The sequence below is a fragment of the Eulemur rufifrons genome, chromosome 27 (genome assembly GCF_041146395.1).
Source record: "Eulemur rufifrons isolate Redbay chromosome 27, OSU_ERuf_1, whole genome shotgun sequence".
Lineage (NCBI taxonomy): Eukaryota > Metazoa > Chordata > Mammalia > Primates > Lemuridae > Eulemur > Eulemur rufifrons.
Genome location: NC_091009.1, coordinates 7,034,639 through 7,286,307, shown reverse-complemented (window position 1 = coordinate 7,286,307; position 251,669 = coordinate 7,034,639). Strand labels below are relative to the sequence as shown.

The 251,669-nt window shown below is 37.6% G+C and overlaps 2 protein-coding genes, 1 non-coding gene and 1 pseudogene across 3 annotated transcripts; 2 read left to right on the top strand and 2 right to left on the bottom strand.

Moving 5' to 3' along the window:
- The first annotated feature begins 16,427 nt into the window (after positions 1–16,427).
- Positions 16,428–139,061, top strand: CDC73 (cell division cycle 73). The gene is made up of 17 exons (XM_069459388.1): positions 16,428–16,732; positions 19,084–19,189; positions 22,952–23,021; positions 28,679–28,741; positions 28,822–28,874; positions 32,046–32,134; positions 37,731–37,947; positions 45,218–45,316; positions 48,027–48,105; positions 49,761–49,825; positions 100,721–100,778; positions 108,366–108,401; positions 108,712–108,799; positions 124,392–124,553; positions 127,508–127,608; positions 137,834–137,975; positions 138,855–139,061. The coding sequence occupies exons 1-17, from the start codon at positions 16,602–16,604 to the stop codon at positions 138,889–138,891; spliced, it is 1,596 nt and encodes a 531-aa protein (XP_069315489.1). The 5' UTR covers positions 16,428–16,601; the 3' UTR covers positions 138,892–139,061.
- Positions 43,928–44,424, bottom strand: LOC138375760 (elongin-C pseudogene; annotated as a pseudogene).
- Positions 69,731–69,837, top strand: LOC138375868 (U6 spliceosomal RNA). The gene has a single exon (XR_011231573.1). It is a non-coding gene; the product is annotated as a U6 spliceosomal RNA (small nuclear RNA).
- On the bottom strand, positions 72,782–74,050 carry B3GALT2 (beta-1,3-galactosyltransferase 2). The gene has a single exon (XM_069459645.1). It carries the CDS (start codon positions 74,048–74,050, stop codon positions 72,782–72,784), a length of 1,269 nt encoding a protein of 422 aa, XP_069315746.1.
- Positions 139,062–251,669: the final 112,608 nt, after the last annotated feature.

Here is a 251,669-nt window from a genome sequence, read left to right as displayed (position 1 = left end):
CATTCAGTGATGTAGAAATTGTGAAAGAATGCATTGGTGAAGTTATAGGATGCTTAGACCCTGATGATGTTTTGAAGTAAAAACAACTGCCTCTTTCAGGGAAAACCATAACTGATCAGCAGCATGAATTAGCCTTGAACTGAATAGAACAACTTAAAGCGGTACTTCAAAAGGAAAATATATACTATTCAATTGTTTTGGATGAATTGAGACTACTGACTCAGTGCAGGTTTTATACCTCATTTGTGTCATAACAGAAGATTTTCTTTGCTATGAAGAGTTTACTCACTTTGGGCACTCTTGGGAACAGAACATGGGAAATAAATATCTTCAACAACTTTCAAGATAAATGTTGTGAAGTTGGACTGAATTTGATAAATTTAGTGTGTGTATGTACGGATGGTGCACCTTTCATAACAGGAAAACATGAAGGGTTTATTGCACAGATAAAAAAAAGTATTAACAGATCCAGACACTCTCAAGTCTTTTCATTGTACCTTGCATCAGCAAAATGTCTGTGCTGAAGCTACTATTTTAAGTGACACTTTGCAGCAAGTATTGTTAACTATATTTGTGCAAATGCAACATAGTATCCTCAGTTTCATAGCATGCTAAAGTTGAAGAATGACATATTTAGTGTGGATTTGCCCTATTATTCTAAAGTGCAATGGCTATGACAGGGACAGGTGTTAGCCAAAACTTTATCTCTGCGAGAAAAGATAGTTAAATTTTATGAAGAACAGAATCAGCAATGTGAATTATTGAAAGAAGATTTCTATAGGAATGCAGCATTTCTGTATGATATCATGTCAAATCAAAATGACTTGAATATTTCTTTGCAAGGTAAAATGAAGTCTCTACATGATATATGGCCCAAAATCCAAGCATTTTGAAAAGAGCTATCTGTTTTCAAAACACTTCTTCAAAAGGAAATTTCAGATGATTAATGAGCCGGACGATATATGCAAATCATTTGAAGAATACACAGCTGTTATGGACCTATTAATTGGAGAATACAATGAAAGTTTCACTGACTTTGAAGATCATGACATCATATTCAAATCACCATTTCAGCCCCACCTAGTTGATATCACCAAGGCACCTAAGGAACTATGGATGGACTTGATTGAGCCCTCAGTAGATGACATTTCATTGTCTGATGCTAAGAAAGATCCAACTGAAATTTGGAAAAATGCAGTGGCATACCCACACCTTCAGCAACATGCCCGAAAAATGCTTTCTTGCTTTTCAACCACTTAGTGCTGCGAATCTACATTCTCCTACCTAACCCAAATCAAAATTGCCCGTAAGGTCACAAATGACCGATACTGACATAGAGGATCAGCTGAAACTGCAGACCTCCATGCTGCAACCAAATATTAATATTCAAATGATTTCCAACAAAAAGCAGACATAACAAAGTCACTAAAAGTTTAGTTAACTTTAAAATTAACAAATAGTTTTAATGTTTTGAAATTATTAAGTGCATAGTAGATTTTTATAAAATAGCGTACATTTTTAAGTATATCTAATTAAAGTTTCTTGAATGGGGCCTTATTGATTATAGCTAAAGTAAAGTGGCCTTTCAACAGGAAAAGTCTCCTCACCCCTGCCCTGATTCCTTTTATCTCAAAATGTGTAAAGTGAGATTAATGCCATTAGTAGCAGTAAGATCTCCTTTAAATTGTCAAAAAAGGCTGGGGTGCTGTGGCTCACACCTGTAATCCTAGCACTCTGGGAGGCCAAGACAGGAGATTTGCTTGAGCTCAGGAGTTTGAGACCAGCCTGAGCAAGAGCGAGACCCTGTTGCTACTAAAAAAAAAAAAAAAAAAAAAAAAAAAATAGAATTATCTGGACAACTAAAAATACATATAGAAAAAATTAGCCGGGCACGGTGGCGCATGCCTGTAGTCCCAGTTACTTGGGAGGCTGAGGCAGGAGGATCGCTTGAGCCCAGGAGTTTGAGGTTGCTGTGAGCTAGGCTGACGACATGGCACTCTAGCCCAGGTGACAGAGCGAAACTCTGTCTCAAAAAAAAAAAAAAAAAAAAAAATTGTCAAAAAAAAAGTTAAGAACACACACTGCTTGTTAGTCATCATGATTACTCTTATTTAGTGTTGGATTAAAAATGTGATTTTTTGAATACAACAGATGCTTTTGTGTGGACCCAAAGCTATATTCAAGTGGAAAGATATTAAGCATACGTGAGATGGTTCCTACAATTAAGCAACTGTATAATTCTCAAACTAAAATTCTGCTGTTATGAATAAATCTCCTTTAGCAACAATAGCAGAAAGATTCCAACTATGATGTTTTCTTTTCCTTTTATAATTCTTGTCATGAGATATATTTTATGCCTTTTTACTTAGTTGCCTTGATATAAAGTGAATTGACTTAGTATGGATTCTTCATTTATTTCATAGCATGGTTTTTATGTTTTTTCAAACATAAAATAAAAACAATACTTTTTTTAAAAAAAGAATACAATTACGATTCAAAATGAAAGAGCATGTACTCAAAAAGTAATTTCCCACTGTGAAAATAAATGAAGACTATCCCAACAAGACCAAGAAGAGGCTTGCTATAGCAAGGGAGTGGCCATCATAACTTGCAGTTTGACAGCAACTCAAAGGTGAGCAAGGGAGTGAGAAAGCTTCATCAAGAGAAAGAAGGAAGGTTTCAGGTATGCACTGATGAGACGTTACTGGCTTGCGAAGCTGGAGTCAAGCTAAGGGAAGCATCCTCTATGAGTGAACAGTCCTGACTGTTCTGGTGTGTTTGCCACAGCAGTTATGGGTCAGAGTTCTATTGTTATATATAGACTGGTCATTATCCATTTGTATATTCAGTCTCTCACCATTAAATTATGGGATTCCACAAAGAGCTATGCTTTTGTTCCTGCATTCAATAAATTTTACGTGCCTACCATGTGCCAGGCACTGTAGAGTGAATAGTACAGAAATGATACTAGCATTTATGAAAATCTAGGAGAATGCATAAGAGGAGAGCCTAGATTGAATTTGAGGATTTGGAAAAGCATACCAGAGGAAGTAACTTCTAACCTGAAGTTTTAACAACCTTTGAGTAAGAATGGATTTAACATTTTTAAAGGGTTGAAACAAAAGACAAAAAAGACTATGTGAATGAGACTATATGTAGCTTGCAAAACCTAAAATATTTTCCATTTGGCCCTTTACAGAAAAAGTTTACCAATCCCTATTATACAGAAATGAAGATACCCAATTATAAAACCACCTCCACTTTGTGACGGGAACCAATGCAGAGCACAGGCCTGAGGCCTCCAGTGCTCTTCAGAATTACCTATTACAGACTCAAAATTCAGTAAGTCTAACATCCTCTTACGGTAATACTGCACAGATGCACATAATGTGCTATCTCCCTTATAGCAAACAGTCAATAAACCTAACTTTATTTGACTAAGAAACGTATGTCAAGAACAAGGGTCAGCAAACTGGGGCCAAATCCTGTCTGTGGCCTGTTTTTGGATGGCCTGAAAGCTAAGAATGATTTTTGCATTTTGAAAGGTCGTTTCAAAACAAACAAAGAAGAATAGTGACAGAGACCATGTATGGCCTATGAACCCCAAAATGTTTACTATTTGGCCCTTTATAGAAAAAAATTTCCACCACTTGGTCAAGAACTGTGAAGAGTCTGAGATTTTATTTTACTTGCAAGCTGACAAGTTAGTTTGTCACAGTTTCATGGATGCTGGCAAAGACACAAGACTCTTGGGTCAACAATGAAGAACTCTTTATTATTGAAAGCAGTAGCCAGAGTGTTGACATACTTGCACTGGTTTCCTGAGTCCCAATTCCACAGGAAGACATGGAGAGTCAGATGACACCAGTATACACAGCAGGTTGCTTTACAAGAGGAGGAAGCGGGGCCAAAGGCCTAGCACTTTTTGAGCAAGCAGCAAATATTCTAGCAAGATGCAATCAAAAGCTAGTCCTCCTCTCCTGGGGAGTGAGCAGTAGTCATGCTAAAGGTTGCCTTGATGTATTTAGTTACCCTGTGTGACTAGCTACAACTATTCAGGATCAGGAGGCAGATGGACTTGCAGTTTGGCAGCCCCAGAAGAACTGGCAGGCATGCTCAGCGACGATGGCAGACTCCCTCTCCCCACAGAGTGCATCTGCTGGTGTGTGTTTGTAGGTCATTGACAGAAGTAAAGTTTCCGCCAGGATTCAGCGGAGACCCTTGCCGCTGCAGAGTAGGACCTTCAACTCTCTAATGTGACATCTGCAGTCTTATGCATCCTGCTGACCGAGAGTCCCAGGCCCAAAGCGTGGAGGCAAGTTCACACTGAACTGAGCACCAGTGTTTTGTTGAAGTCCTTCACGTTGGATTTTATTTTGGTTTTCCTAGAAATAAGGTCCCCTGGGATCCTTCCATTATCTGATCAGACTTGTATTGTTCCTCACTAAAATTTTTTTTCTAGCCTTGTAACGTTTTCTCCTATGATCTGTCTGCTTGTCTAGTTGTCGATGAGAGGAAAAGTCCATAGAAAGAGACCAGGCAGAGGCCCTATAAGTCTACCCTTATGCTGGTCCTGGGGGTTGAGAAGTTCAGGTCTCCCCAGATCAGCGTCTTTGCACCAACTTTGCCTTGAGTCTCCATTATAAACTATACAAAGACATCCTCCTCGGTCTTGCCTTTGTGTCTCTTTGTTTAATTTTATCTGCTTGGAATCAAGAGTTTTGTCCAATCCATATTTGGTGACCATTAGCCTTTGGCCAATTTCTAGAGATATGAAGTGCACAAGTACCATTTTAGGGAACATTGTAGTACTCAAGGGTCTTCTCAATCGAAACCTGCCTCTTTTTTTTCAAAAACCTACTTGCCTTATGTCTTCACACTGTCTTGTTAACTTGTATGCTTACTACTCTAACCAGCACAATTTTACCAAGGACATTTTGGGGTTACAGTAGCCACTTCAGCTACTGTTGACAACAACAAGATTGTTCATGTAAGATGTGCTTTAGAACAAAAAAGAAAGAGGCCTTCACGAAGAAGTTTTATTGTCTAAAACAGAGAAAGCATATTTTATTTAAGGTAGGAGACAAATCCTCCTTTGTGTTCTTATTTTGAAAATTAGTAAGTGCTGGCTTTTCCATTGTATGGCTTTATAAAATTGTCAAGGAACCAAGTTATTCTTTAAATCAGTTATAACTACGCTTTTTTTGTGTGTGTGTACATGTTAAAATGAGTATTTCTGTATCTAAACTTTCTCTTTTTTTGTCTTTTCCAGAGAAAGCATAATTAGCTTTTTAAGATAATTTCATATTTGTCTGAAGCCAACTCTTTCTCATTGTATTGTTTCTCTTTCTCTGTTTTAGCCCTCTCTTCAAAAATTCTAAAGATTAATGGATCAAAACCCAAAAACATTCAATTACTGTGTGCTCACTCTAGGAATATCTAGTTTAGATAAAGTCAAAATGTATACAAGGAAAAAAGTCATCAAACCCTTTGTTTTTATTTTGTGAACTCTGAAAAGAATATTTGCTGACTAGCCCTGGTTACCATAGTTACAAGGTAAGAAGACTTAGTTAATTCCAAGATAAGAAAGAAACTTTTGGCATGAATCAGAATCTTTAAATTTTAATACCATATAAAAAATGTCAATAAAATATTTTGTTTCAAACAGGACCAGGGTTAAATTTCATATGATTTGAACTTCCTAAATTTCCTATATTGGTTTTATGAGTTGAATAATTTATCACTGTTTCTGTAAATGTTTACATTTACATATGCAAATGTATATGTGTGTATACATATATTTATAAGATTGTATTCAATGAAATGAAAGGGGACTAACATATGCTTTTTAAGGGTTAAATTCTATTAAAATCTTACAGTGCTAAAAAAAAATGAGGATTTAATATGTTAACTAAAATTGTAAATTCCAGACCCTTAACTATCTTTAAGATGCTTCACTGAATAAGTTAATTAATAAATAATCTTTCAATGCATGAATAATTTCTAAGTAAAAAATAGGCATGTCAGGTTCTGCACATAAGGAGTTCGGAAGTTGCCATTCTGTCCTAACATCAAATGAAAAGCTGAACAGATTAAAAAATTAATAACTCTTCTTGGATCCATAAAAGAAGTGAGGATGCAGGGCAAACACTGCCCCCAAGATGGGAGAGACAGGTGAATACAGGGAGTCACAGCTCACCTAAGCAGAGACTTCTGTGTGGAAATGGCCACAGGAACCAGTGCCGGAGTAGGAAAATTTCAACTGCAATTGATGAATTGTTGGAAGCTCAGTGTGGACAAGTCAGAGAGTTCAAAATTCCAGAGGGATCCAGCCATGGTGGCAGCCTCATACTTTTGTGAGTCTTATGTCCAGGAGCTTGACCAGGTTCTCACAGTACGTATGGGAGAAAAATCTCCTCCTATTTTCAGCAGGAGGAGGGGAAGAGTAACCATTTTGAAATATACCAGAGCACTCTGTTCTTCTTAACCAGGCCTGCCCTCAGGAAAAACTAGTCGACCAGAGTCTAACCTGCTGGGGTTTTTTCAGAGCCTGACTGAGCAAAGGGATGGGAAATACCCAACTTTAGCCAGTTCTAGTCATCCTGTCCCACCTGTGGGTGGTGGGAGGACAGGGAACTGAGGAACACTTGTGAAATCCATGGTCTAGAGGCACAGGCTCACTGAAAGACTGAGACCTAATCAGGACTGTAGAGTACTTCCCCTTCCCCACACCTTAACACTGCATTACTGAAGGCCTATTTACATCAACTCCTTTTACTGGCGACATCATGCCCAGCTATCAGAAAGAAAATTACAAGGCTTACTAAATGGCAAAAAACAGACTTGAAGAGGCAGAGCAAGCATCAGAACCAGATATAGCAGGGATGTTGGAATTATCAGACCATAAATTTAAAACAATGAGTAATATGCAAGGGCTTTAATGGATAATGTAGACAGCATGCAAGAACAGATGGGCAATGTAAGTAGAGAAATGAAAATCTTAAGAAAGAACCAAAAAGAAATGTTAGAGATCAAAAACATTTAAGAGAAATGAAGAATACCTTTGATGGGTTTATTACTAGAATGAACATGGTGGAGGAAAGAATCTCTGAGCTTGAAAATCTCTCAGTAGAAACATCCAAAAATGAATAGCAAAGAGAAGAAAGATTGAAAAAACAGAACATAATATTCAAGGACTGTGGGATAACTACAGCAGATGTAATGTACATATGATGGGAATAAAAGAATATTTGAAACAACTGAGAATTTCCCCAAATTAACGTCAGATACCAAACTGCATATCCAAGAAGCTCAGAGAACACCAGGCAAAATAACTTCGAAACAACAAATGCTGGCGTGGATGTGGAGAGATAGGAACACTCATACACTGCTGGTGGGACTGCAAACTAGTGCAACCTCTATGGAAAGTAATATGAAGATATCTCAAAGAACTAAGAATAGAACTACCATTTGATCCAACAATCCCACTACTAGGCATCTACCCACAGGAAAAAAAGTCATCCTAGAATAAAGACATCTGCATGCTAATGTTTATAGCAGCACAATTCACAATTGCAAAGATGTGGAAACATCCCAAGTGCCCATTAATACATGAGTGGATTAATAAAATGTGGTATATGTATACCATGGAGTTCTACTCAGCTATAAAAAACAATGGTGAACTAGCACCTCTTATATCATCCAGAATGGAGCTAGAGCCTATTCAAAGTGAAGTATCACAAGAATGGAAAAATAAGCACCACATGTACTCACCATCAAAGTGGTACTAATTGATCAACACTTACGTGTACACATGGAAGTAATAGTCACTGGGTGCTGGGCAGGTGGGAGGGGGGTGGAAGGGATGAGTAAATTCATAACTAATGGGTGTGGAGTGCACTGTCTGGGGGATGGGCATGCTTGTAGCTCTGGCTTGGGTGGTGCAAAGGCAGTATATGTACCTAAAATATTCTTATCCCCATAATATTGTGAAATTAAAAACAAAACTACACTTCGGCATATCATTTTCAAACTACAGAGAAACACAGATAAAGAAAAAATCCTGAAAAAAGCCCGAGGGGAAAAAAAACCTTACCTATAGGGGAATAAAGAATTTTATCTGACTTCTCAGAAACCAGGCAGGCTAAAGAGAGTGATGTAAACTATTTAAAGTGATGGAGCAAAAACCCCCACCAACCTAGAATTCTGTACCTTGCAAAATTATCCCTCAAAAGTGGAGGGGGAATAATGACTTTCTCAGACAAACAAAAATTGAGGGAATATTTTTACTAGCAGATCTGCCTTGCAAGAAATGTTAAAATAATTGTTTTAGCTATAATGAAAGTAACATAGGTCAGAAACTCAGTTCTTCATAAAGAAAAGATGAAAGAATGTACTTGATTATGTATGCTTATGTGTATATCTTCTGTATATATGTATATGTATATATTCTTATGTATGCTTATATAGAAGTGAAATGAATGACAGCAATGATACAAAGCACAGGAAGGAGAAATTAAGATTATTTTGTTGTTACAAGGTACTAATACCACCTGTGAAACAATATAGTGGTATTTGAAAATGGACTTGGATTAGTTGTAGATGTACCTTGCAAATTCTAGGGCAACCACTAAAAAGAAGTAAAAAAAAGAAGTATAACTAATATGCTAAGAAGAGAAAGAAAATGGAATCATATAAACTACTCAATTAAAACCAAAAAAGGCAGAACAAGAGTGGCAGACATAAATAGGAAGAAAGGCAACAAATAGAAAACAGTAACAAATATGGTAGATATTAATCCAACTATATCAATTATCACTTTGAACATCGATGGTCTAAATGCACCAATTAAAAGACAGAGATTATAAGAGTGGATTACAATATGAGACCCAACTGCATGTTGTCTATAAGAAATGCACTTTAAATGTAAAGAGACATATAGATTAAAAGTAATTGAGTAGAGAAAAATATACCACACTAACACTAATCAAAAGAAAGCAGAGTAATATTAGTTCCAGATACAGCAGACTTCAAAGCAAGGAAAGTTATGAGGGATAAAGAAGAGCATTACATATGATAAAGGGGTCAGTTCTCCAAGAAGACGTAACAATCCTTAATGTTCATGTGCCTAACAACAGACAGTAAAATTATGAGGCAAATACTGAGAGAATCACAAGGAGAAATAGATGAATCCTCTATTATAATTGGAGATGTTAACACCTCTGTATTAGACATTAACAGAACCAGCAGGCAGACAGGCAATAAGGACATAGTTGAACTCAATGATATTCATAATCATCTGGATATATTTGACATCTATATACTACTTCAATCAACAGCAGGAGAATAAACATTCTTCTCAAACACACATGGAACATTCATCAAGATAGACCACATTCTGGGCCATAAAACATACCTTAACAAATTAAAAAGAATAGAAATCACTTGGACCACAATGGAATTAAACTAGAAATCAACATAGCTGGAAGATTCTAAAATATGTGGAGATTAAACACCGCACTTTTGAATAACACATGGGGCAAAGAAGAAATCTCAAGAGAAATTTTAAAATATTTGGAACTAAATGAAAATGAAAACATAACTTACCAAAATTCATGGGATGCAGCAAAAGCAGTTCTTAGAGGAATATTTATAGCATAGAATGTATGTTAGAAAAAAAGAAATCTAGAAATCAATAATCTAAACTTCCATTTTAGCTGGATATGGTGGCTCACACCTGTAATTCTAGCACTCTGGGAGGCCGAAGCAGGAGGATTGCTTGAGGTCAGGAGTTTGAGACCAACTGCAGCAAGGGTGAGATCCCATCTCTATTAAAAATACAAAAAATTAACTGGACAACTAAAAATAGAAAAAAAATTAGCTGGGTGTGGTGGCGCACACCTGTAATCCCACCTATTTAGGAGGCCGAGGCAGGAGAATCACTTGAGCCTAGGAGTTTGAGGTTGCTGTGAGCTAGGCTGATGCCATGGCACTCTAGCCTGGACAACAGAGCAAGACTCTGTCTCAAAAATAAAATAAAATAAAATAACTTTTCACCTTAGGAAACTAGAAAAAGAAGAGCAAATTAAATCCAAACTAAGCAAAAGAAATGAAATAGTAAAAATTGGAGCAGAAATCAGTGAAACTGAAAATAGAAAATCAATAGAGAAAATCAGGGAAACCAAAAGCTGGTTCTTTGAAAAGATCAACAAAATCAGTGAACTTCTAGCCAGGCTAGGTAAGAAAAAGAGAGAGGACACAAATTACTAACACCAGAAAAAGGCAGGCATGGTGGCCCATACTTGTAATCCCAGCACTTTGGGAGGCCAAGGCAGGAGGATCACTTGAGGCCAGGGGGTTGAGGTGAGCCTGGGCAACATAGCAAGACCCTCATTTCTACAAAAAAATTTTTTTTTTTTAAATTAGCTGGGTGTAGTGGTGCACACCTATAGTCCTGGCTACTCAGGAGGTTGAAGCAGGAGGATCCCTTGAGCTCAGGAATTCTAGGCTCCAGTGAGCTATTATCATGCCATTGCCACTGCACTCCAGCCTGGGCAACAGAGCAAGACCTTGTCTCTCAAAAAAATAAAAAATAAAAATAACAAGGAAAAATAAAAAAGGGACATCAGTATGGATCCCATAGACAGTAAAAGAATAATCAAGGAACTCTGTGAACAACTATGTCCCACAAATTTGATAACCTAGATTAAATGGAACAACTACTTGAAAGACAATCTGCCAAAACTCACACAAAAGGAAATGGACAATCTGAATAGACTTATGTTTATTAAAGAAATCATATAAATAATTAACCTTTCAAAACAAAAATTACCAGATCTACACAGATTCACTTGTGACTTCTACCAAATATTTAAGGAAGCAATGATACCAATTCTCTACAGCCTCTTTCAGAAGACAGAAGCAAAGGTAATACAGTTGACACTTGAACAACAAAGTTTCCAACTGTGTGTATCCACTGCAGATTTTCTTCTGCCTCTGCCCTCCATGAGAGAGCAAGCCCAAGCCCTCCTCTTCCTCTTCCTCCTCAGCCTACTCAGTGTGAAGACAATGAGGATGAAGGCCTTATGATGATCCACTTCCACTTAATAAACAGTAATTATATTTTTCTCTTTCTTATAGTTTTCTTAATAACATTTTCTTTTCTCTAGCTTACTTTATTGTAAGAATAACAATGTAATACATGTAACATGTAATACATGTAGCATACAAAATATGTATTGACTGTTTTTGTTATCAGCACGGCTTCTTGTTAATATTAGGTTATTAGTAGTTAAGTTTTGGCAGAGTCAAAAGTTATAAAAGGATTTTTGACTATGTGAGCGGTCAGCACCCCTAACCCCCTTGTTACTGAAGAGTCAAATGAGTCATGACTTGTTCTACAAGGCCAGCATTACCTAATACCAAGTGGAACTTATCCCAAGTGTGAAGGCTGGTTCAACATTTGAAAATCAGTTAATACAATCCATCGATAAGCTAAAGAGGAAAAATCACACTATTGTATCAATAGATTCAGAAAAAACATTTAACAAAAATCAAACACCATTTCAGTAAAGTGGGGGAACTTCCTCAACTTGATAAAGAATATTCACACATACTAGAAAACCCTATAGATAATATACTTAATGGTGAGAAATTGAAATCTTTCCTACAAATATCAGGAATAAGCAAAAGATATCCCCTGTTACCACTACTTTACAACATCATACTGGAAATTCTAGCTAATGCAATAAGAAAGTAAATAAAAGGCTTGTAGATTGGAAGGAAGAAATAAAACTGTCTCTGTTCACAGATGGACATGATAGTCTACATGGAAAATCTGAAAGAATTAACAACCACAACAAAAAACTCCTGGAACTAATAAGCAATTATACTAAGGTTGCAGAATACAGAGTTAATATATAAAAGTCAATTGCTTTCCTATACATCTGCAATGAACAAGTGAAATTTGAAATTAAAAACACAATACTATTTACATTAGCATCCCTCAAAATGAAATACTTAGGTGTAAATCTAACAAAATATGTATAAGATCAATATGAGGAAAATTACAAAACTCTGATGAAAGAAATTTAAAAAAACTAAATAATGGAGAGCTATTCCACGTTCATGGATAGGAAGAGTCAATATTCTCAAGATGTCAGTGCTTCCCAACTTGATCTATAGGCTCAATGCAATCACAATCCAAATCCCTGCAAGTTATTTTATGTATATCAACAAACTGATTCTAGGTTTATATTGAAAGGCAGAAGACCCAGAATTGCCAACAGAATGTTGAAAGAGAAGAACAAAGTTGGAGGAATGATACTGCCTGATTTTAATACCTACTATCAAGACAATGTGGTATTGGCAAGAGAATAAACAAGTAGATCAATGGAACAGAATAGATAGCCCAGAAATAGAACCACATAAATATAGTCAACTGATCTTTAACTAAGAAGCAAAGGCAACAATGGAGAAAAGATGGTCTTTTCAACAAATGGTGCTGGAACAAGTAGAAACACACAGGCAAAAAAAAATGAATCTGGACACAGACCTTACACCCTTCACAAAAATTAACCCGAAATACATCACAGACCTAAATCTAAAATGCAAAACTATAAAACTTCTAGAATATAACATAAGAGAAAACCTAGATGAGCTTGAGTTTGTTGATGATTTTTAGATGTAACACTGAAGGTCTGATCCATGAAAGAAATGATAAGATAGACTTGATTAAAATTCAAAATTCCTCCTTTATGAAATACACTGTCAAGAGAATGAGAAGACAAGCCAAAGACTGAGAGAAAAATATTTGCAACAGACATATCTGATAAAGGACTGTTATCCAAAATATACAAAGAACTCTGAAAACCCAATAAGAAAACAAACAATTTGATTAAAAATGGACCAAAGACTTCAACAGGTACCTCACTAAGATATACAGATGGCAAATGAGCATATGAAAAGATGCTCCACATCATGTGCCATCAGGGAAATGCAAATTAAAACAATGATATACCACTACAAACCTACTAGAATGGCCACAATCCAAAACAGTGACAACACTCAATGGATAAGGACAGGAACTCTCATTCATTGCTGGTGGGAATGCAAAGTGGTACAGCCACGTTGTTAGACAGTTTGGCAGTTTCCTACAAAACTAAACATTCTCTTACCATAGGATCCAGCAATCTTGCTCCTTGGTACTTATCCAAAGGGACAGAAAATTTATTAATACACCCACACAAAAACTTGGACACAGATCATTTATATCAGCTTTATTCATGATTGCCAAAATTTGGAAGCAACCAATAGGTCCTTCAGTAGGTGAATGGCTAAATAAACTCTGGTACATTCAATTTAGTATTATTCAGTGCTAAATAGGAATGTGCTATCAAGCCATGAAAAAACATGGAGGAAACTTAAATACACATTACTAAGTAAAAGAAGCCAATATGAAAAGACTGGATACTGTATGGTACCAACTGACATTGTGGAAGAGGTGAAACTATGGAGACAGTAAAAAGTCCTGTAAAATGTATAATGAAAATTTGCAGATGCTTTGTTATTATGTAAGGACAAAGCCAAAATAAAAGTGGATCTTAATGAAAATGCTTTGTGGTATTAAACACAATATCAGAAATAAACTGCCAATGATCTGGAACTGACATTAGTGGGGCAATTTTAGGGGGGTTGCTGAGGATGTTTCCAATGAGCATTCTATTGGCCAAGGACATAATCCAGGCAAGACTAAAGGTAGGACATAGAAAGAAGTCAAGGCTTTGAGGCCCCTTTGAAGACTACAAAATTTATTTAACACCAATTCACACAGGAATAAGTTATGAATATGTCCAAGTTATTGTTTGCTTATTCTCTAGATGGGCGGAGGCTTCTCCTTGTTGGAGAGCTATAACTCCATGCCCTTGTCTTACACAAAGTTTAGAAAGAGTAAAGAGAACTAATAGAGTCCTAAAACTAAAATTATCAAAGTTCTCAAAAAATTGAACTTTCATGCCCTTTCATATTGCCGTTAGCCTTGGTGGTAATAAATATACCCCATTTAGTACCTACAGTTTACGTCTTCATGAATCAATAGCCTCTCCCCATCCATGTATTTGAAAAATTTGCTTCCAATCCTAAGTTCTATTCATTACAGACTAATGTAAATAAATGCTTCATGAGACTTAGGTTACTTCTAGAATTATCACTAGTAGGTTCAAGTGCATTTCCAAAATACCTACCTAAACAGACCATAATTGATCTAAAACTCGGGTGTCTGGTCATCTGAAAAGGCACCAGAATAAAACTGCCCTTGAGCATAGACAGAAAGTACCTTATCAAGTACTGGTAACAACTGAGGTAGTGATTAAACTCCAAGATAATGATCTTGGATCCAACATACCACTCTCTTATGATTGCCAGACATTTATTCTATCAGAAGAATTCAAACTAAGGATCATTAGGAATTCTTCAGGAGCTGATGACTGGAGAAGCAGACAGTTTGTTCCCAAAATAAAGAAACAAGACTATTTTTCTAACTTTTTTCTAATTAATTTTCTAATTTTGGGGGTCTGCTACTACTAATACTATCTTTTATTATATCTTGACATCCTCCATTGAACCAATAGTAGTGGGTCACTTAAATGGATTATATAAAAACAAAAATGATCTGCAAATTTCAGTCATTTAGCTGTTAAAAGCAACTAATTACTAATGACATATCTCACTATTTTGAGTTTAAGAATCATTAACGTCAAAAACACAATTCATCCAAAAAGAGAGATTATTTGGTTATAACTTGAGTATGAAATAAAACTAAGTATCATTTGAGAGGGTTATAGTTGACTCTCCTATCATGAAACCCTGACTTCCCTGCACTCATCCATTTGTTGCTTCAACATTTACTAGGAGCCTCCATCCATTTATTAACTTAACCCATTTATTAATATTACTAGATTCCTGGTACCAAAATGCTGTGCTAGACACTGGGATATGATGGCATAGGTCTGTAGCCCTTTGGTTTTGTAGGAGGCGGCAGGCAAGTAAACTAATACCGGAATCAAGCAGTGTGGATCTGGATGCTCTACTCTCGGTATGAACAGAGTGTGTGGGGGAAAGATAAGAGCAGTCAGTTCTTTCTAACGCGCGTGTTTGGGGTGAGGTTCAGGAAAATTCCAGAGAAGTGAGAACATTTGTGGAACAGAAAAATTTCACAAATTCACAGTTGAAAAATCGCTAGAGATAATAGGAAATGAACCGCATAATTCTATAGCCACACTCCTCTGTGCTGCACATAAAAATTGACTTTTTCCAAAACATGTCAAGGATTTGGTTATAACAATAACAAAGTTGTCTTATTTTTTCTTTTGATAAAGTAAAAGGCATCGGGAAAAAAATGGGACCCATGGGATGGTTTGTTAACGCACACAGGCCATAAATGTATTTCAGCGTTCGCAGGACCACCAGTGAGCCTCTGAGGGCCATTAAAAAAAACTGGGTAGTCAGAAAGTGTTCTGATTCGGACAATTTGGGGTTTCTGTTAGAGTAAGTTTCCCATTTACATCTTGGAACAGAGCCATCTGTACGTAGCCTTTTGTGATTGGCGGGGAAAAGAGACCGGGATGGAAAAAACATCCAAGAAACGGAGCTGGAAGAGCCAACATATACGATATTTTGTTGACTTGCTGGACGCTTTCACCTTACCCTGGTATCAACCCCATATTCTCTTATTAACCAAGTGATGCTGTGAGAAGGTATGGAACTTGACCGAGGTCAAACTGCAACTAATAAAGAGCAGTGCCCAGAATTGTTCTTCGCCTGACTCGGTCTTCTCCACTCAAAACCAACAGGAAACAAAGCTGGGTCTCTTCCACATCAGAAACAAACAAAAAACCCAACCCCAAACCCCAAACCCCCACCCTTCTGAAGGGCTTATCCGGAGCACTGAGACCTAGAGGCCTTCGGCTAGGCCCGGGTCCTGTGTAGAAGGCCAGGTGATGCCAGGGTTCCGCGAATTCTTGGCTAAACTCCACCCTGGCCGAAGGAGGGACCCTAGAGCCTTCAGCCGCCCCCACGGCCGGTCGTTAAACACTCAGCGCGCGCTCTAGGGATGCAAGTTCGGAACCGCCGCGCAGGTGCGCGCGCACCTGTCGCCCCGAGTGCGCGCCGCGGGGGACCGGGTACGTGCTCCGCGCGGGCGCGCGCCCGGCAAGGCTCCCGGTACGTGCGCCGTGCGTGGGTGCGGTGCTCCTGCGCTCCGGGTCCGGGAAGGGAGCGGGCTCCGCGCGGAGTCTGGGAGGGGCGTCTTTCCAGGCGGCGCGGCGCCCCCTGGCGGCGGGCGTGCGGCGCGGGAGGAGCGCAGTCAGGCGTTCTCCGCGGGCAGCCGGCGGCGGGGCCTCGCCTGATCGCGCGGGGTCCTCGGCGGCCTGGGTGGCTATTTCCCCTGCTGCTGTCGTAGGCGAGGACGGCTGTTGGTGCCGCTGCTGTTGGTTCGCGGCGGCGGCGAAGGAGGAGGAGGAAGAGGGCGAGGCGACGGGGGAAGAAGGAGGCAGGCGCGGCGGCGGCGGAGGCGCCCGGAGCCGGCGGCGGCGAGGGGGGGGAAGATGGCGGACGTGCTCAGCGTCTTGCGACAGTACAACATCCAGAAGAAGGAGATTGTGGTGAAGGGAGACGAAGTGATCTTCGGAGAGTTCTCCTGGCCCAAGAACGTGAAGACCAACTATGTGGTGTGGGGGTAAGTCCGGCACAGCTGTGGTCCAGGGATGGCAGCGCAGTGTTGGGCGCCCCCAGGCGACCTCTTTTTAAACCCCTCCCCCCGTTTCCCTTGGGGATGGGATAAAACGGGTGCTCTGGAAAAAGTTTCTCTCCGGAGCAAAAGTTGCACTTTTAGGGAGAGGAGGAGCGGCCCATCTCTTTAAATCTCTGAGAAGTCAAAGGGGAGTTTCTGAGTTTTCCAGTTCGTTTTTACCAATATGCACCAAGTGCCAGCGGCGCGTAGAGCTGGTGCACAAGTGTACCTGAACATAGGTGCACAAAGGAGCACACCGTCTGGTGCCGGAGAGGCATCTTTTTCGTCTTTATGTTTTTGAGGCTGCCATGTGTTGCAACTGTCTGCGCTGGTCCTTCAAGCTTCTGGTCTATCTCTTCTCCTTTCGTTAGTGGGGACGGGGTTGTCTCTCAAGAAGAGAGAAGGGAATCAACTATGTGAAGTTAGGACGGGAAGGAAATTTGGTGTATTTGGAAGAGTCATCAAAATCTGTGTTAGAGGTGAAGGCAGGAGTTTCTCGGGAGAAAGTTACTGGTGAAATGGAGTGAGCTATACAGATCTACGAAATTGATGATGTGTGTGATTTTGCGAAGTGTATTTTAAAGGGAAGTGTTTTGGAATGTTGGTCCACGTGGAGTTTTATGAATTTAAGTCATTCAAGAAAAACATCTAGTCACTGTCATTGGCGCTTCATTTGGATAATTAGAACGTTGAGCCAGAATTTCCTGCTCATTTTGTTTGATTGAATGGAGCGAGCTTTAAGAGTCGATGAAACCTAGTGGAAATTTTTTTTTTGTTGGTTGGTTTTGTGTTTTGTTTGTTTGTTTGTTTTTGGCCTTATATAGTTAGCTCTGTGAAATGTTGATTAAGTGATGTCATTCTGAGTTGCCTGTCTTTTTACTCTTTGAAAGAATCTGCATAGATAGAATTACATTTGATTGAGTTTTTGGTGGATTTTTTTCTTTAAAAATTTGTTAAGGAGTATCTAGAGTGTATGGGGGCTCATTCTGAGAAATAAAACAATTTCTAACACCTGGGGATTCCCGACTCAAAGGCAAGAACTTAATCTGAATAGAGGAGATGAAACAGGTAACTTGATGTGAAATGCTTTCTAGCTTGTAAGAAGAGAGCAATCACTTCTAGTTGGAGGTGTTTAGGGAAGGGTCCATAGAAGTGTTTGACATGTTTGTGTCCAACAAAGTTTTCTTGAATAAATGAATGAACGAATGAATAAGCTTTAAAGAATGGATAGGAATTGTCTGGGTGAAATGGTGGGTTAAGTCTTGCAGGATGAGTGAACTCTACGCTTAAAGGAATAAGAACCGGAAAGGAAATGTGTTGACAGAAATTCAGTGAACCCAGTGAAAAAGGAATACTTAGAACTTTTTCAACACTGATTCACACCAAGAAATTATTTTTATTTTCTGTATGCTGTGTGCACTTTTAAATATGTACATATATAAAAAACACTAAAGACATTTATGCATGCAGTGCGTTCTCCAAGGTGTGGGTGTTACCCATGTATTGGATTTCATAGTACAATAATTGGTAGCAGTATGTGGGTTGAAATGCATAGGTATAGAGGAAAAGTGGGAATAGAGGCTAGCAAGTAGGTTAGGGCTGATTATAGGAAGCTGTAATTCAGATGAATTCAAATAATACATTGACATTTCTAGATGGGGAGAATGGAGGAATAGGGTGGGATTGAACACTAGGTAATATGTGTGCCTGGATCAGAGAGCTTGCACCCCTAGAGTACTTGATTTATCACAGGTAGAATTACATTTTGATTTTGCATCAGTGGTCTAGTTGGAGGGATGTTGTAAGAATCATACTTCTGAAATTCAGTGTTGTGTGTACTGTAAGAATGTTGTTAAGGGTGTTGCTCAGCAGTATCTTATTTTGAGAGAGCCATAGGATACATTTTGTATAAGTTTAGCACCAGTGATAGTTGTGCTTGTCCTAAGTAGTTTGTTTTCTCTGATGGATCCTCATGAATCTGTAACTGGTTAGGTTTTTCTCTTTATTGACAAAGCCCAGAGCGTAAATTGGGCCTAGTTCTAAAAGGCATATAGTACCTTAGAGTATGAATTTTGTGTACCTTCTCTATTTTTGCCTTTTGTCTTTGCCTGCCTTTGTGTTCCTTTTGCCCTAATGACATTCCACTTATTAGATTTTATACTTTATGTGGATCTTTGTTAGCCACGTTAAATCCGTTGTTGAAAAGCAAAGTTGTATAGATTAACGAATACATGTAATTAAGCCCAAAGAGTTGAATTAGAATTGTGAGTAAAAAAATCTTGCCTTAATTATTTCAGGACTGGAAAAGAAGGCCAACCGAGAGAGTACTACACATTGGATTCCATCTTATTTTTACTTAATAATGTACACCTTTCTCATCCTGTTTATGTCCGACGTGCAGCTGTAAGTAGAATTTATTTTAAAACTTTTTTGTTTTATTTTGTTTTACTTCATGATAGTAGGTATCATTCAGTGTGGATAACTTCCCTCTTGGGTTTCAAATCAAGAGTGAAAGGTTTGTATGAGTCTCTTGGAGGGTCAAAATTAGTCTGTTGTGTGATTTATACAAAATTTTTAGTCTTATTTTTTTCATGTAAAATGTGGGTAATGTTTATAACAACAGAAATTTTATAGGCATTTATAGGGATGTTTTTAAAAATTTATAAGCCTGGGGAAGGACTCTGATATTTCAGAACTCTAGTTTAATCTCAAGAAAACTTTTTTTGGTCATAAGGGTCAAAATTAACACACATCTTTTTAAACTTATTATTATTATTTTTTGAGACAGGGTCTCACTCTGTTGCCCTGAGTATAGAGTACTGTGGCATCAGCCTAGCTCACAGCAACCTCTGACTCCTGGGCTCAAGTGATCCTCCTGCCTCAGCTTCCCAAGTAACTGGGACTACAGGTGTGCGCCACTACGCCTGGCTAATTTTTCTATTTTTAGTAGAGACGGGGTCTTGCTCTTGCTCAGGTGGATCTCAAACTTCTGAGCTCAAGCGATCCTCCCACCTCGGCCTCCCAGAATGCTAGGATTACAGGTGTGAGCCATTGCACCTGGCCTTAAAATCATTTTTTAATCAACTCAGTGCAACTATTTTCATACTCTTGATACATTGGTTTTAGTTTTTCCTGCTTTCTCAGTGTTTGAAAATTTATTACTCAGAGGAAATCTTTAGAAACAACCGAAAATAACTGATTTCACATTGATGAGATTCTTCATCTGTAGGGAACCAGTATAAGTAAATGGGCTTCAAAATTATTTGGATATGATAGCTGTATGACATGGCAAATTACCAAAAGTGCCCTTAAAAGATGATATTTAATTTTCTAAATGAGACCATCCCTCAGATTATTTTTGGTAAAGTTGAACATAAAATTTTTTTAGAGACATAATTGAAATAATCAGATGTCTGGTTTTACTTTTGTCATTTTCACTTTACATGTCCATACTTAAGTATGAAATATATTAACTTACAAATAACTACTTTTTCTCATTTCCTACAGTTCTTAAAACAATTCTATTCAAATTTTCACAAGCACCATCATTCTGTCTGTCATCACTAGAGCCAGTTTTTGATCTAACACAGTTGCTAGATCACCCATTAAGCTGTGTGAAATTTACTTCCATATCCTTTCCCTCCCTCCGTGCTAGCAATAGTTGAAGTTTCTGGCTTATCCTAGGTGTCTTTCAAACAATAGCTTATTATTTAAAGCATTTGAGAAAAATATGCCTTCATGTAATGGGCTTTGTAAGTAGTAAACTGTAAGTCTTCTGCTGTTTTGAACAAGAAATACATATTTAGTGTTAAATACTTATTTAAAAAAATAAAATTAGGGTGAAACTACTTGGGAAATAGTGGGGAAAAAATAGTGACATCTCTCTCTCTAAGATTATTTTAACTCATTAGATCCTTAAAAATTGAATTAGGCAGTAATTAGAATGTTTTGTTGGATATAGCCATTGATTTTATGGTAATAAAGATTGAGATACTTGGTTTAGCTTTTCAGATTATGTTTTAGAGGAATGGTTGTAGTACATAATGGATAGCTGTAATTGTTACAGTGGTCCTTAGGACGCTTGGTTGCATAATTTAACTCTTATTTTTCTTAAATACTTGCCAAATTGAAAGGGCAGAATTCTAAAACCTAGGGTTCTATGAATTTGAGGTGTCGTTTCCTAATTACTTTGTGCTATTTGCTCTTTCTTGTGAGCAGACCATTCCTGAAATGGGTATTCTTGACCCATACCTCCTATTTTAGTGTGAATAGATGTACTTCCTTTTCAGTTAGCTATAATGTGTACATAACTCAGTAGTGACCAAATGATGAAATATCTCATCAGAGTTAGGAGCAGTAAAGAAAATAAGTTCGGCCAGGCACAGTGGTTCACGCATGTAATCTTAGCGCTTTGGGAGGCTGAGATGGGAGGATCATTTGAGGCCAGGAGTCTGAGACCAATCTGAGCAACATAGCAAAACTGACCCCCTCTCTACAAAAGATGAAAAAACTAGCTGCATGTGGTGGCATATGCCTGTAGTACCAGCTGCTTGGGAGACACTGAGCCAGGAGGATTGCTTAAGCCCAGGAGTTGGAGGTTGTAGGGAGCTATAATGTTGCCACTGACCCTGTCTCCAAAAAAAAAAAAAAAAGAAAATTAGGTCAAATATTTTAACTATTTATGATATTCCATGTAGACAGGTTTAAAAAAAAATACAAGCACACAAAAACTATGGACACTTAAACTTTCATACTCATAAACAGAACCTAAAATTTAGCCTGACCTTTAAGATTAATTTTTAATTGATTAAATATAGTTTATATGAATCATCAAGGAGTCAGTGCAGAATGTTTGGTGCAGTGAGATGTAATTAGTATTCAACATAAGATAATTGGCCAAAGATACTAAGGATCCTTCTTCATTGTTGGTGCATAAGATGACAGATTTGCACTATGTAATCGCATGGCCACCAGTTTTTCTTGCACTCTGCTGTTTCTTGGCATTAGAAAAATGATGTGGAAAATTGTGGTAAAGACAGGATTCATTGAATTCCTGGCCCAAAGATGACTTGATGCTTTCTTCTTTACAAATAACTAAGGTAGGCAATGAAAGGAAAATTACACATTTTGGTAAAAAGGATATTTTTTCAGATTTAAGGTTTTTATTTTTACTCCCTGCTTACAGAATTTATTCACACTCAAGGCTAAAAAAAGTAATAGGTAATGTGGAAGTTAAACAACCGCTGCTGATGTCTTCCTGTATATTCTCCTATACTTTTTCCTGTGCCTCAACAACATGTGCCTATTGTGCCTATCATCAAAATTTAGTTTTAGCAGCGAATTTAGTTTATTTGAAAGAGTTTAAGTAGAATATTTTGAAGAGGTCTTGTTTATGTGTGAGAAAAGAAAACATTTTGGGGATGCTGCATTAAATGAGAAAGCAGTGGGACTGAAAAGATATCAGTCCCACATGTGCACACCATCATGTGTGCAATTAAAAAACAAATACTTAGAGGAACCCAAGGAGGAGGAAAAAAAAAAAGACCGGAATTGATATTTTGAAAAGGGATAGATAGAGTCATTGCTTCATTTTTTATGATTATCTTTTATATATCTTCCTGGAATTTCAAAAATGAAATTACCAAAAATTAACATGTTGAAAAATTTTCAAGATTTTTATTAGTTTCTTTTAGCCTAGTCATTTTTTTTACAAATTTGATTTTAAATATATGTTACCAAAATATGTTGGAATAAAATTCAGACATTGGGCTAGGCTCAGTGGCTCGTGCCTGTAATCCCAGCACTTTGGGAAGCTGAGGCAGGAAGATCACTTGAGGCCTGGAGTTAAGACCAGCCCAGGCAACACAGGGAGACCCTATCTCTACAAAAAAATAAAAAAGAAAAAGAAAAAAAAGCTGGGCATGGTGGTGCGTTCCTGTAATCCTAGCTACTCAGGAGGCTAAGCCAGGAGGATTGCTTGAACTCAGGAATTTGAGGTTATGGTGAGCTATAAATGGTGTCACTGCATTACAGAGCCTGGGCAACAGAGTGAGACCCTGTCTCTAAAAAAAAAAAAAAAAAAATATTCAGACATTATATGATGTTGATTTTTATAAGTTTTATATAGTTATTCATTTGATATTTAATTTAAAATTTTGTCTTCAGACTGAAAATATTCCTGTGGTTAGAAGACCTGACCGAAAAGATCTACTTGGATATCTCAATGGTGAAGCATGTGAGTATTTTTTAAATTGCTTCCCCTTTTAAATACACATTGTTTCTTACCCCCTCCCAGCCCCCGTGAAATAAGGAGTAGTGGGAAGAGAATTTATATTTCCACTAAAAAATTAACCTTCTTCAGCTTTGTCCATATGACTTTTCTTTCTTTTTACAGTGAATGCACTCTTTGCTGCTTAAAGCCCATCACCCGTTCCTTGCATAGAGATTCCATCTTCTTTGACAGTCTCAAAGGCTTTGTCTTTGTAAATTGTTTGTCAATTGCATCATGAGTTTTCTCTTTCTTTCTGGCTTATTCCCTTTTAGAATACATAGGATCTCTCATCTTTAAAAGATGTTTTTGACCCCACATTCCCACTATCTACTGCTCCATTTGTCGTCTTCCTTTTACTGCAGAATTCTTTACGAGAGTTGGCATGATATCACCGCTGCTTCTTTACCTCTCATTCTTTCTTGAGGTCACTCCATCCCACCACAATAGCTGTCTGTAAGGTCAACACTAACTTAAGGATTGCCACAGCCTTTTGTGTCTCTTACCATACTTCACCTCTCAACAGCGTTTGGTACTGTTGACCACTTCTATTTTGAAAGCCTTTCTTCATCTGGCATTGGGACACCAGACTCTTGGTTTTCTTCCTACTCTTTGTCCACCTTTCGGTTTATTTTGCTTACTGCTATGCCTGACCTCTAATTCTTGAAGTTTTCCAGGACTTGATTTTTTTCCTTTCTTTTTTAATCCTTAATCTCTGGGTGACCTCTTCTAGTTTTATGCTTTAAATATCTTGTATGTAATGCTGATAAATTCCAAATGTTTTTCTCTAGCACAGACTTCTTCCTGAGCTCCAGATTTATAAATTCACTGTTAAATCTTCCCTTGGATGTTTAATAGGCATCTGAAATTTAACCTATCCAAAATAGAATGCCCAGTTACCTGTTTCCCATCTCCCCTCACGCTAAACAAAATGAGTCTGTTCTTCCTGCAGTGTTCCCATCTGAGTGATGGCACCCTACTCATGCAGCTGTGTGAGCCAGAACTCTGGTGGAATCTTTGATTTCTTTCACATCTCACACCCATTTTCTATCCTCAAGTCCTTTTCTCTGACTTTAAAAGTATGACCACCTTTTACCATTCTGCCTCTACCCTGTTCCATCTTTCCCCGTTAGATTATTGTATAGCTTACTCACAGGTCCCCACTCTTGGTTTCCTGCAGTGTAGTTCTGCCTAGCGCTTAAGAGTGACGTGTTTGTGAAAAAGCATGTCAACTTGATTGTGTTACTCATCTCAGGGCCATCCTGTGGCTTCCCATCACACTTAGAGTAAAGTTCCTTTTCCTTACCCTGGCCTACATGATCTTGCTTCTGCCTAAATCTCTGTGCCCTCATCTTCTCCCAATCTTCCTTTGCTCTCAGGAGTCAGTCTTATTAGTCTTTTAGCTGTTTTAATCTTAGAGTCTTTGCACTTGCTCTCCTCTCTGTTTTTAATTGTTTCTATATTGTTACTTGGCTTCCTTCCTTACTGTCTCATTCAGAGCTGTGCTCAAATGTGGCTCCAAATGTCGTTCGATCAGAGAGAGCTTCTCTGACCACTCTGTCTAAAATGTAAAATAGCATTGCCTCCCTCCGTCCCTGTCTGTGTAGTCCCATCCTGATTACTTTTCATCAAATCCCATATGTTAACCTGAAATTAAATATTTGTGTACCTATTGTCTGTCTGCTCCACCATATGGTAAACACTAAGGGGGCAATTGTTTGTCTTGTCTATTGTTAAATATCAAGCATTTAGAATAGTGGTGCATAGTAGGTTCTTAACTGAATAAACATTGATTTGCCTGTCTTACAGAGTACAAATAAATTGATACAGAACTGTTTCATCTCACCTTCTCTGGGGTGGGGTTTACTACCTTTAAGTCATTAACAGTTGTCTTGTCACATATTCTGTGCTCCATGGTATTAAGCAGTAAGATTGATTTACACAGAGAATCTTGTGCATAATGGAAAGATGAAAGATCGTCAGGCATCTTTTCTTCTGTGCTGTCTTCATTCATCAAGTACTTATGGAATGCTTTTTCTTAAAGGCCTTATGCTAGGTGCTATATAAATTGGAAAATCCCTGTTGTAAACATGTAAACATACTTACTCTAAGCAAAGGAAATGATATACAGAAGGTTAGAACCCCAGAGGAGGATTGAGGAGGGAATCTCTATTCTCCTATGGAGAGGATGGAGTTGGGGAAAATAGGGGAAGGCCTTTTTTTTCTTTTTTTTTTGAATCAGAGCTAATTTAACTCTTTGGAGCAGTGTTTCCATAACTTTTTAAATAATGAGAATCGTGTGTTACACTTGTTAAAAATAGTTTTTTTTGGCTTCAGAAGATCTGGTGTGGGTCTAGGATACTCTATTCTTAATAAGCATCTCAGCAGGTGAGCCTGAGAAATAGGTTAGTTTTGGGGGAGTACTGTAGAGCAAATGGCTTTTCTTTTTAGAACCCCAAAATAAGTTGTCATTTATCCATGCATCTCATTTCCTATAGTTTCTATAGGACAGATACATTTAGTCATCAAGTATATTGCTTTGCCAATTTAAAAAAAAAATTAATTTAATAGTTTAATAAAAAGGTCAAACAAATAAGACCATGTTCCTAGACAAGAACACATAGCAGCTTAAGGATATTCGTTCTTAATTTATAAATTTAACATGGTGTCAATAAAAATATCGAGTTTTTCTTGAGGAAGGGGCAGAACTAGGTAAGATGTTTGTAAAGTTCATTTGTAAAAGTAAGCATCCTGACTATTTGTAGAAGTGTAATGGAAAAAAGACTAGCCATTCTAGAGTTTAGAACTGGGGAAAGATATTTCAACTCATATCACATATTGTAAATATTACATATAGGTATCACATATCAGCTCATTTCGAAGCTGAAGATTAATCTCATTAATATATGAAGTGGTCGTGGAAATATAAACATAGAAGACCAACAGTACAATGGATTATGTCATACACTTCACAGAAAAGATGATACAATCATATGAAAAATGCTTAATTTTGTTCATAATAGAATTGCAAATTTAAACTACACAGAAATAGCATTTTTTTTTTACCTGATAGACAAAAATCTACAAATTTGATGATGTGCTCTAGTGAACCTATGAGGAAACAGTTGCTATACTATATTGTTAGTTATAATGTTGATTGATAGAACCTCTGTTGAAGAAATTGGCAGTGATATGTCATCAAAAATTTTACATAGAATGATAAGACTTAAAATTGAACTGCTCGTTGATAGGAACCTAGTTAAATAAATTATAGTAATTCATATAATAGAATAAAAAGTAGCTGTAAAGGGGGAGTTAAGGAAATGCCTCGCATACTGATGTGGAAGGATGTGGGAGATAAATTGTTAGGTAAAAAACCAAGGTTCAGAACAGTGTGTATAGCCTTCTACCTTTTGTATAAAAAGTAAAAATAAAAGTCTAATTTTGTATTTCTTGTATTTACAGAAAGAAACTTTTGAAGGCTATACAGGAGATTAACTGATTACTTAGGGTGATGGGAACTAGGTGGATGGGGACAGGTATACCCCTTTTTTATAGTTAAATTATTTTGAGCCATTCAAAAATCAAATGATTAATTTAAAAATAATTTAGGCGGGGTGTGGTGGCTCACACCTGTAACCTAGCACTATGGCTCAGGCCAGAAGATCATCTGAGGCCTGAGTATGAGCCTATCCTGAACAAAAGCGAGACCCAGTCTCTACAAAAATATAGAAAAATTAGCCAGACATGGCGGCAGGCACCTGAAATTCCAGCTATTTGGGCAGCTGAGGCAGGAGGATCACTAGAGCTTAGGAGTTTGAGGTTGCAGTGAGCTATGGTGACACCACTACACTCTAGTCTGGAGACAAAGTAAGGCCCTGTCTCAAGAAAAATAAAAATAAAAATAGTTTTCTACCAGTTGTGAATAACTAAACATTGCATGTTTAAAGTGAATGCTAACTTAAAACTTTCTATCATGTATATACAATTATTTATTTAACTGTTACGTGTTAGGTCATTAAATATGAAATGTCCGATTTCTAATCAAAAGTATAGTTTGTTATATCTCAAACAAGAAGCAGTACAATTAATCAAAGTATGTGCCTAAACTGTTGGCACAGTTTTGCCATCTTAACGGTAGCTTGTTTATGCCAGTAGTGAAGAAGCCTGGAGAGCAAGTGGCGATGAAATCACAAAAGGCATGTCCCACAGCTTGTTGAGAATTGAATGTTTTTCCTTGCAAGAAGTGGTCCAAAGCCTGGAAGAAGTGGTAGTCAGGTGGTGCAAGGTCTGGTGAACATGGTGGATGACAGAGACTTTGCAAGTTCAGCTTCTATAGTTTGAGCAGCACTGTTTGTGTGACATGTGTCGAGCATTGTCTTGCAAGAGGATTGGCCTGTCTCTGTTGACCAATTTTGGCTGCTTAATCACAAGCATCCTCATCGTTTCATCCAACTGGTTGCAGTAGACATCTGCTGCAATCGCTTGACCAGGTTTCATGAAGCTGTAGTGGATAATACCAGCACTGGACCACTGGACACCATTAGCTTTTTTTGATGAACATTCGGTTTTGGACTGTATTTTGGCACTGCGTCTTTATTCAACCATGTGCCAAACACTTGTGATTGTCAAAAAGAATCCATTTTTCATCGTATGTAACAATACAGTGTAGAAATGGTTTGCCTTTATGTTGTGACAGCAAAGAAAGGCAACCTTTGAGATGATTTCTCTTCTGACACTCATTTAATTCATGTAGAACCCATCTATCCGACTTCCTTACTTTGCCACCGACTTGTTTCAAATGGTCCAATATTATTGGAATAGTGACGTCAGACCTTGCTGCTAATTCACACCGAGGTTGAGATGGATTTGCTTCCACTACAGCTTTCAGCTCATCGTTATCCACCTTAGTCTCAGGTCACTCACGTGACTCATTTTTTTCAAGGTTAAAATCACCAGAATGGAACTTCTCAAACCATCGACATACAGTGTGTTCATTAGCCACATCCTTCCCAGACACTTCATTGATATTTCAAGCTATCTGTGCTGCATTGGTTCCATGACAGAACTCATATTCCAAAATAACACAAAGTTTTGACGTATCCATGATTTCACAAAAATTGCTCTAAAAAAAAATTTGAAAGCCAATCACAAGCCAAACTATGCATTTGAAAGACTGAGGATGTACTTTCATGGTAGACATAAAACAAGAAGTGTCAAAGTGAAATGTCAGAGATAACAACTGTCAAACTTAGTATTTAAGGAAATCAGACATTTCCTACTTAATAACCTAATTTTATGTTTAGGTGCACTTTTGTGTGTGTGTGTGTGTTATAATATTGGAGTGTATTCTTTAAGTGACCAGTTAATTTCAGCTGGATCATCTCGGTAACTTGTAAGCTAAAATGTCAAAAACAGATTGTCCTCTTAGAGACGTTCTAATACAGGTTAATCTTTTTAATAGAATGCTTTTACAGAGCTGCCTTAAAACTTAATATTTTCCTAAGGGAAATCACCATATAGAGTTAAGAAATATAACAAACCTTGAGCATTTCACTTATAATAATATCCAATATGTGTATTCAAATGTTAACATTCTTATATGAATCTTTTTAAATCTTCAGCAACATCGGCAAGTATAGATAGAAGTGCTCCCCTAGAAATAGGTCTTCAGCGATCTACTCAAGGTACGTCTTGTCACATGTTTATATTGAATTTTCTAAAACCCATCCCAAACTATATATTTATTCACTTCTTTTTCTTATAGTCAAACGAGCTGCAGATGAAGTTTTAGCAGAAGCAAAGAAACCGCGAATTGAGGTAATGGAACTTTATTTTAAAAGTGGTTCATATTGTTACTGAAATTGGAATTGTGTAGTAACAAGAATTCTCTGTTCTTGTTGAGATGGGGTTGCTCTTTGTTGCTTAGGCAGGTCTCAAACTCTTGAGTCAAGCTATTCTCTCACTTAAAGCCTCTCAAGTAGCTGGGACTATAGGTGCCTACTATCGCACCCAGTTAAAAATTAATTTTAAATTTTTTTTTTTAAGAGACAAGAATCTTGCTGTGTTGCCTAAACTGGCCTTGAACTCCTGGGCTCAAGCAGTCTTCCTGCCTTACTTAGCCTTCTGAGTAGCTGAGACTACAGGCATGTGCCACCCTTCCTGGCTGTAGGAGCTTTTTTTATTCCTGGAAAACTTTGTGTAGTAGAAAGAACAGTTGATTAATAAGTAGCTTGAGCTACAATTTTAGCTCTCTCACATCCAAGCAATGTGGTGGACAAATCGTTTTCTTTTCTTTTATATCCTTATTGATGAAAATACTAGACTAGATCAAGGGTCAGAATATTTTTTCTATAAAAGGCCAGATAGTAAATATTTTAGGCTTCGTGGGCCAATACAGTCTCTGTTGTAGCTATTCTCCTTTGCTATTGCAGTGTGAAAGCAGTCAGAGATGATACATAAATAAACAGGTGTTGCTGTGTCCAGGTAAAACTTTGTAAAACAGGTAGTGGGCTGTAATTGGCTTTGGGATGTAGTTTGCTTACCTCTGGAATTAGGTGGTATGGGGATTTGCTTTTTTTTTCAGAGCTGTGAACATTAAGTACTTACTATAGTTACTTTGTTAGAATATTGACACAGCAGGTTCCAGATTGCTTGTAGCATTTTATAGCCAGCAAGTAGAATATTAATATTTGTTAATAAGGATAGTTCATGGGTAATAGAAGCCACAAAAGAAATTCTGTTACCTTTAGAGATCTCTTGTACAACATGGTGACTATAGTTAGTAACAGTCTATTGTATTTTTAAAATTGCTAGAAGAGTAGATTTTAAATGTTCTCACCACGAAAAATGATAAGTATGTTAAGTAACCCATATATTAATTAGCTCGATCGAGCCATTCCACAGTGTATACATATTCAAAACATCATGTTGTACATGGTAAATATTTTTATTTGTCAACTAAAAAAAAGGAATGCCAGTGGCTTTGGAAGAAAAAGCTACTATACTGCATAAGACAATTAAACCTTTTAATTATATGCTTATTATATTACTTATATAAATGTATAATAAGCCCATCAGTTACATATAAACCCCCCTGAAGTGGTGAATAATGTACTACAGGCATACTTAAAATCTGAGAAATGATTAAACTGATCATATGTCAATTAAAACAGATAAAGGAATAACATTTGTAGTCATCACTAGTGTTAACATTGCTAGAAACCATAAATCTTTTCATTTCAGACTTCTGTAAAAATCAAAGAGTTAAGTGTATATACATTTTGTCTGCCACATAAACAGCAAAGCATCCACAATTAAGGATAAGAAAGGTAACTTGAAGGGACAAGATTGGTTGGCAAATATGTACAGTAGACTCAGTGACAGAATTTCATGCTAAAATAATGTAATTTTAAGTATATTCTGAGACATGGACCTTTTTTTTTTTAAAGCAGTGATAGTAATAACTGACTCATTATTATTGCTTTGTGTGTGCTACGTGATATTCTAAGCACTTTATGTGTATTAACTCACCCTCACCACAACCTCCTGAGGTTGGTGGCACTATGTGTGTCCCCTGTGAGCAAACAGGTGCAGACGGAGTAAGTGAACCAGGATTGGAACCTGGGCAGTCTGGCTCTGGCCATTCTGCTATACTGGGTACAAATTTTGTGGCAGTAAAACTGAAAATTTCCCCAACTTTCCTTGTGTGAAAGGCAATTGTGGCCCACCATGAACAAAGTGAGAGAGAATCTAGGGATACCATTTACTTGGAAAAACCTGAACATCGTAGTCTAATTATTTGAAAAAAATGCAATATGGCAGAGATGCTAATTTGGTAGGATTCTGAAAAATCAGCAGGAAATAGCATAATAAAATTCTTTCCAGATCATTTGTAGAGTTGAAATGTGTTAAATAAACAGTTGTATTACCTAAAGTTTTCATTCCCAGAATATGTCCGTTGGGGACCTGTAGGGCACTATGCTAGGAGAGAGAAACTTTGAGGACAACGGAGATTCTGATTTGGTTAAAATCTAGGCCACTGTTGTCTTTAAAATCAGCATTTTCTTAAGTAATTGCAGTAAGCTGGGTTATAGCCTTATTACAAATGGAAAAAATGTAATGCATTTGCCGAAATATTATCCTTATATTCATTTCAGCTGATATGTCTGTTTTAAGATTTTTACATTAGATTAATAATAGGACATGAATTGGGGCTCAACATTTTTCGGGTCTGGTAAGTGTGCTGGTGCTTTCTGTAAGTTTCATATTCCATTAGCTGTAGACACTGACTCAGCTCCTCAGTTTATTTGTTGAATGTGGATGTCGCACTAAATCAGAGTTACCAAGTTTCGTTTTTAAGCAACCAAATGCTTTTCAGACTAAATTTTACCTGTCATCCTAATATGTAGATTAGATAAAAGCTGAGTTACTTAGGTTAAATTTCAGATAAGATCTGGAAGTAGCCCATGGGGCACTTTGTATGAAACTTCTAATGTTTTGAGGAACATACTTTGAAAACCATTAAAGTTTCACTTGTATTATTTTGATCTGTGCTGATGGATTCAGGACTTGTGGCAACAGACAAAAAAAAAAAAAATCAAGACCCACAATGAAATTTTTGACTCTGGTGAATGCTTCTCATAAAATTTGGTTATAATTTTTCTCAAAGAGAAGGAATTTATTTGTTGTATGATATCTTTCTGAAGAAAGGTAGCCATAATATATTGTGGGAAGAACACTTAATCATAGGAAAAAAGTGACTAAGCAAGTTTTTTCTAAGCTTCTAGTTGATTTCAGTCTTATATATGATCCAACATATATTTACTATTATTATCTTTATGTAACTAAAAGTCATCTTAAAGTTAATCTAAAGACAGTGATACCTGGAATTGTATAGGTGGGGATTTTGGTAACTCAAGTTATGTGTAGTGTTTTTTCTTTCTAAAAGTTAAATAAAAATTGAAAATACTCACCAGTGATTATTTCCAGGATGAAGAGTGTGTGCGCCTTGATAAAGAGAGATTGGCTGCTCGTTTGGAGGGTCACAAGGAAGGGATTGTACAGACTGAACAGATTAGGTAAGGATTTTTTAAGTAGAAAGTAGGTAATTTAGGTATGTATATGAAAAGGGTGTATTAAAATGCTATCCACATTTACATTTTCCTCTTCCATTCGTTATATATTTCTGTGCCCTAAGTTCGCATGAATATGTGTGGACATGTTTTATGATGGGGGTGATTGGAGGCCTTTGTGCTTATCATGCTTTCTGGAAAGCCTTCTTGATTCTGTTGCCATATTAGTCTTTTTAAAAATTACTTCATAATGTGACACTCATTTTATTATGTAAACTCTTGTTGATTTATAGCAGAAGTCAGCAAGCTTCCTGCACAGTGCCACATGTTAAATATTTTTAGCTTTATAGGTAATAGGGTCTGTTTTGCAACTACTCATTCTTTATTGGTAGGGAAAGAAGCCATAGACAATACAGAAATGGATGGGAATAGCTAGATTTGGCCTGTGGCCTTAAGTGTGCTGACCCCTGATTTTTACTGTAATTAGAATCACTTCATAATATTTCCTTAGTACAGTATAATCCTTGTGGAAGTTTTATCCAAATCAAGATAAAGAGTATAACCTCACTCCCTTAAATTTCCTGTGTACCTTTGTAATTCCCTGCTTCTGCCTATCCCTATATCCTTTCCTCCCCAGGCAACCAATTACTGTTATAGATTAGTCTGTTTTTTCTAGAGTTGTATGTAAATGAAATTGTGCAGTATGTACTCTTTATTTTGTGTGGTTTTTTAGCATGTTTATTTTGAGATTCATTATGTTGTTGGATGTTTCAGTAATTTATTCCGTTTTATTGCTGAATACTCTTCCATTGTATGGATGTACCACAGTTTACCCAATCACCCGGTCATAGTCATTTTGCCCATTACCATTTTTTGCTATTACAACTAAAGCTGCTGTGAACATATATGTACAAGTTTTTGCAAGGACATAACATTTTCATTAGTCTTAGGTAAGTAACTAGGAGAAGAATAGTGGGCTCATATGGTAGTGTAGATTTAACTTCTTAGGAAACTGCCAAACTGTCTTCCAAAGGGCCAGTCCCATTTTATGTTTCTGTCAGCAGGGTAAAAGAGTTAGTTTTTCTGTATCCTTGCCAACAGTTGGTATGGTCAGGCTTTATAATTTTAGTGATTCTATTAATAATAGGTCTTATAGTTTTAAGTTTTACATTTAAGTCTGTGATTCACTTTCAGTTAATTTTTTTAATGTATGGTATGTGGTATTGATCAAAGTTCATTTATTTTTACGAGATAGGGGTTGAAGTTCCATTTTGTGCATATGGGTACTCAGTTGTTTCAGCACTATGGAGTGTCCGCTGAATTGTCTTTACACTTCTGTGAGATATCAGTTGTCCAGTTGTCCATGAATGTTTAGGTCTATTTCTTGACCCATTCTGTTCCGCTGATCTACACTGTTTTGATTATTATATCTTTATAGTAAGTCTTGAATTCAGGTAGAATTAGCTATCCAACTTTGTTCTTCTGTTTGAAGAATGTTTTTGCTGTTTTAGGGCCTTTGCGTTTCCATATGAGTTTTGGAATTATCTTGTCAATTTCTATAAAAACAGCTTGCTGGGATTTTGATTGAGATTGCATTGAATTTATAGATCATTTTGGGGAAAGTTGATATTTAAAAATAACGAGTCTTTTGATATAAACAAGATACATTCATTTATTAGTGGAGACATTTAGTTCTTTTATTTCTCTCAGCAGTGTTTCATAATTTTCAGTACACTTGTATTAGTCACTTTTTGTCATATTTATTCATAAATATTTCATATTTTATTGCTGTCGTAAGTGGTATTTTTTAAAGGCTGATTTCTGGTTGCTTATTGCTAGTATAGAGATTCAATTGATTTTTATGTATTCTTGTATCCTACACTTATGATAAACTCATTGATTAGTTCTTGTAATTTTTTGGTAGATTGTATCAGTTTTTATAAATACTCAATCACATTTTCTCTATATAAATAACATATTATTTCTTTATTTCCAAACTGGAAGCCTTTTGATTTCTTTTCTTCTTGCACTGGCTAGGCTTTTCTTATTTACTGTTGAGTAGAAGTAGTGAGACATTAGAGATTCTTTTCTTGTTCCTGATCTTGGGAGAAAGCATTCAGTCTTTTACCATAAAGCATAATGATATGCCTTAGGATTTTTGTAGCTTCTCTTTATCAGGTTGAGAGGGCAAATTCCTAATTTACTGGAAGGGTTTTTACCCTATTGGAAGGGTTTTTTTTTTTCTTTTTGTAAATCAGAAATGAATGGTGGATATTGCCAAATGCTTTTTCAGGTTCTATTGAAATCATATAGTTTTTCATTTTTGTCAATATGGTGAATTAAATTGATTTTTTTGAAAGTTTACATTCCACGGATAAACTCTATTGCTCATTTTATTATTTATCTATTACAATCTAAGAGATTACCCCAAAACATAGTGGTTTAAACAGCATACGTTCATTATCTCACAGTTTTCTGTGGGTTAGTTGTTTTGACATGGCTTGGGCTCTGTTTCTCAGTCCCTTAGAAGGCTGCAGTTAAGTGTTAGCCAAGACCAAGCCTCATCTGTAGGCCTGACTGGGGAAGGATCTGCTTCCTAGCTCGCTTGTGTGTTGTCATCCTTACTTATTTATTTTTTAATGAAATGTGTCTTTTTCCTCTGGCTGGTTTAAAGTTTTTCTCTTTTGCTGGTTTTAAGCCATTTAATTATGTCATGTCCCTAGGGTTTTTTTTTTATTATTATTTTTTATTTTTAAATGTTTCTTATGCTTGAGGTCCCTTAAGCTTCTTGGGATAATTTTTGAGTTTATAATTTTCATTAGGTTTGGAAAATTTTTGGCATTGTTTCTTCAATTTTTTTTTTCTATTTCCATCTTTCTGCGCTCAAGTGCTGCTTGAAGTTGTCTGAAGCTCATTTATGTTCTTTTGGATTTTTTTTCTTACCTATATTCTTTCTTTGAATTTTTAAAAAAATTTATTTTGGATAGTTTCTTTTGTTGTGTTTTCAAGTTTAGTATTATTTTTTCTATAATTTCATGTATTTTTAGTCTCCAACATTGTAGATTTTATCTCTAGAAATTTGCTTTGTTCTAAAAAAATCTATTCCAAGTCTCTACTTATTGAATATATGGAATATAGTTATAATAATTATTTTAATGTCTTTGCAGTATTTAATGTCTTTGATTGATGTTTCTTCTCATTCTGGCCCATATTTTCCTGCTACTTGCATGGTTTGTGATCTGTGGGTGCGTACCAGACATTGTGTGTTTGACCTTGTTGAATGCTACATAGTTTTGTATTTCTATACTTTTTTTTTTTCCTCCACACTTTTTTTAGCCTTGTTTTGGGACATAGTTACATCACTTGGAAACAGTTTGTTACTTTTAGGTGTTGATTTTAAGATTTGTTATTTGAACAATGGTCAGTTTAGATCGTTATTCCCCACCCCACTGAGGCAAGACCCTTCTGAGTACTCTGTCTAATGTCCCAGGAATATGAGGTTTCATTCTGGCTGGTGGGAGCAGGTACCATTCTTCACTTGGTGTGAGCACTGGGCATTATTCCGTCTTATTCTGTTGGGTGGTTCTTTACCCAGTCTTAGACAGTTTCCTCCTACTTAGGTGCCAATCAGTATTCTGCTGGAATACTTGAGGGGGATTTTGTGTGCAGCTCTCTCCTCAGGTACCCTGGCCTATGAATTCCAACCACCTTGGTCTTGCTGTAATCTCAGCTCCGTTTCCTCAAATCGGGGAGTCTACTAATTCCACCTGGGTTTTCCTCCTTATGTCATGTCTTGGACACTTTCAAGGCAGTAAGCTGAGGTGGTCATAGGACTCACCTTGTTTATTTCTCATTTGTCAGAGAATCATTGTCCTTCAGTGCTTGATATCTAGTGTCTAGTAAACCATTGTTTCATGTATTTTGACTGGTCATTTCAAGGCTGGAGGGTTAATCCAGTTTCTGTTACTTCATCTTGGCTGGAAGTCCTATGATTGAAAGTTCAATTCAGGCGTGATGATAATTTAGAAAAGTACTATAGTCCCCCTTTATTCATCCTCAGGGGATATGCTCCAAGACGTCCAGTGGATGCCTGAAACCTTGGATAGTACCTAACCCTTGTCAAGGAATGGCAGGGTCACCTTTTCACTTACAGGAAGCACTTTATGGTTTCTCTTTGGCAGTGGCATATCTGAATTGCCAGCATCACTATTCTTGTGCTCTGGGGCCATTATTAAATAAGGGTTGCTAGCACATAAGCGCTGCTGTACACAGCCGTCTGTCTGATAGTCAAGATGGCTACCAAGTGACTAACGGGACAGTTAGTGTGTACAGTGTGAATATGTTTGATGAAGAGATCATTCATGTCCCGGGCAGGATGGCACACAGTTTAAAAGTTAAAGAATTGTTCATTTCTCGAATTTTCTGTTTAATATTTTTGGACTGTGTTTGACAGAAGGTTACTGAAGCTGCGGAAAGCCAGACTAGGGGACTACTGTATTTGGATTTGGCTTAAAGTATGCTGGTATGCTTTAGATTGTAAGAGAAAGTTGCACAGTATTATACAGAGTGAGTCAAATACCGGATGCATATTGAGCATCTGCTATAAAGTACCTTCATACCTAATCTAAATAAAATTACAATACTATATAATGCTACTGTATTTAAACCTGCAGGAATTTTCGTCCTTTTTCCAGCTTTTGTGTAACATATTTCAAGATTTTCATCTTGTGACTAATATTTTTGTCTACTGTTAAGGTACCCAAACACTTTTTAATTCTTTTTCTCATATCACATGATAAAGAAAAGATACTTTGCTTGAGATTATCATCTTATGAAATCTGTGCTTTCAGTGTTACATCTTTTTTTATAGTTCTGTAAGCATAGCTTCTCTTTGTTGCTTTGCCTATTTGAAAATCAGGTAAAGGAAGGGTGCAAGGGAAGAACAGGGAAGAAAAAGGGAAGAAAAAGAAAACTGTTCAAAACATGATTTCATTTTCCGGAGATTAAAAGTAGTAGTGTTTCTGTGGCATGTAAAAGCCTCTGTCAACTATAAAATACGTTGTACACTATGACATACAGGTTTGACACCTTGAAATAAATTTCAAAGAAAACCTAAGCTTTGAACTTTCTACAGAGTGAATTTTTCAGCCTCCTTCCAAGGTGGCCTCTGTGTGTGTGTGTGTGTGTGTGTGTGTGCATGTGTGTGTGTAATTTCCATACGTAGAGGGGTGTGTGTGTGTGTGTGTGTGCATGTGTGTGTGTAATTTCCATACGTAGAGGTGGGTTAGCTAATAAAGTTTCAGAAAATATAAAGAAAAGCGCCCATATTAATGAGTCCTTTTTTGGAGAGAAGAAATGAAAAAAAGTGAAGATTTGCATTGACCCTTCTAAGAAATTATGGATTTGCTCAAAAAGTAATATCTTTACATGATTTCTTTATAAAAATCTTATTACAGAATATCAAGTGTATTTGACAGATAAGAAAACCTTAATTATTGCCATTAAAGTGTTTTTACCAGAAACTTATAAATGTAACAAAATATATTTCTGATGTGCTTCAGGAATCCCTGCTGTAAAAATTAAAAAAAGAAATTGCTTTTAGGTCTTTGTCTGAAGCTATGTCGGTGGAAAAAATTGCTGCAATCAAAGCCAAAATTATGGCTAAGAAAAGATCTACTATCAAGACTGATCTAGATGATGATATAACTGCCCTTAAACAGAGGAGTTTTGTGGATGCTGAAGTAGATGTGACCCGAGATATTGTTAGCAGAGAGAGAGTATGGAGGACACGAACAACTATCTTACAGAGCACAGGAAAGGTAATTAAACTGTTCTGCTTATTCACTAGAGTGTGTGTGTTTAATCTGTGATTGGTTATAGAATTGGTTAAAATTTGTTATTAGGAAGAGGTTTCAAGTTTTTCTCTTTGAAAGATCTGTAATAATAGATTTCCAAAGGGCCATATTTACCATGCCATTCTTAAATATGGTTGTTGGTCACCAAAGAAGCTGATGAAAAAGTTTGAATCAAAATGCAAGCCCCTTCACACATTTGTAAATCAAAGAGTGGGCCAGTTTTCCTGTTGAATCAGATTTTTGCTTAACTTAATGAACAGGGAATATTGATGGAAAATTCTCTGGTTATTAGTACCATCATTAATTTTTTTCCACATAAAGTAGAGAACTTATGGAAATCAGTTAACAAACACTGAGTGTATTTTATAAATTTTGTTGTGTGGTGTAGCAACTAATTTTTTTTATTAGTTCCTTATTAATGGAGATTTTTCGGTTTTCTTTTTGCCTCCAGGATTATGGGATTTTCCTCCCTTTTTCTGACCCTTCTTTCCTTTTCCTCCCTATCTCCTCCTTTCATCCTCCTTTTCTCCTCCATCCCTTTCTCTTTCTACTTTGCTCCCCTCTTACAAATAATGCATTAAAAAAATTCTTGTACATATCTTTGTGCATTTATATGTGTGTATAGCCAAAGGATTAATTCTTGGAAATGAATTGTTGGTCAAAGGAGATGTATGCTTTAAATTTTGAAAAATAAAAATTTGAAAGATAATGATATCCATTATTTTAATGGATCTCCAAAAAGAATGCATTGATTCTGTTTCACGTACTTACTTTCATCCATCTTTTCCTCTCCCATAAATGTCAATTTTCTCATGACTTAATTTTCCACTGATGCACAATTGTTAGTAGTGATGATACGGTAAAAATGTTTGAAGAAGTGTACAAGATTACTGATGAAATTGAGCTTTAACATTGTTCTAGGTAGATAGGTTTTGGTTGTAGAATTTTGGGATTTTATCTTTAAATTTACTATGCTGTTCTGTTAGGAATAAAATTGCTAGCAAAGAGCATATAAAGAAAATTGTTTTGTACTTTGGTTTATTTTACACAGTTCTTAGTAGGTTGAGATTAAGAATTATTCTCCAGAGTTTAGAATTACAGAGAAACCTGAGGCTATGAGTGAATGTTCATTTTTGTTATTTACAGTGAAATGGTCTGCTGATACTAATTTTCACTGCTTAATATGCCTAATACTTGAATACTACTGTGATTTATGTTGATCCACCAGTGTTCATTATAATTATTGAAGAATCTGAAACTCATAGTAAGGGTATAAAACAGGTGATATACGCTACCTTGCTTTTAGACCAAACATTAAATTTTCAAGTAACAGAGATGAACAATTTTCTTTGAGCTCTAGGTGGCAGGATTGTACCACCGCTTCAGAACTTAGTGTTCTAATTTAATTTAATGTTGTTGGTACCACTGTATCTTTTTAATAAGTTAATAATTCAAGAATTGTTTGATAACTAGGTTTGCCTCTATGAGTATTAACATTTAAAAAAATAAAAAACAAATATTTTGACTGATAGTCTGTGTACTGTTTTTATCCACTAAACTCTAGAAATACTCTTAGGTACTTACAGCCCTATAGTTTTTAGTCAGATCTTTACTATTACCAGTTATTATGGCCTTCTTATTTTTTGAGTTTGAGGAACAAAAGACAGTTTGAAGAGTCTATAAGAAATATAAATATATTCCTTTATACAGTTACATTATTAGTGCAAGCACCCCAAATAAAGCAACCAGATTTTATAATGACTTTTAAAAAACATACTTTTAGGATGGAGGTCATGGCTCATGCCTATGATCCCAGCATTTTGGGAGGCCTGGGTGGGAGGATCACTTGAAGCCAGGAGTTCAAGATCAGCTTTGGCAACATAGTGATACTCTGTCTCTACCAAAAAAAAAAAAAAAAAAAAATTATCTGGGTGTGCTGGCGTGTGCCTGTAGTCCTAGCTGCTTGGGAGGCTGAGGCAGGAGGGTCGCCAGAGTCCGGTAGCTCCAGGCTGCTGCGAGCTATGATCTCACCACCACAGTCCAGCCTAGGGCCACAGACCCTTTCCCAAAAACAAACAGACAAACAAATAAAACACACTTTTAAAGTTGTATAAATTAGTATATGTTCATTGCTGAAAATTTGATAAAAAGGTATCGGTAAAAGGAAGATAATAATCACCTGTAATTCTATCATACAGTAGCTGATAGTAACATTTTGATTGACGTTTGTAGAGTGTCTCTTACTACTTTCTTATTACTATTTTGTAAATGGTGAGATTTGCTTTTCACATATTTTCAACTACTTTTATAGTAAGACTAAGATTTTACTTGTCTTTTTCACTGTGTTACCTTTGCAGTGATGGTGCAAAAGCAAGGGTTGGTAAAACTGCTGGCACCGTGACGTGATCAAACAGTGTCACTGAACTTCACTAGAAGGCGCTGTATTCTTCACTTGCCAATAACGTCCTTTATGAAGTTTTAAAATTTATTAATTTTGTTAAATCTTGACCCTTCAATATGGCCCTTTAATTTTTTTGCATGATGAAATTGGAATGTATAAAGCACTTCTGCACACCAAAATATGACAGTTATCTTCATGAATAGCACTTGTGCCACTGTTTGAGCTGCAAGCTTAATCACCTGCTTTTTCACGGAAAACTATTTTTTATTTGAATAACTATGTTACTCAGATTTGAGTGGTTGGCAGAGTTTTTTTTGAAAATGAAGGAAGTAAATCTGTTCCTTCAAGGTAAGCAACTGACAGTATTTTTTGCTGGTGACAAGAAATGTGAGCTTCCGAGAAGAAATTAGAAGTTTGGGAAGTTTCTTTATACTATTGTGATTGTAACAGCTTTCTGATTCTTACAGACTCTTCTGATGAGTTTTCTATAAATGATGATATTAACAAGTGTAATTTGTTGATACTGTACATCTCACCATGTTAATATTTGGAAAGTATGCATAACTCGGTGATATTTAGATGACCAGTAAATGCTGTTATAAAATCATGCATGACCAAAAAGTCCAAGAAAGACTAAGGGATTTTAAAGTAACAATAGAGAAAGTGTATGGACGTGGTTTCCACATCGCATTAACCTTTAAGAAACTGCCACTTACTGTGTTTTGGTATGATAGCAAAGAAGACTATCCACAATTATCTGAAAAGCTATTACAGTATTCCTCCCTTTTCCAACTGTGTATGTATAGATTTTCTTCATACTCTCTGACGAAACAAGATAGCACAACGAATGTGGAATGTGGAAGCAGGTACGAGAACACAGCTGTTTTCTATTAAGTCAGGCATTAAGGAACTTTGCAAAAATTTAAAACAGTGCCAGTCTTTCTTGTCACTACCTTTTGTGCATTTTGGAAAATAATTTTTCGTAAGATATACTATGTTTACATGGAATCTTATTTTTAAAGGAATTTAAGACATTTTTCAGTTTTAATCTTTAATGCAATAAATATTGTAACTTACACAAACTAAAGTTCTTTGGAGTCCTCAGTAGTTTCTAACAGACCTGTATTTGCTGCTCTAAAGAATTACAGGAACTAGTTAGTACTATAACTGGTACCATGGTAGTAGTTGTTTCAAGCTGCCCTCTTATTTTGTATACATTTTTATTTGTATGATATTTATTTAATAACTACCAACCAGGGAAGTGTTAGGCACTAACTGGTGATGCATTGGTCCTAGCTCTCACAAAAATTATGTTTGTTAGCAGAAGACAGAAGTTAAATAAACCATAATTATGACATGCATTATAGAGTGGACATCCAGCAAGGGCAGTTAGCTTAATTGAGAGTAAAGGGAGAGAATGATACATATAAGAATTCTAGAAGAAAATGTTGGAAAAACTCTATAGACATCGGCCTAGGCAAAGAATTTATGGAGAAGACCCCAAAGGCAGTCAGAGCAACAACAAAAATAAATAAATGGGACCTGATCAAATTAAAAAGCTTCTGCACAGCCAAGGAAACTATCACGAGAACAAACAGACAACCTACAGAATGGGAGAAAATATTCGCATGTCACACATCCGATAAACGGCTGATAACTAGTATCTATAAAGAACTCAGGAAAATCAGCAAGAAAAAAATCAACCCTATCCAAAAGTGGGCAAAGGACATGAATGGAAACTTTTCAAAAGAAGATAGACTAATGGCCAACAAACATGAAAAAATGCTCAACATCTGTAATCATCAGGGAAATGCAAATCAAAACCAAGGTCAGATAGCACTTATCTCCAGTGAGAATGGCCTTTATCAAAAAGCCCGAAAACAATAAATGTTGGCAGGGATGCGGAGAGATGGGAACATTCATACACTGCTGGTGGGACTGCAAACTGGTACAACCTCTGTGGAAAGTAACATGGAGATACCTCAAAGAACTACAAGTAAAACTACCATTTGATCCAGCAATCCCATTACTGGGCATCTACCCAAAAGAGCAAAAGACATTCTATAAAAAAGACATCTACACTAGAATGTTTATAGCAGCACAATTCACAATTGCAAAGATGTGGAAATAACCCAAGTGCCCATCAATTCAGGAGTGGATTAATAAAATGTGGTGTATGTATACCATGGAGTTCTACTCACCCACAAAAAACAATGGTGATCTAACACCTCTTCTATTATCCTGGATAGAGCTGGAGCCTATTCTACTAAGTGAAGTATCACAAGAATGGAAAAACAAGCACCACATGTACTCACCATCAAATTGGTATTAACGATCAACACTTAAGTGTACATACAATAATAACATTCATCAAGTGTCTGGCAGATGGGAGTGGGGAGGATGGGATGGGTATATACACACCTAATGGGTACAGTGCACACTGTCTGGGGGATGGACACGCTTGAAGGTCTGATTCGGGTGGGACAAAGGCAATATATGTAACCCTACACATTTGTAACCATGTAATATACCGAAATAAAAACAATTTTAAAATGAATATGCAAATAAAGACAAGTAAGGTAGGTGAAGTATTAAGGTGGAAAGAGTGGTCTAAACCAAGAACATAGAATGCTTGTCTAGATAAGAGAAATAATGTTATATTTGAGTTTCGTGAGGGTAGAGACCATGTCTTTTTTGATCATCACTGTATCCAAGTGCCAAGTAAGATGTTTGGCTTGTTATATATTCTTAATACATATTCCTTAAAATGATGGGTGATTGATAGGCAGAATGCGAAGAGCCCCAAAGACACTGTTAGACATTATGGGGAAAAACCAAGAAAGAGCTGTGTCTTAGAGGCCAAATGTCTTAGTCCATTTTTTGCTGCTGGATGCCACAGACTGGGTAATTTATAAAGAAAAGAAATTTATCTCACAGTTCAGGAACATGGTGCCAGCATTTGATGGTCATCCCATGGCGGAAGGCAGAAACAAGCATGTGGGACAAGAGAGAGAAATGGGGCCAAAGTTTTTCTTTTGTTGGGAGCCCAGTCCTGCAAATAATGGCATTAATCTATTCACGAGGGCTCTGATCACCTCTTATTGCTGTTAACAATGGCAGTTGAAGTTTTGGAGGGAATGTTCAAATGATAGCCCAAGGAAGAATATTTCATGAAGGAAAGGATAGTCAGATTAGTTACCTGTGTTGAATGTTGCTGAGATTGTTTATATAAAATTTTGTTTGACGTTTATTTATAAATATAGGTGGACTTACGATGGTTCAGCTTATGATATTTTGACTTTACAGTGTGTTTGTCAAGAAGTAAACCCATTGTGAGTTGAGGAATATCTGGACTTATGATGGTTTGACTTCAAATTCCTCAACTTTGCAGTGGGTTTATCAGGGTATTAAATGGATTTTTGACTTTGTGATACTTGCGACTTACAGTTGGAATGCAACCTCATTGTAAGTTGAAGAGCACCTATATCTTCCAACTTGGAAATCTTTAAAAAGTACACACTGACTTTTTTCTTTTATTATAATTTATTTTATTGAACAATTTAGGAAGTTTGCAGCCATTATCAGTTCCAGTGCAATTTTAGGTGCAATTGTGACTTCAGAAATCTCAGTGGAGCTGTTAGTATAGCTAACCTTGTAGGTAAAATACATGCATACTTTTTTTTTTTTCTAATTTCAGCATATTGTGGGGGTACAAAAGTTTAGGTTACGTATATTGCCCTTGCCCCTCAACCCCCCGAGTCAGAGCTTCAAAGGTGTCCATCCCCTAGACGGTGCGTGTGGCTCTCATTATGTAGCGTGCATACTTTTGGTAGCACATTTGAAGGGCTCTCTCTAAAATTGACTTCATTTGTTTTGTTCTCAGCAAACTGACCTGAGCTACTCAACATGGCTTTTATTGTTGCTGATGTTAGTGCATGTTCTCTTACAACAATAAATTCATGACCATCAGGAGATATCAGTTTGACATGCATGGCATCAGGGCCTTCACAGCCACCATAGGTTTTCTCCTATCCATCCATTATGTTCTTAGGAAATTCTGCTTTACTTCCTTAGGAACTTTAGTAGTTGCATTATCTTATTTAAAAACAACTCTTCGGTGGCCAGGCATGGTGGCTTACGCCCAAAATCCCAGCACTTTGGGAGGCCAAGGTGGGAGGATCACTTGAGGCCAGGAGTTCACCACCAGCCTGGGCAACACAGTGGGACCCCATCTTCATCAGCGCTGTAGGCACCACAGCTGGGTCCCCGTGTACTGCCACAGCCCCCACTCCAGGGCCACCCCCTCAACCTCCAGCTGCCTGCCCCTATGGGTTCTGGGGCAGCTGGTGACCAGAAGAATTACTTCCACAGGAGCATACTGATTTTTAACAGTGTCCCAGAACTTTCAACATCTCATGTAATGTGTAGCAATCTGAAATTAGCACTGGAGTTTATCATACAGAGAAGGATACAGTAGTTGATTTCTTTATGAATTAGGAAGCCTTTTTTGATAAGTCTGTTATATTTATATTTAAATGTTAACTTGTCTCTTAGTTAGATATTTGAATAGATACAGAATATGAATACGTACGTTGCCAATTATGCAGTTTAGGTAAAACAAATAATAAAATGAATAGTACTGGGTTTATAACAGTTCCTGGGTCAATTTCTTAGTAAGTAGTTGGTTTTTACTTATGTGTAGAATGATGATACGTCATTATGATACACTAGGAAGAACTAGTAGGAAGAAAACTTAGTTCTAAATTGTTTATTAAGTAAATTTACTATCTTTGTATATTCGAGTGGACTTAATTAAAATAATTTGTATTTTAGAATTTCTCCAAGAATATCTTTGCAATTCTTCAATCTGTAAAAGCCAGAGAAGAAGGACGTGCACCTGAACAGCGGCCGGCCCCAAATGCAGCACCTGTGGTAAGGATGTTTTATTGCTTTATGATAATTTTAGTGAAAGTGCCATGTATATTTCAGTGTTGTAATTTTGAAGATATCTTAATGTTTTAAAATCAATAGGTTCTAAATCTTTTGCTGCTTTAATGCCACTGAAAGATGTGAAAGCCATTCCCAGAATTAAAAGTTACTTACTTTAGCAATAATTCTTAACTAGAGTCATATCTGTGTCTGAGTCCGAAAGGGGTTAATTAGGAAAAAGCCCTCTGAGTAATTATTTTAAGCAAACTGTAGATGGCCTACTCATTGTTGCCTGGGAACATCACTAATCATTGTTAAAAAATAGATCCCTGTTACCTTCCAGTTCGGGGCTCTCTTTGATATGATTGCTGTCTGTGACTCTTGGTGAATGTATTTCTCCTGATCCCTACCCATGTGGCCCATTCAGTGTGCCTCAGTTTCAACTGCTCTGAAGATCGACTGCCTTACTCTTTGAGATGTCACATAAGACCCTCCCAAAGTAAATTTTATTTGTTACATAATAGCCTATATTTAAACTCAAACATACCCTCCAATTATATTAAATCCTTGGAGCTATCATGCTTTCATATGAGTCAACAAAGGAAAAAAAATTCACATTTCTATTTTATATAGAGTTTTAAAAAGCATATTGAAATGTGGTAGAGTACTAATACATCTTTGTAAGAGGCAGTATTTTATTTTATTTTATTTTATTTATTTATTTCAGGATATTTGGGGGTACAAACATTTTGGTTACATGTTATGACTTTGCCACATCCAAACCATGATTTGAGGCATGCCCTTTCCCCCCCACAATGCCCACCGCGTCCATTAGTTGTGAGTTTACCTCCCCAGCACCCTAATCCTTGAAGAATATTACTACCGTCTGAACACCATAGTGTTGATCGGTTAGTGCCAGTTTGATGGTTGGAGCCTATTCTTCCATTATTGTGATACCTCACTTCGGAGGATGGGCTCAAGTTCTATCTAGGAAAATATAAGAAGTGCTAGATCACTGTCATTTCTTACAGTTGAGTACTATTCCATTGTATACATGCACCAAATTTTGTTAATCCACTCATGAATTGAGGGGCACTTGGCTTGTTTCCACATCCTTGCAATAGTGAATTGTGCTGCCGTAAACATTCGGGTGCAGATGTCTTTGTTATAGAATGTCTTTTGTTCTTTTGGGTAGATGCCTAGTAGTGCTATTGCTGGATCAAATGGTATTTCTACTTTTAGCTCTTTGAGGTATCTCCAAATTCTTTTCCACTGAGGTTGCACTAATTTGCAGTCCCACCAGCAGTGTTAGAGTATTCCTGTCTCTTCACAGCCTCACCAGCATTTATTGTTTTGGGATTTTTTGATAAAGGCCAGTCTCACTGGGGTTAGATGATATCTCACTGTGGTTTTGATTTGCATTTCTCTAATGATTAGAGATGTTGAGCATTTTTTTATATGTTTGCTGGCCATTCTGTCTTCTTTTGAAAAGTTTCTGTTCATGTCCTTTGCTCATTTATTGATGGGGCTGTATTATTTTTTCATGAAATCATTGGTATTTAACTTTTAGAGGTAGGAGATTTTTGCTGATAATTAGACAAATACTTTTAGTTGACTCTGCAGTAACTATTTCAGTGTACTATTTGTCAGGCAGTATGCTGGGGATCTGGAGATGTAGTGAGAAAGATTCACAGTCTCTGCCCTCTTTGAGCTTATAGTCTAGTAAGGTAGACTTACTAGATGTAAAAAAAAAAAAAAAAGTGGGGTAAGTGCTGTGATGGTAAAGTGCAGGGTACTTATAATTTTGAATTGGTTGACATTTTGAATAGCAGTTGGTGGGAAATAATGTCAAACCTTAAAACACTTTAAGCATCATCTTTGTGACTGTAAATATTCTTTGTGTGTATTTACATAATCATTAGAATACTTGAAAATTATAATGTTTGGCACTTGATTGCAGAAGTGTATACCTAGTTACTGTCTTGATAAGTATCTTTTATTTGGAATAGTACTTGGGATGGAATACCACCGTAATAAAATGAAGAGTATTTCATTCTCCATGAATTTCCCAAGCAGCTTTGGGATTATTGTTTAAATATGCACTTTTAGTTTCTTACAGACTATAAGTTTTGGATAAAGTATTCATAAATTAAATGATGCATCATTAGATTGACAACGCTTTCTAAGTATTTAAAAAATAACACCTGTTACTTCAGTCATACCCTATACGTTTATAATGGGTTTAATGTCATAGCTTTCATGTTTATTTAATTTGAGGGTTAACAATTTGGTGTGTAATTCAGTTAAAAGGCCCTAAAATTTAGCTCAATAAACTCTGAATTAAAGGGTTTTTTTTTCTTTTTTGGTTAAAAAATCATAATTTGGAGAATATTATTTCACAAAGATAAGTAACCAGAATGAAATTATTAGACACACCCAAAATTCTGCTGAGAATTTTGCCTTTTGCCTTGGTGTAAGTATACTTAGGATCCTTTGCCCTTGTTCCTGATAGGGATGGTAGTTTTCTAGCAGTAAAGAGCATCATGAAAATAAGCATCAAATGACTAGTGGTCTACTTCCAGCTTTTTGTCTTATTAGTTCTAGTGAAAAAAAAAAAAAAGCTTAGAAAATATATATCCCTATTATGATTTTAATTATGAGTATTAAATAAGTATCATTTAAAAATATTAACATGTAACTTATTTTTCTATAGGATCCCACATTGCGTACTAAACAGCCCATCCCAGCTGCCTATAACAGATATGACCAGGAAAGGTTCAAAGGAAAAGAAGGCAAGTTGCTTAATTTTTATCTTCCCCTTACTGTGATTGTGCTGAACTTAAGAGGCAATAGGGCCTGATGTTTAAGAGCAATAGTTGACAAAATAATGTCTACAGGCCAAATCTGGCCCACTGCATATTTTTGTAAATAAAGTTTTGTTGGAACACAGCAATACCCATTCATCTATGTATTCTCTATGACTGCTTTAGCTCTGTGACAGCAGTATTGAGTTGTTTCAGCAGAGTCTGTATAGCTTGCAAAGCCTAAAAATGCTATCTGGCCCTTTACAGAAAAAATTGCTAACTCTTGGTTAATAGCATGGATTCTAGATCCGGGTAGCTTATGTCACAGTTACTTTTTGTGTGAATTTTAATGTTACTTTAATTGCATTCATCTCAGTTTTCTCCTGTGTATAATTATAATACTAATAGTATTAGTACCTCTCTCTTAGGGTTATTGTGGGGATTGAACTAATTAATAAGTATTAAGTCTCCAGAATAGTGTCTGTTATGTAATAAGCTATCTGTAAATGTTTGCTATTATTAATATTAGTTCTGTTTCTAAAGAATTTTAGAGTGATGATTCTATATATCAAATCATGTTTCCCAAATTATAAAAGTATATATTGAGAACTTAGGAAACATAGACTTGGAGCAATGATGTAAGGACTTATTTTCGATAGCCTACATGGTATTGTGGCAATAATGAACCATTTCTGTCATAGGTGATTACTGAGGTGGGACCAACAGGAATATAACTTCTTGGGATCTTCATTCATGTTGATTTGATTCATGAAAATGTGAGATAGAAGCAAGTGGAAGTTTAAAATTTATGATTTTTTACCACGTAACCTGAAATCTCCATTTAAGTTTCTTTAAAGGCTATATGTTGCCTCTATGCGGTGAATTTTGTGTGCCGACTTCATTTCCTAGATAAGGACACATGCTGAGTACGTGTCGTAGAAAAGCAGTGCTCTGCTCACTGCAGTGTTTTTCTTTAGGGATGAATTTATAAAAAGCAGAGATTGGCAAATTACAGCCCAAAGACCAAATCTGACCTTCTATGGGCCAAATTGGGCTGCCCCCAGCTGAATGCACATATTGTTCATCCTGCTTTTGCACTACAACCACAGCATCCGGTGGTTCTGACAGGCACGTTGTGGCGCACAACGTGTGAAATATTTTCCGTATAACCCTTCCCAGAAGGGGATACTGGGACTCTGCTCTGGAACTTTCCCATCATTATTTACAACATGGCTTTCTACAAAACGTGTAACATATGCCTCATTATAACTTCGGCACACAACTTTTTATAACGTAGGGATTTCTTAACATCTTAAGTACTTTTAGTGGTACTATCATTGAGTATTAGTAGTAAGTAATTTGAAGGTTATAAAGTATTTTATTCAATGTGATTTTTGAACATAATTGCAGAGATAGTCTTAACCAGCTTCTATACAATAGGCTTATTGGTGTATATGAAATATATTTTGAGGTTGGTGTCCTTTTTAAAGTTAGTATCTTCACAAGTATATAATTCAGCTTTATATATGGGCTTTGTATACTGTTGAACTGTCAGATATCATGTAGATTATTATTTTATATTTGTCATAGATCATAAAATGCATGATTTATGAAATCTAACAGTAAACCCCTTTTCTTTATAGAAACGGAAGGCTTCAAAATTGACACTATGGGCACCTACCATGGTATGACACTGAAATCCGTAACGGTAAGTTATTTTGACTGCAGGTGGTCTTTTGTTCCAGGTACTGTGTGTGAGTAGCAGATGTTGAAGAAAATCTTTGTTCTCTAGTATTTCCTATTTTGAACATTTGTCTTTAATGACCAGTTGTGCTGATTGGTCTGTGTGGTGTATTGTTCAATTCACTGCTATCCTGTTTTGTTTTTTTGTTTTTTTTCAAACTGAGTTGAGTATGTGTAAATAAAAGCTGTTTTGATGAACTCACAAATAGGATGATGCTACCTGGTTAGATTATTTAAAGCCTTTGAATTACAAGGTCAGTTTGGGAGAGTTCTTTGCTGTAATATCTTACGTTCTTTAAAATGTAATACCTTATGTTCCTTAAAAAGGCAGATTGCAGTGGTTGATGTAATGCTTACAAAGTATATACTTGACAGAATCAAATACTTGGATGTCCATAAATATAAGCCTTCAGTTCATTTTTAGCAAACTTTTCTTTTTTATTTTTTTAACCTCTATAGTTGTTTATTTCTAGATATTCTGCCCAAGCCACATTTAACAGTTTTAATTTTTATTTAGTGAATGCTAGGACTTGGTGATGTAGAGCAGGAATTCTGTTGACCTCATTTTGCATGTTTATATTCTAGAGTATTACGCCTTTTATACCTTAAATAAAATACTATGTATGTGTGTTAGAGTGTCTATATACTTAAAACACTAATATTAAACTTACTTTTGTCTTTGCTTGTGAATTATCAGATCTTTGTGGACTCTATATGACATGGAATCATTATATAGTTGATGTGATTTCTCAGAATTAAGATATATCTTTTCCAAGCACTCTGGGAGGCCGAGGCGGGTGGGTCGTTTGAGCTCAGGAGTTCGAGACCAGCCTGAGCAAGAGTGAGACCCCCGTCTCTACTAAAAATAGAAAGAAATGATCTGGACAGCCAATGATATATATAGAAAAAAATTAGCCGGGCATGGTGGCACATGCCTGTAGTCCCAGCTACTCGGGAGGCTGAGGCAGGATTGCTTAAGTCCAGGGGTTTGAGGTTGCTGTGAGCTAAGCTGATACTCTAGCCCAGGCAACAGAGCGAGACTCTGTCTAAAAGAAAAAAAAAAAAAAAAAAAGACATATCTTTAAAACCTACTGGGAATTTACCATGCTTTATTTACTCATTTCCTGAAGCAGATAGCAAATAAGAGTATGGAATCTGATTTTAAAAGTTAGAATTAAAAAAAAATTTTTTTGGACTTTAAATTGGGTTTCGGTTTCAGTTATTTTTGTCAATGTATTTGTTTTAAAATACCATCAGATTTGTTTTTGTATTATTACAATTTGTTTGAAGCCGGGTGTGGTAGCATTTTGGGAGGCTGAGGCGGGAGTATCACTTGAGGCCAAGAGTTCGAGACTAGCCTGGGCAGTATATTGAGATCCCCATCTCTACAAAAATTTTTTTTTTAAAATTTGGCTGGTCATGGTGGCTCATGCCTATAGTCCCAGACACTTGGGAGGCTGAGGTGGAAGAATTATTTGAGCCCAGGAGTTTGAGGATGCAGTGAGCTATTATAGTGCCCCTACACTCCAGCCTGGGTGACAAACTTAGGTAGATTTCCAATATGTATGTTAAGAGGTGTAATAATATCACCATCAACTCTCACTTTCAGGAGGATCTCAGTCTATCAGCTAGGTTATATCCTGTTTTTTTTTGAGACAGAGTCTCACTCTGTTGCTCTGTTGCCCAGGCTACAGTGCCGTGGTGTCAGCCTAGCTCACAGCAACCTCAAACTCCTGGCTTAAGCAATCCTTCTGCCTCAGCCTCCCGAGTAGCTGGGACTACAGGCATGCGCCACCATGCCCGGCTGATTTTTCTATATATATTTTTAGCTGTCCACATAATTTCTTTCTATTTTTAGTAGAGACGGGGGTCTCGCTCTTGCTCAGGCTGGTCTCGAACTTCTGACCTCGAGCTATCCTCCCTCCTCGGCCTCCCAGAGTGCTAGGATTACAGGTGTGAGCCACCATGCCTGGCCTCAGCTAGGTTATATTCTTAAAAGTAGGAACCCATGCATTAGTAACTTTCCCGTCCTACCTTTTTATAAAGCTTTTATACATCCTTGTTGTAAAGCTTCCTTCATTCTCATTTGGTTGTTGATTAATTTGTTGGTCATCTTTGATTGAAGTGTTGAGGGAGAGCTGCAGTAGCAGTAACGTTCTGGAGCTGTGTCTGAGCCCAGGCCTGCAGAAGATGGAGGTAGTTGTTTAAGGCTTTCTTCCTTAGGGCTCTCTTCCCTTTTTTTCCTTCCTCTCTTCCTTAAGCAAATACTTGTTGAATATATGCTATGTGCCATTGCCCTATGTTGGGTGCTGGAACATCAGAGATGAACGAAACCAGATGTGTTCTTGTGGACTTGATTTATGGTCTGGGTGGGGAGAGACACATTAGTCAGTCACTCAAATGCAAAATTGTGACTGTGCCAAGTAGGTAGAGGTATATACTGTGCCAGAAGAGCCTAAACCTGGGGGTTTTGTTGCATTAGTCAGAATACTTCATTGAGGAGGTAAGACTTGACATAAGATCTGAAGTTTGTGTGGGAGTTAAATTGGTGAAGATGACAGGAAAGGACATTTTAGGAACAGTGAACAAAAAGCAAGAGTAGAAGCCCTGTGATGGGGAGGAGGAGCATGGCGGGTAAGACGGTTGGAAAGAAGACTGTGCTTAGTAGATTGGAGGGATGGCTGTGGAAGTTTCTTCTTCCTAGGGTCCCGTGCAGCCTGCTCACGCGTAAGTGTCAGTGCACTAACAGTGCATACTTCTGGAATCATTCGCTGTGCCAAGCTAAGTGTGGCCCCAGATATGTTTTAGTAGTCCTCCATTATAATTTAAATTTTTATTTTATTCACCAACATTTAAAAATAAGAGTTTGTCAGATAAACAGTCTGGATTTCTAGCTTCTTTCAAGAAGCTGTCTGGCATGACAGGCTGCTGGGTTCACGGTACCGCATGGCCGCAGCGGCATCCACCTAAGCAGTGGCTGCCTTCTGTAGGGAAGGTATTTTCTCTAGATCGCCAGAGGCCTCACTACTGTGTTGTCCTTTATCTGGCCCTCGTCACTTACTTATGCCACCTTCATAGATGCTATTGGCCTTTCAGTTTGAAATTCCTGATAAGCAGTGCCAGCTTATTTAAGAGAAGTTAATCAGTTGGAAACACAACAAATGTAAAGCTTTGAAGTCAGTCCTGGCTAGAATCCCAGCCCTGCCGCTCATCCTGCTGCTGATTAAGTTAAGAAGGTGATTTAACCTTTATCAGGGGTGTTTTTATTTTACAATAAAGATAATATAACTTATATCTTAGTATTGTTGGAGAGTAAAAGAGTCACTGTGTGTAAAATGCTTAACACAAAGAAGGCTCAACAAATGATGGCTACTTTTATATGAATTAATGATTCCATGAATAATCTTATTTTAACGTATGTGAATGTAGGCAGCTATAGCTTCATTGATGTATTTAAGATTACCTGTTTGATGATTCAGTTTTCATTCAAAGTTATGAAGACTCATTTATTTAAATACTAAGAGAATTATTTTCCTCTCAAGTAATTGGGGTATTTTTTACTATAGCTGTGTATGTTTATCTTATAGCAGGGAGCTTTTGCCTTTGACAGAAAATAGCTACAAAGAAGTTTTATAGAGAGGATGATAACTAGGTTAGCCTTTTCCATCTGTTAGGGCTCATATATAGAAAGAAATGTAAATCATTTAGATTTAAATTATTTACTTTGATCTAAATAGTATATAAAGTGTGTGGAATTTTAATATATTGTCACAAAATTATAAGTAGGAATATTACTTTTATAATATGTGATTTTTGGCACTCTGCATTTAGACTGGAATATTATTCTGCTTGAGAATATTACATTGCACTTGAAATAATTTTCAAAACTGTTGGTTGTCTTGATATTTCAGGGAACCGGTTTTTCTATCCTAAGTCAGCCTGAACAGTATTAAGGTGTACCCCCTAAACAAAGCAACATTATTTGGTTTCTTATATATAAATAGTTTATAAAATACAAAAATTAAAATATTATATATAGTAATAACCCATTATATCTCAAGCTTTTGAAGTTTATATACTTTTTACATGAAGTAACATGTCAGTATTAACATAGTGTTTTGTGTACAGTTCATTTTTTTTATCAGATCTGCATTTTCATAGACTTTTCTAAGAAGCCATCACTAAATTGAATAGGCAATATTTTTTCTCTGTACTCATAAAACATCCCTTATGTCCCTTGTATAGTTAGTTTCTTCTTGATTATTCCAGCTTTTTTTTTTTTTTTTGGTAATGTTCTGGTTATAGACTTGGACTGTATCTCATATAAGAGAGGTATGAGAGAGAACTTTCTATTATGATGTATTGGCTTATTTGTTGTGGCAAATTAAGCATCAGTTTTAGTTTTATCGTCTGAAAAATGGTACAACTTCCTTAGGGATTTATTTTGAGGTTTAAATGTGTACGGTTATACTTTGTTTAGTGCTTTTTCATTGTAGCATGTAATTAATTATGGTTATTGCAGAAATGTCTTTATATTAAATTTATAAAATATTTTGTAAACTTTTTATACTGAATGATGGAGATAATACTTTTTTCTAGTTGGCTAGTATTTAGAATGAATACTTATTTAGATGGGTAGGTATTAATTTCATTACACTTACACCTTTGTGGTAAAAGGTGTTAGAATCTGATTTAAGCTTAATATTTTGTGAGCATAATCAGCATTTTGAGGCAATATACTTAAAGAAAAATGAATTATAGCAAAAGAACATATTAATTGGTGTCAGGGAATCTTCATATAAAGTGAATGTTATTTTTATAATTTTTTTAGTTTATGTATCTTACTTAGATTTATTGAAAATCCATTGCATACTGGATGGTACTTTTGGTGTAACTCTATATACAATTAAACTCCATAAATTTAGCTTTGCATTTCATTAAAGGTAATTATTGTTTTACTCAAAAGATCTTAGTCACTTTAGTTAATATCTGTAGCATACCTTTTAAAATTAATTGGCCAGTGACCGTGTAGTTTATGCCACTGTCACGTAACACCTGAGATTTACTATTGAAAGATGTATAGACAGTTATTTTTGGCACATATGTCAGCAGTAATCTGGAAACCATTGTATAATTTTAAATAAATTTAACATTGCCTTGCTCAAAGTGTTTTAATGTTGATCATTGTAAGAACAGGAGAAAATAGAAGCCAGTTTGGAAATGTGATGGTGTTTTGTTTTAACAATATACTACAAATTTATACTGTGAAATTTGTTTGATTATATATGTTCTCTTAATTGTAGTTCAGTGTATAATGCTGTCATTCTACATGACTCTCAGAATTGCATAAAAAACAGATTTTAGTTTTCTTTTAGCCTAATATTCTCTTCTGGACATATTAGAATAGAGCTTTTTATTTCAATTTCTATTTACCTGCATCAGTACAACTTTAATCCATTCAGTTTTAACAAAATGAGTGTATTAAACATATTTATCACTTTTAAATTCTAACTTCTCGGTGTATTTATAGACTAACCACTACTGTTCTTTAACATACAAATGCTTATATTTTAATATTTCTTTTCATTATTTTGAAGAACAAAGATTAATCTTTAATATTGCCTTTAATTTCATGACATGATTTGAACCAATTTGTTCATATGAAAAACACCTAGTCTATTTGATAACATGCTGTATTTTGATGTTAGGTATGTCACTGATGAGTGCTTTTCCATTGGCTGAGCTTTAATTTGCTATGTCAGTTTCCAGGTCTTTGAATTGATTTAGATCTTAAGTCGATTTTCAATCTTTTATATAATTCTTGCATACAAATATTATTTTCTTAGCTGTCTTAGTATTTTTGTCTTGGTATTCATGGATTGTCTAGTCAGTTCATCCCCTCCCTTCTTCCCCTTCCCCAGCCTACCAAACGTCATTTGATCTTTAATTCTAAGTTTTGGTTTCTTTTCCAGGTCTTTTTCTTGATGGATGTTTCTTTTAGTGTTGTTCTTCTTGTCTTTGCTGCTTCTCATGTTCCTCTGTGAGTGACTGTTCCCATGTTTATTTTAAATATTTGCTTCTGGTCTGGACAAATCTTGCTATTTAGAAACTAAGCTTTTATTTGAAATTTCAGACTGTGAGTAAGTTGAAGACATTCATTTGAAATACTTAGAAATTAAAGCTTTTTAAATCTTATTTTTGTTCTAGAGATAAAAGTCATATTTTAGGCCAGGTGTGGTGGCTCACACCAGTAATCCTAGCACCGTGTGAGGCCTGGATGGGAAGATTGCTTGAGGTCGGGAGTTTGAGACCAGGCTGAGCAAGACTGAGACCCCATCTCTACAAAAAAATAGAAAAATCAGCAGGGCTCAGTGGCACCCACCTGTAGTTCCAGCTACTCAGGAGGCTGAGGCAGGAGGATCGCTTGAGCCCAGGAGTTTGAGGTTGCTGTGCGCTACGATGAAGCCACTGCACTCTAGCTGGAGCGACAGAGTGAGACCCTGTCTCCAAAAAAAAAAGAAAGAAAAAGTCATACTATAGAACTTGGGTAATGGTCTCACTGTTGAAGTTGACATATTTTATGGTATCATTGAAAAAGCTTTTCTTTAGGTTTAAATTTTTGTAAAAGTTTGTAATAAGATCAAATAGAGTTATTTTGAAATAAATACAATTAACGATTTTACAAATTACAGTTAGAATTGATTCAGTCTTTTATCATCATCTATAAATAATGAATTGGGGATACTATGAATTCTGTAATCATTTACCTCCCGAATGTAGTATTTTTAGATACCTGCTTCAGTTTTCCTGAAGTATATTTTTGTCATTTCTGTTTTAGATGTTTTGCCATAAATAGTCTAGAATTAAATTCCTAATATATTTCAGTTGACCAAATTTAAGAACTAAAATTAAGTAGCTCTTTCATCTTTCAGAAATTACTGAATTCTAAGTTCTCTTCTGTAGATGCCTTTAGTTTTCTTTATAAGAAACAAAAGCCCCCAAATTCAGCTTTTGATATGATTATAATATTTTAATAATTTATCTTAAAAGGCTATACAAAATAATTTCAGTGTCCTTAGCAATTATTGAATTTTAAATAGGTAGAGTAACAATAATAACTAATCACTCTTATAGTAAGTTTGTAGGTACATTATAATTCATCAAGAATTTTGTGTATATATATATATTACCTGTTTCCAACAAAAGTTACTTTAGCAGTAACAAGAAAGTAGACTTTAAAAACTTTACATAGATCAATGACTGTGAAAAAAATTAAAAAACTAAATAAATGATATTGGGAAAATTTTTTTATCTGGATTAAATATAATTAATTAATGACTTTATAATAAATTGATAGATGTCAGTTTTGGGGAGACCTGTGATATATTTGAATTATTTCTAACTTTTCTGAGTCATTACTAATATATTTAAAAAGTTCATATAATTTCTTTAAAGCTTTAAAAATCAGTGTAAAGGTCATAATATAGTAGATTTTACAAAAACAGTGTTTTAGTATGTTATACTGTCATTTACATTTTATATTGGAACTATCTTGTAGATTACTGAACACCAATTTATAGTCATAGAATCTGGTTCTAAGTACCTGAATAATTTTCATTAGTGTTTTTGTTACCTAGTAGATCTAAGGATAAGTGACTGTTGGTGATGAGCAATGGTACAGAAAGTTTTATTGCCTGGGGCAGATCAGCCTGGATTCCAAGTTGCCTTACAGGGTGGCATTACTTTAGTGATTTGCCATGGCCCAAAGAAAGGCTGAGAAACTTGGTGATATTAGTATAGCATGAGAGATGGAATCATTTTAATCAAGCTTATGAGAGTAGCATCTGAAATCAAAAGCTGATTTATTAATTTACAGTGAGAAATGTAATTGCCAAGGGCACTGAATACTCACTCACCTTTATCTAGCACATACATATTGTCCATGTAAAGAAGCTACATTGGAAGTCACAGTCCAGTTGCACAGTGAACACACAATAAATTATATCCTTTAAATGTTTAATGGTATTAGAGTAGGCTTATATTTGCATCTCTTCATTAAAGAAAGACTTGTTGTAAGACAAGGGTATCTTTCTCCTTGGGGACTGCCTAGATAGATAGGCTTGTCATCATTTGCCATTGTGACTTCTGTTCCTTGTCCAGTCTGACTAATCCCTCTCCAGATGAATATATGGTGTATCATTTCCTTAGATGTGTAGATTGCCAATTCAACTTTAGGATTAACATCTCTTTCTGTTCTCTTTGATGTGTTGAAAGGTGTTGGTGAAGCAGCCAGCTCTTTTGAATTTGAAATTCATAATGTAGATATCCAAGGGATTTGATTTATCATTAGAGAGGGTAGGAGTCATAGAGTGATCTGGCTTCAAGTTTGAACTGTAGTCCTAGGATTAGTTCCATTTAGTTTTGCTGATTTGGAAGGGAAGAGAAGAGCAAGGATTTCCTACTGGATTCTGGAGGTCGGTCTGTCTCTCTCTCTCTCTCTCTCTCTCTCTTTCTCTCTCCCCCCCACCCTGCTCCTCCCCACCCTTCTTTCTTATGATGAGGTCTTACTATATTGCCCCAGCTGAATGTGAACTCTTGGGCTCAGTTGATCCTCTAGCCTCAGCCTCCTGAGTAGCTGAAACTATAGGCACATGCCACCTTGCCTGGCATAGAAATCACTTATTTCTACCTTTCACTTATTGCAGGCTGATAATCAAATTAGTGAGGCTATTTAAATCTCACCCTCTTGATTAATTCAGTAATTTCAGTGGTACAAAGACACTACAATTTAAGTGTTTTCTTACCATTGTATAAAAGTACTTAAGATTTAGAATGCAGTCAGAATGAGTATAAAACCAAATACAGTTAAAGCACAAATAGAGAAGTACTAATATGAGTACCACTGTAGAAGACTTTATATATAAATAGACATAATCATTTTGTGTTTGGATGAACATTTTACACAGCCTCAGGGTGGCAGCATTAAAAAATTCTACTTTGACATTCATTTGAAAAACTGAAGATACATATATAGCATAATTACTATTATGTGAGTATTTTAATAAGAATAATTTGTGGATTATATAGTTCACATTTTACTCAATTGGTTATACTTATATAAATTTCATTTAGTGAAGTTAGCAGAACTATTTTCAGCAATAGGAAAAGTTTCTCCTACCCTCTCCCCCCTCCATTTCCCCCTCCCACATATGAATACAGCTGATAAAAATATGATTGAGGTCTCCACTAGTACATTTAAACTAAGTATGCTGACATTTGTATTTGGTTTGCAGTGAAAATCTACCATTTTTATTTGGGCTTTTATTTACTTTCTGCTATATTGATTTTTGGTGTTAGCACATTAAAATAAACAAGCCATCTTTTACCACAGTATGAGATGTACATGTAAGCACTATTTTGCCTTATAATTTTAGGTTGAATTCATTAAGAAACAATTATGTTTGTAGTAAAAGCTAATTTCCAAAACCATTCAACTGAATTCTTAAAAACTTTAGTGGGAAATCGTTTTTAATGAGAATACAAAAATGAAGAATCAGATATGAAGATAAGTAATACAGCAGGATTTTTGTATAGTTTGTGTTTCCATTATTGCCTTACATTTTTTAGTCTACAAGTGATTTAAGAAGGTTTAAGTGTAATTATTTAAATTGTGGATTGGCAAGCATTTTCTTTAAAAGGTAAAAGGTCAGGTAGCAATGAGACAGGGCCTCACTCTGTGGCCCAGGCTGAGGTGCAGTGGTGGGGTCAGACCACCAATGGCAGCCTCAAACTCCTGGCCTCAAGTGATCCTCCTGCCTCAGCTTTCCAAAGTGTTGGGATTACAGGTATGAGCTACTACGCCTGGTTGCAGATAGTAAATATTTTAGGATTATTGATAGATAAAATCAAAGAAATTATGTAGGTAATTATGTAATAAGAGATAAATCAAATTTCCACAAAGTTTTAATGACAGATAATATATGATAACAATGTGTAATACTGGTTTGCTGATGAGAAGAATGAAATTTCTTTTTTAAAGGGATAATATTTTGCTTAATTGGGGTTCGAAGTTAGTGTTCCCTATTACTCAGATTGATTATATTCATCTATTAATGCTGATCTATAATGAGATTTTGTGTATTTTCTCTTTGAAAGAAATATCTTTTCATACAGATAGGTACTGTTAAATACTGTAATTTCATGAGCATATGTTATTGATTGAGCATATTTGTCACTTGGAAGGCATTTCTAGACCTCTACTAGATTATTTTCTTGATATCTGCCTTTTTTAGCATGTCATTACATTAGAGACTTATTGTCAGTGGAGGATTAGGTGAAGTTCTCCAATTGCACAGGTACACGGATTTTGACATGAGGAAATGTCTTGTGCATTTGTATTGAGGTCTGAAGAATGAGGCCTAAACTCTACTTTGGAAAATACGTCCAGTGCTGATTTGTGTGAGAATGGAATTCTCATTTCTTGTTTTAATTTTTGACAACATGGGAGGTATATAAGGTAGCATGAGATTACCTGTAATGCAAACAACTTTAGTTGTCCTCCAAACAACAGTAATAGTTTATTAAACAATCACTGTTTTGTCTTGAAATTTAAGTTGAATTCATTAAAAACAACCATCAAATCTGTAGCAAAATCTAATTTTTACAGCCATTCATTGTTTAGTAATAGTAGTTGAGGCTGGATCTTCTCATTCAGAAAAATTTAATCTTGGCTCTGAGCTTAAAAAAATCACAATAACACTTTACTACTAATAAAGCATTGGACTTATGTATGGTAGGGCACATCAGTTATTTCTAACAAAAGTTCATAGAACTGACGATGGTTAATCTATGAGAGCAAGTAAAGTCACTGTTGATGCTAATGGCTTGGCAGCACATGATAAATAAAAGTATTTTCTTCAAAATACCTGCTGATGAATAACTGTAGGCTATAGATGCCTAACATTTTTACAAGCTTGGTAAATTTGTCCATCTAAATGGTTTTCTGCTCAGATATTCACCATTATTTGTTGTAATACATCTTAACAGATTCTACTGCACGGTGTACTTAATTAGTGTTTTCTGAACTACTTTGAAATTATTCTTGCCTAAAGTTGTTTCATGTAGGATATTCGTGGGGGCTAATTCCTCAGTCATTTCAAAACATAACATTGACTCCTGAAATAAACAACTGAGTAGTATTAGTAACATCTGTTAACTCAGCAATAGCCAAAGAAAATTACACAATCATTTGTCTTGATTTTTGATTGACATTTGCAGTTGCACCCAGTGTCCTCAACTCTTAAGCAGTAGTTCTTGATGAAAAGCTAATAGTCTTAAACAAGTTTATTTTCTCTGGATACATTTTTTTGCCTGCTTCATTCAGATAGAACTTATTTAACTTACATTGGGTAAACTATTTTTCTTACTTGGCTAACAAATGAAGCTCTCAAATTTGCTTTGCAGCCTAATTTTGATTTTTGTGAAGAAATTCTATTGTGATGAGATACTTCATTTTAAACTTCTAATTTTTCTGACCATTGCTTTTCTGTGAGTTGGGAATGTTGTGATGGGTACTTAGTCTGGTAATACTGATATATTTTGTATTCTTTTAGCCCAGTTTTAGTGTCTTTACAAACAGTGCTTTGCCATCTAATTCATTAACAAAATCTACATTTCACTGTGCCTTAAGAACACAGTAGTACTTTTTTCTTCTTGTTTGTATATGATATATATGCACTGGCAATTAAAAAATAAAATTCAAACGTCACTGTATGGCAAAACGTGTGGCACACAAAATGCTGTGTTTTGCATTCATTCAACAAATGTTTCTTGAGTGCCTGCTGTATGTTGAATACTGTTATGCCGTAGATCTCGGGGATACAGTGATAAACAGGAGGGAGGACAAAAATGTTAGTGATATGTGCTTTTTGGAGGATTAAAATAATATAAAGCAATATAACTACATCTTTGTGATTTGTAGCGTGCCAACCAGCAGTGAGTCCCAGCTTTAACATGGTTCCTATTACAGATATTTAATTCTGCTGTTGTAGTACAAAGGCAGTCATAGACAATAGGCAAGTGAATGTGTGTGGTTGCTTTGCAATAAATCTTTATGGATACTGGAATTTGAATTTCGCATAATTTATACATGTCACAAAATTACTTTTTGTTTTTTATATTATCTTGATTTTTTTCAACGGTTTAAAAATGTATAAACCATTCTTGGGCTGTGGTCAGACAAAAACAATTAATGGCCTGTATTTGTCTCACAGCTGTTGTTCGCTAACCTCTTGACTTAAATTTTTATCAGTGGATATAGGGAGCAACAATTTTTTCTAATTCAGGTGATCAGTACTTGTTGAATTTTTTTGTCTTTAGGAACTGACAGATGAATTTTAGGAAGGATACTATTTAAACACACACATAACTGTTAAGCAAACATAATAACTTAATATCATATTTGTAAGAATGGAGACAGTTGCATAATGGCTGTTTCCTGTGTACCATAGTTAAAATTATCTTAGGAGATGTGAGAATATTAAATGAAAATTGTTAATGGTGGATTTAGATTTTATGCTAAAAGCAGTGAGAAACAGTATTGTAAAATATACTTAGTTCAGAAGGAATAAAAGTTTTACAAATAAATCTTTTATAATTAGGAATGTTTGATTGCTTAAAGTTAATAGGATTGGGTTTTGGTATTTTTTTAAGAGTATTTCTCATAATGTCATAATGACATTTTTACTAATATATCTGCTGGATTGTGACATAATATGATATTTGGGGAACAAAGTTATAAGATGTTTTTCCTTTTTGTTTGTTTGTTTGTTTGTTTTTTGGTCAGTCAGCCAGGCTGAGAAGAGAGTGCAGTGCAGAGACAAGAAAGCAGTTGATGAGAAAGCCTGTTGAGTTAGATGGCAAATTCGGAGATCAGGATAGTGTAAATGGGCATGGAGAAGAGAGGATTAGCAAACTCACCTCCCTGCAGTTGTAGAACCTGGTTCATCTTCCTACCTTCAATACGTTAGGACCAGAGAGATGTACAGTCCACCTCTTTTCACTTGTAGTCATTTTTTGACAGCCTGGGAACCGTCTTGTATGGCCCAGTTCCTTAAGTGCAACCTTCCTTCACCCTCTCATCCAGTGTGTTGGTTTCTACCAGCTGTGAGGACTGCAGTTACCTGGCGTTACATCCTTTATGTGTATTTGCAACTACCTAGCTTTCCTGCTCCTCCTACCCTGTGTTTTGAATATAAAGTTCAGGTTCTTCTAAATATAAAGCCTAAACTTAATCAGTACCTGGTAGCTTAAGATTATATGATTATTGCTCCTAAATTATTGCTATTTCTAATGCCAACATGTACTAATTTGATCAAAGATCTAATTTTCTATTTCCAGACAGCTGATATAATGGGAAAATAGGGTTTTTTTCTTTGAAATGAATGAGTGCCTTTAGACAGAGTGCATGCTCATAAAATATGAATAATACCATAGCAAATTTTAAGGGTTCTTGTCGTCTTCCCTGAACATAATGGAACAGGAAAGAGGAAAGAACATCAGCTTAGAGAAAGGAGCATCGTTCTCTAGTTTGCTCTCTGATGGGTAATGCCTCTTTGTAATTGTTTTTTTTCCTTTAGAGGGGCTCCTTTTTGTAAAGCAGCTACCAAAAGGGGATGCTTTTTTATTTTTGTTTTCTTAATTCCTTAATTATGAAAAATTTCAAACATAAATTAGAGAAAATAGCACATGATCTTCCATCTGCCCATCACAGAAATTCTGTAATTACCATTTTTAAACTACTATTCATCTGTTCTCCCTCTTCCTTTTTTCCTGAAATATTTTAAAGCAAAATCCAGACATTGTCATTTTGTTACTGCATACTTTGCGTCTCTAAAATGTACAGACTTTTTTTACATAGCCATAGTGCCATTATTGTACACAACAAAATAAACATGTTGATATCATCAAATAGTTCTTTTCCCAGTTTCTTTGATTTTTCTGAAAACTGTTTTTGTAGTTCATTTATTGGAAATAGGACCCAAACAAGCACCATAAGGTGCATTTAGTTGTGGGGTATCTTGTTTCTTTTATTCTAGTTCATAATCTTTTTTGTGCCATGGACCTATTTGGCAGATTGTTGAATCCTATGACTCTCTCTCAATGCTGTTTTTAATGCATACAATAGAATGCATAAGATAAAGAAAACCAATTATATTGAAGTAAAATTATCCAGATATTTTAAAAATACACATCTGTGACATAATAATTTGTGCTTCTTTACTAATGTATTAAATAACAAGATCTGGTGGCAAATTTGACAAATGCCAAAATTTTAAAGTATGGTGAGCATACATAATATTTCAAGATATTTGTAACTATTGTAAGGTGATAATGAAAATACCTGATTTCTGTTGATGACAAAGTCGCAACTATTACTAATATTTCTGTGGCTTGTTTATCTACATTCATGAAGGAAGGAAATGTTAATTTCAGTTAGAGGCCGATGAAAATAAAATTGTATAATTTTTTTTCTCATCAGAATTCAGGGACCTTCTGAATTCTATCCACAAGTCTGTGATCTTAAGTAAAGGGACACTATTTATTAAGAAAAGTCTTGGTTGCAGTTTTGCTTCACTATCTTTTTAAAAAAGTTGATTAGTTTTTCTAATTTCAAAAAATTAAGGAGGTATAAGTGTTTTCGTTACGTTGATATCTTGTATAATGCTTAAGTTGGGGTTTTTGGTGTGCTTATCAGCAGAATAGTGTTCACTGTACCCAGTAGGTACCTTTTATCTCTCACCTGACCTCCCTGCTCCCCCTTGGTTTCTCACGTTCACGTCTTTTATATTGCTATGTGCTTGTGTGACCCATCTACTAGCTCCCACTTGCTAGTGAGGACATCTAGTGTTTGGTTTTCCATTCTTGAGATACTTCACTTAGGATAATGGTCTCCAGTTCCATCCCAGTTGCCGCAAAAGACGTTATTTCATTCCTTTTTATGGCTGAGTAGTACTCCATGGTATATACACATCATATTTTCATTATCCACTCATGAATTAAAGGGCACTTAGTTGATTCCACATCTTTGTGATTGTGAATTGTGCTGCAATAAACATTTGAATGCAGGTGTCAATAAGACATCCACTTTTCCTTTGGGTAGATAACCAGTAGTGGGACTGATGGATTGAATGGTAAGTCTACATTAAGTTCTTTGAGGAATCTCCATACTGTGTTCTATAGAGGTTGTACTAATTTGCAGTCCCACCAACAGTGTGTAAGTGTTCCTTTCTCTCTGCACCCACACCAGCATCTAGTATTTTTTCACTTTTTAATAATGGCCATTCTGGTAAGGGTAAGGTGGTATTGTGGTTTGGATTTGCATTTCCTTGATGATTAGTGACATTGAGCATTTTTTCATAGGTTTGTTGGCCATCTGTCTATGTTCTTCCAAAAAAACTTCTGTTCATGTCTTTTGCTCACTTTTTAATGGGGTTGTTTGCTTTTTTCTTGCTTATTCGTTTGAGTTCTTTGTGGATTCTGGATGTTAGTCCTTTGTCAGATGTATAGTTTACAAATATTTTCTCCCATTCTGTAGGTTGTCTGTTAACTCTATTGATTATTTAGCTCAGAAACTTTTTTTTTTTTTTTCTTTTTTTTTTCGAGACAGAGTCTCACTCTGTTGCCCAGGCTGGCGTGAGTGCCGTGGCATCAGCCTAGCTCACAGCAACCTCAAACTCCTGGGCTCAAGCAATCCTCCTGCCTCATGCCTCCCGAGTAGCTGGGACTACAGGCATGCACCACCATGCCCGGCTAATTTTTTCTATATATATATTTAGCTGTCTATATAATTTCTTTCTATTTTTAGTAGAGATGGGGTCTCGCTCTTGCTCAGGCTGGTCTCGAACTCCTGAGCTCAAACGATCCGCCCACCTCGGCCTCCCAAAGTGCTAGGATTACAGGCGTGAGCCACCGCGCCCGGCCTATTTAGCTCAGAAACTTTTTAATTTAATTAACTTCTATTTATTTATTTCTGTTGGGCAAAGAAGTTATGACTAAGATCCCAAAGGCAAATACAGCAATCACTGGCTTTTTCTGAGTTTTTCAACAACTTGTCAATTTCGTCTCCGCCTCCTGGCTTTTATCCTTCTAGTTCTCTTTGCTTGGAACATTCTTCTCCTTGCTCTTAATAAGACTGGTTCCTTCTCATAATTCAGATCTCAGTTTAGTGGTCACTTTCAGAGACCTTTTTTCTAGTAATTTTCTTACTTGTTTTGACTTTTTATTTTGTTTTTAATAAGAGTCTAAAAGTAGAAACCATGTCCTTTTTGCCTTCCTCTATATCTTCAGAGCTGAGAACAGAGTACTTTGGTATATAGGTGTCACTTGAAAAGTATTTATCAAATGAATCTTAAGCCCCTATTATGCATTGTATTTTTAGTTACTTCCTATTCTTTCATGTGTTTAGAGTGGTAATTTTATTGTCATTGTTATTGATGCTTTGTAATATATAGGTCCTCAGTGCCACTTGACAGTCCTTTTATATGTTGCTTGATAGTTCTTTATTGTGTTGTCCCTGGTGAATCAGGTTCTTATACAGTGTTTTCTCTCTTGGTGAATGGCACTGTCATCTCTTCAATGTTCAGGCCAGAATCTTGGGCATCATCCTTGCTGTGTATTTCCTCCCTCATCTCCAGTAATATCCAGGCATCGATAAGACCTATAAATCTTACTTCCTAACATCTCTTGGATCCCTTCTCTCCATATCACTATTATACTTGCTCACTGCAGAGAGAATTTGATTTGATACCATAAAAGATTTTCCTTTAAACAAAATAAAAATGCTTTTAACAAAAGCATGAGACTGTTTCATTGAGTCAGATTTTAGTTCACTGTTCCTCATTCAGGATTTTTTTTTTTTGTTTTTTGCTTTTTAAATCAATCTTGAGGGAGAGAGACAATAATTTATGAGGTAGAAGGTAGGAATTGCATCAAAAGATTAAGTAGAGAGATTAGCCTTAACAAGGAAGAGAATCATTTATGAGCCTTGTAGCTGGCCAAGGCTTTTAGGGATTTTGGTATTTATTCTAAGTGCATTGAGAAGCCATTGAAGCAGTGGATGACATGAACAGCTTTGTGTTTTTTTTTTGTTTTTTTCTTTTTTGTTTTTACTTTGAAACAGGGTCTTGCTCTGTTGCCCAGGCTGGAGTACAGTGGCATGATAACAGCTCACTGCAGCCTCAAACTCCTGGGTTCAAGTGATTCTTCTGCTTCAGCTCCCAAGTAGCTGGGACTACAGGTATATGCCTGGCTGTGGTTTCTTTCTCCAGTAGAGATGGGGTCTCGCAGTGTTTCTCAGGCTGGTCTCGATCTCCTGGCCTCAAGTGATCCTCCTGCCTTGGCCTCCTAAAGTGCTGGGATTACAGGCGTGAGCCATTGTAGTTGATAGCTTTGTGTTTTGACAGTACCATTTTGGCTGTCATATTGGCAACGGATTATGTGGGTATGAGGAAACTGGGTATAAAGGTATTGCAGTAGTTCAAAAGTGAGAGATGCTGTATTAGAGGGTAAGGTGAAGAAAAGCAGATAGATTCCAGTAAGGATCCAGGTCTTTGGGATAGATGAAAGGTGATTCTTGGTATTCCTTTGTGGTCAGTTGACTGGCATTAGCCATTCACTGAGATGGGGAATGCTGAAAAAGTATTAAATTTGGGGATAAGAGAAGATAATTTGGGTTTATACATATATTTTTTTAAATGTACATATACTTATAAACATTCATACAGACATACAAATACAGTTGACCCTCCGTGTCCATGGGTTCCATGTGGATTCAGCCAACTGTGGATCAAAATTTTAAAAAACAAAAACAAAACCCAAAAACATTTGTACTGAACATGTACAGACTTTTTTGCATGTCATTATTCCCTAACAGTACAGTATGACAACTATTTACATAGCATTTATATCATATTAGGTATTATAAGCAACCTAGAGATTATCTGAAGCATATGTGAGGATGTGCATATGTTATATGCAGACACATTTGTGGATTTTAGTATCCACAGGGAGTCCTGGAACCAATCCCCCCCAGATAATAAGGAACAACTTTACTTTAAATTAGAAGTTTTACTTATGAACTTTGATTAAAAACTGTGTTTTATTTTTGTAAAAATCATATTTACTCATCTTTTTTTTTTTTGCCCAGTTATTAGCTTTCTCTCTTAAGTGTATAGGAGTCATTCTCTTACCTCTCTTCTGTCAGGAAAAAGGCTGTAGCTATTTTTTTTTTTTTTCCTTGTCATGATACAAACAGATCTCTGATAAAGGAGTGCAATTTTAAACAAATTTTAAGCAAACGTGAAACAGTGGGCTAGTTCTTTCTGTTCATTAATTTCTAGGCTCAAACAACATTTTACACTGTATCAGGCCCAGACAGTCATCTTTGTGGTTACTTTGGGGATATGTTGGCCTTCCTTAATGGTGGTATGATCTTAGGAACACAAGCCCCAAACTCTTGTTTCCCTGATCTCTTCCCAGTAATAAGGCATTTATTGCAACATAGTCTCAGCTCCATTATGTTGTATACACAAGAGCTTTTTTACTCTTTTGAGGCTCGCTGTGGATACTGATTATGAACGGATAACAAAATCTTCAGCTGGTCCTTAATAGAGAAGTTGTTCTTGGATCTCTTTGCACCCTTATTTGTTCAGGTGGCAGAGCGCACAGAGGGCATGGTCTTACAGAACATTATGGAATCATCATAGGAGCTAGGAACAATTGTGTTACTGTAACATTTGCTGATAGTAGGGATTCTGGCCCATTTTAATATTTGAAGTACATTACCTGACTTCTGGGAGTAATGTCTAAATGCTACATTGACATTCTCTGAGGTATATTAGAAATGTATTTAGATAGGGATTTTGGGGAAAGGAGCTTTTAAAACCTAGATTAATTTAAATGGTGAAATGTCTTAGATAAGCAGGAAAAAAATTTTACCTAAACTGGATAAATAGGCTTTACCACCTCACAGCTAAACAGTTTGTGAATAACAGTAGGATGAGTAAATGTAGTATCACTTTTGTCTTTTAAAAATTATCAATTGTGCTTTAAAAGAAGCACATTTTATAATTTCTAAGTGCCACTTGCCTGTGTTTACAGATGTACCTTAGGCCCCTAAGTAGCAAGAGATAAGCAAGTAATGCATATGCCTTTCAAAGGTTCTGGTTACCATTTATAAACAACTGAAAAGAAGAGAAAATAACTGGGGGATCAGATATTCTCTGCTTTCCCTGCTCTTTGTTTGCGCCTCAGGTGCCTTTCCAGTGTTGAAAATGGCTACGAAGCCTGGAGGCCCTGGCAAAGGATGAAGAACAAGCAGAGAATGGGAGAATAGAGGGACGGCCGATTTTGCTTAGCTCTTTAGACTTTTTAGCAGCTGTCATATGTGAAATATACAGCAGAACAGCAGAATGATTAAGAACATGATCTTTGAAATGGAAACCTGCAGCTTTATTGGCTGTGTGATCTCAGATATTTAACCTCTCCCATGAATCTTTCTTTTCTATCTATCTCTTAGGGTTGTTTATGAGGATTATGAGATCATGTAAGTAAAGTGCTTTAATACAGTACCAGGCACACTGCTTACACAGTCAGTAAATTGCTGACTGTGCTGCTGCTGTTATTGGTACTATTTTTGAAGGATTTGCTGGAAATCGATCATAAAATTCCAGTTGAGATTATATGTGACTATGCTATATACAATGAAGTGAGGAGAAATCTAAATTATTTGGTTAAATTAGAATTTTGAAATAAACTAGTGTTATAAGTATTGAAAGTTTTTGGTGTTTTCATCTTCTAAAATACCTATTAAGTGCTCACTTCGGCAGCACATATACTAAAATTGGAACGATACAGAGAATATTAGCATGGCCCCTGCGCAAGGATGACATGCAAATTCGTGAAGCGTTCCATATTTTTGTATACATACATAATGAGTGCGATGCGCACTGTCTAGGTGATGGACACGCTTGCAGCTCTGATTGGCGGGGGGGGAGGAGGGCAAGGGCAATATATGTAACCTAAACTTTTGTACCCCCATAATATGCTGAAATAAAAAAAAATAAATAAATAAAATGCCTATTAACACTTTGAGCAAAAAAAATTACATAGTTGTTACTGTAATCATTCCTTTTACCAAATGGTAATACTGTCGTTTAATTTTATATTTTTATGTATACAAAAACTACATAGTACTGGGATGAAGAAGGCACAATTAACAAATGGTGAGATGTTTAAATACATTATCTTGAGCATTTTGCTCAAGAAATCAACTTGCTTATTGTTGAGAGTGAAAAGTCAAAAATAATAGTATTTTAAAATAAGGATTTTCAACAGTACTAAGAAACTGTATTTGATTTAGTCCGCTTTGAGGACTCAGAATGTCACAAGGTTATCATTATTTTCCACGACAGTATTATCAGGAAGATAGAAATGATTTTAAATTGATAACTGAGATAGGAGGAATTTAGGTGTTTGTTAAAAAATCTGTTTTTCATAAGTCAACTTTTTTAAACTTGAATTTTTCCAGAAGGAAATTACTATCTTGAAAGATCCTGCACTGTAATCATAATTTGTACAAATAGCACTTGGGTTCTGTTTCTGTGTACATACCTGTACACACTCACACACACACACACACATACACATGCGTGTGTGGGCACACACTCCTTTTTCTTTTTTAACTTCTGAAGTATAAATCAGAGAACATTACCCCGAGGGAAGGATTCCTTTTGTCTTTCATCAAACTTACTGATCTAATGTGGTGTTACCCTCTCATGTGTAACTTTTCTTTAGTGATTTTGATGTTTCTGTAATCATATAGAATGAGTGAGAAACAGACTTGAGCCAAGAACTAGGGGGTGTTACATACCAGCTTTCAGAATTACTGGGTGTATACTAGAACAGAACACTTAGGCTACTGATTTGAGAGTCAGAGAGAAATTGAATGTTAATAGAATTCAACATATTAAATAAGTACTTAAATAGTTTTTTTGATTTTCTACCTTAACAGATGTTGTAGTTCTGTTCTGGTGTTTTATTCCTTCATAGGAGAATCAGGGATAAAAATGATTATTATTAGAATTAAGATTAAAAAAATTCTAAATTAAGATGGATGAATTTACATACTTGTATAGAATAAAAACACTATTTTAGGCCGGGCGTGGTGGCTCACGCCTGTAATCCTAGCACTCTGGGAGGCCGAGGCGGGAGGATCGCTCGAGGTCAGGAGTTTGAGACCAGCCTGAGCAAGAGTGAGACCCCCCCCACCTCTACTAAAAATAGAAAGAAATTATCTGGCCAACTAAAAATATATATAGAAAAAATTAGCTGGGCATGGTGGCGCATGCCTGTAAGCCCAGCCACTCGGGAGGCTGAGGCAGTAGGATCGCTTAAGCCCAGGAGTTAGAGGTTTCTGTGAGCTAGGCTGATGCCACGGCACTCTAGCCCGGGCAACAGAGCGAGACTCTGTCTCAAAATAAACAAACAAACAAAAAAAACCCCTGTTTTAAAGTTAGTGGGTTGGTATTTCTTGATTTGAAAAGTTTTGATGGAGGCAAACAAAATTACTGTGAAAATACTTGTATTATAACACTCAGTAAAGTTTTTTGTTTACCATTTTTTATTAAAAACTTGATAAAAGTGCATTGTATACATTGTTCATCCTAGAATCAAGTGTTCATCAAACATTTGTAGTTTTCCCCCATCCCTCCCAGAAAGGTTTTTAATTGGTGATGCAGAATATTTGTCATCTACCGAATTAAAAACTGCAGGTTTGTAAACTTGGCACTCAGATAAAGAAATAGGTGCCATAAAATGATTAAGTATTGGCATGTGTACACCTGCTGTCAGGAAATAAACTTCCCGTATGTTGCAGTTTGGCAGACATGCATCTTAGAAATGTATTGAATGAAACTGCACCTGCACTCTTTGTCTTTTTTCAGCAATACAACCTATTTGTGCCTTTAAGTGATTGCTTTTGCATCAGTTATTTTTGTAGATCTACTTGAAGTCAGATATACTTGAAGTTATATGGTGATACTCTTTAAAGAGTGCCATGATTGATCTAATTAAATAACTCATTGAAAAACTAGCTTGGCCCTTTAACACCAATGAGGAAACAATTTGTCTATTTTGAAACATTTAATAACTTTTTTTATAAAAACTTGAGCCTGAGACACATTAATTTTTTACATTTTATCACATCATGTTAAAATAATTTCCCCAATACATGAGTATTAATAAAGGAAATTAAAATGAATGTCTCAATTACTTTCAAAAAGTAAATACTTTGATGAGAATTGCATTGATGAAACATCTGAGCTTTATGAATGTATTTATGGAGTAACTCAACTAAATCTTATTGCATGGAATACAGTTTTTAGAACCCTAGAATAGTCAGGTCAGAAAATTTGTCCTTTGCTCAGTTATAAAGTTTCCTTAAAATTGATATTAATGTTTTATTTACACTTAATTATGTATTAAAACAAAAAGCTAAATATAAAATGAAGGGTCTTTTGACTATCTTCATGTTTTAAATTAAAATTTATGTGGAAAATATATGCAAATACATTTTATTGGCCCCTAACATGGGGCTTGAACCATTGATTTATGCATGCTTGTTATTGCATGTTAATACACAGAATCCCCTTATACAGGTTTTTATAGATTCTTTTGGGATACTTTTTTGTTATATAATGTTGTAGTTTTAAGAATTACCTTTTTCAGAAATAAAAAAATAACTTTTTGAATTCCTTTATGTGATGAGTTTTAACTAAAACTTGTCCTACGGATGTAATCAGTTTTAATTACACATGCTTTTAGCAATATTTACAGATTGCACATTTGAAAAAAGTTGTCTTTTCTAGTGTAGTTTACGGTGGCGATACCTGGCTGCCTTTTCTTTTGCTGCGTTGGCACAGGCGTTGTGCTTATTTTGTTGTAAATGGTTCCAGTATTTTATCAGTTCACTAGGCTGGAACTGATGAGAGGTAATTAGGTGGCTGTATTTACAGCTTGAGTAAGAAACTCGCCAGTGATTGAACACAAACTCATTGGGAGGGGGCACAGGATCAATTCTCAACTTGGCAAGACAGATCCCTACATACACGTCTTCCAAGTGCAAACGACGGATACCTAAAGAAACTTTAAAAATCTTTTCTGCCAGATCTCCAGAAAAAACATAGCCAGTTCCAGAACAGAAGACAGGGTAGCGTTCACTTGGGTAGAGGTCTGGTGGCATGTACCACTTGCTGTCTTTGTTTCGATTAGGTGCGTATCCTCTCATTAGGTAACCAGTAAAATAGTTATGTCTAGGAGGCAGGTCTGGCTTCAGTAACTTATGTATTAAATATTCAGTGTTGACAAACATGTCACTGTCAGTTTTCATAACATATGGAATATGTGGACAGTATGTTGCAACCCAGTTCATACCCATTAGTGTTTTAATGGTCAAATTATAGTATGTATCTAAGTATTCCTGCTGAATGATGTCATGATATTGTCTGCTTTCTTCCAGTATTGCACGTTGAAGATAGCCATTTAGCTTAATACTTATGCCCAACAAGAAAATTCGTGTGATTTGGATACCAGGTGCTAGACTTTCATTGCCCCAAGTTTGCCTTATAGCTCTTCTAGCTTCTATTTGTCCAGGCTCTGCAGCTATTAGCAGTATTAAAAAAGGGCTTTTCTCCTGGCATTTTTCAGGCTCATTGATAATGTATTTGAAATGGTAAGAATTTGGATGTCCAGTACCTTTTTCATTGTAAATACTTCCATTGGCACTAAGTGTATTCTCCAGACCTGTGACTCCTTGTGGTGACAGGTCTGTATTATTAGAGTTAGTTGCTGTTTGAGGCTTCAGAGTTTGAGGGACTGCTTCTTTCCAGATGTTTCGAAGGGAGCTGTGGTTTGTGTCACTTTTTGTAGAACGAAATCCTCGGAAAGTGTATGTCACAGGGTTTTCTTTGAATCCAGTTCTGCCTGGCAGCCAGTCATGGTGATTAAAAAACAAAAACATAGCAAAAAGAAACACTAAAGAAAGTACTCCGATAAGATGGGTACGGAACAGAGACCTTTTGGCATTGCAGGTCATCTTTGCAAAGCAGCAGTGTCTTCTCCTGCACTGAAGCATGTTGTAAATGTCCAGCAGTGGTCTAGGAGATATTGGTGACTGAAAATGTTGTCTTCTTCTGAATCAATACTAGTCTTTGGCAATCATTTTCTGATTTGGTCACGTCGTATCCCTCGCAGACATGCTATAAAGATGAAGCATAAAAGTTTACAAAATACCAAATCTGGCAAAACTGCCTAAAAGGGACTTTGGATGCTAATAAAATTAAGGCAAATACGAGTTTCTTAAGCTGTGAAAATATGATAACCCAGGAACAAAACTTATAATTTGTTTCCCATTGGCAGCATAACAACATCACTGAGAACAGGATTAATTTCTTTAACAATATACCTTTGTAGCAAAAGGGTCATTTTAAAGAGATACATTGGATTAATTTTCTTTTACTTATTTCATTGTCTCAGTACTTGCAGTCATTTATACTTTTGACCCAACTTAAAGATTTGAAACTTGTATGCATGTAGAAAAGAAAAAGTTTTCTAGATTCCTGAGAAAGGCCACGTAAGAAGGCCTGGAGAGCAGATGGAAATTTTATTGGCATTAATTAAAATTGATTTGACATACCATTGGTGGTATGGCGCACAGTCAGTGGCCTTTTTTGTAAAATGGTCATGTATCAGTTGTGGGACAGACGGTGCAAGGTTGACTGTGGCAGAGTTGTGTTAGTCACAGTACACTGCTTGGCCTGTTTCCACTGGCCCCTACTGTGTTGAGAAAGTCAATGAGAAGATGCACCTGTCAAAATTAATTTTCAGGGTCCAGTAACTTCAGTGTAGGATTTTTAGACAGTAATTAATAATGAAAATTTTTAAGTACTCTTTTCTAATTTTAACCTTCTGCATGTATGAAGTATTCAGGAGATCATTGTCCTTACTTAGACTTAAAATTGATTAAAAAATATAGCATGTAATTATCGTTAATTATCTATGGCTTTGGCAGAACACTATCACTTATCTCCGTGTTAGAATTAAACCAAGAACTACCTTGAACAGTCTTTCCAGTTTTCCTACAAAATACAGGTAGCAGCTACTATCATATCCAAGTACTTATTAACTTTTTAAATTTATTTAAAATATATTTTTAAATTCTTGAGTTATGCTGTGTTCTAAGAATTCGTTAAATTTTTAGGACTTCTAATAGCATAACAATTAGTGCTCGAGATTTTTAAAAAGGTTACAAGATGTCAGTATGGGAGATTCATGATGCCACGTATGAAGAACTGGTTATGTTGTCTTGCAACAAGGTTTTCTGTGCATAGCACAAAGTTGTATATGTTCTTACTTTTTTCTGTTTGTTCTTAGTTTTTCTGGACCAAGGTATGAGGGGTGTGGGTGTAGAGGTGGGCAAAGAGCTGTAGTTTGAATTCCATTAAGAGAAAAAAACATTTGGGAAGAAGGACTAATGAATGTGTAATTTTTAATTTTTTCAACTTTTTATTATGAAAATTATTTCTTTAAGCAAAAGAAAACAAATTAAGTAATTTTATGCAGGATTATTTGCTTATTTGAAATTATAGTATATATGTAAATACATGTGTTCATTTAGCCTGTGATATTGAGAGATTCATGGTTAATAAATTTTTTTAACCCTGACGTGATATTTAATTAACATGGAAATTTTCATGTAACTGAGTAGTTACAGAGTAAAAATCACATAAATAATGCTAAGTACTTGGAAAATATTGATTGAAAGTGTTAGGCATAAATGAATGAAAGTACTATTCTAGTAGCAGCCACTAGGAGGAGCAAGTGGTTGGGAATTTGAACGAATTTCTAACGTTATAGTGTACGCACCAGCGTTTGAAAATTTGTAGTTTCTGAGATTACATAGTACTTTCAGAAGTTATAATATTTCTCAAATGCAAAAAATTCTTTAATCATTTTGAGAGATATGAACTGTGTGTTTTTAGGCTTGGGATTTAAAAAACATCATCTATTTTGCTTTTTATTAGAGTTTATTTACATGAATTTTAATCTCACATTACTATAATGAAGACCAAGGCTATTCACTGTACCAAAAAAACATAGTTTTTTCTAGGAGGTAAGCTGCAAATAATACAGCTGAGAATTCTGATTTAGAAACTCATTTTTTCCTTCTTGTACTTGTAAATAGTTGGCCATTCTGTTTAGACCAGGGAACTATTTTTAAGCTTTTATTTCTAAATGATATATTAAATAAATAATAATGACTCCCCCTCTACCTCATAAAGAGACCGGTAGATGTAAGGGTTATGTGTGTAAATTTAAAAGAAACAAAAGCTGCTTTTTAAACTTATTTGATTATCTGGTCTAAGTATTACAAAGATAAATATATTAGCTTTCTGTTGATATAATAATGCTTGGAATCTGGTTGAAGTCCAATCATTTAGATTTTTGGAAAGTATAAATTTGATGGTTTAAAAAGCAATAAATATAAGGTCAGATGTTTGAATGACTGAATAAAGGACTAAATAAATGAATAGAAGAAAATAATCATAGTTAATAAGTTATTTTTATGAAAGCAGTATACCTGAAGTGATGTCTCTAAAGTATTTCATTGTTACAGAAAACAGCAAATTATTACATATTGTAATCTAACATAAATACGTAGTTTTGGTCCTAGTTTTTTATAACAATGTGTGGTAGCTGTGCATCTTAATTAAACTTCATGATATTTGTATGTTTGTAAATATTAAGCTACTGAAGCTAAATGAAACCTGTGTGTCTAGGCTTTAAAAAATTCTTTATTAAAAGTTTCTCGGGTATTATAATTTTTCTGTTAAAAAGAAAATAAAATTGAAATAACTCTACTTTTATTAAATGATAAAATTATTGTCTAGTTATTACCTGTTGTATTTTAATTCTTGAAAATTGAGAACAAGATAAGAAAGTTAAAATATTTTGGTATGCAAAATACTTCTGCACTTTCTACATTTTCAGAATAGAAATAGCTTTGATTTCTCTCTTATGATTCTTTTTTGATAATATTTTCAAGTCATTAATGTATATTTGCATCTGAAGTTCATGGGGATATTGTCACTGTAAAATACTGTTCAGTAACAGAACCACAGTTTTTATCATTGGCTTTTAGAAGTTGATATCTTTAGTCTATTGGAACAGTCCTAGATTTAAGTGATTCTTTAATAGAGAAACTTACACACTTTAGTTTTGAGATGTCTAGCTTATAAAACTGCTGAACTGATGACTTTAACTTTGAGAGATAAAGGTATCAAGAGGTACTTGAGATTTTTACAATCATATATTTTTAATACTGTCTGATTTTAGTATTTAGATTAGAATAAAAATTCATAGTTATGAGTGAGAGCTGATGTTGAGATGTAATAGGGCCTGGTAAACTTGTTCCATCTTGATTTCGGAATGCTGTGCTTACATATGTCTTAAAAATGTTCATTGTTTGTGATTATTAAATAATAAGCTGTTGAATTCTGGGGTGAAACTGAGGAAAAATCAGGATCTTTATAGGTTTGTAAAATTTTAGAAATACCTTTGATTTCTTGAGCCCTGAGTTGCTATGTTCTAACTATGATTGTTGCTAAAATAGTTTATTTGATTTATCTCTGTCCTGCACACACATATAGTGGCAGCAGTTAGACTATATATTAATGTAGCCTGGAAGTACATTAGCTAGATTTATATTTAATTTTTTGACCTTGTATTGCTGTTTGTGGATATATTTATATCAAAGTATTTTAATATTATGTGTTTGAATTTCACTTTTAAAATGATCACCAGGAACAACCTTAGATATAGTCATTTAGAATCAGTCTGTTACCTAAAATAAAAGCTCAGTATTTCAGATAGTGGAATTTTTAGCAACTATTGGTATCTCTTTGTTGAAAGTTGTATTCATGGACACTGTAATAACATGTGATTCTATTGTGGTGTTATGCATAAACTTACACTATCTTATGTGATCCCATGCTAATGCTTCCCTTTTAGTATCTTCTTGTAGCTCGGGAATACTTAAAATTTGTTGATACTATGAGGTTGTATTCATTATCTTTATCTAGGGAGATAGATATTGGAGGTTTTGTTACTAAAAGCTGTTATGTAGTAAGATTTTATTTTAAAAAGACTTTGGAAAAAACTCAAGATTATCCATGATACTATTTAATGTAATTTCACTGCATTGTCTCTTTTGATAGCCATTTTTAAGAGAGCACTTTAATTTACTAGATGAGGATTCTGAATGACCTAATTTGATATAGGTTTGCTATGTTTTCTATGAAGGGCTACAGATTTTTTTTTAAGTTTAATTTCTCAGAGAATCCTTTAAGCACATATTATTATTTGCCTTTTCCCTCTTATATGTCTATAATCCAGAATTACTCCAAGGTACATATTTAGCTGAATAAAGCAGTGACAGCTTGTCTTCTGAACAATGAAAATTTTTAAAATTATATATTAAGAAACCCTTTCATACTTTCAAGGGCAGTGAACTGTATAAACTTGTTTATCAGGTATTAGTGCCTCCAGGGCTATAAAAAGGTAACACATTTAAATGAATATCATACACAAGATATCGACATACCTTTCTTGGTCAGGCCATTTATGTGGAGAGGATTATGCCCACTGAAAATACTTTTGGCACGCCATCACTTCAGCAAAAAGATGCTATCGAACATGCGCACATCCCCCAACAGTCTGCCTCCTGCGATTGCTTTTCACAGTATCCAAAGTGTCCATCTGTCTGCTTGTCTTCCAGTTACCCTCCTTGTTCATATGGGTCCTAGTCTTCTGAAATTTTCCCTTTCTTTCATTTTCTCTGTCTTTCGTTAAACAAAAGAGCTGTAGTTGTCCGTTCTATTTGGAGCACTGTTGACTCTTCCCGACAGTTGATGCATTGAAGCTTTTTACATCTGCTGTTTTCCTGGCTGGACAATGCAGTGCTGTGTTCTCTTCTCAGTATCCATATTTCTAGTAATAACACTGAGCTGCAATGTAAAGCAGCCAGAGCCAGAATGTAGTGCTTCGATTGTGTTGGAGAAGAATAGGATTTACCTCTCTTCTTTCGTTGTTGCTTGGCAGCTGCAGGGAGGATTTTGAGCAGTTTTACTGAGGTTTTAGTCTATAATATGAAATCCACAGTTCCTCAGCTGCTGCACAGGCAGGCAGCAGTTTAAATGTGGGCTTGACAGATGCTCTCTCTGACAGAGCAGAATTTAACGTCACTGCTTGGCTGAATCCCACGTGATTGTTTGCATTCATTTTGACTAAAAATCTAAGGTAGGGAGAAGTGCAGACACTGTGCTTCCCTGCGATAAATTATATACACTCAGTACAAGTATAATGATGAGTGAATAATATGAAAATGGGATAATTATGAAATGAATGGCTATTTTATTTTTTGCAGTGTATTTCCTTTTTTTACTTTATGCTTAAGCACAGACTCTTAATGTTTTCTGTTAAATGCTGGTTTTCATGTTTCTTATAGGGTATAGGCAATGTAAGCTTTTATATATAAGTTGTTATAATTTAACCCCTTCATTGCACTCCTCCTCTTTAAGTTTCTTTTTTTCCTCAAATTGCTCTGATTTTACTAACATATAGTTAAGACTCATAGACCATTTATCTTTGTAACTTAGACTTTCTCCTATTTTCTGGGGTTTATGTAAATCAGTTGCTATGGATTGCTTTCCTCATGTGTGATGTGATACAGCCCGTTTCTCTTTTTGCTTATATGTGGTTTCTGGTGTTCTTGAAAGGAGTAAAGATTAGTTTAAATCATTGGCATTTAATTTTTATTTACTTTTCCTATTCTTTAAAATCTATATATTAATAACAGAACTCAACAAAATAATATAGATATAGAACACTTATATAGGATCTTTTTGGTGAGTAATGAGATTTTATTAATTATGTTTACTTTAATATTTCAAGATGATTTAGTAACTTGCCATGAAGCAGATTTTGTAAGCACTACATACTCTGAAATCTTTCTTAATAAGGTTAGTTTCCTGAGCACTTTGGCACCTTGCTTCTTTTTTCTGGCAGAGCATTAGTGCAGGGTGTGTGTGTGTGTGTGTGTGTGTGTATGTGTTTTCTTAAATAGCTATAATTAACAGTTTTTCCTCTGAGACTTTAGGGACAGTAAAAAACTTGTAGAAAGTTATGGTTTTGGAGCTTAAGCTATGTTTATAGTTGTACATACTCCTCATCTCATCTGTCTCCCCCAATAATGTCTGTTATTTCAAGTGAGTATAGATTTATCTTTTCTCTAATATTTTAAAAATCTTTATTCTCATATTTTTTCTTTATTTTTAATTCAGTGGTCACTAGCCATATTCTCATTATATTTTTGAGCTTTGCTGATGAAATGTGCTATGTAGTTTTAGGAACCCCATGACTGTTTTTTAGGAGTATATGTGACTTTCTTAGAAATGTTAGAATGAATATTACAGAAAAAAGAGATACTTTTATAAATGGAAACTAAGGCCTAGAGCTTTGACTTTCCCTAGTTAAGTTTGAAGGAGAGGACTAAAACTCAGATTTCTTAGCTTAAGTCCCTGTGTACACTCATACTACAGTGCTCACAGAGTAATGCTTAAGAATCTACTTAAAATAATTTATTTTCCAAAAGTACAAGTGGATTTTTGTAGATCAGTATTTATTTATTGGTGATTCCTTATATAGGATTTGACTATGAAGCTAGCAGCAGTGACTGTTTATTGTTTACCCAAAATCAGATTGTGTTCTAAGCCTACCTGAGCTACTATGTAAGTAACTTTTTCCTTAAAATAATTTAATATTGTAATACCCATTTAAAAGATGAAGAACCATTAAATGGAGTTGTTAAATAATTAGCCCAAATATCAGCTAAATAGTGATGAGAAAGAGGCCAAGTTGGGAATTGAAATAAGATTAAGTTCTTATCCTCTGTTCTTAAACATTATATATATAGTACATGGCACTGCTGGAGAAATTGAGGGAATTTTTCTTTTTGGTAACACTGGTATAACATACCCAGGAATCACAAATAGAATTATTAATATAAATGGATGTTTATGTTTTCACTTTATTCACCTTTATAAGCAAATATATATTGGTCAGTTACTGTCTGTCAATGTTTGCATTTAAGCACAGCTTATTAAATGTTGGGGATATAAAGATGATTTAGACACATTCCCTACTCCTTTATCCAGGGAGGGATAAAACAATTATTTTTACCAATTCTTTTGATTGGACTTTATTTTTTTTGATGCCCCACTGGGTTTATTATGCATCTTGATTATTAAGAGAGTTCTATGGGTAACCTATTCATTAGTGGTTCCCTCCAGTATTGGTTTGAACCTCTGAATTTCCAGTGGGTTTTTCTTACCTATGCTTGCTATGGGGCAAGTGTTTATATAGCAAGAGACTTCTAAAAATTACTAACAAAAGCTGCCTGTGTACTTAACTGGAATTTACTTTAAACTCCTAAGTATACTGCAACCTATTTTTTAAGTTTAAGTTAAGCTGGTTAAGAACTTTACATAAAAGTACAGAATAACAGAGCAGACATGAGATAAAAGTTCCTTTAGTGACTTTTTCTAGCAACCTACATGTTTCCAGTCAAGAGAAACTGTAGAAATCTTATGACAGGCAAGCTTGTAGAAGTTCTTCCTTTAGTCTGGTTTCTTTTAACATTTGAATTCTATGGTTAAACTAACTCAGTAAATGTGACAGGTTTCTTTGTCAGACTCAGCAAACTGGCAGCTATTTTGTTAGGTTTTATAGTTATAAATGGCTTGTAATTGTTACCTGAATAGTCTGTTTTTAATCTTACAACTCGTCCCCAGGGGAAAAGAAGTAGCCATTACTGTATATATTGTGGCTCTAGAACTCTAGGCTAATTTTAGGATTTTCTTGGGCATATCTAGAATAGCCCTTAAGTAGCCAGAATTTAAGGGCAGGATTTGTAATGCCTCCTAATTCTCAATTTTTATTGGATATAGAAATAATTACTACTTTATTCATATAGCTAATCGTTTCTGAACGATTATTACATGATGAATCAGATGTAGATTTTCTGTTCCAGTACTCACTATCTAATAGTCACTCACAGAGTTATATCATCTACTTATATATGTATATAAATTCAACTATATGTCTGTGGTAAAAAGATTGCAAGAGAAAGAGGTAGAGGGCGAACACTTCAACTAGGGTGGGTGATTTCCATTTAATGGGAATAAACAAATATCCTTGAGTAATATGAGAAGGGAACTGTAAATCTGGTCTTACCAACATTGGTCCCCATTCCTGTTTGTGCTTTAGTATGAGTAATTGGCTCCTGAATTCATTTATTTCAGCTAGTGCTCACCACGAAACCTAGCTATCTTTTCCAATGCTGAGCAAAAATCTTAATGTTTTGGGTCAGGTGTAATTTCTACCATACCACTCTGAAAACTGTCATTTGACACAGTTATTTAGAGAACAATTTTAGTTTCATTGAGGTCACTAAACAATTTTGCATAATAATGTTTGTCTGAGGCTTATCTCTCTTGACTGTTTTGATTTAAAACCAGATACAGTCTTTTTCATTACATCTGGACAAATGGCTTATTTTGGTTATTAAATGTTAATAAATAGTTTTTCGTTTTTGAAGAAAAATGTTTATTAAAAGATTATGATTTTCCTCTGAAGTCAATAGATAATTTGTGAACCAGTTTAATGTTTCTGTGAATTTACAAAGCAAGACATTAGTCTGAGTGCAAATTAGCAATCTCAGAATGGCCACAAGTGTCAGTGTTTGCCTGCCTTACTTTTCTCCTCCAGTTTTTACCAAGTTGTGGAGCAGATACTCATGTTGTTTTAAGAATTTCTTTTGACTTGAAAACAAAGCTAAATTTAACTGTCTCTTTCAGGACCAATCATAGAAACCTTTATCTGTTTTAAACCATGCAAACTATTAACAGTAAGCATTTAAAATCAGCAGTAATTTGGCAAAATACTTTATTATACTTGTATATTCTTTGGTTTCTCTGTAGCATAGCTATTTCAGTCAGGAATATTCTTGGTTCGAGATGTGGTTCTCAACGGGGGTAGTATTGGAGGTAGTAGTACTGCTTTTAAGGAAGTATTCTAGAAGTTCGTGAGGGTGTTTCTGGTTACCAGAATGATGGAGGGGCATTTAGTGAGTGAGTCCAGGGAACGTCTTATATGTAGTTTGTGGGACCGTCTTTGTAAACAAAGACTAGTTCTATGTTCTGCAGGACTTCTGACTTTCCTGTTGGATATCTGTATGGGTGAAAGACCTTTATAATTAAGTGAATCTAAAACATAATTGGAATATAAAGTATATTTTGCACAGTTTTAACATGCACTAAATTCTTTTCTTTCTTTCTTTTTTTTTTTTTGAGACAGAGTTCACTCTGTTCCCTGGGCTAGAGTGAGTGCCGTGGCATCAGCCTAGCTCATGGCAACCTCAAATTCCTGGGCTCAAGCGATCCTCCTGCCTCAGCCTCCCGAGTAGCTGAGACTACAGGCATGCGCCACCATGCCCGGCTAATTTTTTTTTTTCTATATGTATTTTTAGCTGTCCATATAATTTATTTCTATTTTTAGTAGAGACAGGGTCTTGCTCTTGCTCAGGCTGGTCTCAAACTCCTGAGCTCAAACGATCCGCCCACCTCGGCCTCCCAGAGTGCTAGGATTATAGGCGTGAGCCACCGTGCCTGGCCAACATGCACTAAATTCTTTAGGAATGTAACTACAGTGTACATTGAGGGAAGCTTATACTTTACTTTGTTCTGAACTTGGCCAGTAGTGTACCATTTTAGAAACCAAATGATGTTCATGGTGATTAAATCACCAATACAATATACTAGTCTGTGGGCATTTGTAATTGTCGTATTCACTGTGACTTTGTGTGTAGGTAATTAGCATCTGGTTAGTTCATTATGTCTTAATCATGTCTAAGACTTACATACTAAAATACATATTTTTATCATAAATTTCTTTTTAAAAATTTCTTCTTTGTATTAGTGTATTGATTTTTAAAAATGAATGTGTAGCTTGATTATATTACCTTTGCATTTTATTTCAGGTACGTAGAGGGGGTCAGTGTAAAGTACTTTTTATATAAAGGGGTTGTATTAAATTTGAAAGGGCTGTGACGGCCACTGACTGGGTCAGCGTCTTTGAATAACTTATTTCAGATACTTTCCTCCCTACTCCCTGCAAAACCAACACATTGTTGGTATTTAAAAACTTTAACAATATTAATATATTACACAGTGTAACAAACAATTTGTAAATCTAAGTAGACATAAAATATTCAAACTTAAAACTCCATTAAAACTGCACAAAGAAGCATAGTTACCCCAAAATAAGTTATTTGTATCAGAAAATATTCTTTAATTTAATAGCTGTAGTAGATAAGAAAGTAAGTGTTGGAAGTACTTAAAAGGATGTTTTTCCCAGGGAGCATTGAGTATACTTGACTCTAAATTCCTGTAGCTATCTTCAGTATAATTGTTTATGGTCTGATTGAAAATAGGGACTTTAGCATAAAGAAACTTTGCAAAGTAGAAAAGAGGCATGCAAAGGTTATAGGATAATGGAAAGGTAATGTTTGATTGTTAGAGTTTTATCTCTGTGACCCCTTCACCCCCTTCTTGGACTTTGTAAGGGATTCACTTACATTTAGCAAATACATTGAGCAATTTTTATAGGCAGGTTACAGGGGGATGTGAGATTCAACATTAGGTTCCTTTCTTTCAAGAATTGATAGCCTTGATGGATACACAGATCATTATGAAGATAGTAAAATAACTGGAAATAAATATTATACAGTTATTTAAATTTTTGCCTTCATGTACAAACTCTTGTGACATCTGTTATGATGGTGTCACCCAAATTTCACTAAGTTTTGATACTTGTGGTCTTTCCAGTTGTACTTGGTTAGTATTACATTTTTATCCTTTTAATTTCTCATGAAGTTCCAATATTTTTAATCCCCTCTAAATGAGATTAGATCTCACAGAAAATACAGTTGCCAAGTTTTATTAAGCCAAAATAAAATGAATATTTTTATATTTGTTTGTATCCTCCATTTATCTGCTTGGTTATTTACAAATTAATGTTATCTATGTCTTTTTCATTAATTTTCTCATAGTTGACTTCTTTATCTATATTTCCTTTCTGACTTTTCACAGAATTTATATTTATTAGTATGTCTAGAATTTATAATGTTCCAGAAAACACTTAAGTTGACTGTGTGTGTGTGTGTTGGGTTCAGGTAGTTTAGTCTCTGTTTTAGTGTACCTTCCTCAGTCAATTTATTGAATCAGAGTAAATGTTTTCTTTTAAAGCTTACAGTGTTGCTATTTCTCCTTCTACCTATATTACCAGTAACTGTTATTCTGTGATTCCCCAAACTACCAAATTAATACCAGATTTGAAAACACATACCCTTTGATATAAGGAGCTGGGCAAGGGAATATGTCTTTATTCACATAGAACAAAAGAAGAGCGAGTTTATGTGGCTATATCATTATACCATTTTCTTTAAAGAAACCCATATTGGGTTATGTCTTCACACTTGATCAGTTAATTGGACATGCAAGTTGTACTATAGTGGCATTGTTCTTAGTGAAAGGTATTACTTACATTAGAAAAATGGAATTTCAGAGCAGAATTGGACCTCTGAGGTCATGTAAGAATCGATTTTACTCATTTTACAGATGGTGTAACTAAGACCCTAAGAGGTTGTGGTTTTCTCAGTGTTCCACACTTAATGTGGCAGAGCCAAAGCTAGAACCTAGATGTTGAGACAATGCCTCTAGTTGCATCAGTGTATTTATTCTTTTAGTTCATGGACCCGTAAGTTACACAAATGATCCTGTGGACCATCTACCTTACTCACGTCTTTCTGCCACTATAAAAATAATTCTGCCAGTTTTACGTGAAGGAAGATAGTGCTTTTATTAAACCTCAGAGAGATATATAAAAGAATTGTTCGCTTGTGCCAGGAGATATGAGATCATTATAGACTTTGATATTAAAGGAGATCAATCCACATTCTTTGAATTGTCACTAATTGCAGTTCTATGATAAAACATTTCAGCTGCATTCACATGAATGTCATTATTTAATCAGATAAATAAATGAAAAAAAAGACATTTTCCTATATGTAAGAGTACTTCTTTTAAAGATTTTGTAGTCTATCTAACTCTTTTTCTCTCTTTTGATTAAAATTTTGTTTGCTATATTAGTCTGGGTTTTCCATAGAAACAGAACCAATGGAATCTGTTTCTATATCTGTTTATAATTTATGTAATATATCTCTTTGTGCGTTGTGTATATGTGTAAAGAGATTTAGTATGTTAGTTACTAGTATGTATTAGTATGTTAGTAGGCTATATATGGTGTATATAAAGCGATTTATTATAGGGAATTAGACCACACAGTTACAGAGCCTGCAGAGTCCCGGGATCTGTAGTCAGTAAGCTGAGAGTGCATTCTCTCTTACTCTGCCTTTTTGTTTTATTCAGACCTTCAATGAATTAGATGAGGCTTACCCACATTAGAGAGGGCAATCTGCTTTACTCAGGCTACTGATTCAAATGTTAATTTCATCCCGAAACACCCCCACAGACACACCCACTGTTTGACCAAATATCTGGGCACCCCACGGCCCAGTCAAGTTGACACATTAAAATTAATCATAGTAATTGTTTTCATTCATCTTATTGCCAGCTAGAAGAATGTACACCTGATTCAGTGACACATATAAAAACTGGCTCAACATGCCAAACATTTTAGAATGTGTTTAGTGAATCTGTGGAGATAAGATTTTCATGATCCCCCTAATTCTTCTTCTAATTTTTATCAAAATTTACTTATAAATCTCTCTTTTTGTGAGGTTTATTCACTTTTGAACCAGCTTAATTTTCAGTCAAGAAAGCATTCTAAAGAATGATGCGGGGAAAACTGGTGTTAATTTAGGTTTTTAATTGATGAATATCTTGCTTTTTTGTAATGTTACTTATTAGCACTGTATATTCCAATTTTGTCTGTGACTATAAAGAAAATGAATATTATATTCCCAGGCCAAAGTTTTACTTACTGTGATTACATTTGGGTGTGAATGGAATTTTTCTTTTTCTTTCATTGAGATTAAAATATTTATTTTAGCCTAGGCTTTTTGTATTTCAGGTAGCAGAAACTTACTCAAGTCTGCTTAAATAAGAAAAAGAAATACATTATAGTGCTGTAGGAATATTTTATAGGACCCAAGACTGAGAAGTGTAACTTAGCCTTTAAAACAACACAGAAATTGGAAAACTATTAGGAGTCAAGGAAGCTTTTCTCTGTTTCCGTCTGGTGCCACATGGTTACTTGTCACTTTGTCTGCATCTGTATAGAATAAGCTTTCTTTTCTTTTCTTTCTTTCTTTCTTTTTTTTTTTTTTTGTTTTGTTGTTGGTTGTTTTTTTTTTTTTTTTTTTTTTTTTTTTTGACAGAGTCTCACTCTGTTGCCCCAGCTAGAGTGCCATGGCATCAGCCTAGCTCACAGCAACCTCTAACTCCTGGGCTTAAGCGATCCTCCTGCCTCAGCCTCCTGAGTAGCTGGGACTACAGGCATGCGCCACCATGCCCGGCTAATTTTTTCTGTATATATTCTTAGTTGTCCATATCATTTCTTTCTGTTTTTAGTAGAGACGGGGTCTCACTCTTGCTCAGGCTGGTCTCGAACTCCTGAGCTCAAACGATCCACTTGCCTCGGCCTCCCAGAGTCTTAGGACAATAAGCTTTCTGACCCTTTGTGTACATAGTCATCCTCATAGCTAGCAAGCCTACATATAACTGTAGGTCAGTTTGCTCACCATATATCAGTATGGATTTCAAACTTCCAGGGAGAAAAAATCTGACTGGGTAAGCTTAGTTCGTATATTTGTCCCTTGTGGGCACAAACACTTCCGAGAAAAGGGACCTCACACTCTGAGCAGATATCCCTCAAAGAGTCTACTACAATTTATAATTGGACTTTATTTATTCTTGTTCTTTTTTTTTTTTTTATCAGTAGGATCACTGGAATTTTATTTCTTTTATTTTTTTATTTTTATTTTTTGTTTGTTTTTCAGCTCATTATGGAGGTACAAAAGATCAGGCTATATACATTGCCCATGCCTCCCCATCCCCCCGAGTCTGAGCTTCAGTTGTGTCCATTCCCTAGACAGTGCACATCACACTCATCATGTAGGTGTGCACCCCTCCCCTCCCCCCCACCCCATCCCCCCCAGTCAGAACTTCAAGCATGTCCATTCCCCAGGCAGTGCGCATCGCACTCATCAAGTAGGTATACACCCATCCCTTCCACCCAGCCCCGACCTCTGTCCGATACCCAATTGGTGTTATTCCCAAATGTGCACTCAGGGAAACCAGTTTGCTGGTGAGTACATGTGGTGCTTATTTTTCCATTCTTGGGATACTTCACTTAATAGAATGGGTTCCAGCTCTCTCCAGGAGAACCAGAGAGATGCCATATTGCCATTATTTCTAATAGCTGAGTAATATTCCATGGTATACATATACCACATTTTGCTAATCCATTCATGAATTGATGGGCATTTGGGTTGTTTCCACATCTTTGTGATTGTGAATTGTGCTGCTATAAACATTCGGGTGCAGGTGTCTTTTTTATGGAATGACTTTTGTTCTTCTCGGTAGATCCCAATAATGGGATTGCTGGATCGAATGGTAGGTCTACTTGAATCTGTTTAAGGTATCTCCACATTGCTTTCCACAGGGGCTGCACTAGTTTACAGTCCCACCAGCAGTGTATGAGTGTACCTATCTCTCCACACCCACGCCAACGACAAACCCACAGCCAACATCATACTGAATGGGGAAAAACTGAAAGCATTCCTACTTCGAACTGGAACCAGACAAGGCTGCCCACTGTCCCCATTACTTTTCAACATAGTATTGGAAGTCCTTGCAAGAGCTATCAGGCAAGAGAGCAGAATCAAGGGAGTCCAAATAGGAACAGAAGAGATCAAACTCTCACTCTTTGCTGATGATATGATGTTATATCTAGAAAACCCCAAGGATTCAACCAAGAGACTCCTGGAATTGATCAATGAATTTAGTAAAGTCTCAGGATACAAAATCAATACACACAAATCAGAGGCATTCATATACACCAATAACAGTCAACGGAGAACCAAATTAAGGACTCAATACCCTTCAGAATAGCAACAAAGAAAATAAAATACCTAGGAATATATTTAACTTAAGGAGGTAAAGGACCTCTATAGGGAGAACTATGAAACACTGAGGAAGGAAATTGCAGAACATGTAAATAGGTGGAAAACCATACCATGCTCATGGATCGGTAGAATCAACATTGTTAAAATGTCTATACTGCCCAGAGTTATCTACAGATTCAATGCAATCCCTATTAAATTACCAACATCTTTTTTCACAGACATAGAAAAAATAATTTTACGCTTTGTATGGAACCAGAGAAGACCCCGTTTAGCAAAAACAATCTTAAACAACAAAAACAAAATGGGAGGTATCAATTTGCCAGACTTCAAACTATACTACAAGGCTGTGGTTCTTAAAACAGCCTGGTACTGGCACAAGTGCAGGGACACAGACCAGTGGAACAGAACAGAAAATCCAAATATAAAACCATCCTCATATAGCCATTGAATCTTTGACAAAGCAGACAAAAACATACTCTGGGGAAAAGATTCCTTATTTAATAAATGGTGCTGGGAAAACTGGATATTTATTCTTTTAAGCATATTTTGTGCTTATTTTTTTCTGTTTAAAAAAATTTTGGTAACACATATATAAAATTTATCATTTTAACCATTTTTAAGTTTATAATTCAGTGGCATTGACTACCTTCACAGTGTTGTGCAACCACCACTGCTATTCATCTTGAGAACTTTTTATCATTCCAAGTTGAAACTGTGTACCCATTAACCAATAACTCCCCAGTCCCATCTGCTTTTAGCTCCTGGTAACCACCTTTCTACTTTCTGTCTGTGACTTTGACTATTCTAGGTACCTCATATTAGTGGAATGATAGATTATTTGTCCTTTCATGTCTAGCTTATTTCATTTAGCATGTTTTCAGTCTTCATCCATGTTGTCCTATGTATTAGAATTTTATCCCTTTTTAAGGCTAAATGACATTCCATTGTATGTATATATCTTATCTTGTTTATCCATTCATCTGTCAATTTGACATTTGGGTTGTTTTCACTTTTTGGCTTTTGTGACTAATACTGCTATGAACTTGGTCCTTGCTTTCAGTTTTTTGGATATGTACTCAAGCAGAATTGCTGGATCATATGGTAATTCTTTAATTTTTTGAGGTACTGTCTGGCAGCACCATTTTTACATTCCTACCAGCCATGCACAAGAATTTCAATTTCTCTATATTCTTATCTATACTTATTTTCTGTTTTTTGTTTGTTTGTTTGTTTGTTTTGGTGATTGATGTTGTTTTATTTTATTACTGTATTTTGATAATAACCATCCTAATGAGTTTGAAGTGGTGTCTTGTGGTTTTTGATTTGCTTTTCCTTAGTGATTACTGAGGTGTCCAGCATATTTTCATGTGCTTATTGGCTGTCGGTATATCTTCTGTGGAGAAATGTCTGTTTAAGTCCTTTGCCCATTTTTAAATTGGCGGTTTATTTTGTTATTGAGTTGTGGGAGCTTTTTATATAGTCTGGATATTAATTTCTTATCAGATATTTGATTTGGAAATATTCTTCCCATTTTGTGAGTTGCTTTTTCACTGGGTTGATAATGTCTTTTGCACGGAAGTTTTAAATTTTGATGAAGTCTTGTTTATTCTTTCTTTTGTTACCTGTACTTTTGGTTTCATATCCAAGGAATTAATTCCAAATCTGGTGTCATGAAGCTTTTCCTCTCTGTTTCTTCTAAGAGTTTTATAGTTTTAGCATTTATATTTAGGCCTTTGATCCATTTGAGTTAGTTCTTGTATATGGTATAATATAAACTAATGGTCCAATTTTGTTCTTTTGTATGTGGATATCCAGTACCCCCAAAGTCTTTTCATTTGTTGAAGAGATGTCCTTTCCTCATTGATAAGGAAAGGTCTTGGCACCCTTGTCAAAAATTAGTTGACCATATATGCAAGAGTTTATTTCTGGGCTTTCTTTCTGTTCCATTGATCAATATGTTTGCCTTCATGCCAGTACCACACTGTTTTGATTATTATAGTTTTGTAGTAAGTTATGAAATCTGGAAGTTTCAGTCCTCCAACTTTGATCTTTTTCAAGATTAGTTTGGCTATTTGGGGTCTCTTGAGATTCCATGTGAATTTTAGGATGGATTTTTCTTTTTTTGTAAAAATGTTGGTATTTTGATAGGGATTGTGTTGAATCTGTAATTTGTTTCAGGGAAATCTTAATTCTAGCCTATGAACAGAGATTTTTTTTTTCATTTATTTGTATATTTAATTTCTTTCAGCAGTGTTTCATAGTTTTCAGTGTACAAGTCTTTTCTTTGTTAAATTTTTTCTTAAGTATTTTATTCTTTTTAATGCCTTGTAAATGGAATTGTTTTCTTTTCTTTCTTTCTTTCTTTTTTTTTTTTTTTTTTTTTTTTTTGAGACAGGGTCTTGCTTTGTTGCCCGGACTAGAGTGAGTGTGGTGGTGTCAGCCTAGCTCACAGCAACCTCAAACTCCTGGGCTCATGCGATCCTACTGCCTCAGCCTCCCGAGTAGCTGGGACTACAGGCATGCACCACCATGCCCAGCTAATTTTTTCTATATATATATTTTTAGTTGGCCAGCTAATTTCTTTCTATTTTTAGTAGAGACGGTGTCTCACTCTTGCTCAGGCTGGTCTCGAACTCCTGACCTCGAGCAATCCACCTGGCTCGGCCTCCCAGAGTGCTAGGATTACAGGCGTGAGCCACCACACCCCGCCAAGGAATTGTTTTCTTAGTTTACTTTTTAGACAGTTCATTGTGTACAGAAACAGCTGATTTTTTGTGTGTTGATTTTGCATTCTGCAACTTTGCAGCATTTGTTTATAACTTTTCTCTGTGGCATCTCTGGGGTTCATCTGCAAACAGAGATATTTTTTTTTTCCCCAAGAGATGAGGTGTCACTCTGTTGCCCAGGCTGGAATCCAGTGGCACGATCATAGCTCCCTACAGCCTTGAACTTCTGGACTCAAGTGATCCTCCTACCTTAGCCTCCGGAGTAGTAGGTATGTGCCACTGCGCCTGGCTAACAGAGACAATTTTACCTCTTCCTTTCCAATTTGGATGCCTTCTCTTTCTTTTTCTTGCCTCATTTCTCTGGCTAGAACTTCCAATACTATATTGAATAAAAGTGACAAAAGTAGGCATCCTTGTCGTGTTCCTAATCTTAGGAGAAATGCTTTAAGTCTTTCACCATTGAGTATAATGTTAGCTGTGGGTTTTTCATATGTATCCTTTGTTATGTTGAGGACATTTCCTTCAATTCCTAGTTGGTTGTATTTTTTTTTTTAAATGAAAGGCTACTGCGTTTTGTCAAATGCTGTTTTTCCATACATCAGTTGAAATGATCATGAGGGTTTTTTTCCTTTATTCTGTTAATGTGGTATATCACAATGATTGATTTTCATATGTTGAACCGTCCTAACATTCCAGGAATAAATCTGACTTGGTCATGGTATATAATCCTTTTAATGTGCTGCTGAATTCAGTTTGCTAGTTCTTTACCTATTCTCATACAAAGAGTGTTTCTCTATGGAAAGAAGATGGCTTAACAGTTAGTAGTCCCACTTTGTTTTTGGCACTGAGCTGAAAGCACAAAGACAAATACTCATGTACATGAAAAATAACTAAATATGTATGTAATTGTATTTATAATTTTAACTTTCATTTATTTATTTTGTTTATTTATTTATTTATTTTTACCAGTCTCCTCCATTAAATATAAGCCCCAGGAGGGAAGGGACCTCATTGCTCTTGCTTATACTTCTGTATTCCCAGTTTATTATTTGCCACATAATATGCTTTCAATAAATGTATGTGGAATGAATGAGTGCTGTTTAATTCTCTTGTGTGATAAGTATTTTCACCATCTTCTTTTAACAGATAAAAACAATTTACTCAGTGTAATAGTCGTAAATCAGTGATTCTTAGGCAAATTGATTTGTTTTAGTTAGTATATATTGATTAAGCACCTGCCATGCACCTGGCTCTATATCAGGCTTTGGAGGAGTAATAGACAATCCCTGACCTAAAGTAGTTACGGTCTGCTTGGGGAAAGCAGACAAGAATTATGTAGCATAATGAGGTGTTATGATCTGAATGTCCCCCAAAATTCATATGTTGAAACTTAAACCCCATTGTGGTGGTATTAAAAGGTGGGAAGTGATTAAGTCATGAAGACAGAGCCCTCATGAGTGAATTAGTGTCTTTTTTTTTTTTTTTTTAAGACAGAGTCTCGCTCTGTTGCCCCGGCTAGAGTGCTGTGGCATCAGCCTAGCTCACAGCAACCTCAAACTCCTGGGCTCAAGCGATCCTCCTGCCTCAGCCTCCCGAGTAGCTGGGACTACAGGCATGCACCACCATGCCCGGATAATTTTTTCTATATATATTTTTAGTTGTCCATATAATGTCTTTCTATTTTTAGTAGAGACGGAGTCTCGCTCTTGCTCAGGCTGGTCTTGAACTCCTGAGCTCAAACGATCCACCTGCCTCGGCCTCCCAAAGTGCTAGGATTACAGGCGTGAGCCACCGCGCCCGGCCTATTCTTTTAATGTGTTCTTAAATTTGGTTTGCCACCACGCCCCGCCAAATTAGTGTCTTATAAAAGGGCTGGAGGGAACTTGCTTAGGCCCTTTGTTGCCCTCCTACCTTCTGCCACATGAGGACACGTCCTCATCCCCTGCAAAGGATGCAGCCACAGGGACCATCTTGGAACCAGAGGGAGCCACTCTCACCAGACGCCAGACCTGCTGGTGCCTTGGTCTTGGACTTCCAGTCTTCAGAATTATGAGAAATACATTTGTATTATTTATAAATTTCCCAGGCTGTAGTATTTTGTTGTAGTAGCACAAATGGACTGAGATATGAGCGATTTGGTAGAGGTACATGCAGAATACTGAAAAGTCACAAGGGAGGAACATTTGAATTATGGGAACAGAGAATGACGAAGGAGAGAAAGTAAAATTTGCTGAGGGAATTCTTCAAACCAGAGGTAATGAGGTGTAGTATTTAGAAGCGTAGGCTTTGGAATAAAAAGGGCTCAGATTTGTTCTGCTACTTATTAGCCATGTGACCTGGGGCAAGTCACTTGGCTTTTTCAGCTCAATTTTTCTTATCTATAAAATAGATATATTATCTACCTTAATCAGTTTGTTTTGAGGTTGGGTGATAGAGAGAATATGGCCCAGCCATTTAAGTAGTTACATCTTTGGAGAGAGTTGCTGGGCATAGGCAAGGAAAGAGAAGATTATTTATTTATTTTCAAATTCCAGAGCCTCATATGTTTAAAGGGAAAGAAGTGCTATGCTTTCTGAATATGTGAAGTATTTTCTGTGTTAGCAAACATTGTGTTCATATGCCTCCGGGTTATAACAAGTCTGAAAAAATGATTGTGCTTACTATTTGTGTTGAAGTGTTTTGGTTCTGAAATCTTTTGTGTTTTTTAGCCTCAATTTGTCCCCAGAGTTGCTACAACAGGTTTTTCAAAGCACTCTTAAAAAAAAAAAAAAAAAGACCTATTCAGTGTATTATACTTAGAAATTCACTTGCTTATTTAAACATCCTTATATTTGGGAATTCTAATTATCAAATTCACATTTCGTAGGAATAAGTTACTTTTTCAATAAAGGCAAAGACATACAAGGGTATAGTTCATATTTATGTAATTTTTAAAACATGTGACTTTTGCTCATTAATACAACAGTCAGAAAAGTAGATTATAAACTCCTAAAGTCTGCATGTATATTCTGTGTATTTTCTTCATTAAGAGTTTTCAGTATTTCACTGTTTCATGTAAACAGAACTTTTCAAAATTAAATATAGTGTATTCTTTTTCATACTGACACTTGCTACAAATATTTTTCTTATGGTATTAGATATTTTTTCCTACTTATTTAAGCAACAGATACTAGTATTTTATCTCCCAGTACCAGAAGATTTTAGATTACAAGCAAGAATTGCTTGTAAACAACATACTTTGTTTTGTCTTGTTATGCTTTGCAAATATGATTCTATCACTGTTTTCCCCTTCCATTTTAATTCCGTTATTTCTTTTTCAGAATGCTTCAAGTCTTGGTGAAATTGTAATGCTCCTGACTTTTCAAGAGAAAAGCAAGTTTTCCTCTCCAGTTAGCACAAGTTGTCAGCTCTTTTGGTTGTTTTGTGCTGATACCTTTCTTTTCCTGGCTGGCTAGTATTTTTTTCCCCAATCCAGATATCTTTAAAATATAACTGTCAGTCTGTTCTATATTACTGCCAAGTTATTATTCCTATTTCTTAATACATGCCGGATATACTGCTGTGTAGCCTTTGAAAAACTATTTCACTTTTGTCTCTTCATTTTTAGAGTGGAGGGGAGTGGGATTGTGTTATGTGTTTCTGAGGTGTCCCTTATGCAGTGACTTCTACAACTTTATTTCAAAATAATGGAAATCAGAGTAGAATGTGCTTTTAGCTCTTGGGTAGTGTTAGCGAGGGCGTCCTAGAAATGGCTGTAAACTAATGGCATGATAAGCAAGGATCTTCCCAATTTTCTTTCAAAAAGCTCATTGTCTGCTGTTGTGCCATAGCTGTATATAACTCTGTGTGTATGTGTGCACTAACTCAAAAATTAAGAAAAGTGATACTAGTATAAGGACTTTGACAACTCATATTTTCAGTAAATCTAAGAAGATAATTAGATAAAAATGTTTTCTGTGACAACTGACAGAGATTTGTCTCAGCCTATTGAGAGCAGAAAAGGTGTACGTGGGGTGTGTAGAGTAGTGAGATGGGGAGTTTTTTTTTTTTTGTTGTTGTTTTTTTGTTTGTTTGTTTGTTTTTCAGCTCATTAAGGGGGTACAAAAGATCAGGCTATATACATTGCCCATGCCTCGAGATGGGGAGTTTTAATGGCTCATATAAACAAGAATGGTTTGGGGTAAAGTAGGCCTTGCAGGGCACTAGAACTACACAGTGGGTAATAGGTTATTAAATATGAAACGTCTGATTTTGAATCAAAAATGTGGTTTATTATATTTCAAACAAGCAGCAGTACAATTAATCAAAGTATGTGCCTAAACTACCGACACAGTTTTGCCATCTTAACAGTGGCTTTTTTATGCCAGCAGCAAAGAAGCCTGGAGAGCAAGTGGCAGTGAAATTGCAAAAGGCACTTTCCACAGCTTTTTGAGAATTGATTAGTTTTCCTTGCAAGAAGTGGTCCAAAGCCTGAAGAAGTGGTAGGCAGTTGGTGCAAGGTCTGGTAAATACGGTGTATGGCAGTTTCCAAGTCCAGCTGCTCTAGTTTGAGCAGCGTTGTTTGTGTGACATGTGGTTGACAAGCATTATCTTGCAAGAGGATTGACCTGTCTCTACTGACCTATCTCATCTGCTTAATCACAAGCATCCTCATCATTTCATCCAGGTGGTGAATTTGCTATAATCAGTTGACCAGGTTTCATGAAGCTGTAGGGGAGAATACTAGCACTGGACCACTCAACCAACACCATTAGCTTTTTTTTTTTTTTGGCTGATATTTGGTTTTGAACTGTGTTTTGGCACTTCATCTTTATCCAACCATTGTGCTGAACACTTGGCGATTATCAAAAAGACCCCAGTTTTCATCACATGTAAGAATATGGTATAGAATGTTTCGCCTTTATGTTATGACAGCAAAGGAAGCCAAGCTTTGAGACGATTTCTCTCATAACACTTGTTTAATTCATGTGGAACCCATCTATCCAGCGTCTTTACCTTGCCGACAACTTGTTTCAAATGGTCCAATGTTGTTGGAATGGTAGTGTCAAACCTTGATGCTAATTCATGCATAGTTTGAGATGGATTAGCTTCCACTACAGCTTTCAGCTCATCATTATTCTCCTTGGTCTCAGGTCACCCGTGTGGCTCATTTTCAGATTAAAATCACCAGGATGGAACTTCTCAAACCATTGACGTACTGTGCACTTATTAGCCACATCCTGCCCAAACACTTCGTTGATATTTCTAATTGTCTGAACTGCATTGGTTCCAGAACGGAACTCACGTTCAAAAATAGTATGAATTTTTGACTTATCCATGGGTTCACAAAAATTACTTTAAAAAAATTTGAAAGATAATCAGAAGCCAACATGTGCATTTGAAAAAATGAGGATGTACCTTCATAATAAAAAACCCCAAGAAGTGTCAAAGTGAAATGTCAGAGATATCAACTGTCAAACTTAGAACTTAAGGAAATCGGACATCCCATACTTAATAACCTAATATAAGGGGTGTTGTATTCCACCTCTTTTCTTGCATTTTATCTTCATTCTCTCCTTCTGCCAGTAAATTTTTCTCTATGAGTGAAGAGAGAGATGATCATCAGTAATTCTAGGCTTATCTGCTTGTAGCCTTGTGGTGTATGAGGCCTACCACCTAGCTCTAGCTCATAAAAAAGTAATCTGAGGGACAAAGGACACTTCATTGGCCTAGGTTATAACATGTGCCTTCCCCAGTGACCAGGCAATAGGATTTATTGCCAGAAAGGAGTGGTTGGGTCATCAAGCAAAGATTGCTTACTGGACAAACAGAAAATACCCATTATTGGTATTTAAAGGGATCAAGTTGTTTTTTTTTTTTTACAATTTATTTATTTTCTTATTTCAGCATATTATGGGGGTACAAATGTTCAGGTTACGTATATTGCTGTTGCCCCTCCTCGAGTCAGAGCTTTAAGCATGTCCATCCCCCAGACGGTGAGCATCGCACTCACTATATATGTAGACACCCATCTCCTCCTCCCCCTCCCGTCTGCCCAACACCCGATGAATGTTATTCCTATATGTGCACTTGGGTGTTGATCAGTTAAGATCAATTTGATGGTGAGTACATGTGGTGCTTATTTTTCCATTTTTGTGATACTTAGTAGAATGGGCTCCAGCTCTATCCAGGATAATACAAGAGGTGCCAGATCACCATTGTTTTTTGTGGCTGAGTAGAACTCCATGGTATATATATACCACATTTTATTAATCCACTGATGTATTGATGGGCACTTGGGTTGTTTCCACATCTTTGCAATTGTGAGTTGTGCTGCTATAAACATTCTAGTGCAGATGTTTATAGTGCAGATTCTTTTTTATAGAATGTCTTTTGCTCTTTTGGGTAGATGCCTAGTAATGGGATTGCTGGATCAAATGGTAGTTGTACTTGTATCTCTTTAAGGTATCTCCATATTGCTTTCCACAGAGGTTGAACTAGTTTGCAGTCTCACCAGCAGTGTAAGAGTGTTCCCATTTCTCCGCATCCATGCCAGCATTTATTGTTTTGTGACTTTTTGATAAAGGCCGTTCTCACTGGAGATAGGTGATATCTCATTGTGGTTTTGATTTGCATTTAAGGGATCAAGTTTTGAGCTTATTCAAAAGTATAAAAAAATTCTTAAGGGTTATAATTTGTAATGGAAAGGTTTGTTTTTTTTTTTGTTTTTTTTTTTTTTGCATTACTTACATATGCTTGTACCTTTTGCCTGACCCGTGTTATAAAAGCCATAATCTTTGGTCATACATCAATATTATAGATATATTTTAGTAGTCAGGTGGATCACTTTTGGTTTATGTAGTTCTCTTTATATGCACATAATGCTGTATTCTGTTGATTTTGAACTTAGTCTGCTCTATTCCAAAATAAGAAGGTCTTTGATTTGGTTCTATCCAGATTTACAGTCAAATGTGGACAGAAGATATCTGTGTATGGGTTTGTCCATTGTTCTTCTTGTCTTATTTCCTTTATTTTACCTCTCTTTATATTTGCAATTAGACCATACTCCAGGAGACAGTATTTATTATATATATTAGAATAGATAAGTAGTATGATTAAAGTTCATTGTATTATTTTATTATAATGTCTAGTTGATTTGTCTTTATGCAGGAACTTGGAATAAGAAACTAACATTTCTTTAATTGGATTCCTATTTAATGATTATTCCTTGGTTTTTGATTTTTAAAAATCTAGGTGCAGTTCAGTTCAACCAACATGTGTTGAGTTCCTGTTATGCCCTGGACATTGGGATTACATGTCCTCAACATGAATTTAGAAACAAATACAATTAGAAAATTTCCTCACATTATAGTGATATTAAATATTTGATATGCTCTCCACCTTAATTATGACTCACCTTTTCTTATGTTTAAATTCTTTTACTTTGGAGAAAGATGTCTGTATTTTAAGTAAGGTTGATGAATTTTTACAAACAATACATGCATGAAACCAGCACGTAGAATGACTCAATATTAAATATAGCAGTATATAATTAAATGCATAATAATGAGAATATTGGAAAAAAATATTTTACAGTTCTCAGGTGCTTTTTATTTATTTTATTTTTAACTTCAGAGAGTTTTTGCTAGTTGCCACTGTGGCTGTTTATTGTTTCTTCTAATAAAGAATGGTTTCTGTGACATTCTAACTGAATGCTAGGACTACCTAAGCACTGTATTAGTAATCTAAATTGAAGTGAAAGTATTTTTTTCTGTTGGTACTAATTCTTATAGTCATTTATTTTAAAAATATACTGTGGGGAAATGATTTTACTATGTAAAATCTCAAATTTTTGACAGGAATGTAGTATAATTACAATAAATATTATTTAGCAATATTTCCTTGGAAATGTTTCCTGTGATGCTGATATTGATTTTATTATTATGGACTCATGTGACTCCCTGATATTCATCAGATTTCCTTCTGTTAAGTACAACTAGAGTAAAATCTTTATGAATTCATAGTTGTTAAAAAATTTACATTTGCAGCATCCTTTAAAGAAAAATGTGTTACTAAAAATTAGTGTGAATGATGGAAACTATTGCACTAACGACAGACTTTTTGCGTATCTTAAGCATTTCAGAGGCATCTGTTCCTGAGTATATAATTGATGTACTTCAACACTTAGCATATTTCCTTGTACATATTACATGCTCAGTAATTAGTTGAGATTTGTTATTTAGTTTTTAAGACACTCTAATCTGCTCTTAATTCAAACATAACAGATCTCATATTTATAAATGTGATGTTTTAAATTATTTTATAGGCATTTATTTGAAATGCTTATTTTTTTTTCATACACTCCAAAGTAACATTGTTTAGATTTTTCTAATATAAGGTTATTCATTTTGACATGGTTTAAGGAAAAAAGATTGACTTGATTTTAAAACAGGTAATGACATTTTTGAGAATATTAAAATTTTCAGCAATTAAGCAGATCATTAAAAAAATTACATTCTTACAGTTAACTATGTTAACTATTTAAATTTATTTTCCACTAAATATCTCTATCACTGTCTCGTGACTAATAGCATGAAAGATAGGGAGAGTTTTTTTTTTTTTTAACAACTCTTAGGGTCATAATACGTTCAGTGGAGTAACTGAGTGAGAGAAGCAGAAAGAGTGAGAGATAAGAGATTTCTTTACAGTAATTAAAGTGTTGAACTATTATGTAAAGGAACTTTGATGTCATATATCAATTTTAATTCTTTTAAAGGAGGGTGCATCTGCCCGTAAGACTCAGACTCCAGCAGCCCAGCCAGTACCAAGACCAGGTAAAAATGTAAAACTTTGGTTTTTGTTTTTTTCAAATGATTATAACAGTGACCCCCTTTTTTGGTATGTATAATACTTTGAAGAAATTGAAATTTTACTTAAAATACATTGAAAAGTTATTTTTCTTCAGACTGTCAATATTGCTTAAGCAGATCTCAAAACTGTGATAATGTACATAAAATGCTTGTTAAACTTCAGTCAACATCATTAATAAAACTTTATATTAGAAAAACATAAAGAAGTTAAAATGAAAACCATGTTGAATTATTTATTTTCCTATAGTGCATTAAACAGCTCAAGTGGATTTTGTAATAGTCTTTACTATAATAATATTTTCCCTAATTTGATTCAAAGATCTTTGATAAAATAGATTATAAAACACTGTGCTTTTGAATAATGAAGTTATAGCATAAGAACATTTACTTGACTAAATAAGTATAGTTGAAGAGTTAAAATTTTTAAGAAAATGTTTTTGTTTTGGTTAAGACTTTTTACAGATGTTTTAATAGGCTGTTTATGTGTATTCTTCCTCTCACCAATTCCCTGTCCTAGTTCCATGAAAGTACATGCAGATGTGAATTTTTTTCCAACAAAAGCATAGAATTATAATTTCAATAGACTGATATGCTCCTTTGATGCTTGCAATGTCAAATATCTGTGTTATTGAGTACATAAAATTCTGTACCATTTTTTAAAAATGTGTTAAACAATGGTAGTATTAAAGTGATTATGGAAAGATTTTCCTCCCTCTTCCTAGCACCTAAAAAGATTGATCTTTATAGATGCATGTAGATACCAACGCTGTATTTGTTTGAGGTCCTTTGAGCTTGATTTTGGATTTGGTGTTTTATTTTTATGTTTAGCATAATTTCGGTGTGATGCCATACCACCTTTTTTTTTTTAACCCCATCAGTGCTGTTGAAAGTGAATATGAAGAAAATAAAGAATAGGAAAGGCACAGGCAAGAACTTAACTGGGCAGTCTTCTCCATAAATTTGACATTTGGCGGTATCAGTAGTGCAGATTTGGAATGGTTTTTTCTTTGCTTTTTGAGGAGAAGGAAAGAGGAATTTTTTAATTTGCTGGCAAATGCAGAGATTGGAGGACTCCTGTCTCTAAAGTACCAGTGTCCTTGGATATCTTTTCATTCACAGTATGTTTGCACACAGGCAAATTCTACAATTATGTAGTTTACAAATATGATTTCTGAAAGCACTTCAAAAGTATGGTATTAGGGTTATCTGGGGCATATGTCGGAATGATTTTGCAGTCAGTTTCACTATGTCCTGAACCCATACATCCATGCTCCCCTTATACATGGCTAGTATTTCTTTTTTTCTGGACACTGGGTTTGTTTGAGATCTTTGTCATTTGTATGTTTGAGTAGGAGTGGGAAAGAGGAGTGCAGATTGTATTTAATTTAGGTAGAGATGGGTATACCAAAGGCCATCATTCAAATACTATTTGAATGCCTTCCATGTACTACTGGGTTCTTTGCCAGAAACTAGGAGAAGCTAAAGGAGCCTTTTACAGGAAGGAGGAAGAAAGTGAAGGAAGTAGGTATGGACGATGTGCTTGGGCCCAAAGAATACCACCTATGAAATGCAGGAATGTTGTGGAGGCAGCTGAATCACAGATACAGAATTGTTTATTTTGTTTGGAAGGGACGGATGGGAGGTTATGGATTATCAATCTAAAAAAGATCTCATGAGAAATTCAGAAATGCTATAAAAGGGGGAAAATCACCACTTGAGGATCCTAACCCAGTTTTGTGTTCTGTGATGTAAAATTGTCTCCATTTCCCATTTTCTCAAAATCAGCGTACTAAGGAAAGGGGTTGGGGGAGGCACTGATACCTAAACAAACGATTTTGTTCAGGTGTGCTTGTGATAAAATGAAGTTAAAGGGGCTAGGTTTTACTAGCCGGTTATGTGATGTAGTAGAAGATCCTATGTAAAGGGGTTCTGAGTCTTTTTCAACTCTTAAAATCCTATCATACTTTTTCAGTTACTCTGCCAAGGTACACTGAGGATTGAACTGATGGAAATTAATCTGAACTAATGCCTCTTAGTATCTCAGATATTCTGATGCTCATCCATGAAAACTTGCCTCTTTCTTTTTCCACTTAACTACTTGACATTCATAGTTCCACAGTTCTACCCTCCATTCTAAAAGAAATTAAGTTTTTAGCTCTTATTTAGCAGTAAGACCTGATTTGAATAGATGGTAATAGTTTGAAGTCTTTATTTGTCCTAATTAGTGTATCATTATTTTGTTGCAGAGATATTAAATATATCTGCTTATGGGGTGCAGCCCAGTTTTAAAAGGACATTAATATCTCGCATGTTCACCTGTATTATCTTTTTAAAATCTGAAAAAATATGAGTGCCCAAAATATATCTGGCAGTATAAGATGAAGGATTTTAGAATTATAACTGTTGTTTGTTGGTTAGAGTTTAAATCATTTAGAAATGGGGGAGTGAACCTCCTAGTCTCTCCTTGAGTGAGATAAATCAAGAGTGGAATTTCATTTTTGACCATTTAAAATTTTTTATTTCCCTTTTCATCAAATATTTTTTATTTAGTGCTCTTGTGTCAGGCAAGTCCCTGGGTAAATTTAATGTTTTAAGGTGTTACAGCTAAACACTTTAAACTTTGAAACCTCTAAAAATTCCCAGCCTCTAAAAATTCATTTAGGGACTATAACTAACACAAGGCACATGTTTTGTAATGGATTTAGACATACAAGCATTTGATAAGCCATAGTCCTGGACTTCACTGTCATTTCCTTTCTATAGCCAGATTAAATCTCTTACGCTTATCCCTGTCTTTCTTCTTCCCTCTTTCTAATACATACACAGTCCATACTTTACTTTTTCAGCTTTAATTCTTCTAACTCATAGATCTTCTGAGATAATTAGTTGGCCTATAGCTCTAGTTCATGTGTTTAATACCACTGATGTGAGATTAAAAGAGTTAGCCCCTGTATATTTTATACAGATTTCTAACGCTAGTCAATCATCCAATTTATAACCTAGGTTCTGGCTGAAGTACTTCTCTCATTTCATAGTTTTAAATCTATGTGCTGATGATTTCCAAATTCTTATCTCCAATTCAGACATCTCTTCTTATCTCTAGAATCTTACATTAACAGTCTGTGTAACATTTGGACATGCCATCGGCATACTAAAATAAAAAACATTTTTTCTTGATATTTTCCCTGAGATCTCTTACTGCACACTTTCCTGCTACTTCATAAATAAATGGCACTACCATCAGCTCTGTTTCTTATGTAAAAAACTTAGGACTTATTTTCATTCATCGCATTTCCTTCTTTCCTTATCTAATGTCAGTGGGTTCCGTCAGATTTACCTTTTCTGTATCCCAGGTTCGTCTGTTTCTCTTTAACTCCACTACCATGACTCCAGTTGAAACTATCGTTATTTTTGTAGACCACTACATCTTAAAGTGTGGTTTGCAGACCATGTCAGTCTGCAGCCTTTTTATTTCTGGTCCCTAACAAGATACATATAGAAATGGAAGGTAAAATACTGTCATAGCATCTAAGTACGTGATCATTTTTCTAGAAATTCATTGTTATTGCCTTGGATTGGAATTTAAAATGAAAACAAAAACTCATTCTTAACCACACATAATTTGAGTAGCACTATTGTAATAGTCCTAACTGTGCTTTCTGGACTCTTTTTGATCCCTTATCTAAATTCATTGTTTTTCCCTTACAGAAGGTGTGGCATGAAAATCAAATCATGTCACTTTATGGCTTAAAAGTTATAGGACTTTGGGATAGCACTTAAATACAAACTTAACATTGCATAAAAGGCCCTACTTGAATTGATCTCTGCATATATTTTTAACCTCATCTCCTGCCATTCTTCCTTTCTTCCCTATGGTCTACACATTTGCCTTGTTTCAGTTCCACAAAGCATAGTACTTTCTTCCTGCCTTTGGCATTTGCCACATTCCTGCCTCTTATCTGGACTGTTCGCCCACTTGTTCTTTGCAAGTTGGCTTCTTTTCATCCTTCAAATTTCATCTTAAATGTCACTTTTTTTGAGAGTCTTTTTCTAAGCAAGCTATCTAAAGGACAGTTTTCTGCAGTATATACTCATTTTGTTTCTTAATATGTGTGCAGATTTATGTATGTGTTTGTGTTTTTGTTACGGTGTGGCTCCCCTGCTCTACTGAAAGCTCTTTGAGGGCAGGGATTACTGCTGTTTTATTTGCCATTTAATAATAACTTAGCAGAGTGCCCTGTACATAGCTCTGAATAAATATTTCTTTATAATTATATTTGAAATCAAACAAAACAACAACAATAATTCTTTTTATGGCTGTTCTTAGCTTGCAGACTGGCAGTGCCTTTGCTTAAGTACTGGCAGTGGCAGTAGAAGCAGCAGCAGGTAGCGTCAGCCGTAGCTGCAGGAGTCAGTAAATGGTAACTATGTGCCAAGACTTAACGTGCATTATCGTTTTAAAAATCCTCACAACAACATCAAGATATAGAAACTATTCTCTCTCTTTTACGGTTGAGGAAACTGAGGCCGAGCAAAGCTAATCAACTTGCCTAGGAAGTGGCAAAATAGGGCTATGAACTAAAAATCATCTAAGTACAGACCTTGCTGTTGATCGCTGTGTCATGCAAGTTCCTTGTGTGATGCTTCCCACCCCCTAACCTTTACCCTCATTACAATCGTGTTCCCAACAGTGTCTCAGCCTTGGTCCTTACCTACTAGGGAGTCTGTTTATATTCTTTTGTAGTTATTTGTAAACTTCTAAATTTTATTTTTAAATAAAGCTTTTACGTTTTGCCTTTTTCTTATATTGGGTCTTCTCAGCCTTGAAGTTAGTAAATGTTTGTGTAGATTCCTGATCCCATTTGTGGGTTTCCTTACCAAATCAGTGGTTGAGTCACAAATTTCTGTTTTCTTTCTTTTCCTTTTTTCTTTTCTGTTGTTCCGTAAGTCATTTTCGTAGCAGCTCCTGTCTCTTGTTTATCCATGTATCTGTCCGTCTTGTCATCCCTTAATCTCTCCAATAAATGCCAAATATTTACTGAAACTGTATGATATTATAGATGACACTATCTTAGCTAATCACATTTATGAGCCCTGTTTTTCAAAATGATTTGAGAAAGTTTTAGTATTTTTTTTTTTTTTTCCAGCAAGAAGGAAGATGAGAAAGCTGTAACAAATACATATGTTTGTGGGCTTGTATCTGTGTGTATAGTTACCTGCTTTATGTGGCTGGAAGGATCACACTACTGAATGCTATAATATTTTATCACAGTCCTCTATAGAGGATTTTAAAGCAATTAGTTAAAATGTAGCATTTTGCTGCCTTTTAAATGGAACATACTCCAAAAATGTGTGTGCCCGTGTGGGGCCCTTTGAAGGTGGTATATGTTTTTGAGAACTGATGTTGGATTAGCAGTTTAAATCTCCTAAATTTTTATTTATTTTTGTGATTTTAAAAAAACAAAACTCCAGCACAGTATGTGGCACATCGAATGCCATCGATAAATTCTTACTGTATGGATAAATACTGATAATTGAATATGTAGCATTTTTTATGCTGAAATGTAAAATGTATTTATCTTGGATTACCCTCATACCAACAAATATTCTGTGCATTATAAAGTTCATTGTATTACAGATAATAAGATATCAGTATTTATGGGGTTTTGTTTTTGTTTTTGTTTTTGAGACAGGGTCTTGCTCTGTTGCCTGGGTTATTTTTTTGCTTATTTATTTTTGAGGCAGAGTCTCGCTCTATTGCTGGGGCTAGAGTGCTGTGGTGTCAGCCTAGCTCACAGCAACCTCAAACTCCTGGCTCAAGCGATCCTCCTGCTTCAGCCTCTTGAGTAGCTAGGACTATAGATGCATGCCGCCACACCCAGCTAATTTTTTTTTATTTTTAGTAGGGACCGGATCTCACTCTCGCTCAAGCTGGTCTCAAACTCATGAGCTCAAGCGATCCTCCCACCTCGGCCTCCCAGAGTGCTAGGAATACAGGGGTGAGCCACGGCACCTGGCCCTGTTGCCCGGATTAGAGTGCAGTGGTGTTATCATAGCTCACTCCAACCTTAAATTCTTGGGCTCAAGCCCAGTATCTTCCTGCTTTAGCCTCCTAAGTAGCTGGGACAACTGACACATACCACCACGCTCTGCTAATTTTTTTTTAAATTTTTTTGCAGGAACAGGGACTTGCTGTGTTGGTCATGCTGGTCTCAAATTCTTGGTCTCAAGTGATCTTCCCACTTCAGCTTCCCAAAATGTTAGGATTATAGGCATGAGCCACTGTGCCTGGCCCAATATTTGCATTTTTATAACATGACCACAATAAATGATACAGTGATTTCCAGATAATATATACCTGACTCATCTTTAATACACTCCTTCTCTCCTAATAAAATACAAAAACAAATTTTTAAAAGAGAGAAAAATATAAGAAATATTTATTCTAGGTCTTAGTTTCTATTAACTCCTTTCTCTTTCCTCCAAAATGGTTAAACACATTCCTCCCGCACTGTTATTTGCTCTTGTAGTATTCTGTTTTTACCTTTATTACAGTGGTAATAAGTTTATGATGAAATTATTTGTTTTCTTTTTTAGTTAGACTTGAATATCCATGAACATAGATACTCAGTGGTCTGCCGTTATCTGTAGGGGTTAGATTCCAAGACCCCTGAAACTGGGGATAGTACCAAACCCTGATTTCAGTCAGTCGGAACACATTTCTATTTATATCTTCCACCTACAAATTTAATGTCTTTTCCATCTCAGCTAAGCACTTATCACGCACTCTGGCCATAACGTTTGCAGTTTGAGGTGCAACAGCAAAACTAGCATGAATTTCTTTTTCTTTTATACAAGTCTTTGGAGATAGAAGATTCATTCTTATCTTAGATCTTAGCCACTTTAGCATATGATTTTTTTTTCTTTCCTTATGAAACTAAGAACTTTCACCTTTTCACTTAAAAGAAGCACTTTGTGGCTTGTCTTTGGCAGTGGCGTATCTGAATTGTCATCATCATTACTTTGCACTTTGGGGCCATTCTTAAGTAAAGTAAGAGCTACTTGAACACAAGCACTGCAAAACTGGGGCAGCTGATCTGAATAACCAAGATAACTACTAAGCAACTAAAGGACTGTGGCTATATTACTGCAGTGAGCTGGACAAAGGGAAGATTCACATCCCAGGGCAACATTTCACCGTGCTACTCAGAAAGGCGTGCAGTTTAAATCTTATGAATTGTTTGTTTCTGGAATTTTCCCTGTAATATTGTCATACCACAGAGGACTGCAGGTAACTGAAACTGCAGAAATGAAACCAAAATAAGAGGGGGAATATGGTATATCCACTTTCATTGTGACTACAGCTTGTTGAATAATTATGCATTTTAATATTTTTGTGAAGCAGAGAAATTATTATTTGAGAAGATTACAATTATGTTTTTCTATTTTACAACAAGTCATGTGACAAATAATTTTTGGCCTTATTTGTAAGTTGGAAAATAAGAATATGGTTTTTAACATTCAATTGTGATTTTTCCCCCCTCTTTGTAGTTTCTCAAGCAAGACCTCCCCCAAATCAGAAGAAAGGTGAGGTTGTGCATGTGATTTTAAACTTTCTTTATAAAGTAAATATGGATGAACTGGACTGCAAAACCAGGGCTGTTATTATGTTTTTGTAGCTATATCAAATGTTTGTGCATGGTATCCATTCTGGTTTGTCAGTGTTCAAGCTACACTTATTATTAAATGTTTTTAATATCACTGTGGCTTAAAATATTTTTTAGCTCAAAAGAATTAAAAGTTACAATTTATAAACTTTTAACTTTTAGTAGGAAAAGTAAGTGTAATTCCGTTTAATGATAATATATTTGCCAACTGTAAAATTTTGTCTTTACAGGATCACGAACACCCATTATCATAATTCCCGCAGCTACCACATCTTTAATAACCATGCTTAATGCAAAAGACCTTCTACAGGACCTGAAGTAAGTAATTTACTAACCTGTGTTCATAGGACTTTGAGATATCATTGTGGAGTAGTAGTTACTAAGTCAGTAGTACCTATTTACAGAAACCAAAATTTTAGTTTCTGTGCTATAGGCTTTACAGATAGTCTGAAGTATAATTTTTTAAAACAGAGTACATTATTTTATATCTAGATCTTGTATGGAAAATTACAAAAACCTCTGGCTAATATCTTAATGAAAACGGTACCATTGTATTAATTTTAATGTGAACTGTTTTGTTTTTCTTTTTTCCTGAAGAGTTTGAGGAGTTTATAAAACAAATTCAGGTTCTTTCTGTATATTTGACGTATTCCCTAGGAGGAGAAGGTGGGTGGGTGGAGGCATAATTATTTAACCTAATTAAAAGTAAAAGTTGAAAAAATGAAAATGAAACCTATACTCTACATTAAAACTTCCAGATGCTTAACTTTTTGAAACTTTTAATGTCTCTATTCCTTCCTCATTTCCTTTTTAAAATGAATACAGTTGGACTTGTGCTCAATTGTTCTAATAAACAGGTGCCACAATGAGGGGTATAAAAATAAATCTTTCCTCTCCCCAACCAGTTTCAGACTTAAAATTTAAGTGGTTTACATATGTTTTCCAGCAACATTTCTCCTTATATTAATGAATATGAATAGGTGTACCACTTTTAAAGATTATGACTATTAAAAATTACACTACTTCTTGGATTGGTGGTTGTTTACAGAAGAAAAATAGAAATGTTAAAATTGTTTTAAATAATTTTCAGTGATATATACATTAGCAAATTTTAAAATGAGCCATGGTGAAGTGATTTTCAGAATCCTGTCAAGTTTTTTAAACCCAACATTACAAGCGGTTTTTTCAGTAGATTTTTTTTTCAGTCATACGGATTGTTAAAACAGGTAAATACTTTACACATGCAGTTGGCACGTTAACTGCCGTGTCAGTCGTATTTAACCCAGGCTAGTTTTGAGCCCAGGGCCTTGTGAAGCATCTGTACCTTACAAGTTTCTTCACCTTGGGAGCCACGAGAACTACATAACTCACACACAGAAAACGATAAAAAAATAACAAATTTTTCATTATATTAGAAAGGATTGTTTTGTTTTTGAAGTTTTTATTCTATTTTTATAATAAAACACCGTGGCCCCAAAGAAAAAAAAATTTTTTTTTCTAGTGTGGCAATGTGTTAAACACTGCTGACTGATACAGGGTTTTTAGATAATTCCTTCTGTCAGACTGCTTTTATTGAATAGGGGAAAGAAAACGGAAGAACTCAAAATTATATTAATAACACAGTGTTTTGGGGGATAAGAGAGGTGCTGTGAATCCCTAGTTGGAGAGAAGGGGGTTAACTGTATTCTGCTATAGTATTTTAATACTGTTTTGATACTTTCTTATGATACTTCTTATTAAATAGAAATTGTCCAATTGTCTGGTTGTGTCATGTATCTGGTCATTTAATTCTGGTGTGTGTTGTGAGTTTGGCCTGTTGCTTGCTACTCCTAACATGGTTTTATTTGAAGAAATCCTGGATGGAAGGCATGACCTTCTGGAGTAATTTTGTGATTGCTTTTGCCACATGCTCCAAGAATATCCCAAGACTTAAGTTGATTTTTGTGTTCAAGATCAGCTTGAGGATTTCTGGTCCACTAGGGTGGTATAAATTCAGATTCATGTCAGAAGTGAAGGATATTGGAGTTGGCCCTTGGCTGACAAGTTAATCAGAAACCCTTTTTCTTGCCCTACTTCAGAGCCAGATCAAGATGGATATGCTTCCCTGTCACTTGATTAGAAACAATTTTTCCCCTAGTTTATCCTTTCATCGATTGTGTGACACTTCTGTGGGTTCTAGTTCTAGCTTCTTTGTGTCCTTTCCCCGTGTGGGTGGTAAAGAACCAATTCTCAAGAATCCATATACTTTCTTCCCCTACAACACAAGTGTGCTTGATTGGTTGTCGCTTTTTCTTTGTAGCCCTTGACTATTTTTGTTTTAGCTCAGCTATGCATTTCATGTGTATGTTATATTGTATTTAGCATTTCTTGGTGTTTGTAGTTGGAGGATTTTATACTATCTGGTACACTGTATTATTGGAATTGGAAGTTTATAAGATACATTTAACCTATTTTAATAGTAAGTTATTAATCTGCCAAATGTACATTAATCTGTTAAGGCAACAGCAGATTTCTTAAGTTCTATTTAATTGTTTGAGTTGTACCTGAGGAGAATTAAAAATATAGAATATTTCATAAAATATTTGCCTACTTGGCTATCAATAGATTGTTTGAGTTTGGGGTACATTCAACATTAGAAATAAGTTTTAATCTTTGTCTAATCATTCATTCGGATGCTTCAGCTGTGAGAAAGATTCAGATGATTTTAGTAATAACACTCATTTGGGGAGATTGCTCTGTATATTGAGTTTGTTCATTCAACAAACTAGATCTATAGAGCAATAACTAAAAAGCAAACTGCTATGTAGATAAATATACCACAAGCCCAACCTTCTAGGAGCTCACATCATAATGGTGTTGATATGTTAGGAGTTACTACTTGCAACTGATGAGAAATAAAATTTGTTCCAGCACTTAGTATAAAACCCAGTGAAGGAGCAAAGGACACACCATCCCAAAATATGCCAAATAGGTATATTGATTATTTTGAGTTGAAAACATTGGAGAAATTGTAGTTTCAGAATGGGTGAGCTGAATTAATTTTTGTAGATGGCGAGAGATAGGGAGTCCCATTTCATTTTCATGCATGTGGCTATCCAGTTTGGTTACTATAACCTGATAGTATAATTTGAAGTCAGATAATGTGATGCCTCCAGATTTGTTCGTTTTACTTAAGACTGCTTTGGTTATTCAGGCTCTTTTTTGGTTCCAAATGAAACATATAATTATTTTTTCTACATCTGTGAAATATGATGTTGGTATTTTGGTGGGGGTTGGGTTGAATCTGTACATCACTTTGGGCAGTATGGACATTTTAACAATGATGATTCTTCTAATCCACAAGATGTTTTTCCATTCGTTTGCGTCATCTGTGATTTCTTTCTTCATGTTCCATAATTCTCCTTGTAGAGATCTTTCACTTCCTTGGTTAAGTAAATTCCAAATTATTTTATTTTCTTTGTAGCTATTATTAATTGTATTGAGTCTTTGATTTGACTCTTAGCTTGATTGTTATTAGCATATAGAAATGCTACTGATTTGTGTATATTAATTTTGTAACCTGATACTTTGCTGAATTTATCAATTCTAGGAGTCTTTCAGTGGAGTCTTTGGGGTTTTCTAGATACAAGATCATATCATCAGTGAAAAGCAATAGTTTGGCTTCCTCTTTCCAGATTTGAATATCCTTTATCTCTTTCTCCTGCCTGATTGCTCTGGCTAGGACATCCAGCACTGTTGTGAATAGAAGTGGTGACTGTGGGCACCCTTGGGTTGTTCACTTCTTAGGGGGAATGCTTTCCACTCCTCGTCATTGAGTATGATATTGGTTATGGGTTTATTATATATGGCTTTTATAATCCTGAAGTATGTTCCTTCTATGCCTAGGTTGTTGAGGGTTTTTATCATGAAAGGTTGCTGTATTTTATCGAATACTTTTTATGCATCTTTTGAGATGATCATATGGTTTTGGTTCTGTTTATGTGGTGAATTGCATTTATTGATTTGCATATGTTGAACCATCGTTGCATCCCAGGGATGAATCCCACTTGACCATGGTGATTATTTTATACAAGAGACTTAAATGTAAGGCATGAAAACATAAAAATTCTAGAAGACAATGTAGGAAATGCTTTCTTAGACTTCAGCTTAGGCAAAGAATTGATGGCTAAGACCCCAAAGGCAAATAAAACAACAACAAAAATAAACAGGACTTGATTAAATTAAAATGTTTCCACACAGCTAAGGAAATAATCAGTAGAGTTAATAGCTACCCTCCCATAATGGGAGAAAATATTTGCAAATGATACATCTGATAAAGGGCTAATATTTAGAATCTACGAAGAACTCATACAAATTAGCAAGAAAAAAAAAAAACAGGTCCATTAAAAAGTGGGCAACAGATATGAATAGAAGTTTTTCAAAAGAAGATAGACAAATGGCCAAAAAACACATGAAGTGCTCAACATCACTGATCATCAGGGAAATGCAAATTAAAACCAGAATGAGATATCACCCCTGTCAGAATGGCCATTGTTAAGAAGTCAAGTACAGTAGATACTGGCGTGGATGCAGAGAGAAAGGAACACTTATATGCTGTTGGTGGGACTGCAGATCAGTACAACCTCTATGGAAAACAGTATGGAGAGTCCTCAAAGAAGTAAGTGTAGACTAACCAGCAGTCCCATTGGAAAAGAAGAGGTCATTTTATCAAAAAGACACCTGCTGCGCTTGAATGTTTATTGCAGCGTAGTTCACAATTGCAAAGATGTGTAATCAACCTAAGTGCCCATCAAGTCATTAGTGGATTAAGAAAATGTGGTGTGTATATATACACCATGGAGTACTACTCAGCCATAAAAGGGAATGAAATATCTTTTGCAGCAACTTGGATGGAATTGGAGACCATTATCCTAAGTGAAATATCTCAGGAATGGAAAAACAGACACCACATGTACTCTCTAACCATTGGGAGCTAATGGATGGGCACAAAGAGTTGTAAAGATCATAGGAAATCAAGAATAGGGGATGGGGGAGGAGGGGAGGGGTTAAAAAACAACACATCAAGTACAGTGAACACTGTTGAGATGGTGGGCACACTCAAAACCCTGACTTAAGCATTATAAAAGCTATCCGTGTAACAAAATCATTTGTACCCCCTTAATGTTTTGAAATTAAAAAGAAAAAGGGTAAGCTGACCTGTTTCTTCCTATATGCAGTCAGTGAAAAGGATTGCTTGGGATGGGAGGTCCCCTTTCCATACTGGGGTGAGAAAAGAACCCTTATCACCAGGAATTGAGGGCACAGTGGACCTAAGTAAACATACTTAATGAAATAACCCTTGTCTTCCACCTGCTTTACATTCCCCCATCACCCGGTGTATCTCCTCGTGACTCTGGTAGAAAATTTTACTGCCCTAGCCAGATTTTCTTTATCCTATCATTTCTTGTCATATTTATTTCTCTTTTGTCTAAAAAATATAAAATCATCTTTCTTGGTAATTTCTTTGTACTTCACTTTCTTGTAAAGATCCCTGTGCACATGTAAAACTAATGAAATGTACATGCTTTTCTCTTGTTAATCTGCCTGCTGTCAATTTGGTTTCTATATCCAGCTGAAGAGCACACTTAAGAACTACAAGAGGAATTGGGTGTGATCTCTGGCTCCTCCCCCTACCAGTTTTATGCCTTATTGTTCAAAGTGAAAAATACAGTGTCCTTTGACTTTTTACAAACTTGAATCACATCCTGAAGATGAGTTGAAAATCAAATTGAACCTCAACAGTTATCAGCCATTAAAGGCTTTACCTAGTTCCTCTCACGGATTATGTAGTATTGGTGAGAACATACATGATAGTGATTTTTCATAATCTAAAGAAATACTTGGAATTTATTATTTTCTACAATTTGAGAACTAAAAAGGATATATAATACATTTAGCTTGATCCACTCTTTCTCTTGAATGAAAATACCAACAGATAAAAGAACCTCAAAGACTATTTGAACCTTTTAACTCTGCTAGTTAGTTGCAGGGCAGGAAATAAATCCAGGTTTCCTGATGACCAAGTTAGTAGTCTTATCATTTGGACAGCACAGAGACCTAACAAACATTCAGAATTAAGAATTTGAGTTTTATTCTGGCTCTGATAGTTGTATGATAACAATAAAGAACAAAACAAACTCAAACAAAATTCAAGGCCTAAATTCAGTATTAGTATAATTATAATATTTTGTAATCTGGTTTCCTGTTGAAAATTTCTTATTAAATATTTTTAATGGTAACTAGAAAAATACTTTTATTTAGTAACATAATTAATATCTAAAAGAAGAATGTGAGTGCTCTGGCTTTTTTTCCTCAATAAAGTAAGAGTGACAATTCTTTAAGAAAGAAAATCATACTGCTTTTAAGTAACTTATGACTGATGAAAAACGAGAAACAGAATAAGTTGCAATACTTGCTAATTTCAGGTTCTTTTAAATACAGAGTTCAGTTTTAAATGCCTCTAACTTAAATAGCTTTCTTCATAAAATCTAGGTAGCCCAGCATGTACAAGTATATTCATACATTAAGAGTTTTTAAAAAGTACTTTCAAATCACAAAATAGTCAGTGAACATTTTCAATTGATATTATGGAAAGAAGAAATTTTTATATTAGGCTTTTATAGTAAAGTTTTAGTATTCTGGCAGATATGAGTCTTTTGATAGCCTGTGCCACGTGATGAGATTCTTCAAGTGATCTACAACTGGATGCATAAGAAATACAATAATTTTGGTCCTTGAAAAAGATTTGATAGTATAATTAAAACTGTCAGAGTCACTCCAAAGTGGAATGCTTTATTTTAAAAAATTGTTTCAGTTTTGTACAGGCATTCCACCTTTTAATCAATATGCTTTATTTTATAATCTGTGAAATAGATGCATTTTTTTTTTTTTTTTTTTTGCTTTTTGGTTTTATGATAGTTTCTGTGTCTTGCAATCTATCACCAGCCTTTCCAACTAAATTATGATTTCCTCACAGACAAGGGCTTGTTGTTTTATTGTTAGTTGTAGCTACATTGTTTAAAACAGTTTGCCTAATAATGAGTATTAAGTAAATGCTTGAGAAAAAAAAGGAGGGGAGAAACACATTGAGAAAATTGGAGAATAGGAGACTTGTGTACCTGAAATTCATAATTTGTGTGTTTGTGCAACCTGTGAATTAATTTAATGCATTTATCCCCAACTTGGAGTTCCTTTTTTGTTACATAAGTAGTCATACATCTGGGACTTGATTTTAGTTCCCATGAAGCTTCATTACACTTGGTATTGGGTTTTTGCATTTACTGTATTTGGGTATGGTGATCTTTAAGGCTCCTTCTAACTCATTTTTATGATTTGTGAATTGGTATGATCTAGTTCTCAAATTTTAATAATTGGTATCTCTTTATATTTTTTATAAATGTGTTTGGCTGGTTACAAAAAATTTCACAGTAACTTTGTGAAATGTTAAAAAAGAAATTCTATGCTTAATCCTTCGCTCTCCAGAACCTTTGCAGTGTACATACAAATGTATTATAAATCTAATATTTAAATATTATCTTAACTAGAAGATAATAAATAATGCAAAGAAATCACAAAGTAAATTTTAGTGTTGTTCTCTTTAACCTTATTTATTTACTACAGAGAAGCCAACCAGTTAAACAGACCGCATTCTTAGGATAGACCATGCCTAATTTTTCTTACAAGTTTAAAACACTCCATTGTTTAACACCTCATTGCAACTGACATCTCCTCTATAGTTTGAGTTATCTGGAAACTTTGCTATGTAATTAATGCATAATTGAAACCTCCTCCACACAATTATAGTACTGGCTGTAACCCATAGCTCAAGTTGGCGTAGATTCTATCTGGTTTTATGTAAAATTGAAGATTCTTTAGTTTTCTAACCTTTCAGTAAGTAAATGAAACAAAACAAAATAAAACCCAGCTTAATCTTTAACATCCTGAATAACAAAATTAAGCTTATATTATGGAAGTATTAAAAAAAATACCCATTACATCTATAAACATGATCATGAGACAAGTTTAGTGGGACTGTAAGGTTATTTAAAATAAACCGATTGGATACAATTTCCTGATTCTGGCCATGGTGGCTGCCTCACAGGACAGAGTTCCAGAGAGGGGAGACTGTGCATAGAGAGTGCTCAAAAGCTGTACCGAGGGGTTCCTCTTGCACCCTCTAAATGTTGTTCAGCACATGCATGTGAAAAAATTGCTTGAGGCCTGGGAAACAAACCTATTAAAGAAGCGGGCAGGAAAATTACTGGCACTTCTCGTGGGCTGAGAATAGTTCTTGTTCTCAACAGCCATAGGCTATGCAAAATGATACAGCCACTTTGGAAAAGAATATGGCACTTTCTTATTTTTTTTTTTCCTCAACACGTTGAAGATATTACTGCACTGTCTTCTAGTTTCCTGTTGATGATAAGTTAGCTATTAGTGTGGTAAATCAGTCCTATGAAGGAAATCTACTCTGCGTGGTTACTTTAAAGATCATTTTATCTGGTATGTGTATATGTGACTTTTTTTTAATGTATTCTACTTGGGATTTGTTAGAATTAAATCTGTGTATTGGTGTTTTTCATCAGTTCTGAAAGCGTTGGCCCTTAATCTCTTTTGATATTACTTCTGTTCCCCATCCCCCCTGTTCTCTTTCTTCTCTTTCTGGAACTTAAATGAGATATATTTAGAGCATTTCATTCTATTATGTCTTCCTTGTTTTTTAAATGATTCTATTTTCCATGTCTTTGTTTCTCCATTGCCTGCATTTTTGATCATTTCTTTAGGTTTAACTTACAGTTGTCTGTCTTTGGTCATGGCTTAATCTGATCTTCAGCCTTTCCTTTATATCTTAAACTTCAGTTATCTTATTTTTCAGTTTTAGTGGCTCTGCTTGGTTTCTTTTTCAAATCTTTGGTCTGTTATCATAATTTGTTTTTCCCTGTATATATTTGCAAGATTGTTTTATAAGCATTGATCTTTAATATTTGCAGCATTTGCAGTCTTTAGTTGTTTTCTTTTGAATGTTTCATTCATGATACTTTGTTTCCTTCTGTGTTTTGTTTTTTACTATTCATTTTACTGTTGTGTTCATTGTGTTCATTTTTCATTGTGTTCATTTACTCATTTACTGTTCATTTTTCTTGGAATTTCTTCCTGTAGAAATTCTTTTAACTCTGAGTCAATGTGAGAGGACACCAAAGAATATTCGTATTTGTGTCTGCTAAGCATCTGGGAGCATTACCAGTCTAGCATCAATTTAAATTAAATTCTCTGTTTGAGGTTTTTAACATCTAGATACTGTTGTTCTTGCTGCAAATTTGAATGAGCTCCACTTTACAGTTTTGAGACATTTGTTTTTACTTGCAGTTGCCAGGGTAGGGGTTAGGAGTAGGGGAGGAAAGAGGTTGGGCAATGACATTATTTCTACTTTACCATTATATTGAACTTAACCCCTGAGACTCAACTTTATGAGGTGGGGAACTCTTTTAGCATCCCTACCTTGACCAGAATTTGGACTTTGTTTTGTGTTCCAGGACCCCAGTGAAATGTAGTGAAAAAGAAAGCTCAAGTTTAATTGGCAAATGCCTTCCATGGATAGCAGCCAGCAGTGTTATTCTTTCTTCTTTGGGTCCCCCTCTTTACTCCATCTTTGGCACAAGGATTCTTTACTTCTTGCTAGCTAGCTCAGAGATGCTTGTAAGATGTGTTTTTTTGTTTTTCTCTCTCTATTTTTTTTTCTTTTTTCCTTTCTACCATGATTAGTGATATTGGGCATTTTTCCATATACTGGTTGGTCATTTGTATGTTGTCTTCTGAAAAATGTCCATTAAGATCTTTTACCCATTTTTCAATCAGATTGTTTTTTCATATTGAGTTGTTGGAGTCCTTATGTATTCTGGTTGTTAACCCCTTGTTCAATGCATAGTTTATGAATATTTTCTCCCGTTCTGTAGGTTGTCTCTTCACTTTGTTGATTGTTTCCTTAGCTGTGCAGAAGCTTTTTAGCTTGGTATAATCCCATTTGTCTACTTTTGCTTTTGTTGCCTATACTTTCTAGGTCTTATTCAAAAAATCTTTGTCTAGACTAATGTCCTAGAGTGTTTCATTTCCCCAATGTTTCTTCTAGTAGTTTCATAGTTTCAGGTCTTAGATTTAGGTCTTTAACCCACTTTGCTTTGATTTTTTTTTTTTTTTTTTTTTGGTGAGAGACAGGGCTCAAGTTTCATTCTTATTCTTATTGCATATTGTTACTCAGTTTTCCCAGCACCATTTATCGAAGACCCTGTCCTTTGCTAAATGTATGTTCTTATTGCCTTTCTCAAAATGAGTTGATTGTGGATGCATGGATTTAGTTCTAGGTTCTCTATTCTGTTCATTGCCAACACCATCCTGTTTTGGTTACTATAGCTTTTAGTATATTTTGCAGTCAGGTAGTGCAATGGCTCCAGCTTTGTTCATTTTGCTCAGGATTGCTTTGTTTATTCATTGTTTTTTGTGCTTCCATATAAATTTTTGGATTTTTTTTTTCTTTTTCTGTGAAGAATGTCATTGGTATTTTGATAAGGATGGCATTGAATCTATAAATTGCTTTGGATAGTATTGAGATGTTTTTTATACTTTACAATTTTTAGTTTTCTTTGGAAGTTTTATTCTAGTTACTTAGGGGTCTGCCATATTATCATACCAGAAACAGAATAAAAGACATAGTTTTTAAAAATCATAATTTGTTAGTGTTGACTCATGCCATTACTCCTTAAATCTTTTAAAAAGCGTATATAAAAAGATAATTGTAATAATCCTGAATGGAAGTCTCGGGAATATCATGATTTTATCTAAGTCAGTCTTTCAGACTGATTTTTCAGTTCAACCAGTATTTGAGGATGCTAAATGTAAAGCAGCATGCTAGTTGGTATGAGTGCCATATATCTGAATGACTGGCTCTGCCCTAAAGAAACCTGAAGTCTAGCAGAGAGATGACACATTTTGTAAATTACCATAATAAAATAAAGACTGCTATAAAATTGTAAAAAATTGAATTCTACTTTGAATAAAGAAGATAAATTCATAGTGAAACAAATATGGCTTAAATTTAGAATTAAATAAATGTCTAAATACATCCATAGAGATATATTTAAAGTTTGATAAGTTAAAAAAACAAAATTATCATATTCATCTTACTTGAAGTCAGGTGCATGGTCCGTTCAGATACCACCTTATAAACTTGACAGCTGTGTTTGTATTGATAGACCAGGACTGATTTGTTCCAACTTCTTATGCAAGAGGAGGCATGGGCATGAAGCACTACTGTGTGTTATTTAAGACCCAAGTCTGGGCAGTACTTGGTAAGGTTCGTTTTCATGCTCTTTAGCATCCTAAATCTGTTCCTTCTGGCCTTCGCTATTAGCTGATGCTTCTAAGCTGAGAGTAGAGTTGTAATGGAACAGGATACATTGATAATTGACCTAAAATAACTGAATTGATAGTGCTGTAGTATATAGCACTTTAGTCACACTCTTCAGTTAGCTAGAGTATTGTATACTTTATTGATTCTAAGATACACTGTTATTTTTCATGATTTAATATGTTTGAAATTGGAATATGTCTCGTAATTGATGTGTCTTAGAGTTGCTGTGGCCAGGTGGCTGTCCTGACATAGTTTTTATTATCTGCACATGGATAAAATGATGACGGCAGTTCAGAGTTTCATCAGTTCTTCTGAAATGTGTGCATAGATGGCACTACATATGAGTTTAAATGTAGTTTAAAATGTCTTCAGAAAGATATACTGATTTAGTATTGAAACAAACAGTTATTATGGAGGACTTAAACTACCTGATTTCAAGACATACTATCAAGTTGCAGTAATCAACACATTGTGATAATGATGTAAATATAGACAAGTAGATGAATAAAAACAATGGAGAATGCAGAAATGGACCTACAGTATTTTTCACAGAGATATTGCGGCAGTTCAATTGAGAAATGAAAAATCATACCAACAAATGGTACTGGAACAAGTGGATAAACCAATGGGTGTGGGGGGTGATTCTCAACCATTACCCAACACCATACACAACATTTAGGATAGATCATATAGCCAAACTTAAAAGCTAAAACTGTAAAGATTCTGAAAGAAAACATAGGAGAATGTCCTTGTGACCTTGGGATATACGAAGTTTTTTTCCAAGGATGAACTATAAGAGAAAAAAGAAAGATAAATTGGACTTCAGTAAAATTTAAAACTTCTGCTCGTTGAAAGACACCACTAAGAAGATGGAAAGGCCAACTACATATTGGGAGAAAATATTTTCATTGCATATTTCTAACAAAAGATTTATGTAGAGAATTTGTAAAGAACTCCTACATATCAGTATTAAAAAGACAGTCCAATTAAAAATAAGCAAAAGACACTTCACAAAAGAAGGTATACAAATGGCCAATAGGACATGAAAAGTTGCTCAGTATCATTAGTCTTTGAGGAAATAAAAAATTCAAATCATGATGAGATACTACTTCGTAACTCATGAGAAAGACACATTCAAAAAACTGGGACTCTCATACATTTTTAGTTAGAGTATAAAATGGTACAGCTGCTTTGGGAAACTTTCTGGCACTTTCTTATAAAGTTACACCCTGTGTTCGAACAGTTCCACTCAAAGATGTTTATGTAAGCAAAATGAAAGCATATGTTCACAAAAGCTCTTATACAGAAATGTTTACATTAGCTTTATTTTTAATAGCCCAAATTTTGGAGTTTCCCTGCTATAGACTGAATGTTTGTTGCCACCCCCCCCCTCCTCAATTTATATTAAAACCTAATCATCAATGTTAGGATAGGACCTTTGGGAGATGATTAGGTCGTGAGGGCTCTGCCCTCATGAGTAGAATTAGTGAATGGGATTATGAGAATAGAGACCCTGGAGAGCTCCCTTGGCCCTTCTGCCATTTGAGGACACAGTGAAAAGACAGTTACCTGTGAAACAGGAAGTGGCCTTCACTAGACACCAGAGGTGTCAGCATCTTGATCTTGCACTTCCCAACCTTCAGAATTGTGAGAAAAAAATTTCTGTTGTTTATAAGCCACCCAGCGTGTGGTGTTTCTGTTATAGCATCCCAAATGGATTGACACACACTCAGACGCCCACCAGCAGGAGAATGGTGTATTCCTACAGTAGAATTCTCAGCAATAGAAAAGAATGAACTACTGATATGCCCCACGGCATGCATGATTATCAGAAACATTAAATTGAATGAAAAAAGTCAGGTGTAAAAGAATACATCCTTTATGATTCTTTGTATAGGAATTCCCAAAACAGGCAAACCTAATCTGTGGTGATAGAGAACAGTGGTTATCTACTGGGAGAAGGGGGATGATGATGGACTGAAAAATGGATAAGGAAACTTTCTGGGTTGGTGGAGGTGTTCTTTATCTTGATTGGAATGGTGCTTACACTGGGTCTACATCTATCAAGACTCATCTGTTTGCACATTTCACTGTATGTAAATTTTATGCCAGTAAGAATGTTGTATATGCAAAATACACTTAAATTACTCCTTGTTGGGGAAAGGACCTCAATCCCTTATTTTCTTGCAAAGCAGGTAATAACCAAGTTCTTTAGGGAACCTAAGAAAGAAAGGTACCAGTAGTTGAAGCTGTATTTTTGTTGTTGTTGTTGTTCCTGAGATACATGCAAAATGATTGTCTGTCACTCACATCACGCAGGGCATTCCAAGCCAGGAGAAATAGCCAGTTCTCTAGAGGGATGATGGCTGCAATTAATGTAGAATATCATTAAGGCATTGTCATAGTTTAATTGACAGTATTGTTTTTTCTCTTTCATAGTGGTACAATATAATGGTGTATCTCACAGTCATTGGTGTTTTAGATTTGATGAGCTACTGTAGGGTGAACAGGTAAAATTTATATTGACTAGATGTGTAATACTAATCTTTTTAGTGGACTTAAATTTAGAAGAGGTCATAAGATCAGTCCTTTTGATACATCTAATGAGATCAAAACTGAAAAGCATTTTGAAATTTTTTTTCTGCTAACAGAGAAGGCTACTATTCTAAGGAAATACCTCGATATTATCAGAAATTAAAATGCTAAATTGTGTAAAAATTCTAGAATTATGGTTAATTTTAAAAACCATGACAAATGACTCTGAACTTTAATAAGACACATCAACCAATGTATAAACATGCAATCCTATGTAACTCTTATTTCTTAGGCATCAGAAGTTGAATTAGGTGTTTGATAGACTTTTTTATTAGTTGGTGTTATAATAGATCACTCATATATATGTATTTTATAATTCATTAAAATTTATAAGTAAATTTATACTTTCACACAATATTATAATTTCAGAAGCTAGAAAAAGAGATGCAACATTATACTTAAGAATTTAAAAATTTTAAACCCCATTTAGATACAGACTGAGATAAATTAAAGCAAAGCATTTCTCTTGGCAGTAAAATCTCTTTGTTCTATTTCTCTGGAACATAAGTTCAAGAGGGCAGGGACTGTGTTTTGTACAACTATGTATGTTACATAACTTATAACACAATGTATTGTGCATGCTGTTCACTTAAAACATTTTTGTTAGTTGTAGCTTTTTATTAGAACTCAATTTCCAGCAATGCATATGTTAATATATTAAATTTTTAAAATAATGTGTTTCATTATTGAAAGTATTAGTGCTGTCTTTGGCATTTTCTAAGTGAGCTTGATTAATAAGTAAAATAACCAAAAGCCATAGGGAGCCAAAGATTTTCTGGGGAAAATTTTAAAATGATATGGAAATCTTAACTTTTTCATCATATGTGAAATGGATGTCAGAACAATCACCTCAGAAACAAAGTTCAGTATTAACATGATCACCATGTACTAAAAACTTTAAAAACTATAAAATTAGTATCATTATCTGATGAATCTAATATATGGTATTGAAATTTTTCAGAGAACTCTACCATGGTACAGGCTCTCAGGCATCATCTTTGCCCTTTAACCCTTTCATTTCTCCTAAACTTTAGAAGCATAATGATACTCTCAATGCAGTGATTGTATTGCCCCATTTACTTGGAGGGATTAGCCCATAGCTAATAAAATATGCAAATAGACTGTTAGGATTATATATATTTAGAAAATGAGACTGTTTTATTTAAAATGCTTTGTGAACACTAGCAAATTATAGAGCTGGCAGTAGCTCTCCAGATTGCTAAATTATTTTTGAGACTATCTGTTTTGAGAATTTGAATCGTATAAGTAGAGTTGAAAAATACTGCCGGTTGATAATACTAGCGGTATTTATTAAAACAAACTATTGGCATACACTGATTTAATTTTCCTACTTTAAAATTTTCAAAGCAACTTCAAAGTTTGATGGCATTTTTGTAATTTTGCTGAAGCATAAAATGTGAAGAAGGGTGTTTTGTGAAGCTCCTGAATTGGCTAAGTCACCCAGTGAAGAAGTCTCGTAGCCATAACGATATTTTCATTTCAGGTGACCTTTTGATTTTTAATAAAGTTTCCCTTTGTCATAAAGTTTCCCTGTACTAGCATTGGAGAAATCAGGTATTAGTGTGGAGAATGCAAAGTGTTAGTTGAAGGACTATAAATTGTATGTTGACATGCACACACATGTACAGACACCCCAACTTAGAGTCTAAGTGAGCTTGAGTTCCGTTTGGCATACAGTGGGGAGAGACCCATACTGTTTGAGCACTATGGTATGTATATGCAGAGTAGGTTTCTTTAAAAATAAATGTCTTTAGTTTACAACGATGTTTAAAAATTATTTCAAAATATAATTTATTTTACCATTTTCATCACATTGAATACATTTGACTTTTTCTCATCTATTTTTCAAAGATTTGTCCCATCAGATGAAAAAAAGAAACAAGGTTGTCAACGAGAAAATGAAACCCTCATACAGAGAAGAAAAGACCAGATGCAGCCTGGGGGCACTGCACTTAGTGTCACAGTCCCTTACAGGGTAGTAGACCAGCCCCTTAAACTTATGCCGCAAGACTGGTAAGATACTCTGCATTTTTAAAATATTCATTAATGTCTGTCATGGATTCTAAATAGAAACTATCCTTGAAAACTGGGCTAATGTATATAGATCTAATTTGGTCATCAATAATGTTAACGTTCTAGTAACACCTAAATAACCTTTTATTTTGGGTAGGTAAACTTTATCTTATGAGAAGAAACATTCTAACTTCTGGAAAATATACATATAAAAAAATTCTTTCTGCTTGTTCATTTGTTTTGTATCAGCTTTTAGAATGCAACAAATTAGACTAATGTTGTTTTAAGGTCCTATATTTTAGGTTTGGAGAAGTCAAATTTTCTGATAAGAAATAAGTGAGGGCATAGTTACTTTTATTGTAAGGGAATAATATAAGAAAAATAACTTGATAAGCTCTTTTATCATGGTTTAGCCCTTTTATTGCATTAAAATATTCTTTAACAAAATATTAAGCTCTTTATAATATAAAGTGCCTATAAGTTCAGATATATGACTTTTTAAATTATTCATTAATCTAAGATGGAATAAAAATTCACAGTGTGAAAGTACGTATCTGTGATACAGAGAATGCAACACGTGACACATTAGGTGAAATTTACCGTTGTGTAGTACTGGTTAGTTATCAGGCAGGAAGTCAAGTAAGTCATTGATAATATTAGTATGTTAAAAATTTACTAAAGAATAAAGGGTTCCTTTATCATAATTTTCTCCTGGTACCCAGCAGATACTTTGAGTAATATATAAAGTGAGTAAGACGAGAATTTCAGATATCAAGCTTAAAACCAAGTAGAAAAGTTACACCATTTGTATTAATACTACATGTTTGCTGTTATTTGTAGAAAATGATAATACAGACAGTGTGTACAGGTGCCATCACCAGGTTTGAAATACCGCTTGTCTCTGTTAGCTGGGGTCTCCAGCCATTGGTGTCGTGGCCTAGGAATAACATTTCCCTACCTCCTTTCTTTTCCTTTAACGGTCCTTTAAAGAATTCATGGGGAGTAGCATTTGTGTTAACCCTCCTTCCCTGTTGATCCTGGGTGACCTCTAGCTAGCAAATTCCCTTTAGTTTGGCAGGCACCTTGGGCTTTTAACGGTTGTGTGGCACGAGTTACATCATAAAACTGAGGGATTGTTTAATAGTGTCCTCCATTACCAAAGATGATTTTGACAATTTGGGGGTATGAATCCCGTGAAAGGGGGGATTTTTTTTTTTTTTTTTGAGACAGAGTCTTGCTCTGTTGCCCGGGCTAGAGTGAGTGCCATGGCGTCAGCCTAGCTCACAGCAACCTCAAACTCCTGGGCTCAAGCAATCCTCCTGCCTCAGCCTCCCAAGTAGCTGGGACTACAGGCATGTGCCACCATGCCCGGCTCATTTTTTCTATATATATTTTTAGTTGTCCATATAATTTCTTTCTATTTTTAGTAGAGACAGGGTCTCACTCTTGCTCAGGCTGGTCTCAAACTCCTGACCTCCAGCGATCCACCCGCCTCGGCCTCCCAGAGTGCTAGGATTACAGGCGTGAGCCACCACGCCCGGCCGAAAGGGGGGATTTTTTTTACTTAAGGTTTAATTTTAGCCTCAGAGATTTTGAGCAGGTTAAGAATTTTAAGCTTGTCATTTTTCACATTTTTCAGCTTTGATAGCTGCTGTAGGTCTTTCACTTGAATAGAAGGTAACCCTGGTTTAATGTTTTGTTGGATGTGTAGAGTCTTCATCTAATGCAGTGGTTATCACAGTGTGGTCTGCTGACCTGGGCATTCCCAAGACCCTTCCACAGAGTTGCGAGGTCAAAACTGTCTTCATAGTAATACTTAAGAAGGCTATTCTCATGATTTATCCATCCTCAAGTAGAAATAATAGCATACACAGTGCCAAGATTAATAATTTATTCTTCTCCTTTCTTGCCTCTCTCCCTCCCTTCCTTCTTTCCTCCTTTTTCCTCCTCTTATTCCTTCCTCCCTTCCTATTTTGTTGTCTAGTATGCCCATGCACTTCTGTTTTCTCATCTGTAAAATGAGGATAGTAATAGTATTCACCTCTCTGGATTGTTTCGAAGATTAAATGTGTTAACATCATAAATAATGCATAAAGTGCTTAAAAACAGCACTAGCACATAGTAAATGCTCATAATACATATTACTAATGTAAATAATCGTTGTTGATGTTACTGTTTTGTTCCCACCTCTTTATTTGTAGGTTTAAACTATTTATAACAGTACTTACTGTAACTTCTCAATTTAATTAAATACTATGTAAAATAATGAAATGTGAGGGCCTACAAAGAGATTTGTTCTTCCCAAGGAAAACTAGGTTGAGTAGCTGGAAAAACAAGTGCTTTAAAAAAAAATCTTAAAAGAATTTAGAGTGAGTGAAACAGTTGTAAAACAGTTGGAAAATTACAAAAGTCTAGATGGTGGGTTTCTGTCCTCAGTTTACTTCCCAAGTAATCAGAAGAACTCTAAGGCCTTGGGGCTTCATAAAGTGGTTATTGAGTTAATATAATGTCATGTTTTTAATTAAGTAAAATATTTAAGATGTTTTTGAATTTTAAATGATTTTTTAAAAAAACCAAACTGTTTTGATTAATAGATCAAATACTGTTCCTACTGCATTGGGAAAGTGGGACCCTACTCTAACTAAGAGAAGGGAAGAGAAAAGGCTAAAAAGATTACACAAAAGTATTGTCTATATAATTGTGTTTAAACATACTGGGCGACTTAGGTGTAGATGCATGGGAAGTGTAGCAGTCGTTAATGTGCTATGATGGTAACGTCATCTTGAAAAGCTGGTCGTGTACTTACTGTTTTTGTCTCACAGAAGGATCAGTAGGAGATTATATCACGTGGATAATTATGAAACTCTTTCCTTAAGGATTTATAGTAACTTAAAGCTAAAGTTGGGGATATTCTTTTTCCCTCTCTCCCCCACCATCCCTTTTTCTACTTGTAGGGACCGGGTTGTAGCAGTTTTTGTGCAGGGTCCTGCATGGCAGTTCAAAGGTTGGCCGTGGCTTTTGCCTGATGGATCACCAGTTGACATATTTGCTAAAAGTAAGATTCTCTTTGTATTTATTGCTTGTCCAATATAGAAATGTTCTCCCTTTATTTAAGAGAAGGAGCCATATGGCTCTGCATATATGACGTGTATTATCAATGAATTGCTATTAAGTAACATATAATGTGAACTTTTCAGCACCTGTGAAATATTTAATAAAAAGCCTTTTTGTCCATTAATACTTTATGGTTTTATCTAAAAGTGAATATTGCCTATCCTGCAACATTAATAATTATTTTTTAGGTCACTTCAAAATCAATATTGTTGCATGTTCATACATTGTTACTAAAATCGATGCCAGTTTTAAATGGGTTGACTTTTGCTGAACAGAAATGTTTAGCCATAACTTAGAAGTGCCATAATGACATTTACTAGCTATTCCCATCATCTGGAATGATTGTGGCATGATTGGCTTTTTCTCGTCATTCAGATTTCAGCTCCAGTGTTCTCTCTTTAGAGAGTCCTTCTCTAATCATTCTGTTTGAAGTAGCCATCACCTATTCGCAGTTGCTCCCTAAGCTGTTTTATTTTCTTGATAGCACTTACTGTTCCTTGACATTTTCTAATTTTGATATCTTTATTGTAAGTGTTCCCTGGCCAGAATGTAAGTTCCACAATGGAAGAGACCTTTTCTGCCGTGTTCACCTTTGTGTCCTCAGCACTGAAGAGTACCTGGCCTAGGGAGATTTTCACTAAATATCTGCTGAGTAGATTATTTCATGCAGCTTATATATTTATTAAACATATTGGCATAAATTGATATGACAAAATAGATTAATTTAGCCTGTTTCTTTGCAGAAAGGGAGTATTCTAACAGTTATTTGGGTATTCAATTAAATTAGCATTGGCAAATTTAATTTCAAAAAGTCATTCTCATGACTTCTAATAAATATGTTTATTAGAAATTACAACTTTAGTTATTATGAATGTCGACTGTGAAATATCCAGCATTTTTAGCAACCCCAGTTTTTGTTAGTGGTAACACCGTTCCTCCATAGAAACTGCCCAAGCGTGCAAGTTCTAATCATTTGTTGTTCTAGTACCTTCATTCATTTTAAAAAATGAATTTGAATATTACTGACATTGTAATAGTTTTTAATGTTATTTCGGAAACCTAAGCAATACGTAGAGTTGGTAAATAGAAAGTTAAATAGAATGGGAATTTTAATCAAAGTGAAATGTCACTGAATGCAAATTCTGTGTTTTACCTATTTGCTTGCCTTGTTGAATAGTATTATAACAAAAAAAATTAGAATGTCTTCAAGATGTAGATGCTTTCTGAATTTCTTTAAGAATATAACAGTGTTTTGTGTTTGTTCAAATTGTTAGTCTTCCAAAATTTAGATAAGAATTTAGAGAATTTTTTTTAACAGTAATCATTGATTTTCTTTTATGAACGATTGTTTCTCTTCAACCTTCCTTCAGTTCTAGCTCTTTTCTTTCGGCATTTAAGAATACTCTTTCCCCTTCCATCTTAAAACAAACAAACAACAAAACAAAACCCTTACCCTTGACCTCACCCTTTCCCTCTAGTTTCTTCTCTTTTTCCTTTTACAACTATGCTTTTGAAAGGATTGTCTCTACTAACTCACTTTCTATTCAAATCCACCCACTTTCCACGAAAACTATTCCCACCAAAGCCGCCAGTAACCTAAGTATTGGAGACTTTTGACCTCTTATTAGAATTTTACTCTGTTGACTCATGTCCTCCTTTTTAAAAGTTGTTTTCCAAGTATTTGCTATACTTTATCTCAGATTCCCTTGCTCCTTTTTCTCTGGCTATCTACTATGCTTGAATCTTAAACAATGTGGGGGTTAGAGGCACTGACTCCGTGTGCATTTGAAATCTGTGTATATATTTGGACTTCCCCCAAACTTACCTACTGATAGCTTACTGCTGAGCAGAAGCCTTACTGATAACGGTTGATTAGCACATACTTTGTATATATGTATTATATATTCTTACAATAAAGTAAGCTAGAGAAAAGAAAATGTTATTAAAATCACAGGGAAGAGAAAATATATTTACTATTCCTTAAGTGGAAACGGATCATCATAAAGGGTCTTCAGCCTCGTCATCTTCACATTGAGGGAGCCGAAGAGGAGGAGGAGAAGGACGAGGAGGGGCTGGTCTTGCTACCTCAGGGGTGGCGGAGGTGGAGGGAACTCAGTGTGTCGGTGGCCTGTGCACTCCCAACCCGTGGAGTTCAAGGATCAGCTGTGTATGTTTATGTTCCCGGTTCTCTCCTCCCTTAATTCTAAATGCCCTTTTTGAGCTCTCTTCCCCCTCCGAAATTACTGATGGAATTCTTAAGTTTGGTTGCTTTATGTAGTTTCAGATGTCGTAAAGGCTTTTTTTGTTCTTTTTTATTATTTTTTCCTTATTTTTGTCTGATGGGATCGTTTGAAAAGACCTGTCTTGAAGTTCTGAGCTTCATTCTTTTGTCTGGTCTAGTCTATTATTGAAACTTTCAAAAGTGTTTTGTATTTTCTTTGATGAGTTTTTCAGTTCCAGAATTTCTGGGGTTTTTTTAAGATATCTATCTCCTTGATACATTTTTTATTCATATCCTGAATTGATTTTCGATTTCTTTGTATTGGTTTCCAGATTTCTCTTGCATCTCATATAAACTTTTTAAATATCGGTAGTTTGAATTCTTTGTCTGGCATTTCGAGGAGTTCTTTTTGATTCCAGTCTGTTGCTGGGCAACTGTTTTGGTCCTTTGGTGGTCACATTTCCTTGCGTTTTCAAGTTTCCTCTTTCCTTCTGCTGATGTCTGCGCATCTGGTGTAGCGTTCACTTCTTCTGGTTTTTTGAAATTGGTTTCATAGGGAAGAATTTTTTTCCTGAAGATGTATATGTGTTGTTGGTTGGGTAGGACACTTTGGATTTGATTTTGGGTGCAGCAGTAGTGTGACCTTTATATGATTTTGTCAGAAGTATGTGGGGTCAGTTGTATCTGTGATGTCCTTGATGGCTTAGGAACGGTTATTAGTTGAGACTGGTAAAGTTTTGCTGGGGACTTGGATGCCAGCTGAGCCAGTCTTCAGGCCCCAGTGGTAGTAGCAGTTAAGTCATTGTTTAAAATGTATCTTATATGAATTCTTAAGAATGATTTAAAGCAAATCATCAAACAAATTAGAAAGGAAAACATGTAGTAAGAGTATAGAAAGTATTAAAATGTTTATTTACATTTAACTTAATTGACAAAATTATTTATTTTACACATATAAAATAAGTATTTTGAAAATGGGCTTTTGAACCTTATATAGCTCCTTTAATGAATTTGTTTAAATTCAAAATGAATAATTTGTGTCCATGAAACACTTATTTCTAAAAGTAAATAATGTAGAAATAATGTTTGTATATTTTTTCTGTGCACAAATTATTCATTTTAAATTTTCATCAAGAATTTTTCATTGTTAACATCAAAAGCCAATATGTAACATGCAATCCATAAAGTAGCTATCAGAAAAAATGCACAGTTAAATGTTTTCTCTTTAGACACCCCTAATACCAGGTGATAATAATGATTGTAACAACCGTATACTGGTAAAAAAGTAAAAATTTGGGAAAAAAGTAAACATTTTACATGTATACATGTAAAACAAAAGCTTCGTTGATGATAAACTCTTTGGAAATGTAATAACAAACTGGTGAGATGATTGAATTGGATTATTACCGAGAGAAAGATTGTAAACATTATTTTATGGCCCACCTATTAACTGTTTTCAGTACACATCAGTTGAGAAGTTTTGCCCTAGAGTTTATCATCTGCCCAACACTCAGTTATGTTTTAAAAATGAAAATCACATCATTTTACCTTCTTTCTTTAAACTTTCCAATGGGTTACTATCACTTTTGGAATAAAATTCAGATTTCTTATACTATAGCTGAGATGGTTCTATGTATAGGCCATTGCCTACAAACAAAAAGTTATACTTTAAGCTGGCTGTGGTAACGTGCACTTATAATCCCAGCTACTCAGGAGGCTGAGGTAGGAGGATTGCTTGAGCACAGGAGTTTGAGGCCAGCCTGGGCAACATAGTGAGACCCTGTCTCTAAAAATTATACTTGCTCGTAGGACATGCCAAGCTTGCCCCCATCTTCAGACCTTTGTGTCAGCTTTTTCTTCTGCCTGAAATCCTTTTCCCAAATCTTGTCAAGACTTTTTCAATTACCTACTTCTAGGTGATCACCTCAAGAGGCCTTCCCTGAACACTCTATTGAAAAAAAACTTCCCACATACTTTTTATATATTTTCTTATCCTGTTTTATTTTCCTTCAGTAGTATCTGTACTGTCTGAATATAGTAAATTTATCTGTTTAATTGTCGAGTCTTAGAATATAAACTCCCTGAGGGCAGGGACTTTGTCTTGGTCACTGTTGTAGTCTCCGTGCCTAGAATAGTGCACTGAGATGTAGCAGGCACTCACTAAACGTTAGGTGTATCTTTGTTTTCATCTTTTTCCTATTTTTTTAAATTTTCTTTTTAAAAATTAACACATAACAATTGTACATATTTATAGCATGCACAATGATGTTTTGATACATATAATGTATAATGATCAGATCAGGGTAATTAGCATATCCATCATCTCAAACATTTATCATTTCTTTGTGTCGGGAACACTTAATATTCTCCCTCTAGCTATTTAAAACTATGTTACTGTAAATTATATAGTCACCCTACAGTGGTGTAGAACCCTAGAACGTATGCCTTCTGTGTCGCTGCGATTCTGTATGCTTTAAACTAGTCTCTCTTCAGATCCCTCCATTCCCCCTAAGCTTCCCAGCCTCTTGTATCTTCTGCTCTATTTTTACTTCTATGAGATCAGTTTTTTTGAGCTTCCATATATGTGTGAGAACATGTATTGTTTAACTTTCTGTTCTGGCTTGTTTCATGTAACATAATGTCCTCCAGACTGTATCAAAAAGCTGTTAGAAGTGATAAACAAATTCAGTAAAGTAGCAGGATACAAAATTAACATGCAAAAGTCAGTGGAGCTTTTATACACGAACAACAAACTAGCTGAAAAAGAAATCAAGAAGGGAATCTCATATACAATACGTACCAAAAAAAAGAAATACCTTGCAGTTTTCTTAACCAAGTTCCGTTAGTTCTCATTCCCCCGTTAGCTCTTGAATACTGTTACCATTTATATTTTCTACCCTGTTGAAGAAGTCTCTTTATCCTGTAGATTATTAAATTGTATCATTAGTTTCTGCTAAACAATCATTTTCCATGTCACTTAAATAAAAATCAAAACTCTTCAATGTAGCCCGCAAGTCCAACATTTTGAACCTCTGTGGTCTTATTTATCCCTTCCCTACATTTGTTTGCATGATGCAGTTCTGTGAAGTTTCTTCAGTTTTTAGGCTAATCCATTTTCTCTTTGAGCATGGTTGTCTCATTCACTGGGTTACTTTTGTTCTGTGCTTGCTTAATTCTCATTTGACCTTTAGGTCTTAGATTAACATCACTGCCTATGCAATCCTTTTCTGACTGAATTATGGTCTGTGTAAGGTAATGACATGCCTCATTTTATTGTGCCTTGCTGTATTGTGCTTTGCAGATAGTGTGTTTTTTTATAAATTGAAGGTTTGTGGCAACCCTGCATCGAGCAAGTATATCGGCACCATTTTGCCAACATTATGTGCTCACTTGGTGTCTCTGTCGTATTTTGGTAATTCTCACAATATTTCAAACTTTTTCATTATTATATCTGTTATGGGGATCTGGGACTAGTGATCTTTGATGTTGCTATTGTGGCTGTTTTGAGGTACTATGAACCATGCCCCTAGAAGACTGCAAACTTAATCGATGTGTTGTGTGTGTATGACTGCTCCACCAGCCTGCCACTCTCTCTCCCTCTCCTTGAGTGTCCTTATCCCCTGAGACACAACGATGTTGAAATTAGACTAATTACTAACCCTTCAATGGCTTCTAAGTGTTCAAATGAAAACAAGAGTCACACAACTCTTATTTTAAATCAAAAGCTAGAAATGATTAAGCTTAGTGAGGAAGACTGGTCAAAAGCCAAGATAGGCCTCTTGAGCCAAACTCTTGGCCACGTTGTGAATGCAAAAGAAAAATTCTTGAAAGAAATAGAAGTGCTACTCCACTGAACACATTAGCCTTATTGCTGATAGGGAGAAAGTTTGAGTGGTCTGGATAGAAGGGTCAAACCAGCCACAACATTCCCTTAAGCAATGCCTGGTCCAGAGCAAGGCCCTAACTCTCTAAATCCTGTGGAGGCTGAGAGAGGTAAGGAAGCTGCAAAAAAAGTTGGAAGCAAGCAGAGGTTGGTTTATGAAGTTCAAGGAAAGAAGCCATTTCCATAACAGAAAAGTCTAAGGTGAAGCAGCAAGTGCTGATGTGGAAGCAGCAGCTAGTTATGTGGAATATCTAGCTGAGATCGTTTGTAAAGTTCGCTACACTAAACAGCAGATTTTCAGTGTAGATAATACAGCCTTCTATTAGAAGAACATTCCATCTAGGACTTTCATTGCCAAAGAAGAGAAGTCAGTGCCTGGCTTCAAAGCTTCGAAGGACAGGCCGACTCTTTTGTTAGGGGTTAATGTAGCTGGTGACTTTAAGTTGAAGCCAGTTACTATTCTGAAAATCCTAGGGTCCTTAGAATCATGCTAAATCTATCCAGGCATGGTGCTTCATGCCTGTAATTCTAGCACTTTGGGAGGCTGAGATGGGAGGATTGCTTGAAACCAGGAGTTTGAGAGTGCCTGGGTGACATAGCAAGACCTGTCTCTACAAAAAATAGGAAAAATTACCCAGGCATGGTGGCATGTGCCTGTAATCTCAGCTACTTGGGTGGCTGAGTCAGGAGGATTGCTTGAGCCCAGGATTTCAAGGCTGCAGTGAGCTATGATCAGTCTGCTGCAATCTAGCCTGGGTGACGGAGCAAGACCCTGTCGGGTGGAGGGGGGGAAGGAATTATGCTAAATCTGTTCTGTCTGTGCTCTGGAAATGGGACATCAAAGCCTGAATCACAGTATATCTGTTTACAACATGGTTTACTGAATATTTTAAGCCCACTGTTAAGGTCTGCTGCTCAGAGGCTGAGAGTAAATGATTCCTTTCAAAATATTACTGCTGATTGACAGCGCACCTCGTCACACAAGAGTGCTGATGGAGATGCACACAGAGATGAATGTTGTTTTCATTCCTTCTCATACAACATCTGTTCTGCAACCTATGGGTCAAGGAGTAATTTCAATTCTCAAGTCCTGTTATTTAAGGAATCTATTTCATAAGGCTACAGCTGCCATAGATAGTGAATCCTCTGATGAATCTTGGTAAACTGAAAACCTTTTGTAAAGGATTTACCTTTCTAGATGCCATTGTGAACATTCGTGATTCATCGCAGGAGATCAGAATATCAACATTAACAGAAATCTGGAAGAAGTTGATTCCAACCCTTATGCATGGCTTCGAGGAGTTCAAAACTTCACTGGAGGAAGTAACTAAAGCTGTGGTGGAAACAGCAAGAAAACTAGAAGGAGAAATGGAGCCTGGAGATGGGCCTGAATTGATGCAGTTTCATGATAAAACGTAAATGGATGAAGAGTTGCTTCTTATGGATGAACAAAGAATGTGGTTTCTTGAGATGGCACCTACTCCTGGTGAAGGTGCTGTGAACTTTGTTGAAATGACAAGAAAGAATTTAGGATATTACATTTACATAGTTGGCAGCAAGGTTTGAGAGAATTGGCTCCAGTTTTGAAAGAAGTTCTGCTGTGTGGATAAAATGTCAAATAGCATCACATGCTACAGAGATGTCTTTCATATAAGGAAGTGTCAATATGGCAAACTTCATGGCTTTCTTTTTTTTTTTTTTTTTTTTTTGATTTCAGAATATTACGGGGGTACAAAGGGTTTGGTTACATAAATTGCCTTTGCACTGCCTGAGTCAGAGCTACAGGCGTGCCCATCCCCTAGACAGTGTACACCGCATCCGTTAGATGTGAATTTACCCATAGCCTCCTTCCCTCCTCCCCCTCCCACCTGCCAGACATGTGATGAATGTTACTTCCATATGTGCCCATAAGTTTTGATCGATTAGTACCAATTTGATGGTGAGTACATGTGGTGCTTGTTTTTCCATTCTTTTGATACTTCACTTAGAAGAATGGGCTCCAGCTCTAGCCAGGATAATACAAGAGGTAGTACACCGTTTTTTTTTAATGGATAACACTCCATGGTACACATATGCCACATTTTATTAATCCACTCATGTATTGATGGGCACTTGGATTGTTTCCACACCTTTGCAATTGTGAATTGTGCTGCTATAAACATTCTAGTGCAGGTGTCTTTTTTATAGAATATCTTTTTTTCCTTTGGATAAATATACCCAGTATGGGATTGCTGGATCAAACGGTATTTCTACTTTTAGTTCTTTTTTTTTTTTTTTTTTTTTTTTTTTTTTTTTTTTTTTTGAGACAGAGTCTCACTTTGTTGCCCAGGCTAGAGTGAGTGCCGTGGCGTCAGCCTAGCTCACAGCAACCTCAAACTCCTGGGCTCAAGCGATCCTCCTGCCTCAGCCTCCCGAGTAGCTGGGACTACAGGCATGTGCCACTATGCCCGGCTAATTTTTCTATATATATATTTTTAGTTGTCCATATAATTTTTTTTCTATTTTTAGTAGAGACGGGGTCTCGCTCTTGCTCAGGCTGGTCTCGAACTCCTGACCTTGAGCGATCCACCCGCCTCGGCCTCCCAGAGTGCTAGGATTACAGGCGTGAGCCACCGCGCCCGGCCTCTACTTTTAGTTCTTTGAAGTATTATTCTAGTTTCCATAGAGGCTGTACTAGTTTGTAGTCCCACCAGCAGTGTATGAGTGTTCCTATTGTTCCACATCTATGCCAACATTTGTTGTTTCGGGACTTTTTGGTAAAAGCCATTCTCACTGGAGTTAGGTGATATCTCATTGTGGTTTTGATTTGCATTTCCCTGATGATTGGAGATGTTGAGCATTTTTGTATGTTTCTTGGCCATTAGTCTATCTTCTTTTGAAAAGTTGCTGTTCATGTCCTTTTCTCACTTTTTAAATGGGGTTGTTTGGTTTTTTTCTTGCTGATTTTCCTGAGTTGTATATAGATTCTAGTTATCATCCCTTTATCAGATGTATAGCATGCAAAATTTTCTCCCATTCTATAGGTTGTCCGTTTGCTCTAATGATAGTTTCCTTGGCTGTGCAGGTTTTTAATGCGATCAGTTCCCGTTTATTAATTTTTGTTGTTGCTGTGATTGCTTTTGGAGTCTTCTTCATAAATTCTTTTCCTAGGCCAATGTCTATAAGAGTTTTTCCAACATTTTCTCCTAGAATTGGTTTCATGCCTTAGGTTTAAGTCTGTTATCCATTGTGAGTTAATTTTTGTAAGTGGTGAGATACACAGATCCTGTTTCAGTCTTCTACATGTGGCTATCCAATTTCCCCAGCACCATTTCTTGAATAGGGATTCTTTTCCCCGGTGTGTGCCACAGCCACCCCTCAGTAACCATCACGGTAATCATTCACCACCTATTAACATGAAGGCGTGACCCTCTACCAGCAGTGTGATTATTACTTGCAGGAAAGCTCAAATAATTGTTAGCATATTTTAGTAATATTTTTTCATTAAGGTATGTGCATTGTTTTTTCGACATAATGCTATTGCACACTTAATAGACTATAGTATAATGTAAACATAATTTTTATGTGCATTTTGAAACCAAAAGAATTGTATGACTTACTTTATTGTGATAGTGTTGTTTTAATGTGGTGGTCTGGAACTCAAACGGCAATAATCTCCTAGGTATGCTTACACTCTTCTTTATCTGTGATACCCTACTTTCCTTATTGTATTGTACTGTTCGAATAATCTTTCTCTTATTCTCCTTTACCAGACCATATGCATTGTATCTTTCCTTATTCCTCATTTCAGTCTCCAGTGGCTGGCACTTATAAACCCTCACTAAATATTTATTAAATATGTTTGAGTATACTATAGTGTTTTGCATCTATTTGAAAGCTCCACTTTGGTTATAATATATCTTCAATTCATGGAAGAGAGATTGAAGTTTTTTTTTTTTTTAGGTTTCTGGTTACTGTCTGGATTGGAATTTTAAAAATTTTTCTATAAAATGTTTTCATAATTTAGATTGTAGTTTGACTAAAAAATAATTACTTATCTTTCCATCCCCACCCCCCATACAGTTAAAGCCTTCCATCTCAAGTATGATGAAGTTCGTCTAGATCCCAATGTTCAGAAATGGGATGTAACAGTGTTAGAGCTCAGCTATCACAAACGTCATTTGGACAGACCAGTTTTCTTACGGTTTTGGGAAACATTAGACAGGTAATTCTGAGTCTAAAGTTTGCTTGTCGGCTTTATTGTAATTTTTCTGTCCCCTTAATTTAAATTTTAAGTTTCTTTAAGTTGTTAACCTTATTTCCCAGTTCCCTTCTTTGAACATTGTCTAATTTGATGCTGATCAATTAATAAATGTTTTTGATATATTTACTTTAGAAATAAAGGGTTTATATCCTTTATTTTAGAAGGAACACTAAACTGAGCCGGAAGACCTAGATTTTAGTCTTGGTTTTATGGTTCTAATGAGCTGTGTGACCCTTTTGAATATTATTTTCTGTCTATCCAAGGAGCTTGGTTTAAGTGATCCCTATGTTTTTTGCAAGCACCGAAAAACTCTGGATTTATTTGAGTTATAGCTCATGAAAGATTTCAGTTTTTAAATTTATTTAATTGCTAGTATAAATAAAGTTCTTAAAGCCATTTACATTATTAAGTTTTGTAATTGGCAATTTCAGAACAGCATATGATCGCATTTAATAACACTAAATCTATTGTTCTCTTTAAGGTTCTCCTTAAAATCTGTAACTTTCTTGGTGTAAGTCACTGGATGTTCTAGGTTTCCTCAAACCATAAATGATTGAGGTAATCTAATCTAATTATGACTGATTAAGAAAAATGCTTATCATTGTAGCTTAGAAGCTTATGTAGAATTTAGTAAGAGGAATGTATTCTCTAGCTTATTTCAGAAATCCTTAAATTCCCAAAGGTCATAGTATCAAATTTCCAATTTTTTATAAAACAAAACATCCCAATTCTATTGTTGATTTTAAGTTTTAAGAAATGTCAGCTTATTTTTACATGTAATATTCTAAAAATTCTAAAATTCCTATAGTTATTATAACGTATCATAATATTGTTTTTCAGGTACATGGTAAAGCATAAATCCCACTTAAGATTCTGAGTTATTTGGTTCCTCTATTTCTGGAAATCTGGATTAAGAAGCATGGATATACCTTGATCTAAAGACTGAGACTCAAGCTTTATGAATTTATCAGGAACTTACAAATGAAGACGGTCATAGGTGGATCTTTTATATGACCTTATTTGATTCTTTGTTCTTCAAAGGGGTGATGCTTGTCATCCATATAAGCAAACTTTTTGGCTTACAATTATTTTTTTAATATTAGCCTTCTAGTCTGTAATGGAAATTGTATATTTTGATAGAAATTTTTTCTCCATTGGTTAAATGAGCATTACTTAAAATTTGTTTCCTTAGAAAATAAATGCAGGTTATAAATGTGTGTATATTTAGAGGATATAAGGCTCTCTGCGCCTTACTTGCTTCTGATTTTTCATTGCTCTATAATTCCTCTTACTGAAAATTCTGTGTTATGAATGGTATTAAATTTTATTCTCTGGAACTTCCAAAACCAAGCAAAAGGATGTGACTATTTTGAGTGAATCAAAATGTCAACCTCTATGTATACTATATCTACACTTACTCTTTATTTAAAAAAGAATAATGAAAAATCAAGAACAATTCTTCAATTTTGGTTGAACTGTTCAGCCTTTTCAAGACTTCTTATAAATGAACACATTTAATGAATGTACATTCTTTTCACTGACTTTGGTGATTTTAAAACTTAGAATGATATATTTCTATCTGTGATATCTTTCCACTCAAAATCTCAAAACACAGATTAAAAACTTAGTAGGCTGTAGTACTTTTTATTTGGGAAGCCAGAGTATGATTTGGGGGAAGGAATATGTACTATTACAGTGTAACTTTAAGTTTCTTATTTTTTCTCATAAGTCCTCCTTTGATTTCGTATTTTATATGGTGTAGGATTTTGAGTCTTCTAGTTCTATAGGCTTGTAGATCTTGGAGTTCTTTTCTTCCATTATCCCTAAATATTGATAAACTCCCAGGCACCAAAGAACACAATTGCTTAATTAAGTGTCTGAACAGAAACAAAATGAAATCACTGGTATTTTTATGTGTGTATTCAATATGGTATGAAATATAAAGCCTATATTTTAACTTAGCAAAATATTTTACTATTTCTCTACTTTAGATAGAGTATTACGTCCAAGGTACAATGAATGACCATTTTCCTTGAGTTTTGATTTTCACCTTTTACTACTCAGAAGCAATTGGGAATCTTAACTCTTCTTAACTGTTTTTGCCATTAGAATTTTTGTTAATCATTCAGTCTTACCTCATCTTTTTCTCTATTTTTTCCCCAGTGATCCTCTCTTAGGTTAACATTTTTGGTAAACACTTAGCTCTTTTTTCAGCTGACATTACCTAAACCTCTTTTTGAAATTTAATGTTATCATAAAAATGAGAAGCAATTATTATTTATTTTTTAAGTCACCACAAAAGTCCATACCAATAGTAAATAGAAAAAATATTTGTTCACATGGGATTCACAAGGCTCTTCAGAAGAAAACAGTTAACATTTTAAATTACTATATTTTAGTATATTTATAAGGTTTGAACAGATTCTGCTCCCATTTTTTTCCTTTCTTCCCTGCATCCCCCCTCCTTGAAGATACAAGAAAATTCAGACTTGTTCACATTAGACTTTCTCAGCATATAAATCTGTTTTCAAAATAAATTATGTATTGTGTAAACTTTCTCCATGATGAAATTGTTAAGGACTAGAATCTGTAATATTTTTATGTAAGATTACTTGTTAAGACTACTACAAGTGGACATGAACTACCTTTCCATAAAGATTTTTGGTATTTGTACTTATATATGAAATTTACTTGATACAGAGTATGGTTAAAATTGGGAACATCTACTTTGAAACAGGGTTTATTTTTCTATTTTGAATTTGCCTTATGTATGTTCGAAAGCTTATGGAGATACTGTACGGAACATTAAGAAAAGTACAAATATGCTTTACCATGTATTTTAAAATCAGACCTTTATTATGTACTTTTTGTTTGTTTGTTTTGGATCGCTCAGTCCCTTAAGTCCATGTAGTTAATTTTATAGCCATTAATTCTAAAAATCAAAAACAGAAAACAAAATTTTCAGCCAATCACTATTCATTCTCCCATGACTCAGTCCTATAGCAACACCTAACACAGTGCCTTGCACATAGTAGGCATTCAGTAAATACATGCATGAATGAATAATGTATTTTCAGTATAATTGATTTATTACAAAAAAGTAGTTTGATTATACCTCGTCTTGGAGTTTGAGAATACGGAATTACAGGCAGTAAAGAGGGATAAGTAAATATCTTAATGGAAACGAAGTGTACATTAATAACTTGACTTACCCATAAGTTACTATGAACTGGAGACACCCTTATTTGCCCCACCTGTAAAGGAAAGCTCTATTTATTTATTCATAGGACACTCTTCTGAGTCAGGTAAGAAGCATGTAGGTTTCAGTCAAGTAGGTCTCAACCCAGACTACATATATAATCATTTGGGAAGTTTTAAAATATACCCATGCCTGAATCCTGATTCTGATTCTGATTTAATTTGGGATGAGACCTCATGATCAGTATTTTTTTCAGAGTTCTCCAGGTAATTTTAATGTTCAGGAAGGGTTCAGAATCACTGGTTTAATTTGTTATTGAAAACAATACCAGTATTAAATGTTTCTTCCTCCTCCTCCTCCTCTTCTTCTTTTCTATGTGTATGTGTGTTTGGTTTTTTTTTTTGTTTGGTTGATTTTTTTTTTTTTTTTTTTTTTTTGGCTACCCTTTGCACTAGATCATCCCCATTATTGGTGATATTGGCTTATATTCCCATATGACAAATTCAAATCTTAATTATTTATTTAATATAGAATGAGTATTTTGCTGTTTAATATTTAAACAATGTTTAATATATTTCATTATTAACTAGTATTGTAGTTTATGATTTCTTCCCCATGTGTCCATATCCTTTACTAACTTTTTGTTTTTATCAATACAACAGTAATCCATACAGCAACAACTATTTCATAATGAGGAAAATCTCAATTTTTAAGGTAGAAAGAAGGAAAGTATTAATTTCTTATCTGCCATGCAGAATGAGACAAACACAATTTGCTTATGAAAGGAAAGAGGCATACTTTTCATTGATCTACACAGGAAACTAAAAGTAAACTATTCATTTAAATAAGATTCATTATCTAATAAACATTGAAGGGAATATTTTTCCTAAATAAAAATTTTGTGACTCCTAACAAAATTAAATTGATGACACTGTTCTTTTTTGGAGGGTGGGAGAGAACATTTGTTGAACTCTAATGTAGTATATAAAATTCTTTGAGACTAGCCTTGTATTTTGTAATATTACAAATACAGCAGTTAAAAAAGCTGATCAAAATTAATGACTTAGTGGCATTAAACTTTGTGTTTTGAAATTGCTTGTTTAAATGCAAAATTATAACTAAAGCAGATACCTTTTTAATTTTAATTTTTAAATTTTTTCAGAGAAGCTTATTAAAGCCTCCGTACACATGTTTTTTAAACACAGATTCTTAATAAAGAAATTGTTGGTCTTTCTGGTTGAAGCTCATATAGAATCCTGAGAAGAAATAATTTATAAAATAAGAACTATAAAGAAATTTGTTCTCAACTGAAAAGTTGGCAGCTGCTTTTCCAAAAATAAAAGAAAAGACAACATGAAAATTAATTTTATTAGTCTTAATATTACTTGACTGAATTTCTGCTATTTATTGTGTTTGAGATTCACCTAGTTATTCTAATGATAATATATTAACTTTAAAAATAAAAGGGGGGAAAATGACTGAATTCGACTTAAATTAAGAATTAGATTAGGAACTTTGAAGTCCTGTATATTCTGGCACATCCGTTGCCACATTTGGAAGTGTATTCGCCCCAGCACTGTTTCTGTGTATGTTGGAATAATAACTAAGGAAAAATTGAAAATGTATAGTAGATGTATAAAGAATTATGTTTAGTAAATACATAAAAGGTAATAATACTTGCAGGTTATTGATCTGTTTGGGTTTGTGTGTATTATTTTAGGCAGTGTTTACAAAAGTATCTTGGAAGTTATAAATATGTGCCATTTACTGAAAAGCAGTAAGCATTTTTATATGTATAAAGCTAATGAAATAAAACTAGTTTAATTGCCAAAATTTCAAAAGTGGGGTTATACTATGTCAAATTTAAGCAAATGATCTATCTCTCCAAGAATTTTGTTTGCCATTGAATTCTGTTTCCATCCACTTTGAATTTACTAAAAGCTACTTACCCTCCAAGTTTGATAATAGTGCTTAGTAAGTTATGCAGTTCATGTACATTGAGTAGGCACTATAAATGATTGTTTAACCACAAACAGTGGTTCTTGAATAGAGCTTAAATTTTGGGAGCTGTGTGACCTGGTAAAATGTTCTTCTCATTCTGATTCCATTTTGGCGGATTTTTAAATCTTAGGTTTAATTGTAAATAAAACATTTTGTAGTGCGTTCTTTATATTTAAGAATCCTAGGGACATTTCCACCCTCTCCTTGTCCCCAACCAAAAAAACTATTCATACCAAGAAGGCAGAAGCTGAATTGTGGGCTGGAATGTCATCTTAACATGAAGTGAACCTTGAGATTTGTCAGGCATAGTATTTCTCAGTTTTGGGAATAAATATAAGTTTTCACTTTGAAAACTAATGAGTTAAATCCATTTACAGTCTCTATTAGTAAGTTAAATCGTGGAGAATCATAGTTCATAAAAGGTAGCAAAAGCTGTATACTTTGCTAAACTTAAGTTTGATTATGCTCCAATTTTCTTTTTTTTTTTTTTTTTTTTTTTTTTTGAGACAGAGTCTCACTTTGTTGCCCAGGCTAGAGTGAGTGCCGTGGCGTCAGCTTAGCTCACAGCAACCTCAGACTCCGAGGCTTAAGCGATCCTACTGCCTCAGCCTCCCGAGTAGCTGGGACTACAGGCATGCGCCACTATGCCCGGCTAATTTTTTCTATATAGATTTTTAGTTGTCCATATAATGTCTTTCTATTTTTAGTAGAGACGGGGTCTCGCTCAGGCTGGTCTTGAACTTCTGACCTTGAGCAATCCACCCGCCTCGGCCTCCCAGAGTGCTAGGATTACAGGCGTGAGCCACCGCGCCCGGCCAGATTATGCTCCAATTTTCTATGTTATTATTATTATAATAGAATTGAGCGTGTCCTCGTAAATTATTATACATTATCTTTACAGTTTGAGCATCCTGATTTTCACGTTTTATGGTTTTAAAGCAAACTGTACTCCATATGATCAAGTCTTCAGCAGCAGCAGCGTATCATTGGTACTAGTAGTTGTGACTTCTGCGACAGAATTTCTTTAATGAACAATTTAATAGGCTGTATTCAAACTTAATTTTCATTCAATTCATAAGTGCCCACTTTAATACGTATTTTATTCTGCTGTTCTGTTCCTTTGATCATCTGCTCTTGGGGGGCAGCTACATAACTGAAATAGATACAGCATGAGTTGTAAATGCTACTGAATGTTTTTAAGGCTCAAAGGTGTTAGTATATAAATAACAGCACATTGCCAAATAAGCTTTTTTTCCTCTTGTTTTCTAGAACACTTTTCTTTTATATTTATCATGTAATGATCAGCATTTATGGTGAGTCGGAAGTGAACATAGAAAACATTATAACGAAGCTCTGAGAAGACTGTGTTGTTGAGTCTAATAATTATTTGTAGTTCTTTTGACACAGGATTATAGTTTATAATTCACTCTTATCTAGACAATGCTGATTTATATTATATAACTAATGTAAATAGGGCTGAGACCATAGTGAAGCAGAAGACATTTGAGAGATTCTTTTTATCACGTTTGGATATTTTATTGAACTGTGCTCTATTTGCCAACAAATTCCAAGTGGAAACATGTTGGATTTCACAGCATTCACTGTGATAATATGTTAATGTATATTCTCAGAAAAACTGCCTTCATGGAGTTTACAGTGTTAAAACTATAAGTGTTGTAGAGGCATCTCTTCTTTTTTAAATTGATAAATCATGTAAACAATTTTCTTTATAATGAGTTTGAAAGTGTTTATTAAGTCAATGTGTGTCTAATGTATGGGGAAGATCAAGTGAGCTTCCTTATGTCTCATTCAATTGTTTTAGCACAATTGAGCATCACTAATGTTTATGGTGGTTTTGACTATAAAACAGTTTTAAAATATTTGTAGTTTTACATAATGTATTTTTATTCCATAATGCATCGAGTACAAAATGGAAGTATAAGGGTCACTGATGATGAAATAAAATAAATTGAGGAGCATTAAAGTAGTTTAAGGCTAAAACAGTTTGATGTAGGAATCTGAGGTGAAAAAATTATGTGGGAACTCCAACTCAGTGGGAAAATATAGTAGGATTGGACAGTTACATCTGTCCTTTTGGGGTTGTGCTCATGAATTGAAGCAAACCTATGGTGTGACTTTTCTCCAGCAATGTTTAGCTGCTTGATTGCAGGTGTAGAGAATTGCAATTAGATTTTTAACTATTTTGATGGAATTGGACACAGGCCAGGGAGTTGAAGATATTTGCAAGGTGATAATTGTAGTACCGGAACATGGAAGCTAAGTTCAAAGAATAAATGATAGAAAGGAGATGTTGGATGGTGAGACAGCGATGCCGTCTCATGAACTGGACGCTTCCATGAAGTGAGCCTGAAAGGTGAGAAGAGGGGACGAGCAGAGGGCAAGATACATAAAATCAGAATTTCAGAGGTGATCTGATATTAACAAGAAAAAGTCAAGACCTTAAAAGTGGCTGTGAGAGAGGAGGGAGGTGATCTTTGAGATGAGGAATCAAGGATCTGTGAGGCTGTGGTTGTTCGTGTGAGTGTTGAAATAGCTGAGAATGACAAGAGTAGGGTAAGAAGGGAGAAGAAGGTAACTAAATAGCATGAGCTTTACAGGATCCATACTTAGTAAAAAGAAAAAAAACAAAACAAAACCTGATTTTATATCGAGATCAGTGTGTGAACATACATTTAGATATTCCAAGATAAATTAATAAAATGTTAAAGGCAGAGATCATTTCAATGCCTTCCAACATCCAAATTGGAAAAAGATTTTGTGTTCTTGTCCCTTTGGCCCAGATTTGAGGGCTTTTGCTACACCAGGTCTTGTTTTCCCCAATTAGCTCCCACGTGAGGCTAGTTCTTTCGTATTCTTTGCCTCTTCTGCAGCGTGGTGATACTGGGGGTGGGTAAAGCCTTCGTTGGAAACCTGGAGCTCTACTCTTATTTTGAGCTTTCATTAAGTGCCGATACTGGGGTCACTTCCCTACTTGCATGCGCAATTCATTAGTGAGGGGGGACACCCTGAATGGTTCCCAGACTGGTGGGGCGCTGGAAAAAAGGAATCCCTGCAGATACTGGTGGAAGGAAAGAGGTTTTCATTCTTGAGGATTTTTCTTTGGCTTTTCTATGAGCTACTTCTTTTATCCTTAGTTTGCTTTGTTCTAGGTTTTGGGGGAGAATTCTCAGGAGGTTGTTACCTTTTTTTCCCTACAGTGAGGTGGGTTAGATGCTATTCTGAGCCTTATCTAAATCTTACCTGAACCCATTTCTTTCCTTGATAGCATGAAGTTGTGCACCTTTTCCTGTTTGGTGATTGATTTTGAGTTTTTCCCTCCTTCACTCTCCTGCTAATTCCTTGGTTGTGATTCAGCTGTGATCCAGCTTTACTCCATTGTCTTCACCTAGAAGTGACCTTACCTTTTCTTAACAAAGGAAACAGAAGCCACGGACTTCTCAATACTAAACCTTAACAACTTGGGTGCATATAATGTGTGTATCTTTATTTTCTTTTCTCCTATTCCAATGGTTTAAATATCCTGTCACCCATCAAGAACTTGTTCATTCATATGTATTTCTCCTACCACTTCTACTCTAGAGGTCACGCATTTTACACTAGTACTGTTTCCTCTTCCCTGTGTTGCCATCTTGTCCCTCTGTATGTATCCCTTTCCACCCACATTTAAACTTGGTTGCACCTTGTCCTCTTAAACATACCACGTTCTAGGGAAATGGCTTGATTATGTGTGTTTGACTCTGTCTCCTCCAACTCTTAGATTCCATCTCTAACCACCTGTTGAATAGAGCAGTTGCTGTGGGGCCGGGGCCTTGGGGCAAGTAGAGTAGACTGCTCCTCGGATTCTACCAGAATGTGGAGGGGAGAGCTTGTCTTTGATTTTCTTCTGTCGAATCCAGATGGGAGCCAATAGACCAGCAGCTATGAGATCTTCAGCAAGGATCTGAACTGAAAGATCCTCGCTTTCAAAGATCCAAGGACTCAGAGGACAAGTGGCGGAGCTGGCACGTGCGGTACTGGGCAGACTGACTAGCTTGGCTGCTGCACGGTGGGCTCAGTTCTCCCCGTGAGGCTGGGGGAGGACAAGTAAACAGAGAAAACAAGGTGGAAGAGATTCTCCTCCTGTCATCTGTGATGGTGACTGGCACCTTGCTGATTGACCGATCGTTACCCTACAGAAAGCTGCTACTGCTCATGAATTTATTGCCACTCAAAATATCCCAGTTTGACTTGTGCTAAAGGGGGAATGGCTGAACAAAGGAAAATAGTCTAAGGAGACCTAAAGAAAAATAGCATCGAGAGAGAAGGAATACTCGGGAATGGGTGATGAAAAAGAATTGCTGGTGGAGATAGATAACAACTTTAATTCTGAAAAAGCACCCGAGAAAATCATAGTATAAAATAAGCTTTCTAGCAATTAAAACACATTAAAATGTAGAAAAAGAGAGGGATGGCCACTATTGGGGACCAAATTAGTGGCCTAGAATATCATATTGAAGTAATTATCTCTAAGAAAGCAAAACCCAAAGACAGATTTCAAAAATGAAAACATCTAGAAGAAAATTCTAGTATATTTAATGTACATTAGTGAATAACATAACCACAAGCAGAAAAAGGAAACAGGAGGGCACAATTCCTAAATACTGGAGATTTTCACTAGTTTGAAAGAGCTCTCAGTGTGTAGATTCCAGGCAACACTGGGGGAAAAAAGACACCTGGGCAGGTGTTGCATTCAAATACTTCCTGTTTACTTCCTGCCATGACAAGCACTGTTGTAGTTGCTGGGGCTGCACACGACATTGGCCATGCTGGGTTGAGTGGGGAGAGAGAGGCAGTAAGTAAATGAACAAACATGTCTCAGATGCTGATAAGTGATACAGAAAACTCAAGCAGAGTAGAGTGACTAGAGTGACTAGCCCATGTTGAGATAAGGCAGTGGCAGAGTTTACTGTTTTATATGGGTGGTCAGAGACATCTCAGATAAGGTGACATTTGAGCAGCCATTTGAAGGAAGTGGGATCTAACCTGTAACTCCAGGTAGGGAACAGGAAGTTTAGAAACCTGAGGCAGAATCCTGCCTGCTTTTTCCAGGACTGACAAGGAATCCACTGGTCTAGTGATGAGGGAACAGAACAGTAAGAGATGCGTGCAGAGAGAGCAGGAAACAGGATTATGTACAGTATTGTAGCCAATTGTACAACCTTTGGCTTTTGTTCCTCACTGTGTACAGAGGCCATGGGAGGATTTTCAGCAGAGTGACACCCATGTGGTTTTAAGTTTTAAGACTCTGACTCAACCTTGCTGAAGAATAGACAAATATAGGTAGCAAGGGCAGAAGTCGGGAGACAAGACCGTTGGATGTTACAATAATTTAGACAAATGATGCAGATTTGGGCCAGTGTGGTATCAGTAGAGGAATGACAAATGGTCAGATTCTGGGAATATTTTGAAAGTAGATGGATAGGACGTGGTGTGTGAGATAATAGCCAACTTCACTTCAAGTTTTATTTATTTCTTTTTTGCCTGAGTAACTGAAAGGATGGGGGTTTTGCTCACTGTGATGGGAAAGATTGTATAAGGATCAGATTTTGGGATGATAGCAGCTGGGGAAATCAGTTTACTTTTGGAATGTTGAGTTTGAGATGCCTGTCAGCTATGCAGGAGGAGATACTCAAATCCTTGAATTTCAGGGTAGAGAGAGGAATTTACAAAGGAAAAAAATAATAGAAAATCATATCTGCAGACTTTAGAGAAAATCTGCAACCAAGAGTCCCTTTCCCACATAGGATCATTCAGCCTGAGGATATGCAGGGACCCAAAGACTGTACCCTGTGTGACCACACCTAAGGAAATGGCCCCAAGAACTTAGAACAAGCAACCAATTAAAACAAAGACCTGTCATTCTATGATAGAGTGACTGGGAATTTGTAATATTAAGTGTCAAGTAAGTATTCTTCAAGTAGAAAAGACATACTACATGGAAGATCTCACATTACTAGAGCCACCAGTACCAAGTAAGCTGTCACAACAAAACTTGGGCGTGAGGGCTGAGCCAGGGAATACAGTGAACAAAAGCATTCAGAATTTCTCATCCCTGCCGAGAACAAATGTTTGACTTCATGGAAGATGAAAAACATTAGTTCTTGCAACTAGCAGAAGCTGAATGTTTTTAATAAATAGCTTTTTAAAACCTGAAGCACTGTGGAATATGTTTAAGAAAATGTATCAAGGTTTTGGAGATTTTTAAATAGGTCAGGAAATTATTTCCAAGTTGTGCAGATTTGAAAATTTTGATAAGGTAATATGTTTTAAGCCACAAAAGCACAAAATATTTTCAATATTCAAAATGTTTCACAGTGTTCTTGACATAGCACAATTTTTTTTTCTAAAAGTAATTATTTATTCATTAAAGCAGACTTCTGGCTATCTGCTTTAATAATTTTTAACCTTGTAATTTGGCAAAGAGCTAATTTAGGTTTAGGAAAAGAGTCAACTCTGCCATTTCTTTGTTCCCACGGGCTTGCATTAGTACTGTTATCTTTATGGTTTTTTTTTTTTTTTTCTCAGAGATCTTTTTGTGTCACTTTTCCATTTTGTGACATGTCTATAAGCTGTTGTCTGTCACAATATGCTAGATAAGGGAATAAGGACTTCACTGTTAGGTCTTGTTCTTCCTCACTTCACCTTGTATACAGATCAAGTGAAGGCCTCTGTATCAATCCATATATTGACTATTAATAAAGCTTAATTTAAATGCAAATACATATTTTGATGTCTTCTTATAGAACCCCACTGAATCATCTTGCATGCTCCCTGTGGTGTGTATGCCCTAGTTTGGAAACCTACAGCACTAAGTAAAAATCTTATAATACAGTTATTTATCTAATAGTAGTGTATGGATCATCAGCATGAGCAACCTATGGTGGGGAGTGGTTGTGTGAGTGTTAAAATGCAGATTCCTTGGCCACATCCCAAACTTAATAAATAGGTTTTTGTGGGATATAGTCTAGGAATCTACATATTTAGCAAGATTCCCAAGTGGTTCATGATGCACTGTTTTGAGAGAGACCAAGTTTGAAGCCCTAAGGCCTAATTATCTTTTCAGCCTCCCAAAGACTTAGGTTCCAGATGTCCTGATTTGCAGTCTTTCAGTGTGCCATTCCTTTTCACATGTCCATACCTTAGTAGGTGTTCCTTTCCCTGCTTGGAAAATGTGTTCTTACCCTTTAAGCCTCAGCTTAAATTCACACCCGTGAAATCTACCTTAGCATTTGTACATATCAAATAACAGATACGTGTTTCTGTGATTCTTTTTACACGTTATGAGCAGCATAAGGTATTTGCCATTGTTAGTATTATCCTCTATGAGAAAAAAATCAGACCGGAATTAATGCTCTTAAAACTATTTGAGCAAAGATGTGTTATCCATGTTCTGACTGATTTGGGAACAGAAAACCAAGTAAAGCTTCATTGCCCATACGTATGATACAACTCACTTTAGTAGCTTCAATCTACCTGTATGGGGATTATCTCTGAAGAAATGAAACACAATAAAAATGAAATCTATATGGACGACTAAGCAAAGGCATACCAATATCTAGTAAGGAGTAATTAGAAGTCCCCATTTCCTCCCAAACTTTCATAGCACTAGCACATCCTTCAGTTACAGCACCACTGTGTTGAAATTCATCTTATTTCAAGATTGTAAGATGTACCAGTTACCAATTTGTCATCTCTCAGCTCCAAATCTACCCTTTTTGCCTTGCTTTGTAATGTTGAAACTGGACCCTGTACAGGTTTCCCCTTTGCCAGCTGGCTAGTGTAAGGTTTTGTCACTGGAAGGACACAATAAGGCCATAGCAAGGGGAATGGGCTTTCTGGTTGTGATGTGCTTGTTTGGCTACCAGCAGATTGGCGTACGGAGTCCTGGTAGGGACTCACCTCAGTAGCCTTCATAGATCAGCTGCAGCCTAGACTCTCCTGCAAGTTTCTCTGCTGCCTGGTTAACTGTCCTGCAGAACATCTGTCACCCACCCCGCACCTCCAGTGATCTCCCTCTCATGAGACACTAACTACAGGCAGAGGGTTTCTTCCATCTACAGACGGAGTTCCTATGCGTTCTGAATCTCAGCCCTGGGGTACTGGTGGGGAGTGACTCTTTTAAGTTCTTAGTCTTTCTTTTTCACTCTCCCACAACCATGGAAGAAGTGGCTCATTTCTCCATTAGAATCTTGTATGAGTTTTAATAAATCATCTTCTATTAACAAATTTCTATATTTTCTCTATTCAAATTACTGGTGTGGTTTCTGTCTCCTGAGTGGATCCTAACTGATAAGGGGTATGCTGCTCAAAAGAGATTTCTTTCAGAGCGGTGAATAAACCATGTCCTAGAAGTTGTGTTGCATCAGGAAGGGCCGTGTGTTGAAATCATGGTTTACGTGGATATCTAGTGTCGGGAGCAAGTGAAGAGGTAAACAACATTGGCAAAGGAATTGCATAGAAACCAGAGTGAGAGAGAGAGAGAGAGAGAGATATTAATTTGATAGAGTTTTGGTGGTTGGCCTGAGTGTAAAACCATGGTGGTGGTAGTAAAGAACTTTAGATTAATAAATATTGATTTAATCACATGCTACAAAATTCAAAAGACACCCAATTTCTCTTTCTGGAGTTAATTACTGTGTCCAGATTCTTAGCAACCTTCCAGGGCTATTCTGTTGATAAATGAACTGGTATGTAAGTCTCTCTCCCACCCTTCCACATCCGCCTCCTCCTTTCTCACTCATGCATGCACACACACACACACACACACACACACACAAATATTAGCATTGTTCTGCATCTTACTTTGTTCATTTAATAGTATTGTCTTAGAAATCATTGTGTATCCCCTCAGTTTTTTTCTATCTTGTTCTTAAAATTTTTATTTTATTATTTTTTATTTCAGTAGATTTTTTCTTTTTTTCTTGAGAGCTTGTCTGGAGGTTCTAGCAGGGGAGCGCAGCTACTCATATACCCTTGACGGAAGAATGGTCCTCCTCTATCGGGGAAGGTCGTCCTCTTCGACCAAGCACACAGCTTTGGGAGGGACGCACGTGGAGCAGTGAGGGAGGAAGGGGGGACACCTGCCTAGCCAGCCAGATCAGCCGAATCAACCCTGGCAATCAATGGGGTGACATGTCACAGACAGATTATCCTCACATCATCTTTTTTCTTGTGTCCTTTCCTGGCTTTGGTATGAAGGTGATACTGGCTTCATAGAATGAGTTAGGGAGGATTCCCTCCTTGATGTTATGAAACAGTTTCACTAGGATAGGTGTCAGTTTTTCTTTGTAGATCTGGTAGAATTTGGCTGTGAATCTGTCTAATCAAGGGCTTTTTTTTTTTTTTTTATTGGTCAGGAGATTTATTACTGTTCAATCTCAATACTTGTTATTGGTCTGTTCAGGATAAAAACATTTTTTTTTAATTGAGGCAAACATTCATTCTCCAGTAAATATCTTCTGCCTTTTAACTGGCTGCATACTCTTTCATACTATGACTATGCCAACACTATGGAGAGAGTGTGTTGAGTACAATCTTTTCCCATTATAAATGTTGTTGCAGCAAACATCCGTTTGTGTACTTCTTTGTACACATGTATCCTGGTTAAATTCCTAAAGGTGACACCCCTGAGGTGGAGGTCATTTTTTAAAACTTTTTATTTTGAAATAATTACAGATTCATTACAAATTACAAAAATAGGACAGAGAGATCCCAGTTGTCCTTCACCCAGGTTTTCCCAAGGGCAACATCTTACATAACTAGTACAACATAGTACAATATCAAAACCAGGAGATTGGTACAATCCACAGACCTTGTTCAGATTTCACCAATTTTACATGTCCTCATTTATATTAATATGTGTGGGAGGGTGAGTGTAGTTCTATGCCGTTTTACCATGAGTAGATTTGTGTAATCAGCACCGCAATCAAGATACAGAACTGGTCCATCAGCACAAAGATCCCTTGTGCTACCCCTTAATAGTCACACCCACCCTCCTCCTTTCATCACCACCCTATTCCTAACTCCTGGCACCCAGCTAATCTGTTTTCCATCTCTATAATTTTGTTATTTTGAGAATATTATGTAATTGGAATTATACAGAATGTAACCATTGAAATTGGCATTTCTTCACTCACCATAATTCCCTTGAGATCCATCCAGGGTGTTGCATGTATTGCCAGTTGTTCCTTTTTATTTCTGAGTAGTGTTCCATGATATGAATGTACCACAGTTTGTTTAACCATTCATGCACTGAAGGGCATTTGGGTCGTTTCCAGGTTTTGACTATGACAAATAAAGCTGCTCTGAGCATTTATGTACACATGAATATGTGGGCATATGTTTTTTATTTTGCCGGGATAAATGCCCAAGAATGCAGTTGCCGAGTTGTATGGTAACTGTGTACTTGATTTTTTAAGAACCTGCCAAACTATTTTCCTGAGTAACTGTAATACTCCACATCCTCACCAGCTATGTACAAGAGATCCAGTTTCTCCAAATCCTCGCCAGTATTTGATATTGTCATGACTATTTTTGTAATTTTAGATATTCTAATAGGTGTGTAGTGATATAGTATCATGGTTTTAATTTTTCCCTAACAGTTAATGATATCTTCAGGTACTAATTTGCTATCTGTATATCCTCTTTGGTGAAATGTCTGCTCGTATTTTTTGCCCATTTTCTAATTTGATAATATTTTTTTAACTGTTGAGTTTTAAGATTTCTTTATCTAGTCATCCCTCACTTTGCACAATTCCAATATGCGCGTGACTTTCAGTCATCATGGTTTAGTTCAATAAAATGATTCAAATTTAAGTTAGCATGTTATATTAACTGTGCGTGATTGCGTAAAGTGCAAACTTTATCGCTGGCTCTTCAGCCCGCAAATCACAACCTAGATAACAGATAGATAAGAGATAATGTGCATCATGATCAATGACCAGTCCCTTCTTTCAAAGTCTGCTGGTGATTGACCCTTATAGATCTGTTACTCAGACAGAAAACAAGATGTGTGGTTGTGTTGCCTCCTTGAATCCCAGTAATAATCCCATATGACATGGTACAAAAATGAAGAATTGAAAGAGAAACTTGGTCAACAAAGATAAAAGTATAGCACAGAAATTAAGGAAATCACAACACTGGAAGTGAAATTCGAATTAACCATAAATAGAGTTTTAGTCAAAATGGCTGATTCTGAGAATGTTGATACTACTGCCCTTCAAGACTCTACAGATGCAGCCAGAGAAATCAGCAACAGGGAAAACTCTTGACAAACAAGGCAAGGATCAAGATGTCCCAGAGGAAGTAAAAAAAAATCTTCACATTAAAGGAATTCCAGAGCTATCTCATGACATTGAAAAACACAGGGTAAAATGTTGCAAGCTGATCCAAACCTAGAAAGAAGCATGGCAATTCACCCAGGCACAGAAAAGACGCTCTCTCTGTATTGCCGGTTACGTCATGAGACGGCACGGCTTAGACTGCTCCTGAGGTTTTATACAAAGATACAAAGCACTTTAATTCTCAAGATTCTAATGCTTTAAATTACAATATGCCAAACAGTTATACTACTTTTAAAATTTTCTCTATACATTTATTACCAACAAGAAAGTTTTGACAAAAATTCTTAAAGGCTATGGAACAATTGTAACTTTTCCCACAGATTATTAAGATTGCTTTGTGTAGTTTTTGCCCGTGTGGTCATTTTTATGGTCTCACGCTACTGTGCAAATCAACGGGCATCTGTGTATTCAAGAGAAAAGTCCTTTGTTAGGCGTGTGGTTCGCAGATATTTTCTCCTAGTCTGTGGCTTGTCTTTTCATTTTCTTTACAGGATCTTTCATAGAATAAAACTTTAATTTTGACAGAGTCTAATTTATTCATTTTTTCTTTTATAGATTATGTCTTTGCTGTCATATCTAAGAACTCTTTACCTAGTTGTAGGTCCCAAAGATTTTCTCCTATGTTTTCTTCTAAAAATTTTGTAGGCCTATGCTCTTGGTTTATCTATTCATATCTATGATCCATCTAAAGTTAATTTTAGGATATGGTATGAGGCTTATGTTGGATTCATTTTTTTTCTGTCCAATTGCTTCAGCACTATTCGTTGAAAAGACAATCTTTCCTTTGCTCACAATCCTTCCTTTGCACTCTCGTCAGAAATCAGCTGTCCATCTAGGTGTGGTCTATTTCTGGGTTCTCTTTCTTTTCCATTGATTTATGTGTTTATCCCAATACGGTGCTGTCTTGATTACTGTAGCTATATAGTAAGATAAAATATTGGGTGGAATATTATTTCCTTCCATTTTATTCCTCTTTTTCAAAATTGTATTAGCTAGTCTAATTCCTTTGCCTTTCTATATAAATTTTAAAATAAATTTGTGTATGTTAAGAAATTATGTTAAACTTACAGATCAATTTGGGGAGAACCGACACCTTGACCATGTTGAATATTCTAATCGATGAACACGGTATGTACAGTGTCTGCACGCACTGAGGTTTCCTTTAATTCTCTCAGCATTTTATAGTTTCAGCATACAGGTTCTTTTTTCAAGTTCTGTTTGATTTAGACCAAAATATTTATTTTTTTGAGCAAGCATAAATGGCACTGTGTTTTTAATTTCAGTCTCCACATGTTTTTTGCTAGTATACAAAAATATAATTTATTTTTGTATGTTGATTTTGTACCCATGCTAAACTCACTAAACCTTGCCAAACTCATTTAATAGTTTTACAAGTTTTTGTTGTTGTTGCTGATTTCTTGCTATGTTCTATGCAGATCATTATGTCATCTACAAATAAGGCCAGTTTTATTTTTTCCTTTTTAATCTCTGTGCATTTTATTTATCTTTCTTTCCTTATTTTGCTGGTTGGAAATTCTATTACTATGTTGAATTAGAGATGCACTGAATTTTTACTTAAAAAGCCTCGAGTCAAAATCTACACCAGGGCGTGCAACTTGAAATAGCCCCAGGGCCAGGCAAGTGGGTATTCGGGCTGATTAAAATAGTAGCAATGGGTGGAAATGTGGCACACTGGAGAATACATGGACCTCCAAAAGGTAATCCCATCCAAAGCCTTTAAAAGTACTGCTTATTTTCTAGCCAAGCAAAATATATTTTGAAGTGGGATTTGGCTTTGGTAGCCATTGTTCTCTAGTCTCTGTATGGAGTTGCATTCAAAGAAAACATAATTCCAACTCCACAAGTCCTAAAGAATAATTTAGATTCTACACATACCAAGTAAGGGCCCTGCTTTGGGGGGATTATTAATACAATCCGAATCATCTTCTCGAGTTAAGGGTGAAGACTAAGGTGGCAATGTATGTTATATTGGTTAGCTATTCATGTATAACATGCTGCCCCCAAATAATTTGTTATTGCTTTTGGGTCTACAGGTCAGTAAATCTCTTCTGGGCTTGCTGTTACTCTGGCCTCCCTGGCTGACCCTGGCTGGCCTTGCAGCAGCCAGCTCACAGGTGGTCGGCAGTCTGGCCAGCCTGGAGCCGACTCATGCCTGTGTCTGCAGTTCGCTTGCCGACAACCGGAGCGTCTCTGGGTGCCGGGGTGCAGGTCCGCGTTATCCAGTGGCACGATGCAGGCGTGTGCTCTTGGCAGAGACTCAGTAACCGCGGGAGAGCAGAGGCCTGGGCTCAAAATGGCCACACTTTGACTTTTCCCATGTTGTGTCGGCTGTAGCAGGTCACAAGTCCAGCCTGGGTCGAAAGGGTGAGGAAATAAATTTCACTTCTTCATTGGAGGAGCTTCAAAGTCATGTTATAAAAAGCATGGATAGAGGGAGGTCATTAATTTGGACCATCCATCAATCTACTGCAAGCCTGTAGAGTTTCCTGAAGGTTAGAGATTATTTATCTTTCCATCTTATTTGGCAAAATGCCTTGCACAGAGTATATGTCCTCATATGTACTTACATGCATTTATTTACTAATTTTTATAACCCTGTGAGATTGCTACGCTTATTCCCATATTGCAGGCAAGGAAAGTGAGGCACAGAGACCTGCCCGTGGTCACACAGCCAGGAATCACTCTATTTTCCGTGTATTGTCCATAATTGTTATCATATCTCCTGAGTATTATAATGTTATTGACAATAGTTCTTTTTCATTTCCATTTCCAAATAGATGTCATTTGACTGGAAGAGTTGCCATTCTCTTGTGAAAATGCAAGAGCTTAGCTTGACTATCATAAGCTTCGAATTTTTGTATGGAAGTATCAGCAAAGATGTCACCAAGTATAGTCCATATTTTCCTCAAAAAGTATAGCTGTGAATCTGTCTGCTTAAGTATTTGTTTAAGTCCTTGGTTAAACTGCATGATAGAAATGGAATTAGAGTTAGTTTACACTATTTTAAAGAAGACGTTTAGAGTCGGGACCTTATTACCTATGCGAGAACTTCAATATGTATACTGTGAAGTTAGTAAAACTTCTGGTAGAACTTCCTGAAACTGAAAAAAGTATCCCCAAGTTAACGAGTTAATTGTCCTGGTGAGTGAGCTTATTTAAGACAGTCCATTAAATGTTGGCTAATGCCTGCAAAATACAGTGATTTTCGTTTGGATGAGCTGTGCCTTCTAACAGTAGCTATTTAACAAGTCCGATTGCATTTTAAAAACCCTTTCTCACCATATACAAATCATGTCATTAGTATAGAGAAATGAGGTTTGCAGCAATAATTGTTTCCAACCATTCTGAGTTGTTTGCTGAAACACTTAAAACAAGTAGAAAGTAGATCATGAATTAAAATACAATCCCAATGCTGTATAATATCAAACCTAATTCCTCCGATATCAGGCAATTTCTACTTTGGCTCCAGTGGGGTTGTATTGACATAGACCCCAAAGAGGACCCACACTGTACTGAAGCTCTAGATGATTAATATCGTAGATGGTTCCTGCCTGTAGAATCAAGAGTGGTGAAATGTTTATGAAAGCTCCAAAGAACATTAAAAATATTCCCAGAGAAAAGCATGCTGTAACAGTGATGAATACTAGAATTATTGTGTTTGTGCCTGTATCTTATACTTGAGAGGAAGGAGAGTAGGTTACAACTGGTCAAGGCAAAATTTCAATGCAATTCCACCTTACACAAATGTCCTGAGAATTACTAAGTCCTTCTTCCCTTCCTATTTGTGCAGAGTGTTGTATCTGTTTTCTAGGGCTGTCATAACAAAGTACCAGACACGGGGTGACTTCAACAACAGAACTATTTTCTCACAGTTGTGGAGGCTGGAAGTCTGAGATGGAGATGTCGGCAGGGCTGGTGCCCACTGGGCTTGTAGATGACCGTCCTGCCTCTGTGTGCATCTGCGTCCTCACCTCCTGTTCCTATAAGGACACCAGTCACATTGGAATAGGCCCCACTCTCATGACTTCATTTTAACTTAATTGCTTCTTTGAAACTCTATCTTCATATATAGTCACATTGGGAGGTACTGGGGGTTAAGGACTTCGAGACATGAATTTTGGGGAGCACAATTCAGCCCATAGTAAGCATGAAATCGGAAAAAGGCCCTGTACTTGCCTATAGTACTCTAGAAGCTCTTCAAATCTAAATTTCTACTAAACATATATAGTAGCAATCTACAAACCGAACATTGTTAGTGTAGTCGTATTGTTAAGCAAGTCCCGCTTTTGATGTTGTTGGATTGTAGTTTTTCTTGTGTAATCGTTTATTTTTCTTCAGGTGAAAATTTCAGCGGGCCCCTTCACTTTTCTCTTCCCTCTTAGATAACAATACTGTAGTTAATTTAAGTCGTCATATGTCTTAATTCAGATATTAGAATGTATAGTTCATCAGAACTCTTGAACTCCATTTATTATCAGTCATGTCCTGAACCCTTTCCTGCTGGTTGGGAGGGGACAGGGGTTGGCAGCCTCTCCCCTAGGGCCTCCCCTGTCCCCAGCGCCAACCCCTCTGAGGCTGAAGCCAGGAGAGAGGACTGGGAAGGAGGGAGGAGCGGGAAGAAGGGAGGATTGGTGAGGAGGGAGGAGCGGGGAGGAGGGAGGAGCGGGGAGGAGGGAGGAGCGGGGAGGAGGGAGGACTGGTGAGGAGGGAGGAGCGGGAAGGAGGGAGGAGCGGGAAGGAGGGAGGAAGGGTAAGGAGGGAGGAGCGGGGAGGAGGGAGGAGCGGGAAGGAGGGAGGAGCGGTAGAGAACAGGAAGGTCCTGGGTGAACTGGCCCCCGGGGGCTGACCACGCACTCTTTGAGCCCAGGGAAGGTTTAGAGGAGACTTGGTTTCTTGGGGGTGTTTTTGTCCACTCTCCCAGGCCTCCTGCTGGGGACCTCTCTGCTGCTGTCCCCGTGGCCGGGAGCTGCCTGTTTCTATTCCCGGGGCCTTTTGAGACGCTTCCCTCCAGGGCTGGGAACACGGCGTCACCTCCAGCCTCTGGTTTCCCAAGATCACTCTGCTGCTCCCGGAGACTGAGACAGCTCACACCGGCTCCCTCCGCCTGCGGCCACGGCTGGGCTGCAGGGCCGGGTCCCTGTCCCTGCGACTCGCTGGGGTGCGAGGTGGCGCGAGTTCCCTGAGACCTGCAGCTGCAGAAACGTTGCTGGTCATGCTTGAGCTGAAGGAAGTGGCACCTGCCCTGCGCCACCTACTTCTCTGCCCCTCAGTCACAGCAGGGCCACCGGCTCCCTGGAGGAGGAGTCTGGGACCCAGCTGCCCCTCCCTGCAGGCCCTTTACCGTCTGCACTGGCTGAGGCAGTTCAAGACTCCTGGTGCCCCTTTGTCAAGGGTGCAAACGGTCATCGGTCATCGGTCATCGGGTTTGGGAGTTTCGCATCTATTGTATCTTCTGTCTCAGACACAACTTTAATTTTAACATCTTGTTACATTTCTTTATTATCTATCTCCCTCAGATGAAAGTCATCAGAATTTCTAAAGTCACCAGTGTGGAAAACAGCAGCTTATCTGAGGCCTTCTAGACTACAATAAGAGGCGCATCTGATACGATCTCTTCTGGGTTATAAATGCAAGAAAAAACTGTTTTTTTACTGAAAAGCCCAGAAAGTATTATTAGTGGTTTGTGTCAGCTTGCATTCTACATGGTCACGCTAATATTCTGTACTGAAACGTTGGAAAATTACATTAAACGTGTTATTTGGCCTGCCAGATACAGTGATGAAAATAACTTAGCTCTTTGCCTAATAATGTCACTTTTTTTTCTCTGAATCATTTCTAAGAGAATGATCCGATTTTTGGTCACTTGAGAAAACATATTTTGTCTTTTATCAGTTTAGAAATGTGGAGAATAACTCAGTTTAGCAAAGTTCTTGATGGTATTATTGGCTTTTATGTGTAATATACTTTTTCTTTCTTTCTTTTTTTTTTTTTTTTTTTGAGACAGGGTCTCACTCTGTTGCCCAGGCTAGAGTGCCATGGCATCATCATAGCTCACAGCAACCTCAAACTCCTGGGCTCAAGCGATCCTCCTGCCTCAGCCTCCCAAGTAGCTGGGACTACAGGCATGTGCCACCATGCCCGGATAATTTTTCTATATATATTTTTAGCTGTCCATATAATTTCTTTCTACTTTTAGTAGAGATGGGGGTCTTGCTCTTGCTCAGGCTGGTCTCGAACTCCTGAGCTCAAACAATCCACCCGCCTTGGCCTCCCAGAGTGCTAGGATTACAGGCGTGAGCCACCGCGCCCGGCCTGAAATATACTTTTTCATAAAAATATATTCAGCTTTTTTTTTTTTTTGAAAAGGTTATTTGCGGTTAGTCCCTTGAAGAAATTGAAGCCCTAGAATTTAAAATTATTTTTTCTTTTTTTTCCGGAGTATTCTCTTTTCCAAAGGTAAGACCTAGAATTTAAAATTAAACTTAAAAGAGTCATCTTCCTACAAGCCCCTTTCCAATTTATTGCTGTGATTTTCTAGTTGTTTTGTTTCTAACTGCAACTTGAAAGATTTCTCGCTGCCCCAGTATTGGTGCGTTTAGTCCTCTAATTATCAACAGCGGCTGCTGCAGAGGAGGGGTGGCTTTTACTGTGTAACAAACACATCAAATCTTAATAGCTTAAAACAATAAACATTTATTATTTTCCACGAATCCATGGGTTGGCTGGTCAGTTTTTTCTGGTCTGGACTAGCTTGGTGTGGGCTGGATGCTCTACAATGGCATCACTCATGTCACGGGCCACTGCTTGACTGGTTGGCCTTGGTTGGAAGCTTGGTCTGGTTGCGGGGGTGTGGCTTGGCTGAGACAGCTTGTCTCTGTTTCACGTGCTGACTCGTCTTCTAGTAGGCTGTCCTAGGCTTCTTCACACAGTAGTCTCATAGTTCTAGAAAAACATGAAGAAAGTATACGCCCCTACAAGCACTTTTCACACTCTGCTTAGATCATGGATGCTGACGTCCCATTGGCCAAAAGAAGCTCCACAGCTAAACTCTGATTAAAAAAATGAACACGTGCATCCTATTTCCCAACGGAGGAGCTGCAAAGTCACAGTGCTAAGGGCTGTGCCTGTGAGAACAAAAGAATTTGCTGCCATTTTTGTATCTACCACGGGTGTCTTAGCCACGTTTTCTCCCTTGATTTTTTCATGAGGCTGCCATTGAAAACAAACAAAAACGACCTCTTGGTAAAGCAAATAGGCTCCACTTTCGTGTTTGTATTTTATGTTTTTTTTCCTTTTAAATAAAGTCATATATGGCCAGGTATGGTGACTCATACCTGTAATCCCAGCACTTTGGGAGGCCTAGGAGGGAGGATGGCTTGAAGCCATGAGTTTGTGACCAGCCTGGGCAACACAGTGAGACCCTCCATCTCTTAAAAAAAAAAAAAAGTACTTCTTCTGCATCTGGACCTTATTTAAATAAATAAATAAATGAAGTCATATAATCTATTACCTATTCTGTGTTTTCCTTTATATTCATTCTTATTTAGCATATCTCCTTGATTGTAGGGTTTAGGGCCCACCACCCATTAGTAATTATGGTAACTACAACAAAGCTATTTCTTTCTTCTCCATATACCATAGGGTGGCAAGAATAAAATTTGGTTTACAGTTGAGTTAGAAAGTGAAAATAAAACATTGTAATAATTGGCAAGTATGCTGTAAAACTGCCATTTAAACCGTGTGCTGTTTCTCCCCAGTGAAGTCAATTGAGCAGACACTTGTTGAGGCTCCTCGGTGCCGCTGTTCCAGCGCTGAGGACAGTGGGCAGCGCGAACTCTGGTCTTGCCTCCACGCAGCCGGTGCACAGTGGGGAAGGCAGATAAACAGCAACTACACAAATAAGGGGTTTTATATTGTTACTAGTTTTAAAAAATAAATGATAAACAAAGACTGAGAAAACAAGGATATTTGGTATCACTGCCGCTTGAGTGTACCAGTTGGGCATTAAATTTACTGATTGACTTGCTGATTCTGTATAAAGTCAAAGTGTGCAAAAATCAATTTTGTATTTATACGAGTGAATTTATAAAAGTCCCAACAAACAGAGGCACACAGTTCTGAAGATAATAAAGCAGTTTCTTACTTCAGTTTTAGGAAATCTAAGGAAATAAAACAAGTGTGTGTATGTATGTGTATAGCAAGCATATTTACACTGAACTTCCAGAAAGCTTACCTCGGTGTTTTTGGTGGTATTCAACCAGAATCTGTTTTTAATTAAAGGCAGGGGTGGGTGAGGGGGTGCTTGGTGGCACGTGTGTGGCATCAGCGCTGGGTGCACTGAGGGCCCTGGCTTCGCCATGGTGCAATATATCTGCGTGGCAAAACTGTACTTGTACCCCACACATATAAACATATGAAAATAAATGGGAAAAAGTCTCTTATACACACACACATAAGAAAGGGAAAAAACTTGGAGGGGCATGGGAGAGCTCACAGAATTGAAGAGAAGGGTAAAGAACTAGAAAGAGAAAAGAGAGGCAGAGGAACTGGAGTGGGCGAGGGTTGGTGTGCGGAGCAGGTGGGATGCATTAGTGCCTTTTGTCGTGTAACTTGGCAGTACACGACAACTCTGGATGGTCCTTTCTGTCCCACTCCTTGGCTCTGGGCTCAGTTATGGGACTTGTTTCCGTCCTAGGATGTCAGTAAATACCACGCAGGCAGAAGCTTGGAAAGAGCTTGCACAATAGTGCTGCTTTGCTGTTACTAGTCTGTCATCACCAGGAGCCTCAGGCCAGGCCAGCCTGGCGGAGAATGACAGTCATACCGCCCAGTCTCTTCTGTCGTCACGGTTAACAGCTGGCTTCCCGCCAGACCTGGGTGAGCTCAGCCAGAACAGGAAGGATCACCCAGCGAACCCAGCCTAAATCACTGATCTGCACATTTACGAGCCAAAATAAATGCTTATTTTTTTTTCAAGCCACTGTGTTTTAGAGTAGTTGGTTATATAACATTATTGTGGCAAAATATGATCGATGTAGAAGAAGAGTAAAAGGCAGATGCCTGTGTTAGGCAGAGCTATTTTCAGTGTTTTTGTCATTCTGCTGGGGATTCAAATTCTGTCAGTAGAGAGAGAAACTGACCTCGCTTGGGTCATGTGTCTATACCCTGGCTAGAAGGGACCACGTCACCCTGTGACTGTTGCTCATGCCAGACTTTATTTTATGGAGGACGCGTTAAATCCCATAAAATGGGAGAATGAATATTGGTTGGCCAAAAATAATTACAACGGCCTTTACCAAATAATAGTGAGTATTTTTTCAAAAGTATTTTATGGTATTGACAAATATCTAAATATTACAGCATTTAAGCAGAAAAAAATGATTCCTTATTTCCCTTAAGAGTCAGCTTGATGAGGAATTCCTTTATTCATTCAATAAGAATTTATTGACTTGCTACCATGTATAAGGCCCTGTGCTCAGGCTAGAGATCCAGAAATAGCAAATCTGTGTGTGCGCTTGTGTGTTTCTATCCTCAAAATCCTCACCATTTGGAGAGCCGGGCAATGGATCCCATGATCACGCTGCAGAAGAGCGCTGGGCAGAAACACGCGTGGGGTGGGATGAGAGAAGGATGTGGGTGGCTCCTGCCTCCCCCCAGGGGCTCACAGAATACAAGACAGGGTGATGCTTGGATTGATCCGGAAGGTGGGTGAGAACTGAGAAGATTGTCTCAGGCAAAGGGTACTTTGTGCGCAAAGACAGGAAGGAATGAGAGAAAATGACGAATAAAAGGAATTACTTGTATATAATATAACCAGAGCAATGGGAACTGATTAGAATGAAAAGCAGATAGTGGCCAGATCATGAAAGACCTTGCTTAAATGTTAAGGGGTTTAGGCTTTGTCTGAAGGTGAGAGAAAGATATTAAGAAATTATAAATAGGCCAGGCGCGGTGGCTCACGCCTGTCATCCCAGCACTCTGGGAGGCTGAGGCGGGAGGATCGCTCGAGGTCAGGAGTTCGAGACCAGCCTAAGCAAGAGCGAGACCCCGTTTCTACTAAAAATAGAAAGAAATGATCTGGCCAACTAAAAATATATATAGAAAAAATTAGCCGGGCATGGTGGCGCATGCCTGTAGTCCCAGCTACTCAGGAGGCTGAGGCAGGAGGATCGCTTAAGCCCAGGAGTTTGAGGTTGCTGTGAGCTAGGCTGACGCCACAGCACTCACTCTAGCCTGGGCAACAGAGCAAGACTCTTCAAAAAAAAAAAAAAAAAATATATATATATATATAAATAAATAAATGAATGGTATGTGCATTTTTTATTATGGTAAAAAAAAACCAGCATAAAATTTACTAACTTAACCGTTGTTAAGTGTACAGTTCAATAGTGTTAAGATTCACGTTGTGAAAAGCTCTCCAGAACAGTTTCGTCTTGCAAATCTGAAACCGCACTCATTAGACCACAGCTCCGCTTTCTCTCCAGCCTCCAGCCCAGGGAACCACAACTGTACTTCCAACCTGCACGAGCGGCAACTGCCTTAGACACCGCAGGTAAGTGGAGTCATATAGGGTTTGTCTTTCTGTGGCTGGCTTATTTCACTTAGAATAACGTCCTCAACGTTCATCTATGTTGTAGCAGATGACAGGATTTCCTGCCTTTTTAAGGGTGAATAATATTCAGCCTTCATTAAATTGCATGGACGTGCCACATTCTGTCCATTCATCTGCCGGGGACATTTGTGTTGCTCCTGCCTCTGGGCTGTCATGAGCAGCGCCGCTGTGAGCGTGGCGTGCACGCAGCAGCACGGTCACTCTGAGACGCGGGGACGCCGGGCAGCCGGGGCCGGGCGGCAGGGTCTGCGCCTGGAGGTGGGCCGCCCAGGCGAGACGGGGTTCCCTGCTCAGACGGTGGCAGCTGTGGGGATGGACAGGCTGGAACAGACTGGAAAAACAGGCTTGTAAAATTGAAAATACTTCCAAATTGAACAGTTGGATGCGCTGAGGGAGGAGGGGATGAGGGGGAAGAGAGAGCACAGTTGGTTCCATAGGAGAGGATGAAGGAAGCCGCTTGGTGTAAAGACCAGGTCATCCCAGGGAAGGGTTTGCCAGAAGAGGCTGTGCCTGACTAAATGGGAAGAGGAGAACGCTGGAAAGAAACAAGGGGGCCCACAAACACTTCAATGTCCAGATCTAAGTTGCATGCAGGAAAAAAAATTGTCATGGGCATTGAGAGGTTAGTTGTAGCCACGCCTTTTTTTTTTTTTTTGGTGACCTTGCAGCCTGAAAGAGCCCGTAGAGAAGTGTCAAGGGAGGGTTCTGTACCACGCGAAGCAACTTGTAGATAGTTTCTGTTTATTACAGGATCAAAGGCTGTACGTGATGCCAGAGATACTCAGGTTCATGCCTAGCTTTGCAGCCCGTGAACCTCAAATGTGTGCAGTAACCCTGGAGACCATGAAACAAAGAGGCTGTACCCATCAAAATTACCTCTGCTAAAGTCATGCATGAGTGCTGTGTGGTGTGATCCAGGACTTAGTTTATACATAGTGCTTAGGGAAGTAGTTAGCATTCTAAAAATGTGTGGGTTTTTAATATTTAAAATTTTGCTACTGTAATTTCTTTTTCTATGTATTTGTATTTTTCGAGTGAAGCTGTAGTTTTTCTGGACATTACTTCAAATTTACAGAAAAGGTGCAAGAAAAGTATGAAGAAAACCCATATATCCTTTACCTAGATTTACATAGTGTTAGTATAACATTGCTAGCATGTATATATTAACATTTAAATGCTTTAACATTTGTGCTTGCCCCCCTTCTCCATCTCCCTCTCTCTCTTTTTCATTCTCTTTCTTCCCTCTCTCTTCCCCTTCTCTAAACCATGCCCCCCCCACCCACAGACAGAAACACACAGAGTTTTCCTGCCATTTGAGGACAAGTTGCAGACACCCTTGTCCTAGTACCCCAGCGTGTGCTGGCTGAGAATGGGGATATTCTCTTGCATGATCACAGTAAAGTTACCAATGTACATAAATTTAACATTGATGCAATACTTTACTGTCCATTTTCCAGTTGTGTTAATTGAGCCAATGATATTCTTTTTCTATAGCATTTTTTGCCTCTAGAATAGATCTAGTTTAGAATTATACATTAATGTAATTGTCATACCCTTTAATAGTCTTAAATCTGAAAGAATTCCTCAGTCTCTTATGACACTAACATTTTTAAAGAATACAGTCACCTTCTTGTAAATAAAATGTTCCTAATTTTGTGTTTGTCAGAGCTTTTCTCATGACTGGACTCGGGCAGTGTTCTTGACAGGAAGCCACGACGGTGCCGCTGAGTCCTCGAGGTGTCACTTCGGGCGGACACAGTGTCCCTTCCCCTCCTTGCTGATGACGCCTCTGATCCCTTGGCCAAGCTGCTGTCCATATATTTACTATATTTTTCCTTTCATATTTAATAAGTGATTTGTGGGGAGATACTTTCAAGACTGTGCAAATATCATGCTTCTCGTCCAGCTTTTCCTCCCAGATTTAGCAGCCATTGACATTCCTTGCCTGAACTAATCTTTCCCATGTGATTACAAAACGATGGTTTTCTAATGCTCTCTCCACATCTGCCAGTGGGCAGTCAGCAGTCTACCATAAGCGAGAACCTTTCCTTCTCCCATTTATCTATTCATGTATTAACTTTTATCAGTTTGGACTCATAGCTTTCTACTTTTTTAATGACTTATAATTCATTATTTTCTCGCATTTGGCCTGTGGGATTCCCTTCAAACATCTTGTGTGTCTGTGTGACGTTCCTCTGTCACATTTTTGAGCACTTTCTTACTTTCAGCCATAAGTCTCACAAGATTTAGCTCTGATAACCTGAATCATGTAATGCTGTAAGTCTAATATAAAATCTAATAATTTAGTTCACATAAGGAGTCATCATCCGGTGATAAAATTTATTTAAGGTCTGCCTATATATAGTACCCAAAGATAGACTATCATCTGAGAAATCTATAGTTGCTACCTTAAACTTACATCGATTGACGGAAAAATCAGCTGTAAATCATAAAACAATTTAAAGTATTTTAATAAAACCTTGCTTTGTAAATGTTAAAAGTTTTTATTTGGTGGCCCAGTTTAAACAGGATATTGCCTGTTTTTTTAAACCTTCATAGAAATATCATTATACAAATAAAACTTTAAAGACAGAGTCTCTCTGGGAACGATCAGTTTAACTAGTGGGCCTCAATGCAGCAAAAGTTTTCACTTTGTTTTCTATTATTTTGTCATATTAGGATACTTTAAACAAGGTATTTGAGATTTCTTGAGAACTTTTGCCCTAGATATATCTTTTTTCATTTCAATAATTCAGCATTATATCAATGTTTTATATTAATTGTCAAATTTTCCCATCTTTGTCTTTTTATTTCACACTGATACTTTTCCTCTCCTAACATGTTTACCTGTCAACTTTGGCTACAAGAAAGAGAAATCAAAGTTATAGAGATCAGAGATCCTTGTCAGAAGTCTTATTTTAATGGACATGTTTTCTTGTGCCAAATTATTTGAACGGTATTTGGAGTCAGTTCTTCAGGGAAATGTATTTCCTTTGTGTGCGTTACTCTTTTTAACTTAGTTCATAGCACCTGGAATAATTTCCTAACTGCATCAGGGTGAACAAAAATGCAATAGTACACTCTATTAAAAGATAGTTCTAAAAAACTAATTCAGCAAGCATTTATAAAGTACTTCCTATGTACTTGGCACTGTACTATTTTAGGGCATCAGAAAAGTTCTATAGTGTTCATTCCCACGAACAGCTTAAGTCTTCTAAGGAAACGTAAGACAATCACAGACAATATTAGATGATAGTACCACGGAGAACCACTGGATTGGGTGCTAACGTAGAGCTACCACTTTGATGGCTCTGTGTTTCAAAATCATTCTCAGAGTGTACTGTTTATCTGTTGTTGTGCAACAATGCATCCTGAAACTTAGCAGCTTCACACAACAAAAGGGTATTGTCTCACAGTTTATGAAGGTCGGAAATCCGTGAGCAGCTTAGCTGTGTGGTCCTGGCTCAGGGTCTCTGCTGTGGCTGCTGTCATCTCAACGCTTAGCTGGGCCAGAGAACGTGCTTTCAAGATCACACAGTCACTATGGACAGGTCTGAGTTCTTTTGTGGCTGTTGGTTGGAGTCTTCAGTTCCTCTCCACGTGAACCTCCCCATAGGGCTTCTCGTAACATGGTAGCTTGCTCCCCCCTAGTGAACGATCTAAGAGGGAAAGACAGTCACAGTCTTTTTTATAACTTACTAGAAGAAGTAACATTGCTATTGGTCACACAGACCAACACTGGCAAATGTGGCAGGGACTACACAAAAGTGCATCAGGAGATGAGATTTACTGGGAGCCATCCGAGAGGCTGGCCCTCACACAGAGACTGGCCGGCTTCACCAGGAAGCACTGTGGCTCTGCTAAGGCGGCTGGAGAGGTGGGTCCCTGTGTGTCCACTGAAAACCCCAAAGATCTTATCTGCTGGCAGCTAGACCATTTACAGTGGTCTGCCTGGGGCCCAGGTGGATGACTGGGCGAGATGGCCTTAATTCTGAGAGTCTTAAGGAGGCGTGGGAACCTTGCAGTAGCAGGAAGTTGGAAATAATAAGATTTGAGCCATCCCTGTGATCTTGCCTCTTGCTAGCTACGTAGCCTTTCATAAATTATTTCATCCCAGCATATTTATTGAACCTGGTGATTTGTTAGTGGTCAACAAATTATTTTGACCCAGGTAGAACTTTCATTGTAGTGAGATACACCTTAAAGAACTAATTGCATAAGCATTTAATTACAAGTGATGATAATAGGGTTTTTTTCCCTAAATCCACAGAAAGTTTAAGTTCCTCTGCTCCCAGGTGGGGACAACAGGCCAGTGTGGAGCAGATGCGCAGAGGCCTTGTGGTTGTGCCACTGTAGAGCTCACCTGCGGCAGCTACCTTGGGTTTAGAACAGAGCAAGGCTGTTCGGGTCAGGAGCATTGCTTGCAAACTGCTTCTTTCTTGATGCTGCGATTTCTGAGAAGTCAAACATCATCTCATATAACTACCTCTTTAGGTTCTAACCTTTATCTTCAGCATGTTGAATGATAGGTTTTCTGGGAAGACTCAAAACTACAGAAATTTGTTTCTGTTTAGGATACATAATTTCTGCTGCAGTCAGTAGGCACATTTAAACAAATAAATTAATCTGTAAAAGCTATTGGTGCTTGGGCAATTAACTTATTAATAATACTTGATGTGCTTCACATCCTCTAATTTATTCATATTAATAACAGTTGAAATTTTAGTTTTTTTTTTTTTTCTTAAGGTTGGAATTGCTTTTATTATGGGGCGGGGACCCTGTGGCCAGGTCGGTGTTTTGCCGTCACAGAGGCAGCCGGCAGCCTGGCACCTCCCCCTGCTGCCCGCCAGGGTTGGTGGCACACGCACAGCTCAGAGGGCGGAGGCAGCGCTGGGGACTGCGGAGGCCAGAGCCGGGATGGCGCTGGAGGGTCAGCGCGGATGGCCCGGCAGCATCCTTGAGCCACACGCTGCGGGGCTGGGGCTCCCTCAGAGACAGGCAGGCGGGTTCAACGGGGCCCGCAGGTCTGCAGAGCCCCCAGCCATGCCCAGCCAGGGCCGTCGGTCTCCCAGCCCCGGCCTGGGGTGCCAGGGCAGGCACAGAAGGCCCGAGTCACTAGGGGAGCTGAGGCCAGACGTCTCGGTGTTTAGAGGTCGGGGTGAGCTAGAAGGCCGAGCTCAGATGGCGCTGCAGGAGCTGGGAGGGGACCAGGACCAGGCTGGGGCCCCGCGGCCGGGCCTGCTCCTCATCTTCCCATGGGGAAGGGGCTTCTCCAAGCAGGCAGGAAAAGATGGCTGCCCCTGGACCCCTCCCCCGCCAGCAAGGCCCACTGAGTGAGCAGGCCCGTCCTGGAGACACTGAGGCAGGACATGCAGGCCGAGAGCCCTCCGGGGAAGGGACTGGCCCCAGCCGCCCTCAGCAGCTAGACTTGGCAGGGGGCTGTCGAGGGGGCCACCTTGCCGGGCTGGAGGCCTTGCCCAGACAGAGACCTCCCTGGGCAGACGGGAGGGCTGGGCCGGGCCCAGCTCTAGCCCCTCCAAAGAACCTGGCTGTGGCGAGTGGCAGGTAGAAGGGAGTGGGAGGCCTGTGGGGTGAGGTGGCCCATCGGGCTGGGCCAGCCCTGTCCCTGAAGACACAGGCTGTCTGGACAGCAGACATATACTAATATTTAGTCTGGTCTTTTTGGTTAAACTTTAGGCGCTGCTTGGGAGCAAGACACCTTTAAACATTAAAGAAAGACCCAGTGCCCGGGCGGGGAGCCGGGCGCGTGCAGAGCGGGAGGAGGGCTCAGGTCCCTGCAGACCCGGCCCTGGGGAGGCCGCGTGCCCCGAGGGCTAAGCCAGCTGTAGCCCAAGGAGGAGGAGGAGGAGGAGGAGGAGAAGGAGGAAGGCCATGGAGAAGCCAGAGCCAGCGACCTCGAGGCTGCACGCAAGGGTCAAGCAGCCGCACCGCGGGGCTGTGGCAGCCCTTGCGGGACCGGGCCCCGCTCCTCCACCGTGCGGTCCGCGCGGGGACCCGGAGCTGATCTTGGGGCAGCTGAGCAGGCGCCGGCGTCGCGACGCTTCTGGGCGGTGCGGGCGTCCGCGGAGCAGCGCGGCAGGGCCCAGGGCACAGGAGCGCGGCCGCGCGTCGTCGCCAACAGGCCGCCCGTCGGGGCCGCACCCCCGGGAGGCGCCGGCCTTCTTCGGGCCTGGGTGGCCGACACCTCCGTCTCGGTGCGAGGGCCCTCGAAGCCGCAGAAGTCACAATCTTTTTTATGACTTAATAGAACTGAAGTATAGTAAGTGTGGAGAAAGGAGCACAAATCCTAAGTGTGCAGCTCGACGCGTTTTCACCGCGTGAACAGTGTGTGGGCGGTGGCCCCGCCGGGAGCACAACCCCCGCACCCCTCAATTCCCGGTTTCGGTCCTTATCTCCCCCCAGGATCATCCGTATCGTGACTTCCACCATCGTGAATTGATTTTGCCTAATTTTGAGCTTTATCCACGCGGAATTATATGTATGCATTTCTTTGTGCGGGATTCGCTTCGCCCAGCGTCGTGTTTGTGAGGTTCGCTGGGTCGCTGCGGGTGGAGGTGGCCCCCCCCGCCCCCCCGCTGTCCCCCCCGCTGTCCCCCCACCTGCCCCCCCGCAACCCCCCACCTCCCCCGCTGCTCCCCCCACCTGCCTTCCCCACCTGCCCCCCCGCCCCCCCCCGCTGTCCCCCCCGCCCCCCCCGCTGTCCCCCCCGCTGTCCCCCCCACCTGCCCCCCCGCAACCCCCCACCTCCCCCGCTGCTCCCCCCACCTGCCTTCCCCACCTGCCCCCCCGCCCCCCCCACTGTCCCCCCCGCCCCCCCTCGCTGTCCCCCCACCTCCCCCGCTGCTCCCCCCACCTGCCTTCCCCACCTGCCCCCCCCGCCCCCCCCACTGTCCCCCCGCCCCCCCCCGCTGTCCCCCCACCTGCCTTCCCCACCTGCCCCACCTGCCTCTCCCCCTGTCCCCCCACCTGCCCCCTGCCTCACCCCCCTCCCTCGCTGCTCCCCCCACCTGCCCCCCCCGCTGTCCTCCCCCCGCGCCCCCCCGTATCCCCTCCCTCCCCCCCCCCCCCGCGGAGTCGCGCCCCTTCTGCTGTTCCGGGCGCTTGACTGTGCAGTTTGACGCTCTTAGAAGTAACTGCAGGGGACAGTCTTGCATGTGTCGTGCGAACGCGGTGTGAGTATGGATTCCGTTGAATACAGTCAACGCTTTAAAAAAGTCACTGTCGCACCTGCGGAAGAACGCAATGGAGGGAAGCAGGAGCAGATGTGGAGAGGCAGGGGCCTGCTGTCGCCGTCCGGGTACCGAGGTGACAGTGCAGATGGCGACGCGCTGGGTCCCGGAGCTGTCTGGGAGCGTTGTTGGTGCTTAGTTACTGACTGGCTCAGGGGATGAAAGAGGCAAATGTCTAGAACCCCTCTGAGATTTCTGACTCGTCTAATGCGGAAATTCGTATTTTATTCGTCATTTGGCCATTCTGATTTTAACGACTTGAAAGCCATTTCTGGAAGTGTATGAGTTATCATTGCTTGAGTTCAGAGCTTTGAATTTAAAAAAGTAATGATTTTAGAAAGTCAACTAAAACAAGGTATAATTTATTCGCACACAATTTTTACAAAAACTCAATTACTGTAATCTGAAGCTTACGGAACAGATATTTATATATTCTCTTTGAAAGTGGTTTTAAATGTATTCTTCAGCAATATTCCAATTAAAAGTGTTCAAATAAAAACATGTAGATAGATGGGGACTAGATTTCTATTCCTATAGAGAATTCAAGCATTTTCACGTTTGTCATGGCTTGATAGAGATTGAATTATATCACTTGATGGCTGGATATTGTGTAAAATGAATTGTTCTCAATTCAATTTCTTATAGACCAATGCCTTCATCCCGCAAATTGCTATTGTAATAGATACCTTATTGGCAGGCTTAGCAAGCAGGGGCTGAAGCTGAGTGAGCAGAAACAACCGTTGATTTATCCCTGAGCATGGATTTGGATACAGGGCGAGATGCTTAAGTAGAAAGCAGTGTGGGAACTTCCACTACCTCAGTTGTTACAACGCAGATTCTGTGTTCTCAGCATCAGACTACATTTGGTCCTTCATTGAACCTCAGTTTAATAAAAAACGATGTGTCGCAAAAGATTCCTAGTCTCATTTAATTATGGTTAATTTTTTTCTTTTCCTTTCTCTTTCTAAATTATAATAAATTGTCTATGGAAAAAGAAAATAACTAGATTTAAATCCAGGTGTAACCTGTAGCTTAGATATCAATGTTTTTTATTCCTTTGTTATGACATTGTTATTGAAAAAACTATTTTTTCTCATCTTTCAATCCTGCAGCTGGTTGTAGCTTAATTTCATGACACATGTTTTGATTCTATTTCATTAGTAAACTGCTTTTTCTTCTATAACATGTCACTTCTAGTCCTTACTTTGCCCCTGAAAACTCTCTGTACCATTCTCCATGCTTCTTTCCATTGGCGTGACCCACTGGGCAGAGTGCGGGGTGCCAAGGAGGACATGAGTTGTGGAAAATAGTCTGTGTCCTTGTGTTCTCCAGTTTTAAATATACTTCACACAGAAAATCAGAATAGTTTTTTGAAAACATTTATATTGTATTCATCTATAAAAGCCCTGACAAAATGTCCAATATGCTATTGTTGTGGGTGTGATACAGATTCACACTCTGCTACAGGGTAGCAACAAGGAAAGTGCATCAGAATATGAGGCAGAAAAACCCAAGTATTAATTCCAGGTGTGTGACTTGCTAGCCATCTAATCTTTTGACAGGTTGCAAAGTCACTTTAAGCCTTGGTGTCCACGCTATAAAATCAGGATGGTTCCATGCAAAGCTGAGGGCAAAAAAAAAAAAAAAAAATTGTCAGGATGGTAAGATCTGTTCTACTGATTTGATGGGATTATTGTGAACATCAAATGAGATTCTGAGAAGTGAGCTCTGAAATGAGCTCTATGAATGTACCATGAAATTGATTTTTTATAATGATTAGTTATATTAGTTGAATTGTTGTTTTTCACTGCTTGTAACAGAGAACCAAATTAACAATGTCTTAAAATAGATTGAATTTTATGTCTTTCTCATGAAACAGTATGATCTGCACGGTCATCGAGGGATCAGTCTTCATTTTATCTTATTGTTCTGCCATCTGTAGGGTTTTGTTCTCATTTTCAAGGTCCAACGGGGTACAGCGCTGTGTCCAAATTTCAGCCAGTCGTGGGAATGAGGCAAGAGACATGGGAGGGAACAGCCTTTCCCTTTGAAAGGAACACGCTGCTTCCTCCCATATACTGTCCACACTGCAAAGCAGTGGGCATGAGGGGCCCTACCTACATGGGGGCCAGGAGATGTAGTCTTCATTCTGGCCGTCAAAATTATAGACATTAGTACCAAAGAAGAAGGGGCAAACAGATACTGGGGTATACTTCCAAATCTCTGCTACATGAATTGAGAAGAATAAAAATAGGACTGGACTTTAAAAGATACGTTCTAGGATAGCACGATCACATCTATAATTTCTAATTTTCTTGTACCTACATTAAAAAAGTAAACAAGAAACAGGCAAAATTAATTTTAATGATGTATTTTATTTAACTTAATATATCAAAATTTCAACATGTAATCAATATAAAAATTATTAATATGATATTTTACATTTTGGGGGGTACTAAGTCTTTGAAATCCAGTGTGAAATTTGAAATGATAGCAATGGAGGAGAAGAAACCTTCTGCATCATTACCTGCTATTTTTACATTTCATGTAATTTTTTGCTTGTTTATTAATTCAATAAATATTTCCTGAGTAGCTACTATATTCTAGGCACTGTACGAGGCACTGGAAATACAGCAGTGAACAACACTAACATTGAGGTCCCTGTCCTAATGGAGCAAACATCTAGTAGGGAAGATTCGGGCAATAAATAAATAAACAAGTAAATATTTCTTATGTCAGGAGATAATAGACGGAGAATAATATGCAGAAGGATAAAGCAGGGTAATAAATCAAGTGAAAGAAGATCCATAGATATCTGGGAGAAAATTGTTCCAAGCAGTGGGAATGGCAAGTGCAAAGGCCCTGAGGCAGAGAGTGCTTGGCGGTATGTAAGAAGGCCAGTATGGATAGGGCAGAGCCAGTGAGAGGGAGAGTATAGGAGACGAAATCAGAGATGGAGTAAGGAAGTATGTTTTAAAAAGATGACTGCTCTGTTGACAGTACACAAGGAAGTGGCAGGGAGGTCTGGAAGGAAGCTGTTACAACAATCATGTTGAGAGGTAATCCTGTTGGTGGAGCTGAGGAGAAATGGCAGGATTCTGGATGTGTTTTGAATTGAAGCTGAGAGAATTTGTTGATGGTTTGCATATAGGTTGTGAAAGAAAAACGAAAGTCAAGAATGCCTCGAGGTCTTTGGTTGGACGACTTGGAATATATAGTTGCCTTTTATTAAAATTATGATGACTGTTGGAGGAGGTTTATCGCATATTTGTGTGGCAGGGCCAGTGGGGAGTAGGGAAGAGCTCAGCTTGAGACTTGATAGATTTGAGGTGTCTATTAGACACCCAAGTGGAGAAGCCAGGCAGACAGTTGGAGACAGGAGTCTAGAACTCAGACGAGAGATCATAGCTAGAGAGATCAGGGCTGGAGGCATCACTGTATGTGTTTAAAGCTACCAAACTAGACGAGATTATTAGGAGAGAGGGTAATTCAAGGTAAGAGGTGCAAGGACCATACCCTGGGGCACTCTAATGTTTCTAGGTTGTGCTGATGAGAAGGAACTGGAAAAAGGGCAGAGAAGGCACGGCAAGTGAGAGGAGACCCAAGAGAGTGTTGAGTACCAGAGGCCAATGAAGAGTTCCAAGAATGCATGAGGATTCAACTTTTATAGCGTGTAAGAAGAGGGCGAGAACTTATCCTTGGATTTAGTAATATGGAAATTATTGGTGGCCTTGACAAAAGTTGTCAAGTTCTTGGAGATTGGCTACTTCAAGAAAGAATACTGTTTCAAACAGTTCCACAATGAGCATCCTGATACGTACATATTTGGTCAGTTGTTTCCTTGGGATCTACTCATAAGTTGAGTTGCTGGACTGAAGAATATATGTACGTGTTGTTACTGAGAAACACTCTAGAAAGATCATATTATAGGTATCATATCATGGATGATCATATCATAGGTAGAGGTATGTGTGTGTGTATATATAATATATATATATTTTTTGACTATTTCCTTCTCTCTCCTTCTACAAAGGTAAGCCATATTAAAAGCTTCCATGTTTATAATAAAAAATTTAGAAACGACCAAAAGGGTAAATTATGATATATTCATTCACTGGAGTAGTGTGTGATGATGTAGACAAAAATTGTCAATATTCAAAGTGCACAATGGGATGACATGATATACATATGTATTATGAAATCTTTATCACAATCTAGTTAATGAACACATCAGTCACCACACGTAGTTATTGTGTGTGTGTGTGTGTGTGTGTGTGTGCACGCTGAGGGGTGAGGACACTTAACATCTACTTTTAGCAAATTTTTAAGTAAACAATATGTTATTATGAACTGTAGTCACCATGCTGTACATTAGAGCCCCAAAACTTAGTTATCTTACGTCTGACATTTTGTACCCCTTAACCAACAGTATACCTCAATAAAGCTGGGGAAAAAAGATGATGATGTAGAAAAATATGTAATGACATGGAAATTTTACATGTTATGGTAAACGAAAAAGCAGATTATAAAACAGTACAAACAGAGATTTATTTAAAAATTGGAAAAATAACTGTCAAAAATTTTAAGTTGTTATATTTGGATTGTGGAACTCTGAGCTGTTTTAATTTTATTCATTGTGTTTATTTACATTTTCAGCATTTCTATATGAACATAAATAACATTTGTAGGCAGAGTAAAAAGCTTGAAACATATTAATTCTGTTAAAGAGAAGATAAAGACCGTGAGACCAAAGACTAAGTGTTGAGTGGAAAAGTTTTGCACGGAAAAGCAGAGAACTCAGTGTACAGTCCAGGGTCTGTGGGCGGAGGTTTGGAGGGGAGGACCTAATTCTGTCTCATAGAAAACGCAAAGTCTCTGAGTGCTGCTGACTGGCTGGTGCTGTCTGGGCTTATTGACTAGGTGAGGACAAGCAGGTTGGGAGGGTTTTTTGCTGTGCATGTGATGTGCTTGCCTAGGAGTTACAGCATCCAGCTGCCTGCGTTTGGTCAGGTGAGGGTCTTGATTGCGGGTTACAGGGCTCAGCAATCACCTTAGCTAGATGACCAGGTCAGTTTTCATCAATTGCGAACACACATTTTGATTTTTTGGGTTATTTTCCCTTTGTTGACAAACATTTCAGCTAAAAAACTTTAGTTGCATTTGGCCGAACTATTATTATTGGAGCTGCTTTCTAAAATAATTGGCTTGATTTTTTAAAAAATGAAAGTGAACAATTAATGTCATACAGACAGAGATATAGTTATACTATTTTGAATTCTGGTCAAATACTTTCAGAAATTTGATTGCAGTTTTGCTGTGTAGATGCCTGTTGAGTAGGGAGGGGGGGCTTAAATGGAGTGAGAATCCTTACTGGGGCTTCGGAGTTCACCTGTTTCTCCTCTACACTGAAACTATGGGTTCATGTCAAGTTTAGAATGGTGATTATCAGATAAACTTGGGGAAGTCAAAGGACTCCACTTTCTGGATATCTAATTGAGAAAAGTGTGTGTGTGTGTGTGTGTGTGTGTGTGAGACACATACATTTCACTATTCTTCCAACTAGAAGTAGCCCTTTGTCATTATCAGAATATTGAGAAGAATGGAAGTGAGAGAGTTCAGGCAGATTCACAGGGCCATAGAAAAGCTTTGTACTTGTACACAAGACTGAGGAAACCAGGCATAGGTTATTTGAGAAAGAGACACAGGAAGATAGATTTTCAAATGTAGATCCAAAGGGAGACAGGCTGGGTACATGTCCCTTAGTTAAAGCCCAAAGCATTGGCCATCCCAGTCGTACATAAAGGTCCAGATTCAAAGGTCCTTGGCTTCATGGCATCCTCATAAGGAGTGGTGGGCCTAAGAGTTAGAAAGTCTAGCTGCTAGGAGTGCTGGGCTGCTTGTGCTCAAGACTCATGCAGAAGGGAATAAAACAGTCTTAGCCCAGTTCCTAAGACTCCTAGTTCAGACTAGGAACCCAGGAACCATGGCAAGACCTTGACCAACACAAGGCAAGTCCCACTTGGCGTTTGATATTTTCAAGCATAAAGGAGAGCATTAATACCAGTGTCTAAGGTGGGTCTGAAATCTGTTGATTTGGGGGTGAGTAGCTCCCCAGTTGGGCAAACCTTAGGGTGAACTAGGGCAAAGCGCTGTCATTCTTGTACAAAATTTCAATATAACTAATAAGGACAGAGTAATAATATCAGAACACAATAGCACTAATGCATTATTAAAATGTAAAGAATCAGTGTCCTAATAAGGTTCTCCTACCCCAAACTGCCAAAATAGATACTGGGATCAGAATTCTACAAGATGCAATGCACACTTAGGTGGAAATCTTAGGCTCCTGTTAGGATTTAATTGAAGTAAATGAGCCAATATACACGAAGCATGGCCTAGCGTGGTGGTCCTCAGCCCTGACTATGCAGTAGAATCACCTGAGAGGTTTTTTAAAACTCCTGATGTATCAGCCTCACTCCAGCCTAAATAAAATGATAGTCTCTTGTGAGTTGGTCCAAGCAACAATTGGTTTTGAAGCTCCCAGGTGATTGCAATGTATGGCCACGGTTGCAAAAAAACTCTTCTAGAAGAATTTAGCACTTAACACAAAGGGTGTTGAGCAATGACAAAATGGCATTACATCTAAAATGGGGGATAGGGTGTTGGCCATGATTATGAGTTTGTTATATCACTAAAAATTAATAGTTCAGATTAAGGTAAGGGAATATTACATTATTAGTGAGTCAGTTTTTAGCCGAAAGTAGGCACATGTCATACATCCTTGTGTTTCTGGCTTCTAGGAACTTCTTAATGAAATTTCCAAATGTCTTTCCTGAAATTTTTATTTGTTGTGATGTTTCCCAGTAAGATCAACTTATGGAAGCATCAAGGAGAAATATTATTCTAATTTGTTTTGTTTTGTGAAGTGCTCTTATTTGTAAAGAGGAAGATGCCAATGGAAGGTAAAGATAGGCAAAGTAAGACAGCTGGGATTAACTCATTGATAATGAGGCACAATCACTTGATTCTAAATACCCTTTATTTCTAGCTTTTGGATTCAATATATTTTACAGGTAAGATCTGCAATGCATGTAAAATGAGGCCAATTTGGTAAGAAATTGTTGATATTTTGCTTTGGCATCATCTTGGTCTGCTTCATCCACTGAATCAGTCAGTCAGTCAGTTCCTTAACTTACTCATCCTCGTACCCCCAGCACCTGGCCTGGGCCAAGCACTCTAAGAATCACTAGAGAGAGACAAATAAGGCTCTCTGTGCCCTTGAGAAGCTGGTGGAGGAGACAGAAGTATAAAGAATTTTTAAACAACATAGAAGGACAGTGGTAGAACTATACACAGGGTATTAGAGATGGTGCAGAGAATCTGTGAAGAATTCTTGGAGGAAATGTCAGCTTTGTTCTAAAAGGATAACTCAAAATTAACCTTGAAACTACAAGTGGGAAGGCCATTTCAAGCAAAGGAGAGGGAGAATTTCCTTTTGAACTGTTCTATTTTAGATTCAAGAAAAAAGAGGTTGCTGAGCATTGGGTCTATGCACAGAGAAGTAATTTATGATTTCCACCGGTATTGAAGTCACGTATGAGTATATAATACTATAGAAAAAAATGGAGTCAGGAAGTTACTGTTCAAAGAATAAATGTTTTATGATGTGCTTTTTATTAGCATATTTTACATATTTTTCTTCCTTTGTGCTTAATGTTCAGAATAGAGCTTTCTAGGCAGTTTCAGGTATATTTTAATAATAATAAATATTTATTGAGTGCTTAGTATATAATGCAGGCTCTGTTCTGAAAACTTTTCAAGTAGTAACTAATTTAATCCTGGTGGTGAGATACAGGAGACACCGTGACACAACCCCGCAGGGCAGCTTGTTCAAGGTCGTATATTAAGTAGAAAATCTAGAACTTGAACCAAGGCAGAATCTTACTGCTGGCTCTCATTGACAGTCTTTGTCAAAGCTCCCATGAAGAATAATAGAACATGATTCCAAAAGTATTAAAATATTGAGTTTTAATCTTCCTCTGTGTGATAATTTTGCCATTTTTCTTTTCTGACAATGATAAATGCATGGATAAAGCTTGATTGGGAAGGCAGTCTTTTGGTGGAAAAAAAAAATTGAAGAGAAAGTACATTCAAATTAATTTTGAAGTAGTATTTGAGAGGCTGAGAGGAGAGCTGTCTCTTAGCACAATACTCTTCAAACTGCCTGTCACAAAAAACCTCTGAAAGGGACATGTTGGGAGGGCAGAGCGGAGACATCTAACCCTTTCACCAGATAAAGAACGGATTTCGATATCAGATACTTGCCAAAACAGCAGCCCGGGAGGGAGCTCGCCAAGAAGAAACTTGACGGATTATAAACGGGATGGAGCATAGGAACTAGATATTGTCATGCCTAAACATGCGACAATTACAGCAGAAGCCAAAACAAAGTATTTCACTTGAAGAAAGCCCAAACGAAAAGAAACAAACCAGTGTGTCTATACACTATGTATCTCCCAGAGGAAATAATACTATCAAATATGAGGCACATTCACCAATTAAAATGAATTTCGAAGGGAGAAGTTGTTCTAAGTCTTGTTACAAATTATTAGGGATAATATTTAGCCTAAACCCTATTTTTCTGTACCAACTTGACATGGATTTTACTCCATTTTGGATGACTTAAGTTTAGTGAGGAAAACAGCACATGGAAATTAAGGCTCACAATCCCTTACCTGCAATTCTGAAATCTAAAATTCTCAGCGAAGTAAAAGTCTTTCATAAGTGTGGCCCCAAAATATATCTGGGTGCAAAACCTGACCTGAACTGCACGAGGTTATAGATATTTTTATTTATCACACTTAGGGTGAATATTCATATATTTTGATGCAAAAATCTTAATAAGTTTCACTCTATGGAGCTGTTTTAGACTCTGCGGTGGACATTACATAATAAATAGTGTATATACAATATTTTTTAAAATTTCAAAAACTCTGAATTCCCAAATCATCTGACTTCAAGGCTTTCCAGTGAAGGATTGTGGACCTGTATCGGCAAAGTGAATGAATTGTAGACTTCCAATTTTTAATTTAGATTATTTTCATCTTGCACTCCTAGTTGCTTTGGGAAGAAACATTATTTATTAAAAACTATATGGAACAGGTTGGGCGTGGTGGCTCACACCTGTAATCCTAGCACTCTGGGAGGCCGAGGTGGGAGGATCACTTGAGCTCAGGAGTTCGAGATCAGCCAGAGCAAGAGCGAGACCCCGTCTCTACTAAAAATAGAAAGAAATTATATGGACAGCTAAAAATATATATGGAAAAAATTATCCAGTAATGGTGGTGCATGCCTGTAGTCCCAGCTAATCGGGAGGCTGAGGCAGGAGGATCGCTTGAGCCCAGGAGTTTGAGGTTGCTGTGAGCTAGGCTGACACCATAGCACTCTAGCCCAGGCAACAGAGCGAGACTCTGTTTCAAAAAAAAAAAAAAAAAAAAAAAAAAAAAATGCTATATGGAACAGCCAAAATGCAATCTTTTTGAATCATTCATATTAACAGAGCCAAGATAAAGTACTGAAAATGTTTTGAGACATTGTTTCAAAGGAAAAGTGACTTTTCTTTTTTCAGTGTGTGAAGCTGTTCTGAAGAAGAAAGTTGAGTTGAAGCTGAGGTGGGTCTTCAAATCTTTGGTGGATTAGATATCACAAGATTAGATGCCTGTTAAAATAAATTCGTCAACACATAGATTTGTTACAACATGCCAAAGTTTAATTTAACTCTCAAAAAGGAAACAAACAGAAAGACAAAAAAAGAAAAACTGTTTCAAGAAGTAAGATAAGCATGTATACTATTGTCCGATTGTCTGTCCGGGTAAGGGTAGCCTAAAAAAATTGTTAAATTGCATATAAGATGGTTACTTTCAACACAAAAGCAACATTTCAACACCTTAAATGTTAAGTTTCTTTAGGGCTACAAAATTTTATTAAATGTGTGAGCAAGCTAAGCAATCACGAACCTTGAGGGCTAGTAACATCATGGCACCCTTATCAGTTTTAGATTGTTGGTCAAATACAGAAAGAAAAGGAATTTCGTTATGAGCTGTGAACTCCCGTCTGGCACAAAAGGCAGCCACGCCTATTGGTTTGCGTGTTGCCTGTGGCTGCTTTGATTGCGAAGGCAGATTCGAGTGGTTACAGCGGAGATCACGTGGCTGCAAAGCAAAAAACATTCACTGTCTGGCCCTTTACAAAAAAGTTTTAGAACCTTGGTTTAAATGATGAACATGCACTTTTTAAAGTATCGGACTAAGCACACAGCCTGTCCCGAGCAATCGTCTCTAAGCAATTCTTTTCAAATTTTTTGACATTATTTTTGTTATAAAAATTCCCGAACATTTAGTTATCTATGTTTTGTATTTTTTTTCTTACCAAGCAAACTTCCTATGTATTGCTTTTTTAAATCTAAATTTTTTTTTCTTTCTACGTTTTCTACTTGAAAACTTGTCTCCTAGACTAGTTAAATAAAACACTGGAATTCAATGTCATGTACACAGTTCGTCTTATATTACCACTGATAATAAAGTGCATTTTATTTTACGACATTCCTCATAATAGCCAAGTATTGGAATAACAGGTAAACTATCAGATGACACCTAATAAACAGATTTATGTAGCAGAATCCTGAAGTATTTCCCTTGAATTTAGTAGGTGAGTGGATATTCTAGATAATGAAGCAACATTCCAGAAAGTTATTTTCTTCTTCCTTCTGAAATAAGTACTTACTTCACAAGTTTAAATTATCCTTTAAGATTAGCTTGAAAGGAATATTTTATTTTTAAAAAGCTAGGAGATTTCCCTCAATTATACATTAATTTTATTTTTGTCATTTAATACAATGCCTGGCAATTTAAAATTAAGAATGTTAATATAACTATATCCTAAGAAATAATTGAGTTGTAATACAAAAGGCTTTTCAAAAAATTAAGTTTCCTATCGAATTCTCATTTGGAACAACCAAATGCTTAAGTGCTCTTGATTAATATTTAAGAATCTCTGTGACTACATTTGCATACATGTGTATTATGAAAACATTATGTGAAATCAGCTCTGATTTGAAATAAAGATTTGGGGAAGAGCATTTATATGCCTACACTTTGACATTATATTACAGTATAGCAAAGAGGTAGCTTTTTGATCAAATGTAAAACTTAGATTATTAGAACCATGTGATAAAGTTTAAACCTACTGATTATTTTGCATAGCCTCCAAGTTGAATTTTATTTAATTATAATATTTGTGTATTTTCATAATGATTGAAAATGATTTATAAGTACACATCAGATATCGGTTCAACTATTTTAGTATAGAGAATTATGGGTTTATAAAAATTAATAAAACATGGTTTCTACCTTCAAGGAGTTTATAATCTTAGGAAAGAGATAAAGTATATATAAAAATAACCATTTCCTCATTCAACATATATTTAGTCTGTTACTTTAGTCTGTTACTGTGTGCATGGCATTATCTGTGAGCTAGAAATTCAACAGTACACAGCATAAGCTTAATTTCATGGTATGCATATAGAAAAAGCTGAGTGAAAAAGGCCCTAGGAAAATGTAACAAACATGCTAAGAGAAATTAAAGTAGAAAAAAAATAAATTTTGGCTGATAGCACAGGGATTAGGGGTAGAAAATTTCATGGAAGATGAGGCCAATAAAATGAGCCCAGAAGGATGGTATAATTCAACATGTAAGTAGAAAGAGGGCATTCCTGGAATTGAGAGGAGAACGAACAAGAATGCAGAACTGAGGAAGTTGTATGTAGACTGTTTAAAAAATAGCAGTTATAGTATAACTACTTTGGAAATCTTTTTGCCAGTTTCTAATAAACCACTACACTAAGGATATCTATAACCAAGGTATCCATCCAGAACCTAGATTTTCATTGAAGTACCCATAAGCAAAGCCAAAGGTCCTTACCCAACATATGCTACAGACACACCCTTAAGAGGGAGGAGAAAAGGAGTCCCATCTAAACAAAAGAAAATTCAAAACAAGAAGCAACAGGTGCTCCAGATGAGAAGGAATCGGTGCAAGAACTCTGGAAGTATGAAAAGAGTGAAAGGACCCCCTCAGAGGACCACACCAGCTCTCTAGCAATGGATTGTAGCTAAAATGAAAATACTGACATGACAGATAAAGTATTCCAGATATGGATTGTCAGGAAGCTCACTGAGATCCAAGAGAAATGGAAAACCACCTCAAATAAATCAGAAAAATAATTAAAGAAATAAATGAAAAATTTGCTAAATAGATGAATACATTTTTAAAAACAAATAGAATTTCGGGAAGTGAAAAATTCATTTAGGAAAATACAAACCACAGTGGAAAGTTTTAAGTATGGATTAGACCACACAGAAGAAAGAATTTCAGAGCTTGAAGATAACTGTTTCAAATTAACCCAGTCAGTCACAAATAAAGAACAAAGAATCAAGAGAAGTGAGCAAAGTCTATGAGAAATATCGGACTATGTAAAACAGCCAAATGTAAGCGTCATAGGCATCCCTGAGTGTGGAGAAGAAACAGCACTAGGCATGGAAAAACTCTTTGAGGGAATAATCAAGGAAAACTTCCCTGATCTTGCTAAAGATTTAAACATCTAGATACAAGAAGCGCAGTGAACACCTGGGAGGGTCATTGCAAAAGGGCATCACTAAAGCGTGTGGTCATCAGACTGGCCAAAGCCAGCACGAAGGAGGAACTTCTATGAGCCATGAGGTGAAAACATCAAGTATCTCACTAACTTAAAACCTGAAGACCAACAGCAGACTTCTCCACAGAAACCTTGCAAGCCAGAAAGGAATGGGGTCTGGACAATAGAAATCTGAGATCGGGGTGCCACCATAGTTGTGTTCTCTTCCTGACTTACAGAGGGCCATCTTCCTGCTGTGTCCTCCCACGACAGAGAGAGGGAGAGAGAATACGCTCTCTTGTCTCTCTTGTAAGGGCACTAATTTCATCACGGACTCCGCCTACATGACCTCAGTCAATCCTAATTACCTCTCAGATACCCATCTCCGAATACCATCACATTGGAGGTCGGTGCTTCAACATATAAATCTTAGGGGGACATAAACATCTAGTTTATAACAGTAGCCTTCAGTAAGTTTTCTTGATTTCAACTTCCTTAGGTGTAAAATGAGTATGTCCAATAGATATCGAGAGGGTTGTTTTGAAAAGTAGAAATGAAATATGTACACTGGCTACCAGAGTAACTGAAACATGGTAGGAACACAACAGATATCAACTATAATTACTAATTGTTGGGGTTTATTTAAGTAGTTTTACAATAATAAAGCTTGAATATTATGCTTACACTCTAAAGTCCTTCAATTTGATTTGGCTTTGGCAATTACTAAATAGTATTGTATTTTACCTACAAACAGATTGTCTTTTTTTGGGTGGGGGCAGAGCATTAGTTATATGTTCTAGAGTAGAGGTCAGCACACTGAGAGAGCTGGATAATATTTTAAGGCTTTAAAGACCGTTCAGTCTCTGTCACATCTACTCAACGCTGCCGCTGTGGCAGGACAGCAGCGAGAGACAGCACGTAAAGGCCATGGCTGTGTCCAATAAAACCTCATTTATACAAACAGAAGATTGGCTGTGTTTGGCCAATGGCTGTATTTTGCTGACCCTATTCCAGATGATGGCAGTTTCAAAATTACATAACACTTTTTACCTGTTTGTCACTTGCCTCATAATGATTATCTCTAATGATTTTATTTTATAGATGAAGTTGCTTATAGTTTTGTGTAGTATTTGAAACGCAGGATTTTTATTGTTTTGAAAATGGTTACCAAAATCTCCCTTATAGATGATTTACCTAAATACCTCACATAAATAATATACAGAAAAACATTTAATCATGACATAATAGAGATCAGCCCCTCGTATCCCTGCCTCAAATATGATAGTTTGTGAATCATTCTATAGTAAAAAATGTGTATCCGTGTAAAATATTGCATACATTTTAATGTATGTAGTGGGCCTTTAGGATTTTTCTCTTTTTAAGGGCAATTACTTTTCTAGTGGCTGTTGGGTTTCTAGCTGTATTTGGGTGAATCTGAGTCCTGAAAACAGCAGAGGGTCGGTGCCAGGCTTGATGGGGAGAGACCACGCACAGAGGCCCGGATCCGTCCTGTCTGGCATCTCTGACTTCTTGAACTTGAGGAATTCTAGCAGGCGTTCAACATGTTGCACTGTAGGATTGGCCATCGTCAGGAGACACTCACGTTTAAGCGATGAGAGCGGGAAGATGACACAGATAAACATAAACGTCTCTCTTAGGCTGTTGCTCTCTCTTTCCCAACGGTGATTCTGTTATCAGGTACTCCCTCAGTTTGTGATGATTACAACATTGTCGATAAAGAAATGACATTGTATGTTATCCTTTCCCCATAGCATAATGGAAATAAAACAAGGACGTCTGTGTTTGGGGTTGGATTATGTAGATTGTCACTGACAGTTTTTTACGTTCATAGCTACAAAACCCACCATTTGTTACTTTCTTTGTACAGATTGCCCAAGATTGTAGTATCAAACTAGACTTTAACAATAGAAGAAGCCACTGGTCTCTCAGGTTTATTTAGCTGAAGTGTCATTTGTATCCTTTGATGTAAATTTTGCTCTTTGAATATATGTTTTTTCTGTATTTTCATGGTAACTACTACAATGCTATGCACACACTAGATTCTCAATAAATACTTATTAACTCCTCAGCTTTATAATCTACAGGAATAGCCTACTACTATTTATACCAGACCTAGTGCCAACATGCTTACTCAGTGGACTGTCACCATTAGACTTTAACGTATGTCAGGCAGAAATCAAAGCCATCGCACACAATGTGCTGCCATGCTGTTGTGCTTAAGCACATCTGTGACAACAACCATAAAAATCTACCACAAACATTAGCGCAGTGGTCACAAGAATAGTCTTAGTGCGCGTTAAGCTTTCAAGACGAATACAATTTATTCCTATGTTTAATAAGATGGCAATTTTCACCACTCAAATCGCACAGCATCAATAAAGAGAATGTTTTTTACCTAATTCTGAGGGCAAGAAAATGTAGTTAGTGACTTAAAAGTGATGGGAATCAAGGAAGCGTGACTTGTCATTTTTTAAAAATTCATTTCGATAGATTTAGAGGGCATAAGTGGTTTTTGTTACATGGATGAATTGCATAGTGGTGAAGTCAGGGCTTCTAGGGTGCCCATCACCTGAATAGTGCACATTGCGCCCAGTGGAGAATTTCTATCCCTCACCTCCTCTCACCACCCCCTTCTTAGTTTCCAGTGTCCATCATACCACTTGGTACGACCCTGTGTACCCATCGTTCAGCTCCCAATTATAGGTGAGAATGCACAGTATTTGTTTTTCTGTTCCTGAGATATTTCACTTAGGATAATGATTTCTAGTTCCATCTGAGTTGTTGCAAAAGACATTTCACTCCTTTTTATGGCTGAATAACATTCGATGGCATGGTGTGTGTGTGTGTGTGTGTGTGTGTGTATTAATATGTATGTATATATACGCACACCACATTTTCTTTATCCACTCGTCAGTTGATGGAACTTAGGTTGATTCCATGTCTCTGCAATTGTGAATTGTGCTGTGATAAACATATGAGTGCAAGTTTCTGTTTGATACAAGGAATTCTTTTCCTTTAGTGGGATTCCTGGATAGAATGGTGGGTCTACTTTTAGCCCTTTGGAGAATCTCTATACTGTTTTCCATAGAGGTTGTACTAATTCCTTGTCATTCTTGAGTTAATATTAGTGGAGCGGGGGGAGCAGGAATAGGTGCATGTATTTCCTAAATCGAGTCAGTTCTTTCAACAAGTATTTATGTGCCTTTTATGTGCCAGGCACTGCATTAGTTGGAGATTGAATTGTAAACAAGACAGAAAACCAAGCTGCTGGCGTCCATGGAGCCCCTAGGCTTACAGGTGGGGCAGCGGGCACCTGGGCCACTGGCCGCATACTGTTGTGGAGGAACAAAGATGGCATCCTGGAGAAAGTGACATTTAAACTAGAACATAGATTTACAAATTAAAAAAAAAATCTGATGATATTGTCAGAAACTCACAATGAAAGCATAAATCAAGAAGATTAGACCTTGTATAAATAAATGCTGACGGTTTCCTTTAGGCTGGGCACTTTGCTAGATGTTTTATATCAATTAGTTTACTTACTCTTCACAACAATGCTCTGCAGTACATTTGATTATTCACATTTTATAGACGAGAAAACAGGCTGTGAGAGGTAAAGTAATTTGCTCAAGTAACAGCCAGCGAGTGGAAAAGCCAGGACTGGAGGCAAATCTGTCTGTCCCCAGCTGTGGTCATGAGCAATATGTAGTCAGGGGAGGCATCTAAAGAAATAAATGCTTTGTCTCATAACCAGTCTGTTGAGTTCAGAATTTTAAAAAGGCACGTGTATAATGAAAAGGAGGCAAGGCATCAAGGACAAATATAAAGAGGAAGCATAAAGCTCTATTTTTTTTTTAAACACCAGAGATTGATACCAAGAGCATAAACTTTTAGGGTGCTCCTAACCTGAATATCCTCACAGAAAGGCTAGTTAAACAGAATGAACTGCAGTTTATAGAAAAGGCCAGGATTCAGGTGTCACTAGAATGATACTCCTTTCGATTGTAGGCTCCATGAACGTGGGAATTTGTGTCACTTTCAATCAGTGTTGTATTTACCTAGAATGGTGGCTGGCACGTAGACAGTTGGCACTATAATCTTTCTTTTCTTTTAAGTGCCTATTGTGTGCTGGAAGCACGATGTTCTTAGTCTCAATGTAGCCACGAGTTTCGAAGAGTTGTCTCACGATAGCCTTATGGACAAGATGGAGGAATGTGATTTGATAACTAAAACCATAGAGATTTGATGAATCTATTGATATTAAAATGGATGGAGTTCCCCAGGTGTGTAGCACAGTGACCTCTTGGACTACACTGGTCCACTTTTCCACAAATCTTTTTCACAAAGAAATACAAATACTCCTGGCCAGCCTCCTCCTTGTACTGGAATTTAGTGTATGGATCACAGCTCGAAATAAGACGTGAAAGGTACTTGTAGGTTCTGAAAGTCCCTACAACCTCTAGCTGCTTATAAAGAATAATTTTCTGCAATGGGATGAAAATAGAGAAGACAGGCTTATAAAACACGTGTCTGACACGTGTCTTGGAGGCATGGGCCAGCCAATTAGTATGCTGGATGAATGCGGAATCAAAAAGATCACAATAGCTTAGCAGGTTGGTCTGAAACCAATGAAGATATTTTTAAAATATAAGATGGAGAAAATCTATTTTGACAGTATGTTATGTGAAATATCTTTGGGATTTAATTAACCGTAAACTCATTACGAGTCTATTATAGGAACTGACTACTCAAATTAATACCGTTTTTTTTTAGTGTAGTAGAAAGCCAGATGGGTGGATCAGAGCAGGCGAGAGACCCACGATGCTGAGCGCCAGGGCCTGGCCCTGCTGCTGTGTCCTAGGCCGGGGTCCTGCTCCAGGAGGGGCATCTTCACCCCGCGGCGGTAGATCCAGCCCGCGAGGGAGCCTGTGGCCTAGATCCCGGTCACACCTTACCTGATGGCGCCACAGCCTTGTTCTGGTCCCCTTGTCCACAGACTCGCCTTCTGCAATCCGTTTTTCTCTTTTAAAAACAGACTGTACCGTTTAGAGCAGTTTTACAGCAAAATTGGGCAGCTGTGTCCCCACAGATCCACAGCCCCCCACTGTCAGCGTCCCCCATCACAGTGACACATTTGTTACAGTGGAGGAACCTGTGTGGACACACCATTGTCACCCAAAGTCCACAGTGTGCGTGACGGTTTGCTCTCGGTGTTGTGCCTACTGTGGGTTTTGAGAAAGGTGTGGCGACGTGTGTCCCGCACCCATTGTAGCATCACACGGAGTGTTTTCAACGCCCTCAAAATCCTCTGTGCTCTGCCTGTTCGTCCCCCTTTCCTCCCATCCCCTAGAAACCGTTTATGTTTTTACTGTCTCCGTAGCTTTCCCTTCCCCAGAACCAGTTGCTTTTCACACGGTGGCCACACTGCTCTCTCTACGATGACAGCCTTCTCGTCCACTCTTCCACTGTGCATCGCTCAGGGTCGGGTATAAACGCTGTGCTGATCCCGCAGTGACCGAGGCCTTCAAATTCTCAGCTTTCATGCTTTGGAGACTAGTGTGTGTGTGTGTGTGTGTGTGTGCGCGCGCGTGCATGTGCGTGTAGGGAGACCACTCAATCAACAAGGAAACTTACAAATCATAAAACGAGCTCATGTGGCAGTAAGGGCTACAAAGACGATCAAACAGCCATGGGATAGGGAGTGATCTCGAGCAGGGACAGCTTCTCTTCCAAAGCAGGGAGAGTTGAGCCCAGAGGCGCGTCCTGAGGAGTTAGCCAGGGGAGGTCTTGGTGATGAGTCCTGCAGGCCCAGGAAAGAGCCAGTGCAAAGGCCCTCAGGAGACGCTGAGCGTGGGTTTAAAGAACAGAAAGAGGCCAGTGTTTTGGAGAGTGGTCAGTAGGGGCCGTGGGATGATGATTCTCTGAACAGCATCTATGGAAGACAGAAAGGAAACTAGCATTTGTTAAACCTTTTTATTTATGTTACTGCTTTTACCTTTGAAGATACAGTTGGCCATCCATATCTGTGGGTTTGGCGTCTGTAGTTTCAACCAACCCCAGACTGAAAATATTAAAAAAATAAAAAGGACTTTTTCTTCGTCATGATGCCCTAAACAGTACAGTATAAAAACTACTTACATAACATTGTCGTTGTGTTAGGTATATAAGTAATATGGAGATGATTTAAAGTACACAGGAGGATGTGCATAGGTTATATGCAAATACTAGGTCATGTAATATAAGGGATTTGAGCACCCACAGATTCTGGTGTCCTGGGGGTCCTGGAACCAGTCCCCCACAAATTGACTGTATTTGAAATTATCCCTTTTTACCAGAAGAAACAAAAGAAAAGATTGTAGGAGTTCAATAGCTTGCCCAGGTTCTCATAGCCAGTAGCAACAGAATTGGGATCTGAACTCAGTTATGTCTGGTTTCAGATACATCTTCTACCTTTACGCAATTTCCTCGGTGAGAGTATTCAAGATGTTTATCTCTGCAGAGGGCTTACCCTGAGTGCCTTTTATTCATTTTTATTTGCATTGTAGTTATCTCTTTTTATATTTGTGGTATCATTCTGCTTTAGAAAGGAAACTACTAGGAGTCATGAACTATGTCACTTGCACTTAGCCATGTTTAAATATAAAGTCATCAAGACTGCATTTCAGTGATAAATAAAGAAATTGATGTGCCCGTCAGCAGAACCTCCCTTAGGATAAGGGAGCAATTTAGGGCTTGTGAGATAATCGCTTATTATATGTAATCCTAGAGTTTATATTCTAGTTTTCCTTGTTGATGATGTCAAAGAGTTTAGCATTATGTGTCTAACATAGCAGAGGTCTGACATTTAAAGAGATTTCTTTGTTCTTTAGGTAAAATGACCCCTTTCAATTTTTTAAATAAAACAATAAGGCATAAGATATACTGAGACATGGTGGTTCATCTGTAAAATATACAGATACGGTGGTCTGTTAAGTTATCACAATATAAAAGCACAAAAAAGAATGCGATGAACACCACCCTGCCTCTGCTGCTGGGACTGCAATTGCACCTTGGCTAGGGAAGAATTAAAAAGCAAGGTTGAACCTTTAAGTTGGAGTCTCCTGGGTTTCCCTTTTCTAAAGAAAATCCTTTATTTAGCTCTCTCATTTGAATTTCTTCAGTGAAGTCCATAAAGATAACAACAATTGATAGACTAGATCAGTTATAGTAGCTGGACTATGCACTTTGCTCTTGTATGAAACCTCCTATGTTTCTGTTTCGTTAAATAAAGAATACAGTGTTTCTATGTGATAGGCCAGAATAATTTAGAATTGTACTGTATTGTGTTTAATTATGTATGATCAGTTTCTGCCTGAGCTGAGCCAGCCTGGCTTTGTGCAGAAGTGTGGAGGTAGCGGGGAGAGCAGAGATTTTTGGCTGGGAAATTTAGCTGTGCAACGATGAAACCGAACTGGCGTGTGGAATGTTTGGTGGCTAGTTTATGGGTAATGTTATAGGCACATGTAATTAAAGGAACCACAGTAAAAATACTGTAGAAAAAATAGTAAAGATAAAAAAAGTAATAAAGATAATACAGGGACTATAAGGTGTAAGGGCAAAATAGGAAATAGCCCAGGCAGCATGGAAGTGTAAGAAGGATGGAAAGGACAAAATACATAAGCCAAGTGCAGGAAGCCAAACTAGAGGGTAAAATAGCTATGGAAACAGGTTAGAATTTACACAGGAAGATGGAGAACAAAGCTGAGAGCAGGTGAGAGGGAAGCAGAGAGACAGATTGAAGTCACGCCAACAGATAGGAAGTAATAGAAGCACTAGATCAAAGCAGCCTCCATGATGGAACAGCAGGGAGGGGAATGAGAAATAAAAGAGAAGCTAGGTGTGTGACCAATTTCTGATTTCTTGTCTCTGAACTTGTTTTGTTCTTGGTAACAGATCTAGCAATAAAGCAAAACATTTCAATGCTTCCATTTAAAACTGTGATTCCAAAGGGCAAACCTCAAAAAACAAATGGAAGATCAGCTGTTTCAAAATAGGTCACCCTGTGTATGGTCACTTTAGCAATAGCTTATAACCCATCTTGAATTTTCTGTTTTTTCCCCCCCTTTGCCTTTAGTGAGGTATTTTGCATTTTGTCAGATGGTGTATTGTCAGGCTGCAGAGTGTAGCAGAGAACAGACTTTTGATTTGAGTGCTGTAGCTTTTGTTGCTTAAAGTACCAAAGCATTATTAGTTAGTCAGATTTATCGATTGACTGAACGTTCGGAGCGTTGGGGAAGGGGGTGAGGCAGGAAGTGGTTCTGGTTCATGCTTTGGAGCTGATTGCTCTCAAATAGTTGTTTCTTTTCTCAAGGTTTTTTTCTGTTTTCTGTTTTTTTCCTCTGTGGTAATAACCACAAAACATGCAATCTGTTGGTGTATCTCATTTTATTGCATTGCAGATTTTAAGTGCTTCTATAGTCTCGTATATAAATCACTTATGCTTTTGTATGACATTTACTGTTTTTAAATTCAACCTAAGTTGCCGCATGACAAGATAATTGACAAGCTGCATCACACGGCGAATGCCCGCAGTAGACACTGGCGTCCTCCGCGCTGCCTTTCTCCCGCCTGCCTGTTGCCATCGCTCTGCGGCTGACAGGGAAGTTCCACAAACCACAACGGTAACCACCACTGTGCACATCCAGAAACAAAGTCAGGGAGATTCTGATGCTTGTTCTTGAATAGGCCAAATGCCAATCTGATGAAAGTAACTTGGCATCTTATTTAATAAGGGAGAAATGATTGTGTGGGCAGATGGGGTTTTATTTCAGCAAGAACGGGCTTCATGCTGTTTTGTGTAGCTTTGGATTCAGATGTTGTGTCCAGGTGTGGTTCCCTGGTTTCCCCACATTTCCTCGCACCTGGCTTTGTTCCCGGAGGTGTGCTTTCCCCTTTCCCCACTCTGGGTCTGGATTCTCCATTGCCAGGAATCATAGGTTAAAGGTCATGGTCAAGAGGCACCAGGGTGGTACTAAAGAGATTTTTTTTTTTCTCCAAAGAATTGCAACTTTAGTTTATAGACTTTCCCAGTGTTCTCTCCTTTTCCAGCTATAGCAGGATAGAAAAAATGTTATTCTAGTAACAAGCTCTGGAGTTTCTCGTGTGGAGAGACCTCTGACGCTGAGGGTGGCAGGCAGAGCCTCGAGGGCATGATCTGGAGAATGGGCAACAGTGAGACAGGTGGGGACCTTCTCTGCCAAAAGAGTCAGGAGGCTTTGAGGGAGGGGTCAACGATGTCGGCGAAGGAAAGAAGCTCGGAGGAGAGCAGGAGGGGGGCCCGACACGATGGGCTGCGGGAAGGAGGGCTGAGAGAAAACTAGGTGGGAAGGTGGTCAAAATACTTTACGAATAAGAGCTAATATTTAATTTTAAACTATTGGCTGTGATGTGATGTAAATGTTTTCCACTATCTGAAATTTTTAGTGCAATTCTGCTCTATCTGCACCCTGTGTTGGTGTCATTTTGGGGAGCGAAGAGATGGGGGTGGCGTCCAGCGCAGGTGACACAGTTTGCAGAAAGGATGCCGTGGACTGCAGGGAAAGAGGCTCCCAAAACAGAAAGGACAGGGAGTGCGGAGGCTCGGAGCCAGAGGTCACCAGGACGTCTGGGGAGGCTGCAGGGCCACTAGCTTTGCGGCAGCAAGAGAAACGGGAATTCTGGTTTATTCGTTTGAACTCAAAGGGCCAGGTGACCTCAGAAGACATTTCTGCTTTCAGTTCTCCTCGCCTCATTCTGCATATTGTAGCTCAGTTCACGTAATAATCCAAGTGCAGTATAATCATTATTGTGGTTCAAAGGCGTATAGAGATACAGAACACACCAGCGCCAGGTGGGGGACCTGGGGGAGTCCAAATTTGGGGTTCAGACATGTCTGGATGTGCCTTGTAAACTGGGGTCAGCAAAGTCTATTTCTTTTTTTTTATTTCAGGATATTATGGGGGTACAAACATTTTGCTTACATGTTTTCACTTTGCCACACCCAAACCACGATTTGAGTCATGTCCTTTCCCCCTACAACGCTCACCGCGTCCATTAGCTGTGAGTTTACCCCCCCAGCCCCCCAACATTTCCATGAAGCACTGAGCAGCCTCCTGGGGGGGACGTCCCCCCACACGAGAGTCGGGCAGAGCTAAGCCAGGAACGCGGCCTCCGGGGTGCGGTCAGAGGGCGTTTCAGAGCGCAGTCGCGCACTGTCCTTGCCCTGGCTGCCCGTGAACTCCTAGCTGTCTCTCCAGGAAGAGGGAGGGGTCTGTGAATAAACACATTACAGATTCTAAAAGAATCAGGCAACAGTGATGTCCGCTGCTTGGGTAACTCAGAAAAAGAACGTAGCATTCAAAGTCAGAGAAAGACAGTCTTATCCCCTTCAACTGAGACCGCTGCGGGGACTTCAGGGCTTCAGGACAGCAGCCTCAAGGGTGGTGACACTGACCAAAAGAGGAAACGGTCGCCACAGCAACACTGAGGGAGAGCCAGTCTGGTGCTGGGCCCCAGGGTCTTTACAGGCAGCTCGTTTAACCTTCACAAAGCAGCCCTAGGTGCTAAATACTGCGGTCACCCCTTAAATACTGCGGTCACCCCATCTCACATTAAGGGAGAGGCCTCCAAGCTGGGAAGGCGCCGAGCGTCTCGGACCCACCGGGTCCCGCCGAGCCTGGCTCTGTCCCCGCTGTTCTCCCTGCCCGGAGGCACAGGCGGTGGGAATGGCGGTGGGACCAGCACCGACCCGGGTGTTGGGCTGGGGTGTCAGGGGCACGAAGAGAAGCCTGGAAACCGGGACTCATATATTCATGCCCCGTGGTGACCAGACCCCTGAGCGCACACGCTGCATTGCCTGGAACGCTGTAGGCAGCCGGCAGGGTCTGTGCCTTAGCGTGCAGGGAACACGGGACACGCAGACAGTCCTTCAGCACATGCTGACTGAGCCGCTACACGGTGCGCAGCGTTATCCTTAACCACACGGAACTTCAGCTGTGAATCACACAAGGACCAGATCTCAAAGAATGTCAGGGTGAAGATAAAGAGATACGACATGTTCAAAGGTAACTGCCACAACCCAGATAGCGGGGTTGAAAGTTTCACATAAAGGCTGTGGCCCAGGGTTGACAGAGATGGCGTCTGCCAGGGAGTGGGTGGAGTGGCCCGTGGGGACAGGCAGAGAAGGGGTTAGAAAGTGCATCTCACGTGGGCATTGAAAGAACAGCTCCGTGCTGCTCACCTGGCACATAAGTAAAGGATTAAGACTTTTCTGCAACCCACACGCAACCCATAGACTCATTCTTCTGCAGCTCCTTTGTGACCAGGAGTTGCAAGCCCCAGGCCCAAAGTACCGGTTTTTTGATAAACATCTTCCAGACTTGCTTAAATGGCCTTTTTTCCTTGCTATGAAATTCAAACCCACAGCATGTTTTCTTCTGGTTTAACGTATCCTTAAGCTGTCTCCTTGTGAGAATGCGAAGGGAGCTTTTGCCTTCCATACAGTTCCTGTGTCTTTTTCCTTCTTCATTTTCTTCCCTGACCAACCTGAGCACTTATAAGAAGAGATCGTTTTATAGCTTATATACAGCTCTGCTCAGAGCCAGAAGGCAAGGCAAGCTCCTCTTCAGGCTGATCCTCCCTGCTTAAAGCAATTGATAAAGTTTTCCCTCTTCTCATTTATTTTCTTGGTGGTTTTATTGGCGGAACTTGGCACATGGCTCAAGATTTTAACACGTTCTTTGAAGCATCTGCTACCCTCTACCTCCTACAGTCTGCAAGTCCCTCCTTTCCCCGAGTCCCAGGCATTGTTATTTTCCTCTGTAGCCACATTCACCACCAGCCTTGGCTGAGCTCTCTCTTGAGGCTCTTGCTGGCCCTGGCTCTGGACAGGTGACTGTGATTTCCCAGGTAGAGAGCGCTGCTTGGGTGTCTGCTACTCTCTGTGACCCCTCCCTCTCTTTCCCTTCCATGTCCTTTTATCTTGCTTTCAATCTTAAAAATGATTCTATTCTATTTTAATCGGTAAGCATTTGGACTCCTGAACACCTATTCTGGACTGACTCATCCTATGTTCTTTCAAGCCTCATCTTTGAACTCTTAATTTAACTAAAAATAATTTTTAGCTCTCCAAAATTTTGATTTTATCCTTTGGCATTCCAAAACAGCTGACCCCAAGCTTCTGTTCCTCCATGAGATGGCTGCAGTAAAAATGTTTGATCCCAAGGAACCTCACCTACTTTCCTCAAGAGCAATAATTCATTAAAGCTCAATAGATATTTGTTGAATAATTAAAATCAAGCTATGGATAGATAGTTAATGACATTAAAAATACTCCCCATATAGTAATAGATTTTTAAAAAGCAGTTTACAAGGATGGATGCATAGTAAGACCTAAATTTTGTTTAAAAAGTTTACATATGCACAAATAGAAAACAAGGCTATCAATACATAATGCCAAAATGTCAACAATGGCTTTCTGATTGAGGGAATCATGATCAATTTTTATTTTCTTCTCCTGGCTAATATATCGTCCAGATTTTCTATGTGAAAGTTCTACTTTTGTAAAAAGAAGAAGAGCTTTTATGTTAGCAATAACATTTAAATATGCCTAAGATCCTACATTTATATTTTACCACATCTTTCTTTGTCTTTCCCTATTTAATTCACAATTACTTTTTGGAAAAGGGTGTTTTTATGATGTCAGAATTCAAATATATTGCAGTAAAAGGGAATTAACCATTTCCCAAAGGACTTGTGGGGTCACCTATACCAGTGGAGGGGGGAGAAAGTGAGGAGCTAATGTGATTTTAAAGGGTTAGAAACTAATCTAGGGACTAGGAAACTGACCTAAAAAGCCTGTGTCTTTGCAGAAACCACCAGCCTTTTTTTGTTTACTATTGAAGTGGCACTTATTTTAAGTCCTTAACACACATTTATTGAGTATTCACTTGAGTGTCAGAAGCTATTCTGGTGTCTGGTTCCTCCTTACCCTCCTGGAACATATATTTCAGCAGGACAGACAGAATAAGCCAGTACATAGTAATAAGTGTTACAAAGAAAACAGAGAAGGCTCTCTTAGCTAGGCTCATCAGGAAGATGGGTTAGTGGGTGGTGTTTGACTAGAGACCCAAATGACACCAAAGAACAAACCATGTGAGGGTCCCAGGGAAGACTTTTCAGGAATAAGGGATGTTGCAGATGCAGAAGGTCCCGAGGCTTGATGAGCTTGGCCTATTTAAGGGACAGCAGAAAAGCTGGTGTGAGAAGGATCAGTGACTAGGTGATTGCTATGGTCTGGATGTTTGTCACCTCCAAATCTCAGGTTGAAATCTGATCCCCAATATTAGAGGTGGGGCCTAGTGGGAGTTGTTTGGGTCATGGAGGTGGATCCCTCGTGCATAGATTAATGTCCTCCGTGGGGGCAGGGAGTGAGTGAGTTTTTGCTCTGATAGTTCCTGTGAGGCTCGTTGTTCAAAGGAGCCTGGCACCTCCCTCCTCTTTCTCTTGCCTCCCTTTTTGCCAAGTGATCTTTGCACACACCAGCTTCCCCTCCCCTTCTGTGAATGGAGGCAGCCTGAAGCCCTCACCAGAAGCAGATGCTGGAGCCATATTTCTCGTACAGCCTACAGAACTGTGAGCCAAATAAGCCTCTTTTCTTTATAAATTATGCAGCTACACGTAGCCCTTTCTAGCAACACTAAATGGACTAAGACAGCGGTAGAATGATAGGAGGTTAGAGAGGGGGGCAGGAAGGAGCCAGCTCACCCCGGGTCTAGTAGCTCATGCTGTGGAGTTTGGTTTTTTCCCCTAAATGTGATGGGTAGCAACAGAACGGCTTAATGCAAAGGAGCAACAAATTGACATACCTAAAAAAAAAAAAGGGTTAGTCTGACTGCCATGATTACTATCTCACTTTCCCTCTAACTTTCAAAATTTCCCAGATTTATAATAGAGAAGGAAACAGCCAAAGGAACTCTCTGACATTATTTGAAAATTCTACCCACTAAACTCAGCTGTAGAAAATTTTAAATTTTATCAACTCTATTTAGAGACTTTCTCATACTGAGGTGAGGTGGTTTGTGATGAAAGCTAGGCTCTGCCTGAGTAATTTCAGAAATGGAATCTTTTTCTTTCCCTGAGTGGTCTGTAAAGTTCTTTGTGTATAAAAGTGCCTCATCGGACACTCTGTGGGTTTTTCCCCTGAAGAGAGCAGAGTTAGGACTCAGTAAATAACAATTTCATCTTAAAGTATTATAATAGAAAAGTAGATCTGTTTGGGGACAGTTATAATTTAAAAACCATACCACAAAGTTGGATAACGAAGTAGTGCAGTTTTCATCAATTCATATAGTAGGGTTCAGGGTTCTCAGAAAGAGAATACAGATTTAAGGGGAGCTGGATTCTAGGAACTATCCTGTTATTATTTCTACTCTGGAAACTTTCAGATGGCTTTGAAAGGTTTAGATGATTTATAAATTAGAAACATTTAGTTTTCTAATCTGGTTTGACAGTTGTTTTGAGAAACAGTTTATATGTGCATGGGTTTTTCAATTTGTTTTCTTTATGAATGAAAACAAGTATTTGAATTTTTAGCATCTTTTATTAGTTGGTTACCTTAGTAAATTATTCTTGTGATACCTTTACCCTGTTGTCTGATCCTTAGCACTAACAAAAAGATGCTAGTTTAAGCAGACTGTGCTGCTGATTATGGGATGCTCTATTTGTATCAAGAATAAAACGAGTCTAGGGAAAACTGTTCCACTGCCCTTAGAGGCTTATTAAATACTAATTTAAAGGTCTGTGACATCTTTAGGAAATTAAATCTTCTGGTTGTAAAACTTCCCACTTCCACTTTGTTTCGTGTGGTTTAGAACAAAAGGAGCTGACTGTTCTCATCTCTTTATATGTCAGGTTTTAATTGTCTAGATCAGGATTGGCAAATAGATTTCGTGTCATGTGCCGACCGTTCTCCAGCTGTTGTGGTTGCTGCGAATGATGTATTGAGGAAGATTCTGTGTGTTTGTTCCTGCTCTGCGGGAGAGAGTTTAGTGCTGTATGAACAACATCCACCGTGGGCCCAGGAGTCAGGCAGAAGCCACGGTGCCGTGCGTTTGCTAACCCTGATTTAGCTCTTACTGAAGACGTGTGTTTGCAGGTTTGTGTGTAACCTGTGAACAGATTGTCTTTAATAAAACCATTGCTTGCATTTTAAAAACTAGTAATGGCAATGTGGTGTAGTTCAAAGAGCAATGTATTGATAATTAAAAACTTTTATTCTAGTGTTGAACAGAAGCAGCGGCAGTGGGCAGTGTTGTTGGTCCTGATTTCAAAACAAAAGCTTCTGACATATGCTGTTGGCTTTTGTAGATGTTTTGGTAGGCAGAATAGTGCCCAGTTCCACCAGGTGTCCCTGTCCTAACCCCTGGAACCCTGGGGATGGTAGGTTACATGCAAAGGGGAATTAAAGTTGCCAATCAGATGACCTTGAGACGGGAAGATTCAGCTGGATTATCTGCGGTGGCTTTATGCAGTTCCAAGCGTCCTCATACGTGGAAGAGGCAGGCGGGACAGAGAACACAAGAGGAGGGCAGCGTGGGAAATACTGCTGGCTTTGAAGATGGAGCAAGGAATGTGGGTGGCCTTGAGAAGCTGGAAAAGACAAGGAAACAGATTCTCTTCCAGTGCATCTAGAAAAAACTCCATCCTGCTAACCTCTTGATTCTAGCCCAGTGAGACCTATATCAGAATTCCAACTCTAAGATAATAAATTTGTGTTGTTTTATGACACTAGATTTGTGGTAATTTTTAACAGCAGCAAGAGGAAACTGATAAGGTACTTACTCTTTTACAGAATAATGAAATTACTTTCTGGTCTTAGTTTATTAATTAAAAAAATGGATTGATAGTGACTTTTATCAAATATATATGTATATTTTGACTATTTGATGTCTTCTGATCTTTAAATGTGAATGATATGTGCTGGTACTGTCAGCTGGGCCTTGGTGTTAGTACAAGCTGGTTGGGTATTTGTAGCTGGGCCTTGGTGTTCTCCTGGTATCTTCTATTGTGTTCTGGTCACAAGACATCAAAATTATACAGGTCCAAATACTCCTTTTGCTGCATCCTAAACATTTTGGTTAATCTCAGAGTTATTTTTAATAATAATAATCTCAGATTATTTTTATTAATCTCAGAGTATTTTCTAATTTCTCTTGTGATTTCTTCTTTGGCTCATTTTTTTTTTTTTAAGGAAGTGTGTTGTTTAATTTCTGGATAATTGTGAATTTTCCAAATGTCCTTCTCTTATTGATTTCTAATTTCCCTCATTACAGTCATAATATATATTTTGTATGATGTTCATTCCTATACATTTATTGAGAGACTTGTTTTATTGCCTAACATATGGTCTATCTTGGAGACTGTTCCGTGTGCAATTGAGAAGAATATGTATTCTGTTGTTTTGGGTGGAGTGTTCTCTAGATATCTGTTGGTTTAGAGTGTTTATAGATCTCGTTGGTTTATAATGCTGTTCAAGTCTTCTATTTCCTCGTTGATCTTCTACTTGTATATAATCTTTTGTCAATATTTATGAATTTGGTTTGCTAAATTTTGTTTAGAATTTTGATATTTTGGTCTAAACATATGGGGGTCCTGTGGGTTGAAGGTGGGAATGGTAGACGTTATCCTTCAAAGAGAAGTTGTTAATGCTAATTACTCGTGCTAGAAGCCAAGTGATGCCACTGACCTGGAGCTATTTCACACTCTTGCTCAGTGTGGAAGTCCTACAGTTACTGCTGACCCAAGACTCAATTTTTCTTTTTCTTTTTTAATGTTGTATTGTTTCTTTTATTGCTGACTAGTAAATTATCATAAACTTAATAGATTAAAGAGAGACACTTCACCTATAGGCCCTCTCCCTGACCCCAAAAGAAAAGAAAGACAAATCTGTTTTTTACGTTTATGCTGGGTCAGGCATCTGGGACAGTTTATCCGGGTGCCCTGCGCAGGTTGTCACAAGGCTGCAGCCCAGGCGTCACCTGCGCATGGAGGCCTGGCTGGGGGAGGGTCTGCTTCCAAGCTCATCTGGGCTGTTGGCAGAATTTGCTCCACTGCAGCTGTGTGACTGAGATGCCTCACTTCTCACTGGCTGGTGGCTGGAGGCCACACTCCGGTTCTGTCCTCATTTCCCTACCAGGTGGCCCTTTCCATAAGCAATTAATAATGCAACTATTTGCTTCCTTAAGGCCATAAAAATATATTTCTATACTCTACAAAGAAAAAGTCATATGTCATAAAACATAATCACCTTTATGATGATGTTTATGACCCCACTTTATGATGGGAGTGACTTCCTATCACCTGTGCCATACAGTGTAACCTAACCAGTTAAGTGATATCCCTTCACCTTTAGTTAGAAGCCAGTCACAGTTCCCATGTGCATTCCAAGAGAAGATTGATTTAATCTGGGACCACCTTAAGGTGCATCCACCACAAAGGCAATAGATGGGAGAGAACTATCAGACTGATTCTTCCCCTTTCGTATGGGTCTGTCCTAAGGCAAAGACAGCTGTCGGATGACTATCCAAAGAGGCCTCCTGAAATGCAGTAACTGATGGCACTTGTTAGGAAGCCGTGGCCAGTTCAGTACGGCATCTTCTTGATTTTAAGCTTTTTTTCTCTGCCTCCCATCCCCTTCTTGCTTGTTACCTCCTTTCTGGGATTGTATCTTTAGATCACATTAAAACTTTGTAAAAATAAAAAAAAAAAAAGATAGGCTCAAGACAGTTCGTTGCCCAGTTCTCAAGTGTTATGAAAGCCAGGGAGCTTCTATAACAGCACTGAAGGGAGATTCTCATCTCCTGTAGCTGTGGACCTGACTTTGCCAACAATCAGGTTTATCTACTTATTTATTTATTTTTCAAATTTATTTATGTTTTTAAAATCATCATATAAGATTATATGTATCTACCATTTACAACATAATGTTTTGAAGCATTGTAATGTGCCAGATACTGATGTTTCAGTCAAAGAAGGACCACGTATACAATGGTGGTCTCATGAGATTAAAACGGGGTTGAAAATTCCTGTTTCCTAGTGATGTTATAGCCGTGACAATGTTGTGGCACAATGCACCACCTTCTCCGTGTTTAGATACACCAGTATTTGCATGCAGTATTGCATACAGGAACACGCTCTGCAGGCTTGTGGCCCAGGAGCAACGGCCACACCACACAGCGCAGGTGCACAGGCGGCCACACCGTCAGGCTTTCCGTAAGTGCACTCTATGATGCTCACGCAATGGCAGAATCACCTAACAATGCATTGATTAATATCAAAACGTATTCTCATTGTTAAGCAATGCAGGGCTAATATAGACATTGTGGGACGGTTAAAGCTGTCTAATTAATAAATACATTATCTCACATAGTTACCAGAACTTATGGTGAGAATACTTAATATCTACTCTCTCAGTATTTTTCAAGAATACACTGTATTGTCATTAACTATAGTCACTATGCTGTACAATAGATCACTTGAACTTACTCCTCTAGTCTAACAGTAATTATGTAGCCTTTGATCAATAGCTCCCTATCCCCCTCTCCCCCAGTATGGCTTGGATGTGTGGCCTTCCCATCTCACGTTGAAATTTGATCCCCAGTGTTGAAGGTGGGGCCTGGTGGGAGGTGTTGGGGTCATGAGGGGCAGATCTGTCATGAATGGCTTGGGGCCCTCCCTGCAACAGAGCGAGTTCTCAGTTTATTAGTTCACACGAGAGCTGGTTGTTTAAAAGAGTCTGGCACCACCTCCTCCCTCTCTTGGTCCTGCTCTTGCCATGTGACACGCCTGGTTCCCCTTCCCCTTCCACCTTGATTGGAAACTCCCTGGAGCCCTCACCAGAAGCAGATGCTGCCACCATGCTTCTTGTACAGCCTGCAGAACTGCGAGCCAAAGAAGCCACTTTTCTTTATAAACTACCCAGCCTCAAGTATTTCCTTTATAGCAACACAAATGGCCTAATGCACCCTGCAACCATCATGGCCACCTCTGGTAACCACCATTCTACTCACTACTTCTATGAGATCAACTTTTTAAGGTTCCACATATATTGAGATCATGCAGTGTTTGTCTTTCTGTGCCTGGCTTATTTCACTTAACATAATATCCTCCAGGTTCATTCATGTTGTTGCAAATGACAGGATTTCCTTCCTTTTTATGACTAAATGGTATTCCATTGGGTATATATACCACATTGTCTTTATCCACTCATTTGTTGATGGGCATTTAGGTTGATTCCATATTTTGGCTATTGTGAATAGTGCTGCAATAAACATGGGAGTGTTAATGTCTCTTTGACATACAGATTTCAATTCCTGTGTCTATATACCCAATAGTGGGATTGCTGGATCATATGCTAGTTTTATTTTTATTTTTTTGAGGAACCTCCAGACTGTTTTCCATAATAATAGCTATTCTTATTTACCTTACCACCAACAGTGTACAGAGTTCTTTTTTCTTCACAGCCTCACCAATATTTGTTATCTTTGATCTTTTAATAGTAGACATTCTAACAGAAGTAAGGTGCTATCTCATTATGGTTTTGATTTGCATTTCCATGATGATTAGTGATGTTGAGCATTGTCTCCTATACCTGTTGGCCATTTGTATGTCTTCTTTTGGGAAATGTCTATTGAAGTCTTTGTCTATTTTATTAATAAGCTATTTGTTTTCTTGCTATTGAGTTGAGTTCCTTATGTATTTTATTAGATGGATGGTTTGTAAATATTTTCTTCCATTCTGTAGGTTGTCTCTTCACTCTGTTGATTGTTTCTTTTGCTGTGCAGAAGCTTTTTAGTTTGATCTCATTTGTCTTATTGCTTTTGTTGACTGTGCTTTTGAGATTGTATTAAAAAAAATCATTGCCAAGACCAATGTCATGGAGATTTTCCCCTATGTTTTCTTTTAATAGTTTCATAGCTTCAAGTATTACATTTACATTTTTAATCCATTTTGAGTTGATTTTTGTATATGGTGAGAGATAGGCTTTAATTTCATTCTTCTGCATGTGAATATGTGGTTTTACCAGTACCATTTATTGAAGAAACAGTTCTGTCTCCATTCTGTATTCTTGGCACCTTTGTCAAAAATCATCTGGCTATAAATGTGTGAATTTATTTATGGGTTCTCCATTATTCTATGTGTCTGTTTTATACCAGTACCATGATGTTTTCATTATGATAGCTTTGTAGTATGTTTTGAAGTCAGGCAGTGTGATGCCTTAAGCTTTGTTCTTTTTACTCAAGATTGCTTAGGCTATTTGGGGTCTTTTAGGGTTCCATATAAATTTCGGTTTTTTTTCTTTTCTGTAAAGAATGTAATTGGTATTTTGATAAAGATTGCATTGAATCTGTAGACCACTTTGAGTAGTATGGGCCTTTTAGCAATATTAATTCTCATAATCCATGAACATGGGATATCTTTTCATTTATTTGTGTCTTCTTTAATTTCTTGCATCAGTGTTTTATAGTTTTCAGTGTAGAGATCTTTCACCCCCTTGATTAAGTTTATTCCTAAGTATTTTATATTACTTTTTGCTATTGTAAATGGGATTATTTTCTTAATTTCTTTTTTAGATAGTTTGTTGTTAATGTATAGAAACATTACTGGTTGTTGTATGTTGATTTTGTATTCCACAACTTTATTAAATCTATTTACTAGTTCTGTCAGTTTTTTGGTGGAGTTTAGGGTTTTCTATAGATAAAATCATTTCCTCTGCAAATAGTACAATTTAACTTCTTCCTTTCCAATTTGGATGTACTTTACTTCTTTCTCTGGCCTGATTAATTTGGCTAGGTCTTCTAGTACAATGTAGAACAGGAGTGGGGAGAGTAAGCATCTTTGTCCTGTTCCACATATTAGAGAAAAAGCTTTCAACTTTTCCCCATTCAGCATGATGTCAGCTGTGTGGGTTTACTATATATGGCCTTTATTATGTTGAGGAACCTTCCTAACTTTTTGAAAGTTTCTTTTTTTATCGCGAGGGAATGTTGATATTGTCAGATGTTTTTTCTGTTTCTATTGAAATGATTATATGTTTTTTATTCTTTATTCTGTTAATGCCATATATCATGTTTATTGATTCTTGCATGTTGAATTATCCTTGCATCCCTGGGATGAATTCCACTTGATCATGATGAATGACCCCTTTAAAGTGCTGTTGAATTTGGTTTGCTAGTATTTTATTGAGAATTTTTGTTTCTTTGTCTATCAGGGATATTGGCCTGTAGTTTTCTTTTTTTGTGCATGTGTCCTTGTCTGGTTTGGCATCAGGGTAATGCTCACCTTGTAAAATGAGATTGAAAATATTCCCTCCTCTTTAATTCTTTGGAAGAGTTTTAGAAGAATTGGTATTTGTTCTTCTTTAAATATTTGGTAGAATTCAGCAATTAAGCCATCAGGTCTTGGGCTTTCCTTTGATAGAAGACTTTTTATTACTGATTCAATCTTCTTACTTGTTACTGGTTTATTCAGACTTTCTATTTCTTAATAATTCAATCTTGGTAGGTTGTCCAGGAGTTTATGCATTTCTTCTAGGTTACCCAATTTTTCAGTATAATTGTTTATAATAATATCTTATGATTCTTTCTATTTCTGTGGTATCAGTTGTAATGTCTCCTTTATCATCTCTGATTTTATTGATTTGGGTTCTTCTGTCTTTTTTTTTGTTAGTTGGTCTAGTTAAAGTTTTGTTGATTTTGTTTATTTTTTCAAAAATCAATGCTTCATTTTGTTGTTTTTTTTTGTATTGCCTTTCTAGTCTCTATTTATTGCTGCTCTAATGTGTATTATTTCCTTCCTTTTTATTAATTTTGGGCTACACTTGTTCTTAATTTTCTAGTTCTTGAGGTATAATTTTAGGTTGTTTATTTGAAATCTTTCTTCCTTTCTGATGTATGAGTTCATTGCTAGACACATCACTTTTAGAACTGCCTTTGCTGTATCCCATAGGTTTTGATATGTTGTTTTCATTTTCATTTGTCTTGATAAATTTTTAAATTTCCCTTTTAATTTCTTCATTGACCTATTGGTTGTTCATGAGCATATTGTTTAATATCCATATATTGTGATTTTTCTGATATTCCTCTTACTATTGATTTTTAGTTTTATACCAGTGTGGTCTGAAAAAGATACTTGATACAATTTCAATCTTCTTAAATTTGTTAAGACTTGTTTTGTGGCCTAACATAGTTTATTCTGGAGAATATTTCATCTGCAATTGAGAAGAATGTGTATTCTGCAGCTGTTGAATGAAATGTTCTGTATATTTCTCTTAGGTCCGTGTGGTCTAGAGTATAGTTCAAGTCCTGTGTTTCTTTACCAACTGTGTGCCTGGATGATCTATCCATTGCTGAAAGTGGGATGTTGAAATCTCCTACTATTATCGTATTGGAATCTATCTCTTCCTTCAGATCCATTGATGTTTACTTTATGTATTTAGGTGCTCTAATGTTTGGTACATATACATTTATAATTGTTATGTTTTCTTGCTAAACTGATTCCTTTATCATTATATAATGACCTCCTTTATCTCTCGTTGCAGTTTTTGACCTAAAACATATTTTATCTGATATAAATATAGCCTCTTTTGCTCTCTTTTGGTTTTCATTTGCAAGTCTTCATTTTCAGTCTGTATGTGTCCTTAAAAGTGAAGTGACTCTCTTGTAGGTAGCATATAATTGTATCTTTTAAAAAAAATCCATTCAGCCACTCTGGTGTTTTTATTGAAGAATTTTATTCATTTATATTTAAGGTAATTATTGATAGATAAGGACTTACTACTGCCATTTAAAAAATTATTTTCTAGTAGTTTTGTAGACCCTTCCTCCCTCCCTTCATTCCTTCACTCCTTCCTTCTTCTCTTACTATCTTCCTTTGTGGTTAAGTGATTTTCTGTAGTCATTGTTTTGATTCCTTGTTTTTATTTTTTTTGTATCTATTTAGGTTTTTGCTTTGTGATTGCCATGAGGCTTACGGAAAATATCTTACAGCTATAACTGGTTATTTTAAGCTACTACTAACTTAAATTTGATTGCAAAAAATACTCTACACTTTCACCGCACCTTTCTCTTTTTGAAGTTTTGATGGCACAATTTACATCTTTTTATATTGCATATCACTTAACAAATTATTATAGTTATTATTTTTAATAGCTTTGTCTTTTATGCTTAATAGTAATGATATTATTTACATAATATAATTAGTATATTATATAATATGTATAAATTAACTTACACACTGCCATTATAATATTAAAGTATTCTGAATTTGGCTGTGTACTTATTTTTTATTAGTGAGTTTTATACTTTCAAGTGTTTTTGTGTTACTCATTAATGTCCTTTTCTTTCATCTTGAAGAACTCCCTTTAGTATTTCTTATAGGGCAGGTCTGGTGGTGATGAACTTCCTCAGCTTTTGTTTCTCTGGGAAAGTCTTTATCTCTCCTTCCTTTCTGAAGGACAGCTTTGCTGGGTACAAAATTCTTGGTTGGTAGCTTTTTCTTTAGTACTTTTGATATATTATCCCTCTCTCTCCTGGGCTGTAAGGTTTTTGTTGAGAAGTCATCTGTTAGGCATATAGGAACTCCCTTATATATTATTTGCTTAATTTTTCTTGCTTCTTTCAGGATCCACTGTCTTTGTCCTTTGAAAATTTGATTATAATATGTCTAGGGGTAGTCTTATTTGGGTTGAATCTGACTGGAAACTTTTTAACTTCCTGTACCTGGATATTTATATTTTTATCCAGGTTTGGAAAGTTTTCTGCTATTATTTCTTTGACTATGTTTTCTATTCCTGTATATTTCTTTATTCCCTCTTGAAAACCAATGATTTGAATATTTCTCTTTAAATCTGTCCCATAAATCCCATAAGCTTTCTTAATCTCTTTTAATTCTTTTGTTTCTTCTCTGTCTGTACATTTTCAAATAACCTGTCTTTGAGTTCACAGATTCTTTCCTCTGCCTGATCAATTCTGCTGTTGATGCTTTCTATTTCATTTTTCATTTTGTTCATTATATTTTTTAGCTCTAGGGTTTCTGTTTGATTTTTTAAAATTATTTCTCAATCTCATTGTTAAATTTTGTATTCTGGTCACTTAATATTTTCCTCATTTTGTTACATTGTTTCTCTGCATTTTATTGAAGTTCATGGAGTTTCTTTAAGTTCTTTATTTTGAATTTTTGTCAGGAAGTTAATACATCTCCATCTCTCTAGAAGCAGTCACTAGTACCTATTTTTTTCCTGATTGTGTTTTCCTGATTGTTCTTGATCTTTGTGGTTGTGTGTTGATATCTACGTATTGAAAAACGTAGCTACTTTTTCCAATCTTTGCAGTCTGGCTTTGTTTGGGAATGCCCTTCAGCAGTAAGCTTGTTCAGAGGTTCTGGGAAGATCTTCTGGCTTGGTCCCAAAACCTGTAACCACTGGAGCCATTGCAGCACTAGGTGTCTGCCTAAGCTCAGTACCGTTGCAGTTGGTGCAATGCTGAGCTGGAATCCTGTGGCCACCAAGGCTGACATAGCATTTGAGTGTACATGATGCTTACAGCTGGCCATTGAGGCCTATCTATTGCTAAGGTTTGTTCTGAGCCGAAGGCCACTGTAATCAGCCAGTGGTGATGAAAACTACGGGTCAAATTTGCCTGGCAGGGGCTATGGGTTCACACCTGGTGTTGGGGAAAGACTGGAGGCTCAGTCCACAGGTACTAGTCTGGAGTCAGGGCCTACTGAGGTCTCTCCAGGGCTGGGTTTTACTGAGGCAGGCCTGATGTTGGGAGTCCAAGGCAAAATCCTATGCTTCCTTCTTTCTTTTCCCCTAAGCAGATGGTATCTCTCTCCATGCTATGCTGTCTGAGGTTAAGGAAGGGGTGACATGGGCAAGGTAAAACTATCCTTTCTACTCTCTTCAATCTGTCTTTTCTTATTATAATGCCATAACCATACATGAGAGGAACAGTGATCTCTCACCTGGTTTCCTTAGCTCTTATGAAGGTTTTTTTGTGCATGGATAGTTGTTCAAATTGATATTTCTGCAAGGGACAGAGGGCACAGGATTGCTGGAGAGTCCTTCTACATCTTCCTCTTCCCTCAACCAAAACTTAACTTTTCAATAGCAGCAATAGACTAGGTATCCCAAAGTAGAAAATCTCAATTACCACCCATTGGAATATGGATACTGCCCTTCCCATTGAGAGGGTGGCTTTCTATGGTATTCACTGTTACTGCCTGTAACTGAAGAGTAACTCCACTACTTATGTTCTTGATCCCATAACCTTCAGTCTCTTCCCTACTTTTTTTTCTATTTGTCTTTCTCTCTTGTGTCTTTAGTATCTCCTGTACCCATGGCTCTTTCCTTTCAGATTATAAACATGCTCTGTGGCTACCAATAACAAGAAAATCAAGCCAACTCATCTTTTTTGACATTGTTTTTCTGTACCATACCCTGTCCTCACCCTTCTGAATCCCTTTCCCCATAACCACTATACTACCACTCTGTCTTCCTGTTTTTCTTTGAATTTAAACTTCTTAAAATGACAGTCTACCCTGAAAGCCTTCACTTTTCCACCTCCCATTCACTTCTAAACTCATAGCAATTTGGCATCTACTCCCAACACCACACTGAGATTGCTTCTAGTTTTTACACTCAGAAATTTCTGGTTTTTATTGCACTTGACATTTCTATAGCACTTACTACACTTACTCCTTTCTCGAAGCTTGCTTTTCTATTGAATTTTGAGACACCACTTTCCATTGGTTTTTCTGAATTCTCTCTGGCATTTTCTATTTGACAGTTTCTCTTCTTTTGTGCATACCTTGAAATATTGTTGTCTCCCAATTTTTTACTTCAGTGCTCTATTATCCACATATCTATATGCTGATGATCTTAAATATATTTTGCCATATCATATTTTTTCCTAAACTCTAAGACCAGTATATCCAACTCTCTGCCAATCATATCCACTTGGCTGACCCATGAACATCTCATTCCATACTTGTCCCAAACTAAGCATATTTATTCTATAAATAGTGCCTATCAACTATGTGCCCAAGCCATACATATTCTTACATTCATAGAGCACATGGTCATCGTCTCTTCTTATTACATAAAGAAACTTTCTCTTTGTTTTGTATTTCTTTTGTCAGAGCAATGGATTACTATTACCTATCCACTCAACCGAGCCAAAACTCCAGACTTTTCCTTAGACAACTTTTATCTGTAAACTCCTACTTCTAATTTGTTATCAAATTCTGCCATTTCTATCTCCTCTTGATTATTTTTCCTCCTGTTTGCTAGGTCACCTGTGTGGCTCAGGTCCTTATCATTTCTTATTACAATAAAAACAGTACCACCTGCTCCTGACTAGTTCTATTTCTTTCTTATCCCTCTTTTCTAGTGCTTTACATAACTGTCATTCTGACATTATGATTTACTTAAAATCCTTCAGAGGCTTTCTGTTGCCTGACATTGGTACACAACACCATTCATTTCTTTCTTTTTTTTTTTTTTTTGATTTCTTTTTTTTTTTTTTTTTTTTTTTTTATTTTTTGTTTGTTTTTCAGCTCATCAAGGGGGTACAAAAGATCAGGCTATATACATTGCCCATGCCTCCCCATCCCCCCGAGTCTGAGCTTTAGTTGTGTCCATTTCCTAGACAGTGTACATCACTCTCATCATGTAGGTGTGCACTCCTCCCCTCCCCCCACCCCATCCCCCCCAGAGAGAACTTCAAACGTGTCCATTCCCCAGGCAGTGCGCATCGCACTCATCAAGTAGGTATACACCCATCCCTTCCACCCAGCCCCGACCTCTGTCCAATACCCAATTGGTGTGAATCCCAAATGTGCTCTCAGGGAAACCAGTTTGCTGGTGAGTACATGTGGTGCTTGTTTTTCCATTCTTGGGATACTTCACTTAATAGAATGGGTTCCAGCTCACTCCAGGAGAACCAAAGAGATGCCATATCGCCATCATTTCTAATAGCTGAGTAATATTCCATGGTATACATATACCACATTTTGCTAATCCATTCATGAATCGATGGGCATTTGGGTTGTTTCCATATCTTTGCGATTGTGAATTGTGCTGCTATAAACATTCGGGTGCAGGTGTCTTTTTTATAGAATGACTTTTGTTCTTCTGGGTAGATGCCCAGTAATGGGATTGCTGGATCGAATGGTAGGTCTACTTGAATCTGTTTAAGGTATCTCCACATTGCTTTCCACAGGGGCTGCACTAGTTTACAGTCCCACCAGCAGTGTATGAGAGTACCTGTCTCTCCACACCCACGCCAACATGTATAGTTTTGGGACTTTTTGATAAAGGCCGTTCTCACTGGAGTTAAGTGATATCTCATTGTGGTTTTGATTTGCATTTCCCTGATGATTAGAGATGTTGAACACTTTTTCATATGTTTGTTAGCCATTTTTATATCTTCTTTTGAAAAATTTCTATTCATGTCCTTTGCCCACTTTTTGATAGGGTTGTTCGATTTTTTCTTACTGATTTTCCTGAGTTCTAAATAGATTCTTGTTATCAGTCCTTTATCTGATGTGTAGTATGCGAAAATTTTTTCCCATTCTGTAGGTTGTCTATTTACTCTTGTGACTGTTTCTTTGGCTGTGCAGAAGCTTTTTAATTTGATCAGGTCCCATTTATTTATTTTTGTTGCTGCTGTGATTGCCTTAGGGGTCTTCCTCATAAATTCTTTGCCTAGGCCAATGTCTGTAAGAGTCTTACCTACGTTTTCTTCTAGAATTCTAATAGTTTCTGACCTAAGGTTTAAGTCTGTTAACCACCGTGATTTGATTTTTGTGAGGGGTGAGAGCTGTGTGTCCTGTTTTAGTCTTCTACATATGGATATCCAGTTTTCCCAGCACCATTTATTAAATAAGGAATCTTTTCCCCAGAGTATGTTTTTTTCTGCTTTGTCAAAGATTAGATGGCTATATGAGGATGGTTTTATATTTGGATTTTCTGTTCTGTTCCACTGGTCTGTGTCTCGGCACTTGTGCCTGTACCAGGCTGTTTTTAGAACCACAGCCTTGTAGTAAAGTTTGAAGTCTGGCAAATTAATACCTCCCATTTTGTTTTTGTTGTTTAATATTGCTTTTGCTAAACGGGGTCTTCTCTGATTCCATACAAAGCGTAAAATTATTTTTTCTATGTCTGTGAAAAAAGATGTTGGTAATTTAATAGGGATTGCATTGAATCTGTAGATAACTTTGGGTAGTATAGACATTTTAACAATGTTGATTCTACCGATCCATGAGCATGGTATGGTTTTCCACCTATTTACATGTTCTGCGATTTCCTTCCTCAGAGTTTCATAGTTCTCCCTATAGAGGTCCTTTACTTCCTTAGTTAGATATATTCCTAGATATTTTATCTTCTTTGTTGCTATTTTGAAGGGTATTGAGTCCTTAATTTGGTTCTCCGTTTGACTGTTATTGGCGTATATGAATGCCTCTGATTTGTGTGTATTGATTTTGTATCCTGAGACTTTGCTGAATTCATTAATCAATTCCAGGAGTCTCTTGGTTGAAATCTTGGGGTTTTCTAGATATAACATCATATCATCAGCAAAGAGTGAGAGTTTGATCTCTTCTGTCCCTATTTGGACTCCCTTGATTCTGCTCTCTTGCCTGATAGCTCTTGCAAGGACTTCCAATACTATGTTGAAAAGTAATGGGGACAGTGGGCAGCCTTGTCTGGTTCCAGTTCGAAGTGGGAATGCTTTCAGTTTTTCCCTATTCAGTATGATGTTGGCTGTGGGTTTGTCATATATGGCTTGTATCATTTTTAGATAGGCCCCGTCTATGCCTATTTTTTTGAGTGTTCTTATCATAAAAGGGTGTTGAATTTTGTCGAATGCTTTTTCTGCATCTATTGAGAGTATCATATGATCTTTATTTTTGCTTCTATTTATGTGATGAATTACATTTATAGATTTGCGTATGTTAAACCATCCCTGCATCTCTGGGATGAAGCCCACTTGGTCGTGATGGATTATTTTTTTGATAAGCACTTGGATTCGATTTGCTAGAATTTTATTGAGAATTTTTGCATCTATATTCATAAGAGAAATTGGTCTATAGTTCTCTGTTTTAGTTGCATCCTTTCCTGGTTTTGGTATTAGGGTTATGTTGGCTTGGTAAAAAGTGTTGGGGAGAATCTCATCCTTCTCTATATTGGAGAATAGTTTATGTAGGATGGGCACCAGTTCTTCTTTGTAGGTATGGTAGAATTCAGGTGTGAACCCATCTGGTCCAGGGCTTTTCTTTTTGGGAAGGTTTTTTATTGCTGTTTCGATTTCAGATCTAGATATCGGTCTATTTAGGAATTCTACTTCTTCCTGGTTGAGCCTGGGAAGGCTGTGTGTTTCTAGGAATTTGTCCATTTCCTCCAGGTTTTCTAATTTGTGTGCATAAAGATTTTTGTAGAATTCATATATGGTATCATGTATCTCTGTGGCATCAGTTGTGATTACTCCTTTTGTGTTCCTGATGGAGGTTATAAGAGATTTTTCTTTTCTGTTCTTGGTTAGTCTAGCCAGAGGTGTGTCAATTTTGTTTATTTTTTCAAAGAACCAACTTTTGGTTTTATTAATCTCCCTTATGGTTTGATTGTTGTCCTTTTCATTTAGTTCTGATTTAATCTTAATAATTTCTCTCCTTCTGCTGGGTTTGGGATCGGTCTGTTCTTCCTTCTCCAGCACTTTGAGTCTATTCATTAGATTGTCTAATTGTAAGTTTTCTGTCTTTTTGGTATAAGCATTTATGGAAATAAATTTTCCTCTCAGGACTGCTTTAGCTGTGTCCCACAGATTTTGATAGGTTGTATCTCCTTTGTCATTTAACTCAAAAAATCTTTTGATTTCCGACTTGATTTCTTCATTTATAAAATGATTGTTCAGGAGAAGGTTATTTAGCTTCCATGACTTTGAGTAGAAGTGAGGATTTCTGTTAGGGTTCATTGTTACTTTTATTCCACTGTGATCTGAGAAGATGCATGGTATAATTTCTATATTTTTAAATTTTTTAAGGCATGCTTTATGACCTAAGATATGGTCAATCTTGGAGAATGTCCCATGAGCTGATGAGAAGAAAGTATATTCAGTGGTTTTTGGGTAGAATGTCCTGTAGATATCAGTCAGGCCCATTTGATCGAGCGTTGTATTTAAGTCCACTATTTCTTTGTTTATTTTTTGTTTGGAAGATCTGTCCTGAACTGTCAGTGGCGTGTTAAAATCTCCGGCTACTAACGTGTTGTTATCTATCATTTGGTTGAGATCAAGTAGGGTTTGCTTTATGAATCTGGGTGCACCTAGATTGGGTGCATATATATTAAGTATAGTTATGTCTTCTTGTTGAATTGTACCCTTCACCAGTATATAGTAACCATCTTTGTCTTTCTTTACTTTTGTTGATTTGAAAACTACGTTATCGGAGATTAGAACCGCCACGCCAGCTTTCTTTTGGGTTCCATTTGCTTGGAATATTGATTTCCATCCTTTTATCTTCAGCCTAAATGCATCCTTGCAGGTTAGATGAGTTTCCTGAAGACAGCAGATACTTGGCTTATATTTTTTTATCCATTGGGCCAGTCTATGTCTCTTGAGTGGGGAATTCAATCCATTCACATTTAATGAGAGAACTGATAGGTGAGACAGATTGCTTTTCCTCAAGTTGGGTTGAATTTCATTGATCTGTTTTCTCTCTTGAGCCATTATGATAACTGGGTTTTTATATTTATCTCTTGATTAGTGTTACATTCGAGGGTCCTTCTTGTGCTGGACCATGTGTAACTCTGTTTTGAGTACTTCTTGGAGAGCTGGTCTTGTCTTGGTGAATTCCCTAAGTTTTTGTTTATCTGAGAATGTCTTAATTTCACCTTCATATATAAAACTGAGCTTAGCTGGATACAGGATTCTAGGCTGGGCATTATTCTGTTTCAGAAGAGTGAGAATGGGGCCCCAATCTCTTCTTGCTTGTAAGGTTTCAGTTGAGAAATCTGGCGTGATTCGGATGGACTTTCCTTTGTATGTTACTTGATTCTTTCTCCTTACAGCTCGAAGAAGGGCCTCTTTAGTGGATATTTTGGTCAGTCTAATGACTACATGACGTGGTGTCTTCCTATTTGGTATGAATCTCCCAGGGGTTCTTTGAGCTTCTTGAACCTGTATATCTAGAGATTTGGCTAGGCCTGGGAAATTTTCCTCAATTATATCTTCAAATAGTTTATTCAACCCTTGCTTATTGTCTTCTTCACCCTCAGGAATGCCGATAACTCTGACGTTAGGCTTCTTCACATAATCCCACATTTCTTGTAGACTGTGGTTAATTCTCATGTTTGTTTGTTTCAGCTCTGTAACTGACTTATTTAATTGGAAAGTGTTGTCTTCGATCTCTGAGATTCTTTCTTCTGTTTGATCTACCCTGCTCTTGAGACTTTCCACTGTGTTTTGTAGCTCCTTGAATAAATTCTTCATTTCCAGGAGTTCAGTTTGATTTTTCTTCAGTATTTCAATTTCTTTGGTGAATTTTTCTTCCAAGTCCTGGATCTTTTTTGTGGTTTCTTTATGTTGATTATCCATTTTTACTTGCATGCTGTTCAGCGTGTTTATGATCCATGTTTGAAATTCTTCCTGTGACATGTTGCTATTTGGAATCTGGTTTGTGTTAATTGGTGGTGAACTAGTAATCCTCTTTGAGGGTGAAGTTTCAGCTTGATTCTTTATACTTCCAGAGTTCTTTCGCTGAGCCCTTCCCATCTGGATGAATCCTTAAGATTCCTTCTTTCAGCTTTAGTCTGGAAAGGGGCAGGCCGTGAGCGCCAGGTAAGCTGCCTCCTCTGTCGCTAGGGGGAGCCCTTCGCGTGTTGTTCAGGGTTTTGCTACCTCCGCTGGGGGGGCTGCTCCTCTTCCTCTCCCGAGGTGGTTTCCGTCTCTCTCTGCGAGAAAGACAGTGGATAGGGGGAGGGGAGCGGCGCCCTCGTTCGCCCAGCGCCCCAGCCGCTGCAGTTCCCGTGGGCGATGGTCCTCCCCGCCCCAATGTCCGCAAGGTCCACGCTCGACTCTCTCGTGACTGGGGAACCACTCAGTGTTCACACAAAGGCTTAGCTCCTAGTCGGTCCGTGGACTAGGGAAGGGAGCCGCCCGGTACCCAATCACTTCACCGGGTTTAGGGTGCAAAACCCAACAATGGCGACCGCCCGTCTGCAGCACTGTCACTGGGGTTGAACGCTCAGCGACCGGCAGAGGCCAGAGGAGCCGAGACCGGGAGAACCCAGCCCCGCCTAAACGAGACAGATCGCGTCTGCTCGAGCCGGGAGGGAGGCAGCCCCGCAGCCCGCGTATAGGAGACAGTTGCTAGGCGCCTCAGCCGCGCACAGCGCACAGCGTTCTAGGGTCCAAAAAGCCTCCCGCCAATGTCTCCTCTGCAGAGCTCACGTCTCCCGCGGCAATTCTGCGCCGACTTTGGGCAAATCCCCAATTGAGTGGGTGTGGAGGTCAGAGGGGGAACAAGATGCTTTCCTGTGGGGCTGAACCCACCCCACTCTCTGGTGGGGTGCGTACAACCGTCCCGCGCTCCCTTCTCTGATGACCCTCCGCACTCTCTAGTTTTTCGCGCTGTATTTCCCGATCACCTCAGTCCTTTCTCGTTCTCTCTCTGTCCCACGCTGATTCTCCGTGGGTTCACGCCGCCGTTCTTGTGGGGGAGTGAACCTCTAGCGTTGTGGCAGTCCGAGACCCATGCCTTCCACTCCGGGAGCACGAATCCAGGAGGTCACCACCATTCCGCCATCTTCCTCTCCCACCATTCATTTCTTGATCATTGCTATCCTTCTCCAGTTTTATCACTCACTCATCCAGCACATACCCTCTCAATAACAAGTTTATTGAGGAATTGCATCTTGTTGGAGTATAAATATAAATTCTTGAATTTCTGCTTATAATACACTCTATTAATTTTCCTGTTTCCATTGGATAGTCAGTCCTTAAATTTTTTATGAAGATTCCACAACTTTTTGGTCATCTTTATTAGAACAGCCCAATTTCAATACTTAAGAATCAGTCTAGTCCATTTAGAAATTTTTAGGCTTAGTTCAAAGCTTGGCTTTCTATTAATATCTTCCCCTCAAGCCAGCTGAAGAAACATGGTGTGTTCTGGCTCTGGGACAGCTCCTTCCCATGTCTCTTCTAAGCCCTGGCTGCTTTAGTCTTTGGAGTAGGGAAGAGGGATTGGAGAGGAAGAGGTCAATTTGATGTAGTATGATGCTGGTGGCCTTTGCTGATGTTATTGCCATGTGGATTTCACCTGTCCCTCTGTCCCTGAGGAACTTCCTGGAAGAGCATCATGTCTCATTCTGGTACCCTGCTATGGTTTGAATGTTTGTCTTCTCAAACCTCATGTTGGAATTTGATCTCCAATGTTGGAGGTGACCCTAATGTGTTTGGATCACTCTTATTGGTTCCCATGAGAGCTGGTTGTTAAAAAGAGCCTGGCATCTCCTTCCCCTCACTCTTGCTTCCTTTCTTGTCATGTGATCTCTGCACATGCCAGCTCCCCTTCACCTTTCCCCACCAGTGGAATCAACCTGAGCCCCTCACCAGAAGCAGATGCTGACACCATGCTTCTTGTACAGCTTACGGAACCATGAGCCAAATAAATATTCTTCCTGTATTAATTACCCAGCTTCAGGTCCTCCTATATAGCAACACTAAACAGGCTAAGACATATCACCAACATTATTTTCTCAAACACTTTCTCTGGGTTGGACATACTATTGCTTGGCTTCATGGCTTCTGTCTTATCACTAATCTCCATGTTCCTTCATGTGGAGCTACCAAACTCCCAGAATGCTCTTTCGTATTCTCCTAATTTTTCAGAGACATTTTGTTCTCCAAATCCTCCTGGACATCTTGTACCACAGTTTCCTCAGGCCCTCCTGAAACACACTACTCCAACAGGCCTACTGCATCCAGAAAACTCTAGATTAGAATTCAGCATTTACCTCTTTGTTCAAGTATTCTACCAAGCTTGAGGGCACTCATGGAAAGCATCATTTTCTTCCCCTGAGGGGGACATATGAACTGTGAAGGACATACAGTAAGCGAGCTCACAGAGCTCTCTCCCGAGGTCTGTCTCATGTGGCGAGTGACCATACCTAGGTGGCGCAGAAGTCAATGAATGTGTTTAAATATGACTGGAGATTGAGGGTGGCAATGGTTGCAGGACAATGTGAATGTACTTAATGCCATAGAACTATACACTTAAAAATGGTTAAAATGGTAATTTTATGTTATGCATATTTTATGACAATAAAAACACTAATATTTAAATATGAAACAGCACAGTGATTGGGTGGTTTCTGTAGTTCAGCAAGTTTCCAGTCATGGAAGGAGATGCCAGTTTTCTTTCCTTCCTTACGGATTTCTCAATTGGCTTTTCTTAGAGCCCTCTACTTGCTTGGGGTGAGAGAATGCATCTCCCTTCTGTCTCCAGTAGCGAAGGAAGGAAATGGTCACCTTTCATGACAGGCACTGCACGCCCTACAGGGACGATGACTTATTTCTCCCCTGTACATCACTGGGAGTGAGAACGTTTGCTTCTTGGTTGGGGCCGTTGTGACCTGGTGCTGCTCACTAATCCCTGTGAGGGTGTAAGTAGCTTATCCACTGGGGGTGGGGTCTGTTTAGAATGTGAGGTATTTAGTATTTTTTGTTCCTGCTTGGGCATTAGCCTCAATTCCAGGATAAGATAATCTCACTTGACATTCTGTTACGTAAGTTTGTGCTGATACATTAAAGGATAATATGAAAAATACTATAATAAATGTATGACAGACTAGAGAGACACAGAAATTTAAGGATCTCTCATATCACCTTGCTCCTTTAGACAAACATTTCAGGTCTTCCTTTAGAAGTGAGAAGAGTAAGGGAGATATCCAGGAAAATGCGTGCTGTGGTTCTGATTGTGTCCGTGTTTCTCCTGCACATCTGTCTGCAGTGAGTGCACAGCCCGCCTGGTGCCTGAGGCTGACATTTAGAGGCAGAAGAGACTCCAGCAGGTGCAGCTCAGCGGCAGGTGTTGAAAGGGGGCGGGGCCACTGCCCTGACAGTGCACAGGGCTGTGTCTCGTCTCCCTGCTCCCAGCCCTGTCCTCATGCTTAGCCTTTGCAAATACTCGGTTCCCAGGTTTCCACCGAAATCGAGGTAATTCAATAGTGATTGGACGGAGCAGGCAAGGTCCTGGGATACCTAACTTGGGTGCTCAGGGAGTCTAATGGACTGTCAGTCTTTATCTGTCAATTTGGTCAAACGGCCAGGGTCCCATCTGGACCTTAGTAGGCCCTAACAACACTTGGATGCTCTGTTCCACAACTTCAAATTAAGGTTGTTTTTGATTGTGGTAAATCAGCTGACAACAGACGTAAAGAGTTCCAAGGATCATGATAAGTTGCTGTAAGTGCAGCCACTACCTTGGAAGACCATGAACTTCTTAAGCGTGAGCGTGACTGTGCTTCGTTCTGCAGCAACTGCGGCACGCGTGGTCCCCGTTCCGCCCTGTGGGGAAAGCAGTTATTAAGGACACTGCATGCACTAGGCCAGCTGTACGTAATTTTTGGAATATGGCTTTGGTTCTCTATTTTGAGAAGGCATTTTATTCAGTCCCCAGTTGGTCAGCATTACTGAGACACCCGATTCATCGGAGGTCGCGGGCTGGGCGAGCCCAGCTGGGGGAGGAGATGCCACGACTGCAAAGCGTCAGGAGCGCAGTCCTGCCCGGGAAGCCGCTGGTTTCGGCTCCAGATGCTGCGTGTTCCACTAGACAGCGGCTGCCATCTTACAGTCCAGATTTTACAGTATGTTCCTAAGAGACAATGAAAGAGTTCTCCAAGCGTCGGGAGTTATTTCAGAGATGTTTGGAATGATACTCTTAATTAAGAAACTTGCTTGAGAGAAACTGCTGTGTACTCTGATGAAAGATACTAGGCCCAAAGTGGATAAATCTCTCATTATGGGGTAACTTACAGCAGAAACAACATTTTCTCCCTGTTATCTTAGATGCTGGTTTCAACATTCAAGATGGTTTATATTCATAGTTTTAGCATAGAATGGAATTTGATAAAAATGAGTTTTTTAATATTCCATTTTATATTGAGGTAGAATTTTCATACAGCAAAGTGCATAGATATTAAGTGTATGTACAATTTAATGAGTTTTGATAAACTATATTCCTATGTAAGCATTACATTGCCATTAAGATAAAGATAAAGATTAAGATAAACCCTGGAAAGTTCCTTTGTTCCTGCTATTCTCCCCACCCACAACAGGCAAACATGTTATGCTTTTTGTCACTATAGATTAGTTTTGCCTTTTCTAGAACTTCTTATAAATAAACTTACACAGCATGTACATTCTATGTCAGGCTTCTTTTGCCCAACATGATGTTTTTGAGGTTCATCCATATTATTGCATGTATCAGTAGTTTTCTAAATTTGTGGGATCCTGTAAGTTAATTTTTTTCACCAAATTTGAAAAATTTTTAGCCATTATTTTAAGTATTTTTTTCCCATCCATTTTCTCCCTCTTCTCTTTTTGAAACTTCAATTACATGTGGTTAGACTATTTGATATTGTTACTGGCTTGTTTTATGTTTTGTTATAACACATCTCTGAAAGCCCTTAATGTTTCCTAAGCCTCTCTAATTTAGTAGGATTCAAACTTCAAAATTTGTCTTTCCCAGGGTACAGTAAATAAATTCTTTGCTGGGTTCTTTCTGAGTTCCAGCTCTTTCTTTTTCTGAGCTCCTTGGAGTTGTTCTTGATCATACACAGTTCAGGGATTAGTCAAGAATTTTAATAGAATTTCTATGTAGACTTTGGGGGCTTTCCCCTTCTTTTTTGGGTTTCCCTCCTCAAATTCCTAATATTCTGGGAGCTGAACTCTACACATACTGACTTCTCAATCCAGTAAGGCTGTGCCTCCCTGCGTAAGTTCTCTCTGCTCTGCGTCTGGTGTGGACGGGGAAGTTCCCAGGGGAGAAACCATGGATGTGGGAACCTCATCCAATGCATGTAGTTTTGTTACTTTCCAGGATGAGTCTTCTCTAGCTTCTGCTTCTTATGGTTGCCCTCTGGTATCTTCTAACAGTTGTTTTTTCTTTTTTAAAATTTTGTGGGAGGTATGATTGTTGCCTTTCAGAGGCTTCATCAAATGTAAACTACTTCACCATTATTAAAATTGACTATGGGTTTTAAAACCAATATTTTGTGTTATACACATAGTAAAGTATGAAATTTGGGAAATGAACAAATGTATATCTAGAAATGTTTTTTTCCTTCCTCTCTGGGCTCATCCATCCTATTTCCCCTTTCCCGGGAGACTTGTGTTTAACACGGCTGGGCCTCCGTGTCTGTGGGTTCCACATCCAGATTCAACCGAGGATCAAAAATATTCGAAAAAAATAAATAAAAAATAACAACACAACAATTAACAAAACAGATAAAAAATACAGTATAACAGCTATTTCCTTATCATTTTCACTGTGTTAGGTATTATGAACAGTCTAGAGATGATTTAAAGCCCGTGGGCGGATGTGCACACACAGGATATGTGCAAGTACTGTTCCATTTTTACGTGAGGGCCTTGAGCATCTGTGGACTTGGGGATCCGCAGAGGTCCTGGAGTCCGTCTCCCATGGATACCAGGAGGACTGTACTTGTTTTTCCGCACATCTCAGCTTTTTGAGTCTGAAGTATTTTCCCCTCTGGCGTTCCCAGTCTTTGCTCAGCACTTTTCCTGATCATAGTATTCTTCATACTAAATTGTGATAATCAGTTTACTTGTTTCTGTAGCCCTTTTGATGCAGGGGGGCATGGGGACTTTTCCCTGTCTTACATCTAGCTCATTATTGGGCACGTACTAGGCACTGAACACATAAACGTATCGATGAATGAAGAATTAAGTAAAAGGGAAATAGTAAAATGGAAATTTGAAACTCAGATTTGTGGAGCTTCCATTTTTGGGGAGGTTTTTAAATGGTGATTTTTCTATACTGAATTTTGTAGTAAATTATCAGTATTTTGGGTTAAGTTATTTCAAAATTAATTAAATATGTATTGAAAAATATGAAATTTTATACAATTGGAAAGGCAGAAAAAGGCCCTAATTCACTGCTTCAGCTGGTTGGAAGTTCAGAAGCAGGTCAACAGGGAAAGGGAAGATTAAATCCTGACTTATCTGCTCTAATTTCTCTTAAACCATAACTCAGGACAGGACTCTGGAAAAATATTAATGCACTAATGCATTACAGAGGAGTGACAGTGGCTTTATGCCACTTTATGTCACATAGTTTACATTTTAATCTATGATCAGCTAAGCTCTATTTTGGCAAGTAAGATGACCTGAACCAGCTACTACAGAAAATTCTAGTAAGATGGCATAAAAGGCTAATATTAATAAATGATCTGCTTTTCTTTTTGAAATAAAAGTGGCAAAGATACTGAAAAGTTAGGAGAAGGTCTGGACCTATGTAGCCATTCACAAACTGAGAGGGATTGAATTTAATTACTTTGTGTTCTTTAATTTCACTGTAACATGAACCAATGCAGGCACCTATTCCTTGGATGCATACAGATGAATGAGACACACTCCTTGCGACAAAGGCCTCGCAGAAAACGATTAGCATATGTACCCTGAAATGTGTAAAGGCTGAGATAGAACAAAGTGCTAGAAGAACCCAAAGAAGGAATGTTTAAGTTTACTTGGAAAGAAACAGGGAGTATACCTGCGAAAGTGACTTATGAATTGAAACTTAAAAACGAGGTCAAAGTTTTTTAAAAAGTCATGTAGTAGAGTTGATGTAAAGAAGTGACGGAGTGGAGAGGGGAGAAATGCCTTTCACTCCTGGGTCGGTAGAAGGAAGAGCGTGGAGCTAAGGTCTTACAAGATAAAATGGCCACAAGGCTAATGGAAGTATAAATCCACCTGCTCAGATGTGAATTAAAGTCCTTTGTGATTACTGTTTTGTCTAGTGCTTCAAAGTAGTGTATGTCTTTGGGCTATTGTGTGTCATTTTATGGTAGTGTTATTTTATTCTCTTATTGCCAGTAGTTTTAAGATTAGTATCCACCAACCTATGCTATGCAACTATGCTTGAGGGTACAACTGCTAATTTGGGGGATTTGGCTTGCAGACATGTTTTATTTGGCCAGCCCAATCATTAAAAATTTTTTTTTTGAGTTTGAATGTATTTACCAGTTTTCACCAACATTCACACCTCTTCACCGCCCGTCACGTGTTGCCTCACTCACTCAGGCTTTCTTGCTGACCCCTAAAGTGTTTTAGTGAGCGATCCTTAATCTAGAGGCTGGTTTTATGATCATTTGAAAACCTTTTGCAACATAAAACTCAGTATGAATAAATAATTGGATTAAAGTTGATTTTAGAGGTTGTGCTGTTTTGTGTTACTATGATTGAATCTGGGAACATTTTGTTACTTTGGACAGCATAATAAACAGTGTTGGTTTTAATGGGCGGATTATTGGGCATTAGTCCAAATTATCCAGCCAAAAGGGTTTGAATTACAAGAGCCTGGAAATTAGCTTGAACATATGCCTCAGCAGTGACCTTAGGAATGCAGAGTTAGTGAAGCTGGCGAAGAAATTGTTGTGTTGCATAGTATCATGCTTGTAGAAAGGAAAACAGTGATAATAAAACAATTACGAAACAGAGTTATTGCAAGGGAATTGCTTTCCTTGTTAGAAACAGAACAAAGGCTCTCTGGGTTCTGAGTAAGGGGACCTTGCACACGGTCTCCAGGGGGGGCGGTGGAGGTGATTCCAGTGGTCCCCCTTGTTTCCTCCCAGACTTGTACCTTCCCTTAATTTATGTCGTTTTGTCTCCTGTGCTGATGAATGAGCTCAGCCCCCAGGGATCTGCCTCTCTCCCTAAAAACTGCAGCCCCTGTTTAGATGGAAGTCCTCTGTGTTTTCTCCTGCAGCACTCCTGAGACACAGAGAAATACTCACAGGTAGCTCTATTATTAATATGTATTAAGGGCGAGCTCTCAATCTCTCTCTCTCTCTCTCTCTCTATATATATGTATATGTGTTTATATAAAACTTAAGCAGCACAGACATTTAACAATTTTCAGCATAGTTGTATTTTTATTTGATTTTATTGTGGTAAGAACACTTAATATGAGATTGACCCTCTAAACAAATTTTGGTCCTCAAGCAGCTACACTGCCGTTTCCAAGGGCTCACACAATTTGCCGGTTCCTTGCTCAGTTCCTGCTTACCTCTACCCTTACCAGACATCTCAGTCTCTGCCCCAGCAGGGCCCCCTCTGAGGACCAATTGCTTTGCTGTTCTGACTCCAAGAGAACTTCTCTAATGACCCATCTGGTAAGGATTGCAACTATTGTAAAAGACTTTTCTTTTTAGGGCCAGATGGAGTGGCTCATGCCTGTGATCCCAGCACTTCGGGAAGCCAAGGTGGGAGGTTCACTTGAGCTCAGGAGTTTGAGACAAGGCTGGGCAACATAGCAAGACACTGTCTCTAAAAAAAAAAAAAAAAAAAAAAAAAAATTAAAACAAAATTTTGAAAACATTAGCCGGACATGGTGACATGCACCTGTGGTCCCAGCTACTTGGATCCTATCACCTCGGCTGGGGTGAGCGGATCCATCGAGCCCAGGAGTTCGAGGTTACAGTGAGCTATGATGATGCCACTGCACTCCAGCCTGGGTGACAGAGTAAGACTCTGTCTCTAAAAAAAATAAAGACTTTTTCTTGTAAATTGTTAAGTTTATTTTCTTACAATCTTGAGATTATTCACTCTGTTTTAACATGTGAGAGATAGTCTCCTTTTTCAGTAGACTTGCAGCCTTGACATTGATCTCTCTCTCCCTCCATTAATGAGGAAGCCTTTTTGGCTCAGATGATTAGCCACACCCACTTTTGAAGCTCTCTAAAAATCATTCATTCAAGTGAGACCAGTTCTCCTTCTTCCACATGGATAAGACTTTGCTTAGTTGGGGCTTACGTAGCTCCCAGTCATACAGTAGAGGAAGCATTCATGGAATAATGAAAGGTTCGGTTTCTGGTCAAGAAAAATATCAGCACAGCTGCCTGTTTTCTGCTTCCATTACGGTGTCTCAGTTGACAGTCCTTGGTATGCCAGTGTGATTGTGCTGGCACAAAGCTCTAGAATGATCACATGAAATACCCATCAAAGCAGTTAAACTGACGTGTTCTACCTACGCCGCTATTGACTGTTGGCACCTGCTAGATTCCACTGTTTCTACAGAGGCTGCTCGTGACTGCCAGTCATTACTGTGTTAATGATACGTGTGTATGTGTGTCCCTGTCTGCTTGCGTGGGGAAGAACGAGGGGCTGAACAAATCATCACACCGGAAACTGATGAACAGTGTCTGTGAGTGTCTAAGTCCTTGCCTGCCGGGGCTCTCGTTATAAATAATTTGTCAATAAAGTACATGAAAGGTGGTTCTGCTGAGAGTTATTTTTTAGTAAATATAACATGACTTTTACATTGAAAATAGTATATTCACTGAGAAAAAAAGAACTGTGATGCTACTGCCTTTCCTTAAAATATTTTACAGACTTCGTTATAGAAATTGCCTTCATACCATAGCCTTTAGCAAATTCTTTTGCATATTCGCGATAACGGTAATTTTTCATCCTTTATGAGTAGTCTGATTTTTGGAAATAGTCAAAAGTTATTTGATGTGAACTCTGGTAAATAAAGTGGCATTTTAATTTTGGAGAAGGGAACAAAATTGGGTGTGATGAAAACTAATGAGAGTTTCTTATGTAACTCAACTGGCTATCTCAGCTCTTTCCCTTCCCATCTGCTTAGCTGGGGAAGACACGGTTGTGTGAATATCAACACGACATTGGCAGGTGCCTGAAAAGACTCTGACAGTCTCTTTCCTAACCAGACGATTTTAACTTTAAACTCTCTCATAAAAAAGTGAACAAAACCTCTTCTGTCTATAAGGTGCTTTAGTGTAACTCCTACCAGGAGACTATACATTTTGTGAAAGAAAAGACAGTATCTTTTATGTCACTTTTGTATCTCCCACGTCTAATACACTTCATGGCACATAGTGGCATATTCGATAAATATTTGTTGAGTTGAGTTAACAAAATGTAAGCACACCAACCTTCCTCTTCAATCAACATTGATCCTACTACCATTGGTGAAAGCCGTGCTAGCAAGATGACCTTTAGATAATTATAAATTGTAAATGACATGTCACTAAGATTTTACTGTTAAGGATAGAGTATGTGCTTATATTAGTATGTTTTAAAAGATAATGAGAATTGTTTCATAATGTTCATCTATGATTATTTAGATTTTGTTGTGGTCTCAGTAGGTCATATAAGGCAGGTATTCACAGAAATTATGATGATTTTCAAGGGACTCTTGCTCCGCTATTGAGCAGGAAGAGTGATCCTGCTAAATGTTGGTCGGAACTCATCATTCTTCACCTTCAGTTCTCTGCTGGCTTCACATATATTAATGTAGGCTCACACCAGTAGGCTTTGGACTGGCTCATCCCATTTTCTGGAATACTTTTTCCTCAGATATCTGCATGGTCAAATCATTTATTGTTTGTAACTCTTATCTACAAACTGTAGGATTCTAGAAGATATATTTTTTTTCATTGTCATTGATTTTATGAATTTTTTTTTTTCAGGAAAAATGAGGTTCAATTTGGAAGTAACATAATTTGAAATAAAATTAACTAAGGTAAAAAAATTCAGAAATGCTATTAATAGGCAGATAATTCTGTTGAAGTCATCACAGGTAGATTTAAAAGCCTGTCTTTACAGAATTTCATACCTTTTCAATTTAAGGAAAGTAGATGCAGAAACATGAAGATTTTCTAATCTTACTTATTAGTGTTGGTTGACTATTGAACATCTTGGTTTTTAAGTACATTAATATCATGCAGTGACAGAGTAATAGTCTTTCAAAATTATTCTCAACTTTTCTTTGTCATCAATTAGCCATGCGTTCTGTTTCATTGGGGGAAATTTGCAAAAGATCATGTGGAGAATATATCTTGTTGACTTTTTAAGTAAATATAAAGTTTAAAATGAAAATACTAATATATATTCTTAAGTATAAATTTTACTTTACAAAGATATATGATCTTAATTAAGTGGGACATTAGAGTTTTATTTAATTCCTTTATATACTCCTTTATTATCACTCCATTTCCAATCAAGTTATGAGAATAGTTACTACTGCGATGATTGAAATCTGATTTTAATTTTTTTAATCCATGTCTCTAATTTGGATTTAGCTGTGGAAAACATGTACTGAAAAGGCGAGGTATCACACTGTAGTTTTATAAGGGAAGCTTTACTACTGGGAATAGAAATAGGAACTGTTTCAATATACTTTAATTTAATTTTTGACCAGAAAGATCAATTTCAGTGACTTTGGTTTGAGAGTTAAACTGTAATTGGTATTTTAGGTAGACCAGGGATTTTTTGCTGGTATTTTACTAGGAAGGAGATTTTTAGATTAGTAAGGTCAGAGGAGTTTTAGTTTTGAATTCATTGTATAGAGTACATGACACGGAGATAAACGTGGTTTGCAGCTCCGCTTTGGAAGAGGATCATCATTTATTAGCTTTTTTTTGGCATTAAAATTTTTTATTTTTATAACAGCATTATTGTACAAATCAAATAGAAATCTCTCCGTAAAGCTTTCTTTGTTATATGCTTCAGAATGTTCCTGTTCTATTTTAAACTTATAGTAGAAATGTGATTTCAGAGTCCCAATGTTCCAATGCTCAACTATATAGTTCTTCCTGAAATAGATGAAATGTTAGGATCAGATTTGTATCAACTTCTAGATTATTGGTTTTCCTCTCACTTTCTTCTTTGACTTTGGAAAAACAGCTGCCAAGGTTGATTTGAGACCTTTTATGACTTCTCTCACTCACAGACTCAAGTATTTTCGCACTGACCTTTGTCCCTCTCTCAGGGATGGAGATAACTTGATACTCCTGGCCACAAAGAAGGAAATTGAACATCAAGGAGAGAGAGAAGTAAACCAGAGAGAAGCAATACCAGTGGATTTTAAGGCAAAAAAGAATGGAAATTCCCTCTGGGTATTTTCACACAGAATCAGGTTATAAAAGCAGATAAAAATGTTTTATTGTTTCAGTTTCTTTGTCTGGAAGCATAAAAAGAGCTGAAGAGATGGGGGGGTGGGCGTTGGGGGGAGCAGTAAATTCGCACTTGACGAACAGCTCTGAGAATCTTGGTAGGCTGAATCTAGACAGTTGCAGAATGTCTTTTTTCTTTTTACCTCTTCTACGTGTGAATACATTGCTGAGTTCTCACTGAATTTTGAGCATCTGGGTTTCACCTGAAAGCCCACAGCACGTAACTCTGGACAGATTACCGACTCTTTTATTGCTAAAACATTAGTGCTTTTTCCATATCCTCCCAATGGTGTATGCCAGAATTAAGGTGCATTCGCATAAAAGTTACATGCTTATAGATATGTTACCACCATGAATGATTATTTTTATCATGACATTTATCACTATCTGGCATATTTGTGTTGCTTATTTGTTTATTATTTGTGTCCTCTCGTTAGACAGTAACTCCTGTGAGGAAGAGTACTCATTTATGAGTCTATATTCTATCAGAGCCGTGTCACGGGCACAGTAGGTGTTAGATGTTGGTTGAATAAGCGGATAAATGAGTCACTCTAAGCAGATATTTTCCAAGGTGAAATAGTGCCCTATCTTCACTTTGCAGAAACTTCTAACCACTATTTGGAGATCTGTCAGATTTTAGTCTGAATATGTCCGTTCTTGGCACGCTCATGGCTGAAGAATGACCAGACATGCCAAAGTTAGGCAGACATGGAAATGAGGTTTATTGAGGATAGAAAGATAGGATTATAGGGCAAGAGTAAGATACAGGTTTACAGAGCATGGTGCATATGCCACAGATGACGACCGGACCTACTGTTGAAGCAAAGGGACAGCCAACGAAGGTACAAAAAGAGACTGGTTGTGGTCTGTGTCTTGTTTTATAGTGCCTGGTTCAGGACCTCCCTGGTGGCTCATACGTCACCATGGAACCACTTTGATTGCATAGGTGGGAGTTGCATTGCTCCTGTTCGTTATCCAGGCCAAGGTCACACCTGAATCCAGGGCCCATTGATCTTGTCTAGAATCTCTGCTCTCACCAGAGTTCCGGGTTGCAGTGAGCTCTGATCACGCCACTGCACTCTAGCCTGGGTGACAGGGTGAGACCCTGTCTCTAAAAAAAAAACAGTGCTCTGCTTTCAGTCTTGTCATTGCCAGTTCAGCTTGTCATTCAGGTATCAGCTCCAATCTATAAAGTGGCCCCTAGTCACGCTTCATCACATTCCCTAATTTATTTTCTTTATAGACTTTATAAAGTGATCGCATAAACCATAAACTTCTCTTCTGGAACAGAAGCTCCACGAGAGCTTAAAGCAGGGATTTTTCCTTCTCGTTTCCTGTCATATCCCCAGGGCCTAGAGCAGTGCCGGGCACGGAGTAGTAGGTGCTTGATAAAATACCGTGAGCGTGGGTATGGCTGTGGTCGTAAAGACGTGTAGTCACAGAAGTCCAAAAAGATAGACACATCCTTGCCGCTCTCCTTGGATATAGAAAAGTTTCAGACTTGCTAAAACCATCACCTGATGCAGAGATAAGGAAGGAATGAAAACACAAATAGTTCTTTTGAGCTCTAAGCTACTGGGGGAAACGCAGAGGCAGGGAAAAGCCTGTCTGATCCGGTGGCTGGAAAAGAAGTCCAGCGTCCGTGTGAGTGTTCTGTCCCTAGTGTGGACGTGCCAGGCTCCCTGTCCCAGTGCTGTCCCGCCAGCTGCCCTTTCTCTGAGACGTGAGGGTGTCAACTTGCAAAGGCTACGTTCCATAAATCTCACTTAAGCAGCAATCAATGCCTTTTCTTTAAAAGTGGAGAGTTTCCATTAGGTTTCAGAAAGTAAGGTTATCTCTGAGATGTAAATAATATGTTAACATTGTGCTGGACTCTACACAGCCAAGTACATTAACGTGGAATGTGCTGAGCGCGTGGTAAACTGATACCTGGCCTGCAGTTGCCAGAGGAGGACTTTGTCTTGTCTTCACTTAGGAGAGAAAATGCAGGGGAGTCTGGGTCCGTTTGTGGCCTGCCAGGCGCTGCCCTGTCTGTTTCGGGCAGGGAACACCCAGGAGGGCCGGCTGCTTTGCTCAGTGAGTAGCTGCTTGCTGGGCGGGGGCTCGGTTTCAAAATCCTAGAAACCATATGTGTTAGTTTAATCAGAGTTTGGCCCGGAGGAGAATTAAAGTGAAAGGAAATTCCACAATTAGAAGGTGTGGAAGTAGGAAGCAGACTAAATCCAGCCTGCAGAGAGGCAGTGTGGGCTGGTGAGATCACATTCTTAGGAGGTGCACTAGGCCACGGTTTTGATTTCCAGATTCTTGCGCTTAAGAGCTTCTGTGTCTGGACTCTGGTGGACAGGAGCCTGTCTCGGCTTTTCTTCCCCTCCACTGCAGGGCCTCACCTTTGCAGTTCTCACCTACCGATGAAAAAGGGACGGTCTGCTTGATTGCACACTGTAGCCCGTTTATTGTCGCTTAACGCGGACACGCAACCGCGCACAGGACGTGGCCCGCCCGACGGGGCGGGCTGGGCGGCCTGGCTGTCCCCACGGTGTCCGGACAGAAGAGTTTTAAAAACCGTGTCTACAAATCCTGAGTGATGAGTGGGTTCTCAGTCTCAGGAAACCCAGCACGAACAAAAACAACAGCCACCAGTAAACAATCAGAAAATGGTCTGGAAATGAGTTTAATTACTTATGTGTACGTTGCTTTCTCTGCTTCCTCCAGGAACTTTATTCCCGTGTTCATTTCTTTCACCACCCTCTCTGCCTTCCTCAAAACACAGCACTAGCTCTCCAAGTCACAGATAATTTCCAGTGTACCGTTTGCCAGGTATTGGGGAAACAGAGATGAATAAAATACCTCAAGAGAATCTAAATACCCCAGGCAGGTCAAAATACATGTAAACAAATTCAATTTTGTACAGTATTTTCAGTATAACAGCGTAAGTATGCTCAAGGGTAGAGATAGCACTGATGGAAAACACTGCTTCAACCCACATGAGGTGTTAAGAATGAGATCCTTAAATGCATTCAGGAAGAACATTACTGAAGTGCCAGCCAGCTGACCGACTACGGTGGTATTTCTGGCATGATTTTCTTTATTTATTAGAGGGTAGAGAGGCTACTGTCTAGCTTTGTTCTAGTCATTTCTTAGGCGTAGCCCTATTAAAGAAAATTTGAGATCAACGATAATGTTGCATTTATGTAACTCCTATATATTAACTAGAAGACAAGCTTTTAAGTAAGAATGCCAAAGATACAGAGAGGTCCTTTTAGATACAATATATAAAAATGATATTCCATTTGGTTTTTTGCATGGTTTGGCAGCTTCAATTCTTGTTTGTACTTAAGGCTTCTCTTTTGATCTACAATCAGAATATGTTTTAGAAATGTACCAGTGTATGATACAATTTACTTCTAAAATGGACTTAAACCAGGTCTTGGCTTAGATGAGTTTGTTTAAGCTAAGCCACTGTGAACTCTAATTTCTACGTGGTACTTCAGCTGCGCAAGCGGGGAGTTGGCTGAGACTGGTGCAATGAAATGAAATGATTATTAGATTATTTTAAATCAGAATTATGTGATAATTCATGCTGAAATTAGAAGAATTTGAAGTGAGTTCTTTTTCCTTTTATGCTATAATGGCTTCAGTTTAAATTATATTATTCAAAGGGTACTGGAGCTTTCATAAATTATTCATTTGCAAAGATTTAGCTATTTCAAGCCACTTCCCCCGAAACAGAAGGGGTGAGTAGAATGGTTTCATTTTGCTGAAGCATTCATAAATATCCTTCTGCCTTCCCTCCACAACTGACTTGGGTGTCTGTTAGTTTAAGGGACATTTACTTCCCACTATCAGGTTGTCTCATGTAATAGTTCCACTTTCTAGAACAATTTGGGAGTGAGCATTTTCTCATTCTGATTATCACACTAAATTCAAAACAGAGAGAAACATTAAAACTGTTCCTCTGGGAATTTCAGCAACTCTTGACTCTTTCCATAAAAGCTAGTCTTTTCCTTAACATTTATGATCTCATGTCTTTCAGGAAAAGCAATACCTGTTTCCTTTTTATGTGTCTTTCTACCTATGTAGATATCTGTAGTAATTTGCTTATCCTCTGAGATATTCTTGTACACATATTTTTGTTACAGTTAGGATGATGTAAATTAATTCAAAATATTTCTAAGCTTGGTATATTCTGGGTACTAGTCTGGACCAACGCTTTTCATTATTGGACACAGATGCTCATCTGTAATTATGCTTTGGAGAAACCTCATGAGCAAAGAAATTCAGCTTTAGTCATAGTTATAATTTGTAATTGTACAAAATTTATATTCTGCAATCTCTATGAAAGATTAACTCAGTAATTGAAAGATTGTTCTCTTCCTAAATCAAGTATTATTTAGTATTGTTAAAAGAAAAGCTTGAGGCAAATTAAATTTAAGAGTTTAATTGAGCAAGGAAACAAAACAAAGCAAAAAAAAACCAATGACTTGCCAATCGGGCAGCCCAGAGAATCAGAACAGATGCAGAGAGATCCAGGGCTGCCACATTTGGAGATTTATGGACAGAAAGGGAAGTGATATATATTTAACAGAAAATGGAAATGAGGTACAAAACCAGCTGGATTGGTTACAACTCAGTTTGCCTTGTGTGAACACAGTTCAAACAGTTGGCCACCTATGAATGGCTGAAGCTTGGCTGCTGTGACTGGCTGAGATTGGCTATTATTGCAGAAGCGTATACCTAGTTAAGTTTTCTGTTTGCTTACTTATTAAGTTAGGTTGGGGTTCATACATAAGAACTCAAGTGTGCTAGTACAGAGGCTTTCTCAGGCCAGATTTTACCTTGACTTAACATACCAATGGTGTTATTTAGTGTAATATATTTTTTTTATTTCAAAATATTAAGGGGATTCAAGTGTTTTTGTTACGTGGATGAGTTGTATAATGCTGAAGTCAGGGCTTTTAGTGTTCCTGTCACCAGAGTAGTGTAAATGGTACCCGATAGATACGTTTTTATTTGTCACTCCCTTCCCACCCCGTCTTCTTAGTTTCCAGTGTCCTTTACACCACTGTGTGACCATGTGTACCCATCATTTACCTCTCACTTATTAGTGGAACGTGTGGTGTTTGTTTTTCCACTCCTGAGGTACTTCACTTAGGATAATGTTCTCCAATTCTATCCAAGTTGCTACAAAAGATGTTATTTCATTCCTTTTTTTTTTTTTATTTCAGCTCATTATGGGGGTACAAAAGTTCAGGTTATATATATTGCCCATGCCTCCCCATCCCCCTGAGTCTGAGCTTCAAGTGTGTCCATTCCCTAGACAGTGCACATCTCACTCATCATGTAGGTATGCACCCATCCCCTCCCTCCACCCCCATCCCCCCCAGTCAGAACTTCAAGTGTGTCCATTCCCCAGGCAGTGCACATTGCACTCATCAAGTAGGTATACACCCATCCCTTCCCCCCAGCCCCCACCTCTGTCCGATACCCAATTGGTGTTAATCCCAAATGTGCACTCAGGGAAACCAGTTTGCTGGTGAGTACATGTGGTGCTTAGTTTTCTTTTTTATAGCTGAGTAGTACTCCATGGTGTGTATACATATATATATAAACGCACACACATATACACACACACACACACACACACACACATTTTCTTTATCCACACATCAGTTGATGGTTCTTGCAGCACAATTCACAATTGCAAAGATATGGAATGAACCTTACTATAAAATTTTCAAGCTTTGTTGGGTTTCTAGTTCTGAGTCATTTACCCTTTTCCTTTGCTTGCATCGAGGCCCTGGATTGCAGTTTTTGCCCTTGATTGACCTGGTGTTAAGTGAGAATTGGAGATAAGTGTGGGTAGAGAATCACACCGGGGGACATTTCTACAAGGATAGGTTGAGGGCAGCCCAACAGGAAAAAGTAGCAGGTTCAAAAAATGATGACAACTAACGCTAGAGAGCAAAGGAAAGAGGAGCGAATGGGTGACAAGTGGAAGCAAAAAATACAGAAAACTGATTTTGCAATAAATTTGGTAATAAAGTTAAGGAGACCAAAGGGTAGTAGCTACAGAATGAGGAAAGATTATCTGAAGCTCGGGCAGACTTGAACATGTTTATCTAGAGAGAGCAGTGAGTGAGAACGGGCAGAATTCATGGTGCAAAAGAGAAGGAATCATTGTGAAAAGTTCTTGTGGGAGAGAAAAGGGAAGAAGAGCTCATGTGGAGGGTCAGCATGGTCCGGGAAGCAGAACGCCTTTTGAGAGGCTACGATGAGGAGAGAAAGAGTTACGAAGATAGAGATTTTGATGGTCAGTTTTATTTGCCAACTTGGCTAGGCTCTTGTACTCAGTTATTTGGTCAAACAGTCTAGTTTCCTCTGAAGGTATTTTTAGAGATGAATTAACTTTCAAAGGAGTAGACTCGGAGTAAAGCAGATTACTTACAATAGATGGCTTCGTCGAAGCAGCTGAAGGCCTTGAGAACCCAGGCTGAGGTCCCCTGGGGAAGGAGGAGTTCGGCCTCCAGATTGCCTTGGGACGTGCGGCTGCAGCATCCTCTGCCCCGGGTCTCAGGCCTGCTCTGCAAACCGTGGGCTCCCCAGCCTCGCGATCGCGTAAGCCAATTCCTTAAAACAAATCTTTCTCTCTCTACACATGCACATCCTGTCGGGCTGTTTCTGTGAAGAATCCTGACTCGTGCAGAGATTCCAAATGGAGTGGAAGGATCTGAAGACGCTTTGGTTAGCGATGTCCATCTTTTTGGTAAAATGGAAGCCTAAGATATATGATGAGAATGAAGTGCGGGCTTAAAAATAGAAAAGTTTCCAAAGAACCTTGAGGTAGGTCCCTGAAACTGTGGCTTCTTTCAGAATAAGGAACCTGTTTTATCTATAGTGTATCCAAAAACCACAGCACAACAGTTGGCATTTTGCAAGTATACAGCAAATGCTCGCTGTTAGTCAAATAAGCTGAACAAAAGGTCTGGGAAAGGCCCAGCCAAGGCGGATATTACGAATTTGGAGTGAGCAAATCATCACAGCTCTGTGACTTTCTGCCATGATATTCGCTTTCTGAAAGTTGGAGCAGAAAAAGTGGCCCATGGGGATGAGCACAATGAGAACTACTAAGGGTCAAGCGGTCAAGAACAACCAGAGTGGTGCGAGTGAACTATGAACCAGGAAAATACCCGACTGTGAGGCCCAGGTGAGTTCCGAAGTGAAAAGGGTCACGTTGGGATTATTGGTCTAAGAGACCTGGAAGGAGCCAAGGGGTGAAAGGACTTTGTGAAGACAAGAGGCTGTTTCATGGGAGAAGTGACGTGGAGAGATAAGAATAAAGGAGGCATTTGTCTATGAGTTTCATTAATTCTTAGGACTTTGGTGACAGAATCGTTCTGAGTGGGCAAAGTAGGAGGGAATAAGTATTGGAGGTATTTAAAGAATATACTTTTATTTTGCTGGTTATACATATCTTAGTTCTTTAATATATAATTCAAGAAGGCTGTAACCAAGAAAACATATAGTCAATAACTGCATAGCATTTCCTATTTTAATTATAAAAATATTGAGATTGGCACATGGCACTGGCAAGATACTTTATTAGGTTCTGGGTCTTTATAGACTCCAAGCAGGTGTTGAATAGAAAGAGCACTGAACTTGGAATTAAAAGATCTTGGTATAAGTCCAAGCTTTGCTATTTGCTAAATGAATCAACTTGGGTAATTCTATAACCTCATAAATGTGTTAGCTTACCAAAGGTTAATGATAACAATATCTTTTAGGATTATTGTAAAGATTAAGTGAAATGCACAAAAGTTCTTTTCAACTGTAAAGTTTAAATGCTGGGTAATATTTTATAAATATTAATTACACATGGCACTATTTTTTGAAGGACATTCTACTTGAAAAAGATAGTTAAGGGCTAATTTTTAGTTAGAAAATTGCATAATTAAATTAAAACATCTTAATTATGTTTTCATTTTAATATATTTAATAATTACTAAATTTGGTAGAACATTATTTATTGTTTAACTCAATGGAAACCAAAATACAGACTTAAAATGCACCTTAGTGCACTGTAAATGTGATTCTCATTGTTTATAAAAGAAAAATTCTTATCATACTTATTGTTCCCATTCCCTAAGAAGAGCCATGGAACAGATTTGTGTTTGTTTTTAACTTACTTTCAATAAAATAAATCCCTAGACATAGAAAAGTAACTATGAATTATATATACTCTGAATACAACCAAAGTTAACCAAAAGGATTCATTTCATGTTAGAGTTACAGCCAAGAATAAAGAAATAATAATTATGCAATTATACAATTTACATAATTATTTTCTTACTAAATGTTAATTTATTTTTTACAATTAATTCTGTAAGTTCTGAGATTCAGGCTCTTAACAGAATTCCTAGACAGGTGTCAAATATCTACCCCGAATTTACAAATTTTAACTTGAGCATTAAGCTCCTGTGTAATCAATACAATATTTGATATTAAAATATTTGAACAATTAGCATCGATCATTTCCTGCACCTGAGGTGATATTTAACGCATTGTATGGTACATGTCATAACAATGTGCAGTAAGAATCCTTTTCACTTTGGACAGTAGGAGGAAGAAATTCTTTCCATCAACACGGCTTTAAAAGACCCCCCAATGCTCTGGCCTGATTATCATGCAGAGCAGAACTCACGTTTTGGCAGGAGGCAGGCAAGAGAACACAAGCACAGAACATTCCGGTTAGAGAAAAAGAGAGTTTGGGATTCTTGTAGTCATTTCTGAGAGTATCAGCATATAAGCTGAGCTGCTGCAACAAAATCCCTGCAAAGTGGGGGTTAAATGAGATAGGATTTTATCTCTTTCTCACACGATGGAGAGCAAGGTAGATGAGCAGTCCAGGGCAGGCAGCATGTCCTGCTTCATGAGTCTGTCCAGGATCCTGGGCGGTGGGACAGCCTTGCCATCATCAACATGTGACTTCTCTCTCTGGATCTAAGGCAGCTCCTTTAGGTGTCCCATTTCCCAGCCATCAGGAAGAGGAAAAGAGGAATGAGGCAAACCTCTTTCTCTCTATGGATGTGACCCAGAGGTTGCTCATGTCACTTCCATTCACATCCGCTTGTCTAGAACGCACATGATCACAACTGCAAGAAAGGTTGGGCAATGTAGTTTCTAGCTGGGAAGATTTATGCACTAAAATTGGTGATGTCATCCTTTCATCTTCCCTCTCTCACGATTAGCATGTGACCTACACCTGGGTCTGGGCAGTCCAACGTCCAGATGATTTCCATTACTCTCCATATTCCTAACAGTGCTCTGGCCTAAAGTATCATCACCCCTTGCTGGTCTACTACAATGACTTCCTGACTGGTCTGTGTGCTTCCACTCTTGCCCCACTAAGTCATTTCTCACACTGTAGCCACTACTTTTTAAAAATATAAATCAAGTCATCACTCCTCATTTTAAGCCCTTTGGTGTCTTCCCATTTCCGTAGAGTAAAATCCACCCTGTGCACCCTAGGCCCTAAGACCGGCAATGGCCTGGCTCTAGTCTATAGGGCCCCATTCTTGTACCCACTTTCATCCAGTCACTGCGTTTTGACCACTCTGGCTTCCACCTTTGCTGGAACACAGTGATCCCTTCCCCACCTCGGGCACTTACACTGGCTATTCTTGTCCTGGAAAGCGCTCGCTGGTTTCTCTGAACGGCGAGCTCGCCCGCATCTCTTGGCACTCGGCACAACGTCAGCTCTTCTGAGACTTTCCTGACTGCCCTCCCGAAAGCTGCGTGTCTTGTTTCCAGTCACTCTTTATCGCATCGCCTTATTTTCTTCATCACACTTATTAAATTGTATAATAATCGTATTTGTTTACTTATTGATTGATCATTTGTCTCCTTTCATTAGAAAATAATCCTCAGGAGGGCAGTTTGTTTGGCTTCCTCCCTGGTTCTTGGACGCCGGCACGTAAGTAAATCTCTGTTGAACAAGTGACTGAGTGAGCTGGGTGCACTCTAGTGTCTCTTACAATTATACTTTAAAAGAGTAGAACTGGAATGTTTGTCATACAAAGAAATGATAAATGCCTGAGGTGATGGATACTCTAGTTATCCTGAGTTGGTTAACTCACATTGTATGCCTGTATCAAAACATTACGTGTACCCTATAAATACATACAACTGTTATGTACCCATAATAATAAGAAAAGAATCTGCTGGGAAAAGTAGGTAAAAGAACCTTACACAGCTTTGCCTCCATGAGGTTTATTTCTGCCTTGGGTACACCGCACGCTATGCCTCAGCCATGAATTATCGACCTCAGTTGGTGTTTGACGGTTCCGCCATTCTCCTCTGGAGAAGGTTGAATGATGCCCCCCAAAAGTTACATTCATGTCCTAGTACCCAGACACTGTGCACATTACCTTATTCAGAAAAAAGGGTCTTTGCAGATGTAATTAAGTAAAGATTCTTGTGATGAGAGTAGCCTAGATTAACCCAATAGGCCCTAATCCAATGACAAATGTCCTTGTAAGGGCAGAGGGAGATTTGTGACTCAGAGGAGAGCATCGTGTGAAGACAGAGGCAGAGATGAGAGCTGTGTGGTCACATGCTTGAACACCCAGGCGCTGGAGGAAGCAGGGAAAGAGTCTCCCCCAGAGCCTCTGGAGGGAGCATGGCCCCACTGACAGCTTTCCATCGGATGTCTGGCTCCCAGCCCATGAGAGAGCAAATTTCTGTCATTTCAAGCACCTGAATAAATTTTAGTATAAGTATGTACCAAATAGTAGGGGGCACCACACTTATACCAAAAAATTACTTCTTGTTCATCTGCAATTCTAATTTAACTCGGCATTCTGCATTTTTATTTGCTAACTCTGACAATCTTACTATAATCCCAAGAATATTTGAAAATGAAGAATTAACAGGGAATGATTTATAGTTTCTGCCAAGTAAGAACTGGCATCAAATTTAAAAAATCAATGTAAGTAAAAAGAAAGTGAAATTGGTGTCACAGAAATTTTAAATATGCTACAAAATTCTGAAATTTTGTTCAGAAAAGTAAGCACAATGCTTGGAATTATAAAAGAGTTTTTACATTTTAAATTGGATCTAAAACTGTCTTAGAAATAGCTAATTTGTTTCTTGTGACTGTAAAAAATAAGAATTAAAGTTCATCTGATCCTGACTTAATTTTTTTTTTTCAAATCCCTAGGGAATTAAGATCCAATTTGGGACTGCCTCTTATTTCAACTACCAACAGTTTATTAGATTCAGCTTGAAAATAGGTAAATTAAAACACAGGAATTAAAAAAAAATTACACTGAAAACAGCTTTCGATAAGCACATTAAAGATAATCTTCCCCAAGGGCCTGCAGGTGTTTCTGGAAATGAGTGCGGAACCTCTAGAAACCAATTTTTGCCTCGGGAGCAACTAATACCACCCATAAGGCAAAATTCTGTTTTCCTGTTTAGATTTTGTATGCTCTACGTTTATAATCACCTTCTTTTTCCCTCTTGTAGGAAATATCATGCAGGCTATTAAATAAGTAATTAAATCCATTTTAGAATCAGTTGAAAAAGCAAATGGGGTGGGGGAGGAGGGGAGAGAGAGAGAAGAGAAAACACAAAACAGAGCGACACCCCGCAGCCCGCCCCGGAATCTGTGTGCCTCCCCACTGAAAGACTAAATGAATTGGATGGATTTCATATGTCTCTTGCAAATAATGATCAGTTGTCTGTGGGGGGAAAACCAGGTGAAAAGAATCTTATGCAGAGATTTTTCTCTATTAGCTGTATTTCTGACTTGGGTCTACTGAAAGTTATCCCTGAGCCAAAGACAACCTCCCTTTTCCCTTGTAACTGAGGACTTTAGACTCAGTAGGAATGAAAGAGCAATAGAGAGGAGAGAACTAGAGAGCGAGCCCTGCACGTGATTCGGGGGGTGGGTGCAGAAGGGAAGGGGTGGGCAGTGAAGAAGGCAGACACTTTGCAAAGAGGCTGCCGCAGGAGAACAGCAATTCGGTAATGATTTCTGATCAAACACAAAGCAATAGGAAGTCATTGATCAGTGAGTGCCTAAAGAATTTTCTGGAGGGTTTCATATTTGTTCATTAGCTTATTCCTCAATCACATATTGAGTACGTAATATATATCAGGAATTGTGTTACATGCAATTTTTTGGGGTTTTTCCAAAGAAAAATTCTTTCCTGATTTTAGAGAGTGGACTGTATGTAGAGAGGAGAAAGACATGTTAAAAAAAGAAGTAAAATAAGACTAAGTGCTATGATGACAGAAATGTTTATGGCGTATAGTGCACGTACAAAAGAGATGGGCATGGAGTGGCTGTCAAAGCATTTACGGAGTTGGTGCCCAGCTTAAATGTTGGTTATTTATGAGATTAGCCAAAGCTGTTCTCTGAGGTTAGGCACAGGCTTACAAGGAGCTAGTGAACATTCTGAGAATATTAAACAAAATAGTCATATTTATGAATAGCTACCCTTTATCAGGTGACTCGTACGTGCCAGGAGCTGTGTATATATTATGTTAATTTTCACAATAACCTTATGGGGAAAGGATTCTTATCTGTGTTTTATAGATGTGGACACAGGGTGACAGGTTTGAGGAATTATCTAGGTTTACACAATGACTGAACCGAAGAACAAACTTCCGATTGCCACGCCTTCCACTTTGGCTCACTGCGTGTGTGGTAGAAAATACACACACATATTAACAATTGTTCTGAAGTGTGTCCTTCTTAACGTGTGGCTAATTTAATAGTTCAATTGTTTTTATGGAGAGAAACTTATTTCCTTGATAAAGCAAATGTTGATAGTTCTTGATTTGGGGGGCTTTGCTCCCTGCTGGCGCCATGGTGACTGTGAAACAGGGTCACCAGAGAATGCAGTGCTTTGCCTCAGTACCCAAACCAAACACATTAGATTTAGTGTCCACTAGGACAAACTAATCTGATCGATGTGATTTTTGATATGTAGGTGTCCTTTTACTACATGTGCCTTATGTTGTTAGGAGATGGCTTCTATTGGCATCTTTTGCATAGGATGACCATGGGGCAGTGAGGGCAGCTGCTCTAAAGTGTGCTTTCGTGCACTGCTCCTTAAACTTTAATGGCCTTCTGATTCCCTGGGCACTTTGTGCATCTGTGGGGCTGAGGTGGGCTGACGTTCTGCGTTTCTCACTGTGGGAGCTCCCGGGTGATGCTGGGCTGCTGACCGGCAGAGCACATCTGAATAGCAAGGGCTTAGGACGAATGGAGACCGTCCTTCGGATTTAGAATCTGCCTTGCTCCCACAGTGCCGTGTGACTTAAACTATTCATTAGAAAATACTTACTGGGTGCCTGCAATGTGCAGACACTGTGCCAAGCACAAGATACACATGTCAAAGGTCAAGAACCACGAGACTAGAGCATGAAGAGAGATCAGGGTGGACCCTGATTCACCAGCTGGGAGGTGTGTGGAAGAGAAGAGTCAAAGTCTCAGATTAGAATCCGGAGACTGTCAATACCAGGGAAACCTCGTTAGGTCTTGCCAGGCCCTGCAACTTCAACTGCCTCTTAGATTCTTTCACATTCTGTGTGGTGGACATTCTAGGAAGAGAAAGGCCTAGGATCTGGAAGATTTGAGCCGCAAACACTGATGGAGTCTGGGAGTGGAAACAGCAAATTAGGAAGAATAAATGGGATTAACAAAGAGGACTAATAAATGTTTAGTTGAACTTCACACCTAGCGATTTTTGGAGAGACTCTTAGAATTTCCTTAAACCTAAAAATTTCCAATTATACTTTCAGTAAGGAGAATCAATACAATTCCTTTAGTATAAAGAATTCTTGTCCATGGAACATGTACCTGGCTTTTTATTCCCTTGGCTATATGGAGTAAGATGAAAGCAAAGTCCAGCATTGGCTTCATCTGGTAAAATTACGATAAAGGATCAAATGGCTTTTGAAGTACACATAGAATATTCATTTCTGATTCATGTTCTTTCCAAATACATTATGTTTTGGAAGGCTTTCACATACCAAGTGGACTAAAAACAATTCAATTTTGATCCTGTGTCTGTCTTTTTGCTTTTTTTTTTTTTTAACAGAACTCTATAACCAGCCTGAGCAAGAGCGAGACCCCACCTCTACTAAAAATAGAAAGAAATTATATGGACAGCTAAAAATATATAGAGAAAAAATTAGCCGGGCATGGTGGCGCATGCCTGTAGTCCCAGCTACTCGGGAGGCTGAGACAGGAGGATCGCTTGAGCTCAGGAGTTTGAGGTTGCTGTGAGCTAGGCTGACGCCACGGCACTCACTCTAGCCTGGGCAACAGGGTGAGACTCTGTCTCAAAAAAAAAAAAAAAAAAAAAAAAAACAGAACTCTATCAACACCTTAACTTTGTCCTCACAACTCAATTTTCTAATTATCTTTATAGGTGTAGAGCAGAAACTCAGGGATTTTGTTACAGTGCTAAAAAAAAAAAAATAGATGATACCAGTAATCAGGAAATCAGGAAAGGGAAGACACAGGGCTCTCGACCACCAATAATTTTCTTTCTGGAGTGTTTACTCAGTGGCCAAAGATCTTGTTGCAATCCTGGCCAATCATCTTTTATTGGTAATTGTATTAGTTTTCTACTGCTGCTTACCAAACTACCCCCAAGCCCGCCAGTTTAAAACAAGCAGTGGTCTGACGTAGGAGGTCTTATTTCCTCACGATATGAGCCTCGTTCTAGGGTAGTTTGAGTGTCCTCATGACTTGGCAGCCAGCTTCCTCCAGATTGAGTGACCTAAGAAAACAAGATGGAAACCTTGATGTCGTTTATGACCTAGTGTGGAAGTCACACTCTGTCACTCCCGCAACATCCTATTGGTTACACATCTGTCGTGTGCAATGTGGGGGAATACACAAGGGTGTGAGTAGGAGCCATAAGAGGCATATCGAGGGGCAGGGATTGTTGGGGGCCATCCTGAAGGCTGGCTGCCACAGTAATGAAAACTTGAATAAATCAAGTAAGTATTATCCCGAAGAACTGAGATTATAGATTCCATTAAAACCATCATCATCATCACACTGCTGGGCATGCTGCTTTGGAGGTATTCCACAAAGCTGCACAGTCACTAACGAGGTTAGTTCTACAAATAAAGGCATTGTCAGTAACATCACTTCAGCCATGAAGAGCAATAGTACCTATGAGTTTTGACTTCCATTTTTGACATATCCGCTGGCCTCTAAATTGAGAACCTTAGGTCTCATTGTGAATCAGCTTTAATGGATGGTTGGACCAGGTAAAGTCGGGGGTCAGCAAAATAGCTAATGGATGTATTTTCAGCGATTAAACTTGGAAAGGTTCCAGTTGCTTTTAGTCAAAAATTTCTCCCCATGAGGATTAAGCCCATGTTTCGTGGAAAACAATCACCCCAGCTCTTCCTATTCCCTACAATCTATAAAAGGCTACTCTGTGAAAAGCATTCATGGATAAGGAGTTTCATAACTCTTTAAAAAGTCTTCCCTGTTTCCCTTTCTTCCTTTTTGGGGCTCTAAAAATGCCATTCCTTATTTAAATATGATTAAATTCTAAGACAACTGTGCCAAATTGTAAACTTAGAATTAATGTAGGTTGTGAACCTAACCAGATGCCTTTTAAATGTCTCATTAGAGATGAATAAGGACATGGAGCACACAAGGGAGACTCGAAATAGGATGTGCACAGGTCCGGGTCTGACCTCCTTCTGTTAGTCTCCAGCAGCTTTGTCGGGCCACCTGAGAGGGAGCGAACCCACTCCGTGAGCGTGCGGTCACTGCCATGAACTGGGGACACGTAGAAAGATCTTCCAAACAAGGTGGATCCCGTACTTCCAGATTCAGAGAAGAAAGTTGACTGGAGAGTGTGGGGAGAGGACATGTTCTCTGGAGATCATGGTTAGCCTTTGTGATACGGGTATTGAGGAGTGAGCTTTTGAACTTCAGAAAAGAATCCTGGTTATAGTCTTATTTTAGCTTTCTGTTCTGTCAAAAAACTTAAGTGCTAGTTGTATTTGAGAGCAGTTTGATTTTACCACCTGAGGAATACATCAAGAAAAAGGGAAAGTTTAAAATGGGCTACTTAGGTGGATAGCAAGCTTAACTAAATCATTAACACTCTAGTGACTCTGCTTATATTGATTCTGGAAAGTAGAGGTGCAGCTGAATTCACTTTATCTTCAAATTATTACACAGAAATTCCTACCTGTTTTTATATATCTTTATTGATAAAATAATGCAAATATGCCATTTAAAGTCTAACGGGAACCTGACTCCTTTTTTCAAGGATTTACTGCCCATTTTGTGGGTAAGATTTTTGTACAATTCCCAAAACACAGACCTTAGCAATGCTTGGCGCCTACTGACAGAGCAGGGCAGCGGCAAGCAGGGGCACTCCCTGTGGCCTGCAGGTAATGTAATCAAGGTCGCACACTAGACGAGGACACAATCTAGAAGTGCGATTAGTAAATACCCTCGATGCTCTACCTCGTGCCTGGTTTTCCCCGTAACGTCAGATTGGCCATCCATTCATTCATTTTAAAAAAGAATAATATTAATATCTCTGGTGTCTATCAGAATAGAATAGGTAATGCTGCAGTAACAAGCAACTCCCAAATCTCCTTGGTTTAAGAAAACAAAAGGTTTGCTTCTTGCTCAGCCACGTCATTCGTGGGCCTGCTTGGGGTCACAGCCCTGTCACTTCACTCTGTGATACAGACTGATGGAGCAGACTGTCTGGGACGCTGCCTCCCTGATGACAGAGGGAAAGGAAAGCTGTGCGAGTCGGTGAGCTTGGTTTTAGTTTTCACATAGAAGTAGGTCACTTCAGCCCATGTTTCATTGGCCAAAGCATGGCAGTGGCCAACCCCAGTTTGAAAAATGCAGGATGTACGATCTTTACTCACAAGGGCTCTGCCAGTCACCTGGACAAGCCCACTGTCCCTGGGCTGGGGAAGGGTAATTCTTTAGGGAGGGACAGCAAATACACTAATACAAACACTAATACAAACCATCAAATGCAATGAAGGGGCAGTTGAAATGGGACTAGAAAATGGTATAAATGTGACAGTGTTTGTGAATTTATAAGAACAAATTATAGAGCCCTTTATTTATGTCCTTATTATTATTGATAGTAATGGGAGTAGTATCAATAGACAGGGAACTTTATGAGTTAAATATTTATTGAATGACTGGATAAGACAGTAGCTTTAAGGAGTCTGTTGTTTAAAAGGGAAGGTAATATATGCACAAAACACCAAAAGCAGTGCTAAAGGAAAATTATAAAACATTATGATAACTCATCAGAAGAAATGATTTTGTTCAGTTGGAGAAATTCAGGAATGATTCAGATAGCCTGGGCATGTTGGCGTTTTCTCCAGCAACGCTCAATAGCTAAAAACCGGCAGTGGCCTTGTCCAGGTGACTAGTGATTTCGGGTATCTTTGCCCTTTGAAACCCAGGACATTTCCCAGGGTTGGGTAAGGCCATGAGGTGAAAGGACAGAGGCCTGCAGGTTCCAGAGAGCCAGTGACAGCTTCACTGGCTAACTGAGATCCATGGTGGGAAGGAGGGAGGTGATCTTAGAGGAGGGTAGTGGATGGGAAACGGGAGGACATACATTAAGTTCCTTGGCATCCCCTCAGCTGTCAAACGGGTCTGATGACAGTCGTATGGATGAAAGCACCTGTCCTAGTATGGGTCAGACTGCAGTGCTTAATGATGGAATAGTGCATCAGTAAATAAATGATAGGCTCTCAATCAATATTGGCTGAATGTGAATCTGGAAAGGGGCTTTACTGAGTGTGGTGATAGAGAACCAAAGGAACAAATACTATTGTGAGTGAGAACAGGGCTCATTGAATTGAGCCAGCGGAAAAGATCAATAGAAGGTTGTGGTCATTGCAGACTTTTGCTTTACACGTTAGGCCCTCTCTTAACCTAGCACCTCCTGTTTCACTGATGCTTTTATTCCCTCTGTAAATCTCACTGCACGTAAAGCTGATGGCTGCACGTACTGCACACTCATGCTGGAAGACCGCTCTCTAGCAAGCTGTGATGCATTTGCTTTCCTCACTCGGATTTGTCTGCTTAGAGAAAACACTGTGCTTTCCCCCAAATCTGCTTATGCCAGTTGCACCTGAAATGATGCAACTTATTTAAATATTACATAAACTGATGAAATATAAATGCATAAAGAAGAGAACATTGCTTCCATGAAAAGTTAAGTTGAATGATGTATAGAGATGCAATAAAATGTAATTGCTAAAAAATACTGTTCTCCAAGTAGATGTAGATGAGAAACAGAACATTGAAAAAAATATTCATGGTGGAGCATCATAGTGAGGATAAAACTGTGGGTCTGGAGCCAGAGCTGCCGGGGTTGAAATTGGGCCTTACTCACTTTACAGCTGAGTGACTCTCAATGCCTCAGTTTCCTTCTCTGTAAAGTAGAAATAATAAATAGTCCCAATCTCATCAGTTTTTTATGTGGCTACAGTGACATCTGTCACAGACTATTCAGAGTTAGGCCAGACTTCACAGGTTAAGGGCACAGTCCTCCATGAGACTCCTGTCATCTCAAAACCAGTCACAGTTTAGGGTCCTCGGGCCACCCTGACTTCTGACGACCTGGGTACAACTTGGGGGTTTCTCCTACCCCATCAGGATGGATTATTTGCTAGAAGAACCCACAGAACTTGGGAAAGTGCTATATAGGCATACTTAGGATGTATTGCAGGTTTGGTTTCAGACCACTGTTGCCCAGAGTATACGAAAGTTATGTTTATGCTACACTATAGTCTTTTATGTGTGCAATAGCTTTATATCTAAAAACAATGTACATATCTTAATTTAAAAATACTTTATTGCTAAAATATGCTAATGATCATCAGAGCCTTCAGCAAGTCATAATCTTTTTGCTGGTGCAGGGCTTGCTTCCCTGTTGATGGCTGGTTGCTGACCAGGGTGGTGGTTGCTGGAGGTCAGTGTGGCTGTGGAACTTTCTTAGCATAAGACAGCAATGCAGTTGCCACATCAGTTCATTCTTCCTTTCATGAGGGATTTCTCTGTAGCTTGTGATGCTGACTGGTGGCGCTTTACCCACAGTGGAACTTCTTTCAAGATTGGAGACAGTTCTCTCGCCCACTGCTGTTTACCAAGGTAAGTTTATGTAATATTCTCAATCCTTTGTTGTCATTTCAACAATGTTCACAGCACCTTTGCCAGGATTGGATTCCATTTGGAGAAACCAGTTCCTGTGCTCATCCATGAAAAGCAACTCCTCTTCCATTCAAGTATTATCATGAGATTGCAGCAATTCAGTCACATCTTCAGACTCCACTTCCAATTCTAGTTCTCTTGCTGTTTCCACCACATCTGCAGTGACTTCCTGCACTGAAGTCTTGAACCCCTCAAAGTCATCCATGAGGATCGGAATCAACTTCTTCCAGATTCCTGTTAATGTTGATATTTTAACCACCTCCCATGAATCATGAATGTTCTTAATGGCATTTATTAGTAGAATGGTGAATTCATTTCAGAAAGCTTTCAATTTACTTTGCCCAGATCCATCAAAGAAATTGCAATCTATGGCAACTCTACCCTTATAAAAATGTAATTATTAAATAATAAGATTTGAAAGTCAGAATTACTCCTTGATTCATGGGCTGCATGTGTGTTAGCAGGCATGAAAACAATATTCATCTGCTTGTATATTTCCATCAGAGCTTTTACATGAGCAGGTGCATTGTCGATGAGCAGTAATATTTTGAAATAAGTTTTTTTTTTCTGAGCAGTAGGCCTCAATAGTGGGCTTAAAATATTCAGTAAATGCTGCTGTAAAATAGATATGCAGGCTGTGCTGTTCCATTTCTAGAGCACAGACAGAAGAGATCTAACATAACTCTTAAGGGCCGTGCAATTTTCAGAATGGCAAGTGAGCATTGGCTTCAACTTTAAGTCACCAGTTGCATTAGCCTCTAACAGAAGAGTCAGCCTGTCCTTTGAAGCTTTGAAGCCAGGCACTGACTTCTCCTCTCTAGCTATGAAAGTCCTAGATGGCATCTTTTTTCCAATGGAAGGTTGTTTCATCTACATTGATAAGCTGTTGTCTGGTATAGCTACCTTCACCAGTGATCTTAGCTGGATCTTCTGGATAGCTTACTGCATTTCTACATCAGCACTTGCAGCCTCAACTTGAACTTTTATGTTATAGAGATGGCTTCTTTACTTGAAAACCTAATGAACCAACTTCATGACCAACTAGTTTTAAAATTCTTTTTGTAGCTTCCTCATCTCTTTCAGCCTTCATAGAATTGAAGAAAGTTGAGCTTTGCTCTGGATTGGACTTTGGCTTAAGGGACTGTTGTGGCTGGTTTGATTTTCTATCCAGACAACTCAATCTTTCACCGTAGCAGCAATAAGGCTGTTTCACTTTCTTCATTTCCTTTTTTTTTCCATTTTAAAATATTATGGGTATACAAATGTTTCTGGACATGTATCAATTTTGTTATGCTTGAGTTATGGTCATAATGTACCCATCACCCAGATAGTGTTCATTGTACCTGTTAGGTACGTTTTCACCCATACTTTCCTTCCCCTTCCACCTGATTGATTTCCACGGAGTTTTATTTCCCTCTGTGCCCATGAGTGCTCATGGGTTAGTTCCAATTTAATAGGGAGTGCATGTGGCATTTATTTTTCCATTCTATAGATACTTCACTTAGGATAATGGTCTCTAGTTCCATCCACATTGTTGCAAAAGGCCTTACTTCATCCTTCTTCATGGATGTGTAGTATTCCCTAGTATACATATACCATATTTTGTTAATCCATTCATGTATTGATGGGTACTTGGGTTAATTCCACATCTTTGCAATTGTGAATTGTGCTGCAAAGTGCAAGTGTCTTTTCAATAAAATGACTTCTTTTCCTTTGGGTAAATATCCAGTAGTGGGATTGCTGGGTCAAATGGTAGGTCTACCTTTAGTTCTATGAGGAATCTCCATACTGTTTTCCATAGAGGTCGTACTAATTTGCAGTTCCACCAACAGTATATAAGCATTCGTTTGTCTCTGCATTGATGCCAGCATCTATTTTCTTTGGGCTTTTTAATAAAAGCCATTTTAACTGTGGTAAGTTGATACCTCATTGTGGTTTTGATTTGCATTTCCCTGATTATTAGTGATGTTGAGCATTTTCTCATACATTTATTGGCCATTTTTCTATCTTCTTTTGAAAAGCTTCTGTTCATGGCTTTTCCCCACTTTTTAATGGGGTTGTTTCTTGCTGATTTGTTTAAGTTCTTTGCAGATTCTGTTTGTTAGCCATTTATCAGATATGTCTTGCAAATATTTTCTTCCATTCTGTAGGTTGTCTATTTGCTCTGTTAATTATTTCCTTGGCTGTGCAGAAGCTTTTTAATTTTTTTAAAATTTTTGTTGTTGCTGTTATTGCCACTGGGGTCTTCTTCATAAAGGCCAATATCTAGAGGAGTTTTTCCAACATTTTCTTTTAGAATTCTTATTGTTTCATGACTTACAGTTAAGTCTTTTATCGATCTTGAATTAATTTTTGTGAGCGGTGAGAGATATGCATCCTATTTCATTTCTTCTGGATGTGGCTATCCAATTTTCTAAGCACCATTTATTGAATAGGGGTTCTTTTGCTGTCTGTTTTGTCAAAGCTCAGTTGGCTATATGTGGATGGTTTTATATCTGGGTTGTCTGTTCTGTTCCATTGGTCTATGTCTCTGTTTTTGTGCCAATATCATGCTATTTTGGTTACTATAGCCTTGTAGCATAGTTTGAAGTCTGGTAATACGATGCTTCCAGATTTGTTCCTTTTGCTTAAGATTGCTTTGGCTGTTCGGGCTCTTTTATGGATTCAAACCAAGTGTAGAGTTTTGTTTTGTTTTTTGTGGATCTGTGAAATATGAAATTGGTATTTTGATGGGGATGGCATTGAATCTGTAAATCACTTTGGCTAGTTATGGACATTTTGGCAATGTTGATTCTACCAATCCATGATATGTTTTTCTATTTGTTTTTGTTATCCGTAGTTTCTTTCCTCAGTGTTTCATAGTTCTCTTTGTACAGATATTTCACCTCCTTGGTAAAGGATATTCCTAGGTATTTTATTTTC

What these genes read in the sequence shown, in the direction of transcription:
- CDC73 (XM_069459388.1), top strand. Translation starts at nt 16,602, where the DNA reads ATGGCGGACGTGCTCAGCGTCTTGCGACAGTACAACATCCAGAAGAAG. An exon ending in CCAGCCAGTACCAAGACCAG is followed by an intron (nt 100,779 to 108,365) that starts GTAAAAATGTAA and finishes CCCTCTTTGTAG; the next exon opens with TTTCTCAAGCAAGACCTCCC. An exon ending in TTTTGGGAAACATTAGACAG is followed by an intron (nt 137,976 to 138,854) that starts GTAATTCTGAGT and finishes ATTGTTTTTCAG; the next exon opens with GTACATGGTAAAGCATAAAT.
- B3GALT2 (XM_069459645.1), bottom strand. Translation starts at nt 74,050, where the DNA reads ATGCTTCAGTGCAGGAGAAGACACTGCTGCTTTGCAAAGATGACCTGC.